Source organism: Camelus bactrianus, chromosome 21 (assembly GCF_048773025.1).
Source record: "Camelus bactrianus isolate YW-2024 breed Bactrian camel chromosome 21, ASM4877302v1, whole genome shotgun sequence".
Classification (NCBI taxonomy): Eukaryota; Metazoa; Chordata; class Mammalia; order Artiodactyla; family Camelidae; genus Camelus; species Camelus bactrianus.
The window spans coordinates 1,673,761-1,957,378 of NC_133559.1; the positions used below are offsets into that span (position 1 = coordinate 1,673,761).

The window sequence follows — 283,618 nt, forward strand, 5'->3', positions numbered from 1 at the left end:
GGGCAATGCCGGTTCAGGGTAACAGGATGGCAGTGTGGCCCCCCAGCCCCATGACCGTGCTGTGCTCAAGGAAGCCATGATGGGGAGGATAAAAAGGTGTGCCTAACACAGCTCTCCTCCCAGGAGAGGAGCAGAAGCGTTCCAGAAACACCTCAGCAACTTACTTAGGTCTTACTGGCCCGAACGGGATCACAGGGTGACTCCCAGATACAACGGAAGCTGGGCACGGAAAAATTTGTTTTCCCGCCTCTGTAGTCTGAGACAGCGAAAGAGAACAGGTAGGAACGGCTTTCAGGCAGCTCACAGCAGTTCTGCACATTCACTGTGCGGCCGGCCCCACCCTTGCCTTGCAGACTGGATGGGACCAGAACAAAGGACCACAAACCAGGGGGCTTAAAACCACAGAAAAGCATGCTCTCACAGTTTGGAGACCTGAAGTCTGAAGTCCAGATGTGGGCATGGCCATGCTCCCTCTGGGGGCTCTGAGGAGGGTCTCTTCCGATTTCTGGGGGCTCCAGGCATCCCTGGACTTGTGGCCATGTCACCCCAATCTCTGTCTCCATGGCCTCTCCCGTGTGTGTTTCCTCTTTGTATAAAGACACCAGTCCTACTGGATTAGGCTCCATCCTAATGACCTCATCTTAACCTGATTATATCTGCCAAGGCCCTATGTGTAAGTAAGGTCACATTCCCAGGTGACAGGGGTTGGGACTCCAACACATCTTTTGGGGAGCATAATTCAACCCACAATAGAGACAACGTTGGCCTTCTATCATCTTCAAAAGGGGAGGTTAGGGCCACCTCTATGCCATCTTCCTCCAAGATCAGACCCCCTACCCCTGCTCTCAAGGCCTTGGGTCATTCTTGCCTGAGCAGGGCCTTCCCCAGGCCCCCTTCTTCTCCTGCTTCACACCCCCCCCCCCCACCAGGAAGCCCTTGAGTATCCTCTGATTGCTCCTCTTCCTGTGTGAGGGGTTTCTTGGACATGTGAGTCCCGAAGCCTACCACAGACAATGGCTTTCAAAGCCCTGACTGCCCTGCTCAGCACTACTCCCTCCTCCCACCCACACCTGGCACTGCCATCAAGGTGCCCCCTCCCCTTCCCCCAATGATGCTCAGGGCTCTGGGTCATCTTTCCAGGCTGAGGCTCAGCTCCTCCTTGGCCCAGGTGCTGCACCTGTGCACTCAGAGCTGCAAGTCCCTCCTCTGGTCTCACCTTTGTGAAGGGGTGGGGAGACCTGCCCTGGGTCAGGGAGACCTGCCCTGGGTCAGGCAGCTTAACAACGATGATACTGGGAGGAGGCAGTGCAAGCTGCATCCCACCTGAGAAACATGGGCCCAACTGCTAGCATCCACTGCACACCTGCTGTAAGCTGTGTCCCACGCCTGCCGCCTCGACCCCTCAGCCCCTGCCCGAGGCTCAGCGCACCCAGCTGGGACGCGCCCGAGGCTCGGCGCACCCAGCTGGGACGTGCAAAACACTTTGCTGCTTATTCTTTCTTATTTTTATTTTTTTGGTGGGGGGAATATAATTTTCTGGGACATTATCCCAAAGGGGGAATTGACTGTGTTAAGGGACTTTATCAAGACTCCTTAGTCCTAGGAACCCATGAAACACCTGGATAGATGTGGTTAGACTCACCTGGTTCCCGGGTCTTCAGCAGTTGTTTGACCACGAGAGGGGCACGTGTCTGATTTCCATCAACTTCCAGAGCAGAGGACACCCACAGCCAGTTCATTCCAGGGTCTTCACATTTGGTGCAGGGACCAGGAGCTCTCTAGACCTCGTGGACAGACACAGGAATGGAGGTGCAATGGGCAGAAAAAATGGACTTGCCTCATCCTGTCTCCACGTCTCCCCCAGACCTTCATCAAGAGCAGAGGCGTGTTTGTTTCTCTTGCAGCAGCACAAGTTACCACAAACTTAGTGGCTGGAAATAACACCCATTTATCTTCTGACGGTTCCGCAGCTCAGAAACCTGAGCAGGCTCCACTGGGCTCTCTGTTCGGGTCTCCCAGGTGAGACCCCAGGTGTCCCCTGGCTGCGCGCTCTTCTGCAGGAATGTCTGCTTCCAAATGCATTTGGTTGTGGCAGAGTCCGCTTCCGTGAAGCTGCAGGTCTGGGGTCCCATGTCCTTGCCAGCTGGAGGCTGGGGCCACACTCCACCCTGGAAGCCACTCACATTCCTTCCCACGTGGCTCCATCTGTCTTCAAGGCAAAAAAGAGGCGTTACCTCCTTCTGACCCTTCTAACATCTCTGACATCTCCTTTTGCTTCCAATCAGAGAAAACACTCTGTTTTCACAAGATTCACCTGATTGGGTCAGGTCCACCCAGACAATCTCCGTCTCTTAAGGTCACCTGACCTGGGACTTTGCATCTGCAAAAATTTCTTCACAACAGCACCTGCATTTGTGTTTGGATAACCAGGGACGTGGGATCCTGGCATGGGAGTGGTGGTGGGGGCATCCTTAAAAGTTCTACCTACCCTAGGAGGTCTTCAGGGGAGAGAGCTACAAAGAGAGCTCTGCTCTAGATCTCGGGCAGGGAAGACACCACCCTTCTCCTGCTCTGGCATGAAATGGGCCCACTTTTGGCACAGATTTTGTATGAATTCACCCCTTACACTGAAGGAAAAAGCACAACAGAGGCCTGGCCTGCAGGGGGAAACCCAAATATTTACACTGAACAAGCCCGTCTTCTATAAGCTGTTGGACAGGCTGGCTATTCGTTCAGACTTAGGAGAGCTGGCCACTGGCTCCTTTTTTCAGAACATTTTAAAGTGACAAGCTGGCAATGCTTTTCAAAACCGATTCTCAGAGTGAAGTTTGATGAACTTCCGAATACAGCAGACCCTTCGTCACTAGGCACGGACGATCCCACAGCAGCACAAGCTGTCTGGGCGGCAGGGGGAGGGGGAGGTCCCCGGGATCTCAGCGTGCAGCTCCGTGCAGCTCCATGTGCTCCAGGTTGTTCTGCTCTGCCCTCCTGTGACCCCAAATTCACATCTACCTGGAGCCTATCAGCGTGACTTTGTTTGGAAACAGGGTCCGTGCAGATGTAGTCAAGTTAAATGAAGTCCCACTGGATTAGGGTGGGCCCTAAATCCAAGGATTGGTGTCCTCACGGGAAGAAGGCAGTAGGGACACAGACACACAGGGAAGAAGGCCACGGGAAGACAGAGCCAGAGATTGGAGTGATGTGGCCAGGGGCCAAGGGACACCAAGGATGGCTGTCCATCACCAGAAGCTGGGACAGAGGCCTAAACAGACTCTCCATCAGAGCCCTCAGAAGGAACCAGCCCTGCCGACACCCTGACTTCAAACTTCTGGCCTCTGGAACTGGGAGAGAATACACTTCTGTTGTTTTAAGCCACCAGGTTTGTGGCCGTTTGTTTCTGATGGCCCCAGGAAAGTCACAGGGCCACTGTGTGGGTGTGTTTTTAGGTGTAATCTCTACCTAGCCAGAGACCTCACCACTCCCTATTTTATTACACCATTTCGCTTTGCTCATTAACTTTCTGCCTGGCTCTTTAAAGCATTTTAATTTGCAACCTCTGGTTTAATAAACACATTTCATAAAACCGGGTTTAAAAAGCAAACAACTCACCCTATACATAAGAGCAAACTCCAAATGGGTCAGGGATCTAAATGCAAAAAAACTGAAACCATATACACAACATAAAACATGGGTGAATTTTTCTATAACCTGGGTGTAAGGAAAGGTTTTTCTAACCACAATTCCAAATCCAGATGCAGTAAAAGAGGTGAATAAATTTAACTACATAAAGAAAAAAGTAACCTTTTCAAGGTAAAAATACCATAAACAAAGTCAAAGGCAATTGACAAATTGGGAGAGTATTTTCAACATCAATCACAGATAAAGTGTTAATATACCTAACATACTAAAAAAAAAAAAAAAACCTCTTAAAAATGGACAGAAACAAAGACCCAAAACCTGATAGAAAAATAGGCAAAAAACATGAACAGGCGATTCATTTATAAAAAGACACAAAAGTGGTGTTCACACCTGGTTCTCTGACCCTGTCAGACTCTGACTTCTCTGTTATTATTTAATAAATCTGTTTCTGCTCAAACTAGACAGAGCAGATTCTATGTTTGCAGTTTATTTGGTGAGCACAGGCTGTTTCCAGATCTCAATGCACCCTGAAGCATGAAGGCTTTCCAGCCTACAGTACATTCAAGTATCATTTACACCAGACTCTGAGGACAGTTTTAAAAGATCATGTATTTTCAAGCAATCACAGTTTTATTGCAGTAAGAGGACTGCTCTCCGGGGTGACTAACTTTGAAGGAGGAGGACCTACTGGGTTTGGTGAGCTCTGGTATGTTTGTTTAAAAAGAAACCTTCCATATTTTAGAGCTACCCCTTGTCACCCAAACAATATGTTATCTGTCTTTGGAATGTGTTTTTCACCCACACTCGAGTCTGGGTGTGTCTTGTGTCTTGAAATGGCACACCAAGCAGTGAAGACTATACTGGGATGGCACTGGGAAGCAACCCAGTGCCTCCGTCTTTACCCCTGCCTGACACTTCTCAGAAACCCATGTGGAACCTAGAGGAGGCGGGTCAGGCTTCAGCTAAGTGCAAAGTCCAGGGCAAGCAGAACCGCCTTTTGAAACCCAGTCAGCAGAGCACGGAAGCAACCTGAATGCCCAACGATAGGGGATTGGTTGAATAAATCATCGTACATCCAAACAACAGGCATCTGGGCTGCCCTGGAAAACTATGATTTAGAAAAGATTCCATGATATGGGTGGACATCTGGGATATGCTGTTCGGTGGAAAAACCAGATTGCAAAATGGGGAGCAGGATCCTATTTCTATGGGATACACCATTTTTGTAAAAACAGGTGTGCGCGGACACATATGAATACAAGTGTCTAAAAAGATATATTTTAAAACGTTAATGTTGGTTATGATTGAGGGGTGACCTTATTTGACTTTTATGTTGTTTTTCAGTAAAGCACAATCTCCTCACAAGAAGCAGGTATTAGCTCACAATCAAACAAAATAAGTTATAAGCATATAGTCCCCAATTTACTTGTTTTAAATACTCTAGAAAGAAAATATGTGTATTTCTCCCACTCTGGGGAGAAACAGATGAAGTAAGAGTGGCGACATGTTATCCCTGTTGGAGCCGGGCCGTAGAGATGTGGGGAATTATACACTATTCTCTTGACTTTGGGGTATGTTTGGAAACTTCCCTAGTAAAAAGGCAAACAGAAAACCCTAAACATACAAAACTGAGAGCAGCCATGAATTGTTAGCTTTCAGAGGCTATCATTATTGTGCTGTAAGAAATGTTGAGACGTGGATAACAAGCAGATATACAACAGAAACAAGGTGACAGGGTTTAACAACGAGAATCCACGGTTTATTGGCTGTGGGACCTCTTGAAGCCTGTCTCTGCACCTGTAAACTAGGGGATCCTCACAGAATGGTAGACCTGCAACACAGACTTGACTCAGATCGTCACTGCAGTTGTTGACCCAGAGAAGCACACAAGAAGCCTGAAAGCATGAAGTCCATACCCCACAGTAGCTGTCCAACTTCAGTGTGCGGCTGGGGGGAGGGCGGGGGGACGGGGGGAGCAGCCACGTGCAGATCCCAGGGCCCCGCCCCTAGGGAGTCTGACTCAACATCTGGGGTCAGGCTGAGGACTCTGCTTCTTAAGTAAGAGCCCAGGCGACTCCCCCTGGGGAAACTCCGCACACAGCCCAAGGCCAAAGACACCCTGGAAAGCAGGTCTGCCCTGGAGGAGCACGTGTGGCCACGCAGAAGCAGAGCCCGCCGGGGCTGGGGACAGTTGCCATTTATGAGCCTAGGTGGACCTTGTCAGCCATCACAGCTGGTTAGAACCAGCCTGCAACAGACACCTTTGGAATCTCCGGTTGGAAGACAGAGTGAATGCAGACCTGTCACCTTTGCACTTTCCTCCCTGAGGGACAGAGTCTGGGCAATTGACTTAGGTCAGAATTTAGTTCCAACATGTATGAACAGCACGCCCCCAGGCCCACAACTGACCGTCAGCATCTGCAAGGTGGGGCAGTGACAGCACTGTCAGGACCAGTGTCACTGGGTGGAGGCCGTCCCACAAGGCTATCGGGAGCCGAGGCACAAGCCAGGACCCTGCAGCAGGGATAGGGGCCCGCTTCTTAAGGCCCGCACGTTAGGGGTCCCTTTGCTTTCTCAGTCACAGGAAGGCAGGACCTAGGACAAATGAAAACATTGAAATGGAGACCACACACACACACACACCCCGGCGACATGCCCCAGGGGAAATCACTGGTGGGTCCATGCACAGAGCAGGCATGCATACCTCCAGCCCTGACTGTTTAAGGCACCCTTGTCTTAATCAGAGTCTCAATCATAATTGTTTTCTTTTTCCTAACCACAACCTGGCCTCCAGGCGCTTCCTCCCTGGCCAGATTCTAAACGAGAGAGAAGAAGCAGGGCTTGAGGTGCGGCGAGGGGCGAGGGGGACCGCTGCACTGGAGTCCAGGTGGCTGATCTCTTGTCTCAGCCTGGACCCTGTCTACTGCAGTGATTAGTCAGCATCACTAATTCAGACGCAAAAAGTCATCCCAGGCACATCTTATCTTCATCGCAAAATCATTTGTTTGCCTATCAAATTACCCAGGACATTTTCCACAGAACTACAACAAATAATCCTAAAATCATTTGGGGAATTTGGGGTGAACTCCAAATTTCCTTCACAAAAATAATATTAATTTAGCTTTATTCCAGCTCCATGGAAAATGCAGACAGACATGTAGCCCTACCCTAGACCGTGGGCTCCCTGAGGGCAGGGCCCACTGCACTGTCACCCCCGACCCTGAGTTAGGCATGTAGCAGGTATGGCCTGAACTTGCCGTCCTGCTCACCCCTATATGGGGAATCACTCCTTGCTGAACACATGGCCCCACCTCCCTGTTACCTGTAGCTCCCCGCTAATCCCCAACCATGGGCCCGTAGCCCCTCCACTTTGTAGACAGTGGAGAAATGTGCAAGTCCCACTGAATGCCAGTGGTCACTTTTTGCAGAGAGGGGGAAAGTGAGAGGCTCAAAATCGCCCAGGGCTGGAGGCTGCTTTAGGGAAGGAGTCCTGGGTAGGAGAGAGAGTAGGAATAGGGAGAAAACCACAGCCTCAGGGCCAGACCCAGGAGTCACTGTCCCCCCTCCCCCCTCCCTGGGGGATCCCTGGCTGTTTCCCTGGGAAGTGAAAAGCCCTGGGGACCGGTGGCCCATCTGTCTCAGAGCAGTAGGTCCAGATGTCAGTTCCTTAAAGCTGGGGGATGGGGGGGGCTGGATCTCATTCTCTTTAGAAGCTCCAAACCCTTAGTGGGGTCTGGTCCTGCAGGGCAAGGATTTTAATACCTGATGAATTAAACTGAGCTAGACTGAAGTTGAGGGAGAAATGACACCGTATAAGTGTCCCAAGGCTGCTGTAACAAATAACCACAAACTTGGCTGCTTAACACAACAGAAATGCATTCTCTCACAGTTCTGGAGGCCAGAAAGTCAAAGTCAAGGTGTTGGCAGGGCTGAGCTCCCTCTGAAGGCTCCAAGGGAGGGTCTTTCCTGCCTCTTCCAGTTCCTGGTGGCTCCAGGCATCCCTTGGCTCCAAAGTTCTGCCTCCATCTTCACATCTGCCTCCCTGAGTCTCTGCTTTTTTTTTTTTTTTCCTCTTATAAGGACACTCTCGTTTAGGCCCCTCTGGTCCAGGATCTCTTGATTCTTCCCTGAATTATACCAGCAAAGACCCTATTTCCAAATGAACTCACATTCTGAGGTTCTGGGTGAATACAACCTTTTGGGGGACACTCTTCACTCCACTACATACCTTACAGAGCAAACTGCATGGGTGGGTGCGGCCAGAAGGCAGCTGAGAGCTGGAGACCTTGGCCCAGTTACTTGTGGCTTGAGGGTCCCAGGTGTCCAGGGCTCCCATTAGCTTCTCTGACCTCTGCTGCCAGCTGGGAGGCGGGGCGCCTGGCTCCCTTTAACAGATGAGGAAACTAAGGCTCCAAGGGGCTGAATGAATGGCCCAGGTCACACAGCTGGCTAGAGCTTGGACTGGAATCCAGGCAGACTTGGCACCAGAGCTTAGGGGTTTCACAGCCAGGTTGTACTGGATTTGAGGAAACCCTCTGCATGGATAAGGTCCCTAGATCTTTCCGTTCCAAGGAAGTTAATTTATCAACAGAAAGCAAAGGTGAATTGTTTTGATTTTCATGTTTCTTCACTTCCTCACGTGGTAGATGTTGGAATGTGGCTACTTCCCTGAAATCACTTGAGAAAGTGAGGTCAAAGAGAATAAGGATTAACAGTTATTTGTAGAAATTAGTCTGTACTGGGGAAATAAGGTAGACAGACCCTGCTAACACATGGGTGAAGCTGCGCTGACCTTCACCTGAAGGCCTGCTCCTTCCCACACTGGCCAAAACACAGGGTGGATCAGGGGAATTCTGCCCCAGGAGTGGAGGGCAAAGAGACAGTTCTTTTCTTGTTCCTCCAACTAGGACTCTGCAGTGTCTGCTCAACTTTGAAGTCCCAAGGCTGGAAAATTTCTTGTTAGGAAGTTTCTAGTAACTTAACCATGTCCTAAAGAAATTCATTCATTTACTCAATCACTCTCTATTGTGTACTGCCCTGAGCCAGGTTGTCAGCTCCACAGGGCGGGCAGGCTTTGTTGGTGGGGGTCTCCCAGGACTCAGAACCTGGTGAACACCAGGCCCCCACATAGCTGCCAAAGCAATGCAGGTACAGATCCCGTCCTAGACCACAAGACGTCAGGAGAAGGGTTCCAGGGGAAGGGCAGGGAAGAGATGAATGAATTTCTTGCTCCTGGGCCTTGGTTTCCTTCTCTGGAGGTGGCGGACCCCTGCCTGCAGTTGCAGAGAGGTGGCTGGGCCACCAGCTTCTCCCCTGCTGGTCCCCAACCCGCAATCCGTACCAGTACAAGCCCCAGGGCCGGGGCATTCCTCCTACTCCCTGACCCTGGCTGGTGTACTTGCATCCTCCCGGTTTTCAGAGCTGAGGAAATAACCCGCTGGAAGGTGGCGGCCGACTTAACGGCTCCACTTGGGCGAGGTTTTCACACAAAACTTGTTCCCGTCACATCCCCAAGGCAGGCCAGCCGCTTCAGATACCGGCGCCAGTCCTCTGTGAGCTCACGACCTGCTCACGGGCCACGGGGAGCGGCTGTCATGACCCTCATTTTTGGGAGAGGCGCCCAGGGCTCAGAGAGGCCAAGCCATTCGCCCAAGGTCACACAGCTTCTGAGGCAGAGCCGGCATGAGGATGGCCCCGCTCCAGAAGCTTCTCGAAGACAGCCGCTACCTCCCTATTGTGACGCTCAGGAATAAAACAGCAAGGCCAGACGCCCTGCTTTCACCTACGACAATGCTCCACGCAAATCTGAGGGAACAAAAGCAACCAGGATTCCGCCCCGGGTTTTCGGCCCGTCCGGCCCGCCGGCCAATCGACTCCGCCGGCCGCCGACGGGTGGGCCGGGGCGGTTCCAACGTGATCGACAGCCCTGGGGAGGCGTGGCCACGGCGGGGGCGAGTCGGATTGGGGACCCGGCACAATCACGGGCCGAGAAGGCGCAGCCCGAGCCAATCAGCGGGGCGGGGCGGGCCCGGCTGCCCGGCTGTCGCGAGAGGCGGCCACCCCGCCCACTTGCGCCTCGTCCCGGCGCCCGTCAGCAACGAACGCGGCGCTCCGCCCGGATCCGTCCGCGGCGCGGGGAGCTGAGGCGCGAGGCCGCGGCGAGTGCCGGCGCAGATCCCTCCGCCGCCCGCTTCCGAGCGCCGCTCCCCAGCCCGCCGCGGCCTCCGTCCCGAGTAACGGCCGTCGGCCCAGCGTGGCGGCGTGGCGGAATGGCCCGGGCGGCTCCGTCGGGGGGCGGCCCGCAGTGACAGACCCTGCGGCGCGGGGGGAGATGGGGGCGGCCGCCTCCCGGGCGACGACGACGACGACGAGGAGCAGCCGCCGCCGCCGCCGCCGCGCACCGGCCGCCGCCGGGGACGGGCGCGGGCCAGGAGCCCGCCCGTGAGCTGGGGGCCCGAGGCCGCTCGCCGCCCCCGGCCGCCCCGGCCGCCCCGGGCCCCCCCAGCGCCCCGCGCGCGCCCGCCCGCCGGCCCCTGGCGGGGGTCTCGCCCGCGCCGCGCGCCCCCGGCCCCGGCCCCGGCCCCGGCGCGGCCCGCGGCGCTCGGCCGCCCTCGCCCTCGCCCGGCCCCGGCCGCGCCCCCGCCCGCGCCCGCCCGCGCCCCCGGCCCCGACCCCGGCCGCGGGTGGCGGCCCCCGGCCCCGCGTGGCGGCGCGGCGCGGGCGGCAGCATGGTGGAGAAGCGCTGCCCGCTGCAGAGGGACGGCGTGTACCGCTGGTTCTCGGAGCTGCCGTCGCCGCAGCGCGTGGAGTTCTTGTGCGGCCTGCTGGACCTGTGCATCCCGCTCGAGCTGCGCTTCCTCGGCTCGTGCCTCGAGGACCTGGCCCGCAAGGACTACCACTCGCTGCGCGACTCGGAGATCAAGGCCAACAACCCAGCCGACCTGGGCAGCCTCACCAACCTGACGGACGAGGTGGTGCGCAGCAAGCTGCTAGTGTCGCTGGCGCTGCTGGGCTCGGAGCAGCGCGAGGCGGCGGGCGTGCTCTACCGCACGCTCACGCACATCGACTCCATCATCCACAACTACGGGCTGCAGCTCAACGAGGGCCGCACGGGCGATGAGTTCCTGCTGCTCTTCACCATGGCCTCCAACCACCCGGCCTTCAGCTTCCACCAGAAGCAGGTGCTGCGCCAGGAGCTCACGCAGATCCAGAGCAGCCTGAGCGGCGGCGGGGGCCCGGGGGGCAAGAGCGCGCTGCCCACCTGCCCGGCCTGCCACAAGGTGCGTGCCCGCGTCCCAAGCTTTCTCTCCGGGCCCCACCCCGACCGGCGCCCCCAGACTCTACCCGCACCCCAAGCTTTCAATCCAGGCCTGAAGCACGGATCCGTGCCCCAGGCCCCTACTCGCACCCCAGGCTTTCACTCCAGGCCCCAAGCCCTGACCGCACCCCAAGTCTCCACCCCAAAGCCTTACCTCAACCCCAGCGTTCACACCTTCCACCCCAAGCCCCCAGTGGCACCCCAAGCCACCGCAAACCCCTACCCGCACCAGAAGCTTCCATCCTGCGCAGCCAGGTATCTCCTCATCACCTCGATCTCCCACTACAGGCCCCCACTCGCACCCCAACCCTCCATTCCGTAGTTCACCCTGCACCTCAAACCCCACCCTCACCTCAGCCCCCTGTCCCCACCTCACACCCCCAAACCCGCACCCCAAGACCTCGCCCAGCTCCCCCATGCCCCTTCGGCGGCGTCACAACCGCCTAGGTCGGACCCAGGGGAGGGGGCTCCGCGGTTGGGGAAAGAACACCCCGGGCAGAGTTCGCGGCCCGTCCGAGCCTTTGGTACAGTTCTTCCGCTGAAAGCGCGATAAGGCCTTTGTCCCCTTAATCTGGCTCTTGGGCGACAGATAACCGTTACACATTGTGTCGCCTTGGTTTCTCCAAATCTGGTGTTTATTATCAGGAAAGGAAGCCGCTGGTGAGATGGAGATTAGAAGGCGCTGGAGCCTTAGGAGACCCGCGCGGTGCGGTGCTGGGGCCCCCAGGGCCTGTGTGTCCATTTGCGCGGAGTGAGGCAGGTGTCCCCTGGAGGAGCTTAGGGTCGGGGTGAGCCGCAGGCCGCCGTGTGCCCGTGTATCACTGTGTGTACATGAGTACACGTGTGCATCATGTGTGCGTTGTGTGTATATGTAAGTGTGTACACGTATGTGTAGAGAATGTGTGTGTATTTTTAAACGTGTGTGTATATCTGTGTTTATACTGTGTATGTGTGTACGTGTGTGTCTGTGTGTGTAAGAGCAAGCCTACTGTAACAGACAGGAAGACAGGTTTGGAGCGTTCTGTGCATGTGAAACAGTTACTTCTCCGTGACCTGCCTGCCTTTGTAGAAACAAATCCCAGGCTGATTTGGAGTCGGACTAGGATTAAGGCTCTCCTGTCTCCAGATTAAACAGGAAGGGCATAGTGGGTATTCACTTAGAAATGTGAACTTTTGTCTGAATGTTTCAAAGCTATGTAAACACAAAGTGTTTGGGGCTCAAACTTATTTTTAACAGTCCCCTGGGACCCAGAAAAGGATTTTTCTTTGACCACGTGTAGTGTGTGTACTTGGATTAAAACCGACTTTCTCTGGGAAGTGAAAGATGGGCAGTCGGACCAGTGGTCTCAGTGCCCTTGACAGTGCCTGAGCTCTCTGAGAGGAAACCTTTGATACTGTCTGGTTTGCGAGTGGCGGTTTTCAGGCTGTCTTTCAGCCGTGGACCTGTGGCTTTTCTCTTTTAATGCCTTCCTGTAAGAGGTGACTGGAGTACCCACAGTGGTTTTAATCTCTGTCATATCTTTCTGGTGACTAACCTCTGAGTCTGTGGTTTTCTTTCTTGTGTGTTCAGATCTCACTCTAGATCTGTGCATTGGGCAGAAAAATGTTCTTGCAGCTACAACCAGGGGAAGACAGGGTCCTATGAAATGTGATTGTCCTTAGGGAGCTCAGGAGGCTTTGAGGTGCCAGTCCCTGGCACCTTCAGTCCCTGGGGCTGGTTGCGTGCGCTTTCAGCCTTCTGCTAGCATTACTAACACTGATAATGTCTGTGGCTGTGACGCTGGTTGTGTTCAGCCCTTGAAGGGGATTCTTTTGTGTATGCAGATGCATCACTTTGTAAAAGCAGAAGATGGCAATTATTTTGGCAGGGCAGTGAGCTAAAGCTAGAACAAAAATATCTTTTATGAGAGAGCCTTTTTGTCAAGCCAGAAGTCCCTTTGATGAGATGCAGGGTCTTAATCTGCCCCACCTCTGCTGGTGTGGGCACAGAATTGACCAGCTTTGTGACCTTGGCCAGAATCCTCTCCTCGCGGGGCTTCGCTTTTGGAGTAGAAGGTAGGTTACCTGCCTCACAGGCGTGTGTGAAGGGTAACATGAGGTCACGTGTGAAGTGCCTGCAGACGTGAAGTGAGTACTTCCTGCTCCGCCCTGTTCTCTCTGGTTTTTTATGGAGCAGCCCTGACTTAAGCAAGGCACATTGTTATGGAGTGAAATACTTACATCTCAGAGTGGTGATATTTTCTAAGTAGATTTTTGAATACATAGTTACCTGGAGCTGACAATTTTTTTTGTTCATCTGTAGGAAATTGGAGAATTCTGCTTGATCTTTAATAATGAGATTATAGTGAGTAACCCTTGCTTCTGTATTTCAAAAACAGTCATATGTCTAGTTTTACTTAGAACATCCCCCGTGTCACTGCTAAAGTAACTTCACTCACATTTATTTAATTTTCTGTTCCTTTACCGTTTTCAAGTTAAGGCCTGACACTGATACATCCTTTGCTGCTTGATGTTGGCAGCTTTTTAGTATCTCTTTAGATCTGACGTGTAGTGCGATCCTGGAAAAGTCCCGGTAAAGCTCTGTTTGCATTTCTTCTGTAAGATGTTATGTTTTGTTTTGAACTCTCGGAGCTGAGACTTTGTTTATCTTTTAGAGATGAGGATGTTGATTGTTCCATGTTTTTCATTCTATTTAAAGAGATACTTCTTTTAACTAAAGTTTCTGATACAGTCATTATTTGCAATTGTTTCACTGTGTTAGTTTAAAATGCTTATTGGTCGGAGGACTTGGAAAAGAGGTTTAAAAGTGTGAGGAATATAAAATAGACATTTTTACTTTTAGAAAGGAAAGTGTTCATAGCAGTAAAACTGATGGTGTTCATGGCAGTAAAGTGCGGTAGCTTTCCTGTGCTCGGCAGCCAGCAGGTACTGTGTGTGTGCGGTACGAACTAGTCATGATGGTTGGTTTGGACTTACACTACTTCTTTCTTTCCATTTTGTTTAAATATAAAGCCATAGTTTTGGGAAAAGTTTAAATTTATCCTTGGTAGTCTTTTATCTGTGTAAGTGATAAAGTGCTGTGGTATATACTTGCTTTTTTAAGTAGCTGCTTTATTGAGATTCAATTCACATATTGTAAAATTTGCCCCTCTAAAGTGTATAATTCAGTGGTTTTCGGTGCATTCACAGAGTTGTGCACCCCCTCACCACTGTCTAGTTCCAGAACATTGTCATCAGCCCCTGAAAGGAACTGTCACTTCCATTCCCCCTCGCCCAGCCCTGACAGGCACTGGTCTGCTTTCTGTCAGTGGGTTTGCCTGTTGGGGACATTCCATGTAAATGGGATCACACACTCCCTGGCCTTTGGTGTTGGCTGCTCCACTCAGTGCACTGTTCTCAAGTCTCGCTCCTGTTGGAGCTGCGTCGGCCCTTCACGCCTTTTAGGTTGAGTAATATTCCGTTATGTGGCTGTACCCCATTCTGTTTGTCCATCCATCAGTTGATGGACATTTGGGTAGTTTGAGGTGCTTCTTTCTAGGCTTCTTTCCTTCGTGGCTAGGAGGCTGCTGTCTTATACCCAATATTTACCCAGTCATCTTTGGAGTGTCGCAACGCACAGCTGTCCTGCGGGACCCGGTTCTCATGGTCAGAGTGCACCTGGCGGATTGCTGGACATCATGGCAGTGCCCTGCAGGTCGTTCCCTGGCCTCCCAGAGGAACTGCAGAGGAGACAGTGGGGGCTTACAGTGCAGCCCCTCCTGCCTTGGTGTTTCAGAACCCTCATGATAGGGGTCATGAGGGTGGTTTTTAAGGGAGTGCTGAAACCGTGTTTTTAAAATGCTAGAGCAGGAGTGTGGTGGAGAGCGGTCTTCCTTTGGGTGCGTGTCCTCTGGCAGGGTCTGGAAGGAACTCCATCGGGGGTGCTCCGGGTAAGCACTGGAGGAACTTGGGGTGCAGGCAGATGCTCGTAATCTCTTGCCCGAGGCAAGGAACAGCTTGCTTCATCTCCTCGTTTTTGTAAGCTGTTGGAAATCATTGCAGTTCAGAGGTGAGAGTTGGGAAGTTTGTCAGGTGAGGTATAAATGGCTTCTTCCGGTTTCTCCTTTAACTGTAACTTGGCCTGTCGCAGCTGAAAGTCCAGCATTCTGCCAGAAGGGACTTGGGAGCAGCTGTTGTTCCCGCTCACGGGCAAAGGAGGAGCCTCACGGCCCCGCTGTTAGCACTTGTTCGGCAGCTGAGGCCTGACCGCCGGCCTCTGAGCAAGCCTGGCTTCCTTCATTACGCTGCAGCGGAGGCTATCCTGAAACAGACTGGATTTTTTTTTCCTTTGCCAGCTTTTATAGGCCCCAAGGACTCCTCTTTTTATAGTGAGGTTCATGATATAGGAATTGAGACATCCTGAGGTGCAGCTTTAATTGCTTTGCTGTTGCTGATGTGGTCATTGAAAATGGAAGCCCAGTCACATCCTCTTGGAGTCGCAGTACTGCTGGTGTTCTGTATGACAGCTTGGATTGTGTGGCACTTTAATTACTGTCCTTTGCCCTCAGGTTAAATTGAGGCTATTTTCTTTCCTGTGAGCTAGTTCACATTTGCTTTACTCAACTCGTACATTTGTACTCCTAGTCCATATTGTGTTCTGGAGTGTGGTTGTAGAAACGGGCAGTTTTATGTCATATTAGGGTATAATGAGCAATGTGGTTGTGCTGCTGATGGAAGTTAGATCATATTGCAGAGACACCAGCATTAGCCTCGTTTCTGCAGGTTCTGAAGTTTATCTCTTAGGCTTTAGTTTACCCATTTTCTCCTCAGTCCTGTGTGCTGTATTTACCTTCCTTTTGGATTGAGGACATTTTGGGTTGTCAACAAATTTTCATCAGTTTTACAACTTCATAGGAAGCTAGGAGAAGGGACCCATGCTGGTACACTTTGTTTGCTAAATTGGTGACTGCTGACTTCCTTAGAGACTGTTGGTAAGTCAGAAGAAAACTTTTATTCTGTCTAGTAAAAATAGTTTCTACGTACGTATTCTTTTTTTTTTTTCCTGCCTTACGTGGATTAGATTTTCGAAAAAGATCCTTTGGGTGTCTTTTTTTTTTTCCTGAGAAACCCCCACTCAGAACACTACTTCTCCCATTAGTTTTAGTAAGAACTGTTGCCACAAATTCGCTAATTAGTTTACAGTTTACTGAAGGTTTCTGATTTTGGACTTTAGCTTTGACATGCACAGTTTAGAAATTAGTTTCAACAGGGTAGTTTTTCTCTAGTCTCTATGGATATTTTGCCTCTGGCTCACTATTTATAATAGCCACTCTATTTTATGGCTGCCCTGTAAGACCTAACACCTTATAGAAACATTTCCTATCAAAAGTAAAAAGCAATAATCGAGGATTATTAATTTGGTTAATTCTTAAGCAGTTTGTTTTGTTCTGGGTTAAAAGGCCTGAAGTTATTTAAAGTGAAGAGAAGATAAGGGCAGACAGTATCTTTCAAGTAATTGATCTCTAGCAGCTGTCTGCAGTGCAGTCTCTGACCAGGGCGTCAGGATGGGGCAGAAGACGCTGTCCCCGAACGCCTGGCCCAGAATCACCGGAGGGCTACGCAGGCCGCGCGCTCTAGGGACGTCAGGACGCTTTTTACTCGCTGACTTGCTTGGGAGGGGTGTGTGGGGTTTGGGGCGGATGTTTGCTGGTACGTAGGAAAATCGCTAGTCCTTGAGATGTCTTACTGCACTCGTCCTGTCCCTGATCTCTCTTCTCCTGTTTCGGGACAGAGGTTTCCTTTCTGTCCCAGGCAGTCACTCTACTTCTGTTCTGGTCACATCTTTCTTTTCCCTCAGGGACATTGTTAGGTCACATGCCTGAACTTTGCCACTTCCTGCCCTCCCCACCTCCCCCATGCCAACCTCTGACCTCTGCTGTTTCCCACTTGGCCCATTAGCACTGGTGGAAACAAGATCCTCACCCCTCCGTGTCCCCCCTGTCATCCACTCCAGTCTTGGTTCCTCCCCATAGCAGCCATGCCTGCTTTCCAGGGAGAGTCCGTTTTCATCACTTTGTTGTGTATCCTTCTGACTTTGTAGTGCGTGTAGACATGCAGACTCACACACCCTTCTAAGACATCACATGCACAAATCAGATACCCATGGGAGCTCCCGTCCCTGCAGTTCTGCACACATGCCTCCCCCAAACGATGCAGGACACAGCCAGCCTCCGGGAACCAGCTTTTGCCCTCAAGCTGTTCAACTAAAACAGTTTTTTTTTAAATGGGAACTCAGTAATCTTTTACATGAAAAAAAATTTAATAGATAATGAGAGGTAGAAAAATTGAAAGGCTAAAAAAGGATATTCAAGGACCGGCCCCCCCATCCCCAGGTAGTCGGAAGGACACACAGGACGTTTCAAGTTTCTGACGACATTCTGTTCCTTTACCTGGGTATTGAGCCTTTTATTTCACATTTAAAAAGCAAGGTTTTTAACTCTAGAACCCGTGCAGTTCCGTTCCCCAGTCTGTTCCTTGTGGAACCTCCCAGAGAGACTATTACTGCCGCGGGTAGCTGGTGTCTCACAGGTCTGCCCCTCTGGGCTCGTCCTCGCGTCTTCCTAGATGAGCATCGGTCCACAAAGCCTCTTCACTCTGTGGCTGCCCTGTGTGTCTGTTGATGGACACGTTGTTCCCATCTTCCTGTTACATACAACCCTGTCACTTCCACACTGTGTATGTGTCACCTGCATGTGGTGCACCACACGGGTGGCCTTTCACATTTTGGTTAAGTGTGTCTGCAGAGTGGAAACCTGGATGAGGAGTTGGTGGTGGGTCAGAGGGTCTGCGCTGCTGTAATTATTTGGGGGATTGCCAAGCTTCTCCGTTTGGGGTCCCCACGGTGAGTGTGGGCACCAGTGTGTACATTCACCTCTGGGGTCAGCACAGCGCCGACAGCCACGTGCACTCTGGTGGGAAACAGCGCTCAGCGAGAGGTGCAGCCCTCCGACCCATGAGGTTGAACCTGTTTTCAGTTGACCCGTTCTGTTTGGCTTTGTTGAGTTCTCCGTATTCTGGTGGGTTGTTGACCTTTTCCTTGCTGTTTTTAGGAGCTCTTTAAGTTTCAAGGAAATTGTCCTTTCGTCTCTTTAGTAGAAGTTGCAGGTATTTACTTTCCAGGTTTTGTTTTTTTCCCCTTGCTTTTTGACTTTATTTTTTTCAATGTCATTTTTCTCAGTCTCGTGTGGCTTCTGGGTGTTGTGTTATAATTAGAAATGTGTTACCTATCATGTATCGTACTTACACACGTGCATATATACATTATGCTCATACACACATCATGCTTTACACGTTATAGCCATTCCTTGTGGTGTTGTCTGGTGCAAAACTTGTTTGGTTTCTCATTGTACATTTAACAGATACATCTGGAATTTATTTGGTATAAGGTACAAAGCTAGTCTTACATTTTCCAGATGAGGCAACCTCATCTGTCCCAGTGCCGTTTGTTGAATAATCCACCTTATTCCTCTCAGATTTGAAAGACCCTTTGTTACCCTGTGCCGCATCTCCTGCACATGTTGGGGTTTACTTCTAGACTGTTATCTTTCACTGACAACTTTATCTGGATGACTCTTACTTGCTAGATTCAGTGGAGACTTTTCAGCCCTTATCTTCCTTATCTCTCGTTTGTTCTTGGGTTCCCTGCACAGGGGAATTTCCCAGGGGGTGGTGCTAAGGCCCCGGGTGCAGGGTCTGAGCGTGGCCCACTCAGCCGGAGGACCGCGCGCCCTCTCCGCTGTTTCTCTGGCACCGCTGATTTTCTCCTGCTTCTCTGAATGTTTTCTGTTTCTCTCCTGCTTTCCTGCCCTTTTGATGATGGCATTCCTCAGACTTCTCTCCTCCTTTCTCTTCCCTTGTTACTTTATAATTTGTGATATTTTCGGCTGTGATTTTGCCACTCTTGCTGATGAACCCAAAATCTCTAAGCACCTGGGACTGAGCTACAGCTGAGGGTCCCAGGGAACTGAGCATATCCAGAGGCAAGTTTCTCTCTTCCCATCCTTGTCCTTCCCCTCTAGCCAGAAGCCCATGCCTTTTACACAGTCTGCTGTCTTTCCTATTCCTCCAGCCAGCTGGTTATCAGGTCCTAAACACCTTCACAGGTTTGTTCTCTGGCCACACGGCCAGCTCCACGTTGTTCCTGTCTATCGGCCCCCTGCCCTCTCCCTGCCACACTCGGCCTGATGGTCATGTATGTGGAGCATTTCTTTGTAAGTGGACTTAGGGTGATTTACCAGGGAGTCAGGGCGTAGATTAAAATAGTCTTCTGGTAACAAGCACAGCGCTAGCCACACTCCCTCCTCTCCATCCCAAGTCAGGAAACAGGCTGGAATGCAAGCGAGTGACGATCGCCTTCTAGAATTAACTGATGTCATTGTTTTAAGTTCTGCTGTTCTGCAGGAGACAACTTTATAACTACTCTCTTGTATTAAAATCAGTTTATAACAGACACTTTGGTACCTTAACTCTTTTTAGAAAGAACAGTGACATGTTCAAGTTCTGACCTTGACCTGGGTCCAATCTCCAGTGACACCCGTAGTTTCCCTGGCCCCACCCGCAGCCTCTAACAGCAGCTCCCGAGGTGTCACAGGAATGGTCCTGGTAGGGTGCCCGTGGGACTGTGTTCTGGTGTGCCGTCCTCAGCATGGTGTGCCACATCCCTCGTGGTCTGCCCGTGGCCCGACCCCTCAGTACCTCATGCGCGCTGTGTCCCCTCGTCCCCTGAGCCTCTGCAGATGCTGCTCTCTCAGGTGGGACACCTGCTACCTGGGGTGCCCCAGCCCCTACTTTTTGGCTCACACATGCTAAGCCTTCTGCTGGCTCCTTCTGTCCTAGACCTCACTGTACTGTGTTACATAATAGGTTTGCTTACATGTCCATCACCAGACTTCGACCTAGTGGACGGCAGAGGCTGTGCCTTTCTCTTACAATCCCAGAGGCTAGTGGTCCCTGCTACCTCACAGAGGCTATGTCCTGAGCACCTGTGAAAACCCAGTGGAAGGGACGTGTTGGGGTCTGGGAAAGGCCACCCCAGTGGAAACATCTAGTGCTGTTTTCCTCTGTGACCCTATTAGTCATATCTGTCACCAACTCCCACTCTTCCTTGATTGCCTTTATCCTGTGGCTGCTTCTCAAGCATTACATAGCTGTAGAATCTAGTGAATTTTAACATCTGCACCCTACTTTCTAATTTTTCAAAAGCTGGCATGCAAAAGCTTCCACTGGGAAAAACTCTTTGAACCTGATGGTTTGGCTTTATATTACCCCAGGGCAAAACCAAATTTATGTGGACAGGACACAGAGCTGGGGACAGAGCGAGTGGTCTTCTGAGGCTCCGGTGAGCCTGCCACCAGGGGATCTGTGCACCTCAGAGTGCCGTTTGTAACTCAGAAAGTAAGACTGTTTGATTGCATTCCTTCAGGCTTGCACAGCGGTGAGTCGTGGTGAGCCTGGGTGTGTCAGTGTGCTGCAGGATGGCCGTAGGCTGAGCTACTGCTTCTCATCCCAGGTTTCAGTTTGTTTCTTTTACGCTTTGACCATGGACATCAGAGTCATTGTAAGGAGCTGGCATTATAGCATTTCCTGATTATTTAGGACTTTCACATAAGAACTGCAATAGAAGTACTAGAAAGAAATTAAATCCTCAGTTTTCTGATTCACAGCGAATCTAATTAAAGCATGTATATATAGGCACTACTAGAAACATAGTCTAGACTGGAGAAAAATAACTGTTTGGAAAAAGAAGAGAATTAATTTATGGAGAAGAGAAAAAGGCCCTTCTCCTATCACTTCTGGGCATTTTAATAAAATTTTATAAGGTTGGGAATAACGCTAACAACCAAACTATATAAAAGTAAATTAATGAGATACTTTGCAAGTGTCGGGTATTGAGGCTGTGTGGGAAGCGCTGGTGGGTGTGCCACCTGCACATAGGTGAGTATTCAGATCCTGCTTGGAACTCCGCGCTTCCTGCTGACTCCAGCTTCCTGACAGTGTCTTTCTCACGTGGGTACTTTGCAGGGTCATATTTTTCTGAAAACACTTATTTGTGCGGGTTTTTCCTTTATTTTAAAGACTGTTAGTATTTTTGTTGGGGAGCTTGATTGACAAGTCAGAATGATTTTTTCCTCCCAGGAACTGTTACTGGGGAGAGGAGTAGAGGACGGGTCATCAGCAAAGGGTGAGGCCACTGACCACTCATGCCCCCATGGCCACACACGGGGCTCACTCCTCGGGGCTCCCATGTGCGCCCAGTCTTCCTCACCACTGGTGAGCTGGGGTCTATTCTGTCCCCTTTTAGTGGTGAGAAAAGAGACACAGAGGGATTAAGACAGTGAGTGGCTTTTTTAATTTTTATTTTATTTTTTACCTCTTCATTAAAAGTGAGAGGAAGAACCTGCAGAGTATGAAACAGAAGGAAAAGGAGGCTCAAGCTCTGTGGCCTGGGTGGGAGGAAGTGGCCATTGCTGGCGCTGGGTAGCTTTGGCGCCCAGCCAGCTCTGGGCTGCTCTGGCTGCTGTTGGAGCCTCTGTCCCTGAAATGTGACTCTTCTCCCAACCGCCCCGCCCCTGGCGGTGCCTTTTTCTTCATCAGTAACCTTTAGTTGGTAATCAGTCCTCAGTAATGCACCCCAGGATGTATAGCTCAGTTTAAAAGTACGACTTGCATTTAGTGAAACATACACATTATAAGTGTATCATTTGAGTGTTTGTTTTTTTCCTTCACTTCGCAGTTGAGTTTCAGTGAATGCATGAACCTGTGTGAGCAAACCCCTACCAGGATGGAGAACATTACTGTCACCCCAGAAAATTGCCTCTGCCTGTTTCTGGTCAGTCCCCGCCTTCACCAACAGCCACTCCCACGGCTACCTCCCACCTTTTCCTTTCTTTTTTTTCCCTTCTGCTTTTCCCCACCATTGACTAGTTCCCTCCATTCCGGAACTAGTTCATTTCAGCAGGTGGTAGAACATTGTCGTGGGGGCTTGCCTTCCTGCACTGTCTGGCGGCTGGTCTAGGGCTCCTGCAATCTCCAGGTCTGCCTGGCTCGGGTTGGCGTGGACGTGTGGGGCCCTGCAGTTACCGCCCCCCGTGCTGGCTGGTCTGGGGCTCCTGCGATCTACGGGTCTGCCTGGCTGGGGTTGGCATGGACGTGTGGGGCCCTGCAGTTACCGCCCCCCGTGCTGGCTGGTCTGGGGCTCCTGCGATCTCCGGGTCTGCCTGGCTGGGGTTGGCGTGGACGTGTGGGGCCCTGCAGTTACTGCCCCCCGTGCTGGCTGGTCTGGGGCTCCTGCGATCTCCGGGTCCGCCTGGCTGGGGTTGGCGTGGACGTGTGGGACCCTGCAGTTACCGCCCCCCGTGCTGGCTGGTCTGGGGCTCCTGCGATCTACGGGTCTGCCTGGCTGGGGTTGGCATGGACGTGTGGGGCCCTGCAGTTACCGCCCCCCGTGCTGGCTAGTCTGGGGCTCCTGCGATCTCTGGGTCCGCCTGGCTGGGGTTGGCGTGGACGTGTGGGGCCCTGCAGTTACCGCCCCCCGTGCTGGCTGGTCTGGGGCTCCTGCGATCTCCGGGTCTGCCTGGCTGGGGTTGGCGTGGATGTGTGGGGCCCTGCAGTTACCGCCCCCCGTGCTGGCTGGTCTGGGGCTCCTGCGATCTACGGGTCTGCCTGGCTGGGGTTGGCGTGGACGTGTGGGGCCCTGCAGTTACCGCCCCCCATGCTGGCTGGTCTGGGGCTCCTGCGATCTCCGGGTCCTCCTGGCTGGGGTTGGCGTGGACGTGTGGGGCCCTGCAGTTACCGCCCCCCGTGCTGGCTGGTCTGGGGCTCCTGCGATCTCCGGGTCCGCCTGGCTGGGGTTGGCGTGGACGTGGGGCCCTGCAGTTACCGCCCCCCTGTGGTAGGGTGAGCGGACCTGCCACTTCTGCGCTTGCTGTGCGCCCCATGCCTAGACCCCGCTTGTCACGTTATCCCTTCAGTCTGGAAGTCTTTCCTTCAGCATTTTTTGGAGTCCAGGTCTGCTGAGAAGAAATTCTCTTTGTTTTCTTTCACCCAGAAATGTCTGTTTTGCCTGTGTTGTGAAAGGGTATTGTCACTGGCTGCGGGATCTCTGGTCACTGCTCTTTTTCTCCCGGCATTTAGAGAGGCTGAGGCATGTCTGGCCATCTTCCACTGTGTGGTTCTGCCGTGTGCTGTTTCCTTCTGGAGCAGCTTGGGTGTGGTGTGTCCAAGTGTTGCTTTCTTGAATTCATCTTGTTTGGTGTTCTCTGAACTTACTGGGTCTGTAAATTTATGTCTTTTACTAAAATGGGGAAATCTTCAGCCATAATTTCTCCATGGTTTTTACAGTTTCAGTCTCTCTCCTCTGGGACTCCAGCTGCAGGACATGTTAAACCTCTTGATATTCTTCCACAGGCCCTGGAAGCTTTGTTCTTTTTTTTTTTTCTTTTCCCCAAATCTTCTGTGTATTGGATTGGACACTTTCTGTTGATCTGTTTTGAAATTCACTGACTCTTCTATTAATTCCAAACTGCTGTTAAGTACATCCAGTGGATTTTTTAAACTTCAGAAATAGCATTTTTTTTGTTTCAGAATTTCCATGTTAAAATTTCTTTTTACTATTTTTAGACAGTTTTTTAAGAGCACTTTTAGGTTCACAGAAAAATTGATCATCATAATCACCTGGAGTCGATTGGTCATGTCAGGGCCCACGCTCGGTGTCGCACGCTTCCTGGGTTTGGATGAATGTGTGGTGACGTGTGTCCACTGTTAGGTGTCACACAGACTGTCTTCTTCTTTTCTATACAGAATATTCTCCCTGTCCCTAAGTCCTCTGCGCTCCACCTGTTCATCCCTCCTCCCCCTCCTCCTGAGAGTCCCTCGCAACCACTCATCTTCTTACCGAGTCCATAGCTGTGCCTCTTGCAGGACGTTGCAAGGCTGGCCCTGCAGCCTCCTCGCAGGGCCCTCTCACTCAGCAGCGCGCATCTGCGTCTCCTCCGTGTCCCTGCGTGGCTTGATGGTGCGTGTCTTTTTAGTGCTGAGTCATACTTCATTGCCAGGAAGCCCACCTTTTATTTATCCATTCAGCAGTGAAGGACGTTCGGTTGCTTCCTGAATTGCCATTTTTGAAAACGGTTTCTGTGTCTCTCCTGAGAGTCCCTCTCGGTTCACATCATGAGCGTGTTTTCCTTCGAGGTCTGGAGCCTGGTCACAGTACCCGCTTTGCACTCCTCGCCTCTGGTCCCGGCGCCCAACTCGTCTTGTGCCTGCTCTTCACCGTGTGTGTTTCCTTCCATGTCTAGTAATCACGGACTGCTTCTTGGACTCTCAGTGAGATGCTGTGGAAATCGAGATTCTGTTCTGCCCTCCTGAAGAGTCTCACAGACCTTTCGGCGCCCCCGGGCCTCTTCCGGTGCTCGTCAGCAGTCTGTGCGGTTGGCTGGTCTTAGCGTGACTGCCAAGAGCCTGCCTGTGATGCCTGTTTCAGGGCACGCGGGGATGTGGGCCCACGTCGTGTGCAGGCTTGGGTGGCCCCCTTCCGGGCGCTCTCCTTTCCAAGTTTCCCCCTCACTTTCCAGCTGCTGGAGCCCACCAGCATTCTGATCTCTGGTTTTGCAAGTCGGGAAGATTTGGGGATCTGTCTAGTGGGAACTGGGCCCGCTGGACGTGAACTTACGGGTGCAAATTTCGTTTCCAGTGTAGGCCTGGCTCTGGTTTCTGCCTGGTTTGGGTTGTGTTAACTGTACTGTTTTATATACTCTGTCCAGAGTTTATGGTTACCTCTGAGAAGATTGGTTTGACTACTCAACCATGATTGAAAGGAGAACCTCCTGCTTTTTATAATCCAAGTGTTGTGGTGAATACAGACCATGTGTTCAAGGAGGATTAACTCTATCTAAGGAGGTGTGGCTGTGAAGGAGTGCTTTACGCTAACTGTGACATTTGTCGTTATGAAGCGTGGGGCTCTGGGCAGAAGAGAAGAAATGACTGGCCTGGTGCCTTGAAACTAGTGTCGTTTGGAGACTGTACGCGCGATGATTATTTAACTGTTCTGGCACTTAGAAGGTGCTGAGTAACAGGAGGGTCTGAAGTGTGGAAGGGTGGGCTCTGCTCTGGTGCCCATGGTCCTGGACTTCACTAGGAAATGCCATTTACCTATCGTGTGCAGCTCTGGTTACATGTGCCATTGGATGTGAATCTTGAATTTCTTGACCGGCGGGTCGTCTCTGTTCCAGTCCTGACGGAGACCCACACGGCCGCCTGACCGGGAGAGACTCTGGGAGCACGGGAGCAGCTTTGCCTTGCTCAGGATGGGCGTCTGCCCAGTGGCCGCGTAGAAAGAATCCCTAGGGTCTGTTTGACAGAGATTGCTGGATCTTTGCTCCGTCCTGTTCTCAGCTAGGTGGGGCCTGCTTGTCCCCATCCTGATGCCTGAGTGTCCTGTGACTAAACTTAACGCGTGGCCAGCACCAGGGCTCACAGAGCAGCTGTTTACTGTGCGCCCTGCTCTGCATGGTTCATCTCAGGCCGCGGATGTTAGATCAGGAACCCAGGTGGTCACTAAAGCCCAGCTTACTTATTATGATTAGACACTGAGCCAATTCCTCAAAGAAAACCCAATATTTTAGCATACTTCTGGCCAAAATATGCACAGTAACAATACTGTGCGTAGTGTGCACTTCACGTCAAGAGTCCTGAAGGTAAAAGTAACCTACAGCGAATGCCTCACCTGCTGCCCTTTCAGCTGTGATGTCCACAGAATGAAGTTCTACGTGGTGTGCAGGGAAGGGGTGACTGCAGCCCTGCAGCTGAAGCGGTGTCCACTGCTGCATGGGTCATGTGGTCTGCGTTTTTCCTGACTGGGGAGTGGGGAGGGCTGTCTTCCTGAATGTATTTTACATACACGTGGTGTTGCCTTCGCGATTTCCGCCTGGCTGTGCCTGTTGAACTTCAGCTTTGAAAATGCTTCTGCATGAGCCCTCGCCGTCGCTGGCGCTCCTCACTGCTAACACTGCCCCTTCTCTTGCAACCACTGATTTTTTAGCACTCCCCCGAGCCCACCTGAAATCTGCTGCCCGTTATCTGCTCTGTTCTGGAAGACACCTAAGCTTTTGGGATTGTTGTGAATAAGCCTTCAAATGAGAGGCTGGTAGGTGCTCAGACGAAGCCTTTCTTGCCACACAGTGCACCTCGCCATGTCACCAGCCTGGATGGTGGTGGCACCTGCCGAGCCATGGGCTCTGTGAGAGCCACTTTCTGGATGGCCCGGTGCCCTCTCTGCATCGCCAGGCTCTGGTTTACGCAGCCTGCTGGGGTGGCCCGTGGCCCGTGTGTGCGGTGGGGCAGGAGCTCCTGGTGGAGGTGGCACCACTTGGCGGGCTGCTTGTGAGGAACTTGGCTTTACAGTCCCTTGGCCGGAGTCAGCGAGTTACGAGCTTGGTACCTGTTCTGAGATTTTTGAGCAGTAATCTTTTTTCTCTTTTCTTTTCTTTCTTTCTTTTTTTTTTTTTTTTTTTAATGAGTAGAGCTCTAGGATAAGAAATAGTAAAAGGAATGTTTTTATGTGGAAAATGGTTTTGGTTAGCATTGGCTTCCACTTGTTCTAAGTCAGCAAATAGCTTTCACTATTAAACTATCTATTTTCTTGTTCTGGTTTTTAGAGACACATAATCACTTTTTTAGTAAAATGCTTATAAATCACTTTTTTTTTTTATTTTTATGTATTTTTTCCCATTGATGTAGAAGTATTTAGCATGTCATTCTTTCTAGTATGTATGTGGTAGTCAGAAGACAAGTTGAAAATCAGGGGCTCTGTGGATGTTGGAGTTTGTGTTTGTGCTTGAGCGTCCCCGGGGTTCATCAGCGTGGGCCTGGGAGGCCTTTCTGGCCAGCTCTCGGTGCCTGCTTCTGTCCCTGCTCTGGAGGCCCCTGCAGGTGTCCGCTTGGCTGCTCCTCCTCCAGGGAGGCCTCATCGAGTCTGCATCGTCGGGGCCGCTCAGCACCTCCGACAGCTCCCTGACAGTGCTGTCCTGAGGGGAGACGGCACAGCCAGCCAAGGGGTGGGCAGTGCGGTTTTCGCAGTTGCTTTTCTTTTACTTTTTCACGTTGTTCACGTTGTGCAGGAAGGCGCTCGCATTTAGACTTGAGAACTTCAAGTGTTTTTCTAGTGCTAATGATGATCCTCGCAGAAAAATTGAAAAGCAGAAAAATGTATTTTTTAATTGCTCAGAAGTAGTAAGCACTAATATTAATATTGCGGTGTGTTTTCTTCTTTTCTCAATGCCTGTAATGTATGGATACACACAATCGATGTATTACAAATTCTATTTCCTTTCACATATCTAAGCGTGAGCATTCCTCATGCCTTTCATTTTCTGAAATTATTTTTAAAAGACTGCATAATATTGTATTATATGGATGTAAACTAATTTACATGTTTAAATATTAGTCTTGCCGGATATTTATGTCATTTACTTTTGCTTCTTTAAAACTAAGATGAACCTCCTTGTACACAAACCTTTGTATCACTGGTTGTGTTAGGATAGATTCTTCCCAGTGGGGTTAGTGGGTCCAAAGATACAGGGGTAATAAAGTTTGTTACGTACACCTAATTGCTCTCAAGACAGGTGTACAGATCTGCACACGCCAGTTGGGGAGGAGATCCCTCCCCAGTAAGCTTGTACCTGCAGTTCAGGTGATTACATAACCTCTCACGTTGCAGAGGAGGCGAACACTGGTCATGGCAGACTCCATTTGTAAGTGGAGTGTCTATTAGAGGAGACAGCAGCCCCATATTCCAGGAAGGGGACACGGAAGCTGTGGGGTGTCTGAACCTCGTCCCTGGATGTGGTCACCGGCGCAGCGCTGCCTGCATGCTCCACTCCAGGCATGGGCAGTGGGGTCGAGCACAGACCGCCCCCCCACCCCGTGACCTCCCAGGGGAGCTCCTCTGCGGGACCTCGTGGGCCTGCCTCCCCTGCAGGGGTCCCCGTGGAACTTGAGCCTATTTCATTGCCTTCCCAGCTGGTCTGCATGTGCCACGGTCCCAGCAGCAACTCATGTTTCACCAAATCCTGACCCGTCTGTCCAGCACACTAGCTACTTTAAATGCTTTCCGTTTAATTCTTACAAAAACCCTGTGAGGCGGGTACAGTTATTCCCACTTTGCAGTGGAGGAAGCTGAATTCTAGCCAGACGGGGTCTTGGCCATGGTCGCACAGAACCGCGGCCCCCACAGCTCTGATTGGATTGAATCCACACCCTCAGCCGTGGCCTCTGCAGTGCAGGACTGCTCCCTGCCGGCCCGGTGGCCTTGGGGATACCACCGATGAGCACGAGACATTGTTGGTGTTAGAGTGGAGATAGCAGTTTCTGCCAGGGTCCCTGAGAGTAATGTGGGTGCAAGGGCCCCCAGAGTGTGGTTCTAACAGTAGTATTTTCATGATTTTATCCTTCCCAGCCTCTCATGGTGTGATCACATCTCAGACGTCCAGTGTGCACCTTGCCTGTTAAACTCCTATTTTAATAGTTTTTTCATGTCGGAACCTAGCCTTCTCACACCTACTTTGGTTTACAGCTGCCTAGTATTCCAAAGAGTAGCTGCATCCTTTTATTTAACCAGCCCCAGAATAACAGCCATTAGTTATTCCCAGTCTTTTGCTGTTACACACATCATGGTCGTGGGAGCCCTGTGCAGACGCCATCTTGAATCGTCAAGTGTAGATGTGGCAGAATTTGGAACTTCAGCCCGCACGCATGAGGGGAAGCCAGACATTGTCTTTCTGTCGGAGTACTATTCAAGTACAGGATGGGGGGGTACTCCTGATGTGGGGTCCCCAGCACTCTGGTCTGGGAGGGAGAGAGGCTGGCACACACCCTAGCCTCAGGTGCCCTCCCCCTTGACGGCTTGGGTGGGAGTGTGGTCTGCCAGCCCTGCCTTGCCGCTGGGGCTGCTCTGTCCCCACACTGCTGGGAGACATGGGGAAGAGCCTGGAAGTGTAGCACCTGCCGCCAGGACGAAAGCAGGTAAGAGACCCCTTTGGGACTTATGGTGCATGTGACCTTGTCCCTAGTGGAGACCAGGTGTTTCCATGTCGCAGTGGACGAGGCACCGTAAATACCGTTTATGCTCGCCACTGCCTCAGATCATGTGACGCTCGGTTACAGAATGTGAAAGAATCTCCTTTGTCTTCTAAGACTTTGAGAACCGTTTTCAGTGTTACTAGCTTTCTTTGGAATCCTGTATGTTTTTATATGCTTAATACGAATTTCTGAGAAAGGGTTGGTAGGCTTCACCACACACCACAAAAGGGGTTATTTGTTTTGAGAAGGGGTTTGCACATAGAAAGTTAAACCTCTGCTCCGGGTGCATAGTACCATTTTCTGCACCATTTCAAGTGCCTGTTAGGGGCCGGAAGTGAGACTTTCGGCAACTCAGACCCCCCAGGGGCTTACCTGGTGTGATCATCCCACTTGGATGACCGTAAATGACCTGTAGTGAAATCGATTTTTAAAAAGTAAAAGTCTCTTCTGAAAATTATAGCTCTGTTCTTTGAATATTAAGGTGAGTTTTAGACTCAAAGCTTGAAAGCAGCCTGTGTGACAGGAGGACTCTCTGGCCCGATGTCCTGACTGAGGTGGGCGTGAGAAGGAGGCCCCTGGAAGGAGGGGCCTTTGAGTCCCTCTGATGGGACTGTCCACACAGCACTGGGCTTCCTTTTCACATCCCACAGGAAAGGAGGCTGTTGGCTTTGAATGCTCTGACCATGGTGAGCACCTGTATCTGGAAACACTCTGGAAACACCGGGAGCTGGTTAGAGATGCAGAGTCTCAGGCCCCACCCCAGGCCTCCTGAGTCAGGACTGCGTTTTGGCGTGCCCTGGGGGTGTTTTGTGTATTAAGTTTGGGAGCAGAGGCCTGGTCTGTGTTTAAACAGCTGTCCCGATGGGAGGACTAGCACTCAGAGAGGCAGGCATGAGCTGCTGAGTCAGGTGCCGGGATTCTAACCATCACCTTTCCCCTCGGTGTGCAGCAGATGCCAGACCGAGTCACTGTCCTGGGAGCAACGCAGCGTGCTTCAGCCAGATTCCACGCACGGCCGTAGCTTTTCAGTCCCTCGTTTCATTGGGAAGGATGCTCAGTAACTGTGTAGTACATAATTTAGACTGCAGAAATTTTACTTTGAAGTAGACACACTTTTTTAAAAATTAATCCTGAATTTCATTAAAATTTGTGAGGCAGTCAGATCTCACAGATACTCACTAAGTGCCTGTTTTGTGCCAGGCCCTGTGGGAAGTGCAGAGGATGCGGCAGTGAGTGGAGCAGACAGCCCCGCCTTGCCGAGCTCCCGCAAGTCCTCACAAGAAGGTGACATTCGAGTGTAGACATGCAGGCAGGGAGGGGCTGTGCAGAGATGGAGTTGCGGGTTCCAGGCCGAGGGCACAGCCAGGGCAAAGGCCAGCAGGCAGATCCTGGCCATCCACCCCATCCCTGGTGGGGCAGAGGGGAGAAGTGGGGGACCTCCGAGACCTGAGGGCAGCCCGGCCCTTGTAGGTCGTAGGAGAGGCGGCTGTGAGTGGAGAGAGATTCGCTCGGCAAGGCACGTCGGACCCTCATGTAGAGATAGAGCAGGGTGCTTGCAGGAAGAAGGCCTTTGAACGTAATGGAACACAGCCGTCAAGGTGGAGCTGGGCCCTGTCGTTGGAGAGTGCTCTCACTGCCTTCCTAGTGGCAGCAGAAGGCGACATTTGGAACTGATCAGATCCTCACGCTGGTGTCTGTCAAGCTGATGACTGGGGGGTCCTGCTTGTGAGCGTGAGTCAGTGTTTAGTGAAGCTGTTTAGGTCACACGGGGCAAATTAACTTAACCAAAATTAACCCAGAAAACAGCATTTCTGGGAAATGCAAGTGAAGACGGCTTTCAGTGTAAACAAAGGAGCAAAGTAAAGATAAAGTCTTGGTCGGAAAAAGTGAACATTTGGAAAACTAAGAAGAAGTGCGTTGGGAGAGAGGCCCAAGGAGGGCAAGTGCTTCCCCAGCGGTCAGGGTTCAGGCGCTTTCTTCCCTGCGTCTGCGTCAGGTGCGGGGCCTCCGCCTGCTCCGCGAGCTGCGTTCCCCCAGCCACAGCGCCGACCGCTGGGCCTCGGGGCCTTCTGTCCGCCCCCACACCCGCCCCGTGGCCTGGGGGTCCGGGGGTGGCTTTCTGCTTGGGGCTGCTGGGGCTGCTGTCGGGCGGGCCGCGGTCTGTGTGTGTGTCTGCCTGGGGAGGAGAGGCTCGCCGCTGGCCGGCAGGGCCGGTGCTCCCCTTGGCTTTCAGGTTGCTTCTCTCCCCGTCTCTCCTTAGGAGCACGACCTTCCTCATAGCTGAGGGACCGGGGAGGTCCGTGTGAGCCGGGCGCGGTGGGCTGTGATCTGCCTCGGTTGTGTTTGTTATGTAGTTAAAGGTGTTAGTTCCGCCTCCTGAGCTGTCTCCCAAAGTGGTGCTTACTGTCTGGGAGCTGGGTCTCGCTCCCCGAGCGGCTCCTGTGCCTCTGGGTGCTGCTGTCTCACCTAATAGGGAAGTTTGCTGCTGGGGTGCTCTTGACGATCGGATGATGAAAGAGACTTTCCAGGCCTGAGGGAAACAATCCAATTTGGTTAAATTACAAGTAATTTAAAACTTTAACTGTCTTGGTAACGTTTTAGTAAGTGTTACCAGAATTAACACTTTGGAGGAGTACTGGGTGGTTAGGGTTTACTTCCTGGAGTTATATAAACTTCCACGTTAATCAGACTGAACCAGTGTTGAGTTACTGAACCTGCGTGGCATCAGACCCATCGTCTCGTGCTGAGTGCACAGCAGGGAGGCGTCCCTGCCCCAGAGGCTGTGACAGAGGTGGGAGCAGAGGGGCTTGTGTGCGGTGGGAGATCTCACTGCAGCTCTGTCTGCGGAGGGCTGGGTGTCCTGGCTCCTCCAGGAGGCCAGTCCAGGTCCACCCTGCGGGAGTGGTGCCACCTCTGCCAGCCCCTCACCCTCTCTGCCCCTGCCTGGGGACCCAGGCCAGGCCTCCCACGGCAGGTGAGGGCCTGCGCTTGCTTCCACCTGGCATCCAGGTGAAAAGGTAAACCAAGGACACGACGGCCAGAGAGCCTCAGGACACACGTGTCCCAGGTCGCCTCCGCATCTGCAGTGAGACTGAAAGTCACGCTTCTCTTTCTCCCAAGCCTTCTCCTTTCCTGGGTGTGCAACACAGGGTTTCTCCACTTTTTAAAACCCACGTCTCTTTTGATAAACTTTAAAATCTTAACTTTTCTCTGCTGCCCTTTGAAATGTTGACATACATTAAATTGTGACTCTGAAGATGTTGAAGCATTGGTCATTTTTCAGATTGGTAAAATTTTCAAATACTGGTCATTATTAAAGGGGAAAAAAAGGGAAGGTTATTGCCAACCCCCCCAAGAAAACTGCCTGTCTCCTGAGGTCACTGTGGTTGAGGTTTTGCGGCATCCTTCCAGGCCCTTACTGTTTCTTTGCACACAGTCACGTTCACCTTACACCCAAGGCAGGGGAGGGGAGGAGAGGACGACACCCCCTGACTTGCTTTGGGAATGCGGTGTGCTTTGAGCCTTCTTTGCCGGCGCAGAGTGTGGGGCTGTGGGCGGACAGCCCTTGGCTTGTCGGGTCTCATCGGTGGCCATTTAGGATGTTTTCAGCTTCTCGCCATTGTAAATGCTGCAGCGAGCGCCCCTCCACACACACCTTTTTCACGTCTGAGTGCTTTGTATGATGGATTCCTAGAAATGAGATTGTGATGTAATTTTAGAACATGCTTTTTTAAATGTACCCCCAAGTAGATCCAGTTGTATTCTATTCTTTACTGCTGGTTTTAGAGAGTTTTATTATTTTTTTAAGATTTTAAAAAGACAGTGTTAAGTCTGGCTGTGTAGTTGATTATATAGGAAACTATATGATTTGAAGAAATGAAAAATAAGGTTCTGCCTTGGACGTAGGAATGTAATTCATGACAGCTTGGTTGTCAGTTTCGACCCAGAAGAGTGGGTCCCGGCACTGAACATGAGCGCCCATGTTTGCTCAAACTGGGATGTTTTTCAATTTCAGCGGTAGATGGTGGATTGGTAAAATTTTTGTCTTTTGTGGGACAAAAGATCACTTTTATTATTATTACACTAGTAATACATGTTTTATGAAAAAATTAGAAACTGCAATAAATATAAATGACTTTTAAATAAAAACGAAAACCATTCCTTATGAACTAGTTGGAAGGGAATAAGATGATTCTGTTTCTGTCCCCTCAGGTCACTCCACGGACAGAGACCCCTGTCAGCAGTGTCAGTAATAGTTTGGAGAACGCCCTGCACACATCCGCACATTCCACTGAGGAGTCGCTGCCCAAGAGGCCCGGAGGAAAACACTCCAGAGGTGAGCCTGTCCATCCGGGCTCAGAGGGAAGACGCGTCGGTGCAGAAAGGAGGCTTTTGTGATGATGTTTGGTTAAATGATTTCAGATCTTTTGAAAATGCTAGTCTTAGTAGAGTCTATTATTTGTGTAAATTCTACAGGTTATACCTGAATGTATCTTGGCTGTAAAAATTTCACATATTGGTGTTGGTTAAGGGGGAAAAAATGAAAGTTGTTGTGCCCTCTCCGCACCCCACACCAGAATAAGTCCTAAGTTCTAGAGCAACGCTACCTGTGGAACTTTCTACGGGAATGGTGTGTCCTCTCTCTTCACTCGCCCGGTCACCACCAGCCACACGTGCCTCTGAGCGCTTGAAATGTGGCTCATGCGACTGAGGACCTGAAATTTCCATTTCATTTCATTGCAGTTACACAGCTCAGTGTGGACAGTGGCTGCCGTTTGGACATGCAGCTCTGGACAACAGGGCGGGTCTGGGAGGAGGCTGAGCCTCCTTAGTTCTTGCGCATCTGACTTTGTGCAGCTGGTGAGCTGTGTGGCCTGAGGGAGCCTCGCCAGGAGGAGAGCGGGGGTCGCGTGTGAACCCCAAGACTGCAGGGAAGGGGAGGGCCAGGACGTGTGGGCTGGTCCTGGTCTCTTCTGGACTGAGCCACCTCGTCAAGAGCCAAGTCCTGCTGGCCCGTCGCCTCTAGTCTCGGGCACAGATGCCGACTCCCCCGACTGAGGTCAGCGTCCGTGACCTCAGGCTGCGCCCGAGGTGTGTATACACAGATGATGGGGTGTGAGACCATCCACTGTCCCTGCAGCCCTGGGGGCGCACAGTTAGCTCCTCCATCGTGCTCTGCCAGAGGGACGGTCATTCTAAAGTCCGGCAGGGCTGCAGCTCCTGTGGTGGGTGTTGTCCCTCAGGGGAGGGTCCAGGTCCTTCTCTGAGTCACCAGGGAAAAGTGCTTCTGGGTGGGGCCTTGCTTCCTTTATCCCCACCGTCCCCCATGGAAGCTGTGTCCTGTGCCCTCCCCGTCTTGAGGGCTGGCCTCTTCCTCGCCAGCGCTGCTTCCTCTGACCAGTTACCATGACCCCTCGTTCCTGTTTTTTAATGGAATTACAAATTATGTGGCTGTTCCTCTGTCCTTCCCTCTCTAGCCTGTGTGCTGTGCTGGGCCGAGAGAGCAGGAAGGTGGGTCTGCAGTGGGTCCCTCATTCTCTGTTCTCAGACATCGGTCTACCTAAAAACATCGTGAACTGAACATGGTTCATTGTCTGCAGTAGTCTCCATGCGGTGGTCATAGCACCTTGGTTCCTCCGCCCAGAATTTGACACGCAGGTTAGCTAGGTTTGTTGGCCATGTTTCCCCCAGCACTTTGCTGGGCCTAGGTTGCTGCTCTCCTGAAAGTCTGAAGCCACCCTGTCATTACAGTTTCCTTGATGTCTTTCCTGTATCCTACTTCTGTTTTGGATTTTCTCTAGGCTTCTTGGAGATCTTCAGTGACACAGTTTAACTCACAAAGAGTCACACTTTTGTGTTTCTTCAGTGTAAAAGCTCATGGGACAGCAGTAAGGCCAGTCTGAAACCCGACTGCCCCTGCCATGCAGCGTTCCAGGCTCACGCATTAGCCCGCCTGATCTTCCCGAGAGCCCCGTGGGGCTTACTTACACCTGGTCCCTTCTAACAACGAGCCCCACTCCACAGACGGGAGAGCCGAGTCACAGATGAGCAGCGTTCCTGAGACAAGCTGGGACCCCAGCCCCGAGCTGACGCTCTCAGCCGCTTGTGTTAGGCGGAGGAGAATAGAAAAGGGAGGTCGGGGTGGAAAGCCCAGATTAGGAAGTGAAGGCATTGCCGTTTTATCAGGACGGTTGATCGTGAGGCCCCAGGGTTCCTGTGGGATGGCGCCTCCCTGACCCCGAAGGGAGCAGAGAGTAGGAGCCACCATCTGCGGATGGAGACCAGGGCCGGCACTGAGGACGGACGGGTGCAGGAGTAGGGGGAGCAGTACAGCAGCCCCAGCGTCCGGCTCCAGTGGCAGGTGACTGACCGTGTGTTCCCTGTGGAGCCTCGAGTCACGCTGCCCGTCGAGCTCTGGGAGAGTGCTGCTTCATCCAGGCCCTGCCCCTCCTGAAACTTGGGGAAGCGTTCGTAATGCACAGGGTGAGGTTGAAATTGCTTATAATAATATTCTGAATGAAAGGAGTTCTGTGACTTTGTTCTTTGGGCTTTGAGTAATTATTTTTTAAAATTACCCTTCTGTGAGACAGTGAAGGAAGCAGAGTTTCATTCAACTTAATTAAACTGCAGATCGTTTACCAGCAGTTTGGAACCTTTTCGGTCTCAAGACTCCTTTGCATTCTTAAAAAATTGTGAACAGCTCTTGTTTATATAGGTTATATCTATATTTACCATGTGATAAATTAAAACAGATTTTTTTAACCTAAATAAATGCTTTGTGTCATGTGCCACTGAGGTTTTTCTGTTTGTCATGCAGCATTATTGTGATGAAAGCTAATAATTCAGTTAAGGTTGAATCCTGAGAGTCTTGTACTTGGTAAATAAAACTGAACTCCAAGAATTAAAACATGAATTCTAGTAAGATAAGAATTACAGTGAAACCAGATTCTGACCTGCCACTAGTGTATCACCGTTCTTGGGCTGCACCGGGGATTCTAATGTGCGCTTGGAATCGAGAAGCCCTGATAATTGTCATTTCTCTACTGCTCTGTATTCAACCTTTTATTATGAAGACTTTGAAACGTACAGTAAAGTTCAGAGGATCTTCCAGTGAACACCTGCCACCTAGGTTCCAGTTTCGCTTTACTTTACTTCTTCCCTTGTCTGCCCATCTCTCCATCCGTCAAGACATTGCATTTTTTGATGCATTTCAAAGTAAGTCGTTTTTTTGGCTTTTTGCTACACTTTTGTGCGTTATTATTGCTGTTTTTTAACTGGTTGCTTGCAGCCTTCCTCAGCCAAGGATTTTCATTTGAACCACACAGAGCGCAGAGGTATTTGAGCAGCTCTTCTCTCAGTCCCTGAAGAGAATGTTGTTCGAGTATAGGGGTGGGGCTGATCCGGCCTTAATGGCTTCTCTGGGGCCGTGGGACTTGGTTCCCTCCATGAAGCCCCTTTGAGATTCACAGGAGGGATCACAGTGCACACCTGGGGCTTTTCAAGCTTTGCTGTGCGTTGGCGGCGAGCCGCTTCATGTAGAATGCAGCAGTTTTGCAGCTGTGCTGTTGGGTGATGTCCTGACCCCTGGGAGCAATTGTCAAAGCTCAGGAATTTTTGTAGCCTCTTGATGTCACATCATTGATAGCAGGAGCTCAGCTCTGGTATTTGCACCTTGGAAATTGGTAAATGCCACAAATTAGGGGCTGCTCCGCTACCCCGGCCAGTCATGAAACATCTACCAGGGCACCATTGGTGTGGTTCTCCTGCACCTGTGCTCTGTGCTGTCATTGTCATGTGTGTACCATTTATGCAGGACACAAGCCACAGCCCCCAGCCCAGCTCCAGGAAGAGACCTTGCACCTCCGACTTGAGCGCCCCTCCCCCGAAGCTGCCGTTGTGGTGACAAATCTGCTCTCACTCTCTTTGCTTGGCCTTGGTGGTCGCCCCTCTCCAGCCTCCATCCTCCCTTGGTTTCTTTGCTTTTTACATCGTGGAGCCTCACATGTACAGAAAGCTGTGCACCATGGGCTCCTGGTGGCGCTCAGGCGGGGCTGGCTTCTGGGCTGTGCTGTGGCCACTGCTGCTCTGTTAGTGACTTCCAGATCTGTGGGTCCAGCTGGACCCCGAGTATTTCCACGGAGACGCCTGCTGGTACCTTAGACGGCATGTGGAGAGCGGAGCTGTTACTTTGTTGCCACCCATAAGATGCGTTTCCAGGACTAGTGATTGATACCAACATTCAGGCACTCAGAGCAAAGCCCCGAGGGTCTCCCAAGTGAGGGATCTCTGCTCTCCCAGCCCTGACGGCTCGGCCGTGTCTTCGGGTCCCCCGGCCACTGTCCTGATTCAGGCTGCCTGTGTTTCTCCTCTCCGGTCACCTTCCAGCCAGGCAGGCGGCGGCCGGATCACGGTTCCCGCCCTGGGAAGCTGCCGGGAATTGGTGGGAGCCGCTGCGCCCCGTGCTCAGGACTCAGTGGCTGAGCCAAGGTCAGCCTGAGTCCAGCTGACTGCCCAGTGGGCTGGGGGCGGCCTGCCCACCCTGCGCCCTGACTGGACTCCTTGCTCAGGGACGGGGGCTGGGTCCTGGCCACACAGCCCTTCCCGTTGAGCCTGGCTCAGCAGTGCTCTGTGAACTTTGTCATACTTTTGTCAGTATGGCTGGTTGTGTCCCGTACACACCAGTGCTGGATGAAACGTTCACCTCAATACGTAAAGAAGTGAGTTCCTCAGGCCCCTAAATTCAGGGGCCACATCACTAACCATTAAAATGGAATATGGGTTCGTTTCCTGTTTTTCCTACATTAGAAATGTCTCTTACCAGCTTTGAGTTTTCTGGATCATGTACTGCTTTTGTTTGTATCTCTGTTTCTGGGGAACTAACACATCAAATACCGCAGGGTAGCTAAATGATAAAAAAAAAATGGAAGAAAAAATAAATTGCAGAGTTCTTAAATGTAACATGACCTAAAAGGTGCAGGAAAGAGGACCGGCTGCCACAGCGTCATAGCGAGTGTGCAGTTTTTAACAGCAGGTAAAAGAAGCAGTGTTTTAAAACTCACTCCTGTCAACGCAGTTGACGAAGTGGAGGGAGAGAGCGAGTTGACGTTTTAGGAGCATCATTTTCCAGCCGAGACTTCAAGAATAAAGGTTTTCAATTTTTTGATGGAAACTAGATTTCAGTGATAAAATTTTAAAAGAGGAAGCATCTTACAAGTTATTCTCTTCACTTTCTTTATAAAAGTGCTGAGTTCTGTTACGTAGAACTTGAGAGCAGAAGGTGTTTTGCTGGAAGTGATTTTTCAGTTTTCCCCTGTTATAAATAATACCCTTTTTACTCTGATTTCCTTTAGCATAGTTTTGGTGATTTTTGAATTGGTTACTTTGGGCACATAGAATTAAGCTATTTAATAAAGATACATTAAAATCAAGTAACAGATGTATTTGGCAGAAAACTACCAACCACCCAGTTTTTTCCAGAGGACTTCAGGGTAGAGAAGGAGAGTGTTTCAGAAGAGTGACTCATTTCTGGGACTTAAAGCCATTGTCTATAGGTGTCTTGTTTGCTCAGCACCAACTCAGCAGTCAGCTCTTGGGAATCCCTTGGAGGCGCCTGGCCGTGGAGGCAGCCCCCAGGCTGTGGCAGTGAAGTCCAGGGAGTGTAGTGTGTTCCTGTCCTGTGTGGCTGCTGGGTCAGTGGTCGCCCGGACAGCGTCTGTGACCGGCCTCTCAGGACGCCTGCTGAGCTGATACCACAGGGGGCTTTGTCCTGTCTCTGTTGCACATGTCTCCTCCCTCTTCCCTCAGCTATGCTACGGTTTTAGTTTTTAAATTAAGTATTGATCCAATTACTAAAATGGTGGTTCAGTGAAATTACACATCGTAGTGAGAGCTGTGTGCTCTAACTTGTGAGATTTGAGGAGAATGCCTAGTGTACATCTTGAATGAGAAAAGGAGAAAAGTTTGAACACAGAAAATTTGAAAGGAAAAAGCACACTGTCTTTTTCCATCCCGCCACGTGAGCAGGCTGGCCGGCTTCGTGTCCCCTGTCCCCCAGGGACGAGCCTGTGCTCAGGCTGGATCCCAGCCCCGTTTCTCCCCAGGTGGGCACTCCCATCCTTCCCAGCCCCACTCAGAGGGCCGTCCCCAGCCGCGGCCTGCTGGCCCCCAGGTCCCCGGCCTTGCTCATCCTGTCTTTGGCACTCTTCTCTCCGTTCCGGTGATGAGTGGGCACCCAGCCCCTCAAGTTGACGCAGGTTTGCTTGCACTTTCCAGAAGGCATTGGGCTTCGTGTGTGACTGTTAGATGGCACTGAACAGTCTGCAGGGCCCACAAGGGCGGTGGGAGGAAGGGCCACTTTGCCAGCGGGCTTTATGTGTGTCGTCAGCAGGTATTTGTGTGCGCACAGGTGTGCGCTCTGAAACCATGAAACCACGCTGCGGGGGTGTGGGGGAAACTACCCACAGTTCTGCCACCAAACACAGCTAACCCTGTCATTCTTAGTGACTTATCTGTAGTCTGGTTTTCTTTTCCATTTTAGACAACCATAGTCATGTTACAATACAAATCACAGTTTTTTCAGTTAGTATTACAAACATTTTTTCATGTTTCTATTTTTATAAGTGTGGTCTTTAATAGCTTCAAAATTGAGAGCGTGCTTAAACATCTTTTAAGCCTCATCAAACGCCACCCGCCAGCAGGCCATCCTCTTTCCTGAGAGCCCTGTGTGACCCCTGGCAATGCTGTCAGGGAGGGTGGTCCCAAGGGGAAGACTGGGGATGGGGTCCGAGCTGGCCTGTGCGGGGAAGCCCGGAGCTGCAGTGGCGAGGCCCTGACACGGCCCCGCTCCGGAGGTCTGGCAGCCTAGAAGAGGTCTCACAGCCGTCTCAGTCCTGCGGTCCAGAACGTCTATTTGAAAACAGCTGAGTAACACTCATCTGCTTCTCACATTTTCCTGTCCAAGTACGAGTCACTTCCCGCTCTCAGTCCAGTTGGGGTTTTTTCTTTTTACTGTTTTTTCATAAGTCCTAACGTTCAGTCCTGGAACTTTTAGGTGCACGTTGGTGTGTGGCCCAGAAAACGCCGAGTACATTTTTCTGTATTCGTTGACTTGGTTTATTCTGTTGTTTAAAAAAGAAAAAGATCTGTGAGGTCGTTGTGGGTAAGTTTTTTAAAATACTGGTTGGGAAAAACATAAAAGCTGTTTATTTGCTGACAGTCTGACGGAGGAAGTCAGGCAGGACTGTGAGTAGATTCACTGAGGGAAATACGGAGGTGCACAGCTTCTAAATGGAGTGTGTTCTTTGTTTTGCCAGAAAGGAAGCAAACTTTTTTTTTAGAGTAATTCCTTCCTGTAATGTGCTATTTTAAACTTAAAATACTCTCAGCCCAATGGGTTCTAGTGTCTCCCAAGATGCATGTCAACCTGGCGCAACTTTACAAAATTAGGGAGGAAAGTTCAGGGCGTGGAAGGTCTTTTCCCTGGCAGCCCATAGCCTCTGTGAGCGCAGGAAGCTGGAGTGTGGCCCAGGGCACAGCACAGCAGTTGTTGGTTAGAGCAGGAACTGGCACGTGTTTTCCTGCAAAGATCCCGACAGTCGGTATGTCTGTCCGTGGGAGGTGAACGTTGACTTGGCCCCACCATGGGCTCTGCTGGCGAGGGGCAGAGCGCAGCCACGGACACACAAAACCACGATGGGGCTGAGCACTGCAACACGGAGGCCGCCTGCGGTCGGTCTGCCCGTGCCTGGCTTCAAGCAGCGCTGTCCAGTAGAACTCCCTGCATGCCCAGGGGTCTGTCTGTGCTCTACAGTGTGGTAGCCACTAGCCATGTGTGGCTGCCAAGCACTTAAAATGTGGTTAGTGCGACCAAGGAATTTGATTTTTAATTTTATTCAATTGTAATTAATACCAATTTAAATGGTCCCGTGTGGTCAGTGGCTGCAGTAGTGGGCAGTGCAGTGTTAGAACCTTCCTTCAGGCCTGGTGCGCAGAGCTGCTTGTTCTCTTTTGTTCTTGTCTCTGCTCAGATACATTAAGGGAGGAAAGAGTTCTGTGGCCAAAGAAATTGGGAATTGTGGTTAATAAAAATAGATTTATTTGTTGCAGGACTTCTCAGAGCCTTTAACGTGCTAATACACATGTGCGGTCTAGAAAAAGGAATTTCTCAGATTTTTCCTCAAACTTTTGACCACAAAGCTTGCTGAGGGTGGCCCTGAACATCTTACAGAGTGATGCTCCTTGGAGAAGACTGGGTGGTGCAGCCACCAGGAGGTGGGACGTCTGCGCGACGTGTAACGTAGTAGTTTGGAGGAGTTATGTCCAGTTTGTCGTATTAGACACTAACCTTTTGAAGACCTATGGGACTCCCCACAGCCAGGCAGCCTCTAGAAGCCCTGGGAAGAAGTAGCTCAGGAAGGTGTGTGTGCTGGTCAAGGGGTAGAGTCTCTCCCTTGGTCGCCAGGGTTTTTCCGAGTTTTCCAGGAGAGCTGGGCTGTTGGACTGTCTGTGCCTGACAGAAACCCATAAGCTTGAAAAATCCGTTCAACTAGTACTTCAGGAACATTAGTGTTTGAATCAGAAATAGGACACACATGTCTTAACGTGGCTGGGGAGTTTGGAGACTGCATCACGTTGTATTTTCAGCAGATATTTGTGCTCAGGTATTTGCATCTTACAGACATAATTTGCATCTTCAAACTTAAGCAATTGAAGACATCATTGTATCATTTTCTTTCTGAGGAGAAAAAGATGCAGGGATGTGTGAAAAGGTGTGGGGAGGCGGATGGCCCCGGGGCTCTGGCGGTGCGGACGCGGGGGCTTTCCTGGTCACCACGCGCCTCTGCCCTGTCCTGCCTGTGGGGGCAGCCGGGGGACCGGCGGTGTCTTTTCCACGGCCGCTGTCCTCATCACCTCCAGCCTGGCCCTGTCCCCAGGGGGAGCTGAGAAGATGCCATGAGAGACCCTGGGCTGCTGTGACTAAAACGGTCACAGTTGAAAACGTTGCACATTCGCTTTTCAGAAATTAGAGCAGATCATAGCTGGTCTTCAGTGGTGATCATGGTCTGTGCTCGCGCGCGTTCAGATAAGCGTATGTTCTCTTTTCAAGCACCGTTCTCTTTCTTTTCTATGATTTGGGGGTTTTGCCTGGTTTTTCTGTTCAACTGTTAAATTCCCCTCCCTTCCTGAGCACAGAGAACGTGGCACTGGGTGCGGGAGTCGCCCAAACGCTGATGATGTATTGATGCAGACTAATCACGCGTACTTCAAGCTTTCATTTCATTTTTATAATTTTGTTTGTTGTTTGTTTTGTTTTGTTTTGTTTGCTTTTACAGTGAGTGTTGAAAAGATAGACCTGAAGGGATTATCACACAAAAAAAATGAAAGAAATGTTGAATGTTCCTTTGAGGTAAGACACTAAGTTTTTTTTTCCCCTTTGCTCCTCTAAGGGATAGGAAAGAAACTTTTTCCACGAATAGATACTTTTGTTTATCTAAATAAAAAACGGGTCTTTTTGCAAAGCACTGTGCCAGTGCTGTGGGAGGTGGAAGTAGGGGCTTGTCAGGCGTCTGGCCTGCGGGACGGCAGCCTGCACGGGGGCCGGGGGGTGGCGGGGGGGGGCAGGCTCCAGCCAGCCTGGAGTCAACAGTCCAGTTCTGTCCCTGTTAGCTGTTTGGCCAAGGACAGGGCTGAACTTCTCTGTGCCCCACACCTCCACGCAGTTGAAGAGGGTGGGATTTGGGAGAGAATTAAATGAGACAGCCCATTCAAAGCACTCAGTATGGGGTCTGGACTCAGTAAATGCCTGCAGAGACGGGCTCTTCTGTACCCAGTGGACAGCAGGACTCCTTGGTCTGCGTGGGGAATATTCTCAAGACTGACACACTCAGCTGCTGGTGATTGGTCACCAAGGTCGGCCACAGTGGAGGATTGTCAAAATTGAGACACAAAATTGTGTTGGGGTTAGAGACCTATGATACAGTGGCCGAGAGGACAGACTACACAAGGAGGCGCCTGGGGCTGGGTGTGGCAGCTGTGCTCCGTCGCGCCCACAGGGGTCCCAGCTTCCTACACCTGCTGCTTTGACAGCCCCGGGAGGTGGCCCTTAGCCTCGTGGTACAGGATGGCAGCTTGGGATCCAGTCCTCACATTTTCATTCCATGCAACATTCTAAGACACTGGACGAAGAGGAGGGTGAAAGGTTACTTTTATCTTTAAAGGAATATTCCTGAAAAACAGCCACTAGACATTTACGCTCATGTTTTATTGGTCAGAGTTAGTTTCATGGTCCCGCTTAGCTGTGGAAGAAGTATTCTGGCCGGCTGTGTCCCCAGAGTTGTTACTCACCCGTCACATTGTGCGAGGTCCTCCTTTGACCACTTGCATCATTGGGAACCAACTGATGAGGAAGATCTGCTTCCAGCATTGCTGGGGACTTTTCTCAGGAATGACGGTTTCTGGTTAGTATTTAGTGTGTGTGCTGCCTGCAGTTTACTAACTTTTCAGAGTGCAGCAGTGTCGGAGTCCTCTAAATACTTTCACTACTACAAGGATAAAATGTTTGTTTGATTTGGGAGGTGCTGCATTGTGCCAGTCAGTCGCTATGCCACAGATGTGACTTTTTTTAAAAGTACAGGAAAGACTTCCCTTCTGTCTCAGAGGTTTTTAAAGCTTGTGACTGGCGCCCAGGTATCAACACCCGGAGAGTCTTGGAATCCCAGCAGCTTCCAGGCCTGGTAGAGGTCGGAGAGCCCAGCGAGTCCCTGAAGCCCTGGGTATGTTTTCTCCTCCCTCCGCAGGCTGCCTCTGGCTGTCAGGTGTCCCCTGCGGGGCCGAGGCAGGCGTGGTCCCCCTGCAGAGGGGCTGCCTGTTTGGGGACTGCTGAGCATCAGGCCCTCTAGGGCCGACACCCCACTCGCAGGCTGCCTGATCGTGCTGGGCTGGGATTCGCCCTGGTCCTCGGCCCCATCTCCTGGGGTAAGGGAGATGGGCTTGTCCAGCCTGAGCTGTGGAAGCTGCGCACAGGTGACTGCCGGGCAGCCTCTCTATAGAGAAATGAGCTCTGGCAGAGGAGACACATGGTCTCGCACGGCCTCTCCCCAGAGGAGGAGCTTGGGACCAGGATGGGAGGCAGCAGCCTGGCAGGGTGCGGACACCCTGGGTCTTCAGAAGAGAAACTAGATGATCCCAGAACGGGCCTGGAGCCTGCGGGCCAGTCACAGCGCTGAGGTAACGGTCACACGGGGCCAGTGTGCAGCACAGGACGTTTCTCACCCCCCACGTGGTTGAGCGGAATGAAGTGCCTTATTAGTAGTTAAGGAAGAAGCTTCGATTATCTAAAAAGCTTACTTTTCCTGATGTGGTAACTGATTTAAAAAATTCTTGTGTTTAGGAAAGTAATAATCCTTCACTAGCCAGCAGTGCAACTAGGTTTTCTTTTAGGGCACTAACTTGATCTGCCCTAAGGAGTTTATAGCCAAACTGCATTTGTTGGATGGTAATTTGAGGCACAAAAGAAAGATAATATCAGCATTAAAAAAAAATCTGTTTTCTTATTTCTAAAGCGCATTGTTCATTTGCACAGCTCGAACTGTGTGCTTGTTCTGTGCAGGTGAGTTGTACGCTCCTACTGGCAGACAGGTGGCTGCTTGTAGGGGACTGGTGCGCAGTACGCATGTGCCTGGGTTCCTCACTCCTGTCACAGCAGAAAAATGAGCTGCCGTGTGGGTTGACAGCTCCTGGCGTTTACCCGCAGCCCCTGTAGCTTGCTGGGGCCAGAACTACGGTTCTGGAAAGAGGCAGAGCTGGTGGGCAGGTGTCTTCACACCTTTGTTGAGAATCACTTGACCGTAACCGTGTGGGTTACTTCTGGACGCTCACGTCCATTGTGACCTGTGGAGGTGTTTTGCCAGTGCCACACTGTTTTGAGCACTGTAGCTGTAGAGTAGACTTTAAGTTGGGGAGTATGAATCCTCTGAGGTTTGTTCTTCTTTATCAGTATTGTTCTGGCTCTCCTGGGCACCCTGCGTGTGGATTTCAGGACCAGCTGGTCAGTTCTGGCGCCAGCACCAGCAGCAGCTCAGGCACCTGCTGCCTGTTGCTCTGTGCTGGGGTGGCCCCTGGGGGCTCAGGGGCCAGCAGTGGTGACGGTGTTGTCCCTTGGGCCAGGCTTCGTCTGCTTCAGGCTAAGAGCCCCGCATGCCGCACCATCCTGGTCAATTGATTATTGACAAAGGTACAAAGGCAGTTCAGTGAAGAAAGGACATTCTTTTCAACAGATGGTCCTGGAGCAGACAACCATATGAGAAGAATGAACCTTGATCAATCAAACCTCACCCCTTATATAGAAATTAACTCAAAATTGATCACAGACCTAAATGTAAAACCTAAAACTATAAAACTTCTAGAAGAAAGCATAGGAGAAAACTTTGTGACTTAAACAGAAAAATATTTCTTAGATAAAATACCAAAAACATGATCCATAAAAGATAAAATGAATGAATTAGACTTCATCAGAATTTAAAACTTGCTCTTTGAAAGGCACTGTGGATAAAATGAAAAGACAAGCCACAGAACTAGGAGCAAAATACTTGTAAAGTGCATGTCTGATAAAGGATTTGTATTCAGACTATTAAAAAGTACTCTCAGAACTCAGTAATGACAGTATAACCCAATGACAAGTAGGCTGCAGATTTGAACATTTTACCAAGGAGGATGTATGGATGGCAGGCAGCACATGTGAGCGGGTGTTCAGTGTCATTAGTCATTAAGAAAACACCAAATAAATCCACAGTGAGACAATTCTCTGTGCCTGTCAGAGTGGCTGAAATCAACAAGAAACCACCACACCAGCCACTGGCAGACACGTGGTGGGACCGGGAGTCTCCCACACTGCCAGTGGGAGGGTGAAATGGTGCCACTACTTGGGAAAACAGTTTGGCAGGTTTTAAAAGCGTTAAACATGTCCCTAAAATGTGACTCCTCAGTTCTGCTCCTAGGTAGATGCCCAAAGGAAACCAAAGCATATGTTCACACAAAGATTTGTACATGAATGTTTGTAACAGCTTTGTTTGTAACACCCCAGATATTCGTTACCAAGAGAATCGATACGTAAACTGGTATCATGTCCATACGGTGGGGCGTTCAGAGTAAAGGGGAGTGAATTACTGATGGCTGAAACTCAGTAACTGTGCTGTGTGAAAGAAACCAGAACCCCAGCCCCACAAAAACAGAGTTTATACTGTATGGGCTTACTTATATAAATTTTTTAAATGCAAACTAATCTTCAGTGACAGCAGATCAGCAGCTCCCTGGGAAAGGACAGGAGGAAACTTTGGGGGTGGTGTTATGTTCGTTATATTGATCAGTGAGCGTGATGGTTTGATGGATGTATACATGTCAGAACTGATTAGATTATATGCTTTAAATACGTGCATGTCGTTGTCAGTTGTAACTCAAAACGTTTTTTGTTTGTTTTTTTGTGGAGAGTAGTAATTAGGTTTGTTTGTTTTTTTAATGGAGGTACTGGGGATTGAACCCAGGACCTTTTGTGCATGCTAAGCATGCTCTCTACCACTGAGCTATCCCTGCCCCCTAAAGCTTTTTTTTTGAATTACTGAGAATTAAACCTTTATTTTTGTCTATAGAGCCCTAAATAACGAGGCTAAATAAATTGTCCTTTAGATAGGTTGTCTTTTAAACATGGAAATAAATAGCATTGTACTGTGACCAGAACAGCAAAGAACCGTGAGGAGTGTCTGCCCTGCCGCAGTGAGGTGTAGCAGTCTGTTGCTAATAGTAGGAAGACTCGAGAGATAGTCCTTTCCGACAGCTTTCACTAATTCAGGAAGAAGTCAGTGACCCCGCCCCCCGACCCCGTTTTCTCAGCCTTGTTTATCTCTAATTTTAATTTTTATAATATATCATTCTTTTCCAGGATACAAATGAAAGGTTACTATTTTACAGGAAGACATAAGTTTGAGTTTCCTGTTCTTTTTCATGGAGTTGGTTTTGTTTTTGCTGAAGTCTAATTGCTAGTTACTAGTTATTGAGGAAATCAAATCAGTATACAGGAAGCAGATGACAGAATCTTTTAAATTGTAAAATTAGTTTGTATCTATGTACATGTGAAATGTCCAAATTTTACCAGCTTTTCCCAAATTCACTGTTTAGTTATTCACTGTTGAATAACTAAGATTTAAAAAAAAAATACTTATGTAATGCTGTACACCAGAAGTTGACATGTTGTAACTGACTGTACTTCGATAAAGAAAGAGAATTCCAGACACACACACAAAACTTACTTAAAAAAAATAAAATATTTATTACACATGAAGGACAGGGAGGGGAAAAATATCGAGAGATTTACTGAGACCTTCGAAATGCCCAGCAGACTGGAGTGTTTACTGACTCTGAAAGAACTGTGGAGCAGCATCTAATAATGACTTTCAAAAACCCACCCTTTTTATGCTATTCTTCATCAAGAACCCAGACGTTACATTTTAGTGCTGTATCTTTTTTTTAAAAGTTTGCTTTTTCATCTCAAAACAATCTTAACTGCTCTGAGTATTTTAGCACTGTTAGCTAAGGATGAGTTTTGGCAACTATTTTTTAATTTGTTTTTGTTCTCATCCCCTCTGTGCGTGCAGAGAACCCGTTCATCCTGCATACGTCACCAGGAGCACGAGGCACTGCTCCTTTTGATACCCTCCCTCAGTGGTTGTGTGATAAGCAGCCTGACTGTGTGAAGACTGTAGCTACTGGGGCCAGATGGCCTGTGCTTAGTGCTTTTCCTTTCTGGTCCTTTGTTTTGCCTGCTGTTCCCTCTTCTTGTCTGGTTATTTGTTGCTTGGGGAAAAGTACCTGTAACACAACTTCAGTCCTGAAGTTGCCCTGATTGTTTTCGGCTGGTTTCCCCTTTGGAGCTGTGGCCCTGCTCCGACCTGGGCTCGACGGGCTTCAGCCTGGGGCGGCTCTCCTGTGGGGCTGCGGGGGGGTCCCCCTCCTCGGGCCCCAGTCATCTGTTGTCTTGGGCTAGTATCTGCTCTAGTAGCTTCTTAGAAGGAGTACTGGGGAGGTACAGTTTCTGTGTCTGTGCCTGTTTGGAAATGACATGTGCCTAAGAGTACAGTTCTGGACGGGCGTCATGCTTCCTTAGGAGCTTGTCCTTTGGTTTTTGTTGTTTTTTTTTCCCTCTATTTTCTTTTCCTTTGTTTTTTTTGTTTGTTTGTTTGTTTTTTGATCTACCCTATGGAAGATTTTCTCATCTTCCATCTCTTGAACTAAATTTTTCACTTCTGTCCCATTTTCCATTATGAAGGACTCTTGTTCACTGACCATTCTTTTTTCATAGCATCCTGTTCTTGGCTATGCTTGCTTCTCTTAATTCAGAGACTATTAGTGATAGTTTTGAGGGTTTTTTTTTTTTTAAGTTTCCTTTTCTGCCCCTGGTCTTGTTCTGTGTGACTGCTCGCCTGTCTTTGTGTTCTGCTTCAGAGCTCCTCAGCGGCCTGGTGGCGGGTCTGGTGGCACTGGGCCACCTGCTCACTTTCTGGGCGCAGCATGAGCGGTGGGCAGGAGCCTTGCCCGAGCTGTCTCCTGTGCGAGTGCAGGGAGCTCCGCTTCTTGTGCTCAGACAGTGGGTGCTGAGGACTGAGTTGGGAAGTGAGTCAGAGGAATCAGGCTAGCAGTGTGAAGAAATCCTGAGTGTGACTTACTGTTTTGTGTGTATTTTGCTTTCTTGTGCATGTTTGAGATAGGCTGAGACCTGTCTCAGTGAGCCTCAGCGGCTCTTTGAGGACGCACAGGTGAGGGAGAAATACCTGTCATCCTTTGGTTAGCAGTGCTTCTTCTTGGTGCAGAAGACAGTGGGGACGCGTGTGCTTGCTGCCGTCTTAGGCTTGATGGAACACGTGCCCCTGGCCCCTGGCGTGATGTGAGGCTGTTCTCCCATAGCCATGCCCTCCCGGGGCCTGTCCCCTCCCCTGGCACAGGTGGGTGGGTGAAATAAACCCACAGCAGCTGTGGAGGGTAGTGGTGCTGAATTCAGCTTGGAAGTGGACCCCCGCTGTCCAGTCCTTGCTTTCTCTCTGCCCTTGGCCGAAGTGTTAGGTCCAAGTGTTAGGTTTGGAAGTGAAAGAAAACGTATCAGGAGTAGACAACCTGGAGTATTTGTACCTGTTTAAATACACAGCTGTCAGGGAAGCAGATTGACTGTTGCAGCGCAGAATGGTCTGTCCACACTGCACTCACTGTTTGGGTGTTGGATTTCGTTTTTAGCTGGGTGAGGATGCATTCATGCGATGTGAATGCAGCGCATTTTACTTTGGAAAACACACGATGTCAGCAGTGCTTCGAGTCATGCATCTAATGTTAGAGAGTTCTCACCTTTAATCACGGGTATTAACGGCGCTTTATGTGGGTAGCAGCTCACTCTCCCCCAAACTTCTTTTTAGTGTTATTATAAGATTTGATTACTTCAGACAGAAAAAGATGGTTTAGGTATTTTCGTTTTAGCGTAGGTAGAGCTTGGATGGCACAGCACGCTCATTCAAGGAACGCCAGCACTTGCCTTGGTGAATTCTGGGAGGCGCTGGGAATTCGGAGATGAAGAAGGGAGGTCCTTTTCCTTGCCTGGCTTGTATTTTACCGGAGCTTGATGAAACTGACACCTTAGTCATTGTTTCGTGGTGTGACAGCTACCAGAAGAGAAAGGGACTCTGTGAATTTCAGCAGACAGGAGAGTCGGCCAGCCTTTCAGCAGACAGGAGAGTCGGCCAGCCCCTCGGGCCCAGGGAGACAGTCAGCAAACATGCTGTGCTGCTTCTCAGTAGGTGAAGGCGGGTGAAGGGGGCAGGAGAGTTATTTGATATCTCCAAGCTCTGTTTCCTCTAAATCAGTGCAAATATAATGCTTTCCTTTTGGTAATAAAGTACAGTGGTCATGTTGTTTCCTGACTTGAAATCCTCCAGTGGCTTCTTCTAGATTTTAGGCAAAAGATCCTCTTTCATAGTTTAACCGTCCTTGTTCTGGGCCCTGCCCCCCTCCCACCCCGTCCCCTGTCTGTCTCGCTCTCCTGAGTTCAGCTCGTGCCCTCCTCAGAGCAAGACAGCCCTGTGACAGGCCCCGTGCTCACTCCCTTCTCCCTCGTCCTGGTAGTGAACATTGTGGTAAGTGCTGGGAACCCTGAGGAGGAAGGGCCAGCATCCCAGGGAGCTTGCAGTCCCTTTGGGAAGACGGACTTTGTGAAGTCATGGAATAAAGCCACTCGCTGTCAGAGGTGCAGGCAAGGGAAAGCAGACATCCCGGGCTCTGCAGAAGCTCTTCCAGAGAGACCTCTCTGTGAGCCCCCCCAGATTCTTCCCTCGCCGCCTTGCGATGGAAGGTTTTTTCTGCTCTTCTGGTGCTGACCGCCCTGGCCTGTGGCTCCTGGTTCACCCCCACGGCACCCAAGTTCTGTCAGATGCCCGAGGGCAGGGCCCTTGCCCCACCTCACCGAGCGCCCCTAGCACCCAGCGTGTAGTGAGCACTTCCTGCAGGGAGAAGTGAGCTCGTTCCTGGCAAGTTCTTGATTCCGCACCCAGAGTCACGTAGACTGACCTCAGGAGAGGAGGTCTGCCTGAGATGAGGTGTCCTGGTTCACACACGCCTTTGAAATCATCAATGACTTTGTAGAACTTTGAGGAGGAAGCCTTAGACCCCATGCTTGAGTAAATCAGGGATATTTGAATAATTGCACAGAACAGTAAGTCAAGCTTTGGTGGACTTGAGCTCCGTGAACAGTCTTTTGGTAGCAGGTCAAAGGTACATGAACAGTCCACTCACAGGGCACAGGAGGGCTTGTCACACTGCTGCACCTGTACCAGCCACGAACACCTGGACAGGGCTGTTGTGCATTAAGTATGTGGTGGTGTCTGTTTTTAAGGCTTGTTTGTTTATTTGTTTTTAAGGTCTTGTGGTCTGATTCTTCAGTAACATCAGTAACCAAATCTTCCTCTGAAGTGACGGAATTTATTTCAAAGGTAAGTTGATTTAAGGGCTCTTATCAAAATCTAAAGGGTCTCATTCCCCGCGGGTGGCAGTCCTGCAGAGGATCTTGCGTGGTTGCTTCCTTCAGCTCGAGAGGTGCCGGCAGTCCCCCCTTTCTGCCGTCCAGTCCAGGTCCACCCTGAGAGGCGTGCTGCACAAACGCCGGGTCCTGAGGGCCTCGCCCACGCTCCCTGTGCAGGGGCGCGCCTGCCGGAGTGGGGTCGGGGACTTCACTGCTTCCACTTATATCTTTTATCTGTTTATATTGGATTTTCCTGTTCATTTTTATCTTTTTTTTTTTTTTAGTATTTTTTGTTGAAAATTGAAATACAGGCGATGTACATTCTGTTTGTTTTTAAATTGATTCAGCAAATACCATTTGAGAACAGGGTCCACTACTAACTAAGTACTCTTTTCCTCTGTCACACGGGTACACACCCATGTCCCCTGGCCTATCCTGTGCCGCAGCAGCGAGCCACTGTCGTGCCACAGCCATGCGTCTGAAAGTCACCTCCGTACATGGAATAACACATCTAAAACCTCTCCACAGTGTAGCTTGCATTTTGGTTATAACGTGAAGGATATCGTCCGGTAGGAGATCCAGTTGATGGCTCCAGTTTGAGAAGCCGAGGGGCATGTGAGGAGGCCCGTCCTCTAGGCTGGCAGGCATTGGAGAACTGCCCAGAGCGTTTCCAGGGTCACTGGTCCTCCCCGACTCCGTTCTTCCCCTGCACCACTGGGAGCGCCCCCTTTCCCCCCAGTGCCGACCCCCTCGTCCTGTAAAACAGCGGTGTCTCCAGACTAGCTGATGTTGGCGGGCCGGGTGTCGGCAGGGGCTGACGCTCACCTGGCTTCGGCTTCTCTGCCCTTCCCAGGTATCTTGTTTGCTGTGTTCCAGTAATGTTCAACACTTCTTGTCCATCGTCTCTTCAGGTACTTCTTCTGCCCCAGTCCCTGTCCTCACGGGCCTCAAGTGGCGTGCCTTGACCTTTGAGGCCGGCCACAGCTCGCGGCCATTTGGGTGATTTCTCTCACTGCCCTGTCGTCGGGTTCACCTGTGTGCCCTCAGCTCTGCCCAGGGTGCTGACGGGCCTGTTGACTTTGCTGAAGTCTTCTTCTCTAGTACCGCAGCTTTTTGGGTTCTTGTTCTTTTGTTTTTCCTAGGTTTTCCATTTGATGTGACTTCTAATAAAGTTTCTGTCTCTCTGCTGAAATTTCCATTTGGTTCATGAATGTTGTTCTTTGTTTTATTTTGTTTTATTTTACTTTATTTGTTTTTACTAAATCCTTTATAGTTGTTTTCAAGTTCCTGTCTGATAGTTCCAACATCTGGGTCGTACCTGAGCCTGGTTCCGATGATCACCTTGACAGCAGGTTTTGTTCCCCGCTTTTTTTTTTTTTTTTTTTGGTTTGTGATTTTTGACTGAATGTTAGATATGGTGTTTAGACACTGGACTAGAAGTGGGCCCGTTGCTGCATCCGTCAGAGCACTGCGGGATGAGCTCGACAGCAGCGGAGCTGGGCTTGGGTTTGCCGCTGCACCGCAGGCATCCGGTTCTCCCGGGAAAGGCCTGCTGCTGCCCTTAACCTCAAGTGAGGCCTGGAGGGGTCCCACTTCTCCTGTGGCACAGAGGGGTCTCCCTGCTCCGTTGACCGCTCCTTCCCCGGGGGAGGCTGCAGGGCTGGTGGTGGGTTTGTGGTGGGCGTGGGCAGGATTCTGCCCATTTCTGGTCCAGCCGTGGCTCCAGACACAGGGTCTTTGGGGGCTTTCTCAGTGTCCTTGCCCCTTCCTTCTCCAGCAGCGGCTGACCCTGTTTTGTCCTGGTGCGGGATCCCCAGCCCAGGAGGGCTTCCTGCCCTGTCCTGAGGGTCACAGGGGTTTCGCTTTTACCTTTCCCGAGAAGCAGGGCATCTCTGCCTGTAACCTGGTCCTAGGAAGATGTTCTCCTCTTCCCCCAGAGGCAGGAGAGGCCTCTGCCTCATCCCTGGAAACTTGGGGTTTTGTTGGGCTCTGGGAGCAGGAGCAATCTTGTCCCCCTTGTAGCGGCTTCAGGGCTTTGGGCTCAGATTGAGAGCAGGCTGCAGGGAAAGGCGTGGGGTTTATCATCTGGCCCCCAGGGGCAGCCAGCCTGCACCTGGGCTGCCTGTGGTGGCGCTCAGCAGTCTCTGCTGGCAGGAGGGAGCTGGCATGGGGGCGCACCCCCGTGTCGGGGTCCCGGCTGACTGCTGTCTGACCCACACTCCGCCGACCTCTTCCTGCTCGTGAGGCAGCCACGTCTTCTAGTCTCTGCTGCGGCTGAGACGGAGCTTGGGTCCTGCCCCTCCTCGGGGGTGGTGGCCTTGCCTCTCCACTCGGGGATGGACTTAAGAGGAGGCACAGCTGTGTGGGGTGCCGGGCTGCTGCTGCTTTTCCAGTGGGGGTTTCGGGGACTGAACCCAGGCCTCATGCACGCTAAGCACGTGCTCTTACCCCTGAGCTCTGCCCCCGTCCCAGCTGCTGCTTGATGTCGCAGTGGGAGCGCGATGTTCTTCTGCGGCTTTGTGCGTCCCAAATGGACGCAGAACCCCACGTAGCTCGCAGAGCAGTCTGCTGAGTGACACCGGCGACGGCACCGTCTCGTAGCTGCCCACATTCCTCTCAGGGTGAGGAGGCCTGGCTCACGTAAGGTGGATTCTGATGTCCACGTGCCTTTTCATCTCTTTCAGTTATCTCAGCTGTATCCCGAAGAAAATCTGGAGAAGTTCATTCCTTGCTTAGCTGGCCCAGATTCGTTTTATGTAGAGCGAAACCACATGGATCTGGAAGCGGACCTGAGGTAATGCTCCTCACCCGCCCAGGTGACTGATGGCCGCCTGCGGGGCCGGGGCCAGGCGGGGCCAGGCGTGACTGCCGGTCATCTGAGGTGCTCCCTTGGTGACGCGTGGCTCTGGCTGGTTTGTGTCTCCTCTTTGCCTCTAGAGATTTTCATCAGTTGTGGAGAATTTGGAGGATCTTAAAGACCTGGCCATGATTTTGAGGATATAAGTAAAGGAATTTCAAAGTACATGCCACCGTTTAATATAGTTTTGACAGACTTAATGAAATAAAATCTGATCACTGTTTCTGTCATACAGTTAGTTGAAAGGTGAGACTGTTCCAGGTTAAACCTAGGACCTAACTAAAAAGTCTCCCTGGCCAAGTATCTCTGGACCCTTGACTGTGTCCTGACACACTGGTTGTGTAAATGTGCAAGGAGGGGCAGGCCTGCCCTGGGGCCCGGACCCAGGACCCAGGACCCAGGACCCAGGACCGACGTCTGAGTGCAGCGTGGTGACTGACAGCGGTGATTATGCTGGCTCACGACAGCTCGTGGCCACATCGTGGGCCCTGAGAACTCGGTTCACACAGGGCAGTACGGTGTAAAGGAGGACAGTTAGATTGAAGCAAAGCAGGAAGAGTACAGGTTAAGGCACTTCTGTTTAATTCTCTCTGATACATATTTCTCTTAATCAAAAATTAAAATTTCTCTCCCAACTAGTTTTTGGAAATACATTTTAATGCTGATAAAAGCACTTTGTTTAATTTTTAGGTATTTGGCTTCCTTACCTTCTCACGTATTAAAAAATGACCATGTTAAGAAGTTTTTCAGCACTTCATCTCCCACCCAACAGCTTCAAAGTCCAAGTGAGTTTGTAAAATTTGAGTAAATAAAAACAGAAGCATTTTTATTGTCTGTAAACTTTATGATATTTGTTTTAATTTATAGGTCCTGGCAACCCTTCCCTTTCTAAAGTCGGTACCATGATGGGCGTGTCTGGAAGGTGAGACTTCCACCCTGTAACCAGCAAACACGTTTCAGATCAGCGTTGTAACAGAGGTTATTTTTCATTGCATGTAAATAATCATTTTTAGACTTAAGCCATTTCTGGCCTTAGTCTTGAATCATTGTGAGAGAATTAGATAGAGGTAGTCCACTTTTTGATTCCTCCAAAAAACAAAAAAACAAAAACAAAAGTAGTTCTCTGAATGCCTGGAATTGGAATTCCCAAGGACTCTTATTGCAGATGCCAGTTTCTGGGCCCTGCACATTCTAGGAAGCCAGAATTTCTGAAAATCTTCACTTTTAAAAGCTCCTGGGATAGGGGAGGATATAGCTCAAGTGGTAGAGCAAATGCTTAGCACGCACAAGGTCCTGGGTTCAATCCCTGGTACCTCCTCCAAAAATAAATAAGTAAACCTAATTACCTCCCCCTGCCAAAAATAAGTAAATCTATTAAAAAAGATAAAATAAAAGCTCCTTGAGAAGCAATTAAGCCCATAAAGGGCCAGAGTTGCTGCTGTAGGGGTCCTCCACCAGCGCGAGCCTGGCAGTGATGGAGGTAGCTCAGGTGACAGGCAGAGTTCCTGTCCCGACTGACAGCTGAGGTTAGAATGTGCTCACATGACAGCCGGCGCACGCACGCTCACACACACACACCCCCACACACACCCTGTATGAGGTCTTTGAAAGTGCTGACTGTCTTCTTCACCCTCTGCCTGGTGTGTAAGCACGGAGGAAATACGTGGGCTTGCAGTTTACTGTGGGAGGGGCACGGACAGACAGTGGTGCTTTTGCTCCTTCCAACCTTCTAGGATTTACTTTTTAAAAAAAAATTAATTTGAATATTAAAGTTTTTGGAGTTAGTTTTGATACGTGATTATCCATATCATCCTGTGATAGGACTCACAGAAAGTGACTAGGCAGCTCAGCCAGAGTCTGGTTGACACACTCTGGTACATGCACATACATGCACACACGTATTCTCAAGCACAGCGGGTAGGTGGGTGCACACAGACGAACAAGCACGCACACGCACATGCCTCCCGATGGGAAGCTCGGGCTGGCAGTTGCTGGGCAGAGGCAGCAGCTGGGTTGAGGGCTCTGACGTCAGCGGCGGACACCAGCACAGACGCAGGGCTGCCCCGCCGGCAGGGGCAGACTCGTGGTGTCCCCAGGGGAGGCTCTGGTCCTATGAAGACAACCTGTCCGCTGTTCCCGCAGGCCCGTGTGTGGAGTGGCCGGCATCCCGTCCTCTCAGGGCGGTGCCCAGCACCACATGCAGCACCCGGCCAGCTCGGCCGCCCTGCCCCACTGCTCGCATGCAGGGGGCGCGGGCTCAGCCCTGGCCTACCGGGCCCAGATGGACACCTCGCCCGCCATCCTCATGCCTTCCGGCCTGCAGGCCCCTCAGACCCAGGAGCAAAATGGGATTTTAGATTGGCTTCGGAAGCTGCGTTTGCACAAGTACTACCCCGTCTTTAAGCAGCTCACAATGGAGAAGGTATGCTGGTCACTGCTCATTTCTCCTGTAACCAGTCTTTCTTCGGACCTTGTTCCTAGCAGAACTGAGTCGGGTTTCTGAAATGCGTATGCTGTGGAGATCATCCCCTGGTGTGTGACACTGGCAGGTGCAGGCCCCAGGTCCCGGGAGTGCATGGAGGTGTTTGGGGATTTGAATTTGAAGGCTGCCTGCAGCTGAAGCAAACACTGGAGCACAGTTGTAAACAGCTTTTTAAAGACAGTTTGGGATCTTCACAGATTAGATACTCCGTGTGACCTGAAGGATGCTGTGTCCCCAGCAGCCCTACTGCAGGCAGAAGCACTGAGCTCTGGAACCCAGGCCCCTTTCTGAGGCGCCCCTCAGTGCAGGCCAGTGCGTGCGCTGGAGCTCAGCTCAGGAAGCCGACTTTACAAGAGCCCCTTGTACTTTGATCCAAGGAGGTGGCTGTCTGGTGCTTTTTCTTCAGTTAGGGTCATAGAGCTAAAAAAAAAAAAAAAAAGTGAATTTGATGGTTTTCAAGCGATCCTACATAGAAATTATTTTTTATAATACAGAGTTTTGATGAGGAGCATTTTTTTCATTGTTTAAAAAGTTTTGAAATAGCTTAAGTCTCACTGTCAGTGATGAAAGTAAATTAGACCTGTACCTGGTATCTGAACTCTGAGCGCCCCCTGCTGGATAAAGTGACTTGGTGGCTTTTATCTTTGTAACATTTTGTCCAAAAATCTGAAGAGTCTAGAAATCAAGCTTTTACTGCATAATAAAAAACAAATTTTAAGTGTATTTGCAATACTCTCAGCTTAGGACTTGTAAATCTTAAAACCAACAGATTTTACTAACCTTGGTCGTGATAAGTTTAAAAAGTTTTAGTCTAACGTATGAGTTGAAATGGCTAAAATCAAAGACCATGTCTGAGAACCAGGTACCATCTTCTTGCTAAGTATAAGGCCAGTGGGTTAGGTGGCCATTCCAGTCGGATGGCATCTACTTTTCTGGGTCACTTGCTACCCAACAGTTTCTGTTGTCCCTAAAATGACTGTGATTTCAAGAAGAAAGAGCCATTAAAAGAAGATTCTGTTCCTGTCTGTGGGAGGACAAATGGCGTGTGTTTGATGGGGGAGCCCTGGGATGGGGGGACATGTCCACAAGCTGCATCTCTGCAGCAGTCGAGGCTGTAGAACAGCGTCTTTAGTCACCGGCCCGCACAGCACGTCCCTTTGAGGGGACGGGTCTTCACCAAGCCGTTGCTCAGATGCAGGCTCCGTGCACACAGCCTGGGACCCTCAGACGCAAAGTGAGTGAGTGTCTTGTGTTGTGAACCGTGGACACCAAATCATTTAGCGAGTGAATGTTTTAGTGTTCCCTGGCCTTCTGTTGTCTAGGTAAGGCTCAATCTGTTCACATGTCCTAGAGGTAGAATACATTTATTAAATTAAGCTACAGATTCTTTGTTTTCAGAATCCTAATTCATTCTTATTAACTTTGTAATTTGTTTCCTCTGTGTAAGTTTCTGAGCCTTACGGAAGAAGATCTAAATAAATTTGAGTCCCTCACCATGGGAGCAAAGAAAAAACTCAAGACCCAACTGGAGCTGGAGAAGTGAGTGTGAGATCGTGTGTGAGACGGGCGTCTGTCTCAGCGTCAACACGCGGGACGGGTGCTGGGGCTTAGGAACTGTCAGTGACTGGGTTACTTTTGATAGCTTATCAAACCTTAATTAATGCTTTAAAAATGCTACAAATGCGGCTTGGTTTGCTAGGAAAGGCCCTTGATAGAGAATCTAAGTCAGAATGCGTTATCTTCCACCCTGGAGATTATTTGGATGGAAATCTCCTTTTTATGGAATATGTGTACTTAAGCAGAGTTTGTGGAACACTGAAAGGTTCTTCAGTGGAAGTGAACACTTGTGTACTGCTATGCTTTCTTGTTGCACAGGGAGAAGTCAGAGAAACGGTGCCTGAACCCCTCGGCCCCACCCCCAGCCAGCGGCGGCGGAGTGGCCCGCGTCCCCCCCACCAGCCACGTGGGGCCAGTGCAGACCGTGCGAAGCAACCATGCTGCAGGTGGGTGGGCCGGGCGCCTGGGCCTGCCGTCCTGCTGATGAGCCTCAGACCTGCCCTATTTCCAGTTCCATTTTCTAGTATTTACAGTTACTTTTCATTATTTTAGCTTCTGTAGCTTCTACCATGGGAAAACAGAAGGGATGTATGGGTTAGAAGCTGGAGACTGGTGACTCGCCTGAGGTTGTCTGGGCAAAAGATTAGATCTAGAAACGACTATGTTGAGAGCAAAGCAGCAGGAAGTACAGGAAATGGATGAAAATCTCAGCCCCCAGAGGCACGTGCAGGGAGGTCATTTGAGGTCATTGCCCTGCAGGTGGGTCCATCTGGAGGTCCTTACTGCCTTCCTCCTCGCCTCAGGAAGAGGTGGAGTGGACAGCTGTTTTCCTTATGCCCTAGAAATACCACAAGTGACAGTAAGCTGGCAAGAAAAATATGTCATCGTAGCTTTTCAGTGGTTATTTGACTGAAAAGGTCTTAAGTCCTTGGGCCTCAGAGAACGGGGGTCTCCGAGCTGCTTTTGTAGCGCCTCGCTGCCCTGGGAGCCCTTCCTTCTTATCTTGCAGCGATTGCTGGGGAGGCCAAGAGCACACCATGGTGCACCTGCCGCAGGGCCAGCCTTGCGAGCCTCGGCCCTGTGTGAGTCGGGGCAGGGTCGCCCTGCCTCCTCGGGTGGCTGTGAAAATGAGGGCAACAGGTGTGCCTGGAGGGGGTGAGGAGGGTACAGTCAATGCTGCCTGCATGGCCCCCTCCACGTCCTGAGGCGCCTGGACTTGGGCGCCACCTTTGGACTGTCACTTGTCCCTTCTCGCAGCACTGCGGGTGGAAGTGGAGCAGCCCCCTCACCCGACGGCCCGGGAAGGCAGCTCCTCGGAGTGCTCCAGCTCCTCACCCAGCCCGATGGGGGTGCAGGCCCGGGAAGAGAGCTCGGACAGCGCAGAGGAGAACGACCGACGTAAGGATGCCCACGCGGCCTGCCTGTGCGGCCCGGCCCGGTGAGCCGGGCAGTGTGCTGACACCCTGTTTCCGACTCTAGGTGTGGAGATCCACTTGGAGGGCCCGGATAAGGAGAAGCCCGTGATGCTTCTGAACCATTTCACGTCCAGCTCCGCCAGGCCCACGGCCCAGGTTCTCCCTGTGCAGAACGAGGCAGGGTCCAGTCCATCAGGCCACCACCCGCTGCCTCCCCAGATGATGCCCGCAGCCTCGCACATCGCGCCCATCCGGATGCTGAACTCCGTGCACAAGGCGGAGAGAGGGGGCGCCGACATGAAGCTGCTCTCGTCCTCTGTGCACTCACTGCTGTCTCTCGAGGAGCGGAATAAAGTCTCTGGACCAAGAAGCGGCGTCAAGGTGGACAAGGGCTTCGGCAGTGCCATGGTGGATGTGCTGCCCACGCCCGCCCCGCATCAGCCTGTGCAGGTCCTCCCTGGACTTGCTGAGAGCAGCTCCGTGTCACCCACCGTCCCCTTTGGTCCCCGCACCAAAGTTGTCCACGCGTCCGCGCTCGACAGGGTGATGAAGCCGGCACCACAGCCGGCCCTGGTGGTGGAGACCAGCAGCACCGCCACGGGCACGCCAAGCACCGTCTTCCACGTGGCCCGGCCGCCCATCAAACTTCTGGTGTCTTCATCTGTCCCTGCGGATTCCGCCATTTCCGGGCAAACCTCTTGTTCTAATAACGTGCAAATAAGTGTGCCCCCGGCAATAATCAACCCCCGGACTGCCCTGTACACAGCCAGCACCAAAGCTGCCTTCTCTGCGGTGAGCAGTGTGCCCGTGGGCCCCCTGCAGGGCAGCTTCTGTGCGAACAGCAACACTGCCGCCTCCAGCAGCCACCCTTCCACGTCCTTCGCAAACATGGCCCCCGGGCCCAGCTGCCCGGCCCCCAGCTCCAGCCCTGCGCTCTCCTCCGTCCCCGAGAGCAGCTTCTACAGCAGCAGCGGCGGCGGCGGGGGCAGCGGCGGCGGCTCCCCCGGGAACATCCCTGCCTCGGCCCAGAACCACCACCACCACCACCACCATCAGCAGCAGCCAGCGCCCCAGCAGCCCGCGCCCGCCCCGCCGCCCGGCTGCGTCGTCTGCACGTCGTGCGGCTGCAGCGGGAGCTGCGGCTCCAGCGGCCTGACCGTCAGCTACGCCAACTACTTCCAGCACCCGTTCTCGGGCCCGTCCGTCTTCCCCTTCCCGTTCCTGCCCTTCAGCCCCGTGTGCGGCAGCGGCTACGTGGGCGCCCAGCAGTATGGCAGCGGCGCCTTCCCGGTTGTGCACTCGCCCTACAGCAGCGGCGTGGGCCCTGAGCCTGTGCTGGGCGGCCAGTCTGCCTTCGCCGTCCCGCCCGTGCAGAACTTCATGGCGGGGGCGGCGGGCGTCTACCAGGCCCAGGGGTTGGTGGGCAGTAGCAATGGTTCCAGTCACAAAAAGAGCGGGAACCTCTCGTGTTACAACTGTGGGGCCACCGGTCACCGCGCTCAGGACTGCAAGCAGCCGTCCATGGACTTCAATCGGCAAGGTAAAGGCTCCCGAGGCTAGCAGTGCGGCGCGCCCGAGGAGAGGGCAGACAGGGCTGTCCTTTTACTGAAAATGGTAGTCAGCTTTCTTGTTTCTAAAGCAAACAGTGATTTTTCACATGCTCTCTGCAAAAGCATGAAATTGTCGATAGGCTGTGCAGCCCCGATGGGGCTGCTTTGGTTCCGAGACTGTCTTTACGACCTCCGCCTGCTCCCGGTTCTGGAGCGCGGCCAGCTGGCTGCGGAGGCGCCACGTGACTGGGGAGCAAGTGTGGGTGATTTACTGCCATTGCCGGCGTTTACCTGAGAACCGAGGGCGTGGCACGTGAGTTCAGAGGCTGCAGAGGGAACTCGCTGTCCCTGCTTCTGTCCCCGCCGTCCAGGGCGGCTGTGGCTGTGGCTGCTTGGTGTCCTCGCTCCCTGGGCTGCATCTTCTTTCTTGCCCCTTTCCTCCTCTCTGTCTCCTTCAGTCAGATTCCAGTGTGTGTCTGCTGTAGTGACTACACCAGGTTTGTTCTTGCTGCCTGTCTTGGGAAGATGAAGCTGGCATTGGGCAGGCTGGTTCCAGCCTGTGACTGCTCGCTGCAACCGTGGAGAGTCAGTCACTCGCTTTCTGGAGACTTGAGGGTTGCTCCAGACCTGCCTGTGCCCTTTAGTCACCTGGAGAGCTTTACAGACAAACAGGCAGCAGGTGGGGTGACTGTGGGCTGCGGCCACCCCTGCTGATAGAGCTGTGCTGCGTCTCCTGACGCGGTGAGCCCAGGGCCCCGGACCCCGTGGTGGTGGCCAGGCCTCCTTGCCCTTGTCCTGGGGAAGGGGGCTGCGTGCCGTCTGAGCTCCCAAAGAGTGAAGAAATGGAGTGGGAACTCTTCAGTCATTTCACTCCTTGTCTGATTTGATAAACTTAAAAAGTATTGTCCAGTTTGGGGTTGGGGGAGGGAAGTTGGGTGTGGTTAGAGCAGGTGGTCTAGATTTCCGGACCCAGTGTCTTGACCAGTGTCTCTGGAAATAACTTTGGACAGTTCATGGCAGTAATTCTAGTGATTCAAATTTGATCTCTTTTTTCTCCCCCCTCTCCAGGTACTTTTAGGTTGAAATATGCCCCTCCAGCAGAGAGTCTGGACTCCACAGACTGATATTTTTCTCTGGCAGCAGAACACTATTAAGCCATGGAGACCTAAGGAAAATTAAATACAAAACTGAGAAGTCTAGTTGCTATCGAGCTTAATATTTTTAATCCAAAGGTGCTTTACTTTTACTAGACTGGATAGAAAACCTAGCGTAGGAATGCATCAAACTCAGTTTTATTGCCAAATCCTAGATGGGAGCTTGATGTCAGGACTGGCCTAGTGGGTGTCTCCACTGTGGGTGAGAATTGGCCACCTCCACTGCTGGTCGCAATGCAGAGACCTCCCGTCCCCCGAAGAGCATTGCCAGGATTGGTCCTTCTAGGCTCACACGTAATTCCAGGGCAGCTACGTGAGGCTGGAATCGAGAGCTGCAGGCCGGAGTTTTCCAGGTGGAGCTCCAGCAGTCGGACTCTTGACGCCCCTGGTGAGGGAAAATGTCGCCTTTGTTCTGTTCTGTTCTGTTCCGTTTCGTTCCTAAAGTGGTTAGGCACTAATCCCTGGGCTTCTTAAGGACTGCACTTCCGAAGAATGTAAACTGATGCCAATCTCTGCAGCTCTGGGAGACAGACTCCCTGAGACCAGTCAGTGCAAGACACTCAGAATCCGTTTTTAAAGAGTTGGCACCAGCAGGCTACATGAGTTAGTACACAACAGAGATTTTAGTATTTCCTTCCCTCCTTAAAACACTTGTAGCAGTTTCAGGTTTTCAATTTTTTTTCTGCAGATAAATTTATTAAACTACGTTATTAGATAGAAATAGTTACTCGCAACAACTTAATTTCTAAGGGTCCAAGTCCCAGAGAATCCCTAGTTGTCAAGGCTTTGAGGACACCTTCCTCCCCAGCCCTGCAGAGCTTTGAGCCCTGTCGTCTTCCACACAGAGGAGCTCGGGCAGAGACATAGCAGCACAGCCTCGTGAGTGGCTCTGGTGGATGCCGCACGCCCTTAGCCCAGTGGCAAGTTCTTTTATCTCCCATGGACTCCCCGAGGACCCCAAGGCTTACTGCTAACGGATTCACACTCGAGACAGACATTTCAACAACAATTAATACAGTCCTATAATTTATGAGCAAAAGATTTGAAATTTTCTCCTGTCAACTTCTTTTGTATTAGACTGTGTATCAATAGGTAGTTCTGTTAAAAATTACCTGGAAAACTACAATAGAAAGTGGTAAGACTCTGAAAGAGACCACACCGACAGGACAGAGCCACAGGATCTGCAGAAGTCTAGTTGTATCAAGCCCACCACACAGCTCTCAGCTTCACCCCACTGCAGTGAGAGCTTTTGGTCTGAAATTTAGGGACTTAAAGCTTCAAGGCTAAAGGGAATTTTCTGCTCAAATAATACTGTTTTAAATGCTACAGCTTTCCATATTAAAATAGTGATTGGTAAGGCCTTGCCCAGGGATTTTTCCAGTTGAATATTAAACAAAGAAAATCACAATACTCGGACCATTCTTGGAATGGGACAATCAGCCTCGTGCAAAATTGGTGTTAACTCACAAGAATGCGGTGGAATTTGAGGCGTTGTGACGTGAGCTCAGTTTCCTGGCTTCATGGGAACTAAAGCAGAAAGTTACTACGTTTTTTTAATGAAAGGCTTTTAGTAGAGTTTTGTAGAGTTTTATTTTAGTAGTTTCATTTCTATGCAATGCAGAATTGACAGCCCTCTGTACTCTCTCCCTGGTACACAGTGTTACATATGGTTTTGAAGTAATGATGATGCTCACAGCAGCTTTTGGGGGGACTGTTACATTGATCTCTTAAATTATAAACACTACAAAATGTCAAGATAATGAGAACTGACACAACCTTGCCTTAAAGCGTACTAGACTGGAGCTTGTCGTGTTGTGTTTAAGGAAGACTTGGAGTGTTCATTGATGTTTACGATTTTAATATTTCTGAAGGCCATTACAGTGGCCTAGATATGTGCTGAAAGCCAAACTTTTAAAATTTTTGGTTTTTTTAAACAAAGAAATATTTTAAATAAATCCTATTTCAACACAGTGCAATTGTTGAAAACTGTCTCATAAAGAAAAAAAATCATATTTAGGTTTTTGGTTTTAGTGGTCAGTACTGGGGGATGAAAGTGTCTGCTGTTACCCTTCTAACTATTTTGATAATATAAATATGAAAGAGGGTAGAGTCAAATACAACAAAAAATTAAAACAAACTTCGGTTTTAAGTATGACACTCAAGTTGAGGCCAGTAAGTTCAGACACTGTGACTGTGTTCCAGTCATCAGAGGTCTTGGAGAAGCTCCCAGCTGTCTGGGCCAGTGCGTGTGCAGAGTGATGCCTCCAGCGAGGCCATTCAGAGTCTGAGACAGGACACACGGCATTCAGCTGCCAATCCGTGAGACCTCTTCCCGAGTGAATCCCATACTTGGGAACATTTGTTAGCAGTATTCTCTCTGATGAAATTCCTCTCCGAAAGCAACCAGGCAGTAAGCCTAAAGGTCATCTGGCATTTCCTTAGAGCACATCTTCATCAGCTAGAAACACAGGTCAGACGGACCCTTTCAGCTACTTACCCATCTTCTTGAAATCGTGGGCAGGTTCCAGGCGCTGTGGCAGCAGGTAGGTGTGGCACAGCCACTCCGCTCTGTGTAATTTGTCATATTTTAAAGTTTCTAGCCCCATTTTTCATCTCCAAGAATGGGGAGAGTGGAATGTACAGATTCAAGTAGAATACAATGTTGGGATAAAACACTAATCTCTTTGTTTTTTAAGCAAAACATCCAGTTTTCTACCTTATTTTCTAATTTTTATTTCATGGTAACATTGAAAATCGGAAGGTGTATAAATGTTAAACCTTTTAACTGCTAAAGAGCACTGAGGAAATGGGAGCTAGCACGTAGAGAGAGAGCTATTTTCTTGAAAGCAGATACGCGATTGGGTATTTTAAAAACCAGCATCACCTATAATCTCCAAAAAGCTACAGGAGTCAGCTTGTTAATACAGTAGTTAGTCGGTTCAGTATTTTAATTCACTATTTAGAATTCTAGGTCCTTTATCGCCAGGAGCCCACAAAGCCCGCTCACGCTGCACAACGTGTACAGGGGCGCACCGCGGGGCAGTAACTGCCTGACGGCTGCAGCTCGTTCCGTGGAGCCCGGGCTGGCGAGGCTCGCCTTAGTCCAGCCCCTCCAGTGTTGCCAGGGAGCACTCACCGAGCACGAGTCGGGTCGCCCCCTGCTCGCCCCCTGTCATTTTGTCACTCTCCCTGCTTCTGTGATGGCTTACTTGATGCCTTGCTAGTTTTACATACTGATAACCGATGGCGTTACACGTTGAAGAGTCTTAAAGGTTGTAAGGGAAACCGTGACCCTGCTCAGCTGGACCACCCATCCCGGCAGGGATGGGCCTGTGGGACCTGAGCAGGTTGGCCGTCCTTTCCAAAGTGCAGGTGACTCCCAAAGAATGAGGCAGGTGACACTTAAAGCCATAGGTTCTGAAGAGGCTTAATTACTGAAAAGTCCCGAGGTTCTGAATGAAAGTGAGTGTCTTAATTCAACACTCTACACTGTGCTGGTTGAGCCCAAAGGTCAACATCACTACACTGTTAATGGAGGGAGGGGCGCGCTGGCCAGTCCATCCCTGTGTTAGAACAAGCCCCGCACGCGGGGAAGTTCTTAGATGCACAAAGACAAAGGCTTTGGTCCTGAAACTGAAGACCTCGTGTACTCAAGAATCTTCACAGCTTCTATTGGACATATTTTCTTTTTAGGAATGAAGGAAAATTCTCCCATTTTTGAGCCATTCTTTTATGTCAATTCTATAAAACTGCATGTAACTTTATAAATATTTTTAAAAGATATAGTTTTGTAAATATTTAATATTCTGCTAATTTGATTTTGAATTGTAAATGTCAAGTATTCTGTTTTTGGGGTTTTTATGTTTTATTATACTTTGTTAAAAAGGAAAAAATTGTACATTTTTAGAATGTTTTTATGAGTAAATTTAATGTACTGAAAATAAAAAATTTTAAAAAATCTATTAGGTCTCTGTCTCATAGACTATGAAGCACACTTCTTTTTTTCTTTTTTTTTTTTTACTCCCATCTTTTCAAATTGGAATTCTTATCTCCAATCCAGGACTGCGGTGCTATCCTGAGCAGTGCCAGGCCCCAGAGGGAGAATTCTGGTGCTTTTCCTCCAGCAGGAGCCCCCAGTTTCTCTTGGTCAAACCGGAGGTTACTTGGAGGAAGACACTCCTGGCAGGTAAACGGCATCAGGAGACAGCTGGTCCCACCTGGCACCTGCTAGCAGCCCCTTGGATGGGGAGGGCCTTCCTGTCTGGTCACCTCCAGGGTCTGTGCTCTCCTGAGGGGACCGTACAGGCCAGGTCAGGGTGGGGGGGCGTGTGCACATCTGCTGAGTAACAACCTCAGGGAAGCAAAGCATTTCCTCCACTAGCTCCCTATATTTTTCTGCAAACTTTTTTTTTTTTTTGGTGGGAGGTGGGGGAGATAATTAGGTTTATTTTTTAGAGGTACTGGGCACTGAACCCAGGACCTCGTGCATACTAAGCATGTGCTCTCCCACTTACGCTATCCCCCACCCCCCTCCACAAACATTTAAGTGCCTATTTCAATCTGAGTTGGGTCCAGAGTTTTCAAGTGACTATGCGGGCCACTTGGCTGGTGTCTGTACTGTATCTTTACCTGCTGCAGCTCCTCACACGGCCACTGGGAGTGCCATGCACCACACAGTGCCTTCTGGACCGCGGCCCCCACACTCGGTGCCTTTTGTTTGCTGTACTTTGTTCACTGAGAGCAGGTTTTCAAGGGTTTATCTCCACAAAACTCCTAGGTCCCTCCCACATCTGTCCTCCTTCCCCATACTTTGTGGTGTGTCTAAGTTCTTGAGAGGTAAGCAAGGTGCCCATGACAAAGCAGAGAACTTCAGAGGTGGGTGTCCCTCCATCGGTTGTTCCCAGCACGGTGAAACCAGCCTCCCAACTTGTTAGAAAGGATATTACCCACATTTGGATTTGGATGATACAGACTGAAAGTCTTAAATATTGATCCATTCAATTGAACTTGATGACAGTTTTTAGTTGTGCCTTTATTCACCTTAGTTCATTAAAAATGTACTTGTTTTAAAGATCCTATAAATAGAGTGCCCACCCACTAATCTGGGGTACAAATCACCCCTCTTAGCATGGTATTTTTCTTTAAAAAGCAGAGTTTCTTTTAGGAATCTTATTGATCACGCAGTAGTTACAAGAATGTCAGATATAATGATGTATACAATCTAAACAAGACAGGCTGATGAAGAATTTACATAATGTAAAAATATACATATTAAGAGTTAGCCATGTGGACAGATGCATGCAATGGGAGGAGGAGCTGCTGGGGTCAAGGGCCCGTACGCAGTGATACTGCTGCTTCCTCCATTGTAGGGAATAACTTCCACTAACAGATACAGGCGATCCACACACACCTAAATACACAAGGGTAAATGGTGACCTGCTACAAGTAGTCTAAGTGGTCACAGGCCTTTCTGTGCTAAGTCCCACGTGGAGAGTGAATCCCATGCAGGTAGTAGGAAGTGTTGGTTATTTATTCTAGTTGGCCTTGGAAAATGGAACTTGACGTTAATATTCGTGAAGAGCATAGTCCTCCTTTTGCTGTTTTCAAGACGGACATGCATGTAGAGGGGGGAATTCTGATGGCTGCTGACCTAACAGTGACAACTGAAATACTCTTAATTAAATTAAAAATACGGTAACATTTTAGTCCCATACTTAACATAAAACATGGATCAACTACAGCTTTTAAGCCAGAAGGTAGAGGAAATGCGTCTGAATTCTAATGCTTTTAGTCTCAGCGTTCTGTAGTTTTCTACCTCTGTCCTAAAGAAGGAAGTGACGTAGCTGTTCACCAAAGCAGGCACCGGTTTGGGCTCATACAGATCATTATTCAAAGCACAAGAAATGTCATTCTTTTTCTCCAGGCCTTTTAAGAAACTTAACCAAAATTATATTCAGAGTTCCTGTTAAGCAGTGTTTTTCTGTGTTACTGTCTAGAGAACAAACCAAATGTGAACATTATAACGTTAAGCGCGGACGTGGAATACACTCATTAGCGATCAGGAACCATCAACAGCAGCTCAGTTTTCTCACCCCCCCCCCCACCCTGCTTTCTGCCAACTATTATGGCAAATGTAGGGTTTTTTGAGGGGTGGCGGGATTTGGCTATGCCTGACAACTTATGCTTAAAAATCCCCTTAGGGAGATTTCTCCAGCTGAGTAGAAATCCTACAAAAAGTTGGCAGGTTCTGTGAACGCAGAGAGAAGACAATGTCTCTCTGAATGCTCAAAATGCAAGTTCCTTTTGGGGAAAGAGCATTAAAATAACTTGACGGTCTATCTTACTGGCAACTTAGAGTGCAAAGTATTTTATCTTTAAACTTCTGAATTTGAAAACAAGACAGCCTAGCTTAAATAATAGTTTTCCAAAGCTGAGTGTGCTCACTTGGAGCTGTTTTTCTGCTTGAAATACAAAAACAACTCCCTAAAACTCCTAGGCAGGAGCACTGCTGTTCTGATGATCTGATTAGATGGCCTGACCTCAGCTGGTAACATCCCTTTTTCATTCCTTGGTAAGGGTTTAAAAAGATTTTAGAACAGACGCATTTTTCTAGTCTTACACAGACAATTTCACTCCGAAAGTCTCCTGAGAGGCATACACCATATACAGGAACCCATCTTCGTCCTTCTCGCTTTCGTACACTTCACAAATTGGTGTGGACACACTCACCATGCTGTGTCCGTTCACTAACAGGAAGAAGGCTTGGTTAGCGTTGAGCTGCAAGCGCCTCCTGTTGAAGGAAGCGTGAAGAAATACTGAGACACCAGTATGTGGGGAGGGCGTGTGAGACCACCACCCACTCCACCCACGGAAGCATGAAGACTCTGAACGCTGCTTCTGCCAAGGTGGGTGCGTGCCTTACTGACGGTGACTTTGGATAGTTCTCCTCATAAAGCACAGGGTATTTTCTATGATTAGATGCATGATCAGTATTGATAATAATCCTTGCTAGGTCACTCTTACTATACTCCCGAGGCCAGTTTTAAACTAGTATGCTGCCTGAATACCCACCAGTGTTTAATGTGTGAAAAATAGTTCAAAATATAATTTACAAACTAAGATCTAAGCTGGTGCAATTACCAGTGGACTAAGTTTACACTGTCTTTTACTGACTTTGTTACACAAAACTCATACAACTTTTCAGATTACGAGACAACATCTACGTAGACGTTATGATGAGAGAATCAGAACAGACATGAGATTCAGAAATACAAAAACTCAGAAATGAAACGTCTTCTAGTTTCATTAAGTTTGCACAGATTTTTATCAGAACTAAACATTTATCTGTAAGTCTGAAAGAATGAGAAGCTACCTGAAGAAATAAAAAGGTGATTTTAAGTACCTAATTATCTTGATGAGTTCACTCATATTGACATGATCAGGCACCAGAAACTTTGTTTTATCCAGGACAGGAAGCTGCTTCTCACCCTTGTATCGTTCTATTATTACCTAGAAAAGAAGCCAGAAAAGTGATTTTAAAATGGCCATTACAATGAAAAATAAATAAAATACTTCCCATGTTGTAGCTGGCACCTGCCAAAATGGGGTTTAAAACAGCATTCATCAGCCTCCTCCTCATTCTCCTGAAGCTCATTTATCAGCTTGGACTCCATCCCTTATGAAATACGCTGCCCAAGGGACAGTGGGGCTACCTCCAGGGAGGGGGGTGCAGCAGCTACTGGGTAGGGAGAGCAACCTTGCTATGAACCGTTATTTAGAAACATGAAAACATACTACCTAGTCAGAAAGAGGCTTGGGGTCTGTCATTTTGATAAAGTATCCTTGATAATTCTTTAATGAGTTTTAAAAGAATCCTGAACTATGCAGGGAACAAAATTAGTTCCACATCATGTACTGAAATAAACCCATTAGCTCCTTGTCACAGTTCCTTTCTATAATTGTAAAAAAATAATTTTTTTTTCTAGTGCTAAGCCACTATACTATACAGTCGCTGACTGCAGCTTGCTAACTGCTCCTGAGTCTCACCACTACCTGTTCACTAAGTACCATGGACACCCCTCTCCATGTACAGCAACCCTCTACCCTGTCACAGAAAGTTGAAGGGTAGGAATGGGAAATATTTAGGAGAGGGGAGAAGTTTGTATGTACTTAGTGCCGCTGTATGGTGCCAACATGAGGCTCTTTCTAGGTTAGCCAAGTCAAGCTGCCATCATCTTCCTTGCTGAAATCATTAGCTTTATCTATGAAGTACGTTCAGAACATGATTATTACGTACAAGGAGGTATGAATGGGACTTCTGTTAAAAAAAAGCAACACAAAAAAACCCCCAAAACCTGAAACCACAAACCAGTAAACAAACAAACAAAAACCCTTAAAACTACTGGCAGAAAGAGGACTCAGTGTATGCAGACATTCACACTTTACTAGGAGGCTGTGGGACAAACGCCGGCAGACGCTAGGCCGGCCGCTTGTTCCCAACAACGAGTGCCCGCTAGCAAGCAGACACAGCGGGTGCTCAAAGTGAAGAAAACCTTAAAAATAAGGAAATTCCCCAAAAGACTCATCCCCAGACCAGATGTTAACCCTGAGGGCAAGGACATACTAAAATTTCCAACCACTCCATGGAACACAGGGAACTACAAAATCCTACGTCGTGACACTGCTTTGCAGACCCACCCTCTTCTGTGCACCTCGCAAACCCCACCTCACAGATCTCCCATCTCTTCCCTCACTTTGGTATGAGATCATCAGTCAGAAAGCCAAACGTGAAACTTCTACAGAACTTAGCTGTAGTTTCCTCTAAGTGGTCTGCAGGCTAACAATCACGTCCTTAGAACTGTGCAAATTTTTCCAGCAACCGCTTGAGATGGTCTTCCCTCCCCATTTTACAGATGAGAATATGGTAGCTCTTCCCAGAATTTCGGTACCTAGCCCAAGGTCACTGAGTAACCCTGAACCTAGAGCCTGAACTCAGCCTCTGTCTGAGACCAAAAGTTCCCTTTGGCCATTTCTCTCCAGACCTAGTGCCTCAGCAGAAACCTATTTAAGGCCCACCACCAAAGGATCCAGGGCAGAGAGCAATAAGCATCTGAGGCCTCTACACATGACAAGAGCAATGTCCTTCCTCCCATCTCCTGCAAAGAAACCGAACATAACAAACATAAGGAGAGAATTCTCCGGGACATCAAAGTCAGGCAGTCTAAAATGTGTAGTCACGGTTAAATCTTTAAATCCTTTAGAAGTGTGTGGATACCATCCTCCATTGATAAAATACCAACAGATCTAGCCCCTCTATCCCCAGGTAAATGCATCTGATTTGTGAAGTGTATACCATTAAGGCAGCAAAGGAGGAAGCAGAATGATTAGATTAAAAAGTTGTCTAGTACATTAAGATGTCTCCATTCTAGGTCATGAGCCTAACACACTGGGGCTACATGTTTGCGGATTCCTGCAGAAACTCCTGCTACGTAGTCGCACACAGTAGCCCTGTACTGAAGTTGCGCTTAAACAGTGATCTCTTCTGCATACACGGACTGAAGCACGGACTACCTACCGGGATTTTGGTAGGGTGCTGCTCTCGGATAAGTCGGACATCTTCTACTCTTTGTTCTGCAAAGAAAAGAAGAAACACAGGCATTACTAGAGCCAAAATGCAGCCTCTTTCATGAATTTTCCCTGGTGACTTCCATATCTGAATTCACCTATCCCTAGCTGTGGCAGAGCTGAGCAGCAAAGACATCTTCCCTAGAACTGAAAGAAACCAAACACTAACACTTCATGTCTGGCAAAGGTTGGCATGTAAGAACAGAGACAACTTACATGGAAACCAACATGCAATTACACGGCTCTATCAGGTGGTATGCCATGAGACCAGGAATACAGAATAAATCAAGTAAATGAGGGCTTGGGACCCCAGGGTCCTAGATACAATTACCAGTCTTTCCTCCAAGGCCTCCTACCGCCCATCAATTTATGAATTTTCCAGCCTAAGTTGGTATAAATATCCGTAATAAACCCTTCAATGCAGTGTTACTACTTCCAGCTTTTTAATGATATAGTGCTTTTAAAAACTACCCAAAAGAAAAGAATATTGAAAAAAATACCTTATTTGAGTTTTACATAGTTTGTCAGTGCCCAAAAGAAATAAAAAGTTTAAAGCACAAAGTCTACTGCTGAATACTTTTCAGTAAGTCTCTGTATTCTATGCCTTAATATAATCACTTCATATTTTCAACAACTGTACTAGGCTTTTTGGGGAATACAGGAAAAAAAGCCAAGCCAAGTCCAGTTCTCAATAATGTAACAATGTAAGTGGAGTCAAGCTACGACCTACACAAAGAAATTAATCCTAACATCATTGCCAATTTTGTTTGGATTTTCAAGAAACCACTTCAGTATCATTCTTCATAAAAACCATTGAAGGTGGGGAGGGTATATAGCTCAGTGGTAGAATGTGTGCTCAGCACGCGTGAGGTCCTGGGTCCAATCCCCAGTACTTCCCTTAAAAACAAAAAAAAAAAAAACAAAAAAAACCCCCTAACTATCCCACCCCCTCCAACCTCCCCCAAACTGAAATAATTCCTATATTCAAATATGGACATACAACTTCTATTTTCCCACCCAACATTTCTGTATCAGCTTCTAAGATAAATCACTAAATATAAACATTTTTGCTACAAAGACTGCAGACTCATAGATTCCTGCCAGCTCATATTTCTATTCACTGAGGCTAAAGATAAATCTAGTGATTATTTGGTCCTGGCACAGAGCTCCCAAAACCCCTGGAATTTCCTGATATGTGTCTCTTGTTATCCATAACAAGCCCCTTCCAAACACACCTGAGTTTTATATGACTCTTGGAAAGCCTGTGAAGATGAGGACTGGTTGCCAGGGGAACCAACAAAGATTAGCAGGTTGGGACTTTAAGCCCCACCCCCTGACCACAAGGGAAGAGGGAGGTGGTTGAAGACTGAGCCAACCACCACTGGCCAATGATGCTAAGAAGGGAGGCCTCCAAAGCACCCAAAATGGTTTGGAGAGGTTCCAGGTGGCATGAGTGGCACATACCAAACTCCAAAGACAAAAGCTCCTGTACTCAGGACTCCTCTCCGTAAGTCTCTTCATTGGGGTCTTCACTCCTATCCTTTAAATATCCTTTGCAGTAATCTGGTAATCTAAAAGTTAATGGGTCTTCCTGAGTTCTGTGAGCCACTCTCAAATGTGAGGGGGTCTTAGAACCTGATTTACAGCCAGTCAGAGAACAACCTGCACTTGAATTAGGCTTGGGGAGGGGGCAGCCAGGTAGGATGGAGCCCTTAACCCCCTGGATCAGGTAGTGCTGGAAATGAGTTAAACTGTAGGATACTCAGCTGAACTGCTTGATGTGTGGAAAGCCCTCTTGTCTGGTGTGAGAAGTGGAAGCGCAGTGTTTAAGGAGGACTAAGGAGACACAGAGGGAGGAGTTTTCCTTTACATCCTCCTTCGAATCCCTCTCTGTTTCTGAGGGTTTCACTGATTCCTCTTCGTTGTCTCTCAACTCTAAGACCTGTTCCTATGTCTGTCTTAGCCCAGAAAAGATGCTCTACCATCAGACCTCTTTACAACAAAAACCTCTATTACGTCAGTAGATTTCAGAAGCCAGGGGAAATCACAATGTCATTGATTCACTGTAGCAAATAAGTAATAACTCTTTTAATATGACCTGGAATGTCTCACATTTAATAGCTTGTCCTAATAAATCTAGAAGTGGAACTATTCAGGCAGAAGGGGAAGAGATTTTTTAATAAGGAAACAAGTTTATTTGCTAAGTGGAGAAGGAAAAAACTGGTCTCAATGTGAGGCGTCAAACTGTAGTGCCAAGATGTATCTTGACTTATCCCCAAAATATGGTCCAAAAAGGAAGGCAAGAATGGCAACCGAAGGTGGGGGAAGGTGGGGGAGCTGAGGAAGTCGAGTGACTTCCTTAAGGTGAAAAGAGCAGTACCAAAGTCCCGCAGGGACGCTTCAGCGTCTTGGCCAATTGCAGTGAAAACCCAGTGGTGCGCCCAGAGTAAGTAAATATTGTACCTGTCGATGCTGCTCTTTTTCAGCAGAAGGCCATTTTCAGAGGCTAACAGTATATTTAACAAAAGCATTACCAACAACACAGAGCCAAGGCCCATTAAGAGCAATTCATTTACTCAATTATTTTCTTAATGCTGTGAAGATCTGTTTATCATTTGCCTTTCTCAACAGACTGCTCCCGGCAGTCAGGACCCAGCTCTAGCCATGCCCGTGCTCTCCCAGGCCTCAGGCTTGTACACCTAGATGCTAGTAACGAAAGGAAAGCTGTAAAATGGAAATACTATTCCAAGTCCATGTCAAGATATACTTCCCCAAATTCCTCTTCTTGTCCCCAAGAACTCATAATAAGCCTTACAAAAAGAAGAAAAACAGAATAGGAGTCTAAGCTGTTTTATTTGCAAAGTTGCTTTGCAATTCCCTAGGGCATCTAAAGTAAAACTTACATATATTTTCCAGGACTTAATTCACTGAAATGGAAGCATATTTTCCCCAATCTGTCTATAAATCATAAATGTAATATCCCATCCATCAAGGGGAGACACAGCTTAAGTTCACTTATTCTAGACCAACAAATGCACTCCCCCCAGAGACATGCAGACCCTTTTGTTATCAATGGTGAAACTTAAGATCTAGGTTTAACACTGAATCTCAGCAGAATAGTGCCTGGGAGATGGATCTGTCATTAAAGAAACAGGGGCAACCCTAGAAGAAAATGGAGTGAAATGATTACATTTAAGACTGAATCCAAAATTTGCTCAGATACAACTTTAAAAGTTCATAAAATTTTCTGCAAGGACACACTATGCCCCTTGACTCAGTGTTGGTGTACTTCATGTTTAGGAAATGTCGGCGACCTACTGGAGGATGGAAGAATTTCTATCACAAGGTTAAAAGTACAAGTCCAGACTCTGCCACTAGGTGGACCATGATCTTGACCTCTCAGGGTCCCACCCAGTTTCTTCAGCCACAAAAGACAGTGTTTTTGGGGTGAACCCCAAGATCTAGCTCAACCCTCTGGATCCTGGTAGATTAGAATATATCAGCAGAGCTATACTTTTTAATTAACCTTATCACTCACTTGGAAAGAGCACAGCACAAGTTAAGGAGGATTGGTTCTACAAAGGTCCTTCCAAAGAACTGATTTTTCCTCATTTACTGTGCTACAAATTTCTGAAAATTGCCAGCGCTGATTACCATAATCAACAGCAAGGAAAGGCAGCAGCCGTTACATGATATTTGATACTTTCCTGCAAAATGATCATCAAAGAGCTCTTTTTAAAAAGGTGGAAGGCAGTTCTCAACACAAAGAGAAAATTTTCAGGGGGAGGATATAGCTCAAATGGTACAGCGCATGCTTAGCATGCATGAGGTCCTAGGCTCAATCCTCAGTACCTCCTCTAAAAAATAAATAAATAAACCTACTTACCTCCCCCAAAATAAAAAAACAAAGAAAAGAGAAACTTCCCTTTAATTTTATCTATATAAGATGGATGTTGGCTGAACCCACTGTGGTAATCATTTCACAATATATGTAATTCAAACCATTATGCTATATATGCCTAGTGATGAATGTCATTTCTCAATAAAGCTCGAGGAAAGCCCACAAGTGCAGTATATGGATGCACTAACGGAGAAAAGAGCCAGCATTCCTTGCCTTTACCCTCAGGGCCACAGGCTCCAGGGTAAATAAATTCCTTCTAATTCACAAGGTGTTATTCTTACTTTTCCTACTCTTATTACCCACCCTTCTTCAGAGACTTTTCTAGAATAACCTAAAAATACTCAAAGCAAAAAGAAACTATAGTTTCAGCCATGAGAAAATGGGCATCTTTCCCATACAAATATCCCCAGTTAACTTTCAATGCCAGTCAATAAGGACAGTAGCCTGATACAACAGCAAATCTACTTCAAATGCTGCTCTCAAGGCTGCACATAAACTAAGCAATGTTCGTGAATATTGACTAGTTCAGGAGAGTCACTAAAGAGAAAATCTCTTAAAAAAAAAAAAAAAAAAAGGCAAGCCCTAAGTCTTGCTAACCAACCAACTGCCTCGAGGGGCTGAAAGGATATATGCTCGGAAGGCCAACGTGAATTTCGGTAACTGGAGCTTCGCAGGCACAAGAGATTAAATAATCATCAACAATGAGATCTACCAAATCATATCCAAGCTCAAATGTGTGCCCAGCCTCCTGGACTCCACGGAACTAGACAAAACTAGAGCAGTAGTATCACAGCTTAAGATCCTAAAGAAGATTAGGCCAGGAAATTCTCTGTGGCTGGAAGGAGCCCTAGTCCCGCCCTGCTCCACCTGGACTCTACAGCTGCTATAAACAAGCACCATACGAGGATCTCCGAGGAGACCACGCTGTTATTGCGGTTAAATGTCTTGCTTAAGAGGGGCACCAACCACTTCCTTCTCATGGTCTTTTGCGGAGAAGTAAGTATTGTGATGTTACTTGCAGTTCCAACCAAATGCCAATAAGCTAAGCGGGAATTCTAGCCCGAACTGGGAGAGATCTGATTTACCGCTGGTGTCAAAGACTGCTGTCGCAAGCCAGTTAGAAAAGCCACCCACCCTATCTCTTGTGTCACAAATAGGATCAAGACGTCCCCGCCGTGCGGGGCTGCTCGGGAAGGTGCGGGCATGAGGACGGCACGGCTTCTGAGTCTCTCCTCCGCGAAGATCCCGACGCATTAAGGGACCACATGTGATCGAGACGACCTACCTGAAGATGACTCCCTTGCACCTCAGTGCCACCACTTCAAAGGGCCTGTCCCAGCCCGGCGTCCAGGCCAGGCTCCCGCCCAAGGACGACTTCCCTGCGCGGCTTGCGCGTGTCGGAGGAACCGTAACACCCCAGGGCTGGAGGGCTGATGGGGCTCGGTGCCCACAGCCCGCCAGGGGCCAAAAGGTGATTCAGCAGCTCCACGCGAGCGCGCCCTCGAACCCCCGCGCCCCCGGCCCTCGGGCCCGCGGCCCTCCGCCCCTGAGACCTCCAGGCCCGCAGCCCTCGGCCCTTCGGCCACCCCGGGCGCGGCCCTCCGTCAGCCCCGCCTCAGCCCGTCTCGACCCCTCAGCCTGGCAGCCCCCCTCGCCCGCCTCAGTCCCTCAGCGCCCCGGGGCCCGGCCGTCCTCCGCCCGTCAGGCCCCTGCCTCGGCCCCTTGGCCCGCCGCCCGCTCCCCAGCCGCCGAGGCCCCGGCCCTCCGTCAGCGGCCGGCCCGCGGCACCCACCGAAGGTTCGGCGCTGTTTGAAGGTTTTCTCTGACGGCATGGCGCGGCAGGCTGGGCAGGAGCGGCGAGGTGTAGGGTCCCGACGGCTCCAGGCGGCGGCGGCGACAGTTCCGACTGTGGCGACAGCGACTCCTCTTGTGTCTCCTCCACCCGCAGCTGCGTCAGGTGACCCGCGCGGCGTCCCGGAAGGCGGGGCTGGGGGAGGGCCGACGCCGCCGCCATGGCGGGCGTGGCGGAAGCCGGCCGCATGCAGCGCCCGGGGCGGGGCCGGGGCGCGCGCGCGGCGGGGAGCGCGTCGTGCGCACGCGCACGGGCCGGGCCGAGTGGGCGGGGCAGAGGGCGACGGGCGCGGGGAGCGCGAGTCCGGGACCAAGCCGGCCCCGCGGATACGCGCCCCGCTGGCAAGCTGGGTTCTGCCCCGCGGCGGGGCTGCCGCGACGTGGCCTCGGTCCTGTTTCCCGCGCCGATCAGGTGGGCTGAAGATGTCTCCACCTGAAAATAAAGGAGTGACTGTGTCCTGAGAGCACCCATCTGGGAGCTGCCAGTTCTTGCTCCGCCGTCCGTGTTCTGTGTCTGTTTTCCTTGGCTTTCCACCACAAGCACATCGCAGTTTTTTGGTGTTTTTTGTTTTGTTTTGTTTTGTTTTTATTTTTATGACTGGTTTATTTTACTTGGTAGTTTTTTTCTTTTCTTTTCTTTTTTTAAGGAAACTATCCAACGATAATTTCCCTGACACTTTGTCCCAACGAGGAAAAGAACCGCAACTGCATTATTTCATTTATGGTCAGTTATGGTCAGTTACGGTCAGCAGAGTCTGGCCTTGGAGAAGGTCGGCGCTTCGCCTCGGCATCAGCCTCCAGGTGGCTTCGGGGCGCCCCGAAGCGCTGTGGCTTCTGTTGTCGCATCTGCGGTGGCCTCACCTGGGGCCCGCCCCACACCTAGCAGAGTCCACTGCTTGGCTCCTGGAAGGGGCATTTCCAGCCCTCAAACACAAAGCCTTACCCGGCTCCAGACCCCTCCGTCTTTCAGACCCTGCCTAGCTGAGCTACCTCGAGCACCTATGCGTTCTCAGTCTCGGGCTCATTTGTGAAGAGCAACATTGCTGCACAACTCCACGTGTTCTCTCAGGAGCAGCTCAGTCCTTGCCCACCTCAGCATCTGACACACATATTTCTATGTGAGCAGCACTTGATTCTTTCGCTGTTTTTGCCCTTTAATATCTAATGCTTCGAAATACTTACCCCCTTTTGTCTGTAAAAGCCTTTCTTATATGCCTGTTTGATAAAGTAATTGGATTGTGTTAACATACATTTTTTTTATACAAACATGTAAAACATACTAAAATATATTTCTCAAAGTGGTTTCAATGCAGCTGAGATTTCTTTCCTTTTGTAAGGGGGAGGGGGAGTTCTTTCTTTTTAGAGAGGCCAAGTGCCCTGTAAATCCTTGTACAATTACTCCCGCCCCCACCAGAACAATGATGTCCGTTGTAGCTCTTTATTCTAACATTGTTTACAAAAGAATAGTGCTTTTGTGCACGGGTCTTTTTCCCAGGTCCCCCCACAACCCGCCCTGTCTTTCTGTCACACTTCTTCACCTGGAAAAATCTCTGCTTGTACCCAGTTAATAAAGAGAACTTTAAACATTTTATCTGGTTTCCAAGTTTCCAAAGGAAGGTTTTAAGCTCCAACTGTACTATCTTGCTTGTTTTGTATTTATTCTGTGAAGCTGGGGGGGGTGGGGTGGGGAATAAATTCCAGTAAGTGCTTATTACGTGCCTACCTTCTGCCAAACACAAAATGATCAGTTTTGAAGTCTTAAGAGACTGTGGACTGTGTGTTGCTTTTTTTTCCCCTGGGTTTTTATGATATTAAGTATTGACTGGTGAGTGCTTTTTTGGCTTAATTGCTACTTTGTAAGAAATAGACTTTTCGTTCTCTTGTTGGACAACCGTTCCAAATGCAAGAAGAGTGAAAAAAATCAATGTCAGGCATATGGAGGTAGGGGGAAGGGAGGGAGAGTTTCATATCTTCTGGTCCCTTAGGCATCCAAAAAGCTTTACCAAATTATCTCAGGGCTTGGGTTCACTGCCCTAGGGATTCCCTCAAGGGCTGTGCTGGTGATGGGACAGGATTACACTTTGCGGGTTTTCCCATACTGAAGCCCACATTTACAGTGACTGTTACACCCTTACCTTGAATTCCTACTTGAATATAAAGCCACACACCCCTCTGGGTTTCTCAGAGAATCATCCAAAGCAGTTGGCGTGTCAAGATGTCTCATGAGCATGTAAGAAGAGCATATTGAAATAAACAATACGTAAATTATATTTGTTTACCAATTTATATTCATATGCAAATAATCAGTCGAGAAGTCCTGTAACTTCATGTCACTTTTGAAAACAAGTATGCTTGAGTGCATGTAAAAAATTTCACGTGCCCTCAGATTACAGTTTAATAGAAGTTGGATGTAGTGAACAATATTCAGAGTGGTAAATCCATTACTCGTGAATTATTTTAAGCTCATTATTAGTAAGCATAGTATGGTTTATTTTTAAATGAATAACATAATTATCACTGTTCTTTGAAATAAGCCATATAAAGTAGAAAAGAACACATCTGTCATGTACATTTATTCAGTTTTCTCCAGGAATCTCATGGTGCTTTTATGTATGTATGTATTTATTTATTAAATGGAGGTACTGGGGAATTGAACCCAGGACTTTGAGCATGCTAAGCATGCACTCTACCATTGAGCTGTACCCTTCCCCTTCATGGTGCTTTTAAACTATCAAATAATCATTCTAGAAAACCAGCGTCCGTTTTAAATAACTCTTGCCATATTCCTTTTTTTTCTAACTTGACATGAACATAATCGTGGGGGATCTGAGGTAACGCCTAAAATTGAGTATGACGTCCCAGCATTAGTGAAGCCACGATGTCCAGCTATTTCTAAGAATCTGTTAGATGAGGCATGAAACATTAACTAGCAGTGCAGAATGCATTCGGGTTATTTTGCCACACTCAGTATGGAAGGCACCTCACACTGAGAATGAGTTCAGCTCCTCAGACTGGCCGGCCCGGCCCGCCCCTCCTCTTTCTGATTGGGGGAGAGATCCCACTCTCCTTGTGGTCTGGGCCTCTGTTGGCCGGTGCTCCAATCAGTCGAGTGTCATCTCTGCTCTTTAGCACAAGTAAACAAACAAGTATTGCTCAAGAGCTGTGTCCCGGCTATTCTCAGAAAGGACTCAGCCAGGAGCATTGTGAGTCTGACGTTCCTTAGCTTGCAGTTTTTAGGAGTGTCTGCACCGGCTCCAGGAGGGGTTGTCCGGAGCGAGAGAGGCCCTGTGCCTGAGTGCCACCTCTCCCAGTGACGCTCCGGCTGTGGTGTACAACTCAGAAATCACACTCGCACGTGCGGGAAGGCCATCTTAAATCCCCCCGAACAGCCCAGTGTTACCTCTTCAGTGAATATGTAGCCACTGATGGAACTGCCTGGGGTTCCACTGGTCTGATGGCTTGTTTGCTTGCTTGTTTCATTCTAAACAAATTCCGAAGGATAGCTGTTCTTCCAGCTTTTGCCCATGTATGAGACTAAAGGAGGCAACCTTTGAGCCTCTTAATTCACACCCTGAATCTCTTGTTCAGCCTTTGAATATTTTCCCTTCCTTCCGTTCACCTTGACCGTTTCCTTCTGAGCAGCGGGCAAGATGCCATTTTCCACATCTGGATTCTGAGAACAAGCACAGGTCAGGTTAACATGGTTTTCTTAAGTCCAAGAAATACTGCTTTCTATGGCTTCTGTGGCAACCTATTGAAAAATGCCTTGGCCTGTACTTTATTTCCTTAGACGTTATCAGTTCTCACTAACAAAGAGTTCATTCTTGCAGGCCTGTCGTGGTGTTGGAACACATGATCTTTTCTACCCAGTCTTTCCTCACTTTGGTATGAACGTATCCCTCCTAGTATTCTTTGTAAAGGGTACAGCTCTGTATCACGGTTTGAAAAAGTGTCAAGGGCACAAAGCTTGCAGGGTTCAATGTGTGACCGTTCTCTCCTACAGCCTCCGTCTTCCTCTCCGGTTCCTCTCCACCAGCGTGGATTTCCCAAGCTCTCACGGCCATTCTTTTCTTTCTGTTCTGATGGGCACACGAATTCAATTCTTTAACATCTTTGTGGGTTATTGTACACAGCCTTCAGCTGTCCCTGCTGTCAAGAATATACAGATACAGATATATGTCTTTTCACTGAATTATGCATCATTCAAATTATGAACACAGTTTAACCATTCCAAAGATGGACATTTAACCAAGTTATTTTGTACGTTTTAACGTACTCTAAGCAACTTGAGGAGAAAGGCTATTTTATTAATAGGACCTAGTAGGGAGTAGATAGGTTTAAAAAATTGATTTAAATATAATAGCGGCAAGTCTCATGCTTTACTATCTATGGACCCACACAGAACATACCACATGGGTTAGTCAGTCATTCTGTAAATATTTATTACATTAGTGGATGCATGTTTGTTTGCTGAGGCTTTTTGGCTGGGATCGTGATGGTGATAATCCACCAGCCTTCTCTAAATCCGTGTGGTTCATGTTCCTCTCTTTTTAGCCTTCTAGCCAGTTTGTACTTTTTTCATTCGAGAAACATTTAGTCAGTACCCAGTTGCTGATTCCATGGTGTGTGTTAGCATATCTGTTACGTGCCGTGGATACATCTAGTACAGGGGCCACCAAAGGAAGCCAGTGTTTGTAATAAAACAATATGATGGTGCTGCACAGACTGGGGAGAGGGTCTTCCCGGCACAGGACATCTTGAACAGGGGATAGAGACGTAGCGAGGCATGGCTAAGGTGGCTCCCATTGAGGGATATGTGGGCATAGGAAATGAGGCCAGCCTAGGAGGTCAAGACAGGGTTGTGACACTTTGTGTGACATGGTAAGGAGTCAATGGGGCCATTAAATAGTTTAAGAAGGTGAGTAAAGCAATGAATATGCTTTTGTTTGTGTGTTGCTATTTGAAGGAAGAGAGTTCTGATGAACAGGGTGGAGGGTGGGTTGAAAAAACACCCGGACGGTTGTTTTTCAATTGCCTGGAGCTGAGATGATCATGATTATGAAGTACAGCATTGCTATTTCTGTCAGAAGATGCACGTCCTCGTTTAAGGGATTGTGTGGACCAGAGGAGGCAGCCCTCTTCTCTGCTTGGAGGCCTTCTTATGGAGGTGGAGGTGAATAGCCACGACCTTTTAGAGACCGAGCCCAGGGACCTGGCAGGGTCACTATCTTCTATCTGAGTAGTAAGACCTCACATCTGACCAGAAACACTGGGGTGAATTCCTAGATTCAGGCTGGACTCTGGGCAGTTGCTTCAGCACCTCAGGGCATTGAAATCAGTCTTGAGCAGAAAGGAGTTGGGCCTACACAATGGAAGACCCTATAATCCCATAAGCCTGTGATCACACCCCTGGCCCTCCCCCTCTGGAACCCAGTTTCTCATTCTTAGAGCTACTTCGGGTGAAGAGATGGTGCAGAGATGGCTTCTTGTGCTCTACACCCCCACCCCAGTCTGCCTCAACCCACGCCCTGAGCACAGTAAACAAGGTTACTAGGGACACACCTAGTGTGATTTCCCCTTCTCAGTGCAAGCAAGGTAGAAAAGACTTAAAGTCAGCTTTTAGATAAAAGAAAGGGCTGACCCCAGGCACAATTCAGGGTTCTACCTGACTTAAGCAGTTCCAGGTGATGTAAATTTTGCATCACTCCTCTGGCCCCCTAATCACCCATTCTGTGACCCTTCTGGGCCATCAGGGGTGGGGGGTACCCTTGGGCCCATCCTGGGGAATTCTCTGGGAGGGGTCCTTGAGATGTCCTCTGGGGGAGTTCTCAGAGGGTCCTGAGGGGACTCCTTTGGGCCTCCTGGGGAGGGCTCTGTGGGGTGGGTCCTTAACATTTATACGGGGTTCTCCGGGGTCCTCAGAGCCTTCATTTGGGGTTCTTTGGGGAAGGGTCCTCGGGGTGTCCTGAACCTTCCTAGGGGTTCTCCAGGGGCTCCTCAGGGCTTTCCTGGGGGGGGTCCTTCGGGGTGTCCAAGTCAGAGTTCTAGGGGGACTCCATTAGGCCTTCCCGAACGGTCCTGGGGGGTGACCTGCAGGCTTTCCTGGAGGGTTCTTCGGGGGTCCTCAGGGCCTACCTAGGGGGGTTCGTCAGAGAGGTTTTCAGGGCGTCCTGGGGCGTTCACCAGGGGGGTGGTCCTCTGCAGGGTCTTCAAGGCCGACCTAGGGTCAAGCGCGTCAACTGCCCACGTGCTAGTTCTGTGCCAGGAAAGGGAGGCCGTCGCTACTTTTGTCGGTGACATTCTTTTCCCGTGCTCGGTCCGGGCACGGGACAGAGGGAGCTTAGCCGATCTCAGGTGAGCGGAGGCCGGGGTCGCCCAGGGGTCGCAGGGCCGAAAAGAGAGGGTACGGAAGAACCCTAGGCGGGCGGCATCCAAGGCTTCCACGGCTCAGGTCTTCTCCTGGCGGGCGGGGCGGAGCCCGAGATGACGACAGGGAAGCGTGGCTGTCCTTTGGGGCGTGTCTCGGCTCTCTGGAGGGGCGGGGTTCTTCCGGGGCGGGGCTCGGCTCTCCCCCGGCGGGGCGGGGCTCGGCCCCGGCGGGGCGGGGCGTGCCGGGCGGCCGGCTCCGGGCTCGGCTCTCCGGCGGCGCGTGCGCACGGGCGGCGGCGGCGCGACGGCCGTCAGTCGCCGGCATGGCGGTGTGCGCTCGTCTCTGCGGCGTGGGCCCGTCGCGGGGATGCCGGCGCCGCCAGCAGCGCCGGGGCCCGGCCGAGACGGCAGCGGCAGACAGCGAGCCAGACACGGACCCCGAGGAGGAGCGCATCGAGGCGGGCGCGGCTGCGCTGTCCGGGGCGGGGGGCGGCCGGAGTGCTGGCCCCTCGTCGCCCCCGCGCTGCTCCCTGCTGGAGCTGCCGCCCGAGCTGCTGGTGGAGATCTTCGGCTCTCTGCCCGGTACCGATCTGCCCAGCCTGGCCCAGGTCTGCACCAAGTTCCGGCGCATCCTGCACACAGACACCATCTGGAGGCGGCGCTGCCGGGAGGGTGAGTGCTCCGGGCGGGGCCTGGGCCTGGAGGGGGCCTGGCCGGGAGCGGCTCTGGCAGGGGTCCTGCCGCAGATCGGGGACCCAGGGGGAGGGTCCTGGCCGGGGGTGGCGGTGACCCCGGAGCCCTGCCACAGATTCTGGCGCAGGGTCCCCGCGCGGTTGGGCTCCCGGATGGGCAGCGGACCGGGCTCTGCCCGCGTGAGGTGCTCAGAGAGGGTGAGGGGTCCCCTGGCTGCGGGACCTGCATGCCGAGGGCAGTGACGCGAACTGGGGCTGGGTTTAGGCCAGGGAGCAAGCTGACGTCTGTGGTCCCCAGACCGTGGGGGCGGAGCTGACTCGCGCTTGAGGGTGAACTTGAATACTTAGGGGAGCCGAGGGAGCCCTAGTGTTCGGAGGGTCTCCTGAGGGCGAGGACCTGCTCTGTGAGGCGGTGGGGATGCCTCGCTTAGGGATTTTGGTGGCCGAAGTGAGGATAGTGAGTAGTTTTGTAACAAATTCCAGGACGAAAGGTTTACTTAATCCAAAGTTCAAGGCTCTCTGCATTTAAACGTTGACGATCTCTGACGTTCAATAAGCTCCCATATTGGTAAAAAGGATAGGCAAGGAAAAAAATCAAACAACGAAGGACAACAAAGGGAAGAAAGGGAAAATCGGAGATACCTGCAATCAAAGATAAGCCACTCATAAAATTTTGGAAAACATTTTTCTCTCGGTATTCACATGCAGAGCCACGTCAAGTTTTTACTTAACGGGATCATACCGTTTATGGTCTCTTAGAGACGGTTTAGTATAAAAAAGCTTCGTAGTGTTCCACTGCCTATGCATGCACTAGTCCCTTACTGATAGACTTCTAAGTTTGCAGTTTTTCCTTGTTATAAACAGTGCTGTCAGGCCTGCCTTTGTGCATTTCATAGGAGCTTATGGGACTTACACGTACCTTTTACAACTTCTGAGATTATCTTCTCAGGGTGCGCTTCCCAAAGTGGCATTGTGGGCAGTAAGGTGTGCACATTAGTAACACTTTAGATACTCATTGCCCAGTTGTTGGTATTGGCACCCCCAGGAAGCCTGCATAAGAAGGCCTCTTTCCCCAAATCCTCCCCAGAGGAGGATCAGCCACTCAGCTTCTCTCTGCCACAAAGCTCTGTGGTCCAGGCTCCGGATTTGTCATCAGTGTTTATCTGCTGTGAGATCATGGACTCTGCTGCTTCACCTTCCCAAGTGTCACTGGGAAGTGCTGCTCCCATAGGGTGACTTTGAGGGTTAAATGAGACAAAGCAGGTGAAGCCCTCACCACCTAAATGGTAGCTCTTTGGTTATGATGCTTCTCGGACGTTTTTATTTCTCCTCGTTTGAGTTCCCTATTTGTAATTTGTGATTTTTTGGTCTCTTTCTCTCTTAGGGAGTTTATTTTTGTCTTACACATTTGTAAAAGCTCATTGAATGCTAGTAATATTAACCTTTTGTCATGTATGTGGCAAGTGAATTTCACTTGACATTTTAAAACAGAGGCAAAGAGAGTTCTACCTTTTCATTTGCTTTGTTTTGCATTTTGTACACTTGTGAGGCCCAGATTGATCACAGACATCCCTTAGTGCTTTGAGGCGTTTCTGCGTCAGTCTGCCGAAGCTGTGTGGTAGTCTCCAGGGTCGTCTCTGGGGACACTGTAATGTATGTATCAACATTCTAGGAACAGAGGGTAACAGAAGACTTTTATGTAGTCAGAAAGCTCAGAGATTTGCCACAGAGTAAAATCAACTGGAGTTACAGCTCAGGGCAGATTCTTACAATTGCTAATGGAAATATAAAAAGTCCTCCTGAAGATGCAGCAGGGTGCTGGGGGGCAGACATAAGGGGACTCTTCAGTGCTACCTTTCCCTCTGCCGCAGTTCTCAGTTCCGCTTTCCTGGGACAGCAGACATGGCGACAGTAGAATCAAGGCCTCTGTTTACCAAGGTGGCCTGACAGCTAGGAGAGTTTTCATTGGAAGAATTTAAAAAATGAAAGACAAAAATGGTAAAACAGGCATATTCCTTGTCACCTCCAATAAATAACATTTGAGTCTTCTGTCATGTTTGCTTTTGATTTCTCAACTTTTTTTTTTTTTAAGAAAATATCTCAGCTGACATTCAAGGCCCTACTGATGACCCCTGTGCTTCTCACTCCCAGGAAGCAGCCACTGTTGTGGGTGGAGTTTGCTTGTGTATTTGTGCACCTGTAACATCCTCAAGGTATAACAGTGCCGTGTGGTTTGATTTTAGAAATATATCATACTGTAAGCACTGTGTATCCACTTTTCCCCCCGTCAACTTGTGTTTTTAAACTCTGTCCATGTAAATACATTCAAGTCTAGTTCAGTCTTAAATGCTATGTGATGGTTCATAATTTGAAGAGGCCTTGTGTATTCGTTTATTTATTTTTTTCTTGTTATATACAGCGTGACAGCAAACAATTCCATATGTTTCCTTGTACGCAGTTAAATTTGAAATTTTCTCTAAGGAATATATCCAGAAGCAGTGTTGCTGGGTTCGTGGGCTGTGAGATTTGCAGTTTTACTATATACTGGCTAGTTATTTTTTGAAGTGGTTTTTCGTTCTAAATATAACAGTTATAGTTTTCTTTTGCACACCTGTCATGAGGGTGCACATAGACAAGTCACTAAAGGCGACAGGAATGCTTGGTGTGTGTCTCAAAGTAGCTGCCTTTGTGGTCTGGGTTCTTTATCTCATTTAATCCAACATCCACTAAATTCTGCCTAGTTTGAACAATCCATTCCTCAAAATCTGTGCCAATCTGGGTGAGAAACAGCATCTCATTTTAATTTGCAAGTGCCTGTTAACTAGAGAAGATGTACATTTAAAAAATATAATTGGCAATTTGGACTTCTATTTGCATACCTTAATCTTTGCCCTTTTTCCTCCATTGTTATTTTTTCATACTGACTGTGGGTTTTATTTATTTGATCTGGATTGATTTCTGTTTAATACATGCAAAACATTTTCTCATAGTCAATAGTCACTTGCCTTTTAATTTCATTTATAGTGATTTCTGCAAAAGTTACAGTGTTAAAGTGATGAGCTTTTAACTTTGGGTTTAAGTAATCATTATTGTCCCGAGGTTATGAAGATCGTCAACAACTAGGTCTTCAGTTTTGCTGGTTCCTTCTGGTAGCTTTAATTTCCAGCTCATCTGGGTTAAACACTGGATGGTTAGCAGTCCGTGTGGCCTTCATAGGCATCTCACAGGGTTAGTCTAATTGTGACTGGATTATGTAAAAGGACAGTCCTGTGTGAGGCAGGTCTGATCTCATTTCTCGAGCCCCGCAACTTCACCCATCCTGAACTAGACATTCGGTTATGGTGGGTGTAAAGGCCAAAATCAAGTCCACAGAGGCAAACACCAAAGTGCTCCCAGCCTTGGTGAGCAGGAGGTGGGTGTTCCCAGCCCATCAGGTCTCCTGGCCCTGGCCCTCCAGGTCCGGCCCTGACAGGTTGTTGCCTCCATGTGTTAGTGACCTGGGAGGGTGAGGGAGACTAGTAGTGAATCTGCACGTTTGCTACTCAGTGTCGGTGTGTTTGCTTTCTGTATTTTGATAATTGGCGTTTCCAGAGGCGAGAACAAGTCACAGGAAGGGTGTGGTGACGAGGATGCTTTATCGCTTCAGGGCCTTTGGGGCTGTGACCGGACCTCCAGGGTGCGACCTCCAGGGTGCGGGCAGGATGGGATGTCAGGGGCTGACTGTGGCAGGCAGCAGACACTAGAAACTTAACATGAGGTGGCTGTTTATAATGCTTGATGGGAATCTCACAACTTCCAGTTTCCTAGCAATAAATAAGCAATAATGAATCAGTTATTTTGATAGAACTTGGTCTTTCTAGCGCCCTACGTATTGGAGCTGTAGGAGTGAATATTTTCTGGTGATACTTCTCTGGGCCGGTGAAAGAAAGTTGTGAATGAGAAGCCAAACCCCTGCTCCTGTTTTGGGGGCAAGCAGACACCAGGCAGCTGCTGTTTGTCCTCTTGCAGGAAACCTGCCTGAGCAAGCCCAGCCCCAGGGCTGCTCTCCTGCACCGCTCCTCTGGCTACAGGCCTCCTGCAGCTACTTGCGCCTGGAGCTATAAATAGACCAGCCTTTCTCAGAGCGGGAGGGTGGACGCGAAGTCGGCTCTTTGCCTTTGACCCTGACCAGGCTCGCCTTGGTTAATACTTCACCACTGAGTTTGTGAATTTTGAAGTGCCAGCCATTTGTGACACTGCTCATTCAGGCAGCACTTCATGAAGTCTACCTGAGACTAGAAAGTTTGGAAAATTCAGACCGTGGCAAATCAAAACACTGAAGTATTAACAAAAGATAAATTTAAAAACAAGGGAAATGCTCACATGTATATCTTCCTCTCCATGCTAAACTCTTAAGTATTGAGGCACAAGCATTTCATATGATTCAGCTCAGTACCTGCCAGTGTCAAGGTTTGAATTTATAATATGTAATTTGCCTGTTTTTTCCTGTGATGGTGTTTTAATGACATCTGGAATGATATTTGTGGAATATTTTGATCAGTTTTAAGTCTAAAGTGGGTTTAGATTCCATCATAATTAGAAACATTCGTTTCCCATAATGTATGGGCTTTGTGACAGAGTTGCGAAATTACAAACCGATATTTAATTTCTTGTTTGCACACAGAAGAAAATGCTATTTCTGTTCTGGTTGATACGCTGATGTGAAATGTGAGAACTGGAGCTTCTGTTAAGTTCTATACGACTGAAATTGGAAGGGTCTGTCTAGGGGAGAGGTTAAGTGGCCGAGGTGTTGGTTGTAAAGTTGGCTTTAGGAATATTTTGTTTGTTCAGCATTTGCTTGTTGGGCCTACTTGTTTTGGGGGTGGGGTGGGCAGGTCAGCAGTGGCATAAACAAGCTGTCAGGGTGACAGAAACACGCCTGCTTCAGCCGAGAGATGGAGAGCCAAGCCACCTCCTGGACACACAGCCGGACCCAGAATTGTAAGGACTCTTGTCCTTTTCTTCAGCTTTGATAACTGTCAGGACTACAGCCTCTTCCTTTTTGGAAGTTGAATCTCCTGTGCTGCTTCACAGAGAAACCCAGTCCTTCCAGTTAGCAAAGTAGGAAAGGGTAAAGGAAAACGGTACCTCTTGGTCATTTCTAACCTTAAAAAAGTGAGCTGGCAAGTGGACCTGGCCCCCAGAGGGCACTGAGTGAAGACTTGCCCTTGGCCGTATTGAATTGGACACACTGGTGCCTCGCCAGCAAGGGGCCAGAAGGGGCTGATTGGCCGTTCGGGGTGCAGGCATAGCCGTTTTTCCTGTTGCGTTGTGTTTATGAAGGGATTATGTAATGCACGGGCGGATCTTGGTTTGTCTTTGGCTGGGAAGAGTGGACAAATGCAAGGATGTCTTTGGGACTTTGAAGAGGAACAAGTGTCGTCTCAAAACCCCGGGACCTTTGAGGGGGTGGCCTGGGGTCAGAACTGATGAGTCAGCATACTTTGCCCGTGATGCCCTCTGTGTCCACCGAGTGTCGGCAGAGAGGGGTGCAAACCCGGAACTGCGCCCGCTGTGGAGTCTCAGCGGGGAATCCGGAAGTGTCTGGAGTCTTAGGCAAGGTCCCGGATGAGGTGAAGGCCAACCCAGTCAGACTCGGGGCTCACCTCCAGGGCTCATGTGCACCAGCAAGGAGTGTCGGGGCCTGACCGTCGGGCCTCAGTGGGGAGGGTCTCCCTTGGCCAGTGGGTGCCCGTTGTGGGAGCTGCACGAGGGTCGGCATCCTCTGGCTGGACAGGTGAGGCTCCTCGGGGTCCATCCTGGCCCTGAGGCTGTTCATCTCTGGGGGATGGGACTGGTTGGGAATAGGTCACACTGATCTCGTAGGTGGTGTCAGCTGTCCTTGGGAACTATTTGTTTCGCTCCTTGAACACTCTAGGTGTTTAACGTGAGATGCCTATCAGCTGTGTTCAGGTGTTGTTTTTTACTTTCATTCCCATCCTGAGATGAGCTGGCTACAGTGTTTTTTCCAGACCTGCTACATTATTTAAAAAAAGGAAAAGAAAAAGAAAGAAAGGTGTTTCATGCAGCTTTGGTACTAACTAAGGAGAGTGGCACGCAGGGGGCCGCACGGGGCTTCGGAGCCTGCGCTCTGTGGCTGGAGGGCTGTCCTTGGACGTTTGCTCCCAGCAGCTGTGGCAGGACGCCGGGGCCAGTGGCCTGACTCCTCCCTGAGCCTGGTGGAGCCCCCTCGCCCACCAGGTCCCATGCTTGCCTCTGCCTCCTTGTTCAGCCTTGGGAGTAAAGTTTTAACATAATTTACTAGGGGTTATAATTATTCTCTAATTTAGAGAGAACAGAAATGGGCTAAATTTCCAGTCAATACTGCCTTTGGTTTTATTTGGAAAACTTTACAGCAGGTGGGAAATAAGCCAGCAGCGCTCCTCCAGTCCTTCCCCTGCTCCCTCCTGCCCATCGCTGCCACATCTGGTTACGCCACCCTTTCCTCCTGCCCCTGCCTTACATAAGGCTGTTGTGTGGCCTCACTGGACCCCCCCTGCGTCTCCAGGTGCATCTGCTGGCTCCACCCCTGCTCACCCAGCCACACTGCTTTTCTGCAGAGGTCGCTGCAGTGCCTCCGCACTGCCCGTGGACCCCCCCACGCTGGCCTTGGAGTCCCACCAGCACTGGGAGAGAACCGCCTTCCTGGACGTATCTTGTGTGCCCGCCAGCTTGCTTTAGAGACCGTGTTAGTGCTGTGGGTGGAGGCCCCACAAGTTGTGTTTACTGGACGCGGGCGTATCGCCCTCTGACTGCAGGCTCCCGGCTGGTGCAGAGCATAGTGTGATGAGTGCCCTTTGTCACCTTCTGTCCCACTGCAGATCGTGCACATCCCAGCCAGCCTGGCTCCAGTCCCGTCTCTGTTAATCTCCGTCTTCTCTTCCAGGGAAGGGGCCTCGGGAGCAGAGCGTGTCCACTGGGTTCTCCTGTCGGACAGGAGAGTGGGAAGGAGGAGAGAGAAAACTCATCCGCTCCCACCCATGGAGACTGACTAGATTCGATTCACGAGTGTGCTGGGGGCGGGGCTTCTGCTGAGCCCACGGATGTGACTGACCTCGCTGGGCAGGAGGCAAGTGAGGGGTCTTGGAGCCCCTGGCCCTCAGCTCCCGGGAGGTTTCAGCTTCAGCTTCAGCTTCGGCTCAGCTAAAGTTCCTGAGTCGACCTTCCCTCTTGGAAAAACATCTGTTAAATAGCTTTTTGGAAATGTTCTGATTGGAGTATTTGAAATGGCAATTTAATTTTTTTGTTGTGGTAACACATACATAAAATGTACCATTTTAACCACTTTTGAGTGTCCAGTTCTGTAGCACTCAGTGCATTCACATTTTTGTACAACCACCCCCATCCATCTCCAGCACTTTCCATCTCACCCAATGGACGCTGTTTTCCCCCAGACACGAACAAACTTCCCCTCCGCCTCCCCCAGCCCCTGGCCTCCGGCGTTCTACTTTCTGTCTCTGTGAATTCGACTCCTCTAGGGACCTCATGAGTGGACTTGAACAATATTGTCCCCTTGCGACCGGCTCATTTCACTCAGCACGATGTCCTCAAGGCTCATCCATGCTGTAGCGGGTGTCAGAAACTCCTTCCTTTTTAAGGCCGAATAATATTCCACTGTGTGGATGGACCAGGTTTTGCTTACTCACTGTCCGTCGATAGACACTTGGGCTGCTTCCACCTCTTGGCTGCTGTGGGTAGTGCTGCTGTGAACATGGGTGTCGAATATCTCATCCAGTCTCTTTCCTTTGTTTTGTGTGTACCCAGAAATAGGACAGTAGCTGTATCACGAGGTGAGTCTGTGTTTAATTTAAATTTCCTCAAGTCCAGCTCACCCATTTTTCTCCCGCTTCCCAACTTTTTTTCTTTCCACTTGTTGACATTTTTGGAGTAGAGACAGTTCAAAAAAGACTTTCACAAACTACCTTATGTCATGGATTAGGACAAAAGTTTTTGAATTGACAGCCTGCAACACCAAATCCAGCACTTAGAAAGCAGCTGTGGACATCATAGTTAGTGACTTTTAAAATTTATTTTTATTTTTTGGGAGGGCGTAATTAGGTTTGTTTGTTTATTTATTCATTTTTCAATGGAGGTGCCGGGGATTGAACCCAGGACCGTGCATGCTAAGCATGTGCTCTGCTGCTCAGCTGCACCCTCCCTCCCTCATGTGCTGACTTTCCGTTGTCTTGGTCAGCGTGGCATTAACACTGGTAAGTTTTTCTGGGAGGAGGGAAGTGCACTTGGTGCTGCAAGCACACTGGCATTAACACTACTTTAAGGGCATTTTTCCCTGCTGACTTATGGGAGAGTTTACAGAACAGTCAGAGGATGTGGAATTGTTCTTAGCCACTGTTTAAAAAAAGATTTTTCCATCATGTGGAAAATACGAAACATTTCTTGCAGGAGCAGTTGGGTAAGAGCAGCATTGTTCCACTTCGGTGAATTTATTATCTTTTGGGAACATTAAGAAAAATCCACTAAGGATTGCTGCATTTATTAGCACCACATCCTACTTTTGCTTTTCTGATTGTTGACGGCGTTTTTGTGGGTGGCTTGTCTGCTCGTGCAAGTTGGTCTGCTGTGTAATGACAGCGGCACCCTTTCCTGACACCGTGTGCAGACGTTCACAGTGATGTGGTCGTCCTGGCCGGAAGTCTAGGACTCCCTCAGATGTCCAGGGTGGGTGCAGTGCGCTGTTCTGTCAGCTTGGAGCGTCACTGGACTCAGATGCAGAGATCACAGACCAGGTCGCCTGCCTTCAGCCTCCTGACACCGGGGATGCCTTGCGCGACAGCATCAGTGCCACGCAGACGCCTGGCCTCCACATCATGCGCCTCAGGCGGCCAGGGCACCCCCGGATGTGTCTTAGTTCTGTGCCCTCCATCTAACTGCCAGAGTGTCCACATGTGTCACAGAAGTGCACAGTTCAAAGGAGAAGACCCCCCAGCCCCTAAACTGCCTTGTCGCCAAGGCAGTAAACAGGTGCAGCTGGTCTGCAGCCGCGAGCGCCGGCAGCTGCTGGAGCCGGGAGGGGAGCTGCCCTTCCACACCACACAGGAGACAAACGAGGCACCAGTCTTGTGCGGTAGCAGTTTTGGAGCTCATCGCTGGTACGAGGGAAGGACAGTGTGTTCCTGGAGAGCCACTCAGGGTGGTGGCAGCTGGCGGGGAGTCATGAAGACAGGTCAGCGTGGGGCAGAGCTCGTCTCGAGGGGAGCGGCCAGACCACCTCCAGCCTGTTTGCTGGCAAGGGCGGATGTGGCCCTCTCAGCTGGCCCCCCAGATGGTCTGCAAGGATTTTGACAAACTGGGGCCCCTCAGTTGCTGGTCACTCCTGTTTCATGCAGGCGTTATCCTCGCCCCAGGTTCACAAACAGCTTATTTCATTATCTAGTTCTTGCAACTTGCATAATCCTCTAGAATGGAGTCCATGTTCTTCTTGGCAGAGGAATGAAGTGTGTGTTTTGTCTGGTATCGAGCAAGGCCACGGTCTGTTCATCAGCAGTGGAGGCAGGGAAGGCAGGGCCCTGGTTAGTAACCACCTTGCCACCGATGGGCTCTCCACCGTCTGCTTTATGTGGTATACTGTCGGAATCCTCCCAGCCATAGAGGCATAGAAGCATTTGGGGTTAATATCATCCATTGAAAGCACAAGGCCTCGGGGTGGGGGTCTGTGACTGGTGAGCTAGATGGCACTTTGCTGGCCTGACTGCAGTCCACCTTCCAGAAGGACTGCCGAGTCATCACCCTCACCGAGCTTGGGTTTCCCTCCCCGGGGTGTGGGCAGAGCACCAGCCTTGGAGGTGGGTGTCAGGTTTTTGTTATCCCATTGTCCTGGGCAGCCCTAGCTGAACACCTGCACAGGGTGAGCACAGTGTGTGAGGGTCACATGGTGATGACCGTGGGGTCCTGGGGGACCCCCTCCATTTCTCAGATGCCTGCTGAGCACACTGCCGGGCTGTGCTCCCCACTGAGAGGGTTCCCTTCCAGGCTTTAGTTCTGGGCCCCCGTCACTCACTGCCCTGTGCCTGTTTCTCATTATTAAAATGGGGATGCCTCTGGTGGGCTGCTGGCAGGCCGATGTCCAGCAGGACCTGGGCCTGGTGCCCAGCGCACCAGGGCCTGGACGTGGGGTTGCTGTCATTTATCAGCTCCTGGCAGTCTGTTTATGTGCACTACGGAGAGGCCTGGCAGAAGGGGTGGGCGTTTCCTTTGGGAGGTGCTGGGGGCAGTGGGTGGGGGTAGGGGGCCAGGAGAGGAAGCAGGAGGGACTGGTCAGCCAGGCATGTGGGGTGGGGAGACAGGGAGGGTGTCTGGCATCCTTTTTGCTGGCTGCTGGCTCCGGGCAGCCCCATGCAGAAGGGACAGAGGGTCCTGCTCCTCCTCCTAGTGTCCCCCCTCCTCGGTCTCTGATTGTGGGACCTGTCTCTTCATTTAAGAGAGTCGGTAGCCACAGTGGGGTTTTGGGGGCCTTCGTGGAGCCCTGACACCAGGGGCTTTCCTTTCCCGGGGGAAGGTGCTTCATCCTCCACTCTGAATCTCCGCCTCACCGGGCTCGTGAGTTGGGGCTGTGTGGTGGTGGGCTTGTGTGATCAGGCTTCTAGGGCTTGTCGGAAGAGACTGGGCAGATTGCTGTTTCATTCAGAGCTGTGTCGTCCAGAAATAGAACGATGGCTTCGCTGGCGAGTGAGGGTGTTGGCTGACTGTGGAGAAGTCCCTGCAACGAAAGACAGACTCAATCTCGGAAGACAAGGCCCAGGCTGAGGAATGCCCCCAACCCTTCTCCCACCCCCTCTGCCCAGTCTATTTCTGCTGCTTTTGTTGTTTTCTTGACTGTAATGTCCAGCAAATGTTTCTTGTTACAGAGTATGGCGTTTGTGAAAACTTGCGGAAGCTGGAGATCACGGGCGTGTCTTGTAGAGACGTCTATGCAAAGCGTAAGTTAATCCGTTACCATCTACCCTTAACTTTGTTCCAAAAGCAGACACACGGTGAGCACCAACTGTGGAAAACAGAAATAATTTGGCCCCCAGCCTACAGGTCCTCTCTCAGACACCCTCTTAAAAAGTCACACTTGACATTTAAAAGACAACACTGGTAGTGACAGCGCTGGAAAGGGAGGGGCTCTTTTCTCCCCTTCTGGCCGTATCACAACCCTGATTTTGCAGCCCACACCGGTCTGGGGAGCGTGGCTCCCCAGGAAACAACCCTGGTGTTCCTCTGGAGGTGTCCCTTTCTCTGCATCCTGGGCCGCAGCCTGGCTGGAGACGTGGACTGCCCCCCGCCTTCCTGCAGGCTTGTTGAGTCCCGCAGCCCCATCTTTCTTGTTCTGTGCTCCTTTGCCAGCAACGCTCTCTGGTGCTCCGAGTTCCCCACCCTCCCCTCCAGGTCCCAAGTATCTTCCCCACTGGCCTTTCCTCAGTGCCCTTTGCCTGAGACTGTTGGCAGGGATGTTGCCCCGGGCAGTGCACTCATGGTGGGGGTGTGGCCTGCTTTGTTAACACCTCAGGCTGGGCATTAAAGAACCATGGTGACTCACTTCTCTTTGGCCTAAAGTTGACCTTTTGATCTCTCTGAAAGGACCTTAAGTGTTCATCTTAAAACCGTCTTGTTAGATTTTGCTTTCCATGTTCTTTTGAACTTTGTACCCAGTTCCGTATTGAACACTTAGACCAGGTGGTGCTTCTTAAACGCCTTCCCCGGGAACCTGGGGCTGTGCTCCTGCCTGGAAACACCTGTCATTCAGGACTGAGGACAGAGGCAGCGGGGCTTCCTGTGGGCCAGGCTGCTGGGCCTGCGCTGATGTGCTGGAAGCTTCCTTCCAGGGTCTGGGGGCTTGCTAGCTGTTGTCATTTGCTGTGTACCCTCTTTTCAGTGGGTTTGTCCCTCTCAGAGGCCCCCTGGAGACGCCCCTCCTTCACCTGCACCCCCCAACCCCCACCCTGCACAGGTAGAGTGTGGACTTCCTGTGCGGCTGGTCCCTGAACCGGGCTGGTTTCACTGGCACGTTTCCTTATCCCATGAGACTTGTCCCCACACTTATCCTGTGGGGTTGTTGGATCAGCCCGTGTTCCTGGGTTAGGGTTTGCCCTCGCGGTGGGGATCTCCTGTCAGAGGCTCTGGGTGCCTCGTAGACCTTCCATGAGGAGCCTAGCCGCCCTGGGCACGTGCAGTTCTGGGTGGGTGCTGGCCCTCCTTGCTGCCTCTGGGAGCCCTGCATGTCCCAGCCCCACTTCTGCCACCCCCCCCCCAGCACCCCTTCCCCCCTGTCCCCGAAGGCCTCCAGCTGCGTCCTCACCCTCGGCCGCCATTCCCCACCCGCCGCCTGTGCCCCTGTCCTTGGTCCTGGGCCCAGTGTGGGGCTGGTGTGCGCAAGACCTCCCACTCCTCCTCCCTGTGCGCTTCAGACTTTGCTTTCTTCTCTGGCCTTGCTCCACAACCCACCAACCCAAGAAGCCTAGTGCCTCCAGGAGGGTGGGTCTGGGAGCCTGAGTGGCCCCGTCTCGTGGAAGTGAAACTCCTTCCTGTCTTCTGGCCTCAGTGGCGAGAGCAACGCGGCTTTGAATCCTGTCAAGCCGAGAGTTCAGAGGCAGAAAGCTGGTGTGTCCCCTCCCCTGTACCCTCTGCTCTGGGGGTGCCCCCGTGGCCCTGGCTCCACTCTCGAGTCCAGCGTTGCTCCCCAGAGCTCTGTGCCTCAAGTTTGCCGGAGTGTAGAGTCTAGGGCTGTGGGCGTCGGTGCCTGAGTCAGAGCCGGCCTGGCCTCAGCAGTCTCTGAGAATGCTCACCCGAGAGGTCTGCTGGCTTTTTGGACGGTCAGCTGTTTTCACGAGGATCTGATACCACAAGTTCTTATCATCTGACTGCTTTTTGAATTAGTTAGGCCATTTGATGACATCTTTTTTTTTTTTTTGGTATATATGTATTTTTATTGAAGTATAGTCAGTTTACAACGTCGTATCAATTTCTGGTGCACAGCACAATGCTGATGACATCATCTTAAAGCAACTCGGTTTCACTCTAAGTTGTAAGCACTCAAAATAGCATCCTGGAGGGAGGCAGGAGCTCACACCTGCCAGGTGTTAGGAGCTGAAACCCAGAGGAGAGCACAGGTGGGGAATTAAGGCCCCTGCAGAGCTCCTCTCTGCTGTGGGCCCGGGGGAGGGGGAGCAGCTGTCCTGTGGCGGGGGTGCCTGGGCTCAGGTGGGCAGACAGGTGGGTGGTGAGTGCCTGTGAGCAGGAGGAGAGGGGGAGGTCCGGGTGGGTGGTGGTGGGATGGTCACACAGGTGTGCCCAGGTGCAGGGGGGCACCTGGAGACTTCTTTGACTGCTGCTTCTCGACCCCTTGAAAATGGTTACAAGACCCAGAGAAGAATTCATACTGACTGTTGTTTCACGTCCCAGACTGTTTAACTGGCCTCGGCCAAAGTGGCTTCAGTTTTCATTTCACAAGAGCAGGAACTGTGTTTTTGTGAATTTGCCCTGAAGGCCTCCTGCAGAAGGAGGTCACTTAGCTTCTGGAATAGGTGGTGGAGGACAGTCAGCCCTGGTTCCTGTGTAGGCGGCAGAGTCAGCTACCTTGACTCAGGAGGGAAGGGGTCTGACTGAGGGGGCTGGCGAACACCGTCCCTCATCAGAAACAGCACACACACGGAGCTGATGGAGGAAAATGCCAGGTGTGCACCGGGCAAGCGGGTGTCCTAGTTGAGGCACAGTTTCCTGCACGGTCACCTCAAACATCCCCAAGCCTCGACCTCTGCCCTCTCAGCTCGCGGGCCCCATTGGTGGTGGCGGGTGATGGGGAGAGAGCTGGAGGGGGTCCCGGCTGGCCTCCGTTGGGACTGTCTGGTGTGGATCATGACTTGGAAGAACAGCTGTCACCACCACCACCTTGGCTGCCAGGATCACCACCTTGGCAAGCGCCTGCCTCCCAAGAACGTGGGGGTCGAGGAAGTGAGGGAATTGTGTGATGTGGGTGAGGGAGGGGTGTCGAGTCGTATGAACACTGTTTCTGCAGTCGTGAAGGCAGAACCATCTTTAGCCCTTTCCCTGCTGTGTCCGTTCAGGTATAAACCCTCGTGTGAAGTCAGGACGTTTCATGAAAATTCTTCCCGATTATGAACACATGGAGTACAGAGATGTTTACACCTGCCGTACGTACCTCCTGCTGGCTTCTGCTTTCGTGGGCGAGCACGGCCGAGAAGCTGCATGGAGAGGGCCCTCCCACCCAGCACGAGGACGACTTTGGTCCCGAGAGCAAGCTGACCTCCCTGGCTTTTGCTGTTCTCACTGTGCTGTGGGTCCTTTCTGGCTCAGGGTGACCTGGTCATCACGGAGTGGCTGCCCCAGGGCAGCTGCACGGATGGGCCGGGCTTCCACAGCGGCTTTGGGTTTTTGGATGGTACCAGCCAAGGTCACTGTGTTGATGTGCAATTTAACATGTGTTACTTCTTGAGACAGAGTAGCAGCCTAAAAGCCTTTCTATTCCAAAATGAAAGGTCAGTGTCCACATCCGGGCTTTGCTGGTCAGCCACGTTTTAACAGCATGTGTCAGTTTAAAAAGCGTCCGTGCACATAACACACACAGCAGAAGCGTGTGGAGACAGCTGATTGTTTAGCTCCTGGTTCCTCTTTTGATTGGCGTTATCTGAGCTCTGGAAATTTCCCTAAGCCGTTTTCCATAGGCGGTTAATGCTGTCTCTGCTTTTTCTTGGGTTGAGCTGACGCACTGAGAGCCATTCTCACATTTCTGGAAGCACCCGGACACCCTCCTGCGCTTCACGCCGGCCCCTCTGAGTGCTCCTCACATCTGCCTCCTGCACGGAGTGGACCCCCTTCTGAGTCTTAGAAGTGCACAGCTCCCCACAAAATTGCTCGGAGCAGGGGGAGTAGAGTCGTTTGTGGAGTGTCTCCTAACCCCCGGCCACGTGGCTGCTGTGTGCTGGCTGGCCCCACTCTACTCAGGGGGTCACCCGGGGGTTGGGACAGGGCTGCCCAGGTGTGGGCAGCATGCTCTGGGGTGGCCTCTGAGGGCTGCACACGACTGCTTACAAACCCACCGTGCCCAGGCCCGAGGTGGCGAGGTGGGAGCTGTCACCTCAAGCCTGGGGTGGGCTGCGCTCGGAAGGGAAGGGGGTTGGGCTGGCCAGGTTTGAAGGCATGAATTCTGTCCTTTTCCAAACCCTCTGGGAAATAGCCTCTCTAGAACATCCTGTCATAGACTGGCCTGCCCTCCCTGCTTAGCGGTCAGGCAGCCGGGTCTTCTCCAGCCCTGTGGGAGAACTGACGTCGTGGGTGGGCAGATCGATGTGAACCTGTGCTGACGGGAACCGGGTGTGCGAGCTCTTAGGTCCAAACAGACAAGCGCTGAGAGGTTCATGACGTCACACGGCTGACCCAGGATTCTTCTAGAACAACAGCCTACCCGAAATGTACACCACAGAGCTAGCGTGGGGTTCTGACCCACCTCTGGGTGCTCGGAGGCTGGGACCTAGAAGTGCCCAGAATTGTGTTGGGGGTGCGCAGAAGCTTTCTGTGGCTAATGAGGACACACCGTGAGTCCAGACTGTGACCACGCCCCTGGGAGGCCTTGGCTTGCACATCTGGGCATGGTAGCTGCGTACTGGGATGTCCCCTGTTGGTTGTGGCTGATGGCCATATGGCCGACTTGTTTTAGTTGGGGCCTGCTGTCCCCTTGAGGATTGGGTGGAGTAACAGAAGCACAGTAGTCATTGTAGAAAGTGTGGAAGCTCCTAAAAACAGAATGGAAGTAAGCAGTTGTCAGCACTGGTTGCCCTTCTCCGTGGACATACTTACACTGTGGTGGGTCTGTTACCTTCGTGGTCTCCTAGAATGTCAGGGGATGCGTTTCCATGTGTGACAAGAGAAAACCAGTTTCAACGCGATCTGAAATGTCTGTGTGCCCAGGTGTTCAGTGTTCCCATGTCCTGGTGTGTCCTAAGGGCAGCTGGAAATCTGTCCTCTGACGCTGGCCAAGGCTCCCAAGGGGCCTGCGGTGACAGCTGGCTTGTAAGGGGCGTGGGACCTGCTGCCATTCCTGTCTCCCACATCCGCTTGTGCTCCTCGTGGAGGTGTTAGGACCTGTGTCCTCTGGTCTCCTGAAGTCCTCCGGGCCACATTCCCCAGGTGCCGAGAGATGCTGTCTTGGGAGAAACGAGTCAGCATTGCGTGAGGCTGCGGTTCTTCCTGTTGGGAACTGCGTGTTGCTGCCTGATGGTCTTGGTAATTCTTGTCTGCTTGGCTTCGAGGGTGTCATGGGGGCTTCGTGGTCTTCACTGGGGATCTGACACGTGTCCTTGTGTGCAAACCTACAGTGACCGTCAGACTGCACTTTGACCTTAAAAATAACTTGCTATGACTGTAGGGCTCTGGGGTTTGCAGTCAAACCTAGAATTCTGGCAGGGCTCCAGGTTGTTCCAGTAATGCAAGGAATTTGGAATGTTGCCCACCACAAGTGAGGGGGCGGGCAGGCAATCTTTAACCCTCAGGGCAGATGACAAGGGGTGTTCGCTGCACAGGATGGAGTCTGACAGGAAGGCCCCCCAAAGCCCAGTCTGCCAAGTGGAGCCAAGAACACAGGTGGGGATGGTTACTGAGGGAGGAAGGAGACCACTGGTAAGAATACAGCAGAGGGGTGCTCCTGGAAAGGCCGCGGGGCACCTGCCGGAGGTACGTCTAAGAGAGGAGAGAGCCTCTGCTGCCGACCTGGCTGGGTTTCTTCGCGCTGTTTCTCCTGATTGTGTCCTGCGCAGCGGTTTTGTACCCTGCGGCTTAGCTGAGTTCGTGTGCTAGTTCTTAGCTTTTTGGTGGTGTCTTTAGGATTTTCTAGAAATAGTTATGTCATCTGCAGATAGTGGCAGTTTTACTTCTTCCTTTTCCATTTGGATACATTTTATTTCTTATTCTTGCCTAATTGCTCTGTCTAGGACTTGTAGTCCTACGGCGAATGAGAGTGGCGAGAATGGGCATCCTTGTGTTGTTCCTGATCTGAGGGGAAAGGCTTTCCGCTTTTCACTGTTGAGCCTGATACTGGCTGTGGGTTTGTCATGTGTGGCCTTACCACTTTGCAGTACCTTCTCTCCTAACCCCCCATGGGAGAGTTTTCATCATAAATGGATGTTGAATTCTGTCAGAAGCCTTTTCTGCATCTATTGAGGTTTAATTTTTCCTCCACCATTTTACCATAAAAATTTAAAAACATACAGAAAAGTGGAAAGAATTGTGTGGTGAGTACCCATTTACCATCACCCGATTCCATCGTGCCCTGCTTCACTTTGCTCTCACACATCTGTCCATCTGCCCGTCCTATTCTGCGATGCATTTCAAGGTGAGTGGCAGGCATCGGCCTGCTTCACCCTTGAACACCTGAGTGTGTGTTGCACGGTCTGAAGCTCGCTGTTTATGGTCTCTGCTTAATGCTGCTTGTGTGACACGCATGAGCCCAGCAGAGTGTGGCCATAAAATAGCCACGGGCTTTAATGTGTGCCTGGCAGGGCGGCTCAGAAGAGCGCACACAGGGGGGCGGCAGGTGTCCTGCAGTCAGTGAGGCTCGCTTAGAGACGTGTCCTCAGGCCGGAACCTCGGTAACAACTGGTATTTTTCCCACCAGCCGCCTGTACGCCCGGCAGCCTTGGGATGGTTCTGGCCTCGCCTTCCTCTTCTCTGTGTCCCCGACCAAGTGGTCACCAGAGGGCTGCTGTCCGGGCTCAGGTCCCTCTGGGCCTGTTGCTTGGTCTTCCTCCTGCAGACTGGTGTGACGGTGCAGACCACCCGTGGCCCCCACTGTGTGTTAGCCGGGGTTCTCAGACGCTGAACCGCTTTCTTTGTATATAGAGATTATTACAAGGAATTGGATCACACAGCCAGGGAGGCTGGCAAGTCCGAGGCTCTCCAGTCAGCAGGCTGGAGACCAGAGGAGCCGATGGTGTAGTTCCAGTCTGCAGTCCAGCAGGTTCCAGCCCCAGGAAGAGCCCATGTTTCAGATGGAGTCCGAAGGCCAGGAAAGCCCAGTGCACCAGCTCAAGGCACTCAGGCAGGAGAAGATTGCCCCGTGTTCATGGGAGGCTCAGCCTTTTTGTGCTGTTCAGGAAGAGCCCATGATCTGCTTAGAAAACACGATGTCCCAGCTTGCAGCCAGGCAGGCGGAGCTCCTCCACGCTGGTGGGAGTGCCAGCCTTCTTCTGTCCGGGCCTTCAACTGATTGGACGAGGCCCGCCACATGAGGGAGCGCATTCTGTGCTCTCTGTCCACAGATCTCAATACTAATCTCACCCAGAGCACAGGCAGACCAGAATCATGTTTGACCAGAAGTGTCTGGACCCCTCCATGGCCCAGCACAGATGACACGTAAGATGCACCAGCACATGCTGGCTGCAGAGAGACCCCAGGCCCTCTGGCTGGCAGGCAGGGCCCTGCATAAGCTGCTTGTCTTCTCTGGGCAGTCTGCTCATCCCTTCACTTGTTCACTCAGCAAATACACGAAGTGAGGGTGGTTCCTGTGGCATTTACCGCGCTGGCCAGCGTGGGCAGTGGGATCTCAGGTCGGCATTAGGTGCCTTTTCTCCGTTGTTGGATACACATATGTTGCTTTTGAAATAAGGGGGAAATTTTTTTTTAAAGACAGATGAGGCAACGTAAATCTCACCGCACAGCCCTGGACGCTTTGGATTCCACCTCCATTAGAGAAGCCCACGCCTTCTCAGCTGGGTGCACCGCCGGGAGGCTCTGCTTGACGAGGGCGCTCACTCTGTGTCCTCCGAGGCAGCGGTTCCCGGTTGTTGGAGCTGGGTTGCAGAGGCTGAGGTTCCGAATGGCCCATTGTGTAGGGATGGTTTGCTTGAATCCACATTTGTTCCCGAGGCCCTGTTACAGGCCTTTGCAGCTGGTTTCCTCACCCGCACGCCTTCCTCCCACCCTTTCCTCCGATTCGCTGGAGAGACGGCGCGTCTACAGCGAGGTCCTGTGCTCTCTCCCTGTAGTGCTTCACCGGTACAGACACATCTTGGGACTGTGGCAGCCGGACATCGGGCCGTACGGAGGACTGCTGAATGTGGTGGTAAGTCCCGGAGCGCTGCGCCTGCATTCTCGGGGACGGCGCTCCGTCCTCCACAGGAGGGGCAGGCCAGCAGTTCCTGTGTGACGAAGTAATAGGTTACTTTTTGGGAGTCAGGTGTCATTTTCTAAATGAGCAGAGATTCATTTGAGGTCGCTCTTGGCTTCTGCCTCATCTCCGGACTCTGTGGTGATGGGATGCCAGCTGCTGTGAGGGCATCTTCCCTTCCCTGGTCCCTGTCTCCCAGACACTGAGGGCCACTGCCCTCACACCGCAGGACGCTCTGGTGTTGGGTCGTGCGCTGGTTCGTAGCCCTGAACGGGGGGTCCGCAGGTTGAAAGAAAAGGAGGCTGTGTGGGGCACTCGGAGCCTAGTCCTGGATGGAAAGCATAGGCCCGCCCACTCCAGGCGACCGCGCGGCCCGGGCCTGGTGTCGTGGCAAGTGTCCGTCTCTGTGCCTTGATCTGTCACTACTGCAGTGCCTTCTGTTGTCCCAGCGCGTGTGGAGTGCTTGCTCTATGAATCAGACACAGTCCAGCATGGGAGATGCTCTAGGGTGAGGCGTTGGCATGGTCTCCCTGCAGGCATGGCCTCGGGGACAGAAGTCTTAGAGCAGAGTCAGAACATGGGGTTTTAAATATTTCCTCACCCTCATGGTAACGCTGGAGCCGGGCCAGGGTCCTCGCTGGCTGGTGAAACCAGCAAGTGAGCGCTCTTTGGGAAATGGGGTGTGTCCAGGATCTCAGAGCCTCTCCTCACAGATCGCTTATCACTCACCATCTTAGCGTCCTGGGGCTCTTGGAACAAATTACCATGCACTGGGAGGGCTAAAACAACAGGATTTACTCTCCCAGTCTGGAAGTCAGAGTCTAAAATTGAGTTGTCCCAAAGGGCCTGGTGTCGGCGCCTCGCAGGAGCAGCCCTAGCCGGGTCTCTGGCTGCGCGCTCTGTGAGCCAGGCCTCTGAATCGGGAGCCAGGACCTGGGCGGGCATCACACTCGTGGAGCTCTGGGCCGGCACCTGGCCTCGGATGTTGCCGCAGCAGGTGGTGCAGTGAGAGCAAAGTCAGGTGCCCTTTGTGCACGGCTAGTGTCCTGATTTTTGTTCCCCTCTCGGCACACACGCCTGGAAGGCCAGAAGCCAAGTCTGGGGGCCTGGCGTTGCCTTGTGTCCCTGTGCGTGGGCTCTGCTGCGCCACGGCCTGGGTGTGGGCTCCTCTGAGCCTGGTTGACGGGGGCCACTGGGTGACTCTGGTTACTCTGTCACTCTGTATTTTGCTCACCAGGTGGGGTTTGGGGCAGGGATAAATATTGCTTCATATTCTCTAATTTGGTGGAAACATCCATTAAAGAAACACTTTACGTTTGTTATGTTTAATGTCACTGGGGGAGCCTTGCTTTTAGAACGTTCTCCCAGGGACAAGCCATGCAGCTCCCTCCCGTCATGGCCAGATTCTTTCCTTCCTTTTAGTTGGGGAGGGTGATAATTGTTTTTCTTACTGGGAGTGAATAATAGAGTTAAAAAAAAAAAGGGCTTCTGAAAGCAGGAGACAGGGACGTGGAGCCCACGACAGAACAGCACCACCTGGCCCTTGTCTCAGACAGCTCGCTGCAGAAACGGCCGAGTTCTCTCTTCCTCTGTCTCCAGAGCTGGAAGCTGTGGATGCTGGCTCCCCTGGGGGGCAGGAGTGTCCTCTGGGTCATCCGAGGCGGGGATGCAGAGTCCCCCCGCCCCAGCTGAGAACGTGCGTGCGTTTGCTGCGTGCCCGTGTCTGGGGGCCGCTCCCTCCTCTGACTTGGTCGCCACCTTTATCGTCTGTCGTTTGCGCACACGCACATGAGTAGTGAGAAGAGCAGTGGGAACACCCCAGGTTCGGCAGGCGGCTGTGGCCGGGTCATGGCGCCTGTGCTTCAGTGGGGTTCTCTGACCACGTGGGTGTGGTCTCAGAGCTGCCTGTTGACAGCTGGCTGGTTCGGATCAGGATCTAAACCCGCCCTCACGCTGCAGTGTCTGCTTTGCCTCATGTCTCCTGCCGAAGCAGCATCTCCAGTTTTCCTCTGGTCAGTGCCCTGCTGGGTGTCCACTTTGTGGGTCATTCTTGCTTCTTCCTTGTATCTTCCAGCAGGTTCCCCCAGCCCCTCACCTCCACTTCAGACCTGGAAGTTCTCTCTAAAAGGCTTGCTTGGATTCAGATCTAACCACTGTATTTTCTATTTAAAAAATTTGTAAGATATGTACAGAGGACACCATGGTGATCTGACGTGCCTGCACACTGTGGAAGGATTCTGCCATCTTGTTAGTTAACACACCTATCACCTCTCTGTTTTAGCCTTTTTTGAGGGGTAGGGAGAACACTGAGCTCCATTTCTCAGCGGATTTCAGTGGTATAATACAGTGTGACCAGCGTTAGTCAGCAGGTGTTATTTTAGAGAACCACTTCTCAGCTAACACACACTGGTGTGCGGGGCCGTGCTTGTCCTGCTGTGCTGGGTGGGCCCCCAGGTCCTTGCGGGACTGGAGTGTGGAGACGAGGGTGGTCCTGTGGTCAGCCTTGGGGCAGGATGCTGTCCCCCAGCCTCACCCTTGCGTGGACCTGCGTCGCAGGTGGACGGCTTTTTCATCATTGGCTGGATGTACCTGCCTCCCCACGACCCTCACGTGGACGACCCAATGCGGTTCAAGCCCTTGTTCAGAATCCACCTGATGGAGAGGAAGTCGGCCACGGTGGAGTGCATGTACGGCCACAGAGGGCCCCACAATGGCCACATCCAGGTGAGCACGGGGCTCCTTAGACGCAGCCGCTTGTGCGTGCAGTGAGGGGCTGGGTCTCCCCCGTTCTCCTGAAGCCCCGTGCCGGCTGCCTGCTGGGGCCTTTCCTTGCTGGCCAGCGGCGGGGGTGGGGGTGGGGGGGGGGGGGGCTGGCCCCCTGTGCGCCGTCGGTGCTGCTCTTACCCCTCAGAGGGGCACTCGCTGGAGCCCCCCGACTCTGCCTCCAGTTAGAACCATGTATTCTTCCAACCACAGTTCCTCACTGTTCCTTTTTATCCTCTTTGCAAGAGTGTCGGCTTGGAGTAAGATGTTCTGCTCTGGGACATTGGCCGGGCAGCCGGCCACCCCATGGCAACCCTGCCAGCCCCCCTGGAAGGCAGCCGTGCTCGGAGGGTTTCTGAGCCCCCTTCTTGGACCGGTCACGGCCTGGCAGCTTTGAGCTCACGTTCATGAGCGGGGGCTTCTGTGCAGGAGGGCCTGGTGGTGCCCCTGTCTGGTGGGGTGCTGAGGGTGACTTGTGACCCTCTCTCCTTGGTGTGGATGCCCAAGATCATGAAGAAGGATGAGTTCTCCACCAAGTGCAACCAGACGGACCACCACAGGATGTCAGGCGGGAGGCAGGAGGTAAGCCCGGGCCTCCGGCCTCCGGCCCCTTTGGAGCCTTGTTCAGGAGGGAACCGTGGGAGTCTCCCCCACCCTAGCCCTCTCATCCACGCCCAAAGCAGCTCTGTGTAAACTGCATCGTGAGGCTTGCCAGCCCCCCACTTCCTGCACCCAGACTCCAGTTCTGGGATTTATGCCAGCCTTGTACACCTTCGAAGGCCAAGTCCAGACTGTTCTGTGGCAGGATCGGGCACCACGGGACTGCGGTGTCCTGCTTGCTCCTTAGGTGCCCCTCCCAGGCACTCGTCAAACTGCAGCCTCATCTCCTGGGTCCTTGAAAGCAGTGCAGGCCCTCGCCTGCCCAAGACCCCAGCCCTGAGTCTCCTGTCTGGCTTCCTGGTGCAGTTGCTGCCTGGTTTTCTTCACAGGGGATGGGCAAGGCTGAGCCACCACCTCCCCTCCCCGCTCCCTGCCTGTCCGGGGCCCAGCCTGAGACTTCCGGAGATCTGGGGCTGCATGGAGGAGCGGGGTGGGGGGAGGGGGAGGAGGGTGGCCTGGCCAGCCTGTGGTGTGCTTGGCCGCAGAGGCTTGGGCGCTGGGCTCCCGCTAGTCTGCTTTCCTTTGTCTCTTGTGCTTTCTCACCCCACCCCTAAGGTGATACCTTGTCGTTGTCAGATACGAACCCTGAGAATCAGGGGGGAAGGGGTGTGGACGCAGCCCCGCCAGGAGCGGCCTCCGTGCCTACTCTCCCTCACCCTGCGTGCTTCCCTCGGCCTCTGTGACGTGTGCATGAAGGCGAGCTGTCTCGTTCGGACAGTTGTTTTCTTCGGCGTAACTGCTGTTATTCCAGAAGCACTTCCCAGGCTCCTCAGCACTCTTCACAGGCTTTGTCCTTAGCACGGTGTTCTGCCCGCCGTCTTGCCGTGATGCCGCGACTGCTCCCCTGCGGCCAGGCGTGGTGTCGTTTCCCCTGTTACCCTCCTGGCCAAGTGCTCGAGGGACTTTCCCTCCTGGAGCCACTGTCCTTGTTTGCAAAGTGGGGCCAGGAGATTGCCTGCAGCCCCGAGCCGTTTGGAGGCTGGGTAGGCCGTTGCAGGAGAGTGACAGCCAGTGTCAGGCCTGACTGGAGCCCGGCAGAGACGCAGGCTTCTTGCTGTAACCTCGCTGCCTGAGCTCTGCAAAAACCTTATGTAGTCTTTGGATTACACAGAAATGGAGTTGCCCTGAAGACATCCCAGATTCTTTTTGCACGTTGTCAGTTTGCTGGTCCCCATTCACAGCCCACCAGGGCACGTGACCCCTGCCTCGCCGCGCTCCTGCCAGCCCTGGCGCCAGCCCTGGTGGGGATGAGACCAGTAAGCACATGGCCTTTGCTTAGCTTTGATCCTGCCACTGGCTGGCTGGGTGACTCTGGGAAGGTTCCTTACCTTTTCTGAACAGGGAAAATCTTAGCGCCCCCCTCCGAGGCCACCACGCAGATTGAGGTGGTGGTTGTGCAGTGCCGTCTGTGGTGAACAAGCCTGGATCCATGGTGCACTCGCTCTTGTCCGCTGTGCTCTAGGCCCTGTGTGTGTCCTCGTGGGTGCACATCTGAGGAGGTCATTTCACAGTAGGTGTCCATCAGAAGTCTTTGCTCTGAGTAATTGGGTCTGGCTGGTGTTGCTAATGACTGACCTTCTCTGCAAAATAAATAAGATTATGAATGTTCACAGGCCATCTTCATGGTATTTAGCTCAAGTCTCATTATTCACCATGGCAACTCAGAAATCCTTGCTCACTAGTTCACTCACTTCCATTTTTATCTGTTATTTCTTTATCTGATCTTGTTTTTAGGGCCTTTCCTTCATGAGTTCAGCCACTTTTAGTGGAAGGTTTTGACTTTTGGTTAAGTCTAACTTGTTAAGTTTTTCTTTTTGTGGTTACTGTTTTCTGCTTCCTCCCAAGCTGCAAAGAGAGTGTCTCTCGCTATCTTTCTAGAAGTTTGGTAGCTTCACACTGTGTTTAGGTCTGTGGCCTGGCTGAGCTGCCTCCTGTGTGAGGTGTGAGGTGGGATGGGGCTCACTTGCTGCGCGTGGCTGTCCAGCTGTTCAGGCACCGCTTGTGGAGGAGACTCCCTTTCCCTGCTGCATCACTTGGACACCGTTGTCGAAATCAGCTCAAGAGACAGACATGTCCGTTTCCAGGCGCTCTCCTGAGCTCTGTTGGTGTGTTGTCAGTCCTTATGGTCCAGCACCATCTTGATTACCGCAGCCTTATGTAGGTCGTGACGCAGGCTGGCGTGGGTCCCCCAGCTTGGTTCTTCTGCAGGGTTGCTTTGGATGTTCCCAGCTCTTTTCAGAACCAGCTTGTCAGTTTCTACAGAAAGCCTGGCGGGGTTAGGATTGGCGGCCGTGGAGTCAGGACATCCGTTCGGAGACAGTTGCTGCCCAGTACTGAGTCTTCCAGGCCACAGCTGCCTCTGCTCCGCAGGCCTCTTTCTTCACTCCCTTGTGGTTTGCAGAGCACAGGGATCACACGTTTTATAGTATTTATTCCTGAGTCTTGCGTTTTTTGAGGCTGTTGTAAATAGGATTTAAAATTTTTCATTTTCCAATTTTGTGCTGATAGTTATAAAAATTCAGTTGATTTTTTAATATATTGGCATTGCAGTTCTAATAGTTGTTTATTTCAGTCATTAGTAATTTCTGTTCTTTGCCAGGGTTTGGGCAGTAACATATTAAAGCAATTGACAGATTGTAGCTTTTTTGTTTTTTTGGAAATTGCTCTTGCTTCTGTTTGTAGAGCTGATTTCAAACATTCATTAGAAATACTGTGTTGCATTGGGAACTCAGAGCTGTGGATTAATCGTATTAAATGTACATAATGAAACTATTAAGCACTGAATATCCTTTGCATTATTTGATCCTGTAGAGTTATTGGGCTTTACTTGGATGTGGTGTTTATAAAAGCTTTCTTTTTACAAATATACCTTCCGAATATGACATGATTATGAAGGGCACATTTTAAAATGGAAAATCTGCCACACTCCCCACCCCACCTGTACCTGTCCCATTCCTCATCAGTGGCTGCAGAAGGCAGTTCTGCTGACTCGGCCGGCACGGGGCTGGGTTGTTGGTGAGTGTCAAGTCCGGCCATGCCCGCCCCTCTAGAAGCCCGAGAACCAGACTCCGTGTAGACGCCTCCTGTCTGTGGGGACCCAGAAGTGAGGCTCGCGCAGCTGGAGCTCTGGACGCAGGCTGCGGCCCCAGCCTTGCCCAGAGGACCCCCACGGTCCCTGGGCTCCCTTCCTGTGGACGTCTGGGAAAGTGGGGACCAGTGCCCCTGGCTTTCGTTGGCATCACGCCTCAGCAGGGACGGAGACCAGGTTCTGGGAGACCAAGCGCACGGCGGCTCTGCTCCCTCCTACCCACCCACCAGCATCACAGGGAGCAGCCTCTCCGCACCTTGTGCTGTGGTGGTTTTCATGTCCTGTGTTCTCTTGGAAGGAGTTCCGCACATGGCTGAGGGAAGAGTGGGGGCGGACGCTGGAGGACATTTTCCATGAGCACATGCAGGAGCTCATCCTGATGAAGTTCATCTACACCAGTCAGTACGAGTGAGTGCAGCCCCAGTGTGGGTACTGTGAGCACAGTCGCTCTCTGAGTGCTGTGCCTGTGGTCCCTCCCTCAGGTACCGTGGGCCTGGCCCCCCACTCTGGGTGCTGTGAGTGCGTCCTCTCTCTGGGCACTCTGAGCAAAGTCCCTCTCTGGGCACTGTGTGCACAGCCCTGTCTCTCCTCCCCAGCCCGCCTTGGTGTCTGACCACCCTCACCCACCAGCCATGTGCTCTTGCGGCCTGTCCTGGGTATTAGAGTCTCGTGGTTGCTTCCCCACACCCGCTCGGGAGGCCTCTTGGCCTCCCCACTGCTGCAGCCTCTGGCCCTGTCCCACAGCCCGTTAGCCCCTTTGCAATGTCTCCTTTGTGTTGTCCCCCTTGCAGTCTCAGGGCTCCCTGTCCGCAGCCGTTGGAGGCAGTGTAAGGTGTGTGTGCACATGTGGGTGGGGGGGAGCGTGGCTCAGGAAGGTGGGGTGCCCCTGCTCCCTGCTGGCCTGGCAGGCACCACCACCACAGCATGGCTGGGAGAGGTGTGAGCCCTGTGCTGCCCAGGCTGTGGGGCTCTGCCCGTTGCACACTCACGCTGCCCACACCCCCACCCTGCAGCAACTGCCTGACCTACCGCCGCATCTACCTCCCGCCCAGCCACCCGGACGACCTCATCAGGCCTGGCCTCTTCAAGGGCACCTATGGCAGCCACGGCCTGGAGATCGTCATGCTCAGCTTCCACGGGAAGCATGCCAGGGGCACGAAGATCACGGTGAGTCCAGAGGCCGCCTAGCGGGCCCAGCGCTGTGTAGACCCCGTCAGGTTGGCATGGTGTGGCCTGACTCGGGCTGCACCCCAGCTACTCAGGGTGGGACCCAGACTGCAGGGAGTTTGCTGGGAACATGGAGTCTCAGACACCACCTGGACCTGTTGATCTAGGATCTGCCTTCCACGAGATCTCCAGGGGATTCTGACCATTTCCAAGGCACCTTCTCACATGGCTCTCAGCCCCGGCCACATGCTGGAGTCCCTGGGGAGGTGGAGAAAATAGTGATACCCGGGCCCCACCCAGAGTTCCTGATTTAATGGGGATGGACTGGGTGCGGGGCTCCAGGCGCTCCCCAGGTGACCCTGAGGTGCAGGGTCTTAGCTAGTACTTGGGCTCCCGCAGCCTGTCCTGGCCTCAGCAGCTCGGGAAAGCACGGGGAGGGTGGCTGAGCTGTGTGGGGGTTCTGGATGATAGGCCCCTGTCCCTCGCTCCAGGGGCTGTTGTTCCCTGTGCTTCCATCCTCGAGCAGGTGTGGGTGAGAGCATCCTGGAGAAGCAGGGCAGTGCTCGCTCCTCTGTCAGCTGGGTGCCCTGTGCGCTGGGAAAGCTCTCTATAGATGAGGGCCTGGTACTAGGCTGCGTCCCTGCACGGTGGGCTGTCCTGCAGCTCCTCAGCCCTGTGTGGAATGGCAGGGCCTGGCTGTTCTTCCGGGATCATGCCTAGGAGCTTTTGTGTTCCAGGCAGACAGGCCTGGGCTGGCGTTTCAGGCCTGCCACTCACCTGACCCGGCCGTGGGCCTCTCCAAGTCCTGTCTCTTCAGTTGTCTTTGGTTCAGAGGTCGCTGGGTGCAGATGTACCCACCGCCCTCATGGGCACCACTGCTCCCAGTCCTCAGAGGCCCTTCACGGAAGGCTGCCTACTCTGGGCGCTGTCTTTTAAAGGGTTTCTAAGATACTCTGACCTGTATGTGGTGCTGCCAAACCAGAAGGAACGACGAGTGAGCGCTCTTGGCCAGAAGTGGGCCGGAGGATGGAAGCCGTGCAGAGTGTGTTCTGTGGGTCTCTGAGCCTGCTGACCACTGTCTGCCCGCTCCGCAGGGTGACCCCAATATCCCTGCCGGGCAGCAGACAGTGGAGATCGACCTCAGGTACCGCATCCAGCTGCCCGATGTCGAGAGCCTCCGTGACTTCAGCGAGCTCTCCCGCATCGTCCTGGAAGTGGGGGAGCAGGTGCGCCAGGAGCAGCAGCAGGAAGGCGGGCCTGAGGACAGCGAGGGAGAGCCCCGGCCGGGCCCTGTGCAGCCCCATGCGGAGCCGCCCGCTGAGCAGGGCAGGGAGCCTGGGGATGGAGAGGCCTTGGCCGCAGCTGAGCAGCCTGTCCAGTCTGGGCAGGGGCAGCCGTTCGTGTTGCCCGTGGGCGTGAGCTCGAGGAACGAGGACTATCCCCGGACTTGCAGGATGTGGTGAGGATGCGGAATGGCGGGTGGGGCTTCCGGGGGCCCGGGCTGACCCCACGCTGGGCGCTGCACTGGTTGGGAGCTCTGTCCGCCTGGTCCGCTGCCAGCTTGGCCCGAGTGCCCGGTGCCAGCCCTACCTCCTGGGCGGCACAGCCGGGTCTCAGATTGTGGGCTCCTGTCTTCTCACTCCTCAGGGGCCTCAGACGGGGACTGTTAGAGCTGCTGGCATGGGGCCTCCACCCCAGCGCCTCGCGCTGCACAGCTACTGAGTTGAGAGGTGGACAGGTGAGGCGGCGAGCAGCACTGAAAGTAGGCTGTGGTGGCCCTGCCCACACCTCCCCCGGGAGATCTTGCAGTCAGTCTTGTCCTGGGTCCCCACCTTCCTCCTTGTTTCTTCCTCTGGCTTCTCCGGCTTGGACAGCCTCCCCACAGAGGCTGTGGGCTCCAGTCTGGGTCAAGGCCTACCCCACTCAGCCAGCTCCAGGCCTGGCATGCTGTTCACACGCTTCTGTCCAGGCCGCTCAGTGCTCCCTGGTGATGAGTGAGGAGACCCCAGTCTCCTCCACTCTAGGGCTGTTTACATTTAATTAACTAAAGTGAATAAAATTGAAAGTCCAGGTGCTCAGTCGCACTGGCCACATTTCATGCTCAGTAGCCGCTCTTGTGTGGACAGAGCAGGCCTGGAACATCCCGTCACCGCAGAGATCCCAGTCAGTTGCCCAGGGTGCGTTTTGGTGGAACAGGCTCTGTGCCAGCCTTTGTCGTGTTGCGGGTGAGGGTTTGCTTTCTTTACCTCTGGGCCAGCTGCTGTCTCGTGTGTCCACAGTGTTCTCCCGGCTCCCCATGTGTAGACTGACAGCGTGAGTGCACACCTATGTGGGTATGATGGAAAAACTCATTATGTTCTCTCCACGTATATGGTTGTGATAAAAGTGGCTGAGTTTGGGTTTTCCAGAGGAAGACATACACATAGTGTTCCAATGGAACTTCACCCGATGTAAACTTTTGAAAGGTCATAAAGGAATGGGCTCTGTTATCCCTGGGAGCCTTGACAACTCACAGCCTCTCACAGCCAGCTCACCAGTGTGCAGGCCTGGAAGCTCTGGTCCAGCCTCCAGTGGAGCCACACATGGTCCTCCACCCAGTGCCGAGTATCAGGGGTTGGCCAGGAGGGGCGTGTGTGCTCACGTCTCTGTGTCTGAGGTCAGTGGGCGTCACTTTGCCTCCCTTTGGGCTGCAGTGCTGCTCCCCATCCAACCCCAAGAAACCCTCTGAGCCCCTCGTACCTGGGGCTGCTGTCCCCCTCCTGCCCGGCAGAGCCTCTGTGTGGCAGGCGGAAGTGGGAGTCCTGAGCACCATTCCACGCACTTGGAGGCTTGGACCAGCCCCCAACTCCTTGTCTCCTGTCAGAAACACTGAGTTCTTCGTAAGAAAGACATAAACGTATTTCAGCCTGCCGCTGATCTAGAAACTTGGCTGTAATGGGTATTTGCAAGTTCTGGCTTCTCAGTTAATGTCAGCTGCATGCTGATAAGTCATTATGTTACATTTGAGTTGTTCATATGTGGATGTAACTGTCCCAGGGACTGAGATCTGTCACCTGGGTCACATCATGAAGATGCGTACTTTGGGACAGAGGTACGAGGTGAGGTTGCCTGGGCCCCTCGTCCTCTAGTTGGGTGGGTGGCTAGGGAGCAGCAGTCGGTGGGGTGAGCCCAAAAGTCTGCCACGTACTGAAAGGCATGCTTCCTGAAGGCCCGGGGCCCACCAGATGGCTCTCTCGGCGGCCTTTAACTGCTGTTTCTCAGCCTCCTGCTGGCAGGTGGTGGAAGTGGCTCGTGTGGAATGGAGGGTGTTCCAGAACACCGGGACGACAGGGTGCTTGGTATGGGTGGCACACGCCCTCCAGGCCCCGCTCACCCCTCTCTCCCTGTGTCTTCCCTCTTGTCTTTGTTCAGCTTCTATGGCACCGGCCTCATCGCTGGCCATGGCTTTACCAGCCCTGAGCGCACCCCCGGGGTCTTCGTCCTGTTCGATGAGGATCGTTTCGGGTTCATCTGGCTGGAGCTGAAATCCTTCAGCCTGTACAGCAGGATCCAGGCCACCTTCCGGAATGCGGATTCCCCGTCCCCACAGGCCTTCGAGGAGATGCTCAAGAACATCCAGTCCCTCACCTCCTGAAGGCTCCGGCCCTGCGTCGGGCAGCTGCAGGCCCCGGCCCCGTGTCGGAAGAACAGCAGCATGCACTTGGGAGACTCTGCCTCTGACCCGACCCCCGTCTTCTCGCAGGAGCTTCGACGCGGCTGCCCCAGACGCTTCCATAGAGCGCCCCGCTGCCCGCGTGCTTGTCAACAGCTGATGGGAATGCTGAGCACACCTTACAAAAACAGAAGACCACAACTGGACTGATCTAGAGCACCGGCTGCAGGGCGTGCAGATAAGTGCGTTGGAGAGAGTGGCCGTTTTCTAGGGAAAACAAAATCCTCCTTCAGGGAGGTTTTCAGGACACAAGATTCTGCCTCCAGCTGATGGAACACTGGCTCCACCGTCCTCTCTGCGGGAAGCAAGCCAGAGGGCCTGGGCGAGGGCCTTGGTGACTTGGACTCAGCTTGGGCGGGTAGGGGTGTGTGTGTGTGTGTGTGTATGTGTGTATGTGTGTGTGTGCGCGCGCAAGAGGAGCTCCAGGGAGTCAGCCGCATTGGGGCCTTGGCTGCAGCCATTCAGACGGCATTCACTTAGTGCACGCCATGCCCCTGCCCCGCCTGCTGGCGTCAGACCCCGAGCTGCACTGCTTCCCAGAACTGGGACGCGGCCCCATGGGACGGCCCTGCGCCTGTTCCTCCTGCGTGGTTTGCGCAGGTACCGCTCTTGAAAGGGGCGAAGCACCAGAAATGGTTGTGCTGGGCGAGTCTGATGCCTTTTGCAGGGAGAGGGCAGCTTTCCGGAAGCATCACCCACACGTGTGGAGGCGCACTTTGGAGCCAAGCACCCTCGGGGGCCCTCCAGCATGGAGACCCCAGGCACTGACCCTTCCTCCAGCGTTGTGCCCAGGTCATGACGCCTGCATTTGGGGACCCCCTCTGCGGTCTGATCTTGGCATCTTCTGAAGAACAGAGCCCCAGCTGCATGTACACAGGCCTCCGGAGTTGGGTTTAGCTCTCCCTCCAGCCTATAGAGCCGTCACCGTGCCTGGCAGCCGGGGCGTGTGGCTTCCTGGGGTGGGCATACTCTGTCCCGCCAGTTGCTCATCCTCATTGGATGGACTGTGCTGAGCTCTCATGCCAGGTGCGGGGCCCCAGGGAAGGGAACAGCTTTGTGGTGCCTTCATGCAGAGACCAAGCTGAGGTGCCCCATGAAACGTGTGCTGTGTCTCCTGATGGATTTCTCCCTGACTGGCCCTTTTCTAAAATGATAATCCCCCACTGCCCTTGCTTCAGTACGTTTGGCAGCTTTGGCCTTCCTTTGCTGCCCAGAATCACAGAAGTGATGAGCTCTGGGCACGGCCCTAACCGGCACCGGGGCCTCCCAGGAGGCTCTGTCGGCACCCCCCCAACCCCGAGCAGCTGCCCGGCCCTGTTAGCCAAGTCTCATCAGAGGCACCGCAGCTCACCTCCCAGATCCTTCCAGCAGGACCTGTAGTTGGTGGGGACGTCATCCCAGTTCCTGCATCTCTCGCGGGACTGAGCCTAAAAGCCTGTCACCTACCTCCCTCTCACAGCGTGGCTGTTCTCTTGTGCCAAGCATGGCCGTCCCCAATGGTGACAGCTGGCCTCAGAACCTTGAGGACAATAACGGAGGACAGCTGGGCGCTAGGCTATACCTCCATTCTTTAAATAAATCAAGAAAATGTCTTTCATCCAGAGCTGAGGCCTGCTCTGAGGGACTGTCTCCATCCGAGGCCCCTAGCATTGTAAAGTGCACGCAGATTGAAGATGACCACTTCGGATTAAAAACCAGTCTCAAATCTGAATGATGTTCTGCGTCTAGTGTCTGGCCTACACGTGGTTTCCACGAACAGTGACTAAAATAACCCTGGGCTGTTGGCTGCACTCACATTGGCCTCTGTCTTGGGTGTCAGGCGGGGCCGCAGGGCCTATGGGTGGGTCCGTCCACCTGGCAGTGGCCTGGGTGGTGCCAGGCAGGACAGCAGCAGTGAAGGGCAATGGCTTGTCATCTGCACAGCTGGTCAAGCAGAGGTCTCCCCCTCTGACCTGTGCTCAGCTGGCTTCTGGTTTCCGGTTCAGTAGGTGAGATGCGTGGACAGTGGCGGTTCTGTGTGGAAACCCAGTGCCAGCCACTCCCTTTCGTGGCAGATGGTCAGCCAGCTCACATGGGGAACTTCCGACTGGTGAGCTCAACGTAGGTGAGGATTCAAAACGGTTGACATCATTGTCCAAGGCCTAAAGGCAACTGGGATTTTGATAAAGCATGTTTCAGTGGGGAACCCAATGACCCAGGTTAGGGACTGGCTGCGCCCACATGGGACTTAGTCTAGGGGTGGCAGGTGGCCCTCGACGGGTCTTTGGATGTTTCCATGGCACCACTTTCATTGCCGCTTTGCTGCTGTGAGGTTGGGGAAGTCTCAGCGCACCTGTGCATACCTGGGCGTGCTCTGTGCTCTTCCAGTTGATGGAAGTCATGTGATTAGAGATTTCAAACACGGGTCATTGGGGAGTCTTCTGTTTTGGGGCTGAATGTTTTAGGTGTGAGGCTGGGGCAAATAACCTTTTTTTCTGGCTATCTGATGGGGGTCTGGCTCCATACCTGGATCTGTCGGCCTCCGGCGTCTAATACCGAGTGAACAGGTTTGGTGGCATCATTGCAGGAGGGTTTCAAGCTCCTTCCTCCCTCGGTCCAGACTGGTACCTCCCTTCCTGGCCTTGCCTGGGTCTGGGACAGTCCAGCTCACTGTGGCTGGTGCTCATGGGCACAGCTGCCCTGCTCCTCCTACCCCAACACCAGGCTGCTCCGTGCCTGGTGCCTGCATCCCTGGCCAATGCAGAGGGCGGGAGGGTGCACGGCAGTCTAACTAACTAGCCACGTGCTAGCTGGGCCTCCGCTCCTGCTTCCCGTAGGGAAAGCCCAGGGGTGGAGCTGTTGCTCTGAGAAAGCAGCTGCTTTCTTGTTCTGACTTTTCAGAACGCTTATGGGAATGTTCTTATACAACCCTCACCCCCAATTCATAGTCCATCCCAGTGCCGACCAAGGCTGACTTCTCTGTCTTTACTTTTGGGAGATCTGAAGTGCAATTTGACTGTACATTCTCAGAATTATTTAGAGTAGAAGAAAGCCACAAGGCAGTCGGTTTGCCTGAGACTGTGAGTGGGAACCGAATGGAGCTCTTTGTCATTTACAGCGTGCTGGCCTGCAGGGCCATGACTCGCAGCAACCCCTGAGGGTCCCCTCTCCGGGTCCTTCCTGTGCTCGCAGGGAGACCAGCCAGAACATGTGAAGGGGTCAGAACCTTTTGCTTTTTTAGCCTAATTTTACTTTGGGTGGTTCTTTGAGATCATATATCCCTCTTGAAGAAAAACATTTATCTTGTTTGATCTAAGCCCCATGCCCTGACTGGTGAAGATGGCAGCTGAGATGGGAGGAGTTGTGGTCACACTCAGGCATCTGCCCAGGTGTTCCGGGTGGGGCAGGGGCTGGGATGGGATGGCTGTCGGGGGCTGCTTCTCCATTAAGCAGTTTTTGAACCTTTATAATTTCTTTTGGGATGCAAAATACTTAAATTAAAAAGTACCTCATGTTCCCATCCAGCTGGGCCTGGACTGCTGAGGGGGGTTGTGGCTCAGTCCCCTTCCCCGCCTCCCCTGAAGGTACTGCGCATGGCCTGTGCCCTGCACGCAGGGGCAGGCCTGGGGCGCCTGCTCCGGGCCAGTCCTGGGCCCTGTGACTTGGTCCCTTTGTAGCCCGACCTCTAGTGGGTGCTTAGGGTCACTGCACATGTGCATGGACACCCCCCCCCCCAGCAAGGTGAAAAGAACAAAGAAAGGCCATTTGGGTAAAGTTTTCAGACTTTTTCCATTTTGACTTGAAATCCACTAAGGAAGTCTGCCTTTCTGACTCCTTCCAGGGCATGAAACCCTCTCTGGCAGTGCAGGGAGGGCTGACAGCTCTGCTGGCCCTGAGATGAACAGGTGCGTCTCTGGGAGCTGAATCAGAGGGAAGGAGGCAGTGGGCCACCCAGGACACACGTGGGGAGCCTTGGAGAGAGGCCTGATCAGACCCGAGGTCCACCCCAGACGTAGCTGTCCTTGGCACTTCAGTGGGAATAGCTGAGCTGTCTTTTTTTTCTTGGTTAGCTTTTTGAGATATAATTTTTGTAAATTTTTAACGTGAGCCTATTTCTTTGAGTTGACCAACACACAGCTGTGAATAAGAACCATAATCAAGATACAGAATGTTCCATCCCCCTCAAAGCCCCTGGTGCTGCCCCTTCATAGCCAGCCCCCACCTCCAAGACCACTGATCTGTTCTCCAGTCCCATAGCGCTGCCTTTTTCAGAAGGTCAAATAAATGGAATCACATAGTGTGTATAGGTTTTTTAGTTTGGCTTCCTTCCTTCAGCAGTTTCTCAGCCTTCTTTTCATCATCACCTTTTTGGACAGTGTCCCCTAATATTCCTTGTGAGATTTTAATTCTCTGTCCTGTATGCATTTGTGTGGTTCTATGTGCGTGTGAGCCCAGGTGGACCGCCCCATCGCCATGGAGCATCTCTCCTGTTCCCTGTGTTCCAGTTCTATTGGAAGGCAAGTTCTCCCAGGGCGCCATGGGTACGGGGGACACGGTGTGGAGGCCTCTTCTCGGGGACGCTTCAGTGATCTCAGGGGAAGCACTACAACAGGGTCCTTGGTACTGCAGGGGTGGGGGTGAGGCGATGACAGAGGCATTTGGAAACAATAAACCCCCCTAGCCTGGCTGCCTGGCTCAGCTGGGCTTTGCCCTTTTATAGTGTTCTGATTTCCGTGTGGAGGACGGTGACAGTGGTTCCATGTCCCCCAGCAGATTGCAGGAGCTCACACTGAAAAAGGGAAGGGAGGCCACGATGCTGCTGTCACAGCCACTGAGGAGAGAAGTCTAGGTGTCACAGTCGGTGAGGGTGATGATGAAGCCTGTGATTCCACGAGGAAAGGGTAAGGCTGGGGACAGCAGAGTTGACAGAATGCTGTCCACCCGTGGGGACCCAACACATCACCCTGTGTGGGTGAGAAAGTGAGTCCTGTGTCCAGGGCTGTTAAAATGGTGGCACCTGGTGTGATCTTGACCTAAACCACTGTGCACCTTGGGCCAGGAAAGGATGACTGCTCAGCGTCAGAGGCCCAAAAAGTCCTCTGATGGGGGACATGAGAACTTAAAAATGACAGTTTTTACTTAGATTTTATTTGAAAATTATGATTTCATGTAACCCACAGGATTTAGAATTGTTGAACTCCTGTTCTCTGCCTGTTCCAGGTCAGTTAGTAAGGTTATCCTGAAATAACAAGTCAACCTCAAAACAAAAGCACAACTTTTTGTTCTTTTCTGGGTTACTAGTAATACACGCTTCTACAGAAATGTTCTCAAGATATGGATATGGACACGTGTCTTCACACGTGGGGAGTGGCCAGCCTCCAGCCGCTGGCTGGGGCAGTGCTGTGTGGCCAGGGTGCCTGAGGACAGTGTCATTCCTGTAGGACTCACCCCTACCCCTGCCCTTGGCTGTCTGCCCACCCACATCCATCACTATGGTGGGCACCAAGCCCTTCTTTGTCTCTGGGACCAACTTTCTCAAGTCCAGAGTTGCCCCACCTGCCCTCATCCCCAACCTCCCCAAACACCGCTGAGGGTCAGCCATAGCTGTCTGCTATGGGGGCAAGTCCTCGTTTGAAGCAGATGACAGGCTTTTCCTTTTCTTTTCTCTGAGAGGAGGTTCCCATCTTTGGGAAATCCAGAGTCTGAAACAAGGGGCTGGTGTTTTGGAAACCTCAGCTGGTAGTCTTGCCTGCAGCCCCTGGCAAGGCTGCTGTTGCCCTTTCTGCTCGATTCCCTGCACCCACCCAGGGTTTTAGAAAAGCTTTTATCAGCACCTGCTCAGCCTCATCTTGCCACAGCCTGCCACCCTCACCACGTGCAGGAGTGACGACGAGAATCCACCTCTGCCACCAGCTCTCCAAGGGCACAGCCAGCCTCAGCTCTGGGCCCTCTCCTAGGCTAGGGCAGCACATGGAGGTATGGCCCATCACGGGTAGGGCTGCTTAAAAAGATCTGGGCAAATATCGATATATTAACTGAGAGTATCAAAATTAGCATGAAAATACTGAAAAGCTTGTTTCCAAGAAAAAATCTTTTAAGAACAGAGAGGCAGAAAGCACTTGGTTTACTAAAACGTGAAGACAAACACCCTGTCTTCATTTTGGTAACTGTCCAGAGTGCATGTGTGAGGGCGGAGGAAGGGGAGGCTGAGGGGAGTAACACAGTCCAGAGGGTTCAAAACTGTATCGGCACCCTCTGGATGCAGCTGTTTTGAATTCCACGGACTTTTAACTTCCAGGCTGCTCGAGAAATGCACATTCTTTCGTCACAACGGGAGCCCATCGGTAGGGCTGCCGGATTCAAAAAGTGACTTGCGGGACGCTCAGTTCAATCTGAACGTCAGAAACACAATGACGTCCCAGGTACCGCGTGGGACACAGTCCTACCGAGATGCTTGCGGTGCCCGGATCGGCCCCGGGCAGGGGTGCGGGTCCCACCTCCTTCTCTCCTTCTAGGGCACAGACACCCCGGCTGGGGCGCCCTGCGGCCCGGCAGGCCCATCCGTCGGAAATGGTGAGTGGGCTTCCCCGGCTCGCGGGAGGGAGGGCTTCCGGGTCCAACGCCCACCCAGGACCGCCGGGACCGGACAACCGAAAGACAGTTGCGGGCGCCAAGCCCGACATCCCCTCTACTCCAGAGCGCGGCCCGACCCACTAACCCGCCGGCCCGAGCTCCGTGCAGCCAGCGCCCAATCATCCGCCGGCTCGGCGCACATACCTAAAAGGCAGGGCCTGATTGGCTGATAGAGGGCCAATTATCTGGGCGGGGTGGGGCGCGCCGCAGGCTGTCAGCAGGAAGGGGCGGGCCTTAGGGAGGCGAGCGGGCGGAAGAGGAGGGACCTCAGAGGTCGAGGAAGGGCCCCGGGCCTAGAAGGGCGGTGGGAGGGGCCGGTCCTCGGGAGGAGTGACACGCGTGAGCCAGCCCTCACTTTCGTCATGGCCGACGCCATGAACATCGTCACCTCCTTCACCACGACTTAGTAGAGCCGCGGCGGGCCCTTCCCAGAGCTCTCGGGTGTCCATTCCGTCTGTCAGCACGCACTCACCCCGAGCGCGTCATGACAGGCAAGTGCACCTCTGAGTCCTACACGCTGGGCCCGGCGCCGGGTCACCTGAGGGGAAACAGACCCCGAGTCACCTGGGGGCCCGAACCCGGGTCGCCTGAGGGAAAACAGACCCCGAGTCACCTGAGGAGCCCAAACCCGGGTCACCTGAGGGAAAACAGTCCCCGGGTCACTTGTGGGGCCCAAACTCGGGTCACCTGAGGGAAAACAGACGCCGGGTCACCTGGGGGGCCCCCAAGTCACCCGTCCCACAGTAGTTTTTACAGGTAGACAGTGCAGACACCACACCTACATCATAAAAGTTCAGTTCATTCTTTCACTGAGATTGTCAGGAGCAAGTCGTCAGGCATGACTGTGTCCAGTGCTCGAGAACTGTGGTCAGGGACTGTTTGTCTCCATCTTTCAGCTTTGCTTTCTTCCCCTCCCAGAGGCAGAATGACCACCAAGACCTCCAGAGGCTTACGACCTCAACAGAAAGGGACATTTCCTTTCCCAATAATTTCAACACGAAGTCCCAGAATGAGTTTCATTGGGCTGACTAGGGTTATGACACCATTCCAGGCCCATCTCTGAGACAAGCTGGGTTCCCCTTCCAGGCTGGGGCTGTGGGCCCCCCAAGGAAACAGCAGTGCTGTCGTGACCAGTCGGGGGCTTGGATGCTGTGCAGGGCAGCATCCCACATCCTCTGTGTTTTCAAGGGTCATCTGGGGGAGTTGAGCTCCGTGACCTGAAGCTCTTGTAATAAGACAGCAGCAGTAATGATTGTTGCAGTGACTCTCTCTCACTGTTTCCATGTTAAACATCACTCAGGGAAGCTGGGCTCTGCTTCGAATTTGATGTATGCCCACTGGACACTCTCCACACGGTGGCCCACATTCTAGCAATTTGTTATGGGGAAAATGGGGAAGAGTAACAGTCTGTGTAGCCCCAAGTGCTTCTTCATCCCAGAAACAAAGTACCCAGGTTTTTATAGTGCAAGAAATTGTGTTAGTTTTGACAATATTTTCCTTCAGTATACCAGGTAAACTCAGGGTGTCTGATAAAGCATAGGTGTGATTGGCAGCTCCATGTTTCAGAAAGTTCTCAGCAGTTTGGAATGTTCCTGTCTTTCCCGAAGATCCTGGCACAGGTTTAGCTGGAGTGTGCCTGAAGCAAGTAGGTCTGGGGATGCAGGATTCCACAATATAGCTTGGCATCTGGGAACCCCCAGACTTCAGCATGAGAGCACGCACATACCTGCTTCTGTTGTCACCCCTGCCCCCTCTTAGGCTCAGAATGATGACCCTTGGGGTTTAGTGAGATGAGTCAGGCTGGCCCAGGCCTTCACCGTATTACCCCTGTCCCAGTTTACAAACGGCCCAGAACTTTCTAAGTCTTCCTGTTCTTTTCTAGGAAAAGAAGCACATTTCAAACCTTTGGGAAAGAAGTGTGCCTCACAGATCATTTGGTAAGCAAAACAAATGCCAACTACTTTGCCCAAACCCTGATGGCCCTGTGGCATAGGGAGAGCAGAGAACGTGGGTCCAGAAGCAGCATCTCATGAGATGGTGTTTCAGACAGGGGATCTGTGGTTGCCGGGGCCATCACCAAGCCCCCAAATCTCTATGTAGGGTGCCCCACTGCCTCCCCCACACCCCAGTTCCTCATGACACCTCGAGACAGGGATTTAGGAGGCCTGAGAGAACCAACACTGCCCCTTAACATATATATTCTTTGGGCGTTAGCTCCATCTGCCCCTGGAGAGGATGGCTTTCCTCTCCTTCCTGCCTGCCTGTGGGTTTGGGGAGGATCACATGGGGCTGATGTAGAAACCTTTGCAAACATAGAGCACTATGTAAGCAGACTGACATAGAAAACCACAAAAAGAGCAATCTTTTCCCCACTAGAGTTGGTTGTACTTCCCCATTTTTCGTGGGGAAACCTAAGACTTGCTCATGGTAATATGTCTGTAAGTGGTCACAAATCCTAGCACACGTGGTCTGTAGGCTCTGCTGGTCCCCCACTACGTGACTTTGGAGGGTTTTAGGGCAGGCCATGATAACCTACCTCATTGTGAGTGGCAGGAGTTGAGGCCCCTGTCCCTGTCCCTGTCCCTGCCTCTTCCCCTGGATGCCTTGTCTCAACCTTGTTTCCTCTGAGCACGGATTTACTATTCCAGAGTGTGCCTTGATTCACATCACTAATGCAACATCAAGTTCAATTCTCTTTTCTGGCTCTTGCTCAGATGTGCCCCGTCCCCAGCACTGTTCGCCAAGAGCTCATCTGCTGTGAGTGCCAGGCCAAATTTGGGGGCCACCTGCCAGTGCCCAGGGCTGAGGCAGTGCTGCCTTACTGGGTCCCTCTGTCCTTGAGACCCCGAAAGCAGGTAGGTGACTTGAACCAGAGGTTCAGATTTATGGGGATATGATTGACATTTATATATACCCATGAAACCATCACCACAACTGACATAAAATACAATCATCCCTAGGTATCCCGGGGTTGGGGGCTGGCTCTAGGACCTTGTGGATACCCAAATCCTTGATGCTCAAGTCTTTTGTGTAAAATGGTGTAGTACAGTACATGTGCATAACCCTAAAAGGTCACATTGTGCCCTTTTGTTTTGCAGATCATTAGATTTATTCACTATTATATTACAAATGTTGTTGCTCTTTTGAAGATGTTCTTTTTAAAATTACATTTTCTATTTGATAAGTAAGAAATTTCTTCATTTTTTTCCTTGTGCCCTTTTGTAATTCCACTCAACACTCTCTGCCCTGCAGTCCCCAGGTAATTGCTGATCTGTTTCTGTCACTATAGATTTGTTTACATTTCCTTGAATTTTGTATAAATGGAATTATACAGTATGCTTTTTGTCTGGCTTATTTCACTTAGCATGGTTATTTTTGAGATTTATCCACGTGGTTGTGTGCATTGATAGTTCATTCCTTTTTACTGCTGAGTAGTGTGTCATTATATGGATAGATGACAGTTATCCATCCATCCAGTGAAAGATATTTGGATTATTTCCAGTTTTGTCTATTTTGTCTTCACAAATAAAGCTGCTATGAACATTTGTGTACAAATCTTTGTGTGAACATGTCTTCATTTTTCTCGGGCAAATACCTAGGAAAGGAATTGCTGCATCTTACGGTAGGTATATGTTTAACTTTTAAAGAAACTGTCAACTGTTTTCCAAAGTGGTTGTACCATTTTACAATCTCATGAGCAATGTATAAAGTTCCAGTTCCTCCACATCTTCACTAACACTTGGTTTGGTCAGTCTTAAAGTTTGGCCATCTTAATAGGTATGTATTTCATTGTGGTTTTTAATTTGTATTTTCATAATGACTAATGATGTTGAGCATCTCTTCATATGCTTTTGCCATCTGCTTGTCTTACTTGATTTATGTCTATTCAAGTATTTTGCCCATTTAAGAAAATTGGGTTGCTTTTTTTTTTTTTTTTTTTTGGTGAGTTTTGAGAATTCTTTGTATATTCTGGATACAAGTTCTTTATCAGATATTCAGTTTGCAAGTGTTTTCTCTATGTCTTTGGCTTGTCTATTAATTCTCTTATCAGTATCTTTCAAAGAGCAGAAGTTTTAAATTTTGATGAAGTCCAATTTATCAACTCAGTCTTTTCTGGATTTTGCTTTGGTGTGCCTGTCCCCAGCGCAGCAGTGGATCATGCTTTCTAAACATTTATAAGAAATCTTTGCCTAACCCAAGGTCAGAAAGGTTTCTTCTGTGCTTTCTTCTGGAATTTTCATAGTTTACATTTTATATTTAGGTTTGTAGTCCATTTTAAGTCAGTTTTTGTATATGGTGCAAAGTTTGGATTGAAGTTCATTTTTTTTACACGTGGATGTCCAGTTGTTCTAACACCATATATTTTAAAGCCCATCCTTTCTCCGCTGACTTGCCTTTGCGCTTTTGTCAAAAACCAGTTGTCCATATACATGTGGGTCTGTTTCTGGTCTGGTATTCTGTTGTGCTGATCTAATTGTCTATCCTCATACTAATACCACACTGTCTTGATTACTGTGGCTTTATAAAAAGTCTGGAAATCAGGTAGTGTTGGTTCTCCAACATTGTTTTCCTTTTTTTTTTTTTTTATTTAAAAGACTTTATTCTTTTAGAGCAGTTTCAGGTTCACAACAGAATTGAGCAGAAAATACAGAGCTTGCACATAGCCCTCCCCACCCACACATATATACTCCCCTACCCTCAACATCCCTCATCGGTGTGGCATATTTGGTACAACCGATGAACCAACATGGGCACATTATTATCAACCAAAGTCCAAAGTTTACATTAGGGTTCATTCTTGATGTTGTACATTCTATGGGCTTTGACGAATGCATAATGACATGTAGTCACCACTATGGTATCATGCAGAATAATTTCATTGCCCTAAAAAAATCCCTTGTGTTCCATCTATTCATTCTTCCCTCCCTTCCTCTCCCCAAACCCTTGGAAACCATGATCTTTTTATTGTTTCTGTAGCTTTGCCTTTTCCAGAATGTCATTTGGTTGGAATCATACAGTTTGTAGCCTTTTTAGACTGGCTTCTTTCATTTAGTAATATGCCTTTTTAGTTTCTTCTATGTCTTTTGTGGCTTCATAGATCTTTTTTTTTTTTACTGCACATATATTTTTTAATTTACATATATGTACTGTTCATTGTTTCTAAGAACGTTTAGAGCTTTAGTTTTTTAAACTTACATAGTTATCAAAGGAATAAAGCCAACCACAAAATAAGAATTAACTCAAAAAGATACATACACCCTGCTATTAACAGCAACATTATTTATAATTGCGAAGATATGGAAGCATCCTAAGTGCACATCAGTAGCTGAATAGATAATGAAGAGATATATATATATATACAAAAAATTATTTATATATATATATATGTAAATGGAGATGTCCAGAGAGGGACAAGGACTCGTCCAAGGTCACACAGTCAGTCTGTAGCAGATCAGGGATTAGAATCCAGGTCTCTGGCTCTGATTCTAGGACTTTTCCCACTGAGTTTTGCTGCTGGGCATCAGGAGGGAGGATGGAAGAAATATAGAAGTCAAAGTGCCTAGTCTCCCCAGGAATACTGCCCAGCCTCCCAGCTGGTCCCCCTGCCTCCATCCTCTTTCGCTTTTACTGTCCATTTTCTGATCTGTAGCTGGTGAGCTTTTAAACTGTGGTTCTGGTCCTGTCACTTTCCCATGAAGCTTCATTTCCCTCAGAATGTGGACCAAACTCCCTGACAACTCCTGGTGCCCTTCTGGACCTTGGCCCTGCCTGGAACTCCATTTCACCCTTTTATTTGCCCCTTGGGCTCCTGTTCCATCCCAGGGGAAGTGTCAGGAGCAAGTAACAAAAAACTGACCCACAGTGGGTTCAACCCGGATCTTTGGTACAGAGAGGATTCTTCCAGGATTGGTTTTATGGCACGGCTTTATGATGCCTTCTGGGACCTAGGTTTGTTTCACCCTTCTGCTCGGCGTTTGCACTGTCCTCTCCAGTGTTTCTAGATGGTGGCTGCAGGTCCCTGTCTTACACCGTGATGCACATGGCAGAAAGTGAGGCTTTCTGAGTCCTTTTTACATGTGGGCATCTAAGGCTTACTCTGCTACCCTCTCTTTCTTATCAGGGGTAAAACATTCCCAGAAGCCTCTGCTGACTTCTCTCTTCATCTCTTTGTTCCTGCTGGACCCTTCCCCTGGCAAAGCCTGGACTGGCTTGTGCTGATCCCTGGGCCTGGGCATTTTGCTTCGTGAGCAACATTTTTTTTTTTTTAAACAAGATGGGGAATGATTGCTGTGTGGGTGACCTATTGGGTCCGCCCTGGTAGTCCTGTTGCCTGCGCCCTTGGGGATCTCAACAGGCACGAATTGCTCCCCCACTTCTCCACCCAGCCAGTCCTCTTACCTGGCTCAGTGACACTTTTTCAGACAGCCCCTCTGCCCTGAATGTTCTCCCAGATCCCCACGTCCTGGCCTTTCTTCCTTCCCAGTGCTGTGCAGTGAGCTTCTGTGGGCAGGACGGGGTCTTGTTGCTTCTAGCGCAGTGCCTGCCACAGAGAATGAGCCCAGCAGGTGCAGGCAGTCTGGGTACAAGTGGCCAGAGTGTCCTTATCCTGCTGGGCAAAGGGTCCCTGGCAAGAGGTGTCCTGTGCTGTGGTGGTGAGGGGCCTCGGTACAGGGAGGTTCCCATGTCTCCAGGCCTTGTCTCACCTCCTCTAGAGGAACCCTGGGGCCCCCCGAGCTCCTTCCCCCATGGCAATGTTTGTGCTTTGCCACACACCTTACATGCATGGTCCAGTTCAGTTCTCTCTCAGCCTCGGGAAGTCCCAGCAGCCACTCAGAAGTAGTTTTGATTATGTTTTATAGTGTGTGCCACGAGCACATGGTTGGAAATTCCCACAGTACAGTGGGGAGATGGTGTACATACCTCTCCCTCCAACCCACCCTTCCCCCAAAGGTTTCCTCAGCTGACCTGGAGGTTTTCCAGGCATGTGTTCTTTTGCTAGGAAGGTGCAAGTCACCTTAAACACCTGGCTTTGAAACAACAGTCACTGAGATTGTTCATGTGTCTGAGGGGCTCTGTTGGGTGGCTCAGCCCCGCGTACCCCTGATCTTTGGGCTCAGGCGCTGTCTTCTGTGGCCATGGCTGAGATATGAGAGCAGCTGGAAACCTGCAAGTCCCTTCAGCCCGTCCCAGATCCAGCTGCTGAACCCAGTGCATAGTCTGACCAGAGTTGAGGTGTGGGGTCTACCCTGTTGCTCCACTGGATGGAACTGAATTGCGGAGCAAAGGGTGAGGCTATGGGGAGGGGTGAGGAACTGGGGCAAGGGTCTGACTCACCACAATTCACATACAAGCAACGTTGCACACACATTTTTTTTTTTAATGTAAATGGTAGGATGGTGTACTCATAATGCTACATTTCCCACTTAATACCACATCTCTGTGTTCATTCTTTGTCAGGAAAGACAGGTCTGCCTCATTCTTTCTAAAGACTGCCCATTCTGCCTGTTCCCATGACTCATTTATTGTCCCTTATTATGGGCATTCCAGGTTGTCCGGTCACTACAGTTGATGCTGTACTGAGTGTTCTTGAGCAAACGCACACATGTCCTCCTGGAATACAGTCCCAGGAGTGGAATTGCTGGACCAAAGACTATTCTTTTCAGACTCTGACTGACGTTTCAAGATGCAGGCAGAGCCCTCTCTTTAGCCGAGAATACTGAGGCTCAGAGAGGCTAAATGTGCCCAGGGTCTGCTCCTGGTAGCTGCCAGGCTCAGAATAGAACTAGGGTCTCACAACTCCAACCCACAGCACAATGTGGTCCACTGCACAGGTGTAGATGGTGGGTAATGAGGGTGCCAGCCACCCCTGGAAATATCATGAAGGGGTGACCATTCTCCCTCAGCCAGGGGGTGGGTGTGCTGTGGGAGGGGTTTGGGAGAGGGGCTCTCCAGGGCCCCGTCCCTGAGGCTAAGGTTGTCTGGGCTGTGGCTCCATCCCCCTTTGGACCTTCTCTTCCCTTCCTCTGTTAGATCCAAAAGATGGTCCGGTTTTATGTCCCCCAAACCACCAGGGCATGCCCCTGCCCATGCCACCGCTTTGGGGGCCGCCTCCCGATGCCTAGGGATCAGGCCATGATGCCCTACTGGGTGCCCCAGGTCCTGAGGTCTCACAAGAAGGTAAGAGGGAGGCTCGCATGGGCAGCAAGGCCTGAGGGGGGTGGGCTGTGGGGGGACTAGAAACGAGGGGGAAGGGCTCTGGGTTCTTTCCCCACAGTAACCTCAATTACTGTGTAGGGGTCCTCTGGAAGCCATGGCCCAGGGCAGCAGAGTGCAGGAGGGCCAGCTCAGGTGTCCTGGTGGTGTTGGGAACGGTGGGGCACACTGCTGTTGCTACCTTTCCCACCATCTCTTGTGCCCTCCTCTCCTCTCCTGCCTCCTTCTCCTCCCTCTTCTCCTCCACCTCACTCTCCTCTCTCCCTCTTCCTTCCTACCTGATCCTCCCTCTCCTTGCCTCCCCCTACCTTCCTCCACCAGCTCTCTCTGCCTATCTGAGCCTCCAGCACTTGTAGCCCCAGGCGTGGAGGGAGGGTGCTGGGGGCTGGGAAGGATCATCCCCCGAGTGTCTTTCCTTGCTCTTTGGCTCTCTCTGGTTACCTCCACTGTTCTGGGTTCCAGGTCAGTGATTGTAAGTCAGTGACTATGGGAGGGTGGTCGGTCAAGCCCAGCCCAACTCAGCCCCAGGGCCCCTTCTCTCCTGCGGTTTCTGAGTATCCTGGAGTTAGAGGCTTCTTTCTGCCTTTACCCATATTCCAGCCACTGGTTTTCTGTCATCAAGTAGCAAACTGTCCCCAGAATTAAGATCCAGCGGCCTTTTAAAAGGACACCATGACTTGCATTTTGAGCTGTCATGGACCCTTTTTGGGGGGTTTCCAGGTCACATCACTGGGCCCCCCTCTTGGTGAATCACTGAGTCTGACACATTTGCCCACATTCTTATCTTGTAGGTGGTGAAAAGGCAGCAGAGTTTTAAAGGCATCCCAGGTAACTCAGTGCACACTTGTCTCATCCCCTCCTTCTCCCCAAGGAAGGCAGGGTCTCATGAACATCATGATGGGGATGGGGAGACAGAGAGGGCCGTAGACTGGCACGCATACCACTTCTCCCACCCGTACACCCTGCAGCCATCATTAATCACCCCCATCTCTTCCCAGTGAACCCAGAGAAGCCTCAGACTCTTACCAGTTTTCAACAGTGGCTCTCAAGATGAAGCCAATTTCCAGCCTGGGGTTAGATAGTATCTGAAATGTCTTTTACACTCTAATCTTCTAAATTCGTAATCTGTGTGTGTGATTTGTACATGAATACATATGACATAGTACATATGTTTACATAGTACATGTGTTTACACTCGAATATTCATGACACATGTTCATGACACTATTTATGCATGTAGTCATCATACAATATACTTATACATTCTCATGTTCATGGCAGGCAGAGCATATACTCATGTTCGTATGTTCACAATGCAGTACATATGGATGACAAGGTGTGTTCACATATCCATATTTGTGGCCGGTGAATGCATGTACTCACGTGCTTACATCACAGTGTAGCAGGAGGTAATGTCTCCACCCCCATCTTTACTTTCGTTGTCTCTGAAATTAGTGGAGGTGCTTTCCCTCACTGATGGCTAATTCTGCTTTCTCTGCATTGTGTGTGAGCAAAGGAGTGGATGTGTTTTGTGGCCTCATATTATACCTTCCCCTTTCCATACTGGGGCCACACTGCACTGTGAGTCCCTTTGATGGAATCTGTGAAGGAGCAACTGGACGGACACCGAAAGGTTGGTTGACTGACCTGAGGTTCCCGTCATGAGCAGGTGATTTAAGCGGCCTGCCCAGAGCCACGGGCGTGCAGCCGGGCGGGAGAGCGCTTGGGAAATGCTCGGTTGCCACCTGACTCGCCCACCTCTTATGCAAAACATATGTAACTTTTTCCTGATTTTAAAAGTAGCACAAATAGGAGGAGCACGAGTTGTTACAGCCTTTGGTAGGAGGATTGGAGGTATCTGTGAAATTTTATAATGTACACAATTTTTAATCCAAGTCCACGTCTGGGTAATAGTTAGACACTCCTACATGCATGTCTCTCTGCAGCAGTGATTTCCTTGGCAAAAAACTGGAAGCAACTTAAGTGTCTCTCAGTGGGAGGATGAACATTAGTGGGGGTGTGTTTGAAATGTGGCACCAGCTACTTAGACAACAAAATGGACCCTCTGAGACATTGCAATGTAGAAAAATAAGTCGCTGTAGCCCATGCAATAGGACTCCATTTAATGTCCTATTTAATTGAAAAATGAAAGCCCTGTTTGGGTGTAGACAAAGGTTGGTGGTGTGTGGGAAAGGGGGCAGGTCAGGCCCCGCAAAGAGGCCCCACTCTTGGTGGGGTGCATAATGAACGAGACAGAAAGCAGTACCCTGGCTCAAGTTTTAGGTAGAAGAGCCAGAAATCACTTTATTGAAAAAACTCTAGGCAATTGGATGAGAACCATCAGAGAAACTCCTAACTGTATAATCACAGATTTATGGGTTTATTTTTATTGGTTGTTTTTGGCTTTGAATAGTCCACATTTTTAAGGAAGTCTAAAAGATCAGTTTATTTTTAAATCATGCATCCATTGATATGTTGTTAAAAACCAATTTTAATTTTTACTCCAGCCATTGTTTTATAGTTCAGTCGATTTTTGTTGATAGTGTTTCAATCCTCAAACCCATTCAAGCCGGAAGGCGTTCACAGGATAGGACTGAGAGTGCAAGTCTCACTGCTGCCAGGAGGGTTAGGATCCTTCTCTCCTCGAGCGGAGCTTCGTACAGAGTGATTTAAAAATATGAGATGTTTCCCTTGGCCTCAAATCCAGCTGATTTCCATTTTAAAGAGAAAATCCATGTGTCTGATTTTGTATATACCTCGTAAAGAGGGGGCTTATGTGCTTTTCTTCTCAATGTTTTTGTGGTAGAATTTTTTATAAGGAAAATGTATTTTATATTAGTATAATTAGAGTGTGTGTTTTATAGTAGTAGCATATTAATAGCATAATAAAAATAAATAAAAGATACAATGTCAGGAGGGTCACATGTGACCAAAGCAGGTCTCAAAAAAGCTAAAGATTGTCAAGGAGATGGAAATGTTGGAATTCCATTTGTGGTGGTGGCTGTTGTTAATTTCTTATTATGGGAAACTTCAAATATTCCTCTAAAGCCCACGTTCCCATCACTCAGCTTCAGTCGTGATCAGCTCCTGGCCAAACCTAATGTGGTTTCATCTGCACTTCACCCACCCCATCCGTTCCCTCCAAAAAAGAAAAAAAAAAAAAAAAAAAAAAGAAAACGGAAAAAGAAAAAGATTAGTGTGGAACAAATCCCAGCTAAATACTGTATCCTTTCATCCAAAATATTTCAGTAGTCAGCTCTATATTATAAAGACTCAGAAAACACAGCCATGAGGCCTCCTGATCACCCCAGAAACAAACAGCAGTGCTCTCTCCATCTCGATAGGCGCTGCATTAGCGCCCACACCCGATGGCTGTGACCTGCCTTGCTGGATACCTGGTTTCCTTGCCCTGTGTTCTGGAGGGCTCTCTCACAGTGCAGACTCAGGAATACCCTGTCCCCACTCACTGCAGGGCCCTGACTCTCTTTCTCTGCCTAGAAAACCCCCTGGAAGCGTGCTCCAGGTACTACTGCTGGCGGATCTACGGCGAAGGGCGCCGTTTCCTCAAGTGGCAGAAGCTCCAGGCCCTTCACCAGGCTGAGCCGGTGGTCTTGGGGCAGCCAGCAGGGCCCCTGGCCTCCCTCCTGCCCCTCAGCCTCAGCCTCCTGACCCTCCTCCAGGCCCTCCTGAGGGTCATGGTGGCCATCCGGTGAGCAGGTGCGGGTGGGGCAGTGCTGGCCTTGGGCTTCTCTCACTCGCAGGCTGTTTCACCCAGGGGCTGGTGGGGTTTAGTTGAGTTGAAGATGTGGGAGAACTTGGTAGTCGCTCACCCGAGGGTGAGAGATGGGCATGGCTGTGATTTCTGTCACGTTGTTACCAGCGTCTGGATTCTTGTTCATACCCGAAACAGGTATCTTCTTCCGGAAAAGGCAAAGGAAGAGCAATCCAGAGACGCTGGGGCTAGGACCGGTGGTGGGGAAGTGGGGCATCTCAGGGCCGCTCACCTTTATTATCTCACCTCTTCCCTGTTCCCAAGTTCTCAAATCCCCCTGTCCCCGAAAGATCACTGGTTCTAATTTCCGCTAATTTCTGTTGTGTTGGAGTTAGAAGTGGGTCTTAAGCCAGCTTGCCCAGTCAGCTCTGGGGCTTGAGCTCACCCTTGGTGGTGGGGACCTGCTGCCTCTCCCCAAGCCCAGCCACAGCCATAGAGGCTGCACATTGAAAGAGCAGCTCCTCCAGCCTCGGACCCACCAGCCTTGCCCAGGCCCTGTGCGTCTTACCTGGGATACCTCTCAGCCACCCCTCCTCCCACCAGGAAGCCTCCAGGGTGACCAGGGTTCATGGCAGGGCCTCCCTTTGCCTGGCTGCTTGCTTTAGTATCCAGAAAAGGCTCTCCTCCTTCCTCTCCTCTAAACACCTCTGCCCCAGTTCACCCATTCTCCCCAACCCTTGCCCCCATCCAGCCCCTTCTTCCTCAGTTTCATCACACCTCTAATTAAATACATGCAGACGTGCACACACCAGTATATGCAAATTTATACCAATATATGAATGTGCACAATTAGAATTTATGTATATTGATTTGTTTGCTTTTTAATTGTCTGTCTCCTCCACACAGTTGTAAGAGGAATATTCTAGAAAATGTCCATTATCTGAAAATAGTTGCAGACATCTTTTGCCTGGGTTTCTGCTGTTCATGGCAGGAGGGTAGCTCTTTGTCACTCCATCTTGCCTGGAAGTGGAAGCCCCTCCCCTTGCATCCTTCTTGTCCATTCTCCTAGTATTGGGCCCTGGTGTCTCCCTGACTCCCAGACGATGGTGGATGAGTGCCTACATGGACCTGGGTTGCAACTTCTCTAGGGAGAGTTGCCAGAAGGGGCCAGGCAGGGCTCTGTTAACTTTGTGTGGTCTGTGAACCTGAGTGGGGCAACATTGTGAGATTTCCTTCTTTGTTTTTCTTGAAGTTTCATCTTTCTTTTTATGTTTGCCAACTCTATGTCAAATTTAGTTGAACTCCCTGGTTCCCACTCTGGAAAGAGCAAAGAAAGAAACTTGACTATAGTTGGTGTGTGTGAAGTGGATGGGCCAAGTGGGCCAGAGAAAGATTGCTAATGCTTTTATAGGAGGTGTTTGCTTCTGAGCCAGGCACTTGGGGCCGAGGTCAGGCACTAACTAGCTGTTCAGGAGAAATACCTTACCTGCCTGAGGTGTATGTGGGGTGCCCTGTGAGATCCCCCAAAGTACATGACCAGCTTGTACAGGAGAAGTTGCTGGCCCATCTGCTGGCCTGGCAGAGACTTGCTAGAGCTTGAGCGGGCTTGGGATAGTGGGTGAGCTCTGAACCTTCCTGACAGGGAGCCTGAGGAGCAGTGATGAGTCAAGGACTTGCCTCCTTGACTGGACTTGCTGTAGCCTTCATTTCATTCCATTCCTTCCACAGTTCTGCAGAGCTGGGATTCTCCCTGCGGTTCCGGAAGGGGAGAGTGGGCTCTGGGGGTTGAGGGCCTCATCTGAGGTCTCACCGCTGGAGACTAAATCCTGGCGTCTCCTCACTGCCCCTGCTTCCTGCCTGGGCTCCTCAGGGACCGAGTGCACATCCTGCTGCACTGGGGGGCTGCCTCCACCCTCCACCTTACAGCGCCTCCTGCACAGACCCTGCAGGGGCAGCGTGCTTTCAGTTTAGGGGGCAGCTCCTAGTAATTGCCTTTTTCTTTGCTTTCTAGCCAGTTTTTTTGGGTTTGAAGTTGGAATCTTCAGCTGCTGTCAAGAATATCAACAAAATGTCAGTCATACTCAAGGTCTTTAACAAAAGCTATCAAATCAGGAGGAGTCTGTATTAACCACTGTTTTCTCAGATCATATAATTCACAGCCAAGAGACAATCTGAATTATTTATTGTAAGGTGTTTCTTAGTTGTAGTAGAGTTGCTGTGAATGAGGGTGAGAATCCGTTATGAATACGGTCAATAAATGTTATTTGTGAAACTCTTAAAGTGGTCGCTTTTAAAATGATAACCTCTGATTTTCCTTCATAAAAGAAGGACCTGTTCTCTACCTCTGAGTCCCTGTTTGAGTTTCTCTTTCCTCTGCAAGGACAGCAAACCCTCTGGACGAGGATCCTGAAATGGTCTCATTTTAAGTAGCATAAAATTGTATGTGGTTTGAATTTTTTTAAACTGAGATATCATTTACATACCATAAAGTTCACTTTTTTTACAGTATACGATTTTGTGGGTTTTAGTATATTTATAATGTTGTGCAATCATCACTACTATCCAATTCCAGACCTTTTCACCCCCAAAAGAAACCCTTTACCTATTAAGCAGTCACTCTTCCGTCCATTCTCTCCCCACCCTTGGAAACCACTACCCTACTTTCTCACTTTTTCTATTCTGGACATTTCATATAAATGGAATCATATATTTGTCCGTTGTATCTGTTTTTTTTTTTTTCATTTAGAATAATGTTTTTAAGCTTCACTCACATTGTAGCATGTCAGTACTTCGTTCCTTTTTATGGCTGAATAATAGTGATTGCATTATAGGGATGTACCGCATCTTGCTTATCCTCTCGTCAGTTGGTGGGTATTGGGTTGCTCCCACTTTCTGGCTGTCATGAACAATGCTGCTGTGAGCATATGTGTATGCGTTTCTGTGTCAGCATGTGCTCATTTTTCTCGGGTGTGTACGGAGTGCTGGGCCATGTGGTGACTCTCTTTAATGCTTTGAGAAGCTGCCTCAGTTCTGCATGGTGGAAGGAAGACTGTGCACCATGTTATGTTTCACATTCCCACCAGCAAGGTGTGAGCCTTTTGATTTTTCGATATCCTTGGCAACGCTTGTTTGATGTTAGCCCTTGTGGGCGTGAAGTAGTACCTCGCTGTGGTTTTGATTTGCGTTTTTTGATGACCAGTGACACTGAACATATTTCCATGTGCTCATCGGCCATTTGTAGATCCTTGCAGAAATGTTTATTCAGACGCATTGCCTGTATTTTAGTTGGTTATCTAGTTTTTTTGTGTCATTGTTGAGTTTGTGTTCTGTATGTATGCAGGATATCAGATATTTTGCAAATATTTTCTACTGTTCTGCTGGTTGCCCTTTCCTTTTCTTGATGATGTTCTTTGAAGTACAAAAGTTTTGAATTTTGATGAAATCCAACTTTTAATTATTTCTTAGGTTGCTTGTGCTTTAGGATATATGGTCATATCTAAGAAATCATTGACTAATCCAAGGTCACAAAGATTTACCTATGTTTTCTCCCCTAAGATTTATAGTTTAGCTCTTACATTTAGGTCTTTGATGTGTTTTGAGTTAATATCTGTATATGGTGTGAGATAGGGGTCTGGGTTCAAATTCTTTTGCATGTGGATATCCAGTTGTCCCACATAACATTCCTGAAATGATAAAATTATAGAAATGGAGAACAGATTTGTGGTTGCCAAGGGTTCAGGAAGGGGTGAGGTGGGAGAGACAGGGGTGTGGCTGTACAAGGGCAGCATGAGGCAGGCAGCCTCGTGGTGATAGAAATATCCTGCATCTTGACTTTACCAATGTTCTGGCTGTGATATTGGACTATAGTTTTGCAAGACGTTACCAACTGGGGCAAACTGGATAAAGGGGAACATAGGATCTCTTTGTGTTACTTCTTATAAGTGCATGTAAGTCAACAATTATCTCAAAATAAAAGTTTAATTTAAAAAGCAGTAGTTTGCTTTGGGAGATTTTGAGAATACAGAAATGTACAAAGAAAGAAATAGTCTGCAGTCTGAGCTGAGCTCTGTTGCTGTCCTGGCAGGAAGGTACAGATAGATCCCTACAGGAAGCAGGCTCTAGGGTGCTTGGACTGGGGTGTCCACCTTACAGATGGGAAGAAGAGAAAGGTGAGAGTCTAGTCTGAGCACGGCTGGTGTCTCAGGAATGCAGGATGATGAAGGTGGTGGTCAGTGGGCCAGTAGCTGGGCCTACGGGGCATTTTGGGCACACCCTTCCCTCTGGCTGGTCGTCGTGGAGGGTCCCAGGCTTCCCTTAGGGAGGCATAGCTATGTTCTCCTGGAGCACATCTTCAGGGGTCCTAGGACAACATTAAGCATCATTCATTCAATCAGCAAATATTTATTGGTGCCTGCTATATGCTGGGCACTGGGGAGAGCGCTTTAGAAAATATCCTTGACCTCCAGGTTGCCCTGAGGCTGAGGGGATACACAGGGGGCTAATTCCCATAATGAGCGAAGTACACATGAGCACAGGACTAGGGGGTGAGGAGGATGCTGCCTACATCCTGCCCACATTCTTATGTTGCCCCCAGGACCAGCAGTCCCTGACTGGGCTGTCCTCTGGCTGCAGGAGCCATGCAAGAATGGGCTGGATGTACTGGGGAGTGATGCCCTCAGGAGCAACCGTTTGTTGGTCAGTGATGAGTGGGAGGTGTGGATAAACACCCCATCTCCATGCCTTCAGATGGGGCAGCTCTGAGCTGTGTTCTTTACCATCTCCTGGGGATCCTAGCAGGACTTAGTCTTGACTGTCACCTTCCTGAAAATGCCCTTTGTCCTGGCTCCTCCCCTTCCCCATCTCTCTTCCCTGCTCCCTCACAAGCCTCCTGGAATCACCTCCCAATAGAACACTTAAACTCAGTCTTTGCCTCAGGTGCTGCTTTTGGGGGAGCCTAAGATAAAGTGAGGCATGCTCACCTGGTCTGGAGGGTCAGGAAAGGTTCCTGGGGGAAGGCCCTCCGAGCTGTGGCTTAAAGACCAGTCCAGTTATCCTAGAGATGAAGGGTGAGGACAGAGTGTCCAGGCAGAGGTGCACAATGTGAAGGCCTACAGGTGACAGTTTGGCACCTTCTGCTCACACAGGAGCTCATGCTGGGGAGGGGGCAGTGATAGAAGATGGAGCAGGGGCTGGCTGTTGGAAGGCCTGGGCCGAATGTGTCAGACTTGTACTTGGGGACAGCACTCTCCAGCTGAAGCAAGTTGAATGGAATGAGGGGTGAGAGTGGATGCCAGGGACTTGCTCAGAGGCCGTACCAGACAGCCGAGCAGGGGCAATGGTGCCTGGTCCATGGAGGGAGTGGCTGAAGTTCTTTTGCAGGTACAGAGGAGTCTTTGGCCCTGTTGTTCAGAAATATGCCCAGGTGTGCTCTGGGTGAGTGATATGGTCGCTTGGCATGATGCCCAAGCTGACGTGACGTCCATGATGGGCATTATGGACCTGAGCCCAGCATTCTGCTTGCGTGTGTGCTTGACATTTGATGTGAGGGGCTGCAAGAGGGAGGAACCTGCAAGTCTCCCATCTGGAAACCTCTCAGAGGAGCTGGGGAAGATCAGAGCTGGAAGGGCCTCTGTGGTCTCCTGCAGCTGCTCAGTGCCTTCTCCGGGCTCACCTTGAAACCTGGACCTTCTAGGCAGGATGTGTTCCAGGAGTTTAAGGGGTTTGGGGAAAGACATTCCTGTGGTCCATGGCAGCTCAGACACAAATCAAGAAGCCAAGGAAGCACCTTCTCCGCCTCCTCCACTGCTCCTTCCCCCTCCCTCCTTTCTGCCCCCCCTTTCTTCCTCTTTCCTCTCCCGTCCCTCATCCCGTACTATCTACTGAGCAGTTACTGTGTAGCCCAGCCCCCTAATAGAATGTTCTGCAGTGATGGAGTGTTCTACATCTGCACTGTCTAGTGTAGGGGCCACAAGTCACATGTGGCTACTGAGCACTTGAAATATGGCCACTGAGACTGAGGGCCTGAATTTTAAAATACTATTTATTCACTTAAATTTAACGTTAAATAGCCGTGTGCCCAGGGGCTAGTATTTTGGACAGCACAGATGTAGCCCTGTAGCTGCTGCCTTTGATCCATACTCCCTGGCCGGCTGACAAGCCCATGGGCCCCAAGGTTACAGAGTTTGCATTAGACATACTGATGGGCTTCTTGCCTTCCTAATCTTGTTACTGCCTGGGGATGAGGGCAGTGGGCTTCCTGAGCTCTCAGTATGTCCCACACGCACTGAAGTCTCACAACAGCCTTCCAGGCGGGGTGGCCGCTCCACCTTGTATAGTTGGAGAGACCAAGTCCTGGGGATGCATCTGCCACTGTCTTTGCCACACAGAGGCAGGCCAGCTCCTAGGGACCTGGAGGCTGTCCAGCTGGGCCTTGCCTCAGGGAAATAGTGTCTCTGGTTTTCTGAGAAGAAGCTGTCTGCTGCCCGCTTGGGGACTGAGGACACCATGTTGTTGCAAGAAAACCATCCTTTGAAGAAATTGTACAGGAGAACGTGACCAAGCCACTGCCATGCAGGAAAGCAGCCTTGTCCAACTCAGGCCAAAACTGACAAGCACCTCAGCGTTCATTGACAGAACATCTCTCCGCCCCTGCTACGCAGCAGCCTGGCCCTCACCCTTGGCCCAGACCTCTGCCCCCAGTGTGGTGGGTAACGAGGGGGACAGGACAGCAGGCTTTGTAGCACCATAGGGGCCGTGTGTGGGGTGAGGGGAGTGCGCCGACAATGGAACACCTTGTGGGACAGGGTCTTGGTAGGAGGCTTCCTTGAAATAGAGAACTAAAGGATGCAGCCGTCAAGGAGGATGTTCTGGGTGGAGGGGATGGCGTACAGTTTCCTTTTGGGGCTAACGGGTTTAAGGAAAACTTCTCCATTAGAGAAATGGCCAGTGGGTTTTATTTCACGTGAAGTCAGCTGTGCTGCCTGGGTGCCGTGGTGAAGACTGAAGCTCATGTGGGCCCTTGGGGGAAAAGCTCTGCAGTCAATTAATGATGTCTGCCACAGGCCCAGGCTGAGGCTGGCAGGGTGTAAGTGCCATGCATTTCTCATTGCTGTCCTAACAGCTTTCACTGTGCGTGACACCCAGTAGGTGTTTAAGCACTTGTTGACTTGGGATATCCACTGTTTTGTCTGGTGGGTGACCCACTGCGGGGTCTGGGAGCCCACTGGAGTGATTGGAAACATCCTGTTTTCACTTTTGCCATTTCCAAATGAGCAGCCCTTTTTGAGGGCACCGTTTTATGTTAGAACAACAGTCCTTAGGGTTGATCCATGAGCAGTGGAAGGTGGTGGCATTCCGGAGGAGGCCAAGTCTAGCATTCCAGAGTTCAGGGAATTTTGTGGTCTCAGCACCAGGCGAGCAAGTGTATCCTTTCCAGACATCCCACATTTGAAGGAGGGAAATTCCAGAAATTGCAGCATACCTCGCGCCCTATTCCTAGGTGGGGAGCAGGGTGTGGGCGGGGGAGCGGTGGGCTGCCTGGGTTTGCCTCTTACATTGCTGACAGCATGGACTTTGTGGGGAGTGGGGGGCTCTGGGCTTCAGGGTGCCTTATTAGGGCTGGCAGGTCGCGTGTACAGTGATTATAATCCCAGTCTCTCACCTTTGTGCACCTCCCTGGCATCAGTCTCTACCCGCACTCACCTTCTGAGCCCCTGTCTTAGTCTCAGCAATTCTACTCCCTCCTTCCCACCTTCCTTTCTTTCTTCCTTTCCTTCTTCCTTCTAAAAACCATTTTACATATAAAAACAGGTATTTACACCTGAAAATGTTTCAAAAGGCAAAGATTTTTTAAAGAGTGTAAACACAATGCATCATCACTCTTCTTTGCTCCGAATTTCCCATAAACTCCTAGTTGATCTAGAGCCTTGACAGATTGGGGTGTAATATTTTTTTGCAAGACTATTTTCTAGGCAGGGTGGTGTGCTCCCTGTGGCATTGAATCAGGAAGGTCCCGATCCTGGTGGTCCCGCTCTGCAAATGCTACTGCTGACCAGTAAGCCCAGCTGGGTCAGTCTGACCCCATGGAAGCCTCACCTGACGGCTTCAGCATCCCTTGACCATTCAGGGACTAGATTTGTTACTTCACTGGTGGGGGGATATATAGATTTAAAAAGTACTAAATTATGTACTTTCGTTCCTGAGACCTCATTTAATTCTTCTTTTTTTTTTTTTTAACATTTTAAAAGAGTTTTTTTTTTTTTAAGTTTTTTGGGGAGGGGAGGTAATTAGGTTACTTATTTATTTGTGGAGGAGGTGGAGGGGATTGTACCCTAGACCTCATGCATGTTAAGCATGTGCTCTATCGCTTGAGCTATATCCTGCCCCTCATTTAATTCTTAAAATTCTCACATTTAATTCTTGGAAGCTGAGATTATCCTGTTTCTGCAGAAGGGGAAACTGATGCTCCAGAGAGGGTCCTTTGTGGCCGTTCAGGGTCACACAGGACCACAGGGGTCGCACAGGACCACAGGGGCCACATAGGATGTCAGGAGCCACATGGGTCACATGGGACTACAAGGGACCACATGAGACCACACAGAACCAGGATCTGTCCCATGACCCTGTTTCTTTTTCTTTCCTTTTCTTTTCTTTCCTTTTCTTTTCTTTTCTTTTCTTTTCTTTTCTTTTCTTTTCTTTTCTTATCTTTTTGCTCGTCCAGCCATTTTTTTTATTTACAGTTTGTGTTTAATGCAAATCAGTTCCATCACATGAGAAGTTACTATGAATCAAAGCATAAATACACAAACACAATATACAATCCAAAATAGATGTACAGCATTCAGGTGTGAAATGAAAGGGAATGTTCATTCACACACACAGCAGCTTGAGATCTGTTGGATGTGGTTGTTCCAGTGTAGGTTTCTAAAGATGGGAAATAAATGACTTTGGTTATCAAGACTACTGTGGCCATATTAGATGTCAGAACATCTAAGCATCAGTGTGTGACCATGTGAACAAAAGACTCAAGGGAGTGTCTATTTTTAAAAAGGTCTCTGCGCATCGAGGCAGTTATGAAAAGACTTACTTTCCAAAATCAAGCCCACTTTAGGCTGAGGACCAGGTTCTAACTATCTAAACATACTGACTGATAACAGAAAGTGTTCCAAATGTGGCTACTCTGATTCCATTTTTTAAAAAGTATTTACAGAAAGAGTATAAAAATTTTTCTAAATTTAATGAAAGGAAGCTTCCAGTCTTCACCTCCCAAGTACTTGGTTACAGTTTGGCTCCTTCACATGTTTGCCTTTTTAATTTCAAGATTTGTCAATTTTACCTTCCAAAGAGACCCATTTTTAAAACCATAAAAAGCATTTAACAGATGGAGAAATAAAAAGCGTTTTGAAATTAGTTGAGGTCAATGTACTTCTAGTCTATTATCAGTTTAGCTAAAAGAATCTAGCTCTCTTATTGAATAAGAATAGTTGATAAGGATGTAAGCAAAACATACTCATTATGCTTGGATTTGGGGTAGATTCCAATCCATCATTGCCCTGGCACATGTCAATGACTACACAAAAAGTCAAATGCAATGTCAGATCCAAAGCCCCAGAGGAAAGAGCTCAGTCCCCAAGAGAACAATGATAGTTTAACATAAAATTTTATCCGGAGTACATCGGCATTCAATTAGTACTGCTGAAAGTGGGGATTTACATTGAGGATTCACAGTAGTATTTGGAAGTTCCTTCTAATGTACGTATAAATAGAATCACAGAAGCTTTCTGTATTACCTAATTGTTTCATGGCCTTATAAATTAAATGAACCAAATGAAAACTGAATCTCTGTTCCACATCCCATCCTTGATCTCTAAGTAACATAAAATCTATGCTCATTTGCAAAGTAAAGTTTTATGTGTCCACACTTCTGTAGCCACATTTAAGGAAATCATCTCTTAACTAATTTTGGATGTTGTCTCTCCATCTTGTACAGTAAACTCCAGCAGATTTAATACTGGCATTCATCATCTAATCAAAACCTTCACGTGCTCTTCAAACCAGTCAAATTTGGGATCCTCAACATTTTCTGTCAATAAAATAAGGAATTAGCAGATTCACTCAATGAAGACTTTTCCTCGTCAAACTGGATGTCTAGATGCCATATGAATTGAGTTTAGAAGATGGGGAAGTATAGATGTTTCTTGACCTGAGTCTCTTAACAGTAGAGATGTAGAAGGGAGACCAAGGTCATGAAGAGACTGGCTGTTGACTGCAGTGCACCGTTATTTGCCTTGGTGGTGGCGTTAGCTGGATTTGGGATGGCCGAGGTAGTCTGGGAGGAGTTACTTGAAACTGGTGGAACAGTTGTTTGATTTGAATAAATCTGCCTAGGTAAGAGGAGTGCCAGGAGCAGCAGCCCCAGTCCAAGCCTGGCCACCATTGCTCTGCCCATGTCCGCTCTGTCGGTGCACGGCATGTCTCACTGGATGCCGGGTGTGTGGAGGACAGCTGGCTCTAGGCTGGCGCTGGAAAGGTGGTCCCTGTTCCTTTTTAATGCTGATTCTTCCTGCCCTATATCTCAGCTTCCCTGTTGCTACAAGTTTTCCAGAGAGCAGTTCTTGCCAAAATGCGTTCCATGCAATACTCACTATGTTTACTGCTCTTGGAGGGTTCCATTCTCAAGCGTGTTTGGGACTATGCACTGTGGATGTGTGTGTGAGGAGACCTGTGCACGCAGGGCATTACCATGAGTGCTAGCTGTGCGGTGAATGCTGTTATTTCAGTAAAGGGATGCGTTCTCTGCCTGGTGCAGTGTGAGGCATGCTCTGTGCAGACACAGGTGTATTGAGGTTGGTCACAGCTTCTCTTTGGTGAGACCCCACCATGCAGCAGTGTCAATTCCTGCCTTCCCCACACCTGCACTGGACGTTACTCCTCTTTCGAATCTGTGCCACCCTGAGAGGTGAAGCATGCTGTTGCCATGTCATTCTAATTGGCATTGTTTAGTTGAGGTGTGAGCATCTCCCCACACATTTACTGGCACTGGTGCTGCCTCTGCTGCGAGTGGTCTGTCCATAGCCTTTGCCATCCATTCTGCCATTTCACATGGTTCCAGCTGAGGACAGCTGACGACGCAGATCAACATCCTAAAAACCAAACAAGGCAGAAGAGCCAGGTATCTTTAACTGGAATGTCCTTGGACTGCAGTGTGCTGTGATGAGGCCAAGGTCATGGACAGGGGCGTGTGTGAAGCATGAGAAGTCAGCACGGCATAAACACAGCCCATGCTGACACGTGTGGGTCCATGAATCACTAACATTTATAATCTAGATGGCGATGTGCAAACCCTCATGGGCCTCTGATTGTCATCAGTTGATAGAACTGGGGACCCAGATGTGCCATTTCATAGATACCACTTTCTTCTCTATCAGGTCTGCTGTACAGAATATTGAAAGGCAATAGCATATGTAAGCAAAGAAATACTTGATTGGGTGGTGACAGTGCTAGGAAGAAAGATAAAGTAGAAAAAGGAGGGGTGGTGGGCCTCTCTAGAGAGGGGATCCTGGGCAGAGGATCGAACAGGGCAAGTGTGGGGGCAGACTGCTGGGCAGAGGGGCAGCAAGTGCAAAGGCCCTGAGGGGGCAAATGCAGGGAGTGTGAGGAAGTGCAGGAGCCCAGTGTTGCTGGAGTAGAGAGAGGAGTGGACAGTGGTCAGGAATGGAGGCCTGTAGGTCAGCTCAGGCCTGGTCCTGAGGCCTCAGCATCATGGGAGAGACTTGGGGTTTATTCTTACTTGGGAAGCCCTTTGGAATCTCCTGGACTGAGTGGCCCCAGGCTGGATTCTAATGTACTGCCTCTGGTGGCCATGCTGAGGATTGGCTGTGGTGAGGCAGCCTTGCAACCTGGAAGGTTGGGAATGAGCCCGAGATCCTGGTGTGTCGTGAGGATGGAGATAACAGGATTTGCTGGTGGATTGGCTGGTGGGAGAGCAGAAGGGAAGGAACAGCGGTGGTGGGCACTGCTGAGGGGCCACGTGGTGGTGCTGGCGTGGCCGTTAGAACTAAATCTGCCTGGAAGGGTGAAGTTGGGGCTAGAGGTGTAGATCTGAGTCACCAGCTGGCTAATTTTAGAGCCCTGGGGCCAGATGCCATTCCCTGGGTTATGGGTGTGGGTGGGGAGGATGGAGACTGAGGCAGGAAGGAGGCCGGCTTCAGTGGGTCCTGCTGCCCTCACGCTCCAGGTCATTCAGGCACCAGTAAATGGGATGTTCTTTACTGCCAGGATTTCTGGATGGCAGAGAGTTGAGAATACACACCAGACTGAAGGCTTTTCCTGTAAGATCAGGAGCAAGGCAAGGATGCCCGCTTTCACCACTTTTGTTCAACACTGTGCTGGAAGTTGTAGCCAGAGCAATTGGGCAAGAAAGAGAAATAAAAGGTGTCCAAATTAGAAAGGAAGAATTAAAATGATTTCTGTTCACAGATGATATGATCTTATATATAGGAAATCCTAAAGATTTCACAAGATTATTAGAATTTTTTTACAAGATTATTAGAATTAATAAATGAATTCAGCAGAGTAGCAGGATGCAGTCAGCACACAAAGATCACTTGCATTTCTGTAACTAATAATGAACAATCCCCAAAGGAAACTAATAAAACAATTCCATTTACAGTACTATCAAAAAATAAAATATTTAGGAATAACTCTAACCAAGGAAGTAAAAGACATGTACACCGAAAACTTCAAGTCATTTCTGAAGGAAATTAAAGAAGACATAAGTAAATGGGAAAACACTCCATGCTCATAGATTGGAAGGCTTAATATTAAGATGTCAATACTACCCAAAGTGATCTACAGATGCAACATAATTCCTGTCAAAATCCCAAGGATGTCTCTTGCAGAAGTGGAAAAATCTATCTTAAAATTCATTTGGGATCACAAGGGACCCCAAATAGTTTTAGTGGGGGAAAATGTAAATGTTCTGGACATGGATGGTGGTGATAGAATCATATTATGTGTCTATTTAATACCAGTGAAATACACACTTAAAGGTTGTAAAGGTGTAAGTTTTGTTTGTGCATTTTACCACAATAAAAAAAAAAATGAAAGCCAAAACAGAACCACTGGTGATGTAGATCATTTGCTTTGTGTGCTTGCAGCTGTTCTCAGCTCTGTGGTCCATGTCTCAAGCGGCCTGGGGACCTGAGGGCTGGGATCCAAGACAGAGCACGTTGGTGGAGTCGGCTAATCTCCAGGGCAGGGAGATCCTGTTGACTTGCTCTGCGTGTTTTATGAGGTGCCTACTATGTGCTAGGGGATGTGCCAGCCACTCGTGTGGTTCCATCGCCTGGTGTGAGGCCTCTTAATTGGCTTCGAATGTAGCTGCGGTGTTCCTGAGCCGCTTAACGACCCTGGGTGATGAGGTGTCTCAGGCTCAATATTTGTTTAATGCTTTATTCATGGGCACAAAACAGTGGTAACATTAATTTCAGGGGAACTTTAATGATGTATGTGTTTGGTGAAGTCCCCAGCTCCTGACCCTTAAGGTGCTAGATCTGTTTGGGGCCATGTGAAATGTTTTGCATCACTCACAAGAAAGAAAAAAGAGGTGCTGTTTTTCCTTGGGAAGAGAAGAGGTATTTCACAGCCAGACCTTGTCTCCTGTGGAACATTTGTCAAAGGCTGCAGAAAGCAAACACATGGAAATTTCCAATACTTCTTCTAAAGGAAGAAGTTGGGCTTGTCAAAATCAGAACATTGGTCCTATTCCTCCATTTGTTAATCTGTTCATCAGTCCACCCATCTATCCATCCATCCATCTACCCACCCATTGCAGGCTGAAGCCCACTCTGTTCCGCTAGCCCTGGGGTCATTGTATGCATCCAGCTTGCCGCCAGTCACTTCACCTTTCTGAGCTGCCATTACTTCACCTGCCAAATGAGGCTGTGTTGGGGACAAGCTTAGCCCAATGTCTGACCTAGAGCAAGCAAGCCTTCAATACATGTAGCCAGATTACAGCCATTACCAATAATAATAATAGTACTCTCTGAAATAAGTACTGTTTTCACCCCATTTTACATAGGAAAAAACTGATGTAGGGTGCTCTGGTTCTGTTCCCTCTCAGAGTGCAGATGTGAAATGCACAGGAGCCTGGCTGGGCTGGACCCCTGGAACTGCTCCTTGCTACTTGAGTGACTGTGACTTCTGGATCCCTGGGGGTCCCTGAGGGCCTGGGTCTGCAGGGCTCACCTAATTTCCTACCTCTGGACACAGTGAAAAGATGAAAAACAAAAAGATTATCACTTCATTTATTTTCCTAATAAAATAGCTACTTTCCTTCCCACTCCCCTCAAATCACTGCAAACAAAGTTTGCTTGGGGTTTCCAGGTTTCTTTCTCGTTTCTGTCCCCCCAGGTGAGAGAGAAGCTGATTACGACCCGGTCAGGCACAGGCGGCCTCTGTGCAGTCCCAAATTCTTCCTTTTTAAGTAAAATTTAAGACCTTCCGAAAATGAGCTGCAGGGCTGACCTCCCGGTTCTGGTTCTTGGTGGAGTTTCTGAAATGCACATGAGGCTGGGCCTGCTAATGCGCCGAAATAATTGCCCTCCGCTGGAGGGAGGAATTAATATTCGCCTGCCAGTTGTCTTGCAGTTAGTGAGCAGCAGTTTCAGCCTCTCCCACTTACTGTCAGGTCACAGCCTTCCCATCCTTTTCAGGCAATCCTGTGAGGTGAGCTGCTGCTTGACTGCATCTGTGCACAGCGGGCTGCTGCAGAAATTGCTGGAGCAAATTGGTGGGTAGAGAGGATAGCATATGGGGCAAGAAACATCCGACATGCCAGCCCCAAAGATATGCTGGATTCTCCGAGACATGCCCCGGGCTTTCCCATCGCCTCCTTTCCTTAGGCAGTTCCTCCTTCTAAACTGGGTCATGTTTCCCCCATGCAAAATGGAAAATGGGTAATTCCTTTGATCAGCGTCCCATTTAGAGATCTTTCAAATTCTATGGGGTTTATTTGCTGCTCTTAGCCCAGAACTTGGGCACAAGGACTAATGGAAATTGTTATCCCGTTAGGGATTTACTAGATTAATAGCAGTATTATCTAATGTTAGATTTTTTAGATTCACAGTAATACCTACATGTCAAGAGTTGGAGAGTATTTTGATTTGTTATAGAATCTGTGTGTGGCTTATACATTCATCTTCAAACCAGCCAGACTTCTTAGGGTCTTCGTGTGGTCAGACACAGAAGTGCCAATGCCCAACAGAAGATAAATGTGCACTGCAGATGTTGGGGGGATTACAGAATTCCTTTTCTCAACACGAGCTGTTTGTGGTTCTCCCTGTCCCTTTCTCTAGGTAAGTGTATTTTTCCTGGCTGCCATTACTGACTGAACTTTGTCTGCCTCACAAGCTCCTGGGACGGTGGAGACTGAGATTCTGGAGGTAGAATTGACTACAGATTATATTTCAGACCAGGGCTTGAAGACACAGAGATGGTTGGCGGTTTACCCAGTGCTTCTGAGCCTGAAATAGGAAGTCTATGTTCAGCTTTTTTGGGGGGGGGTCTCTGCTTTGGAAGAAACCCTAACTCCATCATGTAATGAATTCGATGTATGCTACTGAACATTCACTCATTCATTCAACAAACATTCCCCAGGCACTGACTACATGTCGGAGCTTGGCTCCGTGCCATACACATGTGATTTCAGTTTTCTCCGTAACCCTGTGTGAGCTGGGCAGTGTCCTCTTTTTACAGATGTGGTTTGTTGGTCAAAGAAATATGAGTGAAAATTTCCTCCAGCCCCAGACTTTGTGTTATTTTTCTCATACGTTTTACTTCTACAGATGTTATAAATTCCACAGTACATTGCCATTATACTTTTATTAAACACTTAATGATATTTTATTGGCTGTTCTAGGGTTTAGAATATACATCTTTAATTTTTCACGGTCTGCCTTTAAAGTATCGCTTCATGTATAGTGTCAGAACTTTGTACTAGTCTGCTCCCAATTTCCCCCACCTTTTGTGCTGTTGTTGTCATCTGTTACTTTTACATAGGCCATGTATCCACAATCCTTTCCTTCTATTTTTGTTTTAAACACTCAATGTTAAAAACGTATTTAAAAGGTCTTTTATATTTACCCTCATTTAAACAGTTTTCAGAACTATTCGTCTTGCTATGTAGATCTAAGTTTCTGTCTTGTTTCGTATTTTTTTCTACCTGAAAAACTGAACTTCAGTATCTTGCAGTATAGGTTTACTGGTAATTCATTGTCTCAGATTTTGTTTTTCTGAAAAAAAAAAAAAATAAAATTTGTTTTCATTTATGAAATGTGGTTTTTCCTGGGAGTAGAATTCTGCATTGACAGTTATTTTTTCTCTCAGCACTTCTACGATGCCACTTCATTGTCCTCTGGATTGTATACTTTTTGATGAGAAGTTTGCTGTCATTCTTACATTTCCTTAATTCCTTAATTTTTCTAGCCTGCCTTTAAGATTTTCTCTTGTCTTTTAGTATTTTGAATACAGTCTGTCTATTTTTATTTATTTATTTTTAATAATTCTGCTTGAGGTTCTCTGATGCTTTTGGATTTGTGACTTGATATCTTTCATTACTTTTGTAAAATTCTCAGCCACTACTTCTTCAAATTGATCTTCTGCACCATCACGCCTCTCTTTTCAGTTACACGTATATTAGATTATTTACATTGTCCCCAGTGTATTTAAAACCCCTCATCGTCCTCTTCCCCTTTCTTTCTCTTTCTTCCTCTCCCCCTTCTATTCCTGCTCCTCTTTTTACCCCTTCTTTTTTGTTTTATAGTTTGGATAATTTCTGCTGACCTAGCTTCATGGATTCTTTGGATTCTTTCCTCAGCTGTGTTGCACCTGCTGATGGTCTCAGGGAAGGCACTCTCTATCTCTGTTATCAGGTGTTGTCTTTCCTAAGACTCACCTCTGTTTCCACTTCCTTAGGCATGACTCTTCTGAACTGAGATTGTCCACATATTTCTTCTGCATAAGGTGCAAGGATAAATCTGGTACTTATTACTCTGTCATTGCCAGAACCATCCTTTTACTTCAAACATGTCCATGTCTTTATATTTAAAGGTTATTTCTTGCAGATAACATGTCACTGGTTTCCTACTTACTTGAATCAGAAGACAGAGTGTGACTTTTCTAAGTATAGGCTGACACGGAGAACAATGTCAGGTGTGGCCTTTGTCCATGTAGTCGTGGAGATGTTTCTGAGTCGTCAAGGGGCTGATGTACAGGTGGTGCCCTGACTGAAGACTTTGGGGTCATACATACCTGGTTTCCCATCCGTTGGCCAGATTACTTAGCCTCTCTGAGCCCCTGTTTCCTCATGTATAAAAAGGAATAACAGATGACTTGACTAAGGATTAAATGCAATGATCCTGTCATTCTCTCTTCCGTTTACCACAAGGCCTGGGACACAGTAGATGCTTATTAAATGCTTTTGAATGAGTGGGTGCTTTCTAGAGTTCTGCTGGTTCATTAAAATAAATAAATAGCCCCAAACCATTCATTCCATTCATTAAAATCCTATATCTGGAAAATGATTCTTGCCCTGACCACCAATTTCCCTGCCTCCTCACATTCAATACAATGTTTGCTTTCTCCAACAAGCTTCCCCAAATTAATTGGAATACATTGATTTATGCAGTTGTCATCTCACAAAATGCCATTAGTACTTTGCTTTGTCTCTTAATATAAGCATTCTGTGTAAGAAACCCGTTAGAAAGGAGCCTGATTTAGGAATTAGGAACACAAACTTTTCTTGCCAGCTTGGTTGCCAGGTGGCCTTGGGCAAACCCTTTAGCCTTTTCTGGGCCTCAGTTTCCTTGTCTGTAAAAGCGGAAGTGGCTGAAGATCCGTGTGAGAACCAGACATAGAGTCGCTCTCAAATATTAATTATCCTCCATTTTCTCTCTCACCTGTTACTCCTTCCTCCTGTGATTCCACTGGATGTAGGCAGGGGCTCCGGCCCACGCGAGAGGGTACCCAGCGCGGACAGGTAGGGGGATGGGAAAGATGTTTTTTCTGGTCCTCACTTGGCACAGCTGTTACTTTTGGTCTCTTCCTTTTTACCCAGCTAAACCTTAATCTTAATCATTTTAAAAAATATATTTTTATTTATTTACAGTGTAGGCGGCCGTTCCTAGCTTGTTTGTGCCTGAAGGTGGACTTGACTCAAGCGGTTTACATACTTTGTAGCTGAGGGGTATGTTACAGTACCCCCCCCCCCCCTTTGTTACTTGCTGGTCCTAACTGTGTTTGGTTTCAGACAAAATTAACCCTTTTCTTCCGTGTACCCTTCAGGTGGCAGATACGGAAAAGCATCAGACTCTGGCATCAGTGTTAGAATGTGCTGAAGTGTTGTTACTTTTTAGTTATCTGTTCCATTTGACATGGTAGAAAGTCCTTTCTGTTTTTCCTCTGGTGTAAGGGGAAGGATGTCCATAGACGTTACCAGCTGAGAGAGGTGGGGTACCCACCTTTCTTTTGGTTGTGCAGAGAGCTATTACCACTTCAGGACTATGATGCTTTTCTTCTCCAAGCTCGTGTTAACTGTGCTGTTGACAGATCGAGTCAGGGTAATTGTCCTTGACTATTGACGTGAAAACAATTTAGGAATGCTCTTTACTTCCCTAATTTTAAGAAATGGTGATAGATGTCATAGCCATTAATTTATTTTAACTGTTCTTAAGCTTCTCTGTTTTGTATCTTTTCTCAGGGTTGTAACTCCATGTTTACCATCATCTGAAAAAAGGTACCAAAAATCCATAAGTAAATAGGGAGTATAGTCATAAACACATCCGTTCTTTTGGTAAAATGATGCTTTGACAATTTAGGCTTCATCGATAGAACTATTCTTATCCTTTGGACTGAATTAACTGAATTGATTGGCTGGTAAACCAATTCCTAATTTTTCATTTTGTCCAAAATGATTAGACCCTTGTGTGTAGAAGCAGTATTTTGGTTTCATTTGAAAAAGAATGAGAATTGGCCTGGTGACTTTGAAAGCATGGTTGACGATGGTAGCTTCTCAAGTTCTGAAGTGAAACTAGGGGATTATAGAAAGAATCATTTTTATGGGTTTTTTTTTTTTTTTTTTTTTGGTCAGGGTGCTATTCCTAAGGTTAACTTTGAGCATGTGACACACACTCCTAAGTACCTTCAAGGAAAATTAATAATTAATAGTAAAAAAAACAATTCCCAGCTAAACCTTTAAATCACATCTTCTCTTTGTTCTGAAACCTGAAAAAGGGTAGAATATCAGCTTTGGAACACATAAGAATTGCCAAATTTTGCCTCTCCAGATGACTGTCTCTCTTTAGACACAAGCTCTTGGGATGGGGCAGTGACTTTGCCAGTGGTCCGTAGGCTCCTGCTCTTCCCCATCTCCTAGTTCTAAAAGCCTAATTTGCATCAAGTGGACGAATCCCATCTCCCTGGCACTGCCCTCAGAGGGAGGCAGCCCTTCCCAAGGCCCTGGGCCGTGTGGGGAGGGAGTGGCAGGGGAAAGGGCTTCTTACCCATTACTGGATACGGTAAATAGATCGTTTGTTACTCTGTGAATCAAAGTATGGTCCATGGACCAGAGCAGTGGCTGGTGATTTGTATGCATATTAAAGTTTGAGAAGCACTGTCTACATGATCATTGAGGAAAAGCTGGGGCAGCAGAAGTGTCTGCTATGAACAATGAGCAGCGTTTGGTGCAGACAACAGAGCTGTCATGTGGAAGGGACAGAAGGTTCACGAGGGCCTGTGGAGAGGTGGCTTGAGTTGGGGATGGCTCTGTGCCCAGCGGGGCTGTAATCCAGAAGAGGGCCCCCTCCTATTGCTTCCCGAGGTAGGGGTCTGTCTGTCCACTTTTTGATAGTGTATTTTAAAACCTAAAAATTTTGATCAAGTCCAGTTTATCTATTTTTTTTCCTTATGTTGCTTGTGCTTTTGATGTCACATCTAAGAATCTGTTGGAAATTCCAATGTCATGAAGATTTACCCCCATGTTTTCTTTTAAGAGCTCGACATTTAGCTCTTACATTGAGTTGCTTGATTTGTTTTGAGTTAATTTTTGTGTATGGTGTGAGGTGGGAGTCCAACTTCATTTTTTTGCATGTGAACAGGCTTTGATTTCTTTGTTCAGAGGCGCTCTCTTACTATTGTGTGGAGAGCAGCCAGGGGGGCAAGAAGGAAGCAGGGAGACTAATTTCCCACGGTTATGTGATAATCTGTCTCTAAGGAAAGGTATGCTAGAATGGCAGCTAGTGGAGTTAGAGGAAATGATTAGAAAACCACACTGGTCAGCCACCGTGATCAGAACTGATTCAGGCAAGAATTATTAGTGGATGCTAATGTGGAAGTTTCTTGAGCAACAGAATATTTGCTTCAAATAACCTCCCCATGAGAAACTAACTGCAAAAGGTAAAGAATGAGTTTTACAGTGAAGAAACCTGGCAGGGACGTTCTACACAATAATTGGCCCCAGAAAGACCAGGAATGTTCCAGTTGAGAGGAGACTAAAGAGACGGACAACAGTGCGCGGTCTGGGCTTTTCTTTGGTGTAAAGGACGTTTTCCGCGTAGGGGGTGAAACCCACACAAGGTCTGAAGATTAGCGACGTCGTGTCAAAGCGAATTTCCTGATTTTGCGGTGCCACCTTAAGCACGGTAGCCGAGGAGGGAATGGCCCTGTTTAAGGAAGCACACATGGTGTGTGTCGGGGCAGAGGGCCATCATGTCCGTGCGACAGCCTACTTCCCAGTGGGGAGAGCAAATGTATCAGGAGAAAATGAGAAGGTAGTTGTGGGCAGATGTTAACACTGGAGGCATCCAGCTTAAGGGTACGTGGGATTTTTTTTATACTATTCTGAACTTTTTTGCAAGTCTGAAATTATAAAAGAGACTCTTCCCCCTTAAAACGCACAACATAGCCAAGGACACCTGTGCTGTCACTAACAAGGTGTGTGATGCACTAGTTGGCCGCCCTTCTCTCCGGGCAGTGCCACCCCAGTGTCCCCGGCACGGCCATCAGAGCAGTCTTAAACTCCGCCAAGCACCTCTTCCTCTCGGCACCCTTGCCTGCGGGCCGCATGCAGCCTTCTTTCCTGAGCTACTCATATAGACAGCCGCTTCTCTTGGGTATGTCCTGGATGACAGGTATATTTTAACCTTCACATCGGCCCTACTCTTATTTCCATTTCACAGATGAGACCAAGGCACAAAGGGAGAAAATCAGAGTTTGAAAGCGGGTCTACCCAGCTCTGTGCTTGAGCAGTTTCCCGCCCTCCCTGCATCTCGTTCTCCTGTTCACTTGTCTGTCATCTGTCTTCCCTGGTCAGCTCCTTCAGGGAAAGACCCTTGTTCTGTTTGCTCACTGATGTTTCCCAAGGACCTGGCTCAATGCCTGTCCTATGACGGGAACTCTGTAAATATCTCCCAGATGAAGGACCACCATGGGGCTTAGCATACAATAAGTACATGGGTGTTGGGGTTGAACCTGGGTGCAAATCCTGGTTCTGCTACTTGGAAGCTGTGTGATCTTGGAGAAGTTAATTAACCTCTCTGGAACACAATTTCTGAATTTATAAACTACAGATTCCACTCTTGCCTCATCGGGGTTGTGGTGAAGAGCTAATGCACCACAGTGCTTATTGCAATTGCTGGCATTGTGTCAATGCTCTCAGTCCATATTTACTGAACAAATGAATGAAAGTTTCAAGTGGGCTCTCTCTCTGGGGGACCCCAGCTCTTCCTATAACCATGAGGATTAGAGCAATTTGGAGGGACTTTCCTGCAGACTTTAACTTACCGTGACAAACCACGTGGGATTACTTATGTATTTATTTGTGTGTTTCCAGTGCCTCCTGCTCCCATGTGTGCTGTACCCCCAGCTCAGGCTGTACCCCCAGCACGCCCACAGCTGTGGCTCAGTGCAGGCAGGCCTGCTTGCTGACTGACTCAGTTCGTTTCACTTCCTGACATTTACTGGGGTTCCTCCTGTGCCAGGTCCTGTACTGTGCACTGAGCACCTGCCTTCCTGTCCTGATTTCTTCCCCCAGGCCCCAGTCTGGCTCGTGGTCAGGGCTCATGGGCCCGTTTGGTATCTGACCTTTGAAATGTGCTGCCAGGCAGCCCTGGAAGCCCCCGTGTTATTGCAGCTCCCACAGCAGCTAAGCGAGCGCACAGAGGCCACTCAAGCCTCCTTCCCACACCTCGTGTCCACAATTACTTCCTCCCCTGATTGGGACTGAAAAGGCGAAACTGCCCATGAGATCTCAAGGACAGCCCGCTCACTGACCCGCTAAGCTGGATGCCCACTGTGCTTCACCTTCTGGCCAGCAGGTGGCGCCGCCCCACACTTTATGGGCCAGGAGGCGAAGGAGAGCAGAGAAATCCCCCAAATGCTGCTTTAAGATCAAGGGAAAATCATGGGCATTTGGACTAGTATCTGGAAGAAAAAAGAAAAACAAAAACAACAACAAAAATAAAATGATGAGTTAAAGCTTCCATTCAGGTTCTGTATCTGAGTTTTTAGTTCTGCTCACGTGAGGACCTGTCTTAGAGGTCAGAAGAGATTTTTTTTAGCTCTGCCTGGAATCCTGCAGGAAAGGCTGGTGGGGCTGAGAACCCACTTCCGTTTTTGTAGGTGATTGAGAAGGTGAGCTCTGGGCTGTGCCCCTTTCCCTGAGCAAGTTATAAGAGCCCCCTGAGCCTGCTTCCTCATCTAAGAGGCAGAGATAAAAGCCCCAGTGCCCGTGGGTTGTTGCGGTTGTGGGCCAATGACAGTAAAACGCAAGACTCGAGCTCGCCCCAGAGAAAGGTGCTCTGGGGACAGGGACTGAGAGGGGCGTGGTCTGCTTGGGTGAGTTGGCGTGGGCGTCACGGGGGCAGCAACAATAGGATTTCTTCAGGAGAGGACAGATGGGATGGGCGTTTTGAGCAGAGGGCACAGCCCAAGTTAAGATGCAGTGATGGGAGAGCTTCAGGTGTGGCAGAAGCTGGGCTGGGGAGCAAGGTGGGTCCATGTGGGTGTGGGCTTCACTCTAGGCCCATGAGTTCTGGGTGGGGCCTTTGGGGGCAACTTTTAAATCCGTATCTGCTGTCATGAAACGTGATGAGATGTGCACTGTGGGGCTTTGCAGTGGCTTTTCTCAGAGCCCAGATTTTAGCCTTAAATTGTATAAAAGGGAGAGTGAGGGACTCAGAAACCTGCTGTGTTCACGGTTCTCCCTCCTGCTCCTGAGTTGACGTCTCGCCTCCTTCTCAAGGCTGGGTGTCTCCTCTCTTCTCCCCAACACACCCCCTGTCCAGCTGCTCCCTCGGGCGTTGGCCTTGCCATGCCTGCTTGTGCCTTTCGTCTCCGGGACGCACAGCTTGCAGGACGTTGAGGGCTGGGGCCGGACGCCTCGCCTCCAGCTTCCCCTGCTCCCTTCTCCCTCCTGGACCCCCCCGGCAAGGGTCAGTTTGTCAAAGGTCGTTCGAATGTCCCAGGGCTTTATCTGGAAGAGTGCCCAACTGAAGTTTCGAAGGTTGTTGGCTGAACTCAGTGAACAGATGAGGACTCCGGTTGCTGTGGCTTCTGGCCCTGCTGTCGTTTCTCCCCGGAGCCTGGGCCCCAGCAGTGCCGCTAGCCTCAGGGGCTCCTTCACTGGGACCAGCCCATGGCCCAGGCCGGAGCTCCTCCCAGCTGATTTCTCTGCACTGAGTCTGGCTTTCTGTGGAGGGGCCACGTGGGCCTAGGCCACGGTGGATATGCCCTGACGGGGACAGTGCCAGGGGAGTTAGGTTCGAGACCAGGGACATCACAGCTGCCTGTCCATGTCCAGGTGGGGACAGGGGGATCCCACTGGTGGAAGCACCCCTGAATTTCAGTGTTTCGAGGTGAAGAATGGTCCAGGTGCCTCTGCCCCAGCCACGGAACCCAGCGACCTGAACTCAGGGCAGGAGCAGGGGCCCAGCGTGGGGCTGCAGAACAACATTTGGTTTTTACCTTCAACACTGAAAAGCCATTAAAGGGAAAGGAGGTCTGTGTCCCTCCGTTCGCAGCTTTGCCGGCCGCCATCCCAGCACCTCACAGAGCGGCTTTTGTTCGGGGTCCGGAGTGTAAAATTGGAGTGGCAGGTTGTCGGTGCGCACATTTCGAATTTCCTGGCTTTCATCAGCTGCGCCACTCAAACGACAATATTTAATCCCAAATGTTTCCTTCCCTTGCCCGCCGCCTCCTGCTTCATAAATGAGGGGGCTTTCCCCCTTTTCTGCCAAGTAGACTTTGTTTCTACTTGTTCAACTACAGTGAAAAGTCTGTTTGTGATTTTTCTCTCATGTATTTGCAGTTACACAGAACCCTCCTGAACATACCAAGGGGCCCCCCTTAGGAGAACCTGACTTCCTGGGACTCGGTTTCATGCAACCTTCTTGTTGACGTCTTCTACCTCACCAGCCATTTCATAAGGGAGATTCGAACACATTTCACTTCCAAGGGTTGGATGGCTGAGCGACAACTCCATGCTGTTTTATCCTCTTGGATGTGGCTGGGGTCCTATCGCCTAATGGTTTTTCTGCTATAGGGATTTTTCATGGTAGTCATTTTATTAAAGAATGATTTGTCCTAGGTGGAAGAATTAGCCACCTAAAATTTAAAACTTGAAGTTTCTTTTTGTTGCTTGGTAGCTTTGAGAAGCAGTTGCTAAGCAAGACAGCTCCTGTGAGAGAACAAAAAGATTCTGATGACATCCTGTCTGGGTTTTCTGACTGGCAGGTAGTCATCCACTTCAGTGTAGTCACCATTTACGTTTTGCACAGTGGACTGGAGTATCCCAAGTCATGATTCACACAGAGAAGCAGCACGCTGTTGTAAGGTGAGGCACTGGGGGGTGGGGAGGAGCAGGTGTGATGCCTGCCTGTGTCTCAGCTGTGGCTTCTTGGCGTGTGTCCTGGGCGAGTCTGAGCAGGATCTGACACCTGGCTGAGACCCCCTCACGGGCCGTGGGTTGATCAGTGTGGACTTGACCAGGCTCTAGCATCTAATTATTTGATCAAACACTAATCCAGGGTTGCTGATAAGGCTTTGGGTAGGCTGTGAGTAACCTGGCTGGTCTGGGTGGGCCTTGTCCAATCAGGTGAAAGACTTAAGAGTAAAAGCTGAGGTTTCCCTGGGGTGAAGACTTCTGCCTCAAGACTGAAGCATTAGCTCCTGCCCGAGTTTTTAGCCCACTGCCTGCCTTACAGATTCCAGGTTGCCAGGCCCCACAGTCCCATGAGCTGCTTCTTAAGACAAATCTTGTTATATATATATATATATGACCTGTTGGTTTTGCAGGGAGATTTCTCCAGGGAACCCTGACTGATACTGGCTAAGATGAGCAGAGGCTTCAGTCTTGGGCTCCGTGAGAGGACAGCAGTGGCAGGGCCGTGAAAATCAGAAACAAGCTTCTCCGTGCCTCTCTAGAACCTTCTAGGAATCTTGAGTTGTTTTGCAGCAAGCACGTGTGCTCTGGGAAGCAGCCAGCACACCTGCATCCACAGCCACAGGCAGAGGGTCCTGGGAGAGGGTGCGGCGGGCGGTGGACTTCTGGGGTGGGCCATGGAACTTCTTATGGGCAAGGGCTAAACAAACATCGATGAGCCCAAGATCCAGAATGGAGGCGCGTGGCATCGTGCCACACAGAAACACAGAAGTCGTTCAGGTGGACAGTGCAGTTCCGGCGCCCACCCCACCTTGTCTGCCAGCCGGCAGTGGAGCAAGCAAGTTAGCCCTTCGGTGCTGCGGGTGTGAAAGGGGTCACCACCGCCTTGATCATACACCTGGGCGCCTTGTTCCCCTCTCCCTAATCCTGGCTCTCATTTTGCCTGTAAATGCCATACCAGCTCTGCCAGGTAAGGGGGTGGGCCCGTCTCAGAGCTGGACAGAGGCTCACAGACACGACTGCCCTGCCCCAGCCCCAGCCCCACCCTGGGCTGAGTGAACTCTTGGAAGGCAGTGGCCGCCCCTGATTCATCTCATACACTTGCATATAGTACCTGGCATACAGTAGGCGCTACATAAATGCTCACAGTGGAATGAAGGAAAGGGAAGAGTGAGGATTCAAACTCTGATGTGGTTTCCCATGATCCGGGCTGTCCACTCCAGCTGCTGCCAGCAAGGGGGTCATTGTGAGGAGGGGACTGAAGGCTCTTTACCTTTGTCAGAAGGGAGGAAGCCATCTCCCACTGAGGGCGAGTGCCGCTCAGGGCTGCTCTAAAACCAGCTTCAGACAACAGGTCGCATACTGTATGAGTCCACTTACATGGAATGTCCAGAACAGACAAACCTACAGAGACAGAAAGCCAGGGGTTGCCAGGGCCTGGGAGGAAAGGAGATGGAGACCATCTGCTAGTGGGGATGGGGTTTCCTTTTGGGGTCATGAAAGTGTCTTGGAACAAGACAGAGATGATAGTTGTACAGTACTATGACTATACTAAATATCACTCAGTTGTACGTTTAAAAAATGGTTAAAGTGGTAGATTTTATGTTACATGTATTTTACCACACACACACACACACACACACACACGCTGGGTTTGGCAGGACTCTTTGGGTGTACGTGACAGAAACAAGATTCAAGTGAAAGGTCAGTTTATCAGCTCATGGAATGGAAGGTGGGGCCTCGCACACAGTCAAGGCTCCAGTCCATCTTCATTTCTGCTTCCCTGCACCCATTCCTTCATTCTCCATCACCACCGCCAGCTGCCTCCACCTGGTGGGAAATAGTCATGACCCCGGAACACCGAGGCTGGCCATGGGTGGTGCGGGCCCCTCCAGGGGCATGGAGGCTTCTGATGGTTAATGTGGTTAGTGTTGGGGACGGGCAGCCCCAGGGGAGCAGTGTGTATGTTTTGGCTGGAGAGGGTGCCACGTTTCAGAGCCACACCCCCCACATCATTGGTTGGCAGGTGGCTGGGCACCAGGTCTCATCATTTTTTGAAATAGGTATTTCTCAGTAACATCATAGCTTTCCAGGGGACTTCTCTGTCTGTGTCTTCTTCAGACTTATTTAGGGTAACTACCATTTCCATCCCTCCAAAGCCGCCTGGATGCCTACAGAAGCCCGGACAAGATGGCAGTATTCACCAAAGACACCAAAGCCCCAACACGGGGATGTGTTTGGGTGGGGAGGAGGCAGATAGGGACCAGCACACCTGGCAAAGTCGTGATGTGGAAGAATTTGGGAGGGGAGTAATGGGGGTGCTTCTGAGATTAAGTTGGGGTGTTCATGCCCGGGCAAGATGATGCGGTGGGTCTCACGGGACAATCCCTATCACCCAGGGCGTTCCCAGGAGAACCGGGCAATTAACTGGGGCCACGTGGACTTGCAGTCCTGACTATCTGAGCCGACGTGACATCGTACCTGGGGGCGTGAGCACGGGGCTGTGTCCTGCGGGTTTGCAAGTCCGTAAGAGACGACTGAATAGTGGGTTGGGTGGTTGGTTCTCTAGTTGATGGGACGTCTGCTCAGCTTTTTACTGAAGCCGAGGGGAGGTCTCCCTGCCTCACCCCAAAGGTAGTTTCCCTACTGTTCAGGAGAGAGACTGTGAGAGCCTAAAACAAGTAAACAGGAAACCCAGCTTCAGACGTGGTTAGTGTCCTGGGGGAGTTTCCTTTCCCAGCCTTAATTTGGGATTAATTTGTTTTAGAAGTTCCTTGGCTGCTGTTGTGTGTGTGTATGTGCGTGCATGTGGGTGCATAAGTGTGTGTAAGAAAAGCAACACGAAGAAGAACGTGTCCTCTGAAACCTGCGCTGGCTGGGTTCCTCTCTTTATCTTGAGGATAGCCCAGCCTGGGGCACCTCTCTCACCTCTAGTCATGTTAGAGCCGGCTTTGAAAGAGCGAAAGGGAATCTGGCCACCCTGCGCCTGGTTCCCGTAGCGGCTCCATGCCAGAACCGGCCTCACCTGCATGCTTTGAGCGTTTTAGATTTAACCCAAAGTGATCTTGGTTAATGAAAATGTAGAGGCAAAAGCTGGGCACTCCCTGATTTCCAGCTGCGGCCCCTTCTTTATGCTCATTAACACAGAGTAACTCACTCCTGTGACCCTTCGGCTCCTTGTCCTGGAGGTGGGAGTGCTGTGCAACTCTCTCCTATGAATGTATTAATTTTAATTTCAAGTTGTGGGTCACCGAAGACTCTTTGTAATGATCCCTGAATTCTTGTGACCCAATAGGGGATATTAGTTATAAATGCGTTTCTTTTTTTCTTCTTTTTTTCAGGGGGGTCTTTATTACTTTATAGAGTATACAAGCCATGCAGGAATATATTTTCAGGGTTAAAGATTCAAATGATTGTGAAGTTCAGGGCAAAAGGTGCTGTCCCCTTGCTCCCCAGGGAGCCACCCTAAATGGTTTCAACGCCTCCTTCCAGGTCCTTCCCAGGCTCTTATGTATTGTTGGGACAGTAACACTTTAGTCATTTAATGCCACATTCAGTGGCAACCAATAGTCAACGTATAGGATAATTCTATACGTACTCATTGGTTCAAGTAGTATTTCTGGGCACCTGCTGTGTGCGAGGTGTGAGCTTCGGCTTCAACAACGAGCCGTCACACGGTTCACGGCCGCAGGCGTGCTGTGCTGGGGCCTGGTTTCCCCTCCATTTAACAGAATATCTAGGCGTCCTCTCATGGCCATTCCTACACGTCTGCCTTGTACTTTTCAGTGTCTAGAGATAACATTGAATTTTGATGGACAGCAAGTTGGGTTCCAATCGATTTGCCATTATAAAAACTGAAGCAATGAAGGGCTTTGTTTACACCTCTTTGAGCACCTGGGTGTTTTATAAGATTTAAAGATTCTTTGGGTGACAGGACACAATACACCCAGCCTCCTCTAGAGGAAATTCCCATTTGAATACTGTGTTACATTTTTCAAAACAGAGTCTTCAAGTACAAGTTCCCACTGAGTCTTCACCACCAGCCTGGAAAGCAGGTACTGATAGATCTACAATTATACAGATGGGGAGACAGGCTCAGAGAGGTCAAGAAGCTGACCCAGGGTCCCACAGCTCAGAAATGGCAAGGCAGAGCCTTGAGTTCAGGCTTTGTGGTGCTTACCCGAGAACTTCCCATTTCAACCCTGTCTGGAGTCCAGCTTCTCTGTTCAAGGTTTGATCTCTGCCTGTGTTGGTATCTCTGGGGATCTTCATGCATCTGAAGGGCAAGCACACTGCTCTCTCCAAACTCCGACAGAAGCTGGGCCATTTCTCTTCATGTCCGACGGACAATTTCATACCTGGAACAAGGAAATTTTCCTATTCCAGGGGCGCTAAGCCATGACTCCCGTGGAACAAAATAATATCAGAGTATGAACAATTTCTAAATGTCCCTCATCCACATCTCCCACAGCCCTGACCCCTGGGGAAGGGAAGACCATTTCAGAAGAGGAGAGATGCCCTTTGAATCATTTTGTCAGGCACACGTCCCTCTGCTTGAATTATTTTTCTTGAAGGTGAACACTTTTCAATAGTCCAAAGCAGGGGCCGTCACTTGTGAGAGCTCTTTGACGTGTTACTTTTTAAAAAATTAAGTACGTGGAGTTTGCAGAATGGACACGGTCTTTCAGTTTTTTAATTTAAGGTTTAAAAAGTGCTTTCACGCTGTAATCCCTGGGGGGCAGGAAAGGCAGTTGGTTCTGTCCTCGGCCTCCAGGAAATCTGGCCCAGACCACCTACGGGAGGTTAGCCTGCGACCTCAGCCTCGCCGGGAGGCCACAGCAGCGCTTCTCGGCACCAAGGTCGTGGTTCGCGCTACATAATCTAATCTTTCAAGGATATTTTCCTCTGGAGAGGCAGCGAGCTGAGTAACTAAACAGACACAATGCTGCTAATCCCTCTTTCCTGAGGCTGAAGGGTTTAACTCCTTGCCTTCTGTTTTAAGGCAGGGAGTGCAAAGTGAGCTGTTGGGATTGACGTCAGAATTTTATATAAAGTGTTTGGTTTTGTACTCTGTGCTGACACTGTGCAGTGTCCCTGGTCCTACTACGTGTCTGGCACTGCTCTAGGGGCTTCAAATAGAGTAACTTGGTTACTCCTGCCCTAAGAGGTGGGTGCTGTTATTATGCACAGGGGTGTTAAGTAATTTGCTTAAGGTCACACAGTGAGGAGGGGGCATGGGGTGGGATTCAAACCCAGGCCATCTGCTTTGGATCTTGACCCCTGTGCTCCTCATTAAAGAAGGACTCAGAATGACTGAACTGTCTGCTTAGTCAGTTTTCATTCATTCATTCATTCATTCACTCATACACCTCCTTGTTTGCATTCAGTACTGGTGCTATGTGAATGCCAAAGTGACTTAGATAGAGGTACTCACTGGCCTCCCAGGGGCTGGCAGCCAGGCATGGAAATGAATAAGCCTAGAAGTAATTACGATGCAGTAAGTAGGGGCCACAATAGTTGTGCAAGAGCCGGGGGCCAGGGGAGTGAGGGGAGCTCTGAACTCAGAGGCAGCAGGAGAAAGTCAGGAAGCCTCCCCTAGGGGCTCAGGAGGAGGAGGATGGGGCATTTGCCAAGAGGAGGTGACGATGGGGTTCACTCAGTGTGGAAAGAGTGGCACATGCAGTGCACTCTGGGAACTTCCTGGAACATGTGGCCAGTGTGAAGGGCAGTGAGAAGGAGCAGAGCAGAGGCAGAGAGCAGCCTGGCCTAGGTTAGCTTGGCCTAGGCAGGGTCTTAATCAGAATCCTTTGAAAAAGCAGGCCAGGTGAATAATTCTAATAGACCTGGTTCCTCAGCAGCTTTGGAACCAAAATTTCTAGGTGGCATGTGGGGTTGGGGTGGGGGTCCTTGCTGAAACTGTAGGATGTTGGACTTTATTTCTGCAAAACCAGTGGCTCTCACCTGCTCATCAAAATATCCACAGAGTGCCACTGACAGTGGCCTCTCAGCAGCTCAGGAGCTGTTGCCTTGTGGCTCAGCCAGCTTCATCCCCCTCCCCCAAGCAGACCTAGGGGCTAGCCCCATCCCCCAGGACACAGGTCAGGAGCACGTTCTTGACCCTCATCCATCACATTGTGACCACTGGCTGGTGAGTGGGTTCCAGCTGGTTCCATCCCAGTGGCGGCAGACAAACCATCCTTGCATTTTTGCTGTGCAGTTCCAGCCCCAGGACAGCACATGGAAGGACCCAGCAGAAAGCCCCTCTCCAAACCTGAGCAGAGATGTTTCCTCCTGCTTGGCAGAGCCGATGCTGAAGGTGCCGCTCAGCCAGCCGGGTTCAGAGGGGCTCTGCAGTGGGGAACATTGCAAAGACATTTGGAGCTGGAAATTGCTGCTCGCTGTTTTGAAAAGTGTAAAATGTTTCAGTAATTACTTCCAAACATGGGAGCCTCCTTCCTCGCCTCACCTGAACTCCCTGTCAGTTTTCACCTGTAAGACCTGGTTTGAGCTGGGTGTTCCTTTGTCCATCCCCTCCCCTCCGTTTCCTTTGCACCCCCCCCCCCCAATCTGGAACTTGGAGTGAGTTCTAAGGGCACCTCATTAACGACTTAGATTTCTTGTGACTACTTCTTTCTTCATTTGTTTGTTTTCAAGCTTTCTCTTAAATAACTACACAGAGAGGGGCCCTGTTTGTTTTTCTTGCTTAATGTCTCCCTGCCAATTAGTTCTTCACCAAACAAAGGCTGTGTGACTCCCAGGCCTGCCAGGACCGAAGGGAAGTGGAGAGCTTTTCACTGGGGTAGAGGATTCCAGCAGACACACCTGTTCCCAGGAAGTGGCCCATTTGGAGGGGCTGTTTGCCAGGTGACGGCGCAGGTTAAAAAATCTCACCTTTATGTGCCAGAGTGTCCCATCTCATAGATTAGGAACCTGGCACTGTTTGTTGCTCACTGTCACACAGTACATTATGCAAGTAGAATTTGAACCCAGCACCATCCAATGGAAATATGAATGCGCCCATGGAATAATTTTAAATTTTCTGATAGGCACATTATTAAGAGTGAAAGTGAAATTAATTTTAAAAATATACTTTATTTAACTTAATGTATCAAAAATATTATCCTTTCAACAAGTAATAAGCATTAAAAATATTAGTGACTATTATGGGCTGAATATTTGTGTCCCCCTAGATCCAGTGGGAGTGGTACTTGGAGGTGGTGGCTTTGGGAGGTGATTAGGGTTAGAATGAGGTCATGAGGGTGGGGTGCCCATGATGTGATTATTGCCCTTAGAAGAATAGGAAGAGACCAGAGCTCTCCCCACCCTGGGTGAGGACCCAGGAGCAGTCAGCAAACACTGCTAACCAGGGCTCCCTGATTCAGAAGCGTTGTTGGATGTTTACCTGCACACTAATGTGTCTCCACAGAGCAGCATGAGCTGAGCCTCTTTATTTTGAGGAAAGAAAGCTGAAAGCTTGTGACAGGTTCAGGTTGAACTTCAAGCCTGTCTATGACTATTTCCATGTACTTTTGTAATCAAGGCGGTGAAGTTAATTTCAGAGCCTTCCCTTGTCAAAGGACAAAGAAAAAAGCGGATCTGCAAGCCCTGAGTCTCCTGCTTTTACTTGGTTGAGTGACTCTGTTTTTTTTTTTTTCTAGAACGTTATTATGTATTTTAATAGCAAAAAAATATTATGTTGAAACAATGGGGAAATATTGAAAGCATATCATGAAAGTACTAAGTGGCCCTTAGAGGCAAATTTGCACACATGTGGATTAGTAGTTTATATAAAATGTATAATGTAGCTGTACTGTTTTCCACGCTAATGAAATACATCAGTCACTGAAAAACTTGTTTAAAAAAGAACTTAGTTCTTTATGTGAACTCACTTTACCTTAGTTTATAAATTTGCAGAGCAGGAAAGTGGGGAAATGTAAGAAGAGGAAAAAAGAGTTAAAACACACTGCTTACTCTGATGATGGAGTACTGCTGAGTGTAACATCACCTTTGGAACGGGAGAGTTCTGCTTGCACATTTAGTTTTCTTTCTACTCGTTTATTAATTTGTTCAACAAATATTTGAGTCAAATCCTGAGCTGGGAACTGGGGAAACCACAGAGAATAAGACCCATGTGGTCCCAGCTTGCATGTGGCTCCGGGTCCAGTGGGGGAGACAAGTAAATACTGTAGAACCACAGTGTGGTTGGGATTACAAGGTGGGGTGCAGGTGTATGGGGGCTTGTAAAGAGAGGCCTAAGCAGGAAGGGGGTGGTGTCTGGCTGAGGGAGGTGGTCCCTGGGATTTGAGGCTTATACTGAGACCTGAAGCGGGGGGTGTTGGCCAGGTGAAGAGCAGACAGGGGCGAGGGTGTTGCAGGCAGAGGGAACAGCATGTACCAAGGCCCTGAGAATAGAAGGGGCCTGGGGACTTTGACCCCAGTCTGTGCCCCAGCTGTAAACTGGCAGAGGAGACCCTCTGTCAGAGGCCCTGGCTGCGAAGGGAGCCCGTCCCCACTCAGTCGCCAGGCAGCAGGCACAGTGCCCACCATTGCCCACGTTGTTAGAAACCAAGTGAGAGTTTCCATCCCAGGAAGCAGAGCTGACTGGGGTCTGCAGGGAATGTGGAGGGTGTCATGGAGGGAGGAACACTGCACACTTGGGGCAGAGCTCTTCCTCCGTTCGGCAGTGCCCCCAGCTCTTTGTCTCTGTTGCATTTTGCAGCAACTGCTACATAGTTTTTAGCGTAAGGATGACACCACATTCTGTTTCTTTTCCACCCAGTATCTGACCTAGCCCAGGGTGCCCAGCCCCAACCCCATCTATGTCAGGGGTCAGCAGACTACAACCCAAAGGCCACCGTCTCTCTGTAAATAAAGTTTTATCGGCACACAGCCACGCCCATTCATTGATGGCATGTCCATGAGTACTGTTGCATTACAGTGACAGTCAGATAGTTGTGACAGAGACTGTATGGCTCGCAAGGCCGAACATATCTACCCTCTGGTCCTTTACAGTTTGCAGCCCGAGTCTAAGTCAATGGCAGTGGGCATGTCCCCTCATTTCCCAGCCTCATTACAGCTGATGCAGGGACCTTGGTTATGGAGTGTTGGGCAAGGTTTGCAGCCTCTCTGAATCTCAGACCTGATCTGTACGCACTTAGTATACATTATCTCACTTAACTTCACAGCAGCCCATGAGGTAGGTTCTATCATTATCTTGAAACAGAGGAAGAGGAGGAACAGAGAGGTCCAGTAACCCACCCCAGATCACACAGCTTGAAAATGGTGGAGTTGAGATTGGAATCATTAACCTTAGAATCCCAGAGTTGAGGGCTGGTGGAGGTGGGCAGATAGAGGAATCTGTACAGATTCCTGTGGATTGCTGATCCCAATTAACATTCACATTTGGAGGGCAAGCTTGTCCACGGTCCTGTCCCCTCACATGTAGCACAGAGGAAGGGTTAAGCATGTGGCCTTACAGTCCAGCTTCTTGGGTTGAAATCCCAGCTCTGTTTATTTAGCCTCAGCTCCCCCATTTGTCTGATGGGAAAATAAGATTAGTATCTCACAGGGCTCTCAGAAGGATTATGTGGCTGATATGGATAAATGCTTGGTACACAGTAAATGCTCAGTATGAGAACCAGGCTTTGCCAAAGGGAACAATGCAAGCCTCAACTCAACCATTTGGTGAAACAATTATTAAAAAAGAATTGGGAGGAGGAAGTGAAAACTATTGCATGGGATCCAATAGGAGGGTAGACCCTTCACATGAGTCCTGGTTTTATTTTGTTCAGTCTTTTTTTGTTTTCCTTTAGTTGAAGTTTAGTGGGTTTACAATGTTGTGTTAATTTCTGGTGTACAGCATAGTGTTTCAGTCATCTATCTATCTATCTATTCCTTTTTCATATTCTTCTTCCATTTTGTCCAGTCTTAATGAGAGATGTGCTTTTGTTATTCCCGTCTTTCAGATAAGGAAAACGAGGCTCAGGGAGGAACATTCTCTTGCTCATGGCCTCTAGCTGGCCAGGGGCAGGCAGGCACTCTCCCAAGCCTGGATGGGTTTGCAGCCCGGTGCTGTGGCCAGTCCCAGTCCCACTGGCCAATGACCAGCACTGCAGAATCCACAGTGATTTTTAACTTTCTCTGCTGAGAAGTGGCAAGCCAGGCCCAAGTAACTCACCCAGGACCACAGAGGGAGTTTAAACTGGGCCTGAATTAGAGCTCAGAGCAGCCAGGTTTATGGTCTGAGGCCAGAGTTACTAGCTCAGACCTCATTTTTTTGGCCTATGAATTTCTACTGAGTCAGTTAAAAGCCAAATGAATCTATTTAAGTGAAATTGCTTAGAGGCAGGGAATTTAATTACTCAATGACTTTTTTTCTTTTCTTTTTTTACTATTGAAATTAATTAAAAAATAATTTTAAAAATGTATGGTTGACACTCTGCCAGGAACATGTCATGTGTAAAATTATTCCTCTCTACATCATATATTCATAAATCCCGTCTGGTCATCTGTTTTCATAAGACCATTTGGAACCCACCTTCAGGGATATTTTTCCCAAACAAATTAAGATTTGTAACTTTCCTTTGGGGAAGAAAATCCTGCTGGATATATATATATATACACACACACATACATGTGTTTGCGTGTATATATATGTAGTATACATGTATTAATGTGTATATGTATAAATATGTCTGAATATACATGCAAATTATCTTGACATAGTTTTTAAGCCAGGTAGTAGTGAGTGACCAGAAATAACTAAATGTCAAAAGTGGTAATACTAATTTAAATACTGATTTTTAAGTTGTAACCTCTGATTGACATCAGAACAGATTTGAACTTTTGGGTCATTTCTTTGTTTTAAACTTTTCCCCACCTACTATATAAGGTATATATACTGATTAAAGAAATACACTTCCATCTCTTCAGCTGCCAAATACAACTCCTGTAAAATGTGAAGTATTTCTTTCCAGTGTATATATATTTTTATGTGCTCCTAGTTAGTACATGTAAGTACAGTTTTGTATTCTAATACAACCCCTGTTAAATGTGATGTGTTTCTTTCCAGTGTATATATATATTTTATGTGCTCCTAGTTAGTACATGTAAGTACAGTTTTGTATTCTTTTTTTCACTTCAAATTATATTGTATTTCCCCAGGCATGATGCAGTCTTTAAATTATTTTTGGTGGCTGCATAGTATTTCATTCATTGGATACTGAGGCTAATTAACCACACTCCTGTATTTAAACCTTGAGGCTGTTTCTAACTTTTCAATGTTGCCAATAAAACCCAGCCATGAACAGCACTGTGTGAAAGTTTTGCACCCAGTCGGAGCAGGCTCCACCTCTCTGCCTGTCACACTGTCCTGGTTATTTTCTTTGTCACACTCATTAGCGATGGCTTCTCTTGCCTACTTGTCTGGCCTCCCTCTAGAATCAAAGTGTTGGGGAGCAGTCCTTTTGGCCTGATCCATTTGGGTGTCCGTCCCCACCCCCATTGTGGCTTTGGTCACAGCCTGTAGCCTGCCTCAAGTAGGGGCATCAGCCTGGGGCTACAGCCTGGCCAAGAACCCCGCTCCGGGGCGTGTGGGAACTCTGCTCAATTTTCTTTAAATCCCAGACTGCTCTAAAAAATAAAGCCTATTAATTAAAAAAGTTTTTCCAGTCTGTTCAGAATCTTAAAGGTAGCATTAACAAGAGAAAAGCTTATCTACAGCATTTGCAACAGATGAGCCCTGGGGAAACTGGTTGCATGTGCAGAGCCCTCACCCTCCTGAGATAGATATCTCAGGGTGCACGCTGTTTGCAGCTCCTGGGCGGGGAAGGGGAGCAAGGGGTGTGCAGGGCAGCCACGTCCGCCTCTAACGCACTGCAGTTCATGGAGTCCTGCCTTTACACAGCTCGGGGCCTTGTCTCTGGCTTGTTTTCCCATGTAGATGAATGCTTTGCACCAAAGGAAAATTATACAGTGCAAACATTTATTCAGAAAAATGGTTTGCAGCGTGACCTCCCTGGAGGGCTTGGCCAGGAGTGAGAGCCTGGTGGGAAGGCTGGTGGGTGTGGACAGGAAGTGGAGCCACTGCTCAATGGATTCCATTTTTGACAAGGCAGCATCAGTGAAGATGAGTCGGCCTGCTGCCCAAAGTGCAGGATGGACAGAGCCTAGCTCCTAAAGCTCAAAGGATGTGCAGGCATTGAGAGGGGTCGAGGGTGTCAACACTGGGGGCTTGCTGACCAAATGATGCTGTTGATGCTCAGCTTTGAGGGGGATGAGTGAGAAGAAAAGGGGGTGCCAGGGCCCCAGAATCCTGGGGGTCCAAAGGGGATGGACTCACTCGTGTCCTGGCTGCTAAGACCACAAACTCTGAAGATGTCCCCATTTGGACCCACTGCCCCCAACTCTGGCACCTCCTTTCTCTGCCTGATTTTCTCCAAATGCAGTTGCAGGTTGAATTGTGTCCCCCAAAAGACATATTCCAGTTCTAACCCCTGGTACCTGTGACTGTGACTTACTTGGAAATAGTGTCTTTGCTCATGGTCCAGTTAAGATGAGGTCATTAGAGCCCTGATCCAATGACTGGTGTCCTTATAAGAAGAGGGAGACACAGAGATACAGGGAGAAGCCGTGTGATGATGGAGGCAGAGATTGGAGTGATGTGTCTACAAGCCAACAAATGCCATGGATCTCTGGCCACACCAGAAGCTGAGAGAGAGGCTGGGGATGGACTTTCCCCACAGGTGTCAGAAGGTGTGTGGCCCTGCCAACACCTTGATTTTGGACTTCTGGCCTTCAGAACTGTGATAGAAGATATTTCTGTACTTTAAGCCCCCCAGTTTGTGCAGGTTTGTCACAGCAGCCACACGACACGCACGCTGGGTAATTTATTATGGGCGTGTGGGGCCTTTCTCCCTGCCCCGTCGCCGGGTGAACCGTGCATCATTGTCTTCTGAATGCTGCTTGCCTTGTGTGTTTATGGCTTTTCAGTTACGATTTCATGAACAGGGGTCCGTGGCTGAGGCCCGGGAGTGGGAGCTCGCTCTCTGCTGCGCTGCAACCCCCCCTCTGAGTAGGGGCATCCCTGCTGTCTTCTCAGCTCACGCCAGACCCGTGTCCCCGGCATGGGGCTCATGTCGTCTTTACTGTCTTGCCTGCGTCTCTGTGTGTCTGGGCTCATGTCCCCTTATCGCTTCGCTGTGGACAAGAGGGCAGTTGGCTCGGCTTCTCTGCTTCTCCACTTCCTCACCTGAAAATGGGGGGGGTGCTGCTGACTGGCGCCAGGCCCCCAGGGGGCACTCGGCAGGGGCTCTATGTCTTCCATCCCAGAGGCCTCAACGTCCAGCCCAGAGGGCTGGGGGCCTTGTTCCCCGAACTCACTCTGTTCCTCGCAGGAACTCCGGGGAGCTTGAAATTCCTCCCAGCACAATGTGGTGTGAAGACTGGAGGAAGAAATAAGGGAAGTTGACTGGAGAAGGCGAAGGTGGCCCTGGCTGCGTCGTGCTCGGATGCGGGAGTCAGGATAAGTGTCCCGACCGGAGTGAGAGGAGCCTCTCCTGTCTGGGCGGCTGATCGCATCCACAAGCAGTCGGCAGTTAGCTGTGCTCGTCCCCCGCGCCCAGCCAACTGGACTGGTTCGGTCTGTGCTGCTCTGACTAAAGAGGAGGCTCCGTTGCCTTATTTCTGGAAAACGGATAAGAAAGCAGTGGTTGGAGTTGCTTTTCCTCTTGGGATTTTCAAATAAAATCGGAGACTAATCCCTCGTCTAAAACCAGTTTAGTAAGGGCTGAGTTAGAACGCAGTCAACTCCATTTATGAACACCGGTTAATATTTCTTTATAGAAAGCTATACTATTTTCAGAAGCATTTCAGACAAACATCCTAAGAAGACTTAGCAGGCTCAAGATGTTTACCTTGGACCCGAATCTTGTTTCTAATTAACCGAGTCTTCAACAGTCCATCAGAGAATGCAGTTACCTGCCAAACTTCACACCTAAGGGGAAAAAATATTCCCAATAAAATTTTCCTGAAAAAAATCCACTCGCTTTTACCACTAAGACGTTCTCAACAAATTTAAATCAATCCCTCTCCATGAACACACAGAAAACTAATGTTCTAGATCCCAGGCCTGTCTCTGTGGGTCCCAGATTTCGGGGAAGCCATTTAATTCGACATTAAGTTTTCAGCAGACACTAAAGCAGGGATTCCGCGAAAACGGAGGGGCTGAATGTGTGGGCGCAGTAAGTCCAAGTTTTCCAGGCTGCAAACACACATTCCTGTGATACCACACATTCTGTGGGGTAAGTTTAAATGATCGCATTGTTTCAATTCATGTTACAGAAGCAGCTGCTTATGGAAAGTAAAGCTTTCCTTCTCTCTGTTCAAAAAGAGACTGGTTTCATGGCGGGGCTGTGGGTTTCTCTCTCGCTTCAGCGTCCAGCAGTTTAGAGTTTATTTCGAGGTACTGAGTTGGACATAGTGTTTTTTTCTCAGACATAAGTTCCCTGGGGTAGGACCTGGAGATCTGTAGAGGCTGAACCTTTCTGTTTGTTTACTGCTCCCCTCCCTCTGTGGTGCTGGGTACCTTGGAGGCTCTTGTTAAATATTTATTGAACAAAGAAGTTATTCCTTGAATAGGTGTGACAACTTGTTTTTACAAATAATTTCCTAAATTTTACCTATAAAGATTCTTGGAATTTTAGATCATCTGTTCTACTGCAACAGAGATACTTGGACGTGCGCACACACACACACACACACACGCACACACAGACTGTTGTAGATCAGTGAGTAGAAAACTTAGCCTTTTCTCTTTTGAGTTAGCTTTTACCTTGTCCTGAAAATCAGAAACAAAAAACCTCATGTCAGTGAATGAAATTCTTAAGTCTGTCTCATGTGGTTTGGTGACACCAGGCTTGTTTGTGAAGAAGGGATATTGTAGAAAACCCCCCAGATCTTGACTTCACCACTGCCAAACTGTGTGGCCTTGGAAGAGTTACTTACCCTCTCTGGGCTTAAGTCTTCTTATCTGTGAATTGTGGGATTAGAGCTGATGCTCTCAGCAGTTCTGCGAGTTCTGACATCCTGGGCAGCTAGAGGGAAAATGAATCCTCAAGGTCAAGGTTCAGAATTACACGTGTGCTTCACTGCCTCTTCGTGGCAGTTCATAGTTAGAGTAGGACAAGAGGCCTGCAATGAAAACTTTGTGTTTCTGAAAGGTTGACCAGTAACATGTTGGTTTTCTTTTGCTGTTTTTTTGTTTTTTTTTTTTGGTGTGGGGGAGTTCTTTTTATATTTACTTTTGTGTTTCTCTTGCAATCTTCTATCTGTCATAGAGTAATTTTGTTACTTATTTTTATTTGAGATCTGAGAGAGCAAGTATTTATTTATTTTAGTGTTTATTCTTTACCTATTTTCAGAAGAATGATTTCTTAAAATGACTTACTTAAATGTAAAATACACGGCACAAAAAGCATTAATCCAGAATAAAAGGTGATATCAAGGAGAATACAGATACAGAGATAGAAATTACATTACAAAATCCAGACTGAGGGAAGCTTTAGCAGTTAAATATATGAATTTGCTCTGAGCTTCCTAGAAGCCAAGGCAAAAAGGAAAACTAGGTGAGTGTTGTTCTCAGTGTTAAAGGTAGGGAGGCAGAAGTACAGGAGGAGTGGATGGTCCTTTGTTGTCTCCTCAAAATTGTGAAAGTTCCTGGAACATTCTTTATCCAGGTCTGAAAGGAAATTTTTGCAAGAGTTTGGAATCTCTTGCTGAAGTTCAAATCCAAGAGATTGACCTTCAGTTCCAGGTGCTCAAAAAATGTTAAAGTTTGCTGGTTAAAAGTATAGATGATTTTTTTCCAGGAATTAAGAACTGATAAAAATAAGCAAATCTCACTGAAAGAGGATGTGTGATATGGGAAAAAAACATCCCAAAACTACTGGGTGGAGGTAAAGAGACCTGTATGTGAATTGCAGCTCTGCCAATAATCTGTCTTAGGGAAGGTCCCATTGCCTTTCTGGGCTCCAGTTTCCTCATCTGTAAAATAAGAGGGTTAAACTAGGCTCCGCTGAGATCTCGGTTATAACAGTTCTGCTCCTGTGACTGTGATGGTATCAGGGGGAGTCTTATTTTGTCTTCTGCAATCAGACCTGCTTAAGGTGCAACCCTTGCATCTCAGAAATCACCCTAGAAACTGTCATGTTCGACTGTCATGTTCGACTCCCTAGAAAGTCAGATGGCCCCTTCTAATATAACCTCCTGAAAGAATAAAGATCTCTTTTCGTAATGTGGAATTTTTCCAACTGAAGCACATTTCTGTGATCCGAGGCGTACACATTTGGCTGCAGGTGAAATACACCAGCCTGGACAAGGGCATCAGGATTTCTCCGGCTCAAGCGGAGCTATCACGAGGCTGAAGCACTGCAAAGAGGTTTTTCCAAGAAGTTATCCCTGGGCAAAAACGTCGCCACTTTCGTTGGGGGAAAAATGGTTTCAAATATTGGCTTTTGTTTTTATGGAAAATGGTGAAAAGTTTGAGGGAAAACCACAAACCCTTTGCTTTTATTGAAACCACAAAAATTGATTAAATTTAAAAAAAAAAAACAGTTTTTGCTGAGGGCTGAACTTTCTTCTTTGAAAGGCTCTACTTTTTTTCAAATATCTCCTGAGAGCCTCATGAAAGGTCTTTCTGTTAGCTTGGCCGAGCTGAGCCCAGGCGTCCCGAAGCTCTACACAGAAGCATAATTTTTATGCCCAAACACTGTCTTTTGGGGATGTCTTCATGCTTCAGTCTCGAGACACTGGCTTAACTCTTCCCAAGTCCTCAGGAGAGGCGGTGCCCGGGAAGCTGGTGGGCGCTCCCCAGGCAGCCCCGGCCTTAGTACAATCATGGAACCTGATTTTACTTCCAGGCTCATCTCTCTGTGTTGCTGCTGCTTCCTGCGCAGACGGAAAACCGTGCATAGATGCTGCTTTTGCCAGTGGGAGTCTTGAAAGCTGATTTTATGAATGATTTGGTCCCCTACCTGGTGGCTGGCAAGGGCTGTCCCTGGGCAGGAGAAGCTGTCCTTATAGGGGACACCCCGCCAGCTGGGCCAGGGTGCTGCTCCTTCACACGGCATTTCGTGTTTCTTAACAAAGGCAGCTGGGGAGTTCTGCACCACAGAGAGGCAGCTGGTTTCTGGCCACCAGAACAGGCTTGGATTTAATGCAAGTTGAAGGTGCAGGGAACAGGGGCCTCCTGGAGCATATCTGAGGGACCCCAGACTTAGCGCAGAGGCACATTCAGGCCTGGTGTGCTGAAGGGCCCACTGATGCCCCAGAGATTTGGTCTGTGCAGGGCTCCACCTTCCCTGTCTCCTGGCTGGCGTGCCCTCTCCGTGGAAGGGGCAGTCCATTCCTGGAGCTGGACTGTTGGGTGCATATCCCGTGTGCTACCTCCTCCCGGCACGTTTCTTAGCCCTTCTGAGTCTTGGCTTCATCATCTGTCAATGGGGAGAGTGATAGCACCAACCACATAGATGAGCTGGGAGGGTAAAATAGAGCAGTGCTGGGCACACAGTAAGTGTTGCTAATTATTATTTACATGTTGTAGAAATTATTCCTGCTGAATCCAAGATTTCTTTCACTTTACAAATGAAAAGACTTAAACGTGACAAAACTCAAGACAAATGTAAAGAAATGATTATTAGCAATCTCCCCCTATCCTAATGCAGCAGCTAAACCCAGCCTGTGTGTCTCACCTTACTATTACTGACCATCAACATCATGGAGTCCAGCCGTCACTAAGCACGGGTCCAGTGTAAGCCAAACACCATTGGAGGTACCTTCCAGTCAGGGGCCTCCCCTGAGGGCACCAGTCCCCTTTACAGACAAGGGACCTGAGGGTCTGAAAGATGAGCCACCCAAGGTCCGCAAGCAGAAGCTGTAAGAATTTGAGCCCTGACTTCAAAATCTCTGGGCTCAGCTAAAATGCTATACCCCCCTGGTCCCCATTTGTGAGTCTTAAACCAAGAGAGTTGTGTTATTTAAAAGAAAAAAATAGGAGGTGTCAGTCTAAAGCATTGTTGTTGTCTGTGGTCATACTAGTGAAGCCGGTGGAAGGTTCAGCCTCTTGTCCGCCTAGGAAAATCTCTTCCTGCCCCCACAGGTCCTGAGGGAAAGGAGCAGAAAGCCCACTGTCGTTGGGTGGATGTCCCTTCCCTGACCTGAAAAGCACGTGACACAGTGTGTGACGGTCTGGGCAAGCAGTGTCCCAGAGTCCCAACCCCAAGTGGTACTGAAGTCTAGGAACAGGGCTTGGATGCTTCCTGTCTCTTCCTCGCTAAGATCCCCTTAGCCCCGAGAAGACCCTGGGTCTTCTCCCCAAAGCTCACCCCTTCCTGGCTCTGTCTGGGTTATTGTTATTCAAAACACAGCCCGCCTGCCCACTTGTTCCCTAGTAGGAAGAACGTGTTAACAGGCAAACACTGCTTTCCTGATCACTGACCTGTAATTTCATTAGCTTTTACATTCAGTGTAAATATAGTCTGATCATGGGCTTGGGTGCAGTTTGGAACAAGTCTCCCTTTTGCTCTCTTATCTGATTATCTAAGAAAACACCTCATTGTTCAGATACAAGAATAACAAGTTTCCCCACATCCAGTCCCCTCAGCTCTTCATTTTTCTTCATTCTTTCCGTCCTGTTTAGCAGCACGTAATTACAGAACCATGTCTGTCAAGCTGCTGGCACATCTGATAATCAGATTTTCTCTTGTTCCCGACTCTTTCTCCGTCTGCTCCCCACCCCCACCCCATTCTGCCCCGTCTGGAGCAGTCCCCTGCCACTCCATGCCCAACTGACTGCTGAACTATTTCCAGATCACATCTCCCTTTTCCGGCCCTGGCCGCCTGACATGCTCAGTCATAAAATACTCAGGCCCTAAATTCTGGTGTCTGATTCCTCTCCCTCGGATGGTAACTGTAGAGCAGAGCCACTGTCTGCTTTCTTCCATTCTGACCTGGTCACATTAGCATATAATTTCCAAAACATGAAATCATGACTCTCATGCAACTATAAAATGAACACACATAAGAGATTTTATTTAGGTCACTAATCAGTTGGTTCAAAGGAGAGTGTGAGGAGAGACGTGTCAGGCCAACGGAAGTGAGTTTCCTGGTGGGCACTCACCTAGCTTACGTCTCTAGGGCAGGAACTGTGTGTTTGGCTTCATCTTTTCTATGTGGTGAGTGAATTGTATCTCCACAGGACAGGGCTTATTTGCACTTCTGGGGGCACAAACCACTTGCCTTGCTCTGTGCTCCCCGATACACAGTTGTCTTGTGTGTACAGTAGGCACTCAGAGACCGGGGAGACCCCGAGGCTTTGCTGGACAATTCCCAGTGTTCCAGTAAAGTATCCGTTGCCACGTCAATCCAGTCAGTCCATTTCATTGATTCCAGTGATATCCTTTTTCCTGTTTCAAAGTGTTTCACAACTTTTCTTAACAGCCTATTTTTATTTAAATCTATTCCGAATATTCACATGGAACGACTATAATTTCCAAGCCTTATTTCGGGAGAAGCTCAGGAGAACAGGGTCAGGCAAGGGGCAGGGCACCGTCAGCTCAAGGTAAGTCCTGAAAGTGGCCCGTCAGTCCAGGAGATTCTTGGCTCAAACCTTCCGTGGGTCCCTATCCCTTCTGTGATAATTTCCAGATACTCCCACATGGCATTTAAGCTTTTCCACAACCTGGCCATGATATATGCTTAAATCTTCAAAAACATTTGTTAAAGTAATACATGGCAATGGCAAAATTTTCAAAGATTGCAAAACCATATAAAATAAAGACTGGAGCCTCCTCTACCTCCTAAATCTTCACACGGACACAAGGGGAAAAGACTAACTGGCTGACAATCACTGGTTCCTGACTGAGGGTCAAGTGGAAGTTTATTTGAAAATCACTTCAGCATTTATCAGAAATGCCAGTTTCTTCCCAGAAGGAGGTGGTGAATGACATCGTGGAAGGAGGTTCTGTCCAAGACCAGGTTTGGGGGGATTTTTCCATTATCACCTCTCTAGAAATTTTCTTGCTATATAAAATCATATTTATATTTACATCTAGAGCTATAAACATACATGGTGTCACTCCACCCTTCCCACTCCTTCAGCACTGTTTTTTCACATTATCCGAGCGACCCCGATAGTGTGAGGGGTAGGGTATACCGAGTGGATCCCAGCGCTCTTTCTGTACCAGGCCGGACGTACGTGCTCCCTCTGGCCCATGACACAGACTGACCCACCGTCCGGGTGCCCTGTGACTTATTTAACCACTACAGATTCTCCAGTTTACTTTCCTCTTACATGAGCTCTCCCTTTGGGGCCTGAGTAGTCCAGCCTCTTTCCTTAAAAATATCTTACCAGTCCTGCTAATGTGTCTTTCTGTCTGCTGTGGTACTGTTCAGAATAGACACACTGTCCACGTAGAAGAGCAGGTCCGTGTGGGTGGGCTGGCCCCGTGGGCCTGCCTCTGCCCAGCGTGCCTGTCCCACCCACGTGCCCGGGCCATCCCGTGGAATCTGCTTCATCTTTGATCTTCCTCAGGAAGCCATCCTTGACGAACATAAGTAATTAAAAGCAACATAGCTGATCTGGGCTGTACTTGTGGAGTGCCTTGTAGGAGGCAAGAGACTAGTGTGAAAAGTGGGGACCTTGGGGGCCCATCATGGGGTTCACTGCCTACTGGTGACCATGGATGAGAAGCTCCACTTTTCTGTGCCTTTGCTTCCTCATCAATAAAATGGGCAAGATAATAGCACCTGCTGCGTCGGGTTGTGCGGCTCGCCCAGTTGACCCTTGCCAAGTGCTTGTCGCGCTCCTGCCCCGTGGTGTGCGCTGTCTGAGACGTTCCCACACCATCTGTTTTCACACAGCTTTCCTCTGACAGGCTCAAGATGCAGGCTTGAAGTTCCGTGTTAACCGGCAGAGTGGAAGGGGCCACTGATGCATCGTGAGAGCTGGCCCTGTTCCCGTGGCTGCGGCCCACCGGCTGCGCAGCCCGCTGTCCCGTGGTCTGTGTGCTGAGTCTGTGTTTCACTGCGGCATGGGACGGGATGTTAGTCACCCGGTGCGGATGTGGCTAAATATAAGATAAATATTTTCCTCCTCGCTGGTGAGTTTCCCAGGGCTGAGGATGAGAAGGCCGGAGGTGGGGCCGAGACTCAGGAAGAGCTCTGGGTACTCTAGAGTAGAGCTCTGGAGGGAATGGCAGGGCAGAGCCGAGGCTGAGAAGGGAGACTGGAGGGGCTGGGCTCATAGAGACCGGACTCAGGTGGGCTCTGGAGACTGGAAAGAGCCATACTCCTCACTGCCCCCCGCATCTCACCGACCCCCCGCTGCACTCTGAGTTCCGTCCACACCTTCTTTGCTTCTCTGCCTGAAGTCTTCCAATGGCTGCCGTTGCTGCTACGGGGAAATCGGATTCTTCCCGTGCCTCTGGCGGCATCGTGAGCGCCCCCCCCACCTCCCTAGCTGCGCCCCACGCCCCGTCAGCTCACCCAGGCGCCCCTCCTTGGTCACCCAGCCAACCTTGCCCCTCCCACCTGGGGCTCTTGCTTGCACACTTTCCTCCATCGTTTGCCTGGTTTCCTTCTAAAGTGTTTAGGTTTTAACTCACATGTCACTTTAGATCTTGGACCAACTCTCCCCCCCCCACCCCATATCACAAGTTCTTTTCACCACAGCCTTTTCTTTCTTGGTGCGTCCAGAAGTTGGAATTCCACTGGTGTGCCTGGGAAGTTCCTACCTGCCTCCCTCGCTGGGATAATGACACCCCGAGGGCAAAGACAGGGCCCCTTTTGCTACCGTGACACCCCCCACCTAGCACCAGTCCTGCACACAGTAGGTCTCCACGTGTATTTGTTGACTGGGTGGGTATGGGAATTGCTTTCAGGAGAAGAAAAAGGAGCATGCGGTGGGTGACTTTGTGTGACCGCCAGGCCATGATGACTTGGGCCAGGGGCTGGACATTTGAATGCAGGTTGGCTAGTCAAGTTCTCTCATGTAGAAATTTGGGATTTGGAGACACTGCTCTCAGAGGTGGCTTGAATGGTGGATGCATGCTTGGGAGCTGGGAGGTGTTCATATTCCGCTGTGCACATGGAGAACGAGAGAAGAGCAGGTCTGGAGTCAGAGAGAGGCAGAAAATGCCCACACAAGAGCGTGGGACGCATGTATGAGTAATCTAGCTGTGGGGTGAGTGGAGGCAGAGAGGCTGTGAGCACATGCCCTAATTTCTGAAGGCCTTTTCTTCCAGTTCTAGCACTCTGTGCCCTGAGTCTCGTGAACCCCTATGTCACCTTACAACAAATCCCTCTCTTTGGCTCAGGCTGACTCAAGTCAATTTCTATCCTCTGTAACCCCGAGACACTTCACCAAGACAACCAGAGAGCAGGAAAAAGGGAGGCCAGAAACCCAGGTAGCCTCACGTGGGGGTGTGGGGTGAGCCTCCTTCAGCCCCAGGATGAAATTCCTCCTCCTCCTCATACTGCGCGGCGTCCAGCGGTGCAGGGGCTGCTTTCTCCCTGACACGGGCCCTGGGCTCCAGAAAGGGATCTGCACAGTCCATAAAGAGACAGAGCCACCCCAGTGGGCACAGTCTTGACACACACTCCACCCAGGAAGGGTAGGGACTCCGCGGAGCTGGACAGGCCTCCTTCCTGGTCCTGTAGGGCCAGGACGCCAGACCGGCCCCATGAGCTTTGATTGGTGCTAACTTCCATTCGGACCGTGTGACTGCTCCCAGCTTCCCTCCAGGATGGCGCTGGCTCCCCCTCAACATTTACACCTTATAAACCACCACCGTGACTGACCAGGGCTGCCTATGTGAGGCGACGCACGGCCCCTGGTAACAGAGTAAATAACTCAGCAACATCTCCTTGCGCTTTTCCAGCTTTCGTTCAGTCTCAGAAGAAATAAAACAACGAACTTAATGGCGTTCTTTAATCTTCTGCACCAGTGGCTTGCTTTATAAGGTGTTATACAGGGTCGGTGTAAATCCAAACTCCGCAATGGGGTCAGTGTTTCTCAACAGGTGCTGGGCGGGTTTGGGGTAAGATGTGCCCGCCCACTCCCCAGCCTCCTGAACAAATACAGAAACAGGAGCTTTCTTTGCAACACAGCTCTCATTCACAAGCCAGATAGCTGCTCATGGCCAGCTGCTAGGGCCTTTTCTCCCCACACATCGTGTTCCCACCACAGCTCCATGGAAATTAGGTAAAAATGGCAATTTATTGAAAGGATGAAATCCAAGCCATGGAGAGGGCAGATGTGGACCTGGGTCTTTGTGTTGGCTCAGCTAGGAGAGCATGAGAAATGTCTGTCTCTCTTACATCCATTTCTGTGTGCACATCACTCTCCACTCACTCTCCAAGACAGCTTCCCCCAGTGGGGACAGAAATGGCAGCCTCTGAGCCCTTTGTCTCCTGGCTCATAAGGCCCCACTGGGAGAGGGACTGCTCCTGCTGCCTCTCCCAGTTACTGAGAAAAATCTCAGGAAGCACTCTGATTGGCTCATGGGTTTTCCCCTGGGCCAATCAGATATGGCCACAGAGGTAGAGTCATGGCAGAGTATAGTCCTTCCCACTCGAAGAAGGGCTTGGGGAGAAGAAAGACTTATGTGTATCAGGAGGAGGGGGTCATACCTGGAGGGAAGGAGGGGTGCCCGGGTGACATGACTTGACTCCACGGCATGCCCCTGACGTGGCCCGGCTGTTACCTGGATCCCGGGACCATGAGGGAGGCTGGAGCCCACCGCACCCCTGGCTTGCCCTCACAGGGTCTCAGGGACCCCAGTGTCCCCCTGGCAATGAGGGCATGGACGAAGGGACAAGGTAAAGACCGTGTTCCCACCCTCATCTCAGCTTTCTTGGACCCCTTACTGCCCAGCATTCCCCACAGTCCAGAGGATTGTCTGTGCTTGGGCTCCTGGGATTCTTACCCAGGAAGTCTTTAAGACCCCTTACTGCCTTGACATCTGAGGCACTGTTGCTGCCCACTGCACCTCACGTGTGGTCTCTCTGATATTTACACCACCAGCCCACATGCCTCTATCTGCAGTGCCAAAATCTCAGAAGATCAGAGCACTGAAGCATTTTCCTTAAGTTTGCTCCGAACTAATTGGGTGGCAAAACTTGACCCAAAATGTTGTGAGTCTGTTTGGGTCTTTGTTGATTTCACTTAGTGGGGGATGTTCGTATGTTTTGTTGCCAAAGTGTCAACATGCTTGATCACAGATGCTGCCCCAGACCCTGCTGGAGAGTTAAGACAATACAGGGTGTATACCTCATTGTCTCTTTAAATCCCCCAAACTCTGACCTTTGAAACACATCTGGCCCCAGAGGATTCAGATAAGGGATGTGGACCAGTTAAAGTCTTGCATCCTTAGCAGGGTTCTAGAACAATTACATGGGGTAAAAACTGACTAGTTCTCCCAGGACAGTGATGCCACTGAAAGCAATCAGACAGAGGAAACCTGGAGCAAAATCATCCTCCCATGAGTGTTGGATTCTTAACCATTACATGCTTTAGGTCGTCAGCTCTTTATAGCACCCTATGAGGCTTGGGTCTCATCGCCATGCCATTTTAAAGACACTAAAACTGAGGCTGGAGGAGAGGTGAAGTAGCTCACCTAAGGTTACAAAGGTAGAAGCAGCACCACCATGATTAGCTGATTCCAGAACAGAACACTTCTCACCACTGTGCTCCCTGCCGCGAGGCACCTCAGGATCTGCTGATCCGTCATGCGCTCACTGGGCTCCACTCCCAGTCTCTTCAAGTCCCGGAATAGAAGCTGGTGTCTGATGTGCCAGCATGGGTCCCAGCAGCTTCAGCATATCACCCAGTCCAGTTCTCCCCACCACCCTAGGAAGTAAGTGACCTCGTCACCCCCATTTTACAGCAGGGAGACTGAGGCACAGGAAGGGCAGGCCCTGGGTCACAAGAGCCGAAAGTGAGGAAGCCTTGAGTAAAGGGCTTCGGTTTTGCTCCAGGGTCTGCAAGCTCATCTCTTTCACTGAGTTGCCTCAGCGTGTGTGTATGTATATAAGCCTGTCCCTCCCTGGTTCCCTGCAGTGTTTCAGTTTCCAAAGTGCCTTCAGGAGGGAACCACGACCGGAAGGCATTACTCTGTGTTATGGTGGCTCAGGCTGGGGAGAGACTGGCGAGAGGACACACTGATGGTGTGGGGTGTGTGCCATCTCCCCGTGCTGCTGGGGGCATGTCATCAAGCTTCCGGGAGCTGGAAGCAAAGAACAGGGCTGATGAAAGCCTCCTGTGATTACAGCGACCATATGCGTCTGTGTCTCAACTGATGCTCGGTAGAGGGAGGCTAGTTTCAGGCTGCACGTGCGAGGGAGTGACGTCCAGCACATCACCACGATAAACCAGTGGTTTGTAGGCATCGAGCGTCAGTGCAGCTAACGTCTCAGGCTCTTGACGCAAGAGTGCCGTCACTCGTAAGCAGCCTTTTGCCCAAAGCATCAAACCTGAACTTGATCGGGCCTCCTGATCTAACCACCAGTTTACAGGAAACAGGAAGGACAGAGGAACAGGTTCAGCCACACCATGGGGGTGCGACCCACCAAACCAGACTGTGGCTCCTTCGGTCTGGCTTGCTCTCTCGTTCTCTCAGTCTCTCTATACACGTGTGTGCACTCAGGGCAAGCTACCTGCCCTCTCTGGGCCTCAGTTTCCCGACTGCTAGATGAGAGTAATGGGGTCACCTCATGCACATACGTATGCACAGGTATCTGTACACACATGCTGCACATTTACACACACACACGTGTACGTGTACACGTACACAGCCACATGTGTATGTATGTATGTAGGTATCTATGAGAGAATGAATAATCCCTATGATAAAAAAATACTTAGAGTCAAAGCAAATGATTGTAATTTGTGGCCCATGTTTGGATTCTGATTCAAACTGTTAAAAATGATTTGTAACATTATGAGCAATTAGAAATGTGAACACTGACTAGATATTTGATGGCATTAAGAAACTATCATCCTTCTTCAGGTGTGGTGATAGTACTAGCATCTGGTTGGGCAGGGTAGAGTTTAAACAAGATTGGACAGGAGTTGATCATTTTTGAAGCTGGAGGCTGGGTGATGACAGGTACATTGGGTTAATTGAAATGTTCTTTCTATTTTTGCATATGTTTGAATTTTTCCATAACGGAGAGTAAGGAAAGATTATGTTTACTTGCCTAAAGCAGCACCGCATTTGGGAACCATTCAGGCAGAATAAAAGCTGAGTGAACACAGAAGTTCCTCATTCTTCCAACTTGTTCCCCATCCGGGTAACCACTGGCTAAAAGTTTGATGTATATCCTTCTAGACTTTCCAATGTCTATATAAACAATCACATATATTTATACTACTTTTCACAAATGGGATTATTCTATACACACAGGTCTGCAACCTGCTTTTTTCACTCAACAATATATCACGGCCAATTTTTCATGTTCTACTCCATTTCTTTCTTTTTATCCACACAGTATTCCTTTGTATGGATGTACCATAATTTATTTAACCATTCCCTTTGGGTAAACTTTTAGGTTGACTTGAGTTTTTTGCCATTACAAGTCGTGCTCCAGTGAACGTCCTTGCACATGTGTCTTGGCGCGTCTGTGCGAGGATTTATGTCGAGTGAATTCCTAGAAGGAGAACAGCTGGCGTGGAGCATGTGCTGCCGGGATGCCCTCCACAAAGATGCTCCTCTGCCGGCAGGACTGAGGGGCCTTGGGGCCCTGCTCTGCCCAAAAAACATTATTAATTCTTTTCCCTGATCATGTAAGCAATACATGCATTTTGAAGGAATTTGGAAAATGTAGAAAAATGACAGAAGAAAGTAAACATCACCAGGTCTCCACACTCCATTCCTGTTGCTGTTTGTTTAAATTGTTTCCAAGTTTCTGCTGTTGGAAGACATGCTGCGGTGAATATCGCTGTTTATAAATCCCAGTCCACATTTTGCTCACTTCCTTAAGAGAGATTTGGACAGCAGGAGTCATCAAGTGAAAGGTTTTGGCTGATTTTAGGATTCTTGCACTACACTGCCAAAACAAACACCAGAATGCGCGTGTGAATTTTGACTCCCACAGGCAGTGTATCGGAGGCCCTGTCTCAGTACATCTTGTGGGGGTTCGCTGTCGGAGGGCTGCCCGTTTCTCTGTTGCTCGTTTGCAGGAAAGAGTTGCACTGTGCTCTTTCACTGCTTTCCTTTTGACTTGCAGTGCTCAGGTAGGGCTATGGGTCAGTTACTAACATAGTTAACAACACAGACCCTGACCTCAGGCTACTGGGGCTCACGCCCCAGCTATGCCTTATGGGGCACGTTTTTGGAGCCCTGGTTGCTTTTCTGCAAAATGAGGATATCAGTGTATCTGTTATGAAATCAGGCAATCCGTGGGAAGCACTGGGCATAGAGGCTGAACCTGGGGTGTGTGATGACAGTGATGCCGTCTACAAGAACGTGAGATTGGAACTTTGGCGTGTAGGATATGCTGAGAAGATAAGACTTAAAAGCGAAATTAGATTGGAGGCAGGAATTTAGGATTATATGAGAGGTGCCAGTGAAGACACACAGTAGGTGAGGGTAAGGGAACCCCAGAGGGCTTCCTGACGGAGGTGGCAGTTACGCAGAGCCTTGAAGGGTGAACATGGGAGCTGGAGAACGGGGCCAGGCAGGGATGTGAAGGCCGGGGGCATGGTGTGCTTCTCCTCCCCTCCTCAGCCTGTCATGGCTTGCACCGGGCATCCATCACCCTAACGAGGGCCAGGGGGAGAACTGGGCAGAGACAGGAACCACTGCACAACAGGGATAAACACACTGGACCCTCTGGTGGGATGAATTCAGTCTCGCTGGGCAGTTTTGTTTTGAATAATTAACTAACATAGCTGGGGAGATTTCATAACAAAGACAGAAAAGTATGGAAAAGTACTTTCCAGCGGAAAAAAAAGATGAGAATTTTTCCAGTTCCATTAGCACCGACAGGAATAAAGCTCATAAATGTCACACAACGTCTCCCTTCCTCAGAGGAACTTGAGGAGCAAGTGTGTAAAACATGAAGCGTGGGCAGTAAGAAAGCAGCACGAAGGCTCTTCCACTCACGCCGGGGCAGGGTCCAGGGTCAACAGTGCCGTCCTGAGAAGTCTCCCAGCAGCTAAATTTACCCCGGAGCTCGTCACGTGGCCGGGGGCAGTGTGGGGCTCCGAAAAGGAGGGTGGCTGCTCCCAGGACGGCGGTGGGCTTGCTGGTTCTAACAGCACAGGGGATGCTCACCCAGGGCCAAGAATCCCTGCAGGGCAGAAGGGGAAGCTTTCTCGACAAGGTCGTGAGCAGAAATCACAAGACACACAGATCCCTTGAGACACTGAGAGATTCGGTGAAGGGGGATGGTCTGAGAAGGAGGGCCTGAGAGGAGCTTTTGGGTTCTTCTGTAAATTAGGATGGTTTAGGAGGTCAGAGGACCAGTGAGCTGGTCTCCAGTATTTAGTGTGGTTTTGGACAAATGTGTTATGTTAGCCTCTTGGAGTCTGTAAAATGGGTACAGCCATGCCCACCTCACAGCAATTACAGGTATGTATGGCAATGTGTGTTTGGTGCTGTTCTGGTTCTCACCCCCACGTGTCGGGGCTCAAGACAACAGCCTGTTATTGAGCCTCATGATTTCACTGCTGGCTGGGGACTCATGTGGCTGCCCCGAGGTGGCGGCCGGGGCCATGGCCAGACTACCCACGTGGCTCTTTGGTGTGGCCTCTCTCCACGTGGCGTCTCAGTCCCCAGGCCTCTTCACACGGCTGTTCTCTCGAGCAGGGTGGCCTGGATTTCCTATAAGGAGACCAGGGCTCCAAGGGCCAGGTCTTCCTAATTCCTGGACTCGGCTGACCCAGACGTCACTTCGCCCACATTCCTCTGGCCAAGCAGTCAGCGGCCCTGCCGAGGCGTGGGAGGGATGCTTGCGCGTATAGGGTGGGGCGGAATGCTGGGGGCAGTTTGGAGATCACCTTGCTCAGGTGATTCTCAGCGGGGCGTTGGGAGCATGACTGTGATTAAATCCTGAAAATTTGCACACTTTCATAAACAGCCCCTGCCTGGAGGCCCCAAGTGCCCTCCTGTTGCCCCTGCCATGGCCCCAGGACCACACCCTCCAAACCTCCTCGTGATCCAGCGACTGAAGGGTAACACTTGGCAGAGTGGGGGCTTCTGAGAGCTGTCCCAGGGCACTCTTATCAGCCGCTGCCTACGGCTCAGTGGTTCCGAATCTCACTCCATAGGCCAGACCTCTCTCTAGTAAGTGCTCAACAGAGGGGGACTTCTTTCATTACCATCCACGTTGTTTTGTTGTTATATTAAGATGGGGACCCAGAGATTGTGCCTCTGAAAATAAGGGGGAATGCTAGCATTCTCCAGAAGGTCAGCGTGATTCGGTTTTCCTTTTGGAAAAAGCCCTAGTCGTCGAATGAGAAAATCAGCACTTCCTACTGGGCTTTCTACCTGGTCAAGGAAAGTAGGGCCTCATGCTGCAAACAGAGTGAGGGCAGGACGGCACCAACGCACAGGGGGTGTCTGTGCCTTGGTTCCCCTCCCCGACATGTGTTCCTGGGAGCTGCGTGGCCCAGACCCGCCGGGTCCCAGCCTGCCTGCCGTTTCCTGAGCTTGCTGACAGAGCCGTCTGCACAGTGCGGGCTCACATTCCAGGCAGTCTTGACTGCGAGCTGCTTCTCCTGCCCAATTTCAACAAACACAGACAGACCACCACAATCTGGCTCTCGACGTGGGGCTGGCACCGCAGCCCTTGGTGATGGGGAGCGCGAAGCCCTGGCGGCCGGGGCGGCAGATGTGGGCCTTGTGAGCAGCGCCGCTCCGCCAGCAGGAGGACAGGCCTGGGGCGGCCACTGGCCAGGGGCTGCAGGCCTTGGGCGCCGTCTGGGGGCAGTGTGGCCTCTGCAAGTAGGAGCGGGTCCCTCCCCTAGGGTGGGGGTGAAGTCAGCGTGTTGGGGCAGTGCTCTCTTTGAGTCCCATGGCCGTGGCCCAAAAGCAACCTCCAGGCAGATGGGAAAATCTGCCTTTTTGTATGAACATGAAACATTCTTTGAAGACTGTTCATCTCTGTGCCCTGTTTGGAAAAGTAGGAGGCCTGAGAAAATGGAAATCGTCTGTTCATTAGGGTATCAGGTCTGGAGTAGAGAAAGATGGAATCTGGGCCTTCCTTGGAAAGTTCACAACAATTAAAACCCGTTCAGAAAACATTTCCTGTGGGAAATGGCTAATACCTGGAATATGCTGCCGAAGGTCTCACTTTTTTGGAGATTTTCATAAAGAAAGTAACTTCATAGTTTGGGGAGGGTGGTCATACATTGTTTTTTTATGGGGAGTTTACATCATTTGTTTAATCTAAGTCCCCCCACCTCAGCCGTGACAGACATTGCTGACTCATCTCGGACTTCCATCCCGCCAGCCTTAGGGTTAGCCTCAGAATCCTGCTTAGCATGGTTCTCCATTTCCAGTCAGGACACTTGAGTGGAAACCCGTTTGCCATCTCTAGACTCCACGATCCCAAGTTCACTGCAGTTTGTGGAGGAACACGTTAAACATCACAGTGTCCTCTGATGACAGCCTGAAGCGCACGCCTGGAGAGAGCTACACCATTTACACAGTGTCACACCGCACCGCGGGTCCCCGTTTTTACCGCAGGAAGACGGGTGGATGGGTTGGCCAGGGCCTCTCGGACAGTGAGCGGTTCTGGGATGGGGACCTGGGGTCCTCACCTTGCCAGTCTGTGACCTTGCCACTTAGCGCCACTCTTTCTGGATCACATTCCAGTTGTCTTATAATTGTGCCAAAGGTAATGAATTTTTAGGTTTCAGCTGCATTTTATTCACCGTAACTTGTTGTAAAATAAATTAATTGGCTTTAAGGCTTCGAATTGATTTATTGTAAAATAATGTAAAAATTTTCCTGGTTTTAATTGATTGGCTTTACTGACGGTAAGTGCGTTGCCTACCGCTGGTCAGCACCTCAGGTCCACGATGGGAGGGTGTGTGTTGAGCGCTCCTGTCTCCTTTGTTTTCAGCTCCTTAGCACTGGCCTGCATCCTCCTTCAGGGTGAAACATCATAACTAGTGTTCCCAGGGAGGCCGCCCCTTCCAGGCTGCGCTATCGGGGCCAGTCCGCTCAGAAACTTGGCAGGAGGACGGTTAGGATGCAGCTGAAAACCACAGAGCCTTTTGTTGCACACCAGCTTTCTTTTATGGGATGTAAAAAATTGCAGAAATGTTGGCGTGCTGTCTCAGTAGCTCCAGGAATAAGAGGGAAATTTAGGAGAAAAAGTTTATTTATGTAATGCTTTTTCCTAGGGGTTCCCTAGATGTGGGCACATCTCCAACCCAAGGATATGCATGGGTGAAGCGATAAATCGCATGTGTTTGAGTTTATGTAAACCAAATAAAAGTGCAGTTTTGTCGCTGTCTCTGAAGTGTCCCACTGTGGAATGATGAAAGGACGGCACCCTCCCGCCACATCCTTCTGTGCCGGCAGGGAGAACGAGATGGACTCAGGCAGATCCAGGTTCAAATCCCACTTCTGCCATGGAGCAGCTGGGCTGCCTTGGGAACGTTTAGTCTCTGAGCCTCAGTTTTCAAATCTGTACAGTGGAAGGAGGGTTGGATTCGATGCAATAGCAGCTCATTTAAAGCGTCCGGCATAGTTTTTAGATCTCAGTAAAGCTGTTATGTAAACATTAAATGGAAAACCATGTTTCCCTTCACACGTGATGACCCTTCTGGCAGTGCTTCCAGTTGAGAAGGTGTTAAAATGCTCAGAGCACCTTGAGTTGTAGCCACTCTTTCTGGGAGAAACCAAATGCCATGAACAGCGAGTACCTACTCTGTGTCTCGTTATTTCTTTCAAAGGAAAGTAGAAGTGGTTCTTGTCCAAGAAGGGCTGCTGTCTTGTTCACCCTTGCACACTTTAGGGCCGTGATTGACTGCTGTCAGCGTGATCTAGAACATTTACAAAATGGGCTTATTTTGGCTGAATGAGCACTTTGTTAAGGACATTAGCTATGAAGCCCAAACACATCAGGTTGGAATTGTCAGCTCTGGTCCTCACCTCCCCAGGCCGAGCCTCAGTTTTTTAATCCGTAAAATGGGCATTAAAAATACCTCCCTCAGGGTTGCCTTGAGGGTTAGTGGGATCACGTGCACACCCATAAAGCTGATGTTAGGTCACCCATCAGCAACCCAGCATTTCCACGGAGGGGAAAAAGGGAAGTAACCTTTTGATGAAGTTTTAACAAAACACGTAAGGAAACTTGGCTGAGACCTCCTTGGAGAGCAAGCTCTGTTAAGCCTTGATTGTCTGGGTGTAGAAATCCTCCTCGGAGGAGAGATTTCCAGCTTCTCTAATGCTGTCCGTGGGCTGCAGCTGAGAATGAGAAAGAGGAGGGGTGTTTGGAACGGACTGAAGAGGGGAATACTTCACATTTGCCAAGCAGTTTCTAGAAACACTTTAATTGTACTGCCTTGCTGAATCCTGACAATGACTGTATGAGGTGTGACTCCAAGGACCACACTAGTGGCCTCTCTGCTTTACTGCCATCTTGTTTTGCACAGACACTGTCCAAACTGCATTTATTTTGACTTGGCTGAGGTTGGAGGGTAGGACCACTACGTACAGTTGCTTGGGCTGTGCGCTGCACAACTGTAAGGGCCCCATCCACCTTACACATCGCATAGGTATGGAGGCTTATTATGACACTTCCACAGCAGATGGTAATACAGTGCCTCATTCCAACTGAAGGTATACTATGACTCTTTTCTGAGAGGTTGAAGAAGGGGTACCTTTTCCTGATTCACACCAGAGTTCTGTATGGGCTAGTAGTGGGACAGTTATTGGATGGAGTCACTGCTTGCTTCCTCTGGAGGGAGGAAATCGTATTCTAATGGGGAAACCAGGATTGTTATATTATCTCTATTTCTGTTAGCAAAGTATCTATAGTCAAGTATGACCTTGTTAGCAGGCATCCGCAAGAGGCAAGGGAGCATGTGGTTAAAAGCAGGGGTCAGAGCCAGTTGACCTGGGTTCAAATTCCAGCTCTGCCACCTATGAGCTGTGTGTCTTTGGGCAACTTGCTTAACTTCTCTGTGCCTCAGTTTCCACATCTGTAAAATAGACAATGATATTACCCATCTCACAGGGCTGTGGTGAGTCTTAAATGAGTTTATATATGTAAGCACCTGGCCTGCAGTAGGTGTTAGCCGGTTTTATTAAAGTGACCAAAAGACTTCCTCACAGAAGAAAGGTCTTGAGAATATTAGCTGGCCCCAGTTTTCACAGCTTGACTATCACTCAGCTGCATCTGATCACTTGGAGTTCCCTCATTTTCATGGGAGGAGGTGGGTTTACAACTGGGACAACCTTCAGGAAGAAGACCAAGATATTTTAGCTTGTGCCCCTCATTCAAAGGACTAATTCAGTACAATTCAGGCCCTCCATCACTGCCTAATAGTGTTGGCTGCACATCTTTACTGCCTAGATCTTGCTGTAATTTTGTAGATGGAATTTCGTAAAAGGTTTTATGTATTTTATCATGATCATTAAGTTTGCAGTATTTAAAAATAGATGTGTAAAAGATACACAGTGCAGGCTATAAAACACCCTCAAATGGCATTAAAATGGGAACGAATCTGTTCATTTGGGTTTCAGCTGAGTTTATCTTGTATTTTATTTTTTTTAATATCCAAAGAGCTGTAGAAATAGGTTATTGAGTAGGAAGTTGGCCAGGCCAGGGCTCTGTACCATGTGGGCACTCGTGAGCGCTGGCAAAGCCTTCGGAATTTGATCCTGATTGAAATGCAGTCATTTTTCCACCTGCAAAAACAGTTTTCTTCAGCAGACCTGGGAGTGGGGAGGGAGTTTACTCACTCCCACCCTCTCCAGTGTGGGTCTTTCAGTTTCCATTGGGCTCAATGCCCTCATATCGATGCTTATATGATGGAACCCTTGGAAAATATTCAATATGTTTGTTTGCGTTTCTAAACTTAAAAAATGTTTGCCCTGGTATTTCCCGTCAGTCTGATGAAATGAGTCATGTGAAATTGAACTCAGCCTCTCTGGGGTCTTACAGAACCCCTAGGACCTAGTAGATCTTAATAAACTCTGTGAAATGCATAGATGAAGATATTTTGGTCCCTGCCATGGGAGGGACTTCAAGGTGGCAGGTCAAAGATACTTGGTGGAGAACTCAGGATGACAGGCATAAGCCAGGGCCTAGAGAGGCAGGACAGAAGACATGGACATGGGCCAGCCCTGGTGTCAGACACATGACTTCCCAGCTGTGCGACAAAGGGCTGGTCTCACAACCTCTCTGAGCCTCAGCTTTCTCATCTACAAAATCGGAACAATGATCTTATGTATGCCTCTGAAGGTTTTCATAAGAATGAAGTGGGCAGATGCAGATGGAATGTGTAGGATTAAATGTCATGGTCAGTGCTCAGTATGTGGTGGTTGATGACAGTGTTGGTTGTGGTGATGATGATGGTGCTGGTGGTGGTGAGGATGATAAGTGTTCCTTGCTGGTCTGGATACTTTGACTGATAGCTGAGTATTTTCTAGGGTGAGTTGAAGGAACTGAGCCACTCACAGATGTTTTTCCTACTTATTGGCGACAGCTCACTGCTGATGAGTTATTCCCTGGGACTCAGCCCTTCACCCTCTCCAGCACTCCCAAACTTACCACGTCTTCCTTTCTGATTTGTATCTTTACCTCTTGTTTAAAAAAAATCCTTCTCAGAATTCATAGAGCTATTCTCCTATATTTTCTTCCAGATGTTTTGATATTTTGCTCTTCATGTTCAGCTATTTAGTGTATCTGGAGTTTATTTTTGTCATGAGGTGAGATAGGGATTTAATTTTTGTTACTTTGTAATGGAATTCCTATATTGCCACATCTCCAAGAAGTCCTTTAGTTCTTTGTGTTGGTGAGAATGATCTTCAGAGTATTAGATTTCTTTCCATCCTCTGGGATATGAACTTGGCAGCAAGGTGAGTTAGGACTTTATTGTTTGATTTTAAGCTAAGGGACTCTTTTCACAGATAGATCATTATTCAAGTCTACCACTAGCTTGGTTATTCATCCATCCATCCATCCCAAACCGCTTGTGAGTTAGTATATTCCTACAGTCTGAATTCATGTCCTTGTTTTATTTTGGAAAAAATTTAGGTATTATTTCACCTAAAAGTACTTCTCTCTCATTCTCTATTTTCTTCTTAAGGAATATTATTAAATATTTGTTGGAGCTTTTCATTCTGTTTTCTGTGTTTCTTAACTCTCCGTCATGTTTTTCACCTCTTAATTTTTGTATGTTGCATTCTCTGTGATCTTTTAGCTCTATCTTTTAATCAACCGGTTTTCTTTTTCACTGGGCCAGTCTACTCGGCCAGTAGAACAGGGACATCACATGTGCGGCAGTGATATGATGTGTAAGTGGAAAGCTTTGGTGCAAATGAGAGCTTGGAGAAGAAGGAAGCCATGCCCACTCCCCAGAATCCTGGAGAGAGAAGATTGGACATGGGTCCCTGCCACACATGTGATGGGAGCTGAGCCAGTGTCATTTGAGCTGGCATGTAGTTATCCTGGTATTTTCCAGAATTGTATGATGTTTGACTTAATATCCAGATGTTTGTTTTTCATTTATAGCTCTTTGGGATTTTCATGGGAAATTAAAAAAATGGTGGTTTAGAACATTTCTGTGTTTGAGTAGAGGGTTGTCCTTGGAGAGCATGTTGACAAAATCACCTGCCTTGGATTTCAAACTGGAACATCAACTTCAGAGATGTTTTGGTACTAAAGATTCCTGTTCAATACCCATTAAACATATGCTCCAGGGCAGGAAAAGCAAAGGACTTCCCTTGGGCTCTGCTGTGTGACTTGTTTGAATAACTCTCCTTCTCTGTTTCCTCGTTTGGCGAATGGGGAGACTAACTGAGCTTTACCTGCCTTCAAGGAGTATACTGAGGGTCACAGGAAGTAACAGATAAGAATGTACTCTTCGAGCTGTAAAGGGTTTTGGATGCTTGTGCGTCATGGGTGGTTGAGCTCTGGGGAGAACTTCTCTCCATCAGATGCTTGTGTTTGGTGCTGGCTCTTAATCCCAAATGGCTAGGGGAGGGGACCCTTGAATGCCAATGGATTGGAACTCCTTTAAGAGTTCTATGTTCTTTATAAGTTTTAGGCTGGCTCTTTTATGAACTGGGATGTGCCCTATTTCTTTCTGGGCCCATCACTCATCACACAGACTGGCCTGTGTGACAGTGCGCAAAGTCTCAAAGTGACGTTGTGCTGCGGATGCGTGAGAAGGATGCCTTACGAGTTACAGACTCTAATGCTTCATTTCCATGATGAACGATAACAATGATGGTAACTTCCGTTTGCTGAGTGCCATTGATGTGCTGGTCACTTTACGTGTGTTAACAGCAAAGTAGGTCCTATTATTCCTGGTTGACAAATGAGGGACTTGTGGTTTGGAAACGTCAATGAGGAGGGACTTTCTCTAGTTTGTGAAGTTTGAAAGTGGCAGAATTGGGAGTGGGATCCACACCCGCTGACCCCAAAACCCCTGTTCCCTTTAGGACACCATGCTGGTTTAGATCTGTTTTTTTGTTTTTAGCCAGCCAACCAATCAACCAACCAACCAACTAATGAACAACCACCACCGAGGCAATAGCAACCACCCTAATAAATAGTCCATCAGCCAACTATTCACCCATCCATTCAACCAACCAACCAGTGAACCACCACCTGCTCAACCAGTTACAGCCCACCAGTAATCAGTCAGCCAGCCACCAACCACCCAACACCGTGTGCTGCTGGCATTCATATGCCCAGCAGTGAGCTCTGGGTGCGGAGAACATACTGTCGCGCCCTCAGGGGACTGCCAGTGTGCGGGAGAACGAGGACCACTGTCCTGCTCACCACACCGCCACCCGTTGCCGGTTTAGCACCTGCCCTTTTCTGTTGGCTTGCAACTTCCGTAGGGTGCCTTGGCCGTGCTCATGTCGCTAGAGCCCAGAACAGGAGCAGCACATCATTGGCTGGGATGGGGCGGGGCTCAGTGACTATCACGCACACGCACAGGCATGTGCACACACACACACAACACGGAGCAACTCAGAACACTGTGGAATGAATGAAGGAGCCTCGGTCAGTAGTGGCTCAAGGGGTCAGATCCATCCCAGAGGTCTTTGTGAAGGAAAGGTCAGCCGATCCTCTGGTCTGGGGAGTTACCCCTGGGTGTAGCAGGACAGATGCTTCCATGGAAGCCGCCTCCCACTGAGCACTCACTGGGCTCCTCTCTGGACAGGGAGTATGACGTGGCGGGAAGAGTCGTGGACTGGGGTCAGGGGTCTGAGCCCAGCTGAGCCACTAACACCTTGGGTGGCCTCGGACGGCTGCCTCAGTCCCCCTCCACCCCCGCTCCCTCATTTTATGGACGAGGCCACCGAGGCCCCAAGACCTGAGTTCGCCCCTCTCCAAGGCCCCTTCCAGCTCTGGCATTTCCAGCCTTTTCTGGCTCCTCATTAACAGAGTATTTTCATTTTCCAACCTGCATTCCAGCTTCCTCCCGCGAGCCTCGACCCCGCTGGCAGGCGAGCGGGCACCGTGTGAAATTCTCTGAATCGCACACGGGGGAACCTTGCCCCATCTCCCACCGAAGGGGCCAGAGGCTAATTGGCAGGCCCGGCCGCATCCTGTATCAGCCCTGCGGACGTGCGCGCGGGCCGGGGACCAGGCGCTGCTCCTTCTCTCCTATCTGTTACAGGCCCCGCGGTTCACCGTCTGCTCGGAAATTGGGTAAGTGTTTTCTTACCCAAGCTTGAGTAACCGCCGTTGAAATGTATGGTTGGAAAGTCTTGGCTCTCAGAACAGACCACACAGTGACTCGCCCAGTGAAACTCAATGCCCTGGGCTTATTCGGTTTTACCTACGACACCGCTACAGGAAGAAATGGGTTTGGAGGGGATGAATGTCTTTCCATCCATTTCTAAAAGGTTTTATTAGTTGGAGGAAGGTGGAGGGGTGTTGGTGCAGCTCTGCTCCTCAGCCTGGGCCCGGCCCCTGGCACAGGGCAGGAAGAAGGCCCAAGAGACCGGGAAGGAGCATCCCGGGGCCCGTGGCCTTGGAGGCTGGCGCTGGTTGCCTGGTGCGTGTGTTCAGCGGGAGCTGGAGCCAGCGAGGAGTCCAGCCCAGGCCCACCGTGTCTTGTGCCACATTCTGGCAGGCTGTTCAGCACCCAGTGCGGGCCCCGCTGTTAATCAGCCTCTTTCACCCACACAAGCCAAGAAAAAGCTGTAAAGTCAGAAAGAACGCTGGCATCTGTTCCCTGCCTCAGAACAGAGCAGATATTGTCCCGGCCTTCCAGTCCTCTGTGGCCCTCATTCTTGTCGACCACACAAATGGTTCCAATCAGTTTCCAGAGGCTCTCCGTAATGTTTTAAGAGGTTTGCTTGCTGAATTCTCAGGTCAGTGACCCTCCAACCTTGAAAGTGACCTTCCCACCCACCACCTCTGCTGACATAAGAGGGAAGATCAGGTGTGAATTTGGCGTGTGTGTGTGTGTGTGTGTGTGTGCGTGCGTGCGCACATGCCTCTCCTGCCCAAGGAGATGCCCAAGGAGAGTCTACGGGGGCTCTGGATTGTGTGTGGAATGTCCCTGTGGATGCTTCTCTCCGCGGAATGTGGGAAACACGGCTCAGGTCCTGCAAGACATCTCAGCTCTCAGGTGACCCTTACCTGTTAATGGGGCCACACCCACCTTTTCACCTTGTCTCGAGGCACTTGGATCTTTCCTGTCTGAATCCTTTTTGGGGCTGACAATGGCTGTGTCAGAGGACACAGGGTCTCACAGCTGTCAAGGAATTGGGATGTTTCCCTCCTTCCTCAGGGAGCGTCGAGTCTGTAGGCCTTTAGCAGGCTTCCAGGGAGCAGACTAACAACGCAGAAGGGGTGACCCACTCCTCAGGCCAAACAAAGTTGAATTTGTTGATAGAGCAGCAACCTGGACTTGGAAATGGAGTCCTGCAATGGGGGATCGGCCGACCGGCCTCCCAGCCCCCGCATGGCGGAAAGAGCTGTCTGCGCAAGAACACAGTCGCCCTCAGTGCGACTTTCTCAGATATGAGACTTAACGTCTGATTTGTTTGTGTTGAACGGTGGAAATGAATCTGGAGGACCCCTCGTGGTGGGACAAGCACAGCCGCGACTTGCTGAAGGCTGACGGGCTGCCAGGCACCGAGTTAAAGGTCCTGTGTTAACTAACGTCTTTTTCTAGTCCTTAAGGCACTTCCTTTTCTGTTGGCGAAAGGAGTGGTAAACTCTGATTTCCCACAGTGTGTTCAGCCAGGAGGGCAACACAGAGGTTCTGGCTCCTTCTGTCCTCCTCCCTCCACCTCTCTCCTCTCCGCTCCTTCCTATCCCCTTCCCCTCCCCTTCCCCTTCTAGCCCCCTTGCCTCCCTCCCCCTACCCCCATCCTTTTCCATCATCAGCCTCTGACTTGGGAACTGAGGCTCTTTGATGTATTTGGACGTGTCTAGCTAAGTTACCCATGACCCCCCAGGTGAGACTGTGTGAGGGGAGAAAGGTCAAAATTCTTCACTGTATCTGTCACAGGTTGGGCCCTTGGAACTAGCTATGAGATGTCTTGTTGGGGACAAGACATTTTGGGGGGGGATGAATACTTTTGAAAGGAAGGCAGAGGAGTCTGGACTGGGTAGAGGGAGAAGCTGCACTTCCATGTGACCTGATAGAGCCTGGGCCAGTCTGATGGGCACTTGGAGTGAGGACGGTGGTCAGTGTCCATTGGCCTAAATGTCCAGCCCTTACACCTCTGCCCCTGGAAGGGCTGGCTTGGCTGGGCATCTCTCTGCAGCTGGGACAGACCCAGAGGGACTGACACCTAGCTGACCACTCTCCACTGCTGGTGACCCGAGCACAATTTTATTCTAGAACAGCACTTCCTACCTGTGCCCTAGGACCCTGGGAGTTCTGTGAAGGTGATAAACAAGGGCCCGTGAATGGCTTCAAAATTCAAAATATGTGTCTCTGTAACCGAAAAGAAGCCACAACCAGAAGTCATCTTCGCCTTGGTCAGACTTGGTGAGCGAATGCCAGCCGCACTGAGCTGCACAATAGCAGATGTGTTGAGAGTGGGGCTCAGGGCCCGTCACTAACCACTTAACAACTCTCCCTTGACGAAACTGGAGTCAGGCTCCCCTGAGCACGTTTTCAACTAGGCTCACCCTCAGGCATGTCCTCAAAAGCCCAGCGTTACCAAGAACCCTGCCAAGTCAGTGTAGCCAGAATCCCCCACCTTTGGTATCCGATCCCCCTCAATGTATGACCAAGTTCCTCCCCCTCCCCCAGTGACGTCTGCCCCGCTGGCCTGCGTTCAGTAGGAATCCTGTTGGGTCAGTTTAGCCAGAATCTCCCTCACCCCTCATGTTTCCTATTATTAATTTTCCATCCACTGACTCCCACCTGCTCCTTGGCTGTAAATTCTCACTTTTCCTTGTTGAATTCAGAGTTGAATCCAATCTCTCTTTCCTCCTTCAGAATCTCATTGCAGTGGGCCCTACACCTGTTGCAACAGTTTTTAATAAAGTCTGCCTCACAGTCATCGTCACCACCATCCTCATCATTACCGCCTTTCTCACTGTCACCGCCGTCATCCTCATAATCATGGGAGGATAGATTAGACACCTTCTGTGTACCGAGGATAGAACTTCATCAAGGAGGGCTGAAGTCACCGCTTACTTTGACAAAGACCTGTCTGACAATTAGCACTGTCAGCAGTTGGTTATTTTCTATTTCCTGAAATGCCTAGAGTAGCTGGAAAGATAACATAAATAATTGGCATTTTGGGATATAAGGAAATATGGCGTGTGAGACTATGATGAACTGCCTGAAGATAATCAAATCCAAATTTCTACAAAACAAAGTGATGGCAAACAAAACCCACATGAGGAGTGAATCTAGCCCAAGGGTCTCCAGTGTGACCCACTGGCCTGGAGGGTTGTTTTCTTCAGAGTCAGTGAGTTTCCTAACCCTGGATGAGGAGACACAGATGGCCATTTGTTAGGGATGGGGAGGCCACGAGCTCTAGTGGGAAGGCTGTGGTTTTGGAATCAGAAGACTTGGATGTGAGTCCCAGATTGCAGTGTTAGCCACGCCAGTCAGCCAGTTTATCTGAGGATTGGCAGCCGTGTTGGTCCACACCTCACCTCACTCAGCTGCCCCGAGGCGGAGGGCACCCAGCTCCGTGCCCAGCACTCAGGAAGTGCTCAGGGGAGGTGGACCTGGACCCTGATTGGTCGGAGGAGTAGTGGCCAAGACAAAGTGCAGTCTCTCCAGTCTGTCCTCCTCCTCCTGCAATACCACACACACTCACACTCACTCATTCCCACTCATACTGTCTCTCACACACTCATCTCTTCCCTCCCACAACACACGCTCACATGCTCACATCCTTACACTCTCTCTCATGCCACTTCACCACTTTCAATCCTGCAGCTTCCACCCCCTGCCCTATCCCAGAAACACCCCCTTGATCATCTTTACATGCATTCCTGGGAGATCATTTCCTTCCTTCTCCAGAAGATGCCTCATGATGTCAGTTGAGAAGAATGAACTCAACCCGGTGGCTCTCAGGGGCCAAACTTTGACCCAGCGGTCTTCTGGCTCTGGGCTTTCTGAGTAAGCAGGCCCACCCCAGCATACCTTGCCTCAGGCCACCCAGTCTTTCCCTCCCCTTCAGGAAGCCTGTGGGTGGGCTCCCTCCCCTCAGACTGCCCAAATAGGGTGGCTCCTCTCCGTCATTTTAACCCTTTCTTGTAATGGAGGAATCAGGGAGGCAGTGTCTCTTCTCATCCAAGGCTGTGGTGGACCCCAGCCTCTCTCCTGGGGGTGTGTAAGGGGCCAGCTTCTCCAGCTCTGATGAGGTCTCCTGCAAGAGATGGTCAGCCATGCACACAGTAGGCTTGCTTGGCGTATGCAAGCCTGCAGTGGATGCCAGCTGAACAGATATTTCCCCTGAGGAGCAGGCTGTCCACACCTGGACCTCAGTGTCCTGGGCTCACAATAGCCATCAGCTGATCTTGCCCATTCTGCATCCATCTCCCCTTCACCTCCTCTCAAGGAATCACCTTCCCTCCACCCCCACCTGACTCCAGGGGCAGGAGACCCAGGTTTCGGGGTGAGAACAGTCCTCCCCTTTTGACCACAGTGACTGATTTGGGGGTGTCCTGTGACCAGCGCATCCAGTGAGAGCCCTCCAGGGGTCTTCTGCTGGAACACAGCAAAAGAGATGCTCCCTTGGTCCTAGGCTTGCCACGCTATGGGGATTTGGACATGAGGCTGCCTGAATCTCCTTGCCATCCCTGTGGGAGAACCTACCCAAAATGAAACCCTGGAGCAGAGAAAAGCAGCAGAGAGGAGGGGCCCCAGGACCTGGAGACACTGTGGGAGCCTCCTGGTCCACGGTAACTGCAGCACAGACTCTACTTAGGAGAAGAAAGTACTTCGGATTGGCATGTGCCACCTTGAAAGAGCCTTGGTTATCTGCAACCTGAAGAGTCTTAATTAATATGGCCTTAATGATACAGGCCGAAGGGTGTTTACAGATCAGCTTAAAATTGCTTAGGAAGTCAGGCTTAAGCTGGGCGTTTATAATGATGGCAACAACAGTCACAACAGCTGCCCGCACTGAGGGCTTCGTCATGTGCCGGAGGTCACACAGAGGGCTCAAGTGTTTCCCTAAATAAGTCATTAGAGCTGTCCTGTGCTGTGCACGCTGTTCCCGCTCTGTCGTCGCTCTGTCATCGTCGTCACTGTTAGGCACTGAGTGTTTGTGCCCCACCCCCCAAACTTGTGTCTTGGAGCCCTAATCCCCATGGACGGACTCAGGAGGTGGGAAGTATCTATGTTTAGGCGAGGTCATGAGAATGGAGCTGCCATGGTGGGATTAGAGTCCTTATAAGAAGCGGAAGAGAGACCAGCGCGCGCGGCCAGCTGAGGACACAGCAAGAAGGTAGCCAGCTGCAAGCCGGGGGTGGGGGGGCTCACCAAGAACCTGGCCGTGCTGGTGCCCTTATCTTGGACTTCTCAGCCTCCAGAACGGTGAGGAATGAATGTCTCCTGTTCATGCCACCCAATCTATGGCACTGTGTTACAACCACCTGGACTGACTAGGGTGGTCCCCATCAGCAGCAGCAGAAGCACCATCACCACCATCACCACTATTACCATCACCATCATGTCACGGGCGTCACTGTCACCATCACCTCCATCATCGTATCATCACACCGTCACCTTCATCAGCACCACCCCCATCGTCGCAGCCAGCATCACCATCACTGTCATCAGCAGCAGCAGCAGTGGCAGAGGCTCCGTGGCTCAGGCCCTGCGCACTCCCAGAAGGATGCATTCTGCCTCAGCCGCCTGCTGCTTTGTTCCAACAGCCTCTCTAGCCTGAGGACCTCTCTTCTTCCGGGGGATGGTGGAGGGAGGGGGCCCAGACTGGGGCTCTCGGGTTAGGCTGCCTGTGTTTGCATATTAGGTATTAGCGGAGTCCCCTGGGCAGGCGGTTTAGCCTCCCCAGGTCGTGGTGTCCTTGTCTGAACAATGGGAATGATAACAGGATTCTAGTCCAAGTGTAGACATTGACTTTCACATTGTTGAAGTCAGGTGTGTGCAGCTGTGTCTTTCCATTTTTCTCTACCATCAGTCTTCTCTCTTGAGATCCCGTTCCCACTGAATGCTGGAAGATGCACTCTGTCTATTCCAAGGGACTCGGTCACCTTGGGTTTAAGACTCTCAGTTTGGAGAGTCAGTTTCCTCTGCCTCCCTTCTCCTTCCCTTTCCCAGGGGAATCTGAGTTCCTGCTGGGGCTGATGTGTCCATCTAGCATAAGGGGTGGGCACCTGGACCATGTGCCATTCTCTGTCCTTGTTGTTTTCCCCAAATGTAGCTGCTGAGGTACTTTGAAAATTAAGACAACATTCACACGACACAAAATTAGCCATCTTAAAGTGCTAAACTCAGTGGAATTTAGTATGTTCAGTGTTGTGCAATCATCACCTCTTTCTAGTTCCAAAAAGCTTTTGTTACCCCAAAAGGAGACCCAGTACCTTTAAGCAGTCACTCCCTGTTTACTTCTCTCCCCAGGCTCTGGCGATCACTAGTCTATCTCTGAGGTTTCCCTGTTCTGGACGGTTCATATAACGGAGTCACGCTGCAATTCGTGATGCGTTCCTGTCACTTAGCACAATGTTTTCGAGGCTCATCCCCATTGTAGCAGGTGTCAGTACTGCGTTCCTTTATGACTATTATTCTGTTGTGTGGATAGATCACTTCATATGTGTCCATCCTGATAATGGACATTTGGGCTGTTGCTACTTTCTAGCTGTTGTGAGTAATGCTGCCATGAACATTTATGTACAACTTTTTGTTTCTATTTTTTTTTTTAAGTATATACCTAGTGAATTACTGGGTTATATGGTACTTTTGTGTTTAACTTTCTGAGGAATTGCCAAACTGTTTCCACAGTGACTGAGTCATTTTACATTCCCACCAGTAATGTGCAAGAGTTCCAATTTCTCCACATCTGCTGAGGTCTTTTTCCATGTTCTGTTTTGTAACCATTTAAAATCCACATATCTGTGCTCAGCTGATTTCCTTAAGCCTTACTGGGTGGATGGGCTCTTTGGGCTGCTGAATACTGTTGTATAGGTTGTGCACTGCACAATTCCCGGCACTACATGTAATAAGTCATTGTAGATTTGTATATTTATTATGTCAATTTTGCAGAAAATGGCAGCAAAGTATCTTGGGAAAGAGGTATCTTTTTCAAATTTGCACAGGGGTGCCATCTGGGCTTGCTGTGGTGCTGTGCAGCTAGACCTTCTAAATCTCCAGCCCCACTGCCTTCTTCCCGCTCCTGCAGCAGCTGACCTGGAGCCTACCCCTTTAGCCACCACTCCTCTGTTCCCATATGCCCATGCTAACAACTAGCACAGCGCATGCCCTCCATCCGCCATCTTTCCCCTAGCACTTGGTTCATAGCTCTGGTTGAAAGTTCAGAAAAGGTTTCATCTCCATGGATTTTGCTTAAGGAAGAAATGCTTTTAAAACCTCATTAGCCTCTCTCTAATTCCCCTCAGATCTGCAAGGGGAGAGCCAGACCACACATCCCTGGGGAACCAGCACCTTATCGGGGGTGATCTAATTTGACTGCCTCAGCAGTGTTCCAGGATTTCTATGCCTAATTTGCAGACTAGAAAATGAGGCTCAAAAAGTGGAATGGCTTGCTCAAAGCCTTCCAGTGAGGAATACTGATCACAAGTAATGTTTATTGAGGGCCTACTGTGTGCTAGATACTGTTGTAAGAGTTGTTTTTTATTTATCGATTTATGCAGTGAGTATTATCCCCATTTTACTGATGAGGAAAGTTGAGGCACTGAGCGAGTGGGTGATACCTCTGGGGTCTGATTGCTACAAAGTGCAGACCGTGCTCACCTAATCTGAATGTCAGCTGATGGATCACTCTTGGGAGGGTCGGGTATTGAGACACCACGGAGAAGTTTGGTTTTATTTTAGGCGCTAAGCTGAGTGTCTAAATGTAATTTAAGGTCAAGCATGGAGCCCTGGGCTTGGTTCCTGTTTTGAAAGAACATTGAAATGTTTGGCGAACATGGCCAACACAGAGGGGGAGATGCATCTGTTCTGGCTAATGCACTGGGGCTCTTACTGGTTCTGAATTTTGTGGCAATATTATACTTTTCTATTTCCTAGCAAGGCTGTACTCCAGTAAGCTGGTGAAATGCTGCATTTTGAATCTTATGATTTGAGGCCTTTTATACCAAACTCCTGCTCTTGGTTTCCTAGGGAGCATGTGGGTGGGTGTCTCTGAGGTCTACTTAGTGAGACCCGCCAATTCTGAGGTGCAGAGGCTCCCCCAAAGCCGAGGCAACCCTGCAAACTGGGGGTTCGTCACTCATCCAACCAAAATGCAGTGTGTGTGTACTGGGTATCGGTCCCTGGTGTGTAGAGCAGCGTGAGACAGCCAGGATTCTGCCTCATGGCGCTTGCGGTCGCGTCTGGAAGAAGATGGCAGTGAAGCAGGGGACAAACAATTCGGGTAGTGACAAATGCCTGGTGGAATTCAACAGGACAGTGTGATACAAAATGACTGGGTGGGAGTTTACTTTGGTTGGGAAGGTGCCTCTGAGGAGGTGGCATTTGTAAGAGGATTTCTAGGACAGGAAAGAAACAGCCATGAGAGCCGGGGAAGAGCATTCCCAGAAGAGGGGACACCGTGCGGACATGGTGACATGGGAAAGAGCTTGACCTGTTACCCCCACTTTACAGATGAGGGCACTGAGGCTCAGAGAGGCCAGGTGGTAAGAGCCAGACTTGGACTTAGGTTTTGTGTTTGTCGGTCTGGGGCATTCTGTATGGCCTCGGGCTGTCTTGCTGACGGTCTGAACCACAGGTTCGGTGGTCCGGATGCTTGGCCCACAGGGTTCAGTCTGACTCCTCAAGTGGCACTGAGGGACGGAGGGGCGGTGTGGTCTGAAGCAGCACCCTTTCTCACAGACGGGGACAAAAACTGCTGTACACTAGAAATTATACTGTCCCCTCGGCCCTGGGGACACCCCCCACACCAGGGGGAAGGGAGCCGTCGCTTCCAACTCAGGGTCGCCTTCTTTTTCTGACCACTTGGGTAGAGGCACTGCCCAAGTGTTGTTTGGACAAACAGGGGAATGGAAGTTTTTGCTGTGGCGGTGACAGGGAGGGGCCGGGAATGCGAGTGTCCTGCCGTGTGTGTGGTCAGTCCGCACGTGGAGAAGCCATCCCACCACCATGGTGGGCCGCGAGAAGCAGTGCGTGGGGATTGAGCCCGGCGTCTGCCTTAGAAGTAGATGTCTGCTGCAGGCTGGGAGGCTTGGAGCTGCCTTGGGGTTAACAGTGCCCTGGCTGAGAACTCGTGATCGCGGGAGGGAGCACAGCCCCGAGACCTCTGGTCAGGCTCAGATTTCCTGTTTCTGCTAGGACTTCCCCTTGCCGGGCTTGCTTGGGTTTCTCCTCCATGCTGTTAAGATTCCTCAGGCTTTATCATTATTACCTCATCCTAGGTTCAGGACCAAATGGGCTGAAGCCGGAGAATCATGGTTATGTGTTTTCCAGCAAAGGTGAATTTCTCCATTTCGCACGGGGAGGATCTGTCCCTCTTCCCCGGACACCGACTGAAGCAGAGCCAGGGTCCTGCTGCTCTGATTAGAGTCACATGGCCTGGGAGACATTTCTGTTCATTAGCACAGGGTCTTGGGGTGGGGGGGGCACAGAGCTCTAACTCTCATCACTCCTTCCTACCTTATAATTTTTTTAAGTTAACATACACTAAAATTGACTTTCTCTTTGTTGTATGGTCCTATGAGTATTGACACACATACACGTTTGTGTAACCACCATCACAGTCAAGATACAGGGCAACTGGGACCACTCCAAAAACCTCCTTCACGTACCCTGGCACCGTCACACCCTCCCCTCATCACCAGCCCTTGGAAACTAGTCAGCCCCATCATGATGGTTTTGTCTCCTCTGGGGAGCGTCGTATCAATGGAGACAGAGACTGGAACCTTGGAGCCTGGCTTCTTCCACTCAGCACAATGCCTTTGAGATCCAGCCAAGCCTTTGCATGTATCAATAGCTTCTTCTTTTTTCTTTCTGAGAGTATTCCATTGTTTGTACGGGCCACAATTTATCATTTGCCAGTTGAAGGACATTTGAGTTCTTTCCATTTTTTGACGACTATGAATAAAGCTGCTGTCAACGTTTGTGTGCAGGTTTTATGTAAACATGTCTTTATTTCTCTTGGGTAAATACCAGGAGGGAGATTGCTAGGTCATATGGTAGGTGAATGTTTAAGTTTTTAAATAACTGCCAAACTGTTTTCCAGAATGGATGTACCATTGAACATTCCCACCAGCAACGGTTGAGAGTTCCCATTTTTCTGCATCTTCACCAGCACTTGGCATTGTGAGTGTTTTTAATTTTAACTGTTTAAGCGAGTGTGTAGTGCTACTGTGTCGTGGTCTTGAATTGTGTTTCCCAGTGGCTGATGATGGTAGACTTCTTGCCATGTGTTTATTTGTTATCCATGTACCCTCTTTGACCAAGTATCGAAAAACTTTGAGTACAATCTTTGACATACAGTGAACTGCATACATTTAAATAATAGAACCTGGTGTTTGGACATACATATTCATCTATGAAACCTTTACCAACATCAAAATAATGGAAATTGTCATTGGCCCCCCCCCGACAAGTTTCCCAGTGTCCTTTGTGATTCCTCTCACCCTCCCCTTACCTCATTCTCAGGCAACTTCCGACCTCCCTTCTGTCACATGTCAGTTGTTTAAATGCCACCGAAGAGTTCGCTAGCTCTGTTTGATTGGACAATCGACCTGGTGGGTTCAGGCAGCAAGTCCCCGCCAGCCTCCTGCACGCTATGGTCCTGCAAGCTGGACGTCAGGTCGGTTTCAGAAACCTCTGCCCCTCCAGTCAGAGCTGCCCCGTGTGTGCACCACCCAGTGGCCAGTCTTGGATCTGAGTGATGGTTTTTTCTGTGTTCAGTTCTCAAAGTGTTAGGTCATCCAGGGTGGGACACATGCCTGTGCTCGCAGCTTAGGGGTGGGCCCAGGAGCTCATGAGCAGCTTTAAATGGTCCCTTTCCCAACCTCCTCCCCCTCCGTGGGCTCGTTGGTGTTTTCTGGTTTCCTGGGCTCCGGTGGGTCCTCCATTCAGATAGCCGGGGCTCGAGTTGCTCTGCTCCTCTGCTCACTGTTGATACCTGCGCTCGCACCTGGGCCAGAAGGCAGAGAGGTGAAAAGGGCCCAGGACCACAGCTTTCCTGATCAGTGAGGAAGGCTCTGCTCCCTCTTAAGTAGGGCCCATGGGTCACTGCTGTGGCTGCTGTCACTGCCTCGCCACAGGAGTGTCTGGGAGCTGAGTGCAAGAGAACAGAAGAAAAGGAAAGGAGCACCTGATGCCCCCGCGTGTCCCTTCTGGAGCCCTGTGTTCTCCCTCCACCCCGTGTCTCTCTCCCTCCCTGAGCCTGGGGCCTCTGTCAGGGTTTCGGGTCACTCTGAGTCCATACTGGGGATATTGAAGGAAAAAATGGGAGACTTCCTGCTAGTTTGCTGATACTTTGAGTTTGTCTCTGATTCACCTGCTCGTCACTCTTCGTGGGCCTTGCATGGCCACCCCACACAGTCGGTCCAATTTTTGTAGCTGGACAAGATACTGAGCAGCTTCGTCACCACAAGGATCCCTCCTGTCGAACTTTTATAGCCACGTCGACCTCCCTCCTGCCCCATCCTCCACCCCTCCATACCCCCTGGCAACCACTGACCTGTTCTCCGTTTCTAAACTTCTGTTATTTCAGAAATGTCATATATATGTAATTATACAGCATGTAACCTTGGGACTGGCTCTTTTTCACTCATAGAAATTCCCTGGAGGTCCACCCAGGTGTTGTTCATTCCTTTCTCTTGCTGAGCGGTGTTCCACGGTGAGGACATACCAGTTTGTCCATCTACCAGTTTAAGGACACCTGGGCTGGTTCTACCTTTTGGCTGTTGCAAATATGGCTGCTGTGAGCATGTGTGGACCGACCTGTATGCGAGCCTGTTTGAGTTTCTCCGGGATAAATGCCCAGGAGCGCACAGACCTAAGTGGCAAATGTTATCATTCTTTCACCTTGCAGATGAGGGAGCTGAGGTTAGGGGAGGTGACCTGACCAAGAGCACTCAGCAAAGAGGCGGCAGGTCAGACTGGTGTCTGGGTCCATCTGACTGGGCAGCTGAACCCTCAGTGACCACTCATCATCTCCCCAGGCCTGTCTCGGCCCACATCCAGCCTGCGGGGAGACAGGAGGTGCAGAGCCTCAACCACAGGTGGCTCTAAGCTCCCCTCGGGGTCTTCCTCTCCACCCTGGCTCTCGTCATCCTGCCACCTTCTCTCATTCAGTTAGCAACTCAAAAGTCTTCTCCTCTGAGAAGCTCTCCTGGTCCTTCCAGCTCAAGGACCACCAGGCATGTGGAAGCCTGGGGCCCCATTTCCATCATGTCCACGGTGCTAATCGACCCATCCCACTCTTTTGTGGACCTGAATTTGCCCCCCTCCCCTCATCAAACCGTGAGTTCTTTGAGGACTGGGTCTCCGTTTGCCGGTGTGTCCTGGTGCTCGAGCCATGCCTGGCACGCGGTAGGTGCTCACTATTTAATTACAGGCAAGCCTTGTTTTACTGCACTTCAGTTTGTTGTGCTTTGCAGATGATGTGCTTTTTACAAGTTGCAGGCTTGTGGCAACCCTGCATGAAGCAAGTCTTTCGGTGCCGTTCTTCCAACAGCATTTGCTCGCTTCATGTCTCAGTGCCACGTTTTGGTAAATCTTGGAATATTTCAAACTCCTTCACTATTATCATGATTGTTGTGGTGATCTGTGATCAGTGGCTTTTTTTGTCATTTCCAATGATTTATGCTATATTTAGATTTGAATGAATAACAATACACAATATAAAATTAATTCAGTCTATTTAAGCCTAAATTTTCTAATAGTACACATGTGATCAATGATTTTCGATGTTACTGGTGCAAAAAGATTACTGCTTGCTGAAGGCTTAAAGGATGGTTAGCATTTTTTAGCAATAAAGTATTTTTTAATTAAGGTTTACTTTTTTAAAGACGTAACGCTATTGCACACTTAACAGGCTACAGTATAGTGTAAACATCTTTTATATGTGTGGGAAACCCAAGAGTTTGTGTACTTTCCCTTATTGTGATATTTGCTTTACTGCTTTCCTGTGGTGGTCTGGACCCAAACCTGCACTGGCTCCAAAGTGAGCCTCTGCTGACCGACATAACGGTTTAAAGAGATGAATTCTGATGCTGCAAAGGCTGGATGGGCTGCGCTGGGACTCGGAGAGGGTTATTGCTGAGAATGATCCTGAGAGTGAAGTCTCAGAAATGTGGGTGCACAAGTGAGGCTCAGGGCACCCAGGGGCCCTCTCACCGTGTGCCCAGTGGTGTGTGCACTGTCCCTTGCTAAAGTTGGATTCTCTGTGGTGTTGTGAGTCCCCCACAGTCAGTACCCCTGCCTTTTGACCCTATCGCATCGTTTTCAAGCCCCTCTTCTTATGCAATCCCCTTTGGTCATTCTTCACCTCGAGGTTTTGAGAAATAGTTTTCCAGCAGAAATTGCATGAACTGAAGGCCTTTCAGTTTCCAAAGGGGCCGTTCTCTGTAGTAATTGAGCCTGTAATCAGGGCTTCATTTGCAATGAATGCATCACCCTCAATCACCTCTATGCTAATGGTCTGGGGGGATAATTCATCTGGGTCTGAAGCGGGGCTGCAGCACAGGGATGCTGGCAAGCTGTGAGAGGGCTTTGTCTCCAGCCCGAGAAGTGGGGAAGAAGCCTCCCTTTACAAGACCAATGTAACCGACAGAAACACACAAGAGGGGACGTGTCAGTTTGTTGGGAAGAAATGGGAGTTACTTCCCGCTCCACGGGTTAGGCAAGACTCTTGTTCGGAAGTTGGACCAATGCTTTGTGGTCAGAATTGGCTAGGCTCTGCCGCAGTGAGAAACAGCCCCAAATGGCTGGGACTGAGGATGACAAGTGTTGACTTCTTGTGGTGTGATGTTGGCTGTGGGTGGAGGTGGCTCCCCGGGACAGCTGCCCCTTGTGAACTTGATCGGCGTCCAGGCTGCTTGGATGTAGAGGCAGCTCCAGACCAGCGTGTGCATTCACGAAGAGGGCCGGAGAGCGCAGGAGAGCGCAGGGGTGGGACACCCCCACCCAGAAGGGACCGTGTCGCTCTCGCTCCCGTGGTCTTGGCCGACACAGGCCCCGTGGCCGTACCTGACATCAGGGCAGTTCTGGCTGTCGGTTGGCAGTAGTGATGCCCACTCTGCTGAACGTCAGGGAGCTCAGAGGCTGGGTTCACATCCAGGCTCTGACCCGCTGTTGGTTTCGTGCCATGTGAGCTGTTGCCTGAATGCCCCGTTTCCTCATCAAGGACTCCCGTGGGACTGAAAGAGTTAATCCAAGTGCAGCACTCAGAACAGTGCCCCCCAAACTGCACTGCTCAGGAAATGTGAGCCTAAGAATTCTTACTGAGACAGCAAAGCCAAAACAAGGGGGCTTTGTTGACTCATGGGAGGGGCAGGTGGGAGCTGGCTGAGAAACACCCAGAGAGGGAGAGGCCAGCCCCTTTCCAACTGTTTCTCTCCCATTTCTGCTTCTAGGGTATGTTCTCTCAGGACAGTGTGTGACTGCAGCCTTGTTACCACAGAGCAGTCATCTTCTGCAGACCCCACAGAGAAACCCCGGGGAATCCACGGTCGCTCCATCACGTGCCTGTCCCTCGATCCACCATGATGGCTGGGGTGGGGTCCTATGGTTGGCAACCCATCACCCTTTGGGGAAGGGCTGCTCCCCAGAGGAAGGGTGGTGGTGGAAGGAGGGGGAGAAGAGATGCTTGGCCCACAAGAGGACCCCAGACTCAGTGGATTTTGCTTAGCTCACAGGCCCACCTCCCGTTGGTGGCTCTTGTGACCCTCTGTCTTGTGGGAAGGCCCTGGGGAAGGGTGGGGCCCTCCCCAGTCACCTCATCCCGTCCTGCCTTGCAGATGTAGACTCAGACCGCAGCCTGCCCTTGCAAGCTGTAAAGGGGATGGTTGGAGCCCGGCCCAGACATCCATGACCACGTGGGGCCCAGGCCTAGTGCTGTGGCCCCTCATCCCAGACCCGCCCAGCTGGGCCTCAGGTCAGGGCTGGGGCTGATGGAGCATCTCGTGGAATCTGTGCTATCAGGCCCACGCCCGGCACCTGCTGAGCACAGGAGGGGAGGGTGAGGTGTGCAGTCCCACCCGCCCACCGCCACCTGGCCCCGTGGTGAGGTCAGATCTCAGTGCTGGGAGGGGAGCAGGTTTGCTGAGGGAGGTCCTGGCAGCCTCAGAGCCCCCTGCGGCCAAGCTGCATTCCAGGACGTGGGAGATGCTCTCTTCTGCAGAAGTGGCCAGAGCAGGCTCCCATGGGAACAGGGAACAGGACCTGGGCTGCCCCAGAGAGGAGTGTTGAGAAGGGGGCCTTTGTGAAGTACTTGCTGGGCACTGAATCAATTCAAAGCCACTTCTGGATCTGCCAATACTGGCCGCGGGACCTCACGCCAGCTACATTATTACTCTAAACTCCATCTTCTCATCTGTAAAACTGAACCACGACACTGACCTTGGAAAGTCGCTGTGGAGCACAAAATGGAAAGGTGTGTGTGCTGAAAAAGGCTGTCAGGAGCCCTTCACACACCCTTGTCTGTTTTCTTAGGGCTGTGGGAAGTCCACTCAGATGATCTTTGGGCTCTCTGATCCCTGGGGCTCCATTAGGGCTTACAGTAAGTTCTAGTAAACACCTGACACCCTGAAAAACATTCAGTCTCACTTCTGCCAGAACCAGTGGGGTATGAAACCCACCAGCCTTGAGCACGTAGTTGGTGGAAGATGGTCCTGGTTATTTTTCCCGATTCTGTATATTTAGGCATTAACACCTCACCCTCAGCTGTCTCTTCCCTGGAGTGCCCGTGAGCACTGGCGTAAATCATCCTTCAGCCCAGCTGTGACCACCCTGGGGAACAGGCGAGCTTGGGCAAATGGCAGAAACTGTAAGGTCACAGAGCTGTCCCACCACGACTCCGGCTGTTTTGTCCCCACGACTCGTCCTTTCCTTTTGTGGCCTCCTTGACGCCAGGCTGCACCGTGGGTGTGCAGGTGTGATAATCCGATCCAGCCGTTTCACCAGCAGAGCTTACGGGACACTCACATCCTGCACGTCGAGTCGGGTGCAGTGACACTTGTGGAAGGGACATAGAACCTGCCGGCCGTGCGAGGCAGCAGGACAGTAGGAGGACAGGCCCAGGAAATGGGGTCTGGCAGACTGGGTTCAAATCCTGGTTTTGCACTTCCCCTCTTGGCAAGGAACTGACCTTGGGCAAGTCCCTTAACCTGTCTGAGTCCATTTCCTCATCTCTAAAGTGGAGATAGGAATACTCATCTCAAATTCAGATTAAAGCCACAGTGAGGTATGTGCATTTCTCCCCCATCAGGTTGGCCAAGAGCTGGAGACTGGATAACTCATCATATTGGTGGTTAGGTGCAGAGATGGGCATATTCGTATAATGCTGTGCAGGGGGCCACCGAGACCATCCCTAGAGAAAGCTCTCGGAAATGCCAGTGGAGTGTAAAATGCCTTCGATCCAGGCGCTTCAGTCCTAGAAATTTATATTAAGATTGTACTCACACAGGGAACGGTTACACAGACATCAGTTTAAGCATTGCTTGAAATAGAAAATGGAAACATCATAAATATTTATCAACAGAAAGTGTGTTAGTAGTGTCTGGTTTAGTCCTACCTACAAGGACTACACCGTGGCTGTGAGATGGAGTGAGGGAGAAGGGTGGAAGCCGATGTAGAACTGTTCCTCGTTGTGGACCCTCGACGGGTTTGCGCCATGTCCTGCAGCAACTTGGTGACGTGAGCTTGTTTCCAGTGTATTACTTTTTATGGTCACTTTTCATTTATGGCAAGTGATACAGGTCTTCTGTTGTAGATAGTAATACAAAACTTCCTTTAAAATATGCCTAGTTCAGTTTAAAAGTAACGGGGGAAAGAAGCCAGCCACGAAGGGCCACAGTACGTGATTCCGTTTATGTGACGTGTCCAGAGCAGGCAAACGCACACAGACGTAAAGCAGAGTCGCGGCTGCCCGGCTGGGGCAGGGGAGTGGGGGTGGCTGCCCATGGGGACGGGTTTCCTTTCTGGGTGATGAAAAAGCTTGGGAATTCAATAGCCGTGCTGGTTGTGCCTCGTCACGAGTGTGCTCAACTGCGCACTTTCACACGGTTAAAACGGTGACTTCTATGTTGCGTGCTTCACAACAAAAACAACGCAGCGAAGTAGGGGTGGGTCTGAAGACGTTCGTGAAGGGCAGTGCAGCTGGTGCTTGGTGGGTGAGAACGCGGTGGTGGGGGGGGGACGCACAGGCCGTCGGCAGGCACGCCGCGCCAGCTGTGAGGTGAGCTCGCCTCCCTGTGCCTGGCCGTGCCAGCCCTGGCCTGTGGTTTCTGACCCAACCCCTTTGATCTCCTTTCACGGTCTCTTGTTGATGTTCCGACATGGCAGCCCTGAGCGGGGAGCCCTCTCTGTGAAGCCCAGTCTTGAAAGTTGGCCCTGCCTCAAGCAAATGAAGGTCAAAGAAAACAAGATTTATTTCCAAGGAGAAGCCAAAACTATGTTTGCTGTAACATCAGGCATCAAATGATGATGTGGTCCCCCCCACCGTGGAAAAATACTTCCATCTAGTTTCTTCTATTAATAACGGCGGTCAGCCCGTAAAAATTAATGTGCCAACTGCCTCGGAGCTGAGCTATCTCAGGGGCCTTTGATCCCTCTCCTCGTGGCTGCTGGCCCTCAAAAATGTTTTCACTCCATATTTTACCTTGATGGGTTTGCAGGAAGGTAATTAAATTATTAAAACTTTAATTGCCTTCCTGTATATAATTATCGCCTGTTAAAGGACACTTTTTATTCACAGGCTGAAAAGCCCTATTTTTTTTTTTTTTTTCACTTTTTCCCTCCAGAAATGACCTTGCTATGTGTGTTCTGAACCGTTAATATGTTGTGGGATTTTTTCTTTTCGGTCTTTAATGTTGGTCAGTTTGAAATGGTGCTTTTGATTTTGAGGCTGAAGATGGATGTTCCTTCTTTCCCCTCTTGGTCCCTGGACAGAAGGACCAGTTGTCAACTGTGGGAGGTCATGGCAGATAGGCCATCTTCCAGGGGTTCTCCAAGCAAAGGGACTGTGTCCCTTGGTGGCAGTTTTCAATCGTCTTACTCAATTCCTTCAGCTTTACAGACAAGAAAGAAGCTCAGGGAAGGGGCCCAACTTGTCCTGGGTCACACAGGAGTTAGTCCCCGGGGATTACAGCTCAGGTCTGCTCTGGGGGTGGAAGACACATTTGTTAAATACTTTTGACCGTCACATAAAGATCTGTGTTCATTTTGCTTGTCCTTAATAGCCAGCTAAGTGCCGTTGCCTTTCTTCTAATGCTCTCTTAATGTTGTCCTTGCCATCTTTACAGTCCTTTGCTGGGGTGGGGGGGGCAAGCAAGAAGGATTGCAGCGTCGACGGGGGCTTTGGGCTCTTTCAGGAAACTTCCACCCTCCCCGAGTGGCACCAGGGGCCCACGTCCATGTAGCACAATGGCTTTCAACCTTGTCACACCCAGTGCCTCCTTTTAGTAACAACTGTGTCACAGCACCTCCTTCTTGTCCTGAAATGGAATTTACGTAACATGGCCTACCTCCAAACACAATTTCAAAAACAATGCCGCAACTCTTACATAAAGGAGAAATACAGGGAAGCTATTTATTTAAAATACGTGTTTCAGTCTGCAAGTGCTCAGGCTCGCCTGTGCTCGAGGTCTTGACCATGTGGCTGAAAGTTTCTGTGTGCTCGTCATAAATGAATCTGGGTCTTAAAGGAGATACTTCTCCGTGGAATGTCGTCAAGCCCTCTTTTCATACTTGAGATTTGAAATCAAGTCCAACTATGTGCATAGTATGTTTAAGTCTACATTACATATACAAGTGTACATATTATATATATAACAGCATGTCAGCTTGCAGACGCATGAACTCGCTGGGAGGGCGGCCGCCTCAGGAGGAGCGCTCTGAGAGCTGTGCGGGTGACTCAGATACCACGAGTGCTCGCCAGCTGTCACTGGGTTTTGTTGGACAAGTTTTTATAAGGTTTCAAACCAAGCAAACTGTGGTCTTCCCTTGATTTACACAGTAGCTGTAAAGTTCAGGGTATGTTAAAATTGTTAAAAAATGCTTTATATCTGTATGTAAAAAAGAGTCATGCTCCAGGCTTGGATGATTATACAATGCCTTTCATCTCTGCCAGTGCCAAAAGTCACACAGCATGTGGGCAGTTCCTGGTTGAATGAGGCTCTCTTGTCCTTTGCAGGAGGCCAGCCATCCCGTCAGTGTTCCAACTAAATATACCCCTAGTTTCCAAATACCCTCCAGGCAGCAGCATCAGCCTCGTGGAGAACTTCCAGTACAGTATTTCAGAGTGCCAGGAATTTGGGGAGTAGAAATTAAGATGACAACATTTTATTTTGTCTTAATAGAATAAGGGTCAGGAATTGGGCAGGGCTCAGGTGGGTGGTTCTTCCCCTCCATGTGCCATTGATGCAGCTCACTTGGTGGTGTTCAGCTAGTGGATGGGCTGTTCTGGGGTCCAGGGTGGCTCTGCTCAGTGTCAGGTCACTTGGCAGGGGGGCTGGAAGGCTGGCTCAGCTAGAACTGCCGCCTCCAGATGGCCTTTCCTAATGGCAGTGTCAGAGCAGTCACATCAGCTCAGGGCTCCTGTTCCTGAGGAAACATGGGAACAGAAGGCTTCTTAGCGTCTAGCCTTGGGCTTCCTAAGATGTCACTCTGCTGCATTCCATGGGCTGACCACGTGCCTAGGGCTGGCCTAGATTCAGGAGGAGGGAATTAGACTGCCTCATGGTGGGGGGAAGAGCAAAGACTGTCCCTCTCTGATGAGCCACAGCCCTTTTTTTCAGGTTTTCATCTGCAGAATGTGACTGACATTTCTCAGTATGGCCACTCAGGGGCTGGGTCACCACGGATGAAAGGGAATGGCTCACCCTTTATAACAGAGGTAAAAGCCACCCACATGCCTGCTTTCCAAGCACAGCCCTGCTGCTGCATTCACACTGCTGTGTTATAAGCGGTGGCGTTGGCCTTTGTCCCAAGGGCTCCCTGAGTCTGCTGCCCAGTGAAAGCGAGTCTCCCTGCAGAGTGGTAACTGCACCGGGGACCCGGCCAGAACGAATACCCAGCCCACGTCACTGTGCAGAAGCCCACCGCACTTTGGGTCGTGTCCTGGGAGTCAGATGTGTCTGTGGTCAGGGTAACGGCCACCCAGGCACCGGTGAGAGGAGGCTCCCACAGGGGCTGGAGACGCTTGGGGCACACTGGGAGATGTTTCATTTTTTAAACAGCTTCATTGAGGTAAAATTCATCTACCATACAACTTACTTTTCTAACGTGTACAATTCAGTGGGTTTTTTTTTTATAGATTTATAGTGTTGTGCACCATCACCACTATCTAATTCCAGAAAATTTTCATCACCACAAAAACCATGGTACTATTAGCAGTGGCTCCCTATTCCCTCTCCCCTAGCCCCTATCAACCAGTAGTCTGTCTCTATGACTTTCTGTCTCTGAATTTGCCTGCTTTGGGGATTTCATGTAAATGGAATTGTAGAACATTTGATCTTCTGTGTCTGTCTTCTTTCACTGAGCATAATGTTCTCAAGATTCATCCACGTTGTAGTGTGTTAGAACTTCATTCCTGTTCGTGGCTGAATATTATTCCATTGTATGGATGGACTACTTTTTGTTTATCCATTTATCTTTTGACACACAGACAATTGAGGAGTGGCCCACCACTAGAATGGATGCTGGTGAGCGGCTTGCTGTGGACCTCACAGTGGGGGCAGGACTGCTGAGGCCCTTACATGTACTCCTGGCTCCCAGACATCTATACCTTCCTGAAATATTGTGGGAGGAGTGAAAACCGACATGCCAACCCCCATCCTTATTACTTACTGCCTGGTCTCTACTGATGAAAATCTGTCCCCTCCCCTTCCACTCCAAATGCAGAACTCAGTGTTTGATTTTGGAGGACGTAAGGCTCCAAAGGAAGAATAACATGGATTTTGTTTTTTCCCATTGGTTTTCCATGTGTGTGTGGGTGTGTGTATATATATATATATATATACCACACATGCACACACTTTTTTAAAAAGCAAGCAGAACATTAAGGGAGGTATATTTCATAAAAGTTATATATAGATATCTCTTTGACCTCTGTGTCTTACACACACACACACACACTCTCATGCTCACCTACATACACACATGCACACACACAGACCCTGCCCCATGTTCAGATCGTGCACTTGTGGGATCTGATTATGCAGCTGATGGTCCGGGCCAGACTTGAAAGCGTCAGAGTTGCTCTGTGCGGGTCATTGCTGGCGGTGGGCTCACGGGGCTGGTGGTTTTGTGTGGGGCCTGTGCACGCCCACAGCTCGTGGCCTGGGTGATAACAGCAAAGGCCACCCATGTCACTGCTGCAGTCTGCCCCTTGGGGCCCTGATGTCGTCCTCTGCCCAGTGAGCGGCGGGACGTGTGCTGCACTGCTGGCCTCACGAGGGCTCCTTTCCACCAGGAACACGGTTTGTACTGCAGGCCCAGAGCTTCGGCTCATGCTGGGTGCATGTGGGGTGGAAAAACATTTCACAATGGGAAATGGGCTGGACTCAGCCGGGAGGGAGGAAGTGCCCTCCGCAGGCCCACTGGGTCTCGGGTACGATTTCAAAGGTCCCTGTTCTGAAATTATGAGACCACCAAAAAAGCATGCTGGGGCCAAAAATGACTGTAAAAAGTAATAATTGTTAATAACTTGGCGTTTACCCCGTCATTTGAGCAGCCTGGTTTTGGCAAACATAAAGGACAACATTGTAAGCAAATAGGAAGGCAGCGGCCTGGCCCATAAAGCCGTTAACCGCACCATAACTAAATATTAAATGTGAGTTTTTAATTCAATTTATAGCTGAAATAAGGATCTTTGCACCAACCTAGGGAGAGGAGGGGATTCGAGGCTTATAAAAGATATAGAGATAAAGTGCCTGGAGCATTCTGCTACTCTCCTGATCAGGGCAGCAACCTTGACCCGGGCGACCCTGGGAGGGGGACCCTCGGTATCTATTGGGTGCTTCGGGACATTTTTAGGGAGGAGCCAGGTGGGTCAGTGGTTGGGGTGCCCGTGCTTCTTGGGCTGGGCACTATTGCAGGCTGCCCGGCAGAGCTGTCCTGACTGACCGGCTGTCAGCTCCTGGGGTGGCTGCATGGCTTCCGGTCAGCTGCCCATCCTAGGTGGGCCCGCCAGGCGCCAGCCACAGCCGGGCTCTGTCTTTACATGGGTTTTGGCCTTGACCTGCAAGCTTCCCCAGCAGACCCCACGTGGTCTCCTAGGACAGGTTTCAGGGAGTCATGGAAAGAAAGATTTTTTTACTTGAGATGCTGGCAACATGCTTGGGTTAATTTTCTCCGGGGGCCCAGCAGGGGAGCGCCTGCCCTCTCACACAGTCTTGACTGTACCTTCTCCGGCCCAACCAGTGGAGGTGAGGGTTGTCAGATGGGATGCACTTCCATTAAGAAAAAAAATTATAACTAGGGGTGGAGGGCGTTTAGAGCTCAGCTGTAGAGCGCCTGCTTAGCACGCGAGGGTCCGGGGTTCAATCCCCAGTGCCTCCATTGAACAAACCAACCAACCAACCAACCTAATTACCTCCCCCTGACGAAAAAGGAAAAAAATTATAACTCACTTTTTTCTCCCATTGAAAACTACATTTACAGTAGGAAACCTAGATGGCTTCAAACATCACCCCTGAGGAGATGAGAGTCACGCACGCCCTCAGCACTTGAAGCTAAGTTCTCTTAATGCTCTGCTCTGTGTGCTTCCAGTCCCGTTTGGGCACGTGCCCTCACGCTACAGTGATGGCGGCCGCCGTGATTGCCTGCGCCCTGCAGCCGGGCTGTGCTCCCCGCTTGTGTCATCGGCTCCTCAGCACTGGGAATGGTGTGGTGGGGTATGTTTTTAAGGACCCGTTGAAGGGAGCCCAGTAAAACCATGAACTTGTGCAGGGTCACACGTAGCACGTGGTGAGCTTGGGGTTTGAAACCAGGTGGACTGGTCCCCAAATTCATCCAGCTGCGGCGTCGGCTGGTTCCTTACGTCCTTGGCTTGTTCAGGCCGGCCTAGCACTTAATTGTGTAAGTGCTGTATTTGCTTGTGAATTTGTCGCTATGGCTTCGCAGTACGAATGAGTGGGTGAGTTGATGGATGGATGGAGGACAGACAGATGAATGTAAGCAAGGGTGCGTGAGGGGCATCTCCACGCCCAGCTCAGGAGGTGAGAACTGCACGTACCTCCCAGAGTCGTTGTGACTGAGGAGCACGTGTTCAGGCTGCCATGTTAAATCGCTCGTTACTCATTAATTAATAACATGAATTATCAGTGTTTAGTGATGATGATGATCTGTGTTACTGATGATTACAGTGGTTAACATTGTTATTTAGCAGTAGTATCTCTACCCAAGCTGCATTACTCTCCAGCCTTTGTTGTATAGTGTTTTCTCCCCAGCATTGATTCAAAGTAAGTTTGTTTGTATAGAAAGATACGTCAAGTTTTATTTTTTGAGTAGGTAATTCAAAATTAAAAAATTAAGGAATTGTCCAGCTCTAGCTGTGGTATCCCGCAAGACCCTTGGCCCGCCCACTCCAGACTCCGCCTCCTGTCCCATCAGCCAAGGCCAAGGCACCTGCACCTCTCCAAGTGCAGGCACCCTCAACCCCCACGGCCTCTATGCCTCCCTGCCCACCACACTCCACACCCCCCCAACTCCCCCACCCCTCAAGCGTCTTGTTCTGCTGTCTTTCCCAGGCCTCAGGCTTTCATAACTCATCTCCCAGGGATTTGGTGAAAATAGAAACCAGTGTTTTCCGACGATGACTTTCTGAAATCTGTGACCCTCTGTCCGGAGCCCGGAATTTGCCTTCTCATTTCTGTGCAAAATATTCATGAGGAAGTTTCCAGGGGGAAACAGAATTCTTCACGTGGGAGTGGGTGGAGGGTAAGGACCCTGAGCTGCCATGCCCTCTGGCTGCCGGGGTCAGGGACCAGATGCTTGCAAGAAGGGACCGCATCATCCCTTGGCTGGCTCAGAGTCCTGGGGGTGGGCTCCCATCTCCCTCCCAGGCACCTCTCTGCTCCTTGCAGAGGATGACAGGCTTTTCCATGTGGGGGCTTTTGGTGACATGTTGAAGCACCTGTCAGTTATCCTGGCAGCCTCCTGGCTCCTCCCCAGACGATCCCGACATTCCAGCTCCAAAGTAGGCCTCGACTCCATGCTTGTGTCTCCGTCTGCACTGCCACCACGCGGGCCCAGCTACCCCTGAGCCATGCCTGGCCCGTCCCCCGGTCAGTCAGCTGGGGGGCCGAGGGAGGGGCACAGCACCAGAGCAGTCACTCCCTGCTGAGAATCTTTCCGCAGCTTCCTCTTGCCTTTTAAGAAAGTCTAAACCCCACTGATCTTCCCAAGGTCGTCCTGTGCCCCAACCTTGCCCCCCAGCCCGGGGCCCTCACGGCCCCGTCCCCTCTGCCTGTGATGCTGGCCCTGCTCATGGTGGGCTCTGATCCTCGCTCTTGGGCTTCAAGGATGCCTCTTCTGACCGCCTGCCTGGGCAGACCCCCCTGTTCTTGGGGCTTCTCTCTGCTTTACCTCCTGCTCAGTTCCTTATTAGCCCCCCCCCCATGCTTTTCATCATGATTTTTAATTTACCTAGTATCTGGCTCCCCCAGTAGATGGTGAGCGAAGGTAAGGACTTCCGTCTCTCACTCTCTGGTGCATCTTCAACACTGAGCACAAGACGCATAAATATTTGTTGAATGAATGAATGAACGTTTGTGGGGTTACCCTTCTGTATTGGGATGAACTTTGGACTGGATTTTATTGCTTAGAATATTCTCATAGATATTCAAGAGAAAAATCTCTTGCGTGTTTTGGGGGCCCTCTCGACCACACACACCTTGGTGCTTACACTCAGCTGGCATGAGTTTCCCTGGCTCTGTCACAGGACTCTGCTGGGCAGGCCCCAGGAACATCAAGCTGTACAGCTGGGGAGAGCTGATGACATAGTGATGCTCTCAGCCCACAGCCTGGGAGAGCCTCTCCCTCTACACAAACTGGCCAGTGGTCTGGGACCCGTGTGCATGCCCACCGTGAGGTTTTGGCTCGTGCTGAGCCTCCTTGCTAGAAAGCCCCCTGGACTTCTAAAATTCTCACCCCCTAGAGCCCTGCCCGCCACCACCATTAGACTTCCTGAGTGCCTCTTGCCTGTGTCTGCAGTGGGAAGGCCCCACCCCCTTCCTGTGGTTGAGGTTCCAGTGGAAGAGCATCTTTTTCCAGAGAGAACACTGGCCTTCAGACAAGACTTCACTTCTCCCAGCAATTCGACTCCTAGGTCAAGAGAAAGGGAACACATGCCAAGGCAAAAAACCGCACACAGGTGTTCTAAGCAGCATTATGATAATAGCCCCAAAGCAGAGGCAGCTGGTAAATGGATAAACAAAATGTCACCTAGCCACACAATGGAATATCATTCAGCTCTGAAAAGGAATGAAGTTCTGAAACGACTCACAACATGGATGTGCAGAGTGGAGGAAGCCAGACACAGAAGTTCACGTATTGTATGATTCTGTTTGTGTGAGATGTCCAGTGTAGGCATGTCCACAGAGATGGAAGGTAGCTTAGTGGCTACTAAGATGTGGGGGAGGGGAGGATGGGGAGTGGCTACTTATTGGTTTGGGGTTTGTTCTGGGGGAGGCCAAAATGTTGTGGAATCAGATAGTGGTGAGGATTGCACATTTTGGGGAATATGCTGAAAATCACTGAATTGCATACTTTAATTTTATGGTATGTGAATTTTATCTCAATTAAAACAAAGAATCCATTAAAAAAATTACAGTCTGATTCCCGCCCCTAGTTCTTGGTGGGCACTGTTTGGACTGTAAGGCTTTTGTTTTTGCCAGTGAAGTATGCCCAAAGTGTTTTCTCGAGACTTGCCAAGGAGGTTAAAACATATTACTGTAAGTCTGAGGTCCCCTTGGGAAAGCAACGCAAACATAATGAGTGGGGACGGAGCCTTTACTGCTGCGGAGGCAGGAGCTGGTGGAGTCTGTCCTGCCCACAGTCTCCCCACCCAGTAGAGGGCAGGAAGACATGCTGGGGACCAGGTTTCTCACTGGCTCCTCCAGGTGCTAAGAAGGTCAGTAGTGAGATGAGTTCCCATTCTGATTCAGATCTCTCTGCTCCACCCTTTAGGAGCTGGGAGAGCCCACTGGGGCCTCGGTTTCCCCTTCTTCCAGGTGGGGATGCTGATGGTGAGGCTGCTGCCCCAGGCTGTGTCTAGCCCTTCCAGTGGGGCTGTGTGGCCATCGCAGCAGTGATGGTACCACTCCCAGGGAATCAGGAAGCAGCAGTGGGAGCAGCCATGGTCATCCGTCCCCTGGAACGCAGGTCAGGAGGACACCATTTGGTCCCTGTAACTTCATTGCTTTCTGGTCGCACAGCCGTCGCACTGGAAAGGCTTAGAGCTTCGGTCAGGAGAGTGGGGCCCACTCCTGGATTGTCTTGCAGGAGCGTGGTGGAGTGCCGCTCTGCCCCGGTGCCTGGGGACGGTCAGGCTAGACTGTGACACCCTCAAGTGGACGTTAGTTTATTTTTATATTAAATTAATACACTTGAGGGGCAGGCACACCCCCATGGTTCAAACATCAGCCTGAAATGAGTTGCGAAGAAGCTTCACTCCCGTCCTGTCCCTCAGCCGACCTCCCTCTCTTCCCTGGAACAGCATGGGTTCATCTCTCCTCCACCCACCTGGTGCTCATGCAGAAAACCACAAAACGCAGCGTTTAAGGAAGCAGAAACTTTCTAAAAACAACCTTATCAAGGTATATTCTATATATCACAAGTTTCACCCATTCATGTGCACAATTCAAGGGTTTTTAGTAAGTTACATGGTCTAAAATCAGCTTTAAAACATTCTCACCCCACAGTAAGCTCCCTCTCACCCATTTACATTTAATTCCCCCAGTAATCCTGGCAACCAGTAATCCACTTTTTTACCAGTTTGCCCTTTCTGGACATTTCATATAAATACAATCATACAATACATGGTCTTCTGTGTCTATATTTTTCACTCATAATGTTTTTGAGGGTCATCCGTGTTGTAGCACCTGTCAGTGCCTCATTCCTTCCTGACTGAATAATACTCCGTCGTAGTGCTGGACCGCATGCCTTTTATCCACTTACCTGTTGATGGACACTTGAGTTGTTTCCCGCAACAGATTTTTATTTTCTTCTCTTTCTTGTACAAAAGACATTATTTTTGTATTTATAAATGACATGTTAGTGACTACACACGTGTGTATATGTATAAACACGTGTGTATTAATATATGTGTGCACATATAGACATGTATATCTGTAGTCTTGCAACTTAACAATGCACACGAGATACTTCTTTAAATCATTGTTCAGCGTTGACTCTGCACCACGTTCCACAGGGCTCAGCCCCTGGGTGAGCTGTCCTCTGTTCTGATTCTTGGGGAGGGCACGCAGCGTCTCCTGAGTACTCTTGTCTGGTTGATGCCACACCCCAGGCAGATGGTGAGCCCTGCAGGGCAGGACCCAGGACCCCGGACCCCGCCTGGCATGCGGACGAGCTCAGGGGGCTTGTCTATTACAGAATAAAGGAAAGATGGCCCCAGCCCCCAAGGGTGCCACTGAGAGCTTTCCCTGGCGCTGGCTCTTGGCTTCTTTGGCAAGTGAAGGGGGCGAGGGGCTTGCTTCCAATGGCAGCCCCCCACCCAGCTCCCAGCTCCCAGCTCCCAGCCTCCCAGCCCAGTTGTGCTGCAGACTCAGGTGATTCCCTGAGAATGGACTTAACGGAGGGCAGACGTCCTTGGAGCTGACTTTGTGATGCTGTGGGTTTCCACTGTTTGAGGCTGGGATCAATCCTGGGAGGCACCGGAAACTGTGGGGAATGGAGCAGAAGCAGGCCCTCGGCTGGTGGCCTTGGGCCTGGTCATCACCGTGGTGGAGATGAGGACAATGACGACAGCGCTGTCTGTGAGCAGACTTTGTGCCAGATACCCTCGTGAGTGCTGTGCAGGAACTGACCCGTATCACCTGCCCAAGGGCCTGTGAGGAAAGTGTGTCACCCCATTTTACAGGGAGGGAAATGGGACCTCAGCAGAGTGTAGGAGGAGGCTCCTGTCCCTGGGCCACTGCTCTCCGAATTTTAACAAGAATAAGGATGGCAAACACAAGGCTGCTACGTGTCCAGCGTGGTGTTGAGGGCTTCACAGCCGATCTCAGGTGTTGCATGTTCCCATTTCACAGGCGAGACAAGTGAGGCTGGGCTAGGCGGAGTGGCCGAGGCAGGACTTGCACTGGGCACAGGCCGGAGGTCAGCAATGCCTCCCCAGCCCCTGAGTGAACGCTGGGGGGCAGGCAGTGGGATGGAGAGCAACCAATGCTGCAGCGGAGCCCCCTGGAGGGCTCTGGCTTCCCGCAGGGGCTCTGGTCAGCAAGGGGAGGATCCTGCCCCTGCCCTCTGGCCTCTGTCCTGGCCCGAGGCCCAACTCTCCCGTCTGTTTTCCAGGCAGGAAATATGAATCAAAATAACATGACATACTCCACTGTAATTAGTGCTGTGTCCAGAGGCTGAGCAGCCTTAATGAGGAGCAGGCCTCTGCAGCCAAACCTGCCGCCTGCCCTCCCCCCACCAGCTCCTCAGATCCCTCATCCTCAGGTCAATGGGGGGGCGGAGGGAGAGAGTGAGGACCAGAGGGAGGAGATGGAGGAGAGGGAAGAGGGGAGGGGAGAGAAGAGAGGGGAGGGGCCCTTGTGCGTTATTTGGTTTTACTTTGTTTCTGACACAACTTCAATTCTCTGGATACCTTGCTGGTTCTAGACTTTGCTAGAATCTTGTACTCTTTGGAGGCTGTTTGGAGGCTTTCTATGAGACTCTCGCTGTAGAAGATGGGGGCTGGCCCCTGAGGCCCCTTCCAGCTCAGAGGCCTGCTGAGGCCCTTCCGTCCCCCCTCCCTGCCCTCAGGCTCTGTCTCTGTTTTGTGTTTCCCCAGGTCTGTGGCCTGCATGCTGTGTCACCGTGGTCCCCTGCGTCTCTCTCTGCCCCTTTCTCCCGGCTCAGCTGCCCTTTCTCACTCTGTCTCTCTCACTCTATGCCTCTCTCTTCCTCCTCTCCAGTTTTCTTTGTTTTTCTTGCCTTCTCCCTCCCCCTGGTTTTCCCTCAAATGAAAGGATTCCTGAGAAAGAAGGAAACATGAGGCCCTGGACGTCCCCTCAGACCCCGCCCCTTCCTGTGACCTCCCTGCTGGCTTGCTCCAGCCCTCTCCCCCTCCCCCTGCCTCCTCTCTCCAGTCCCTCTGCCTGCCCCCCCCTTCCAGAGACCCCCCAGAAGCTCCCCTCCTGGAAATGCCTTCACCATCCTGCGACCACCCCTCTCTGGCTAACCTCCGCTTCCCTGGTGGTCTCCCTTTGGTCAGCTGGGTGAAAGGTCGCGGCTGTTGGAGGAGGGCCGGGGTCTTTGAGGGCATCTAACTGGGTGTTCTCGTGTGAGGGCCTCAGGCCCCTAGGAACCCGGGCTGCCCAGCCATGGGGGATGGAGTCTGTGAGCCAGTCCCCCTTCATTTGTTTTCCGTGTGTCCTTTTACACCTGTCACTCATGCTCCTTGTGGGAAACACAGGCGCGCCAGGCGTAGAGTGAAGTCCCGTCATCCCACCTCGCGGAGGAGACCACCGTTAGCATCAGGCACAGACCAGCAGGAGAGTTGTCTGGCTAACTTCACCCCACCTTTTCTCACTTGGCAACAGAATTTTATAACTAAGAGCACGGCGCATCGTGGGCAGACCTCGGCAAGTCGCTTAGCACCACTAAATCTCGGTTTCTTCATCTGTTAAATGGGAACAGTGGCAGTGCTGAAGCCCCACAGGGTTGAAGGGGGGGACTTGGGTTCTGGGCCCATAGAGAGGGCTCCATGAATAGTCCCTGCGGTACGTGTGCCAGACCCAGGGCTGGCTGTGGCCACACAGGTTAGCCCCGGAATTGTCACTGTACTCCCAGTGCGAAGTAAATATTACTCCTTATAGAAATAAGGGATCAGGTTTGAAGAGGCTGCGTGACTTGGCTGCCTCTGCCATCACGAGTTTATTTATTCACTCACGCTTTCGCTCAGCATTTCACGAGCAGTGCTATATATCTGGCACTGTGCTGGACACAAAGCTGCCGTGGTGAGCAGAGCAGGTGTCTTCTCTACCTCCGAGCTCTTTCACTGCAGCTGGGGACAGTCCACACCATCACATGGGGAGCTTAAATCGCAGTGCTGTGAGCTTGTCTGACCTGGCCTAGGGGTGAGCCAGGACTTCCCTGAGCACATGGCCTTTGCAGTGAGGTTGGATGAAGAGCTGTTAAGAAGTAACAGAGGGAAGCAGCCCTGGCAGAGGGAGCAGCATTTGCAAAAGCCCTGGGGTGCGACAGAGCTTACCGTGTTCATGGGAATGAGAGAGGCTCTTGAGACTAGAGCAAGAAGGTCAAGGTCTGTTTAGAAGGTCAAGGTAGGTTGGCTGAGGGGCTTGCAGGCCACTGTGAGGTGGTGGTCTTTCCAGGCTAGAGTGGCCCAGCCTTGTGGCTCATAGCAGTATCACCCCTCAGTCCAGAGGGAGACCTGAGGCCCTGGCCTGCCTTGGCTGCCAGCAGCTGGTGTCTGACAACGCATCCCTCACTGTCAGTGACCTTCAGCACGTGATGCTCCCATCAGCAGCCCAGGAAGTGTCCTCAATCTAGGAATCCAAGTGAGCATCCAGTTGCAGAGGGGGCCACTGTCCATCTTGGACAAAGGGCCCTGGAGCTGCGTTCTCTCTGGCACAGGGAGCATGCCATGCACGCATGCTGGCTGGGGTGGGAATTACCAGACAGATGTTAAGTTCTCCTGTCCGCCTGAGGTTGTGGTGGGGCAAGGTGGCTGGATCAAGGATACTTGCACACTCTCTAAGTTACAACTTCATCCTTATTGATTTTTAAACAGCTCTACTGAGGTGTAATTTACACACCACAAAAGTCACCCGTTTCAGATGTACAAGGGAATTCAACTCAGCAGTGAGAAAGATCGAATTAACCATACACTCAACGACATAGGTGCAGCTCAAAAAACATGCCTAATGAAAGAAGCCAGATGCAAAAGTGTGCATATGCAATGATTTTATTTATATGAAATTTCTAGAAAAGGTTACATCCTTATTTTGACATAGCTCATATGGAAAAATTCAAGATTCTTTTTAGTCCAAGGACTTTGTTTTGCATTTGTCCATAGAAAATGATATGCAGTGAGAGTCTTTGAAATAGTTTCTGTTATTATACCTTTTTAAATAGTTGTGAAAATTGGTTAAAAGTTTTTTTAAAAATCACCTTCTTGTGCAAACAAAATGTCTTCTTGACAGTGATTACTAAGAGCCTGAAGGTCATCACCACTGAACGGTCTTGACCAATGGTGGATGATGCAGGTGCTTTGTCCCGTATCCCCTGGGCCCCCCAGCTCACCTGCAGCTCTGGCAGATGAGTTACAGGCAGCTGGCAGCCTCCCACCTTAAGCACTTGAGTTCCTCGTCTGTTCTGCTGAGAATTTTCTTTGACTCCAGGGAGCTCGCTTCACTTTCATCCAGGTGCAACCTGGAAGTGAGGAGATGGGTCATTCTCCAATGCAGAGGGGTGGAGATGGTGGTGGTAGAGTGATGAGGGTTGGTAGATAGATGCCCCTGACTCCCTCCTTCCGTTGGGGTGGTGGTGGTCGTGGGGATGTTCTGTACACAAGGTCATGTCATCTGAAAATAGAGATCACTTTACTTCTTCCTTTTCAACTTAGCTGCCTTTTATTTCTTTTTCTCATCTAAGTGCCCTGGCTAGAACTTCTGGTGCAATGTTGAACAGCAGTGGTAAAAGCAGACGCCTTTATTTGTTATCAGTTATAGAGGGAAGGCCTTCAGTCTTTCACCACTGAGCATGATATTAGCTGTGGGCTTTTCATAAATATCCTTTATCATGTTGAGGGGGTTCCCTTCTGTTCCTAGTTTTCTGTGTGTGTGTGTGTGTGTGTGTGTGTATTATTATTATTATTTTGTTAATCATGAAAGTGTGTTGGATTTCGTCAGATGCCTTTTCTGTGTCAGCTGAGATGATCATGTAGTTCCCCTTGGCCTGTTCTAGTAATGTGGGCCATTACATTGACTGAGTTTTATATGTGGAACCATCCTTGTATTCCTGGTAATGATGTATAATCTTTTTAACAAGCTGTTGGATTCTACTTGACGTATTCTCTTGAGGACTTTTGCATCAATATTTATCAGAGATACTGGTCTGCAGTTTTCTCGTGGTGGCAGTGGGGCCATTCTGAGTGTGTTCCACAGGGTTTCGCAGATGTTGCCAGTGGGACTGAGTTCCCTGTGCTCACAGTAGTACCCCCCCATCTTCAATGTACCCCTTATTGGCTTGTCTTCTTTCTCGGTCTCACTCTCTTAGTTCCTCACTCGTGCTTCCTGGGGTCGCCTCTCTCATAAACCACTTCCTCTGAAGTCCTCGCATTAGATCTGCTTTGGGAGGAACAATGACTGGGGGAACCCGGGCTGGTGTGTAAAAATTTCAAGCATAAAACCTAATTTTATTAAATTACGTTCATGAAAGCAGGATCAAGAGATTACTTTAAAAAATGAGATTGCATTTACTTCGAAGTTTTATACTCTTTCAACATTTAAACATTTTCCCCAATTTTGAAGTTTATTGTTTTCTTAGCATACAAAGAACATACAGAGCAAAATCTGAAGCTTTTCCCACTAGCTCCCAAATAGATGTCTCCAATCCTCTCTAGACAGTCCGTGTGGGGTGCAGGAATGTTACCGTGTTCTATGTGCGTGTGATGGGGAAGAGTGGGTGGGAAGCCCTGCTTTGGACAGGGGAGGCTCAGGGTGGGGGAGCTGCCTGCCATCTGCTTGGAGGGATTGCAGGGGGCCCTACCCACGCTTTGTGTTTGAAACTAGGAGACAAGAGGAGCCTAAGCTTAGACTCCCAGGGCAGTCCTAGATGCAGCCACCAAGGGATGAACAACAGCCGCTCTCTGCTCACCCATCTGGTAACCCCGGAATTCTCACCTTGCCCCTTAATGAGATGCTGTTTGCCCCAGATGAGAGAGCTGATGGTTGGGACCAATTTAGGGTGAGATGCTGTTTCTTCCTTTCAGGTTAGCTCTCAAGAAAGCCAGTAAGGAAGAATGCTGCCACTGTTGCAGTTATTCAGAGCTGCCTCTGACGTCCATGTAAATGGGCATGGAAGCACATGCGGGGCCTGTCCTCAGACTTGATACGCACTCCCTGCTTTTCACAGTGATCAAGAGTCTGGGTGTGGGAGCCAGGTAGGCCTGGCTTTGAATCCTGCCTCTTAACGTGCTGTGTTTCTTTGGACAAGTCATTCAGCGGCCATGAGACTCGGCTTCCCCTTCTGTAAACTGGGTATGAATAGTTAGTTGCGGGAGAGATTTTGTGCGAGAAGGCATGTTGGCTCACTGCCTGGAACCAGGAAGCACATGGTTCATGGACTTAACTTATTAATCCAGCCACATTGTTGGACACCTTGTCTGTGTCTGGGCTAGTCTGGGTGCTGGGGATACATTGTGAACAGAACAGGCATCCCAGTGTGAGCGGCAGAGAGTGATCCAGCACATCACATAACCTCAGGTGGTGTCTGTGCTGTGGGGGACGTTCAGGCAGGGCCAGGGAGAGAGGGTGGGGGTGCAGATGTTTTTGGAAGGGGATCAGGGAGGACCTCTGTGATACGATGGCTTATGACCCAGGAGAAGTGAGAGACCAAGCCAGGCTGGTATCTTGGAGAAGAGCATCCCAGACAGAGGAAAAGTGACTGAAAGGCTGGAAGCCAGGGGGTCTGGCAGGACCAGCCCCCGAGTCTGGGAGGTGATGCACGGCAGCTGGTCGGCCTTGCCTTGGCTCTTGGACTTGTCCTCAGTGAGATGGACTTTGGAAGGTACTGGGCAGGGAGTGGCAGGGCTCTTGCACACAGGCGAGGATCCCACTGGAGCAGTTGTCTCATTTCATTCTCAGACTCCCGAGGCTCGTGGCCTGGAAGGTTAGCAGATGTCACTGTGAAGACTATTACTTGCAACCCTCCCACAGGCCAGGGACTCCACCCGTAGTTGAGAAACCATACTTTGGACAGACTGTGGCAAACCAGAGTTTGTGCCTGGGGAGGGGAGGTTCATGGCCCTCCCTTCTTGGGATAGAGGGTGTCCCTTCCAGGGAGAAGTTCTAGCTGGTCCTGTGGAGTAAAGGGCCAAGCTGTCTAGTTCAGCCCTCCCTTGGGCAGTCTAATTGCCCATTTAACCTTTGTGGGGCTTAATTAAGGATGTTTAGTCTGGGCGTGCTGCACTTGACTCATTAGGTCAAGCTCATGGCCTTCCCTCCAGCCCGTCAGCAGCCCAGACAGACAGTCTTTCCAAGGCGTCCCCTGAGAGGAAGGGGAAATGGAAGGCTTCACCCCAGCTCCCAGCCCGTGGTGGGTGTGGGCCAACCAAAGGGCACTTGTGGGTGGGTGAGGAGGAGGCTGTCCCCAGGTATGGGCACAGTGCCCAGGGTGTGGCAGAACTGAAGGCAGGAGTGGATGGTTTACTAAGATAAGGTCTGGACATGGTGTGTGTGTGTCCACACCACCCTCCTTGTTTGAGTGGGAGGGGATCAGAACTAGGGGTTTAATCACCACTCTTTTAGCAAATTGAGGTATAGAAAACGGCACACCCAGTGGGATCACAGAGACCTATCTCATACAGAGGCTAGCAAACATTTTCTGTAAAGGGCCAGATTTGGCTGGAAGGCTATAGTGCCTTGATCCCAGATCTAGTGGAACTTTCTAGATAAGGAATTTAGATAACCTTCCTTCTATCACTCATAATAACTTATGCAACTTATGAGCCCCCTTCTTCAGCAAACTTCAGGTCTTCTTTGAGGTCAAGTGTCATATTTACCATAGTATTTATGTATTAACAATTTAACATGTGTGAAACTGAGGTACCATTTTACTAGAGTCCTATAGTTTGTTTTTCACAGTGTCACCGATGAAGTTTTTGAGTGCTGTATTCCTGAATCTGTTTCTTCTCATGTAGCCCTGTGGTTTTTATTGTGTAATTTTACATGGTACAGTGATTTTTAAGGAACACATATATCATGTTATAGACGAACTGACTATATTTATAACACAGGCCTCCTGAGTTCTAGTTCAGTATTTTTCCACCTGTATTAGTTAGGATTGGCTAGGCTTCGCTGCAGTAACAAATAAGCCCTGAAATCTCAGCAGCTTCATACCATAAAGGTCACTTCTCTCTCACATAAAGTCCAGTTCAGGTGGGTGACTCTCCAGGGTGGCTGCCTCCATGCTGTGACTCAGGGATCCAGGCTGCTTTATGAGACAAAGTGGAAGAGAGAGCTGGAGGATCCTGGAGGACATCAAACACTTCTGCCCACATCTCATTGGTCAGAAATCAGCCACACAGCCCCCGCTTAGCTGCAGGGGAGGCTGGGAAATGTAGTCTTCTTGTGTGTCCATCAAGGGGAACAGGCTTTGATGAGCACGTAGCAATGTCCTAGTCACATCACCTCACACCAATGCACTCACCTTCAGTAGTTCACTGGCACCTAGTGCCAGGCCCTATTCTAGGCTCTGGGGTAGAGTGGAGAAGAGCAAGAGCCAAATAAAACAAAACTACAGAAACAAGCCCTATTTTCAAGGGGGTTGCATTCGGGGGTGGATAGATAGAGAAAGCAGTGTATGTCTGCTAGTGACATGCTGTGGGGCAAGAAGGACTCAGGGAAGTGGGAGAGAGCACTGGAGCTGGGGGTGTTGTTACCACTTTAGCAGGATGGTTGGACACAAACCCTCTTGGAGAAGGTGGCATTTGAGAAAAGTCTTGGAAGAAGTTTGACAGGGAGCCATGTGGAAACCTGGGGAAAGAGAATCTTAGCTAGAGCGAACAGCCAGCGCAAAGGCCCTGAGGTAGGAACATACCTGGAATGTTCGATGAACTACAAGGAGGTCAGTGTGGCTGAGAGTGGCTGGAGTGGGAGGGAGGGGGTGGTAGCTGGAGTTGAGGTCAAAGAGCTGTCAAAGGGCTGACTTCTGAGAAGCTGTAGAACCTTCGAGACCACTGAGGACATCCTGTTCTACCTCCTGGCTCCACCGCAGAGATCTGGCACCAGCTCCTTTGATAGATGGGGAAAGCAGGGCTCAGAGAGGTCAATGATTCCCATTTCCCAGAATCATTGTAAAACTAAAATGAGAAAGTGTTGTTGTGTGTGTTGGGAACTGCAGTTTCAATTTATGGTGGTGTGCAGTTAATATTGAGGTTGTCTGTGGGGGTTGACCCAGGGAACTGTGGGAGTCACCCCTTGAATCCTTGCTCCAGATGGAAGTTCCGTGGTTCAGGTCCTCTGTCTGAAGACAGCATCTCACGCCCTCAGTTAGTGGTCCTCCACATGGCAGCAGACCAGGTGAAAACACTCTGATATTTTTTCCTCTGTGGAAAGGGGGCAGGCAGGGAAGCAGCAAATAATTAAATTGATGTTGACATTTATTGCTGTGAAGGCAGTAAAAGCATCACATGGCTTCCTCATAAAAAGTCATAAGGCCTATTTACAGTCCCACATTATTTTTCTGGTAATCCAAACCAGCAACTTTTTCTGAAGCTCTTGTGTGTTCAGCTGAGAGCTTCACGGCATGAAGAACTGGCTGGGGGGGAGGTGCGTTAAACACCCCCTCTCCTGGTGGGGGTGGAGGGAACCTTGTTTGTTTGGGTTTGTGTGTTTTATTGATTCAGGGCAAATGTGTTTTGGCCATTATCCAAAGGTCAAAAGCTGCAATCTTGGCATTTTGTGGGCAAAAGGCAGGGGTTTTATACTTGGGCCATAGAACTCAGCAACTCTGGACTAACAGTGTCCCTTCAACTGTCTGTAATGATGTCTCACATTTCAAGGCCACTTATCAACTATCTAAAGATGTGTTTGTGTAGAATATGAATTAGGGGTGCTTCTTGGGAGAACAAGTTAATCACGTGTCAAAATGTAAAATTCATGTGCCCCTTAATCCAGCAATTTCACATCTAGGAATCCAACACACAGCTGAACTCATGCATCTGTCCAGAAGACCATGAATATTAATTACTATTACATAGTAGTTAATAGTCAGTTGACCCTTGAACAACATGGGTTTGAACTGTGTGGGTCCACTTATATGAGGATTTTTCCAGTGGTAAATACTGCAATACTGCATGATCTGTGGTTGGTTGAACCTGAGGATGTGGAACACGGAAGAGGAGGAAAGGCATATATGGAGGGCCTACTGTAGGTCGTATGCAGATTTCAAACCGCTGCAGGGTTGGTGCCCCTAACCTCCACATTGTTCAAGGATCAACTGTATTTCTTTTGAACTACTCAAATAAATATATGAAGTCAATATTGAATATTGAAATGCTGAAAACCACTGAAAAGTCTATTGGTAGATGATTCTAAATAAACAATGGTGCCTGCTTATAAAGCAAGACTAGAAAGTCACTAAACAATTGAGGACGTCCTTGTGCAAGTGTGGCATCCAAGGTGCAAGGTTAGAAAGCAAGATTCAGAGACTGTGCTTAGAATAAGCCTATTCATCTCGACTGAAAAAAGAACATTTATGCTGCTATATGCATAGAAAAATTCTGGAGTGATGCACAAGTAGCTATTAAAAGTGGTTCTGGTGATAAGAGAAACGGAAGGTCTTAAAAAATAACATACATACATTACTTTTTTCAATCAAAAACATAACCAAAATGCATTCACATCCTGGTGAATGTGAATATTGGCATTGAACCCCAGCCTTCTAAATCTGACTCCAGCTGCCCGACTTACTAGCTCTGTGACTGGGGGCAAGGACATTTCTTGGGCTCTCAGTCTCACGGATTTTAACGTGTTACTATCTACTTGTCGGTGCAGGTGTGAAGTTTAAATACGGTGATACTTTCTGAAACTGTTGGTGAGACATGACGCGCTACCCCATGCAGGGTGATCCTGGTATTATGTCATCTTTGTATCAGTTTGGTTTCTTTTTGTTGTTATTTGTTGTTGTTGTTGTTGTTATGAGGAATAGAAATGGACTTGACAAACTTAAGGAGAAAAAAAAAAAAAGAAAATTTAATTGGAGGGATATGGTGGGAGCATAGAGGAAAAGCTTAACAGTCATGTCTTGGAAAAGACTGGAATTAGAGCGTCTCTTGTTACCTGAGAACCAGGGAGCAGGATTCACTAATGAGATGAGTCAGCTGCTTCCTTTACTCTGCTGAGGGTTCAGAGTCCCAGGACAGAGACTCTGATTGGCTGATGCTGGGTCCTGTGTCCACCCCCAGGCCTAGGGAGGGTGGGGCATCTTGATTGGCAGCAGGATTAGCTAATGAGGGAGGAGGGAAATAGAAAAGTGGTAACCCAAAGGAGAGATGGAATTCTGGGTATGCAAAAAGCCAAAATGAAATAAAGTAGGTAGTGGCTGTCCTTTTACAGTGTTGAGTTAGTCTCAGCAGGCTAACTGCTGTAATAAACAACCAACATTTCAATGGCTTAATAAGTGAAAGTTTACTTCTCACTCATGCTGCCCTCCAGCACCTTCCTTCTTGTTGGGCGGTGCTCCTGGTCTGTGCCCCACACGGTCACTCAGGCTCCCCACCTTTCACTGTGTCCCCTGGATCTGGCCAGCAGACGAGGGAAGAGGGTACACACATGGGCCAGAGGCAGTCATGTGGGCACACTAACCACAGCTGGGGAGTTGTTTGATTGCGTGTCCAGGAGGAAAAGGGGGAAATCTGTGACCAGCTTGCCAGGGTCTGCAAAGGTAATGCAACGTAGTGACGTTGTTCCAAGTGCCGGTCTGTGGGTCTAAAGCTTTGACCTAAGGAGAGTCTTTGCTCCTCTCTGGACTTCATCTTCTTCATCTGAAAAGTGAGAGTGTTGTAGAAGATGTAAAGTTTTTCAGCTTCTCTTTGTCCCAGATAACTCTCTTCAGCTGAAATCCACTGCAGACCCCCAACTGCAGAACAAAACAGACAGCTGCCGAAGGGGGGCGCAGGTGGGCGGCCCAGAGCTCTGTGTGCTCTTCCCTACTGCTTGTCCCTGTGGTCCAGCCCCGGACCTTCGGGGGCTCTGGGGGTCACGTGTGACAGGCTGCCGTTGGCCTCCAGAACCTTCAGTATGACATGATGCAGCCAGTCTCTGGGCTCTTTAGGGAGCTTCTAAGCCTTTGCTGTGTTCTCACTTTAGAAATACTGAAGACATCTGAAACCAGGGCCGTTTGGCCTCCCTCCCTGCCGGCCCTGGATGTGCCCGCTCCCTGCTCGGAACCACCTGCTTGGCTTTCAAACCTTACTCTACCACAATTTATTTTTTTTACTGAGGGGAAATGTTTAGCATAATAAATCATGTGGTTCCTGCGTTCCCTGAACCATTTCCATGAAACAGGGATCCTGAGCTGGTCTTGGGGTCAGCGCTCACTGTCGGCAGAAGCACCCAGTTCCCGCAGCGGGAAGGGGAGGAGGTCTCCCCTGGGACTTTCCAAAGTCAGGGCAACTCAGCAGGCACATCTGCTCTGACTAAGAGGGGAAGGATCAAGGACAGAGTGCCGGTATCCCTGTACAGGGCGGGGAGACAGTTCCAAACCACGTTACAAATTTTTTCCTTACAACAATAATTTTGAAAGGGAATTCATATAATCCTGGCAATTTAGACATTAAAGTTTCAAAGCACTAATGGACCCAAAATAAATATATACGTATTTTCCAACAATTTCAAAAATAATAATTCTAAACCAGAAACTACTTTAGTCTCATTTCTTGAATCGGTTTGCTTCCTTCCCAAAGCCAAGTAGGTGGAAAGAACCAGCGCAGAGGACGGAGAACTCCCGCAGCCCCCTCCCCCACCCCCCGCTTGCTCCAGGAATCTTTGACCTTTCACTTGAGGTGGATTCAAAACAAAGGTTTTGCTGCATTTAAAAGTGCTTAAGTTACCAGCGTCCTCTTGAAACCTACAAACCTGCCAATGTTTTATCCTTCTCAAGACGGCACAAATCGTAAGAGGGTTCCAAGGACCCAGGAAATGGCTCTTTTGGGATTCCTGTCTTAAAGATGGGCCAAGAATCTCCCCAGTCCTAGCATTCTCCAGTTCCCTTAGAAATACACACCTACGTTGACAGGTCATGTCTACCCCATCAGGGCTTATCTTACACCCAGGTGAGACCAGAAATTGCACTTTGTTAACTGACCTATCACTGGGTCTCAAGGGAGGGAAGGAGGTGCCAGTGAAGCAAACTAAGGAGGCACAGTCTTCTCCCATGTCCTCCTAGACCCCTACTTCTAGTGATGTGTCTCCAGAGAGTCCCTTGCATCACCCACATTTTCTGGGTTTGTAGATAAAGAAGCTCCAGTGCATGGAGAACTTCAACAGAGGCTTCAATAAAGCATTCAGACAGGTCCTGACTGGTGGGTAAGGCAGACCTAAGTTAGACCTTAGCTCTGACTCTTATTTTCTCTGTGGACCTGGATGCAGCAAAACAGGGGTGATCATAATCACATCGCTATCTTGTATTGTGATAAAATGCAGGTAAAATGTTTAGCACTGTGCTTGGCAGGTGGACGCGTTTGATCAGCGTTGGCCTCCATGATCTGTGGATTAGATGGAAGAGTTCTCATATTGCTCAGAAAAGGAAGAGATTTAATTCAGAGGATTAGGTGTTTTTAAAACTGCTGAAGACCTGGAGGAACAAGGATCAGGGAGGGTTGTCACTTGTGCTCAGGTTTGCCATTGAAGTTTGGCAAACTGGGAAGTCGCAGGAACTGCAGGAAACTGCTGCTGACAGTCACGGCGTTTGGCAAAATCTTGCACCTGCCAGATCCCACATGTCTGCCTGCTGGTGCCAGGGAAACAATGTCTTCAGGCATCCTCCCACTTCTCACATCTTGTGTGGGTGGCTTTCACTGGTGGAATCTAGCCTAGAACAATCCTGAAGGCAAGGGATTCTGGAAATGCAGTTCCTAGTCTTCCAGCCCCTGCAAAATGAGGGGCAGGCACAGAGTGGCTGTTGTTTTCGGTACTGAGTGATGGGCTTGACCATCGGCACTTGAAAATAAACATATATCCACACAAATGGGACCAAGGCAAAGACTCACAATGGTTGAAAACGTACTTAGAGGCTTGGATATCAAATGGAAAGGGCTGTTGGCAGTCAGGAATTGTCACTGCAGCCAAAGATGTTGGAAATCTGGCTTATGTGACCTGGGAAGTGTGGCAACTAGGACTGTCTGGTTGTGAGAGAACCTTTGTCATTTGGTGCTCGAATTACCAGGCTGACTCCCCTGCTCTGGGAAGCACCCCTACCCCCTGGGCCTCTTCCTCCTCTGGTTTCCTTTTCTAATCGTTTGCTCTGTATAATATTGTCTTCCTAAATAGAACTTTTAGCTTCTTGAGGGCAGGGACCGTGTCCTCAAATCTTTAGAACCCACCAAGAATGTTTCCTAAAAACAACATAAAAGTACAAGCTCATTAGAAAAATAAAAAAGGAAAACACAGAGAAGGACAAAGAAGAAAACAGCAGTCTTCCATACTCCGCCTCCCAGAGTTACGTACTATTAATACTTCGGTGATTCATTTTTTCCCCAGTATTCAAACACGTATAAATGTGTGGTTATGTTAACACGTTAATGAAAACTTACTGAGCACCTGAAGCCTGCCGGGCACTGACTTCGCTCTTCATCCTTACAAACGATCGTAAACATACCAGTCCACTGTTGTTGGTGGGGGGGTGTCACCAGCTCTTCCTTGGGATCAGCTTAAACTTGTCCCCGCCCCCGCTGAGGGACGGAAGGAGCAGGAAGCACCCTTTCTCACCCTCCATGCCCTAAGTCCTGTTGGGACAGGACTCTCCTTCCCCAACCCCAGAGAAGATCGTGGTTTTGCTCACTGGGTAAATCTGTGTAATTAGCCCATCCACAAACCGGCTAAGCTAGATAATAAATCAGCTTTATGATAATGAAAGTGAGACATTTATCTCCATTTGCCTGGTCTCTGCCAATCTCTGATGGTCTGTGAATGGGACGGGAGAAAGGGGGGTTGTGTCCTGACCTCTAGACACCATGCTAAGTGTTCACACACCTTGTCTAATTAATCATTACGATGACAGCATTTGGTATAATTATGGCCATTCTTTCGGGTGAAAATTAGGGCACACAGCTGGTGTGTGAGGTTGGGTTTGCCCTAGTTCTGTGTTTTTCTTTCTTCATTCCTCCCTCCTTCCCCCTCTTCCTTCCTTCCTTTAAAAAATAGCTTTATTGAGATGTAATTCACATATTATGCATTCATTTAAAATATACAGTTCAGTGGTTTTCGTATATTCACAGATAAGTGCAACCACCACTACAGCCCATTTTAGAACACTTCCATCACCTCAGAAAGAAACCGTGTACCCTTCAGCTGTCACCCCCTATTTCCCTTCCTCCATCCCCTGCCTTCCAGCCTTAAGCAAGATTGATCAGCTTTCTGTCTCTATGGGTCTGCCTATCCTGGACGTTTCATGTAAATGGAACCCTCCAGTAAGGGATCCTCTGTGTCTGGCTTTTGTCAGCGTGCTTGACGTTGGCCAGGTTCATCCGCGCTGTAGCAAGAGCAGTACTTCATTCCTTTTAACGGATGAATAATATTCCATTGTGAAGATACCCATGTTTTGTTTATCCCTTTGTCAGTTGATGGACATCTGGGCTCTCTCCACTTTCTGACTTCGTCTGTCTTTCTGGAAGGACCCTTCCCCACCCTCTCTCCCAGGGGGTCAGTGGCTTTAACTGAGGGCAACAGGGGTGCAGAGAGCCTGAGCTGCCCCTGCCTTCTCAGAAAGGCCCCACGACAGTCACTCACCCAGCCTGCAATTTAGGCGCAGCCCAGGGAGGGGCCAGACCACCAGGGCGGCCTCGGCTCAATTAAAGTTGTTATTCCCTCAAAGAGGGGGACTAACCGAGTGGGTTCAGAAGCAATGAAAACAGATGGCACAGCCCTCTCCTCCTCCAGGAAATCTGTCTCAGAGGTCCAGCGTTATTGCCCTGCTGGACAAATCCCAAATGACATTGCTTTGTGACGTGGGCCATGAGACGGGAGCTCTGGTTTCCTCTGAGTTCCGAGTGCCTGAGCAGCAGAAGGTCCAGGGCAGGCTGAGAAGAGGGAAAACAGCACCTCTGAGCCCGAGGAGGTGCTAGCGCCTGTCTGCCAGGGAGAAGCAGCCCCAGAGCATGGGGCCCGGCGGGGCGGCCTCACCTCGTTCCCTGGGCCTTGAGGTGCCTTCGGCCTTGGCAGGCGGCGTCCCAGAGGGGCTCTGGCCCCCACACGGGATCTGTGTGTTCCTGGAGTCTGCGCTGCGGGGGAATTAGAGTGACCCATGTCGCCACTGTGACCCATGTCGCCGGCGGGGCTTGCTGTGCGCAGCCGCGGGGGTGGTCAAGCAGGCTGTTTCTGGAATAATCACCCTGCTCATTATGGGCTTTAAGTGGGCTCCCCAGGGTCAGGCTGGGTTTGTTTGCCCATCTTGGGAATCAAGGAAAATGTGGCCCTTTCAGCTGTTTCAGCAAAAGAGAAACTCTGAGATGGTGTCGAATGCTGCCAGGGACAGCAGCAAATGCAGAAATGGCAAACCCAAGGTCAAGAGAGGAGAGGGAGTCGATCAAGAAAGTAGAATGGAGACAGGGACCCAGGGCTCCCGTCTGCTGCTCTGCGTGATGTGACTGACAAACACGGAGTCAGTGATTTAGCTGAAAAATAATGACAGCACCGTACCTGGTGCTGGTGCAGGTACAGTGACCCCGTGAAGTCGGTGGTTTTATCCTCTTTTTGCACAGGGAAACTCAGAGAGGTTAAGTAACCTGCCTGAGGTCACACAGCTGGCTGGTAGCAGGGTAGGCTGTGAGCTCAGGTTGCTAACCCCTCAGCCCAGCTTCTGATGACTGCAGTCTTGTCGGGGCTCATGGGAGCCGATTCCTGGTCTGAATCAAATTCTCATGCACTTGAGGGTCCAGAGTAGGTTTAGGCTGGGAACAGCCTGCATCTTCCTTTGCTCCAAAAATTATTTTTTTAATTGTGGTAAAATACCCATGATGTTTATATAACCACTTTCAAGTGTACATTTCATTGGCACTGAGTACATTCACAGCGGTGTGCAACCGTCACCACCACCCATCTTCATAGCTCTTTTCATTTTTGAAACTGACACTCTCCCCATTAGACAATAACTCCCCAGGCCCCTCACCCCAGCCCTGGCACTCGCTGTCCTACTTTCTGTCTCGGTGAATCCGACTTCTCCAGGCCCCTCAGAGAAGCCACCAAGTCTGTGGTCACTGGTCACAGCAGCATAGGAGACGAGTACACTCTTAGGTTCGCACAGTACGTTTCAGGGCTTCCCGAGCCCTTCTTGGTCTCTCCCGGGAGTGCCAGCTGGGAGCCACGGCCTGAGACCGGTGTGTGTGCCTTCACGTCCTGTGAGGCTCTGCGGCTCGCAGCGTGATCGCACGTGGTCTTTCTCCTTCACAGCAGCCTCGGGGCTCTGCAGGTTGACGGCCCAGTGACGGAGGCACAAACGGCACGCTTGCGCGTCTGTGCATCCTTGTGTCTCTTCGGCCCACGCTGGTAACTTACATTGTCCCAGTATATTGTCATTTCATCTGCACTTCCCGCCTGTGCTCCAGGGTGGTAGGTAGGAGTCTCTTACGACTTTGAAAATCTCTCCTTTGTGGATATGACTTGCCTTTTTCGGTTCTCAATGCTTTTTACTTGTACGTTCCCCTTTCTTTTCATTGATTATAGTTGCCAAGAGTTGTTTTTTTTTTTTTTTTTTTAATATATTGTATCAGTCTTTTTATTTAAAGAGCTTGCTTTTGGTTTTGTTATTTTGTTTCCTATATGTCAAACATCCCTGAATGGTCTTGTTCCCCAGTGTAAGAATCCAGAGAAATATGTTTTTTTCCAGCCTCAAGATGTCTCATTACTGAAGCCCTAGAAATAAAATAGAGTTTCAATGCCTCTTTTAATTGAGTTTAAATTCTGTTCCTGGGTGAACTGTGACTCAATGGTGAAAAAAAAAGTTCTTTCTTCAGCCACTTTCTCTCACAAAACTTGGCTGGGTCTCCAGAATTGGGTTTTGTAGATATTTGTCTTTTTGCCTGTATTTCAAGCATGACACATAGAGATCAAATCCCTAGCTTTAGCGCTTAAGTTCATCTGTCAGTCGTGTGTCCTGTTGAGTGAACTTGGCAAACGATTTCTGAGGAAGCTGAGAACATGGTGACAACACTCTCAGCATCAGGAGGGACTTGGCACTTAGGACCCTGAACTGTCATGAATCCAGTTTTGCTTTCCTTTCTGAGAGGGAAGTTGAGAACCCAAGGCTCATAGATACCACTGTTCTCTAAGATGCTTGGTTAATCTTCCCAACTGAAAAAGTGCCCCATTGGGTAACTCTGTTGGTGTCTCTCCTGGCCTGGTCACGATATTGTGAATGCGAGCAGGAGTGAGGTGGTGGCTGCCAAGGAGAGGTGGGCTGAGTCTAGAAGGTGGAGGAGCATTGGCATGGAGTCTGGAAGCTTCCACTGGTCTCCCTGCCCCAGCCTTGGCATCTTTCCCCATCTGTGTACCCGAGGCAAAGTGGAAGGTTTGAGGCAAATGCCCAAGCATCTCAAGAATGATTCCCAGAGGGAGCAGCCTCTCTCTGCCTCTCCCGGGAGAACAGTGTTATGCTCCAGTGATGTGGCTGTCTCAGGTGCAGGTGCAATTTGGGCTTGAAATGCCTGATCATCTGCTCATGAAAACCCCTAATGTCTGAAAAGGCAAACTGAGGCAGACGTTCAGAGGCCACCTCCTACCGTGGTTGTCCACTTCAGCACCCCAGCTCTGCAAGCAAGCGCTCTAATCGTCCTCTGCCTGAATCTGCTTCTGCAAAGACTCTCTGGCGCCTTCTCCCTGTAAATGTCCCTGAGGCCTGCACTGCTGAGGATGTGCAGGGCATGCTGGTGTGGTCCAGGCGAAAGGGACAGAGGCAGGCTGGGCCTGGGACAGGCCATCAGTTGGCAAAGGGAAGGAGAGGGGATCGTGGAGGAAGAGCTGTAGGTGGCGATGCCTGTGAGGCTGAGAACAGAAGGGGAGCTGTAGGAGCTGGTTTTGAAGGGTGCAGTGATGGGGCTGATGGACCCTTCAGCATGTGAGGTGTGGGGGCGCCCAGGAGGAGTAGGGCGCTGGATGGCGCACGAAGGTGCCTAGTCCCTGTGTGCAGCTGAGTGTGGGGACCATGGCTTTCATGGGAGTAATACTGGCACAATTTCTGTGGGGGAAATTTGGTCACATTTATAGGAATTAAGATGCACACAACCAGTTCCCAGCAATCACACTTGTAGGACTTTTATCCTAGGACTAGACTTGTACATGTGCAAAATGATACCTGCACGGAGTTATCAAAGCAGCTTTGTCTGCAGTGTTAAAAGATCGAAACAACCTAAGTGTTAATTAAAAGGACTGGTTGTATTATGATATATCTGCACAATGGATGGAAAAAAGAAAGAGGACATCTTGCCTGATATGGAATGACTTGATGGTGGAGATGGAGATAGAGATGGTGGTGGTGATGATGAGGATGGGGATGATGATGAAGATAGAGATAGTGATGATGATGAAGGTGGAGATGAGATGAAGTCAGAGATGAGATGGAGATGGTGATGATGATGAAGATGGAGATGAGGGTGATGATGGGGATGGAGGTGGTGATGGGGATGGTGATGGTAGCAGCAACAGTAACAAATGCTGAATACCCACCATGTGCTGCGAATGGTGTTACCTGCTTTACTTATGGCGACTCACTTACCTAAGATATGTTGTCAAGTGAACAAATCAAGATGTAGAATTAGTGAACAATCTGCTACCATTTGGTGGAAAAAAACTTACCAGAAAATGTCTCTGGAAGGAGAGACAGAGATGGGGGGCAAATGGCGTGACTGGGGAACGATGTGGAAGGAATTTTTACTGGATAGTTAGTTGTTTCTTTTGCATTTTGTGTCACATAAAACTTTCACCTATTCAAAAAAAAAATCTAATTAAAGCAAAAGAAATCAAGGAAGGACCCTTGAATGAACTATTACTTTGGAGGGGAATGATAAAAAAAGCAATTATCTTCAACAAGCTGTGATCCTTATCAGCCACTTTCCCCTTCAAATCAAACTGCTTTGCCTTAAATGGAATTAGGTGATATTTAAAAAAATAGAAAAAGGAAGAAAAAGAAAAACAGAATCCCCCTTCTTTGTCTCTCCCTATGGCACAGTCTCCAGAACTCTGTTTGCCTAAGGACTTTTTAATGGGCTGCAACATGACACCCAACAGCTAGAGACTTTGCCTCAGAATTCTGGGCACTGGTACTTCTGAAGTATCACAGAGGGAATTCTTGCCGACACATTATTCATTAACTGTTGTGGAAGGCCCATCATTGTAGCTAAGACCTGGCTCTGTGGAGTCTGACAGGCCTAAGCTTGGATGCTGGTTCTAGTAGACTCACTAGCTGTGTGACCTTAGGCAAGTGAATCAACATTTCTGATCTTCAGTTTCTTCATCAATAATATGGGAAAAATAACAGTACCGGCTGCCTGGGATTGCAGTGGGTACATGGGTGCTGATGTTGACGGTGACGACGGCTGCCCCAGTCAGACCCATTGAGATGCTCATCCCCAGACTTCTGCAGGTACCACTTTTCTCTGACATCTGAACTGAGTGCCCCTTGGATCTCATGGTGGGACAGGGACAGTGTGGGAAGTGACACTCTGGCCTTGCGATGTTCTCTTCTGAAACTCTGGCGCCATCCTGGTGACCCCCTACTGTGCTCACACCAGTCTTGTCCAAGGACAGCCTTCCTTCCCCAGCCATCAGCCCATTCAGCCACTCTATTTGGCTCTCTCTCCATTCTTCACAGCTATGCTTGTGTACACGTTCTAAATATTTGCCTAGTAGAGCCCAAATTCTCTTGTCCTTCCTCCCTGCTCCTGGGATGATCCTACAAGGGAACTAATTAGCACCACATTTTTAATGGCAGCCCCCTCTTTGGAATATGTGCAGCTTTATTTGATTTTCTTGTTGCCACCCAAGTGTGGAATCCTTTCAGGGCTGGGCTGTGTTCATTTCACTAATGGACACCAAGAATAAATTCTTAGTTCACTTAACATCCATAACCCCAGTGTTTCCATCCGTGGGAAGAGAATTCCAGGAGATCTTGCCGTTATTGCTTTGCTTAGAAAGGAAAAAAATCCTTCACACTTGAAAAAGCAAATTGAGACAACAATAGGTGACTTTAAAAAAATGTTTAGAATATTATGCTCACATGGATACTATTCTGTGGGTCCAGGAGCCTAATATATGCTTGTGGAACTGAATTTAAATTTCTTTCAGAGATTTCATATCTCCTACACTGAAGGGGAAAACATAGCCCTTCCTCTTCCCCACCCCATCCCCACTATAGAAGCCAGATTTATTAGTAATCTATTGCTGTGTAACAAATATCCTCAAATTCAGCCACTTAATACAACAATAAGCATTTTCTATCTCATACGGTTTCTGAGGGTCAGGGGTTCAGGAGCAGCTTAGCTGGGGGTCTGGTTCACAGTCTCCCATGAGGCTATAATCAAAGTGGTAGTGGGGCTGCTGTCTCATCTGAAGGATTGACTGGGACTGGAGGATCAAATTCCAAGACGGCTTCTCAGTTGGCTGTAGGTAAAAGGCCTCAGTTCCTTGCCACATGGGCCCCTCCATGGTGCCAGTCATCTTAGATACTATGTTGCAGCAAGTATGAATCTAAATTGTATTTCTGACTATTGTTTTGTTTCTGCTTTTGCTTCTTTTTTCTTTTTTCTTTTTAAGTAACTTTCTTGGACTTGAAATGTGAGATCCATCTACCCTGCAGCATGCAGCCACTGATGCCGCTACTCAGACTCACGTGATTCTTGTTTTCATTTTTCAGCCTGACCTCCCAGTGGTCCCCCCTATATCTGCACAGCTCAGTGTTCAGCCAGTGAATTTGGCTGAGGTTGTGCACAGAGCCTTGTGCCTAAGACTTCCATTGTATGCAGGTGGATCTCTGTGGTTGGGGAGCATGTCCACGGGTCAGTCAGTCCTCAAGTCTCCTTTGTTTTTACTGCCCAGTGGGCTTCTTGCTTTCATTTCCCAGACAGGCAAGGATGAGGGGAGATCTTATCCTGACCTTCTGTGCTGCTCTCATTTTCCGGATCCCTGTGCAACTTCTGGCTGCCTCGCTGCCCTTCCCCATGAGACCACAGCCTCCAGACATGGGAGCTGGGGTTCCCCTGCGTGTTTCCAGCTCACAGCTGTTAGCTGACCCCACCCCCAAATTGAGTGTGCCCCACTGGCAGCCCAGCTGCTGGTTTTCAAAGTCAGCTCCATGCTGGTAAGGCCCCATTTCTTGCTGACAGAGGGAGATGGGAGGAGGGGAGCTCTGCAGAGATTGGCGGCAGCTTAAGGTGAGAAGGCTGCAGATTCCTAGTGATCTTACCCCAAGCTGAAGCCGTTTTTTCAAGAATAGTCTCTTCTCAGTTTGTTGTCTGCCTTTGCTCAATTTCCAGAACCCTGGCATTGTTTCTTTTAACAATGTTGCCCAGTTTTACACTTGCTTTTTCCAGATAGAATTTGCCAGCCTCTTCACTCTGCTATAGGCCCTTGGTCCACTCACGCATTGACTCTGGGCTGCGTGGCTTCTAAGGCTGCAGACCTTTCCCAACCTCTCATGACTTTAGGGTTTATTTCTTAGCAAGAAGTAAGACTTGTGACTCAACTCCCAGAAGGCAGCTGGGTTTCCATATGTTGGCTCTTTGTAGTGCATCTGGGACTCTGTCCTGAAGACCTTGCAACAAGCAGGGGCTGAGCCCTCCTGGGGTGGAAAGGTGAGTTAAAGGCCCAGGAGGGGATCAGGGGCTCCTTGGCGGTCAGCTTCAGGGGTGCATGTGAGTGTCCTGGGGCTGCCGAAATAAGCGACTGCAAACTGAGGTCTTAAACAGAAACGGCTTGGGGGTTAGACTCTGACAGTTCTGTCTCCACGCCGTCATTGCTGCTCAGAATACGGATAGCTTCCTACTCCCACCTCTGCTTGCCCTGGCTTTGGACTTGCGGGATCGAACTGCGAACTTAGTGAGACATCTCTTGTCACTCTTGGCTTCCGCCAGGTCCCATGTGCTTGCAGTTAACCGAGTCACAGCCAGGGAGTAGCTGGCAAGATGATCGTGTGCTCAGCAGGTGCCTGAAGGTGGGGCAGGGTGAGGACCAAGGAAGGGTGGTGTCCACTGGACAGGCCAGAGAGGGGCCGACTGCTCACACCCTCTGCCCTCGCTGCAGGGTCCCTGTAAACACCCTTGGCCTGGCCCTTTGCCATCAGGATGAGTACATGTACGACTCCTCCGCCCAGCCTTGCACGCTGGGCCACAGCAGGGCAGGGAACGCCCGTATTTTGGGAAGCGGTTGGGGGCCTGTGACTTCCCTGGGGTCCCAGCAAGGGGCATGTCAGAGCCTGTGTTATGGAGGGCGGCCTGCAGGCTCCAGTCCCTGCTCCACCAGAGCCCAAGTAAACACGGCTCGGATGATCACAGAACATACCAGCTGGAAAGAAGCCTAGAGATTCTTCTGGTGCAAAATTCCTCACTTGGACAGTGGGGAAACTGAGGCTTGGAGTGGGGAAGGGATCGGCTACAGCTGAGGTAGGCCTGGGACCCAGGGTCTGAACCTTGATTCCAGGGCTCCTTTGCCCACATTGGGGCACCCAAGGCCTGCAGGTGGGGTCTGGGCAAGGCCTCCCTTCCCCTTCCCTTTATGTTGGTGAGGGGAGGAAGGACCATAGGTTGTTACTTACAGTCCCCTCAACTTATAAAACAAAAGGAAAACAGTGACAAACAGTAATTCATTCTTTCTTGAGTTTTTAAAACACAAAACTTATTTTTTTCCCTAGAAACCTGATTGCCTTCATTGTTACTGCCTATCCAATTGTTTTTAAAATTTAATTTTCAAAAGGTTAGCTTTTAATTGGAAAAAAGTTATCTTTTAAAAATGTTTATGGGAAATTTCAGATGTATGTAAAAGTCCCATGTGCCTGTCACCCAGTGTCAGCAGTTACCAGCTCACCAGTCGCATTGCCTCAGCTTCCCACTCTCCCGAAGCCCAGATTATTTTGAAGCAAATTCCTGATAGTGTATCTTTTTATCTGTAACTACTTCAGTATGTATCTCTGAAAGATAAGATCTCTGTTTTTTTAATTAAAAATTTTATGTGGAGATAACTGTAGATTCATTTGCATTGCAGGAAATAACACAAAATGACTTGCATGCTCGGGGTCACTTCTCTTAAACACAATCAGAATACTGTCACACCAAAATATTTAACAATAATTACTTAGTATCATCCAATATCTAAGCAATGTTTACACTTCCCAAATGTCTTATATTTTTCTTTTTAAGTTTTTTGATTGATTTGCTTTAATTAACTAGTTGTTCAAGTCAATCACGTGTATCCAAGTTGAGTCTCCAAAAACCAGTGAGTTAATTAAGTTTTTTTTATCTGCTTTGAGATATAACTCACATGCCATGTGATTCACCCATTTAAAATGTACAACTCAATGATTTTTGGTAGCTTTTCTTTTAAAATGTAATGTGCATCCATAGTGGAAAATGCGAACAGTACTTCTGTGCAAAATTTAACATGAAATTTAACTCTCTCTATCCAGTGAATGCCTCCTTTTACTATACAAATTTAATAATAAGAAATATATGTGTAGAAGACAGATGAACAAAAACAGGGAAAAAATTTACTCTAACCACGAACACTATTTCAAAATTTCCCCCACTTTGAGGGTGTTTTTTTTCCCAACGTGAAATTTAGAACATCTTACCCTTCACGTGCTAGCTTGAAGGTGCTAAAGGCTTGTCCCAAGCGCTTTCTCTTGCTGACTCCTTGGGGGAGATCCAGGTGGCAGCCAGGAGTGACTGCTGTGATTGTCGCTCGGGTTCCTAATTCCTGACCAAGCTAGCTGTGGAGAGAATTCAGGAGACCAGTGGACCTGGGTGAAAAGACATTACGTCTTTATTTTCTCTAACATCTCACCAAAATGTAGCATTTCCTTCTGTTATGGTCAAAGGCAACAAGCCAGTAGCACCAACAGAATCTGTGACTTTGTCACCAATGAAATCACAGGTATTGCCTATCATGGTAACAGCCATGGCTGCTATTTTGAAATATACTTTGAGTGGGGAGGGTATAGCTCATGCTTTGCATGCTTAAGGTCCCGGGTTCAATTCCCAGTACCTCCATTGAAAAACTAACTAAATAAATAAACCTAATTACCTCCCCCCTGCAAAAAAAAAAAGAAAAAATTTATATAATTTGAGCTCAGTGCTACTTTGAGTTAAAGGAGCTGTTAGAGTCTTTGAGATCTGTGTTTCTAAAGAAAGCACATATGTGGTGACTATGTCACAATTAAAAATAGTTTGATAACAGTATTTTCATATAATTGTTTCTTTGGTAATCCTTCAAATTTTATGTATTTATACACGTCAAGAAAGGGCTCATTTAGTTTCATAAGGCTTCCAGCGGGGTCCAGTTTCTTCCAAAGGTTAAGAACCTCTGAATTGGAGAGAAATGTTTCTTTTCTAAGTCACTGATGATTTAATTTTTAACTTTTTAAAAATTCAGTGTCTCTTTACAGAGCTCCATTGCCTCTGGCTTCCCAGCCGAGCCCTTTCTCATTTTTCAGGGTTAAGCACAAACCTGGCGCCAGGGTCCGGGGGAGAGAGGCAGCAGGAAGCTAAGGTTTTGGGATGCCTCTGCCGCAGAGGGAGCTGGGCAGGGCTGTTTTCTGTGGCCGCCTGCCCTCTTCTTAGATGAGCACACAGCTGGCTTCACAGCACTGGGCCTGCCTCCCAGAGGGATCATTTCGGGAGACATCCATCTCCACGTCCACATGTCCTGCTGCGCTGGAACACGGGCAGATGAAGAGCACAGGCAGCCCTTTGAGGAGGCAGGTGTGAACAGGGTCAGAGATTGTGTCCTGGGCAGCGTCGTTCTGTTTCAGTGGGGCTGCTTGGGAGATAACAGCAAAGGGACTGCGATGGGGGAAACCTAGGGAGGGCCAGGTCCGCAGACTGCGTCAGTACCGCCACCTGGTCAGCTCTGTTTGGCCTGAGGGTCTGCTGGGCCTGGCGCTGCGTCACTCCAAGTCCTGTCTTGGTTTCTCCTTTTTCGTGAGACCTACACGTGCCTTTCTAATGGAGAGAGATGGGTCACAGGGAAGCCAGCATATGGCCCAAAAGCCCAAGGCCCCAAACCCTCAAGTACAATGTGTGCTTCAGGTGCCGACTCAGTTCAGAGAACGCAGCCTGCAGTCACGGACAGCTTGGCCGCCAGGCCTTCGGGCCTTGTTTGGTGGCCCAAGGATGGAAAATTATGACCGTGAAAAACATAAGAGGGGCTCGAGGGGGAAAATTTACCCGAGCCAAGCTGGTACAGCAAAGGGATTTTGTTTCTCGCACAAACTCTGATCGATTGGTAGAGACTTTCTAGTGGGCCCACGTTTGACTAGTGATGTCTGAGCAGGACACAGTGTGAGAAGAATGAGTGACAAGTGACTGCCATCCTTGAAAGGAGTTTTCTCACTTGTATGAGTGCTTCTCCTGCAGTGGACTTTTTGCAGTGTCTTCTGAGGCTGGGCAGGCGGGCTGGGGCCAGCTTCACGAGGAGAGGTCCGAGTGCGGAGAGCGGGAGACCGGGACAGGCTTCTATCCCACCTCCTGCGGTGGCCTTGTGGTCTCTCCCTTTCTGCCTCTGCTCCTCCTGGGCCTGGCACGTCTTCCCCTTGACGCCAGCATTGCTTGCACCCCGTCTCCTCATCGACCTCAGTTCGGCACCCTCTCTGGCACCTCCGCTGGTCCCCTTTGCTCAGTGACTGCTCCTGACCCTTCACATGAGGGAAGGCGTTCCACGTGGCCCGGGCACTCACCCTCGTGGGATCTGTTGTGTCTGTGACATTATTTACCCACTGTGACAATACACACGTGGCTGTGACGATGAGCTCTCAGTGGCGACTGCACAGCTGCACAAATCCCTTCCCAGGCTCCTCACTGTGCTGGCCGGCCAAGGAAGTGCCGGGGCAGCTGCCCACCCATCCCTTCCAAAACACGGGGCCGGCATTGTGTGGTCCGGATTAAATGAGAAGCCACTCATCGTGTAGTGTCTTCTGCCTAGTCTCTGCTGTCCAGGTAGTTCTGTAGCATTTTTAGCACGGTGTTTGACCCATAGTAAATGCTCAATAAATTGTAATAGTGACAATGAATAAGCAGTGGTAGGTGGAGTATTTGCCATTTGACCTGCCCTGAGAAGTCGAGGAGAGTGGTCCCCTGGGCTCCCCCTCATTTTGAGGTTAATATCTCAGGACACAAGGGCCGAAGAGGGAGAAGAGAGCTTTTGTGATAGCAGAAAGGACCCCCAGCCCGCCAGTCTTGCCAAGAGCCGTCTCTGTGCTGGGAGCTAATTAGCCCGATGGGGAGACCTCGGCCTGGGGAATGTTTTCTTTCTGTCCGTCTCTCAGAGACATTTTCTTGCCAATCAGGGCGTTGGGGCGGCGGGTGGGAACAATGGAACGCGTTGTCCTGCCTCCCGTTGACTTGCTGCCGACAGAGTTCACTCAGCGTGTAATCCTTGAGGCATGCGGAGCCCGCAGCAGCCGAGTGAGGAGGATAAATCGCCCCTGTGTCAGGGAATTGGAAACAGATTGCTGGACGGGCCAGCGAGTCCCAGGCGGCCCCTCCGACGGCACCACTGCCATCATCTTCCCCGGGAGGTGCCTGGGAACGTGTCCCCAGCTGCCGGGCTGGCGAGGGCCGTGGTGGGTTAATGACGAGGCTGCTTGTCAGGCCCGGCTCTAGGAGGACATGGGCACCCAGGTGGGGCCCTTGTCCTCTTGTCTGTTTCTGTGTGTTGACATGCATGTTCGTAGCAGAGGCTGCTCTCTGTGGCAGAGGGAAACAGCCCCAGGTGGGTTCAGACTGGAGCTGGAGCGGGGAGAAGGGACCGAGGGCAGTGAGCTTCGTCCATAACCCACAGGTGACCTTGGCCTTGGCACGCTCCTGCTCCGGGTCTCAGGTCCCTTCTCTGTACTGCTTAAATGAGGTGCAAGAAGCTGTGCCTGTGTTGCATTAAGGAGGCAGGGAGGGGACTGTCTCCCCCAAGAGGTGATGGAAGGGTTAGAATGTGTTGCGGGGGGGCATTTAGAGATAATTCAATCTGGTTGTCCTCACCCTGTGGCACAGCCAAATCACGTGGGAGTTAAAATTCCGGTTCCCAGGCTCCCTCCTGACCTGTCAGACAGGGTCTCTGGGGCTGAGGTCTGAGGATGGACGGCTTATCCTCCCTGGGGACTCTAATCCAAAGGGAGTTTGAGGGCACGATTTAGCTTTTTGCTTCATAGCTGAAACACTTTGTCAGTTTAATGTGATTCTGTTCCCTCCCTGCATGTCTGCTTCACCGTCTTCCTCCTCCCTCCTGGCTCTCCATGTGGGGCTCTGGCTCCCGGCACAGCCTCAGGTTGAGTCTGGGCTTGTCCACATTCTAACACTGGGCGGGCCCTCTGCCTCAGTTTCTTCACCTGTAAACCAGGCACACTCAGGCACCAATGCACAGGGTGGCTGCGTGACGAAGTGAGTTTGTGTGTGGAGCACTGGTGCCTGGCAGCGCCCAAGCCACCTTGTCAGTGTTGCTGCTCCTGGAGTGCCCATGCCTCCTTGGTGTTCGCTGGACTTGGAAGCTCCAGGCAACCATTTTAAGCGAGGTGGGGAAACGGAGAGAGAGAGAAAGCGAGTGAGAGGGAGGGCAGCAGCAGCTTGTGTTTTTGAGAAGCCTCCAGGATGGCAGGTTGGGAGGGAAGGCGGTGAGGAGGGAGATGCCTGGGTTTCTGCTTCCCCAGGAGTGGGACCCTGTGGGACACTGATGGTCTGTCCCCGCCTGGCTGTTAGAAGCTGGTCCTCAAATCCCTCCGCTTTTGGAGGAGGGGTTGGCTTTACTGCTACGGAGGTTTGGATTGATATGTAATTACTGCCTTTAATAATAGCAACGACAGGTCTGCCCCTAGCATGTGCAGGGCCCCAGGCAGGTATTTTCACAGAGCTCTTGTCTTAATAAACAATCTGAATGACTCCAAAGCAGAGTGTCAGCACCGTTCTGGTGGCCCAGCCTCATGTGATCCTGCATAAAATAGACTGCATCAGTCAATGACTATAGAATCCTGGGTGACCCACAGGCACAGGTCCCCAGACTTCTGAGAGCATCTGGTCGACCTCTTCTATAGGGTAGGGAGTTGGAGAGTGGGAGGGAATGAAGACCAAAGCCCAGGTGGGTCCCGTCCTGGCTGGGGGTATCTAGCTGGACGGCGCTGCCCACCTGGCTGGTCCCAGCCACTGGAGGGAGTTGAGAGAATTTTGATGTCTGTGCTCCAGTGTGGGGGCCCCGAGGTGTGGATCCGGAGGTAAGGGCCCTGTCTGTCCAGGTCTGTGAGTGATACGATGTTACAACTGTATGTCATTTCGATGACGATGACAATGGCTAGAGCACTGCTGTTTGTGACGTAAGTACTGTCTGTTTCACTTCCTGGTCATCGTGCTAGCTGGGCTTAGGTTCAGCTCTGTGTGGGGGAAGCTGGCAAAGAACACAGCTTAAAAGTCACAGATATTGATTCTCCCTCACGTGATGGGAGTTAGGTGGGGGCAGGCCACCGGGGCTGGTGGGTGCCTGCGCTCCACGCTGCCTTCAGGGCTCAAGGCTCCTGCCACCTCACCACTCTGTCATCCAAGGACGTGGCCCGAGGACCAAGGTGGCAGCCATTGCATCCATATTCCAGGCAGCAGGATGGAGGAAGGTGCTCTTGTGCTCCTCTGTCTGAGGCACACTCTGCATTGTATCCGGGCAGCTAACCTGGGTCAAGGGCACCAACTGGGGACCAGGGTCTAATGTGGTCTCTCCACCTGAGTACACGCGACAGCAGCTGTTTTGAGCTCCTGCCCCCGGCTCAGGCCTGTGCTCCTCAGTGCCTGGAGTGCCTCCCTCGTTCCCACACTCCCCTGCACCCGCTCCCCCGCGCCCCTTCTCTGACGCAGGCTCTTCTCTCCCCCACGTCCTCCCTCTCTCTCTGCTGTTTATGATTTGCTCTGCAGGAAAGTAGTGGCAGTGACCCTTCCACATGATGGGAAGGGGAGGCCCGGGGGGCTCCGATGGAGGGATGAGGGGTGACGACAGGGCGGCCACCCACCAGGAAGGAAGGAATGTCCCTCCTCAGCCCTGGACCTGCTCTCCCTCCTGTGGGCTCTCATATTTGGTTATTTCCCTCAAGGGTGTGTGAGTCATACCCAAGCTCACCTCTGATTCTTCTCCTTCTTGTCCAGCCCCCCAGCTGCCTCGAGGTCCAGCTCAGTTCACCCGAGTGACTGTTTATTCAGCACTTCCCACGTGAAGTATTTAGAACTATTTCCCTGGGAGAATTGCCCAGTAAAAATTATGGTATCAAAGTATCCGAGTGTTGTCAAAGCTCTTGGGACTAGTGGCTGGTTTGCTTTCTGTTCCCATGGGGAGGGCACAAGGCGGCCATTTCACAACATCCTTGTCAGCACTGGGCGTTATCTTTGATTGTGTTTTACAAGGTGTACACTTTAGAGACCTGTTTATCGCACAGGTGTTTGTCCTCTGAGATGGAGAGGCTGGACTCTCCCAGGTGTCAGACATAGTGGTGATGTGACCTAACCAGGGATGCTTCTTTTTTTTTTTTGTACAAATATAGAATGTTATTGTCTTTATTTTTGATCACCTGTGGAGGGTACATTAAAGCCTGATGAATTTTAACAGACATCTGCCTGTGAAATATCATTGCACACAGTACTGAGTTTTTCATGATCATTTGTAACTTTGCCTGCTGGTTGCGCTGATCTCATTTACGTCTGCTTTATTTAGTTCAGGATTAGATTCAGGGACGACAAATAGCCTTTAAAAAACACCATTAGATTCTTTAAAATTTTATCCTTAAGGCATCTGTCACTTCTGGAATTCACTCCAACCACGGGCAGGAAATTCATTCCAGTGCCTGTGAAATGGAATCTGAGATTTTAGTTTTAAAAGTGGAATTCTGGAAGATTAATTCTTCATGATTGCAAAATGGTTATTTCTTAATATTTTGTTTTTTCACAAACTGCTCCTTTTGAAAGAGATATTATCAATTGGGTGTTTTACTTTTTGATGTCACTTCTGGAGGGGGGAGCATTAATAAATTTGAGTCTAATTTCATATTCAGGGTGTAGATCTGTGTGATTGAGAAGGATCCCTTGGGAGAAGGCAGAGGAGCTGAAAGGCAGGAAGGCGGGCTGTGGGTAGACAGGAGTCCTCGCGCTCTGTGGGCTGGAGTGCAAACCGGTGCAAAACTTCTGAGGCTCAAGCTGTTCGTTCTGCTTGGACAGATTGAGCCTGCGCACACCCATGTGGCAGGCAGGATGACACACTCCCCCAGAGATGTCCACTGGGCCCCGGAACCCATAACCATGTGCCCCTACAGAGCAAAAGGGGCTCCATGTGTGTGATCGAGTTAACGACCTCAAGGTAGGGAGATGATTCTGGATTACTGCAGCTCAATGGCCAGCCATGTCCAGGTGGCCTTACCCTTCCTGGATGGTCAGTGAGCTCAGGCAGGGGGCAGCAAGTGCAGTGTCCCCCAGGCCCCTGCTTTCCCCCTGCCAAGACCACTGGCAGAGACAGGACAGAGACCTCCTGCCTGGGAGGTGAGAAGCAAGTCCACTCAAAACCATCAGCCTCAGCAGAGCCATGACGGGCCCTCTAGATAAACACAGCAGTGTTTTAAGAATCTGCAGGAGGTGTTTGGGCCTGGAGGGAGGGAAGGTTTTGGGCCTCATCTGCACCGAGCCAGGACCTACCCATTCCTGGGACAAATGACAGCCATTGTCCACCATATCTCAGTACCGTTTCTTGGTCATGCCATCGTCTTGCACCGGGAGGCAGCCCTTGACCATGGAGCTGCATGTGGGGAGGCTGAGGTCCCCTCCCAGGATGTGGGGCTTCATGGACAAGCTGAGCCCAGGAGCACATGGGAAATTCCAGGGTGCGTGTGCTGACACCATGCTGTGGAAGGCAGCTGGTTACACTGGCCCTGTCCCAACTCTCTCGCCTCCCTCTGTCCTGCCCTCCACTCCCCAGCTCCTCTTTTCCTTCAAAAGAGAAAAATACCAGAACCGGAGAGAAAGCTGCAGGCACATCCAAATCGAACAGAAAGAACCCTGTTTGGTCAAGAAAAAGGGCAAAGCCTTAAGGGCGTGCGGTTGCTGGACTTTCACAGGCGCTGGTCTGCTTGCTGGCTGAAGCCAGGCGGTCTGTGTGCCCAGGCCACGCGCAAACGCTTTGAGCTGCTCTCTTTTTAGCCCTTAGATGTGCTGGCACTTTCCTTTTCCCTTTTTCATTGAGGCGTGGCTTCGGTGTAATTTAGCACACTCGCGCACACAGCTCGGGGAGTTACCACATACGCGTCCCGCTGTGTGACTGCCACCCAGGTCAGGATGCGGAGCATTCCTAGCACCCTCGGGTCCCCTCGTCCTCCTTATTCGTTGGCGCCTGTCTCCCCAGCTGCTCACCCACCCACTTGTATCACTGTGAGTTTTGCAGCCCTTGAACTTTGCTTCCGTGAGTCTCGTGGCCTGTGGCTTCCTTCATGGTTTATAACGTCTGTACAAGCAGTTGTTAACATCACCACCTCATAGACAGGGAAACCGAGGCACGGCAACTTTTAGTGCCTCATCCAAAGCCCCAGAGTAAAGGGAAGGGTCTGGATTACAGCCGGATCCACGTACCTGAGAACCGAGATCTTAGCAAGAGGCACGGCATTTCAGGAGCAAAGCAGCCGACAGCCCCAGGATTGGCAGCACAGGGGATTTGTCTGGGGCAAGGGCCCCCTCCCCCTCTTTGGCAGAAGCGCCCTGGACTGTTCCCCATCCCCATCCTCTCTGTCCCCAACCCCCAAGCCTAGCTGTGTGTACTCATGGCCTGAAGGAACCTCTGACAGCTGTTATTAACGTCCTGGGGAGATGCCGGCTCTCCTGCCTGCTGGGGAAGCCCTGCAAATCCCGTGACAAACAGCTCTAATCTGGTGCTTAATGTGAAGCCTGCTGTCGACCAGTGAGGGGGGGCGCTGGCTCTGGGAAACCCGGTTGGTGCCAAGGCCTGGAGCATGTGTCCGGCCCTCGCAGGCGGTCAGCTGAGCGTGGCTGGAGGCTGGACGCGTCTCTGCAGCCGTGTGGGCCTGGCTTGCTGACCCCTGGGTGGGTGTGAGCAATAATGAGATAATCCGTGTGAGACGCCAGCACAGCCCTCATGAATGCGCCCTGGCTTGTTGTTCTTAATGGTCCCAAACTGGGACTCGTGATCCAAACAATCTGTCCCACAAGTCTCTTATTTGAGTCCCTTATCTGAGACCCTGGGGGCCATATCTGTTTCAGAATTCAGAATTTGTTGGATTTCAGAATGTTAAATCAGTGCTTATATTGTATATCATTAACAGCCCCGTGGGATCCCGGACAGACTGGGTCATAAAACTCGCTGCAAATTCTGCAGCAAACCGTACTGGCGCACAGCCACACCCACCTCGCAGCTCTGTCCTGGGACAGCTCTGCTGCCAAACCTTGGGTAGAAACGTGATGAGAGCCTGGGGTTCCTCTGCTCCTCTCCTGTGTGGCCTTGCCCTCCTGGGAAGAGGGGTGGCAGGGTCCTCAGGACTTCAAGCTGCTGTGGGGTGGATGAGCAGTGCTCAGAGCAGAGGCGGCTCAGAGCGAACACAGAGAAAGCGCCCTCCGTGATCACAATATTACTGTTACTCGTGCTGACCCCGGAGCTGCTCGTGACTGGCCACCACTTATGGGCGCTCACTTAGATGCGCGCTGGGGGCCTCGCAGAAGTGCCCATCACCTGCAGTTCAGCTGCACGGCCTCAGCACTGTGTGTGTGTGTGGTGTGGTGTGGTGTGGGTGTGACTGTGGAGCTGTGTGTGTGGTGAGGTTGCACAGCAAGGGGCAGATCTGACTCAGACCCTGAAGGCTACTCATAACCTCTGTGAGTTTCAGTCATCGATTTCTGTGTAACAAACCACCCAAGCTTAGTGGATTGAAACGACACCATTTGTTCATTGTTTTGCTCATATATCTGTGATTTGGGCAGGACTCTGTGGGGACAGCTCACCTCTGCCTTGTGTGGTGTCAGCCGAAGAGACTTGACAGCCGGGGTGACCTGATCGCTGGGGCCTGGAACCGTCTAAAGGCTGGTCCACTCACACACCTGATGGGTGATGCTGGCTGTGCACGGAACCCACTGGGCCCCCCAGCCAGGACCCCTGTGCTTGGACATCCCTGTGGCTGCCTGGGCTTCCTCACATCGTGGAGGCAGGGTCTGTGGCATACGAGGTGGCGTGAATTTTTATGGGCTCGTCTTGGGGATCATTTCCACCATGCTTTATGGGTCGAGACAGTCACAGAGCTCCCCCAAGGTTCAAGAGGAGGGGACACAGACCCCACACGTGGATGGGAGGAATGTCAACATCACATCCGCAAAAGAGTGTGTAGCCTGGGAGATGTTGTGGTGGCCGTCTTTGGAGAATACAGCCTGCCACAAGAAGCTGCACTGCCCGTCTCAGAGGCCCCCAGCTCCGCTGGGAGCCCTTCAGGTCCGCTGGGGTCTGGATGAGCTTCTGCGGAGGCACAGACTCCCATGTGCTGCCTGGGACCCCATGGTCATCTCAAGCCTCAGGGCTTAGGCTAAAGATACTTAGTGGTATCCTTATTAGTGGTAAGCTTAAACATTTTTTAAATGTAATTTTACAATGTATACATTTATTTATACACATAGATACTTACCTTACAGAATTATATTTTGTTATTTATTCATAACAAATTTTCCATGGCCATAATATGTTATATATTTATATAATTTTATGTTTTATTTACTTAAAAACACTTATTTTATATAATTATTATAATTTTACTAATTAATTTTGTACCTTAAATATTTTTATATATATAATAAATATAATATTATTTATAAATATACAATATATTTATTTATATATAAAATTTTGGTAATAATTATAAAATTCACCGCTTTAGTTAGTGGCAGCAAAGTGCCTCTCACGAAGACTAGAAATTATAATTATATTGGGAAAGTATGTCTAAGTGCTGGTTTTTCACAAGTAGTTTCAGGAAGAGCCACCTGTCTTCCAGGAGGAAGCGTTTTCTAGGGGTACTTTCAGGGGCGTCTGCAGGGGGTAGTTCTAGGAGAGCCAGGGATTATCTTCAGCACAAACAGGAAGAGTTACTAGCAGAGGAAAGGGTGCAACTGGAAGATCTGATACCCAAAGCCTCCAAGCTAGTGAGTCATCCTAGGCTAAAATGGTTAAGGGGAATAAAAACCAAATAGCAAAAAACCCAAAAAACCAAAAAAAAAAAAAAAAAAAAACAAACAAACCCCAAAACACAACTTTACACAGGATGATGGATTGCCTAAATGCAAGGGATCTGACTCTCCAAGTTAATTTTTTAAAAATTCTTGGGCATCCAGAGCTGGAAGGAAACTTGGAGATCAGGGAATCCTGTACATTTTAAACTGGAGGATACATAACCCCAAGGGTAGACAGAACGGGCAGAGAGAGTTACAGTATAAACATGGTAAGCTTTGATTTTCCCTAGACGCCAAGTAATCCAAAACATTTTCAGTATTCAAACAAACATGTCTATATTCTGGAGTAGAATGTAAAATCTCCATAAATTTTTAGGGTAAAACAGAAGACTTCAAAGAAATTCTGTACTGGCAGCAGGCTGGCTCGAGTGAAGACTGCAGATCCCTCCCTCGTACCACCCCTCCCGGCCCGAGCTGGCGCTTCCTGCCATGGGGGTCCTTGGGGGAAGAGCACCAGAAGCAGTGTGCTGGCTGGCACGCCTCCTGTGAGCTCTCTGTGGCACTAGTTCTCAGCAAGCAGTGCTAAGAGAAAAAAGGAAGAAGGCAAGAAGGAGAGGGTGTGGCTTGTCAGTCTCCACGTAAGTGAGAGCGCTCTCTCCGACGCAGCCGCCCTCAGCCACGTGTGGCCATTGACTGCCGTGTGGGCCGGTCCGAGCTGTGGTGTCCTGTGGCTTTCACAGGCTCAGCATGAAAAAGGAGGAGGCACAATGTCTCATTATTTATGTTGATTACATAATGAAATGACAGTATCAGGGCGTGTTGAGCTAAATATGTAAACTTCTGTTTCTCTTTACTTCTCTAACATGTCTGCTGCAAACTTTAACTTATTCGGGTGGGTCGCCTTATATTCCCATTGAATGCCTTGGGCTGGAGCATAAGTTGTCTCCTAACATAATAGACCCTGGAACCCTGTCCTTCCTGTACATCGTGAGTGACTAGTTTGGGGCTGAAGAGTCTGCTGAGAACATTGCTTCGGGTGAAGTTTGTCTCTTTACTGACCTCAAAATAAACATTGGGCTTTCCCACCTTCCACTCTTTTGTTGACCCTGTTCTGTTGGGAATTCCCCCTTCTCTTGACTGTTCCAAACCAACCCATCCTTCAACACGCAGCTCAAACCCCTGAAGTGCCAAAGGCATGCTTTGCCCTGTGCCCCTGCCCAGCTTTATAGAGAATCCCTCCTTCGGAAAGCCTTCACGAGCTCACTCTCTCAGTAATTAACGTGCTCAGTCAGTACTTCACTGCCCAATAATCTTTATTCTCTTTTCTATGTGTTTGAAAGTGCCGAGGGCTTGACTTTGTGTTGCTTGTCTGGGAAGTTGCTTGGAGCCTCTCGCTGTTGAGGGGATGCTCAGAGGGGTGAGGTGCTTGCACAGGGAGTTCGCGGGAAGGCTGGGGGAGCTGGGCGGTCTGGTTGTGCAGCATTTCTTCTCAGTCCTTTGTTCACTCAGCCGCACAGGGCTGGGCACCCCAAATTTTTCACCACAATCCAACACCCTTAGCTACACCAAAGCCTCTGCCAATCCAAGGCCTGGATGGTCCAGACGTGTGCTTTCTCAGCCCCCCCCCGAAGCCGGGGCGCCAAGTGGCCCTGTTCCGGCCAGTAAGCTGAAGGGGGAAGCATTTTCTTCCTTGATACAGGAAAGGAAGTCATGTAAAGGTCGTGTGAGGAGATTCTTCTTTACTACCCTGGCCCGCTCTTCTTCCTGCCATTGAGTATGGTTGAAGTGGCTGGCATTGCAGCAGCCGTCTTCAGACCACGAGGCACTAACCTCAGGGAGAAAAATTGAGGATGGCTGAGCAGAACAATGGAAAGGGCGGGAGCAAAGATGATGTGATTGTGTTGCCAAACCAACCCCAGGACCACCTACTTAGAGACTTCCAAAAATGTGATACAGCTGTATGTTTTTATCATGTAAACCATCCTTAGCGTTCAGTTCCTTGCCCCAAAATGCCTTCTAACTGATGTGTACTCCTATCACAAAGAGAAGGCACTCATACCACACCCAGATACGCAATATGAGTGAATGCTACCGCTAGATCAGAAAGTGGTGGTCTCCCCTCCCCAGAGCACCCACCAATCTGACTTGAATGGTTGTCTCAGTGACAGCTTCTGGAAGCCAGATCTGGTGGCGTTTGACCAGCAGTATCTCATTTAAGCATCCTGACAACTCTGTGAGTCCGGTGCCGTTACTACCTCTCCGTCACAGAGAAGACCATGGCTTGGGGGTGCGGGGCGGTAAAGCTGTGCCTCCTGGGTCACTCAGAACAGTACAGTGCTGAGTTGTAGGGGCCCAAGTCTGAGCCCAGACCTTAACAGCTGACCTCTCATCCCTCCGTGACCTGAGCTTCCTGTGTGTCTTCTGCTTGTAACGAGGCCGCTGGATACTCCCAGCGTAGATTCTCTCCAAGTGACCCCAGTGAAACTAGAGGGGGGGGGGGGCAGACCGAATGTGCCATTTCTTAAGTGACATCCTATTAGCCACTCCCAGGAAGGCTGCCTACTGTTTATTTGGGGCTGCATTAAAAATGTCAGCTGTTGTAAGTTTTTCTTTCCTGCAGGTAGACAGTTTCTAAACGAGCAAATCACATTCTTGATCTGAAAATCACACATGAAAGACATGAAAAAGGAAAAATGTTCAGTAAGTTTATAATCTTCCCCTTATGCCAACAAACAACGGAGGCAAGACTGTAACAGTAAAGACAAGTAACATGTAATGTGCTCGTCAGAAAAACTGGAAAGTGCTCATGAAAGGACCTTGGTTCTGCTCAAATGTAACTTTGAATTAGCCTGCTTGAATTTAGTTGGCCTGGGATAAACTTGTGGAATAAATCAGTCTTGTCGAGAGAGAGGAGGTGAATTTGCTCTTCCAGAAAATAACCTAATCTCACAACTATCTTTCACAGTGTGTGGTCTCTGTAGAGAAACATATAAATGAAATGGAATCTTTTCAACCAGTGTTTTAGCATTTATTTCCTGTCACTGCTACAGTCTGATGTACCTTCCCCAGTATGCTTGGTTCCAAGTAGAGTCACTGATGAATTTCTTTAAACCCTCTCAAAACAAAAACAAAGACAAAAGAAGAGCTATGCATGTAAAATGTGAGAAATAGTCTGGCTTTTCTGCATTGTAGAATGAACATGACTTGATTCCAGACTTTGTTGATGATAACAGTAACATGGCACTCGTGAAAGTGCTGACTCCCTGCCGAGCATCGTGAGAAGGGCCGTGTGTGCGTTAGCTCATCACAGCTCCAGGAATCTTGTAAATTGTTTCCAGTGGTGCCTCCATTTTACAGATGAAGAAACTAAAGCTTGAATCCCTTGTTGGAGATCACATAGTGGTACCGGCAGAACCGGATTTAGTTTTAGGTCTGTCTGACTCCAGAGCCCTTTTCCCTAACAACTGGTCTATTCTGAAGTGAGGGGTCTTCCTGGGGGTCCCCACAGGAGCAGGCCCTGAGATAAGGATTTGGAGGTCTTCATTTCTCACGCATGTATGCCTAGGAAGAGATCATTGGGTCACAAGGTAGCTGTGCATTTAGCTTTGTAGATAACGATAAGCGCTTAACCAAGATGGCGGCACTGTGGACGCTGGCCATGCACGAGCGGTCCAGTGGCCCCAGCTGACAGCATCGGTCTGTTAGGACTTTAGCCATTCAGGTGGGTGTGTCGCTGTGGTATCTCAGTGTCTGCATTTCCCAGTGAAATGTGAGGTTCAGCACTGCTTCATAGCTTATAGGTCATTCACATCTTCTGTGAGTTGCCTCTTCAAGGCTTTTGCTTATTTTTAGTTGAATACTCCGTTTTTCTTATTGATTTGCTGACATTCTTTTTTTGGGGGGGAGGAGGTAATTAGGCTTAATTATTAGTTACATATTTTTTTAACGGAGCTGCTGGGGATTGAACCCAGGACATCATGCATGCTAAGCATGTGCTCTACCGATGAGCTATACCCTCCCCATGCTGACATTCTTTGTATATTCTAGATACAAGTACTTTCTCAGATACGTGAATTACAACTATCCCCTCCCATTTGTGGCTTACTCTTCGACCTTTTAAATTGTTATCTTTTGATGAACACAAGTATTTAATGCTGATAGAGCCCAATTTATCCATCTTCCTTTTTGGTTAGTGGTTTTTTGGGTCCTGTTTGAGAAATCTTCACCTCTCCACTAATCTGTAAAGAAATGGCCCCCAAATGCCTCTACATTTTCCTTGAGGGTGTGAGTTCAATTTGCATTCATGAAAAATAGAATAGCTTGCTTATTCCCTGACCCCAGCACTCATTTGTGAATTCTCAGCTTTAGCTTTCTCAGAGGGAGACCTGCATCATATGGGGCTTTGGGAAATCGATGCGGGTTTACGGATTTTGGATGAGTAAGTGAGATTCCCACTTCCCCTGGAAAGTAGATCCATTTGGATGAAAATTCTTTTGAAGGAAGATTTTGCTTCACTTTCAGATATAAAAGTGGAAAGTAGTTAGGTTTCACTAGAAAAGTGTGTCTTTGAGCTACTGGAGTTTTCAGACACTGTGTCTCTGTTTGTAAAATAAACAGTAAAAAGACGAAAGGAGAGAATGAATTTTAATGTGGTCGTTTGCTGGGAGAGGGCAGCCGGCGTTCTTTGTACTTCATTGCTGTGCAGAAATGAAGGAAGGAAACTTAAAGCTGCCACGTTAAGAAAACAGGACAATTTTTAGATGGCAGTCCCCCTCCCCCAACCCCCAGCCAAGATTATTCCAGTGACCTTTTTGAGGAGGAGAAAAATTTTCTACGTAAGAACCCGAAGTTCTTTCATTACAGAGCTAAAGATGGCAGAGAACATGGAAAGATGCCCTTTTAACTGCAGAAGTGCCCATTCTTCCTTCTCAGCGGTGGCACCGCACCCTTTAAAGGGGAAGAAAGAAAATAAGAAGCTTTGTAGAAACCTTGGAGGCCGTTTGTTTTTTTCCCTTTCCTCTCTCCCTCCTTATTTTTCTCTTTTCTTTGCCTGACTGTTCCTTTCTCACCCAGTTACTTCCCTGGGCCCCTAAGTCTCAGTTTCCTCATCTTTAGAATGGGGGTGGTACCGTCACCCCACAGGACTACTGAAGGATTAGATGCATCAGTGCACGAAGGGCTAAGAGCACGTAGTGCTGGTCAAGAACTGCCAGTCACTGTTGCCATCGCTGACACAGCTTCACTTCTGTATCGGGGTGGTGGTGGGGGCTTTTCAAACCATATGCTGTAGCAACTTGGTTTATTATGAACAAATTGATCCTTTGTGACTAATCATGAGGCTGACATTTGACTCAGCGTTTTTCTGTTTGATTCTTGGAACTCCTTTTCTATCTGTAGAAATGAACCAAAGCCACCTGCCTGTGATGCTTTCCAGCTGTCAGACTGTCCTCCGAGAAACACCAAGTTCCAAAGACAGGAAGAGTGTTGAGAAGTGACAGTAACTGGATGCTGACACCATACAGACCGAGGCATGAGTGAGATTCCCATTTGGTGACAAAAGCAAATCAGGATAATGTCATTTCGTTTCAGTCCGTTTTGTGAAATGCTATATAAAAAAATCAGTAAAAGAGAAATGAAAAATTTAGCCATGATATTTGTCTAGGACATCTTATATTTATGGTCTCTCTTACTGATACCAGTATCAACACTGGTTTCTTCAGTTGATGGATGAGGAAATGACTCAAGGAAGTTGTGTGATTTACCGAAGGACCTACAGCTATTTTAGGACAGTGCGCTGGGAAGGTGCCTAATATGACAGAAGATTCACTTACTTTAGTGAATCTGTCAACCAGATCTTTTGATGTGTAAAGTCTTTTGACCTTCTAGAAGGTACCAGGATTGAACGTGGTCAGAGTATGAGGCTTGTTCCTCTTCTGGGAGTTCCAGGACCCTCCTTGGACTGGGGCCAGTCCAGAGGTCAGAGCTGGGACTGCATAGATCTCTCAGGTGGGCCCCGCTGCCGTCCTTCCCATTCAGGTATAGCATCCCGATTTTCTCGGGGGAGATCCTCTTCCCCAACTTCCTTCCTCCCGGACCCAGACTGAACACTTTCTTAAGACCTATTGATAACTGCCACTCCCCCCCTGAACACATGGGACAGCTCAGTGGTGGGCAGATGACCAAGGGTCATCAGCTGGAACTGGCTGCAGCACTTCTGTTGGTGTTACTGGGGACATCATCAATGCAGAGTCTTGATAACATCATTTGAGCCTCTGTCATTGAAAAAGTCCAGGCCAATACAGGGTTTGCTTTGGATAGCTGAACCAAAGTAGAAGGAACACCATGCAGAGTGTCCTGTCACCATCCATCCTGTAATAGCTAAGTTATTAAAATAAAATTTAAAGTGTTCAGATAATTTCATGCTCTAGAGAAAGTCCAGGCAATGCGCAGTGACCATCCCAAGAGGCCAGACAAAGACGGTGGGACAGCACTAGACACTGGCCCCAGGCCTGGCTCTTCACGTCCCAGATGAGGGTCAAGTCCCTTTCCCAAAGCTGCTGCTTCAGCTGTAAAACGGAGACCACAACACGACCTAGAAGGGTGGTTATGAAGATTGAATGACAGTACATGAGGAGTTCATGGCTCTGGGAGCTGTGCAAGTATTTGTGGGGAGAGATTAGTAATAGTACTATTAGCCAGATTAATACTGCTACTAATGGAACCGCAGCAATAGTAACGGCTGCTGCCAGTTACCGAGTGCTCACTGTGTCAGTTCACTCTTGCTGCGAAACAAACGACCCCGAAGCACAGCAGCTTGAAACCCCACCTTTTAACTCATGGTTCCATTTAGACTCTGGGCTGGGCTCAGCGGGGAGGTTCCTCCGGTCCTGGCTGGGCTCATCCAGGCATCTGTGGTTGTCTGCTGGGCCGGCTGGGGGCCCGTCGGTGGGGGGTGGCCCGTCGCCGCCTGTGTGGACCCCCACCCTTCAGCAGGCTGGCTAGGCTTGCCCACACGTGCATGCAGGGGGGTCCTGAAGGGAGGGGGCGAGACCCCTGGAGGCCTGGATTCCAAATTGCTGTGCAAGCACTTCTGTACTATTGACCAGAGCACGTCACAGACCAGCCCAGGCTGAAGGGGCAGGGAACAGACTTCACCTCCTGATGGGAGAGCAGCGTCTCATTTCTGAGACCGGGAAGACTGGAGGCGTTTTCCAGTCAAGTGCATTCGCCTTGGTCTACGTGCTGCTCCAAGTGCTTAGCGTACATTTAACCCTTGCAACGGTCCTCTTAGGTAGTTGTATTGTTGGCGGTGGTGCTGTTATTATCTTCGCGGAACGTGGGGTGTGTGGCTCTGGGGTCTCAGATGGTGCTTAGGTGAGCATGGGGAAGTAGGGGCCAAGACACGAACTCCACTTCAACAGCCGAGTCTTGTACGCCTCCAGCCCCTGCGGTCCTGTGCGTGCGTGGCTGGGACAGGTACTGGCAGCAGCCATGATTGCTGAGGGCTCTCTGAATCCTCACAACGAAGTCACCAGTGCCAGGATCACTGTTACCTCCGTTTACCAGAAGAGGAGACTGAGGCAGAAAGGGCACAGGTCTAGAAAGAGAAAAAGAGGAGGCCACCTGTGCTGGGTGTCTTCTGTTTGCCCTCGGGATCCCGCCTCCACCTTCCTGCCCTGGCCTGTGCTCCGGGAGCCTGATGTGCACCGGCCGCACCAGTGGCTTCCTCATGCTCCACCTTTTGCTTGGGTGCGGCCTGTGGGAGGCCTGGCTGGGACCGGGGGTGGGAGGAGGGTTTGTTCCCTTACCTCTCTTCCTGCCAAGCGCCAAAGCCGTGGCTCCATTCCGGTGGCCCCCACTCTGCTGCTGCATCCTCTGGGGTCTGGGGGCTGTTCCCCCCCCTTCCCGCTGCAGCCCTGCAGTGGTGCCACACTTCCTACCTGGGGCTTCTGCATGGTCCCTTGTTGGTTTCCTTAAATTCTGTCTACATCTTGGCAGTTCCTTTGTTAAATTTTTCTCAAATTACCTCCTTTTAATGTACCATCTGATTCTTGCTGGGACCCTGAGTGAAACACCAGCTGACTCTGCAGTTTCTATATTTAATATTTATTGAAAAGATGAAAAGATTGAAATACTAATGACAAAAGTGCTAGGTGATACCCAAAGCTGAGCTCCTTGAATGATGAAATTGAAAGTCTTCAGATGAAAATGAGACATAATAAGGTTGTCTCCATGCTGGCCAAAGGCAGGAGGGTCTGTTTTTGTCTGGACTGGCACCAAGCGTTGAATACGGTTCCTGTGTTATTTCCAAAGAGCTTGGATTGCATTTTAATTAATATGCCTTGAAATTAACATACCCCACTCTCTCTTGAGTCGGGCTCAAACTTTCCAGCATATCCTATTGCAAGGAAATGCTTCCATAAATCAGGGTGAATGTGGCACTGGAGACTGAGAGGAGAGAGGGAGATATTTATGTATGGGTGTTTTATATTCTGCTCTTGTGCAAAACTTTAAATATATGTATTGCAAGAGGCGCTCTTCCAGACAGGCAGCCAGTAAATCCTGAGGACGTTCTAGGTGGGGTTGTTCCTTTATCTCCAAGGGGTGCATTGCAGCCAGGCACACCTGCTTATGCTGGACTGTGGGTAGAGGAGAAAAGTCAGATCAGACCTGGTTTCAGTCCAAGCTCTGCCAGCTACTAGCTGTGTGACCTTGGCTATCTTATTTAGCCTGTCTGAGCCTCAGTTTCCTCATGTGTAAGTTAAATGAAGGGGAGGCAGGCAGAGAGAGCCAAGTTCCCCGGAGCCCTCAGGCACCCCCTCTACACCCCAGGCACCACATTTCTCACCAGCTGGTCCCTGGTTGGGATCTCAGCAGCCATGGGGACCCCCACACCCTCAGATCTGCACTTTTTCTGGAAGGGTTTGAAATAGCTAAGTGCTGCCCGCAGAACCAGATCTTGTAAAAACAGTGAAGAAGTCTAATTTGCAGAACAGCTGAGCAGAATCTTGTGGATGAACGCTTTCAAACTTGGGTTCAAATCCCAGTCCTCTCTCTTGTTAGCTTAGTGCCAGTGGAGACGTGACCTCGCTTCTCTGATGCTGCCTTTCCTGCATTGTGGCACTCTCAGGTTGCTGGGAGGGCTCAGTGAGGTGTCCTCAGCCCCCGCCTAGCACGAAGTGCTCAAAGCATGGCAAAGGGCCAAAGAGAGGAATATGTGTTCCTGTGCTCAGCGAGTAGGCAGTGGGCACCTGTTACATACTGTGCTGAGCAGGCAGTGCAGTGATGAATGAGTCATTATAGTCTCCCCCTTAGGGGAAGAAAGGCATTATATCAATGACGCAAAGAGTTAAAGAATTACAATTTTTAATAAGGCTAAGTAGGAAACACGAAGAAAAGTATTAAGGGAAGGCTCCTAATTTAGGAGGGAGTCATTAAGAAAGGAAGTGACTTTTAAGTTGGATGTTGTGTTAGTTAAGGTGATGGCAGCTGCTACGCAGATAACCCCCTAGTCTCAGTGCCCGACACAATAGGAGCCTATTTCTTGTTCACGCAACACTCGGTTGTGGACTTGGTAGGCATTTTTCCACATGGCGATTCAGGAACTCAGGCTCCTTTGATCTTGGGCTCAGCTGTAATAATAGTAAAAGAGTTCAGCAGGGTTGCAGAATATGAGATCGATCTACAAAAATCAATTGTGTGTTTATACACCAGCGATGAGAAATCTGAAAATGAAATTAAAAAAAAAACAATTCCACTGACAACAGCATTAAAAGAATAAAATACTTGGGAATAAAGTTAACCAAGGAAGTGAGAAACTTTTATGATGAAAACTACGAAACATTATTGAAAGATATTAAAGAAGACCTAAGCGAGTGGTCTGTCTGTATCCTGAACATTTAGAAATAAGGTGCATGTATGAAAAACACTTTTTAGATCACAGGATAATGTGAGGGGTGTTTAGGGATACAATGTATATCTAACCATATATATGCAATGAGTATGTATGAAAACTGCTTAGATCAGGGGACAGCTTGGGGAGGAATCGGTGACATAAGGTAATACCTGAGCACAGAGAAATTTTATACACACACATACACATGCAAAAGCTTCTTCCTACATCACAGGATAAATGGGGCTTCAGTAATCCAATCTGTATCTGTAGATATTCAGTGTGTGTGTGGGAAAACTCTGAAATAAAAGGATAGTTGGGGGTCTAGTGATACAATGTATATCTGAACCTGGTATACAATGTATGTATATATACGAGAACTGTTTCTTAAATCAAAGGATAGCTGGGGCTTCAGCGACACAATGTGCGTCTGAACATACCCATGCTATATAGACGTGTATACAATGCATAACGGAAGCTAACAGTGCCTTTCCTGCGTAGGTTCTGCCACCTGCGCTGGATTTCAAATCGTTTTGCTAGTGGTTTACCTTGGGTGAGGGTGACTACGTGTTGGCTACTCTTCCAAGCTTTCTACATGGGTTAGCCCGCTTAGTCTTTCCCAGAAAGCGTTGTAGTTGCTCTTGTAGCACTCAGAGACTCAGGGAGGACAGTGACCTGCCCAAGGTCACCCAGCCCGTTATTGGCAGAGCTGAGACCTGACCCGAGTCTGTCTGGCCTGCCAGCTCTTGGCGCTTGCTGCAAGGGTAGCATTGCTGTCACTGTGTGCCGTGCTCTCTGCTTGAGCCCCAGGGGGAGGGAAAGTGCTGGCTGCATCGGCTATGTCTGTGGGACCTGGAGCCGTCACCCCACCTCCACTGACTCTGCTCACGCGTGGAGTGCTGGGCCGGGTCAGCAGGGTCTGTGTGGCCTGTCCTGCTGCGAAGGTGAAAGCGAAGACACACGGGAGGGGCCCAGACTGTTGGCAGAGCTCTGGAGCAACCTGAAGCGTCATGTCCTGGGGCCTCCACCGAGCCTGGGCTGTCCCTCAGGCACACGATGCCTGGGAAATGCTTCCTGTAAGCTTCCCCCGGAGAGCACTGCAGGGAGGTGTATTAAAACACAACAAAAAGCAAGAACCAAGTTCCAAACAAACATGGACCTGTGGGTGCAGTTTGCATCTTGTTCCCGGTTTTCCTTCCTGTGAGTTAAACCTAGAAGCTCATCCTGACAGCTTTCCCAGGGTCTGTTAGAGTGGGAAGAGGTGGCACCGCTCGGCTGGGCTTCCTCCTCCCTGCCTGCCCTGCCTGCAAGCGCCATGGCCCTGTGGGGTCAGAGATGCCCGGCAGTGCATCTGGTTAAGTGACCGGGCAAACCTTCTCGTGTCCACAGACCTGAGCATCCTCGGATGTGACGTGGGGCTGCCTGCCATCTTGTCACACCCCTCGGGACATTTAAGTGAAATCCGGGGTGCTCTAAGAGGTTGGCACATGGTGGTCATCTGCTTAATAAATGTCTTTTCTTCTAAGTGCTTAGTAAATCTGCAGGAATAACTATGAGCTTGGGAAGTGCACTGGCCTCTCTGTGCTCTGGAACACGCTGTGCCCCCACCACAGAGGTTCCCTCACTGTGTTCTAGAGCACAGTCTCCCTGCACACTGGAGTTCACCTTCAGGGTCCTCTAGAATGCAGTCACGATAGGGCTCTAGAATGGTGGTTCTCCATCTGCGCTCTTTCTGTGCGTTGCTTGGCGACCCGGCAGTGATGTGGGGAATTCTCAGAGGGAATGGGGGATGGGCAGGTGAACTGAAGGCTTCTCACCCCCGACAGAGCAGCTCTGTTTTAAAGATCTGTTTCATACCCTGGGAGAGATTTTATTGGAAGAAAGTGCCCCACTCCTGGGTTATGGACTGAGGCTGCAGGGTTAACAAGTTTTATGAGCACCAAGTCACGGAAGTTGGAAAATAAACAAGGTACAGGGGCTAGGTTACCGAGAGGGAGTGAAATACAGCAGATAAAAGTGCAAATCAATTCCTGTTTTCATCCAGAAATAAGCTGACAAGGGCTATAGAAGTTCACTGTGTGTGAGCCTGGCCTTTGTAGCCTGGATCCACTGGAATTAAATACTTCTGAAGTCTATTGTATCGTGAGAGGTTGATTGGGTTATGAAACTGTTCCCCAGGACCGCTTCATCTGGAAGAAATAGGGAGTCTGAAGTTGATGGAACTTAAGGCAAAATGCAAAAAGTCTGGCACAAACACATCCTTAAAAATCATTTCTGGGTGTTCCAGCCCAGTAATCACCTAATGTCACCTAATGGGTTGGGGTCACTCTTCACTGATAGGCATGCATGGTGTTTTGGGGGTGTCACAAGGTAGAGAGCCTCACATTTACTTCTTGGTGCTGCAAAGTATTCATTTGCAAGGTTGGTTCTTGGAGGCAACAAGGAGAAAGTCTTTGCTGGGTGCTAATGAGTCCTTAACAACTTCCAAATACCTGATAATTTCTCCTAGAGAGCAAGCCTCAGCTCAGTCATAAGAAAGCAACTGCAGCTAACTTTTTTTCCCATTGTATTTATACTATCTTTTTTTTTCTTTTTAAAGAAAAAAAAAACTATACTAGTGTTCCATTTAGGCAAGGGTTTTATTTTCCTTTTAAATAATCAATTGAGCAAAATGTCTATTTAGAGAAAATATCAAGTTGACTCAGGCAAAACTCACTGAGGGACATGAAGCCATGAGTGAGTCTGCTGGGAACAGAGCATCAGCACTGCTCAGCCCCTGTCTCTGCAGGTTACATCTTAATTACTGAGGAAAGAAAAGGTGCGTTTACAGTGGGGAATCCTGGGGGCCTCCACCTTTACCAAATGAGACAAATGACATGATGCCCTGAGAAGGACACAGCGGCACTTCTGGGGTATTCCTGCCCCAGATGCACAGCCTGAGTCTAACAATGAGGAAACATCTGACTAACCCAAACTGAAGGAAATTCTCCCACACAACCAGCCTGTGCCCTCCCCAGTGCCAGTGTCACAAGGACAGATGGAGGGGATGTCCCAGACTTAAGGAGACCGAAGTCACGGCGCAACTCATGCAGTGCAGTTGGGTCTGGTGGGGAGGTCTGAGTGTAAGCTGTGTATTTGATGACAGCAGGGGTCAGTGAGGGCTTTCCTGAGTTTCAGAGCTGTATCATGGTTCTAAGAGAAAGGGGTGGCTTTTTGGAGATTCTTACAGAAGTATGTCTGCTCTCAAAAGTTTCCGCAACAATGACAGTAAAGTGTGTGTGTGTGTGTGTGTGTGTGTGTGTGTGTGTGTGTGGAACAGGTGAATCTAGGCGAAAGGCAGATGGTTGTTCACTTGACTTGCAATTTTTCTGTAGGCTTGATATTTTCCAAAACAAAATCTTTTTAAGAAGAAAGAAAATGGCTATTAATTAGTGTAGGTGTAACATGCAGGTGTGAGGTGGTCACGGCTCCCCTCAGTCTGAGGTTTGGAGGAAAAGGAATGAACAAACCTCTAGGGAGTCCCCAGTGTTCACATCTGAGGGTGACGTGCCCACCAGCAAATAAGCTGCACCTCTATCCTCCACAAAGTAAAGCACGCTTATAAGCTAGCTGGAAAACAAAACCAACCATGAGACGCAGGAAGTATCGCACAGGGGCCTATAAACATGCAGGCTGCCCTCGTGAGCAGGGTGTGTGGAAACACGTCTTGACTTCCTACTCCACCAAATGATCTTGCAACTTAAAGATCGCCCTGACCTGATTCTTCTCTGTGTTCTTTTCTTCTCCTTCCCCCTCTCCCCACCTCTGGTGAGGTTTACTAGTGAGTTCTGTTTGGTTCTTGCCATCTTGCAGTCAGAGTTTCTCCAAATGCCCATTGTCCTGCAGGCTGCCTGGTTGTTATTACTTGGCAGAATAAACAGCCCCCCGAGACATCTGTTTAATTTCCAAGGGGGTCCTGGTGAAAGGCAGAGAGCCCGGCCATAGTCTGCAACCTGAGACAGCCAGGGAGGCCCAGAGCAGACAAAACCTGTGCCCTGGGCCTCAGGACGCAGCCCAAGCACAACGTCCTCGGCAGTGAGCACCCACAAGTAATGGTCTCCTCTTCTCCCCAGTCTGGCAGTGAGTCTGGCCCACCCCGGGGCATTGTAATCCCAGGACAGGCCACCAGGTTGCATGTGGGCTCCCAGGACAGGCTGCATGTTTGGAGATGCCTTAGGAGGGGGCCCAGGTTACCAGGGACATAGACCCGGGAGGGCTGGGACCTGCATGCAAGTCCCTCTCTCAGCAGCACCTTCCTCTGCCCTGGACCCCAACCCCAGCCCTCCTCCAGTGGAGAGGCCCAGTGAGTAGTCAGGGATCGGGGCTTCTTGGGAAGTCAGCTTCCACTGTATTTGGGGAAAGGGTGTGCCCTGCATCTGCTTCTCTGCTGTGCTTGACCTTTGTGGGGGAAGCTCAGAGGATGCGTTTGCGTCCAGGAGAAACGCTTCCGTTTATCAGTTGAGTTTCCTGAGGAAAATGGGCTTAAGGTTTTTCTAGGATCAGCTTAGCCACTTGCTGTGTACCCTTATGCAAGCTACCTGCTCTCGCTGGCCTCTAAACTAGGTGGTTGAACTGGACTGATGGCCTGTCCCACTGTGTCCCATGAAGCACGGGGGAGGTTATGAGATGGAATATTACAAACCCATAGTGGGCTGTTGTGGAACATCTCTAGTTCCCCCGGGGACACACGGAGGCTTTCTAGGAACTACTTGAATGTGAATAGTTCTAAGGGAGTCAGTGTCCGCAGACTTGAACTTGCTGCCTTTCCATTCTTCTCACTGTTTGTTCACCTCCCATTTCACAGTGCTCTTCTATTTTATCAAAGAAAAACAGTCTCTTACTCTGATAAATTACCCCATGGTTTGAGACATGGGGGCTTTGAGAGTGCATGGTCTCCCAAGGGTTGTTCTCAGGAAAGCAAAGAAAAGAGAACTTCCCTAGGGTGTTTTTAAGCCTTATTTTGTCCAGGTGATAAAATCAAGATAAGGCTGTAAGCCTTATCCATCCACTCATCTGTCTATCCATTCATCCATCCGTCCGTCCGTCCATCCATTCCATCCATCCATCCATCCATCATTCTATATTCCTGTTTAACTAATCATCTGTCTTCTGTCTTAGATCTAGAATTTCAATATAATCTAGATGTCCTTGGAGGCATCTATTAACACATGTATTTGAATGGACCAAAGGAAGACAATTTTTTTTTTTTTCAGTTAGAAAGTACAACTTACTTGGGTAGTTGACTTAATGAGGACTTAGCTTACTTGGCAGACATTTCCCTTAAGTTGCATCAGCTTCATAAATTTGCACCACCAAGGTTTTGATGGGAAACATACCATGCTGAAGAGTACAATTACTTAAACTCATGATGAAGAATGTAGAATTGAATGTTTGTACCCTTAATAGAGGCCCTGGGAATGCAGCCTCTACAAATGTAGGTTGATACAGGGGTGCTTGTTTGTGACTCAAATACCGGCAGTGGGAATGTTGGTGGTGGTGTGACTTTCTGGTATGGTGACCACCCTTGAGAACTCTGAACAAGCATCAGACCATCCTCCCTTGATGTATACAGTGGCTACATCCCTGAGACACTTACTGCATATTGAAATACTGTATTTATGTGTAGAGTCAGACCGGCTCAGATAATTATGAATAGGATTTTAAAATTCATGACTATCTAGGGTGCATTTGAAAATCTGTGGGACACGGGACAGTTTACTCTGTAGTCTGCTAAATTTGGAGATAATTTGTTTTGCAGCAATAGGATCTAAGGCATATGCCATGAGATGGTTCTGAAGCAGAAGCTTATCAAAATAAATGAATGCTTTTGGAGGCCCTTTACTACAATGAAGCTTGGGCGGTGAGGGAATCATAAATGGAAGTTTGTGTCCTTCGACTGACATCTCCCCATTTCTTGAACCCCTGCTGCTGGCGCCACCGTTCTGCTCTCATTCAGCAAAACCCACTTCTGACACTGGGGAATCCAGGGCCCTGAGGGAGACACTATTTCCACACATCCCACGGATTTCATCACAAAGCAGATCTGCTGCAGCTTATGACAGGGCCCCAGGCTGAGTCCAATCAAACCCAACGTTCCAATCAGGTTTAATAGGCGGGAAAAGTGAGCGCTCCCTGAGACTGGGAGGGGGGACACTTTGTCAGTAATAATAAGTTGTGGACAGACAGGACGCTGTACAGGGCATGCCTGATCAGAACCACGTGTGTTCCCAGGGACTGTCTCCAAAGTGCCAGGCCGTTTGTGTGTTTGCTGCCCCTGGGGGCCCAGGTGCTGGGGACTTTGCCATCCTGTGTGCTGGTGGGACTTGCTGTTCTCCTTACACATGCAGTGTCACGCAGGCCAGAACTGAGCCTCCCGCAGAGACAGTGAGCACGGTTCCTTGCCCTCTGAATGTGCTCTGGGCCACATTCCAGAGCAGAGGACCTCCCTGGGAAAGCAGATGTTTTGGAAGGAGCCTTGCCTGACAAGAGCCTGACTTGAGGTGAGGAGCTGTCAGGAGACAGCCCTGATGTGGATGTGGAGAAGTCGGAACCCTCGCCCACTGCTGGACGTGAAAGGGTGCAGCTGCTGTGCGTTCAGTAGTTCAGCACAGAGTTACCCTCGGACCCAGCAACTCCACTCCAAAAGAAATGAAGCAGGTGTCCAAACAAAACTTGCAGACAATGTCTGCAGCAGCATCATTCACAACAGACAGAAGGTGGGAGCAACCCCAATGTCCACGGACTGACGAGTGGCTGAGCAAATGCGGCCTATCCACAGAGGAATGTCACTCAGCTTTAGAAAGGAATGAAGAGCTGATATATACTACAATGCGGCTTAGCCTCAAAAATACCGTGCCAAGTGAAAAAAAGCCAGTCACAGAAGGCCTGGGAAGGCACAGGCGGTCGCATCAAGGGCTGTGGAAGTCTGTATAACTCAGCAGTGACCGACCTTACAGGCCCACTCTGGGCCCGTGTCAGGCCAGTTAGCAGTGATTAAGCCATCACTTGTGGCCAGATATTGTGATCAGAAAGGAAAACCTGATTATGCACATCAGTTTGTGTGTAACTATCCTAAGAAACTGCCCCTTAGGAGGCCAGCACATGCAAGCCTCTGAAAGAACAAGCGTTTGCTCCCCTGGGCATGACCTGCATTTGATTCCAGAGCCCCTGACTCAGCTCTGCTATAACTGAGGCTCCTGGGGCCAACAGAGACCAAAATACAAGAGACTACAGCCAACATGGAGGAGTCAAATTCCCCTGGCATATTTCCTCTGGCTCCTTGGACTGGGAAGAAAGAGTCAGCAGTTCACCAGTCTTCCCTACCAGCTAACACCACCACCAGGGACCTGTCCCTGGGCATTGGCAGATGCCCTGGAGGAGCAGAAAGCCAGCCAAGGGATCATCTCAAAATTCACATCTCTAGCTGATCATGACTAGATTCTGTTTCCCAGGATTACTTTTCTGCTACGGTGAGGAAGCAAGAGTTAGCACAGATCCCTAAATGATACCAGTTGGCTACAGGATAAGTCCATCACAGTGTATGCCACACCCACAGTTTCCTAGGCAACCATGTTCTTAAGCACACTGTCCTCTTGGCCATAACTTGCTGGGATAACCCTCCGAAAGGCTGGGATTCACATGGGTGAAAATCTGCACGTGGGGTTTGTTTTGAAGCAGGGAGCCATTCACCACTGTTGGGTGCCTAACTAGTCCTCCAACAAGTTAACCCAGCAGGGCAGCTCCTCCAGGCTGTGGAAGCAAGTTGGCATGTTACAAGAATAAAAAGTTAGCCTGCATGTGGAAAGCCAGACTGGGCCAGATGCTGCTGCTAAATAGACGGGGTGAACGGCTCCTTGGGAAAAGACGGGATTTGGGTGGAGTCAGCATGAAATTGGCTTTCCTGGTTTGCACACTGACGTCTAATCCTTCTGACTTTCTGAAATGAGGGAATATCCATTTCCAGCTTGCAGAGGAGGAAGTCAAAACTCGGTTATGGGACTTGTTCAAAGGTTCGGAGTTGTAGCAAGTGACAAAATTGGGATCGAAACCCAGAGAGCTTCAGGATCATGACTGGTCCCATCAAAGAGCTATAATCATTTAGAATAAGTCTACTTTTATTAAACGCTTGATAAACAATAATTAAACTCGTCGTGTGACCAAGGTGGGTTCTAAGAACATGAGAACCTAGGGGGAAATGGACTTAAACCAGTTCTGAATTTTGCAAAGAGAATTCCATTTTTACAAAGCTTATCCATTTCTCAAGTTTTCATCAAGTCATTTCTCATCAAGCCCTCTCCTTTTAGGAAGGTTACAGGCAGGTGTGACGTGGTGTAATGCACCTGCACAGCAGTGCAGCAGTGTGTGTGTGTGTGTGTGTGTGTGTGTGTGTGTGTGTGTGTGCGCCGAGAACCTGGAGGAGACTCACACCATTTGATTAGGGTGGTCTTACAATTTATTATGCAAACCAGGACACTTCAGAGTGAAAGAGAGCCCTGTTACTGACTCTATCAGGAGAAAACAGGGCCTTTTCCCGGAGTCATGGATGACCTACTTTGGACATTAAATAAAGCCTAATCCGAGGCCCATCCTAAAGAAATACAGTCACTCGCCCGTCATTCATTAGTTCATAAGTAGTGAGTACCTACTATATGCCAAATACAACATTTATTTAAAGGACTATCATAAAAGTGTTGACTGTAAGAATAATTATGGGGAATCCATCTACATGCCCATCTTGGCTAGTTTGTGTTCTGGAGTATCCAGATGATGGAAGGCTATGTGTGCACGCACCTGTGGATTCTCCTCTTGTAGTCCTATTATGTGCAGCTGTTTTGTTGAGGACAAATGGGCCAGGTGTGGCCAGAGCCAACTCATGGGTGGACTTGTGGGGCAGATGAAGGGGCCTCAGAAGATGAGCTCGACCACTTCAAGTCCCCGTGGAGTGAGGCGTGTGGGAAACAGTTTAACACATGCCGGTCAGTGTAATATCTCATCCAGGAGCCCTGTTCCGGCCGCTGGGATCCTCCACAAGTGACCAGGAAGGGAATTGGAGCTAAAATTAGGCCAAGGGGCAGCATGTGCTTCCTCTGGGCTCAGAAGTGACAAGATGTGAGCTGGGGGCTGATATAGATGGACAAAAACATAAAGGATGGGTGAGCCCTGTGCTGGCTGCCGTGTGGGGTCACCCACGGGCGTGGTGCTGTGCGGAGGCTGCAGGGGCTGCAGGAACAAGACCTGACGGTTGTTTTGGAAATTCAAAACGCGAGTGCGATCGGACCCTGCGGCCTGACATGGGGGATCTGCTTTACGCAGTTGTGCTGAGGCGGGTGTTGACCAGTCCGAGTACGGGCTCAGTGCTGGGATGATGGGGTCTTTATCACCAGGGGGGTCATGGAAGGACTGGGCACGTCCTAGGTGTGGACCTGAAACAAACAACACAAACAGCTCTGGCCAAGCGGGTGCAGCACACTTGCAGGGTGTTTGGTGACTGGGGCGCCGGCTGCTGAATCGCTGGGAACAAGAAATGCGCAGTCTGGATGGGTTGGAAGGCCAGAGGTGGGTGTGGGAGAATTCTCGCCCCAGCAAGCCTGCTCTGGTCCTGCGAGTGGGGCTGGAGGTGGGGACAGTGGAGAAACAAACAGATACATCGCAAGTTGGGGGAGAGGCAGGGAAATGGTTACTCCCATAAAAAGACAGGAGAGCGACCCAGGCTACAGTGGGGAGAGATCGTTTCACTGGTGAGCACGTTGATTTGGCTGATACTCTGAGGGGAAAGGGTTCGCTGGGCGAAAGAAAATTCCATTCTATTGTGTCTAGCCCTTTGTCCTGCCAGGCTGAGGCCCTGAGGCCCTGGGAGTGCCGGCTCCAACCACTCACACCATCTGGGGTCAGAGTGGTCACGGGCCTCCTCTGACAGTGCCAGCAGACACATCGTTTAAGAGACCAAGTCCCAGCTCCGCTGGGGATTGCTTCCCAATTTGCTCCACATCAACTTGAATCTGATTCGATTTCTGTCTTATCCTCAATTTCTGGGCCTCGGGTTTTCCATCTGTGGATTTGCTCTTGAAGCTGGAGTGCTTTTTCTTTTGTTTTGTTTTGCTTTTTATTTGTTTGTTGTGGTTATTTTTAGTCTCATGGCTCTAACTAGGGCCCTGACGTGTGTGGGACAGAGTGGGAGGAGGCTAGGCCTGCTGCACAGCCTGCCACACGGGCTGGTCTTCACCCTCATGACCAGAGAAGCTTACAATGATGCTGAGCAAAGAAGAGATCCTGGACCCCCCCCCCCAGCTCTGGCTTCGGCTCACACATGTCGGGTAGCGGCGTGCAGCTAGGATATGATCCCCCCGTGCGCTCATCTGAAAAGCCAGGCTACTTTGTGCACAAATATACCAACTGCATCGCTGTCTATAATTGCAAAAAAGGGAGAGGGAAAAGCCGGGTCGGGGTGTGTGAATGTTCCACGGCAAGGGAAGGGCGGAGTGGGTCCTGGTCAGGGTGGACGGACCACCAGCCTGAAGCGTGAAGGACCACCAGGGTGAGGGCGGGAACGTTCCCCAGCCTAACCAGAACCCCTGCCTGGGTGCCACCAAGGAAGGGCGGTGGGGCAGGAGTGGGGTCCTTCCTGAGGGCTGGACTCTGGCCCCCGAGAGGCCTGAGCTCGGCACAGGGTTGTGGGTCCTTGACAGTCACCACCATGTGGAAACGGGTGCCGCTCAGGAGAAAAGACGTCTGTCTTCCTCTAAGCTGTATTTCTTTGTCCTTTCCAAACGTCCTTCATTTATTATCCCGGTAGCTAAAGCAGTAAATGCTATGGATTGAAGAAGGGCTACCAGTAGTCCTACCACCTGAACGTCATCACCTAAGCAGCTTGACGTTTTGATGGATTAGCCTTTGTCTAAGCATTTGGATGTTTTACAAAATTTTGCTCACATTTTGTATAGTCAGCATTTTCTTACATGAGTTTCCCCATTGAAGACGGCTGGGCAGTCAGGATAAGAGCTGGGGGGGTCAGTAGGACCATGTGGAGGGGAGGTGTTGCCGAAACCTCAGGGTGGGAGCTGTGCTCACTGCTAAGGCCAGTGAGGGGACCCCAGAGCCCGGTGACCTGGCCTCGCTGGCCGCCCCTCCCCACCTGATGCTGGATTACACCTGTCACACGAGGACCCATGAACCAGGTGTGATGGCTTCGTGAGAGGCAGCCCCTTACGTGCTGGCTGACACAGGCAGGTAGAGACGGCCTGGCTGGGGGCTCTGGATCTAGTCCTGCCACTTACTGGTGACACCACTGCTGGGACTCTGCTTTCTGACCTGCAGAATGGGCTGAAATGGCCCCAGCCTCAGAAGGCCTGGTGGAGTGTGGGGGACTGACTGTGTGAACCGTAGGGCTCCGAGCGCAGCCTGCCGGAGTCAACCCGTAAACGTCAGCCCTGGCGATGGCTGCTAGTTTGTGGGTGGTGCTGGCTGAGGTTTATTTTCAGTGCCAACCACCAGTGCCGTGCAAACATCTGTGGCTTGGTCTCGAAAGCAGCTCTGAGGAAGGGTGGTGACGGGGGACCAGGTGTGCCTCGCCCTCCCTGTCCTGGCACCCCGCTCCGTGGCCCACTGCCTCACTGAGCATTAAGGAGGCTCCTCTTTTTTGGGGCGTGCATTCCCTCTATTCTCTCTACCCTCCCAACCCCACGAGGCAGGTATAATTTTAAGGGTGAGGGGCTGGGGCCAGGTTTAGAGGTTTGAAACCTGGCTGTGAGCTAGCAGAGGGCAGGAGGGAGGCTGCAATCACATTGCTGGGGCTGACACCCCCAAACCCAGTGCTCAGGCTCCTCGTTACCCCTTCCTTTGGGTTTGCTCCCCGCGCTTCAGCCGGCTGGGTTTCAGGTGGCACAGTGGGGTCACACTGCGCAGTCAGCCCCAGGCAGAGTGCAGCCAGGGGCAGTATGGGTTTTCTGGGCGGCTCCCTCTGTGCGCAGTGTTTGAGATCCAGGACCATCCCCATAGAGAGCTCTGGCCGCGGAGCTGGAGCGTGGGAACCCACATTTGTGCCGTCGCCACCTGGTGGCGCCACTGTGGCTGCAGGCCGGAGCCACCTCCACACCTAGGCCTGAGGGTCTGGGCTGACAGCGGTGTGGGGTGTGGGGGACATGGTGCAACGCGGCGCCTGCCCCGCGTCCGCGGATGTCAGCTCCCAGCAAGGACGAGGGTGTTTACAGGCACCCACTTCCCTGTCTCTGTCTCTGTTTCCCTCTGTCCATGTCTGTCTGTCTGCTCCCGCCCCCACATCTCTCTCCCTCTCTCTGCCTCTCTCATAGGGACAGGGCTCATCTTTCTGGAGGGGCTGGCAGTGAGGGTCCACTGGGGCAAGAGGCCCCTCAGGTCAGCCGCACCTCGGAGCTGTGCCCCACGGCGGCTTCCCTGGTGACCCTGTGCCAGGTTGTGGATTCACAGGTGGGCTCAGACCCCTTTTCTTTGGCCTCCAGGGCAGGGCCAGAATGATCCTGGTAATCCTGGTTGATGGGCTGACATTCGACTGTAAATTGGATGGAACCAACTGCGAAGTGAAAGTAGGATTTTGGTTTATTTACAGTGACCCTGTCACTGCACTCAGCACCATGGGACCTTCGTGTAAAAATAAAAAATAAATGAGAATACTGTTGAAGTAACCTGGCTTTTTATCGCTGTTGCTGCCCCAGAAGCATCAAGCCACCTCTGTCTGTGGAAACCAGTCGCAAAAAACATCCTCCAAGATGGGACCCAGCACAGGACGGCCTCCATGGGGCGGGCGAAGTCGCTGTGCGTTGCTGGGATTTTTGTTCTGTTTTGAACTTTTCTACTTTCTGAACATCCTTTCCCAGGAAATACCAAGCGGAGAAGAGAGCAGTGGAGGAAAATTCCTTCTATCACTTTAGCAATGAGGTTTCTTTTACCAGTGGACTTCACATTTTAGAGTAGTTTTAGGTTTACAGAAAAACTGAGAGGAAAGACAGAGTTCCCCCCGCCCCCCCCAGCCCGCCACCTCAGGTTCCCCCACTGCTAACGTGTCGCATGGGTGCCGTGCGTTTGGTACGATGGATGGGGCAGTATCGACGCGCCGTTATTAAGTCAAGTCCATAATTCACGTGAGGATTCACTCTCAGTGCTGTGCACTCTGTGGGTTTTGATAAACGCGTGATGACATGTATCCACGGTTACAGCACTGTTCAGGAGAGTTTCACTGCCCTAAAAACCTCCTGTAGCAATGAATTATTCTGGTTAGGTTCAAACACTTTTAAGACTAATACAGAATCTTTATTATTTGACTCTTATCTGATATTAACACAGTCATGTAGCTTTCTTATGCTCTATGTTTTCAGGGAATGTATGTATTTCTCTCCTTAACTTACAACCTGTCTGTTTCTGGTTTTGAAGTATTTCTTGTTAGCAAAATGTAGATCATTTTTTAAAATTGAAGTATAGTCGGTTTACATTGTTGTGTCAATTATTTCTGTTGCACAGCACAATGTTTCAGTCATGCATACATATACGTATATTTGTTTTCATATTCTTTTTCATTAACAATGAAATTTTAAAGCAACTTAAAAAAAATGGAGCTGTCCCCACTTTCAGAGCTGCATAAACACCGCAGGAGTTGAATAGCATGAGAACGTGCAGATGAGGTCCTGTTATCCGCACACAGGCCGGCCGGGTGTGGACGTGTGGGGCACGCTGGGGGCTGGGGCTGGGCTCTGCAGGAGTGGAGGACAGTGGCGCACACGTGGAATGACGGTAGTGTGTGTACGTGCATTATTAGAACAAAAGGAATGGGAGGTGTGGGCTGGCCGGCTGAGCAGGACTTGGGTGGGGTTTGCGATGGGGGACTGGCTGAATCTGGCTGATGGAGGGTTTGCTGCCGTTGCACCGCCCATGGGTGACGGTGCTGCGAGGCCGGCTCTGAGCCCACGGACCTACTGGGGAGCCAGGCAGGAGGTGGCTTTCCCTCCTCTGCACCGTCCTGCTGAAGCGTCCGCGGCTGAAGGGTGTCCTCCCTGTGCAGGGGCACTGCGTGAATATGGGCTGGCCGGCAGCCTTTGCCTCTGGGACCCAAAGATAATACAGCTTCCTGCTTCCTGGGGGTGAGCGGTGGCCTGGCCAGGTGCCTGGACAAAGCAGGCTCTCAGGCCTGCCGAGATGGCCCCCTCGGCTTGTGCTGGCCTCTGTCTGAAAAGGGACCCCCGCAGCACCAGCACCCAAGCTGAGGGTCCCTGGAGGTGTTTGTGGATAAAACAGACCCTTCAGGTCTGTGTGAGCTTCGTTATCGGAACTCCTCCCTGCCAGGTGGCGGCTGCTGGTTGAGAGCCAGTCGGCTGAAATCTGATGTTAGGAACGTGGGGTTTTTTTGGGGACTGCCCTTCGCTGCCGAAAAGGCCCTGAATACATGAGAAGGGGGCTGACTTGCTGTGCGCCCTGCATTTATTCTTCCAGCTGATAGTTTCTTTTTTCCCCCTTTTCATTTTATGAGGTTAATAAAACTTGGTTTTCGAGCGTTTCGCTGCCCCAGGAGGGCAGTGGGCCCCGC

At 50.0% G+C, this 283,618-nt stretch overlaps 4 protein-coding genes across 8 annotated transcripts; 3 read left to right on the forward strand and 1 right to left on the reverse strand.

Annotated features, from left to right (window-relative positions):
• Positions 1-10,293: 10,293 nt before the first annotated feature.
• Positions 10,294-66,093, forward strand: ZCCHC14 (zinc finger CCHC-type containing 14). The gene is made up of 13 exons (XM_074349290.1): positions 10,294-10,919; positions 33,284-33,407; positions 42,403-42,476; positions 51,016-51,087; positions 53,801-53,910; positions 54,664-54,758; positions 54,841-54,895; positions 56,116-56,395; positions 57,903-57,994; positions 58,331-58,458; positions 59,270-59,410; positions 59,492-60,967; positions 62,046-66,093. Exons 1-13 carry the CDS (start codon positions 10,368-10,370, stop codon positions 62,099-62,101), a joined length of 3,255 nt encoding a protein of 1,084 aa, XP_074205391.1. The 5' UTR covers positions 10,294-10,367; the 3' UTR covers positions 62,102-66,093.
• A 1,049-nt stretch (positions 66,094-67,142) lies between these two features.
• Positions 67,143-77,613, reverse strand: MAP1LC3B (microtubule associated protein 1 light chain 3 beta). Its single transcript, XM_074349291.1, has 4 exons — positions 77,449-77,613; positions 71,706-71,761; positions 69,534-69,640; positions 67,143-68,921 (listed from the first exon to the last, which is right to left on the reverse strand). The coding sequence occupies exons 1-4, from the start codon at positions 77,486-77,488 to the stop codon at positions 68,747-68,749; spliced, it is 378 nt and encodes a 125-aa protein (XP_074205392.1). The 5' UTR covers positions 77,489-77,613; the 3' UTR covers positions 67,143-68,746.
• Positions 77,614-84,138: 6,525 nt separating this feature from the next.
• FBXO31 (F-box protein 31) lies at positions 84,139-116,825 on the forward strand. Of its 5 annotated transcripts, XM_074349294.1 has the most exons (11): positions 84,139-84,548; positions 95,473-95,544; positions 98,671-98,757; positions 103,603-103,679; positions 106,281-106,448; positions 106,995-107,069; positions 110,534-110,643; positions 111,249-111,402; positions 112,497-112,861; positions 113,050-113,140; positions 114,814-115,007. In XM_074349294.1, the coding sequence occupies exons 1-11, from the start codon at positions 84,200-84,202 to the stop codon at positions 114,859-114,861; spliced, it is 1,596 nt and encodes a 531-aa protein (XP_074205395.1). In that variant the 5' UTR covers positions 84,139-84,199; the 3' UTR covers positions 114,862-115,007. The 5 variants fall into 5 exon arrangements, with proteins under 5 accessions (XP_074205395.1, XP_074205394.1, XP_074205393.1 ...); XM_074349293.1 differs by lacking the exon at positions 113,050-113,140 and having other exon boundaries at positions 84,141-84,548; positions 111,288-111,402; positions 114,814-116,825; XM_074349292.1 differs by lacking the exon at positions 113,050-113,140 and having other exon boundaries at positions 84,143-84,548; positions 114,814-116,825.
• A 155-nt stretch (positions 116,826-116,980) lies between these two features.
• On the forward strand, positions 116,981-133,653 carry C21H16orf95 (chromosome 21 C16orf95 homolog). The gene is made up of 6 exons (XM_045505255.2): positions 116,981-122,217; positions 123,609-123,663; positions 124,441-124,581; positions 129,758-129,904; positions 130,732-130,768; positions 133,439-133,653. The coding sequence occupies exons 3-6, from the start codon at positions 124,441-124,443 to the stop codon at positions 133,651-133,653; spliced, it is 540 nt and encodes a 179-aa protein (XP_045361211.1). The 5' UTR covers positions 116,981-122,217; positions 123,609-123,663.
• The last annotated feature ends 149,965 nt before the right edge of the window (positions 133,654-283,618 follow it).

Bases quoted from the DNA above. Each gene is read 5' to 3' on its own strand.
- ZCCHC14 (XM_074349290.1), top strand. From the start codon at position 10,368: ATGGTGGAGAAGCGCTGCCCGCTGCAGAGGGACGGCGTGTACCGCTGG. The intron at 10,920-33,283 runs GTGCGTGCCCGC...CTGTCCCCTCAG, and splicing joins CCTGCCCGGCCTGCCACAAG to GTCACTCCACGGACAGAGAC. The intron at 51,088-53,800 runs GTAAGTTGATTT...CATCTCTTTCAG, and splicing joins TGACGGAATTTATTTCAAAG to TTATCTCAGCTGTATCCCGA.
- MAP1LC3B (XM_074349291.1), bottom strand. From the start codon at position 77,488: ATGCCGTCAGAGAAAACCTTCAAACAGCGCCGAACCTTCG. The intron at 71,762-77,448 runs GTGGGTGCCGCG...TTTTCTTTGCAG, and splicing joins CAAACAGCGCCGAACCTTCG to AACAAAGAGTAGAAGATGTC. The intron at 69,641-71,705 runs GTAGGTAGTCCG...CTTCTTTTCTAG, and splicing joins AGCACCCTACCAAAATCCCG to GTAATAATAGAACGATACAA.
- FBXO31 (XM_074349292.1), top strand. From the start codon at position 84,200: ATGGCGGTGTGCGCTCGTCTCTGCGGCGTGGGCCCGTCGCGGGGATGC. The intron at 98,758-103,602 runs GTACGTACCTCC...CTCTCCCTGTAG, and splicing joins CAGAGATGTTTACACCTGCC to TGCTTCACCGGTACAGACAC. The intron at 107,070-110,533 runs GTAAGCCCGGGC...TTCTCTTGGAAG, and splicing joins TGTCAGGCGGGAGGCAGGAG to GAGTTCCGCACATGGCTGAG.
- C21H16orf95 (XM_045505255.2), top strand. From the start codon at position 124,441: ATGTGCCCCGTCCCCAGCACTGTTCGCCAAGAGCTCATCTGCTGTGAG. The intron at 129,905-130,731 runs GTAAGAGGGAGG...CTTATCTTGTAG, and splicing joins TCCTGAGGTCTCACAAGAAG to GTGGTGAAAAGGCAGCAGAG. The intron at 130,769-133,438 runs GTAACTCAGTGC...TTCTCTGCCTAG, and splicing joins GAGTTTTAAAGGCATCCCAG to AAAACCCCCTGGAAGCGTGC.